General features: G+C 39.5%; 1 protein-coding gene and 1 pseudogene across 2 annotated transcripts in view; both read left to right on the forward strand.

Annotated features, from left to right (window-relative positions):
* The first annotated feature begins 13086 nt into the window (after nucleotides 1–13086).
* On the forward strand, nucleotides 13087–170251 carry TPRG1 (tumor protein p63 regulated 1). The gene is made up of 6 exons (XM_080825066.1): nucleotides 13087–13285; nucleotides 49000–49230; nucleotides 58353–58444; nucleotides 83883–84059; nucleotides 146173–146326; nucleotides 167040–170251. Exons 2-6 carry the CDS (start codon nucleotides 49009–49011, stop codon nucleotides 167232–167234), a joined length of 840 nt encoding a protein of 279 aa, XP_080681192.1. The 5' UTR covers nucleotides 13087–13285; nucleotides 49000–49008; the 3' UTR covers nucleotides 167235–170251.
* Nucleotides 170252–271944: 101693 nt separating this feature from the next.
* Nucleotides 271945–288358, forward strand: part of LOC308343925 (homeobox protein NANOG-like) — a 41722-nt pseudogene continuing 25308 nt past the window's right edge. Inside the window, exons 1-2 of the transcript in view lie at nucleotides 271945–272012; nucleotides 274467–274539. The product of the transcript in view is annotated as a homeobox protein NANOG-like (transcript). The remainder of the gene's footprint in view (nucleotides 272013–274466; nucleotides 274540–288358) is intronic.

Consider the following 288358-nt stretch of genomic DNA (forward strand, 5'->3'; position numbering starts at 1 on the left):
TCTGTGCCATTCTGGGCTCACAGCTTTTCGTTTCAACACGAAATCATGGTAGACTCTTTAAAAAACATTCAAAATGGTAATTTATCTGAGCAATGTACTTTAGAAAAAAAAAAAAAAAAGTAACAAAGTTTCTTTCCAGTCTTTTCAATGAAGAGATAAGGGTAGACCCAAGTCTGAGAACGACCAAAGGTTTCCCAAGGAGTGAGTCTCAGCTGTGGGACGAGGTGGCCGTGGTGTTTCAGGTAGAGGGAATAGGACAGACAAAAGGAGAGAAGCATAAACAAGCTTGGCGAGTCAAGGTGACACAGAGGAAAGGTGAGAAGTGATTCTGGAGGAGTAGGCTGGGAAGAGGGAAGGGCAGAGCTATCCCCCACTGTCCTGGCGATTTCTTAGAACTGAAGGGAGGCCCAGGAGAGATGAGAGATGGGAAACTCTCATAAATTTGAGAGCACTGCAGGAATATAAGGCAAGCGGTGTTTGTTCACGTTGATGTTGCTATTTATGTGTTTGTACTGTTATTACCAACAATCTGAAGTCAGCCGTGGGTCTTGGACAAGAATGATCTGATTCAGTGGCTGGTGTGGTTTAATTATCTTGTATGTTATTCTTGGTCCTAGGAGTGCAGTATGGGATGAGAAATGCGAGATAGGACACCTGTTTTTCTCAGGTACTGCAGATTCATACCCACAGCCCTGGGGTAAACTCTGTTGTGGTAGGTGATGCTTTGATGGAGTGTTTTTCTGTGGGGTTCATGAGCTGCAAACATCCACTGTCATCAGTTTTGGTGAGCATTGGAAGAGAGTGTTTAATGTCTCTCTATTTAATGTCATGATAAATCCTAAAATCCAAGTTCCAAACGAATGCCTCTAGGGTGGATGGGTGGGTGGATGGGTCCAGGGGTCATCTGATTGCTGAGGAGGTGGGCAGAATCGTTAGCCTGAACTGAGGTGGGCGGCAGTGCTCTTTAAGACTCGCAGATGTGAGTATCTTTTGGCAATTGATCTGTGAGCTGAATTTCATGAAAAGAAACCAGAATTAGTGGAAGAACCCAAGGCAGTCAGCAAGTTAACTCTGGGGATTTGACTGGGTGGTTTCTTCTTGGCGGAAGGATGAACCCACTCAAGGTAATCTTTGGCTAGGGGAATATGATAAAACTTGGTTCTCAGTAACCCTCCTCTCTAGTTAGAAGTCTTGTAATCAGTCATCTATTTTGTGCGCTTCTTATTTTCTTTATTTCCATTCGAGTTTTTCTCAGTGTTTGGTAAATTTCATGTTGAATATGTCAGCCTGTCTCAGTTGTGCTAAGGAAAACAAGAAGAAAGATCATGTTTACCTTCAGCTGCGAAGAAAAAAGGGAAAGTACCTCTCTCATCTTCTCCCCCTCCCCAGCCCTGGGAGATGGGGACTTCCCTTGGTGGTGGCAACAGGAATCAAAATAAAACAACTCTTGGGAAAGACAAAAGCACAGAGGAAGTGGTGAGATGCTGGCACTGCCGCACCCTCTTCACCTGCTAGACCTGTTTCCATGTGTATTCCTCTCTGAGGGATAAAGATCTCAACCACCAAATGGAAAATTCTTACTGTATTCTGCATATTCAAGATAGCAACTCCTGCCTTGATGGCCTCTTGTTTTGTTTTTGTTTTTGGTGGAGACTCATTTTAATAGACTACTTATGGCTAGACTCTGTGGAGACAATGAAACGTAACTGAAAGGGAACCTTTTAAAGATCTTGTTGGAGTTTTGGCTTTTCGCCGTGACATGACTTTGGACAAATCACCACACTTCACTTCCTTCCCTGTAAAAAGATTTATAACATTCCCTTCATGGGATGGTTGGTGAATTTGGGACAATGTGTTAAAAGTACCTATTAACTTGTACATGATAGACATTTAAGAGGTATTGGCTTTCATTGTTATTGCTTTTTTTATTACATATAAACTGAAGTAATCTGCTCTAAGAGCCCCTGGGGGCTAGGGTTAGAGAGGCTACGCATGGCCTCTCTCACTTTTCATTTGTTAAGAGAAATAGTTTGCCATGAGACAACAGCACAGGCTGTAGACCAGACCACTCAAAGAAACTTTGGCAAGTTATTGGCTCTTTTTTTTTTTTTAAGATTTATTTATTTATTTGAGACAGAGAGAGCAGGGGGAGGGGCAGAGAGAGAGAAGCAGACCCCCTGCTGAGGCAGGGGTCATGTGGAGCTCCATCCCATGACCCTAAAATCAGGACTTGAGCCAAAATCAAGAGTCAGATCCTTAACTGACTGAAACATCCAGGCGCCCCAAGTTATTCACTCTTGTTTCTCCCCAGTTTCTCCAGCCATAAAATGAAGAGCTAGGGTAAGGACCAAATGATACAAATATTTTAAGTATTTAACAGAGTGCTGTCCCCCCCACCCCAGCTTAGTAAATCCTGCTTTCTTGTTCTTCTTATCCACATCTGCCTGCCTCCCCTCACCAACTACTTTTCTCAGGTGCCAAGACTACGCAAAATATCCCATTGTCCAAGCTCAGGAGCAACCTGATGGTCGGTCTAAATGCAATGATTATGTCTGGGTCTTTATTCTTTTTTTTTTTCCTTTGTTCATTCTATTTTATTTCATTCCATTCCATGAGATACATTTTAACCAAGTCCCTGGTATGATACAGGGATGATGGACTTCCAGCGATTAATAGGATGGTTCTTGCTCTTAAGGAGCTCACAGAGCTGTCGGGGAATGGCATAGTCTAGAAATCATGACATGAGACAGATAGGGTCAAGCTGGGGAAGGGGGTCAAAATCAACCGTGGGTGGCATCTGAAAGGTGGAAGAAACGACACGATCTGGTACAAACTCCATGGAAGAGGTGAGTTTGGAATGGTCGTGGAAGCTGTCAAGATTCACTGTAAGTGGAGGGGATGGCGAGGGCCTCCCGGCAGAGGACACATCCCAAGAAAAGACAAGGGTGTATCAGTGTGTGAGACATATTTGGGGAAATGGTGATTGTTTTGTTTGGATGGTGTGTGTGATCTGTGAAGGGAACAAATGGGGAATAGGGGTAAGGCATTATTGTTAAGAGTTTTTAATGACAGGACAATGATATTGTACTCAGTTTGATTTGCAATGAGAAAACATGGAGAGCTTTTTTGAGCAAGAGGGTAAGTAATATGACAAGGAAGACACAATAAGTTGTATCAGAAGTGGTGTTTGCATCTGGCTTTAACAGCAGCCACATCATGCCATTTATCTTGGTCTTTGATAGCTGATATGGGAGAGAAAAGGTGATGGTGTTCCAGATTCTCAGTCAAAAGGAAAATAAGGACCCGGAGGGTGGACAGCCTCAGAAATAATTTGAAAACAGATGAATCTAGGCTGCTTGTATAAAATACAAGTTGGGAAATTTGGAGAGATGACTTCGAGTATCATGATAGGATCTTGAAGCTCCTATCAGTGATGCTGGTTTCTCTTTTAGAGGAGATCAGAGTACACATAAGGCTATCAAACAAAGAATCCAAATGAGTTTACTGTTTCTTTGAAGTCAGGCTTCTTGGAAGATCTGTGAACTATTAAATCCTTTTTTCTTTATTGTGGTAAAATACCCATAAAGTAAAATTACCATTCTAACTATTAAGTATACCTGTATGTTGTGCAATCATCACCACTATTTAGTTCCAGAACTTTTCACCACCCCAAAAGGAAGCCCTAACTACTAAGCTGTCACTCTCCACTCCCTGCTCCTCCTGGCTCCTGGCAAACACAAATGCCTGAACAGATAAACAAAATGTGGGGTAGCCAGACAAAGGAATATCATTTAGCCATAAGAAGAAATGAAGTATGATATAAGCTCCAAGGTGGGTGAACGTTGAAAGCATCACACTATGTAAGTTACATGTGTTTTTAATTCAATGTTAATAAACAATTACCAGTTGTAATCTCGGTCTTTATGCTATGCAGTGATACTTTGCAGTAGAAAATATTTTCATAGGTCACAGCAATTACACTGTAGCTTAGTGACTTTTGACTAGGGCTCTGCAAACTTTTGGAAGTTTACTGATAAGTTTCAGGGGTTCATGACACAATCAGTGCTAGATTATTTTCATTGAAGTCTCCCAATTACTAGATTTTAGCATCTTGTTGCAAAAATTATGAAAACACTGTGGATAAAATAAACCAACTAGCAGGAGTCCACTGAAGAGCTGTGCTGGAACATACATAATATAGTTAGATGGATCTGGAGCTGAACTCTGGCTTCATCCTTTAAGGGTATGATTTTCAGCATATTCCTTAACTTCTGAGTCTCTTCCCTCATTTACAAAATAAGTCTAATGACCATCTCTCCCTAACAAAATTGTCATGTCCATTAAGCATTAATACAGTTTTGGCAAAGTACAAGACACTAGGATGAGATACTGTTATCAGCTGATTGGTAATAATGAAACTATTGGTGCAGGGGCACATGGGTGGCCCAGTCGGTTGAGCATTGGGCTCTTGGTTTCTGCTCAGGTCATGATTTTGTGGGTTGTGAGACTGAGCCCTATGTCCTTGGAGGTTCTCTGCCTCTGCCCCTTCCCCCACTTGCTTATTCTCTCTCTCAAATAAATAAACCAATCTTCTTTTAAAAAATAAACTAACGGTGCAGATTCTACCTGGTTCTGCTCTTTGGAGGTCTTGAAGTACATTCAGGGGTCTGGTGCAATAATCCTGATGGTGATACTGTACGCTTTATGTTGACTGTGACCTAAGAGAGCACATTTTGTACTTGTCACTCTAAGCAGTGATGTGATACTGGCCAAGTTAGTCATTGGTGCCCAGTCCCCCTGCCTGTGAGATGGCAGTGACATGTAGGACTTTCCCCACATGGCTGTTGTGGGGGACACATGATTAATATTTGTAAGGCCCTTACAGCACTTTCTGGCACATAATTAAGTACTCTATAGGTATTTGTTAAACCACTAGAAATAAATAAATGTAGGATACAAGCTGATCCAACATAATGTTCTTAGTTTTTTTCCTCTGAATGACTAATCTCACTGAGGCATTGATTCAATTTGATGACACCTTGCTTTAGTTGATATTTTAAGTAAAATTTGGGAATGCGCTAGCCCAAGTTATCTGTGTTATGATTCAAGACAGAGCTGTGATCCACACTGACATTATTCAGCTAATCTGGAGACCTTTAAGAATGTCAGACTTGCTCAGGAAGCAAAAAGTTTGCATCTTACCTTCAGTTTATGATGACTTCATAACCCATTGTTCTGGATATTTTAATGAGTTACTAGGATGAGGCTTAAGCCATAGTATTTCTAGGAGCTAAGCAGGTGACTTGAATAAATTCCGAAGACTTCTGTGGGGTAACGAAGGAGAGTGAAAGGGAAAATAAGTGCTCTGACACCACAATGAAAGGTAAGACTTCAGGACAGTCATTCCTCACTGGGTTCTGGTTTCCCAAAATGTCAACGTAAGGAATTAGGTTTCTATGGATATTACTGGAGCCTCTCCCACAACTTCTTAAAAAAGTACAAGTCACAGGGACCTCTAATGGATACCCAGGGAGCAGGGGAGTTGCTCTGGTTGAATTGGGATGGCACCTGCTCACTCTCCCCTGGGGATCCGTCTGTCCCTCCTAGTAGTCCCCAAAGCACCTTAGTGGGACTCCCAGGGCCCCCTGAAACTCATTCTAGAAACACCTGGGTGAGATGAGACTGTTAACTTTTAGCTAATAGTCTGTGATTCTAAAATTACACATTTTTTTTCAAATAAGGTGAACTTATTTTTGCATAATAATACATATGTGCATTTGCTTGTATTTTCCACAGAACATGGGACTTCGCTGTATAAATGGGCCCTGTGCTAAAATGAAAAATTCTTTTGTAATATGAACAATTGCTCTTCGAAGTCTCTGTTTTCAAAATTCTGTGCTCTCTCCTTCTTAGAATGGGATACGTTTGGCCGGAAGAGCCGTCGTGAAAACTTAGGATATCACTAGTTTTCTGTTCAGTTTCTCCTTTTTGAGTCCCTGGCATTTGTCATTCTTTTTACCTCTCTTCAAAAGTGGGATAATCTCAGGGGAAAAAAAAAAAAAAAAGCTTCCGTTTAAAAAAAGGTATCTGAAATTTCACAAAGTATGCTGGCATCACAGCAATCCATGAATATTTAATCATTATCAAGACAGGAGGTTGGAGAAAAAAAATCAGGTTGTGATATTTGGGAACAGCAGGTGTGGGAAGGAGGGTGTTGACACCCTCTGAAAATGGATATGGCATGTTGTTCCCTCTGCAGTTCCCACGTCACCTGGGGTCCCAAATGCGCCTGAAGAAAACTCTAGGGAGTGGGAGCTTGTCCTCACTGGCCTCACACCCTTCATGTGGTAGAGAGTCTTCCTGGAAGCAGGGGTGCCCTTCGGGGAACCTCTTCACTTCACAAAACCCTTCCTGTTCTCTTTTCTGTGGGCCTTGGTGTCATGCAACTCGTCGTGACCCCGTCCCTTGGCATCTGCTTTTCCCTCCTCCCTTGGCATATCGTTGTTAGGTCTTTCATGTCTAGTAAGTCAGTGAGGGCCTAGGGATCCATCCCAGAGTTTGGGACAGCGATAAAAAGCTGGTGGGTCTCTTAGGGACAATCACCGGTCTTCTGACTTGATCACACACCTCACCTGTCCTACCACCCAGTGCTCTGGCCACACAGGTTCTGCCACTTCTTCTGTGAGGTGGAGACTGCCTCGCCCCACGAGCTCCCGTCCTGGGTTTCTGTGCAGCCTGCTCCACATTGGAGCTCTCTGTCGGGAGACTGAGAAAGTGTGTGCTCTAGTTCTCAAACTCTTAGGCGCGCACCAGCCACGCTGCAGGACTTCTTAACGTGGGAATTCCTGGGCCCACCCCAGGGGTGCAAATCCAGTAAATCAAGAATGAAGCCTGAGAATATATACTTTTTACAGGAGATTCTCGGCAGGTAGTCCCAGAACTGCTTGCACTTTGAATGCTGTCTTTGGGGTTGTCTTTTCTGGGCCTCGCACTAAAGGACGCCGTGGCCTGAAGGTCCACGCTGAGACTGGAGTCATGAAGCCCAAGCCGTGGGGCCGGCTTTGGTTCGGGTGGTCACAGAGCATTCTCTGTGTGCAAAATTCTTTATGTTGTGGGAGTGTAGCCAGGACAGGAACTAGAACAGGCCCTTCCCCATGTGATCTGGGCAACATCTGAGGCTGTCTGCTTGCAATCTGGTCACGGCCCACAGGAACTCATCAAATGTCAAGACAGAATCCCTCAACAGAGTCCCCAACACATAATAATGATAAAAATAAAGTATAAGCTTCCTGGCCTAGATTTCCAGACCCTCAGTAGTATGGTCTTGGTCTCCAGCTCACCATCCCCCTCATTTTTACACATCCCATCAGAGCAGGGGGACTGTTCTAGCAACTGTGCATGGGGGCAGGGCTCGGTCTAAATCACATCACTGGGCAGTGAGGCCCCATGGCTCCAGGGCCCCTCCTGGAATACAGGGATACACCACCCTGATGTGTCTCCATCACCTGGGTTGTAACCGTAGCATCAGAAGAATTCTCTAGCAGCTTCCTCTATGGGTCCCCTCCTGTGGTCAGCACTCAACTTTTGAACTGCATTATTTTGTTGCTTTCCTTATTTTATCATGCCAACTTAGGTTCTAGAGTATAATCTTACTCTGGAAATCAGTTCCTAAGTCATGACACTGAAATGAAGATGATAGCATTTTGGTTCTTTTTTTTTTTTAAGATTTTATTTATTTATTTGACAGACAAAGATCACAAGTAGGCAGAGAGGCAGGCAGAGAGAGAGCGGGGGAAGCAGGCTCCCCTCTGAGCAGAGAGCCCGATGCGGGGCTCGATCCCAGGACCCTGGGATCATGACCTGAGCCAAAGGCAGAGGCCTCAACCCACTGAGCCACCCAGGCACCCCAATAGCCTTTTGGTTCTTAGAAGCACCGAAGGCTAGCCCTGGAAGGACCCTCACTCTGAGCATGTCCAACCCTCCTTGTGCTGTTGGTCAGGAAGCCTAAGTCCAGAGAGGGAAACTTTCTGAAGTGTATGCTTGCCCAAGTACAACCAGAACGTTAGTGAGCCAGCCCTCAGCAGTGACTCTCTGTACATACAGGTGTGTCATTCCTTTCATCCTAACTAGTGCCCTTCAGGCTTCCCTTGGAGTCTCGATGTTTCTTCTTCTTCTTCTCCTTCTTCTTCTTCCTCCTCTTCTTCTTCTTCTTCTTTTTTAATATACTTTATTTATTTGAGAGAGAGAGGGAGATAGAGAGAGCATGAGTGGTATAGAAAGGGGCAGAGGGAGAAGTAGGCTCTCCACTGAGCAGGGAACCTGATGTGGGACTTGATCCCAGGACCCTGGGATCATGACCTGAGGCAAAGGCAGAGGCTTAACCGACTGAGCCCCCCAGGTGCCCTTGGGGCTGGAGTCTCTGTGTTTCAAAACCTTGTTTTATTTTCATGTTGTTTATGATAGGCTCTTTATTTACATGTTTAAGTTTGGTCAAGTTTTGCCTGCCTTCTTTGATTTCTTCTTTACTGAGACATATGATCTGACTTGGGCTATTAGAAGAACTTTGGGTAGGAGAGAAGAGCCAGTGGTAATAGTTTCATTGTACTGCAGATTTAAAATACCAGGCTCATCCTCTATTTAATCTGATGTCCATATGTTAAACAGTGGAACCTGCTGGTCACTGTACCCGGGATGGACTTATGTTACTGGTGTGACAGACAAGTAGGGTATGTCCCTGTGGATCCCAAACAGATAGAAAAGAGAAGTCAGTCGAAAGGGAATTAATGCTGAGAGCAGCACAGGAAATGGACTCCCAGTGTGTATGTGGGTCAGTCTGTTCTCAAACCTGGAGCGGATTGTTTCCCTGTAAAGAGTGGCCTGTGATGGCTGCTCTAAAACCCTGTCTAGCCCTGTGATGTCAGGTGGTGACTGGATGGTTTCCACGTTCACTCCAGGGCAACCCACACTTCCTCCTGAGCTCCATGAGCAGGGAGGAGCTCAGTGTGCTGACAGGAATGGCGAGCCACACCTTGGGCATGAGTCAGGCCCCCAATCCACCCAAGATGGGGAAGCTTGATAGGGGTGGGGCCTGTGGCAAGTTTCATGTTCTCCTACCTTGTCTTCTCTTTGGTTAACTGTTTACAGTGAAGGGCGTTCCATGGCCAGGCTCTGCATGTGGGGAGCCCTTTGCGCCTCCATCAGTGGCTGGCAAGGCTGTTCCGTTGTTCTCTTTTTCTGATGTTTTCCTTCCATATTGCTTTGGGGGACCGGGTTTGTAAGACTGGCTGCACTGTTTGCAAGCCTCAGTGCAAAATGAAAACGCAGACCCCTTGTCCAAAAATTATGAATTTCAACATGGTGACAGCTGAACACAACCCAGCATGGAGCCTTCTATCTACAGGGCTCTGGGCTCCTGCATGGGCTATTTGCCCAGGAAGTCACCCTGGGTGGGTTGGATCAGGGAGTGGGATGGGGATCTGGAGGCAAGAGTTAGTGGGGGGGCTTCATTAGTCCAATAGACACCAGACCATTGCCTTGAACCAAAGCTAAAGATGAGAAATCTTCCCCAGTTGCAGTGAATGTGAAAAATGGCACAAGCCTTAGTGCGGCTTGGTGGTCAGAGAGTTTCAGGGTTTTCCACGCAGATGCCGCGGCAGTCAAGAGCAGACTTTATTTTGCGAAGAAGCGGGCGAAGCTAGGAAAGGTGAACCATGGAAGGTCGTGCTGCTCGTTGGTGGTGCCTGGGGACTGGTTCTCCGGCCTTGTAACGTCGGTGCCCTCTCTAGCCCTCGATAGAGCTTGGTATCCGTGGAATTGTTCTCTCTCACTGTGGGTGAAATTGGAATTTGGGAACGAGAGTGAGATGCAGGAAGGGAAAAGCGATCGATGATAACTGAATGGAGAAAACAAAACAGTTTAGAAAGCCAGAGCAGTTTGTCTGAGTCCTATCTGATACACAACATACAGCAAAACAGACAAATGTCTGTGCGGCAAAACAAAACTGGAAGAAGAAGATATTGTCAAATAAAATACGCATATTTCCAACCAGCCTTGAGCTCATCTGATAAGGGACAGATTGTCCAGAGTAAATAGAGAGAGGAAGAAAGATGCTTTGGGCTGAATTTAGTCCCCTGTCAAAATCACAGGGGAGCGTCGTGCTTCTCCTCCTGCTCGTCTTTTCTCCAGTGGCTGGGCCTTGTTGGGCCACACAGGGGAGCAGAGTAGTTCATACACCTGTGTGTTTGTCTGTCCATCTGTCCATCTATCCGTCCGTCCATCTATCGGTTTGTCCATCCATCCTTCCCTCTGTCTGAAATCTCTTGAGCACCCCTATTGCCTTTGTCCTGTACTTGGTCCCAAATACAATGTTTAAGACAAGGCTCCTTCCTTGTAAAGGGAGCAGACAGATAAGGATCAGGGGAGAAGACTAACCACGGTGGAGAGTGACGCTAGTGGAGCCTGCTGTGTGCTGTGGGACTCAAGAGAAAGGGAAATTCATGTTGCCTACATTCCTCAGCGGGTAACCTGCCTGCAGGTTCCTGTTGGCTCTGACAGCAGTGTCTTTCAGTGTCTGCATATCATCCCTGTGCTCTTCTTTACGAAAAGACTCCCAGGAAGGAGGCAGGGCTGGGGAGCAGGGATGCGGGATTGCTACAGACACAACCCATTTACCCGCCGGGGTGTATGCCTGTGTATCAGTCCTTCTCGGCATGAGGGGAAGCCCTGGGTTCTGGTTCAGACCTGGTGAGGATCCATGCTGACCTGTCCTTTCTCCCACCCATCTGCTGCCCCGGGCATGGCTGTAAGGGAGCCGCCCTGCCAAAGTCAGGGAGAGGGCAGCTAGGGGTCATCAGGATCACCCTGTCCCCAGCAGCGAAATGGCAGGAGGGGAGATCTAATAAACCCATGTTTCCTGACCCAAATAAGCAACAGCTTACATTTTCTGCCAGTGACAGCAGAATTAAAGTAAAGAGGGAACTGTAAAGGCCATCACAGAAGAGGGAGAAGGGACCAGGTACCAAAAGAAATGATGGCTAAGTGCTTATCTGGTAAAATGGTTCTGTGATTCTTGGTTCCTTGGTAGTGGAATTTGTCAGCCACCAGGACACCTGCACACAGCCTTTGCCATCCCTGAAGCCAGCAGAGGCGAGGTGAATCCTGCATGTCATCATATGTCCCATCGTGACAGTGCTGCACATTCACAGCAGGACTTAGCATTAACAAGGCTCATCTCACCTCCAGAATCTCATGATCTCCTTCTTCAGCCTGGGCAGGTGCGTGGGGTCTGTGTTAGAATTCCCATTGCACAGAAGAGCCAACTGAGGCCAGGGAAGAACATAGCTACTTGCCAGTTAGTTCCAGGGAGTGGCAAAGGGGGTCCAGAGCCTAGGATTTTTATGGGACAATCTTCAGTGGCTGTGCCCTCGTCCCTGGCTATAGAGTTGCCGCCCCCCCATTACTGCAGGCTGCAGGGTGGCTGGAGCATAGCGCGGGCTGGGAGGAGCATCTCATGGCCACTGGAAGCCTGGTGATCCTCAGTTGCCCCGTGGACATAGATGTCTTTTCAGAATCTCTTGCCCTTTAAAACAATGTGCTTCAAACAGCGATGCATGACTTGGTCCCAGGCTGGGATGCTGCACCTCTCAGCCACTTTCCCCTCCGCCCCTGGCTAAGTACCAGAAAGACACCATGGCTGAGTGGAAACAATATTTGTCTTGCAATCACTTCTCATGGCCCTGTAGTTTTGTGGTGTAGAAGTGGAGTGACCTAGATACTGCTTATGTGAAACCCTCTTTTCATCCTGGGGTCTGTAGTATGGAAGGCTTAAATCAGTTACATGAGGGGACAGTCCATCTCACAGTTGACTGCACCGTCTGTACTTGTCGAATGCCAACTCTTCCTACCAGCCCAAAGCTAAGGCTGTCTCCTCCCTCTTGAAGCCTTCCTGGATTTCTTCCTCCTCAGGGTTTCCCTCAGCAGTGGTTCTGATCCTATCTGTGGTGTTCAGGTGCTCATCACTTTCTACATATTTTATTTTCTGGAATCTTCATGCCAGGCGCGGTGTCTAGTTCATTTTTCTATCCTTGTCTACACTGAGAACTGAGAATGGCCAAGGGGGTTGCTCAGTTAATTACTTGTTGAATAACTCAGTTAACTACTCATTGATTATGTTCTAGACATTATGGGGGCATGTAAAAAGACTGGCGGACACATGATACCTTTTTACTGCTCATACTTCATATACTGACTCTCTATGTAGAAAAGTCTTATTTGGGTTTCAAGATCAATTAATTATAATGGAATTGTATTTTCTAACAGTGGTTACTGTGTCAACTCTTATCCTAGGTTCATTTCCTATGCTTATCCTTTCAAATGCAACATCTTTGAAGGTAGAATGATATCCCCAGTTTACAGATGACCAAAAATATCAGCGCAGGGGCTGGTGGTTCTCTCCCATTGGTTACAAAGCCATTCCATGGCAGATTACGACTCATTAAGCAGGTATTCTTTGATCATCATTCATTCAGTATGTATTTATTTGGCCCTTGCTACATGCTGGACATTGAGGGGAATGTATGAGAGAATAAGGTGTGGTCACCTCCCTCCAGGGACTCACAGTCTAATGAGAGGGACATACACTTGAAGGGAAAACCATGCCATGTGGTAAACACTGTAGAAGAAATATTGACCAGAGATGATGTTGCATGTGTGTCTGTCCTCTCATGGAGACAGACTGCTCTGCATGTCCTCTATATCTCTGATGGAAAGTGGAAATGATGCTCGGAATCCCAGATAGCCAATAAATCAAGTCCTCAGAAGAGAATACTAACAATAGAACAAAAGCTTCAGGCTTAAGCTTCCTTGTAGTTAATTGGGAGCCTGCAGATGATGTGGGGGAAAGGACAGGAGGCTGCCCCTGCTCACCTCATGAGAAGATTTCAGTCAGAGAGGAAGTTGGCAGGAAAATCCAGGTCTTCTTGAAGAAGAGGACGAGAGAGAGGTGTGTCACTAGAATGAGAAAGGCCCCACCCACAAACCTGTCCCTGACAGGTTGAGTTCCACCCTGTAAACATCCTCAATCCTTTTATTGGACCATTTGTTTGAGACTGAGCACGTAACTTATAACTCGCAATCCACTCGGTGAGGCAGGGTTCAGACTGAGGGGGTGACAACCCAAGGGCACCCTTGTGTTGGGCTTCGGCTGAGCCAACCACTCTCTGTGCTCTGTCCCCCCTCAACAAAGAAGAGAAAGAAGATCCTTGAGGGTCAGCCACAGCCTCGTCAGGTAAGACCAGCTGGCTTGTCCCTGGTTCTGCAAAGAGATGGGGTTTCTCTCTCTGTGTCTATTGCTCCTAGCCCCTAGCCTGGCTTTCTGGTCACTTCCACCACGGACAGGCTGTTCGTCTAGGCTTGCAGCTCACCTCGACCACAGGTAAGTCCTCCCTTCGTCCTTGCTGTCCGGGATTGATGAGGTTTGTAGATCAGCGTTCTTTGGCCTACAAAATTACTTGACATACTTATCTATATATTGATTTTGATCTCAACTGTCTTATAAAAGCAGTAGGATAGGTATAATTTTCTCTATTCAATGGCTTAGTGAACAGAGGCTTGGTGATTTGAAGCGATTTGTTCTAGGAAGATGAGCAGGCTAAGGCCAAGATTAGATTTGATTCCTCCTTCTCTCTTCCTCTTTTTTTTTTTTTTAAGATTTTATTTATTTGACAGGCAGAGATCACAAGCAGGCAGAGAGGCAGGCAGAGAGAGAGGGGGGGAAGCAGGCTCCCCACTGAACGGAGAATCCTACACGGGGCTCGATCCCAGGACCCTGGGATCATGACCTGAGCTGAAGGCAGAGGCTTTAACCCACTGAGCCACCCAGGCGTCCCTCTCTTCCTCTTTTGTACGACCCAGCAGGTCATACCTTATCTCAAAAAGCCACGAAAAGTGAAAGGGCTTCCTGCACAGTCCAGTGAGAAACAAAAGGTGTTATTTCCTTATAGGCAGGTCGGGAGGGATATTTTTGAACTCATCCGAGACAGATCTTATAATGCTATATAGGCTCCATCAGATAGGGTTGCTTCTAGAGAATAAATGAGAATATGTATATAAAGAGGCCTTGCAACCCAAAAAGTGATATGCAAATGTGGGAAAATGGCTCCGTGGAGCCCGAAATATGCTCTTACTCTCTGTATGAGAAGGCTTGCATCTGGGGCTGGATGACACTCCTAATGTCAGCAGGAGCCTTATGAGGCACAGCTCACAAAAGCCCTGGGGAAATATTTAGCTTTTCCATCTTCCTGTGGTATGTGGAAAACATCTCAATGAGGGGGGGAGGGAACACCCCCAAATCCTTTTCAAATTGACTCCTGCAATTTCCTCTCTTATGACAGCTATCATTATATCTCATTGTTCTATAGTTTTAAGAAAATCTCATCTTCAGTGATTATGTAGTTTATTTTTTAAGATGCTAATTTTAGCTATCATTTTCCCTTCATGCTCAAAAGGTTGTATCATTCTTAGTTGTGGAAGGAAATATTTTGTGCAAGTGTGTGTGTGTGTATGTGCGTGTGTTTCAGTTTGTTATGACAGTGCTAATATTCATCCCCATGAGCCCACCACAATGCAGTGGGTTGCCATGCTACACCCTCTTTGGAAGACTTCTGTATATTCTTAGTGCCCGGCTGTAAGCATCTTAAAGAAGTCACTTAATCAATTACCGTATTCAAAATGGAGAAACTGAAGCCCAGAAAGATGACATGATGTGCACAAGGCCACAAGGTCAGCAATCATTAGAGCTGTCAGTCAAACACACATTCCTACTCTTTCACTGCCCATGACACATACTGAACAGTGCCAGGATCCCTCAGCAGAAGCAGGAGCTGTGTCATTTGGGGGATTGGACCCAGATGTCCTTGAAGATTCCTTTCAATGAAACATGTTACAGCACTTTGGCCTTTTCTTAGCATTTATGGAAATATTATACCCTATAGAGAGTAGGGGCATTTTCTAGAGAAGACTCTTTCCTTGTTAGCTTGGTTCTTGCACAATATTTGTTTCAGCCAAATTCCGGAACTTCTTCTTACATATAGGGTTAGGAGATGTGCAAGCAGTGGCAGCATCTTCATTTTGTTCAGCCAATCTAGATCTTTGTATCTTTTAGATATGAGAGATGTTATCCGGTTTGACTGGTTGTCATGCTGATTGATCTTGGATTCAGAATTATGGAGTTCAATGGCAGGGTTGAGGTCTAGAGTTCCTTTAATCCAGGGGCTGCAGACCAGTGGCCACAGGTGAGTCCAGCATTCAGATTTGTTTTGTTTGTGGTGCAGTGGTAAACCAAATTGAACCAGTTGCAGGTATCTAACATCCAGGGGAATTTCTTGTTAAAGTTCAGATATATCATTTTTAAGGAAGATCGGAAGATCTGGTTATAGTGGGTCCAAATACCCACATGGAAAACATATCGGCTGGGTCTGGGCAGCATGTGCTTCTTGTAGACAGAGCATGTATTCCTCAATCATTCACATGTCTGTGGGACCTGATTTTGGCTGCCATGTATTTTCATTTGTCAGTGCTGGTCTCTACTAATCTGTCATGGGCTCAAATCATTCTGTGTATCAGGGGAAACCTAGTTCCAGACAATGATAGGCCAGGCCACAGATCAATGTCACCACAGAGGAGGTGAAATTAATTCTTTAGTCCTAACTTCTTATTATTTGCGAGGTAGGAAGAAAAATGATGACTTAGCAGAACATGCCATTGACCCTGATACCAACCCAGGATATTAAACCAAATGTCAAAGCTCAGTGACTAGGAAGCTTAAGTATTTAGCTACTGACACAGTTGCAGCACAATCTCTGGGTGCCCACAAGAGAAAAAATGAAAAGCACAATAGATCTTTACTCAATAGATCAATGTCACAAAAATAAGAAAAGAAATTATGATGTGTGATAGCACATAGAATACAACACAATGCTCCACATTCCCAAAGAATACAGAACAAATTGCTGAAATTCTGGACACTAGCCCAATAATACATTTTCTGTAATCCATTCACTAATAAAGTAATCACTTCTTGATCACTTATAGTGTGCATCATCCTAAGCTGGGGGATTTAGGGATGAAGAGCAAAGACACTTCCCCAAAGGGACTTACTAGTAGTGAAATGTGCACACACATAACCACAATACAGGATAAAAAATAATAAATGCTACAAGAAGAAGAAAGCCAATGTTGTTGGTTTTTCTGATTGAAGAGATATTCATGGAAACTATATAGGTTGTCACCAGGATGGCTGTAAGGAAGAAATGGTATTTGACCTGGGCTTTGGACAGATAGAGGTAGGAAGAGTTTCTAGCAAAAAAAGAATTTAAATAAACTCATTCAGTGCTATCTGAAGTGTACTTGAGAGAGTATTTGTTGTGGGTACATATAGGGCCAGTGGGATGGAGGGGAATTGAAGCTAGGAAAGTGGGTCTGTACCAGATCTTGGGTGCTGAGTGACAAGCTAAGGGCTTCAGAGGAGGCACAACGTGGTGGATTCAAGGAATGTAAAACTATTGACCAGACATTTAATCCAAGTTCATGGCTCCCCAAGTCCATACATTGGCAGTGACAGAACATCCGTGTAGGTACCACTAAGTTTAGCGTTAGGTTTTTCGAAAAAAAATAAGAGGAAAAAAACAGAACTGAACACTTCTAAACATGGTAGACAGTATCAGCTGCTTAGGGACCAAGGCAAAGTGGTAATATACAGAAGAATTACAAAGATTGATGAAAATATTTTTCATATGTTGAAATGTTGAGATGTTGAGATATGTTGAGAACTTGTAAGGAATACTTGGGGGGAAAAAGGTTAAGATTTTTTTATTTTTTATTTTTTTTTAGAGCAAGTTTATTCTTCTGGGTTATCTGAAAGTTGGAAAAGTGATGTGCATAAGTTCTTGTGAGATATAGAGTGTTATTTTTAGCTGATAAGCTTTTTCCTTTGGTTTGGAAAGCAGTCACCCCACCCCCCACAAGGAATATATATAGAAGGTTCTTGGATGTCCTAGTCCTCAGCTCTTTCCTTAAAACCCTGCTGGAGAATTCCACAAATATTTGAAGGCTTCACTGTGGTTGGTAGCATTTCTGATGGGCCGAAGGGAAGGTTCTGATCTTGTGAAGGACTCCACCAGTCACCAGAACAATGTTTCCACACATACCACAAGGTATTTGTGTAATTGACCAAACTGTTCTAATTTTCATGCACATGTTTGTCTGTGAGATTGGATCAGCATTGTACCCCCATCTCAAAGGCCTGTGCTTCAGGGGAAGTATGCAGGTGATGTGGCACAGAGATTCACTTAAAGGTATCCACTGAATATCTGTTCAATACAAACATCACTTCAAGTTTCATTCATTCAAAACTATTTATTGAATATGGATTCTAGGGTTTGGGAAAACCTCTGCAAAGAACAAAAAGAAATAATCTCTGCCCCAAGTAGCTTCCATGTCTCATGAGACAGATGGAAAATAAACAAATCAATCAGTAAAATATACAATATATGAGATATAGAGAAAAAGTAGGGAAAGATATAGGAAGTCTTGGAGAGTTGAGATTTTGGAGAGGGTGCTTGAGGAGAAATAAGTTGTTATTTGAGTAAAGATCCTAATGATACAAGGGAATGTGTCATGTAAATAGCTGGGCAAATTGTGGTCCACACGTCTAGAATAGCAAGGGTGAAGGTCCCCAGACAGAAGCATATCTGCCTGTGCCTTTAAAGTATATCACAGAGAGTAGACTGAGCAGAAAAATCCTTAGAAATAAAGCTAGAAAGATGATGGCAGGGTGGGGAAGGGGACAGCGAAATGCAGGCCCTGTAAGACACAATAGGGACTTTGACTTTCACTCTGAGTAAAATGAGAGCCATTTGCAGATTTTTGGACAGAGGAATGACATGGTCTAACTTACATTTCAAAGGAAGTCCTTGGTCTGTGTGTTGAGAATAGATGAGGGTGGGGTAGGGAGAAGCCAGGCAGAAACAGGGGGATTCATAAAGGAGTTACTGCTAAAATCTGGCTAAGTGATGTGGAAGCTTAGACAAGTTGGTAGTGGCAGAGATGAGGACATGTGTTTGCATCTTATGGTTGAGATGGATTGAATGGTGAATAATGGGACAGGAAGGAGCCAAGGATGGCTCCAAGGCTTTTGATGAGCAACTGGTAGAAAGCAGTGGCCTTCTGTCTGTGATGGAGAAGACCATGGCAGGGACAAGTTTTGAGGGAACACTAGATTACTTTTAGACAGGTTAAGTTGGAGATGTGGATTAGTGAGTTTATATACAAATCTGAGATTCAGTGAGGATATCTGAACTGAAGACAAAATGTCACCAATATATACATGATACTTACAGCAATGGATTTAAATAAGATTATCAAAGGAGTTAGTATACACCAAAAAAAAAAAAAAAGATGAAAGAAAGAAAGAAAGAAACAAAGTAAGTGAGAGATTGAAGGGCTGACCTGGATACTGCAAGATTTTGGGTTAGGGAGGTGAGAAGAACCCAGTCAACAGTGTACCAAAGGGAAAGGGGCATGGTGGGGGCAGTTCTACACCAGTAGAGGGATCTTCACTGAAATTGTTTAGAATCCTCAGCACATGGTAATAATGAAGAGTATTTTTCATTTACATTTTCTATAGACAGTGTGTCCCTTTACCATCTGTACCTGGAGCAGACTACTCCTTCTACTCCCACCACCCACTACTTCTCTCTGGTTCCATGGGAACCAAGACAAAAGATGGAGAAGCAGCAGCCGGAGTGGTGGCCCACACTAGGTGAGTGCCATGCTCTCTGAGATCCAACTGCAGAAGATTTCTGAGAAGAGGGAGGCCAGATGGCACAGATGCTACTGAGAGGTGGAGGGAGATGAGGTCAGAGATCTGAATACACAGAAAGCAGTATGGCTGGGTGGCATCTGGAGAGAATGGAATAAGAGGAATTGGAGCTGATGAATACACATGTTCTTTCCAAGGAGCTCATTTGTAGAAGGACCCAGAGAAAATGGACACAAAGGGGAGGGGGAAAGAGGGAGGCATTTTTCTCCCCTTAAGGTGGGAGGCAATGATCAAAAAATACTTTTATAGAGCTTTTAAACTGACTGATACACATAAAGTATTTTCTTTTTTCTACCTCTGTGAATTAGTCTTGGTAAAGGTAATCATCTTACCTTTTTTCAGAGAAGGAAAATAAGGCTCAGGGGGTTGAAGTCCTCTGTCCCAAACCTCACAGCAATCTAATAAGAGACGGGACTCAAATCTGGGCTCTGAAAGTCAAATTCATTGTTCTCTTCTCTGCCACAGCCTCATACTACGCAGATAATTTTGGAGATCCTGTAGAGCCTTAGAATGTTCTATAAAGCTTTATGAAGCTTTGACTTTGTCATTGTTTAAGCCCCTTTCATACATCCCAAGGAATCTGGACTTCACAGCAGTGCTTCCTGAACTGTAGATGCGGTTTAACCAGATGCAGGATGTCTGGGGCCTTGGGAGGGAACTCAGTATCTGCATCAGTGCAAACTTGTCATATTTGGAAAGAATCTTCCAAGGATGGTCAACACAGGACTTCGTGTTGAGCCATTTCCATGCTGGATCACAAGAATGCAATTTCTTCTCTTTTTCCTTTTTTTTCTTGAGAATGCAATATATAATACATCCTTAATGGTGTCTGCTGCTTTCTTTCCACTTGAAGGCCATACATGATTAAAGTTCTTCCTGTTTACATGGAGCTCCAACCACAAATTTCTGGGTCTTCAACCCTATGTGGGTCCCAACTGGGATATTACTACTCTGTAAGCAGGGATACATTGAAACCTATATTATTTGACCCAGCCCAGAAAAGGACATGTCTGTTTGGTGTTTTGCTTTGTATAAGAACTCTTAGATCCATATAGCTCCAGACAGCTCAGCATGACTCTGCACTGCCCCTAGAATGCTTCTTTGCACTTTGAGCAGATGCCTATCTAGGTCTTTATCCAGCCATCTTATAATTATCTTTTGGCAGATCTGATTCTTTTATAGACAATTTACTCCTTAAGGGCAGAAATTTTATTTGCAGGTTTTCTTCTACTCTCCATTTCTCTGTCTTTCCCAGCACCAGGGTTGGCACAGAAATGGTTCCCCAAAATATGTTTGAATTGATAAATTAAAATGAAGTATTTTGTACCATGTAGAGTTGCACTGTGAAGACTAATCTATATCACACAGGAAAAAAAAGTAGAGTACCCAAGTTCAAGATATTCTTTTTTTTTTTTTTAAATTTTTTATTTATTTTCAGTGTAACAGTATTCATTGTTTTTTCACCACACCCAGTGCTCCATGCAATCTGTGCCCTCCCTAATACCCACCACCTGGTTCCCCCACCCTCCCACCCCGCCCCTTCAAAACCCTCAGGTTGTTTTTCAGAGTCCATAGTCTCTCATGGTTCACCTCCCCTTCCAATTTCCCTCAACTCCCTTCTCCTCTCCATCTACCCTTGTCCTCTATATTATTTGTTATGCTCCACCAATAAGTGAAACCATATGATACTTGACTTTCTCTGTTTGACTTATTTCACTCAGCATAATCACTTCCAGTCCTGTCCATGTTGCTACAAAAGTTGGGTATTCGTCCTTTCTGATGGAGGCATAATACTCCATAGTGTATATGGACCACATCTTCCTTATCCATTCATCCGTTGAAGGGCATCTTGGTTCTTTCCACAGTTTGGCGACCGTGGCCATTGCTGCTATAAACATTGGGGTACAGATGGCCCTTCTTTTCACTACATCTGTATCTTTGGGGTAAATACCCAGCAGTGCAATTGCAGGGTCATAGGGAAGATCTATTTTTAATTTCCTGAGGAATCTCCACACTGTTCTCCAAAGTGGCTGCACCAGTTTGCATTCCCACCAACAGTGTAAGAGGGTTCCCCTTTCTCCACATCCTCTCCAACACACGTTGTTTCCTGTCTTGCTAATTTTGGCCATTCTAACTGGTGTAAGGTGGTATCTCAATGTGGTTTTGATTTGAATCTCCCTGATGGCTAGTGATGATGAACATTTTTTCATGTGTCTGGTAGCCATTTGTATGTCTTCCTTGGAGAAGTGTCTGTTCATATCTTCTGCCCATTTTTTAATATGATTATCTGTTTTGTGTGTGTTGAGTTTGAGGAGTTCTTTATAGATCCTGGATATCAACCTTTTATCTGTACTGTCATTTGCAAATATCTTCTCCCATTCCGTGGGTTGCCTCTTTGTTTTGATGACTGTTTCTTTTGCTGTGCAGAAGCTTTTTATCTTGATGAAGTCCCAGAAGTTCATCTTTGCCTTTGTTTCCTTCGCCTTTGGAGACATATCTTGAAAGAAGTTGCTGTGGCTGATATCAAAGAGGTTACTCCCTATGTTCTCCTCGAGGATTCTGATGGATTCCTGTCTCACGTTGAGGTCTTTTATCCATTTCGAGTTTATCTTTGTGTACGGTGTAAGAGAATGGTCAAGTTTCATTCTTCTACATATAGCTGTCCAGTTTTCCCAGCACCATTTATTGAAGAGACTGTCTTTTTTCCACTGGATATTTTTTCCTGTTTTGTCAAAGATTATTTGACCATAGAGTTGAGGGTCCATATCTGGGCTCTCTACTCTGTTCCACTGGTCCATGTGTCTGTTTTTATGCCAGTACCATGCTGTCTTGGTGATCACAGCTTTGTAGTAAAGCTTGAAATCAGGTAACGTGATGCCACCAGTTTTATTTTTGTTTTTCAACATTTCCTTAGCAATTCGGGGTCTCTTCTCATTCCATACAAATTTTAGTATTATTTGCTCCAGCTCTTTGAAAAATACTGGTGGAATTTTGATTGGAATGGCATTAAAAGTATAGATTGCTCTGGGCAGTATAGACATTTTAACGATGTTTATTCTTCCCATCCAAGAGCATGGAATGGTCTTCCATCTTTTTGTGTCTTCTTCAATTTCTTTTAGGAGTGTTCTGTAGTTCCTCGAGTACAGATCTTTAACCTCTTTGGTTAGGTTTATTCCGAGGTATCTTATGGTTTTTGGTGCTATAGTAAATGGAATCGATTCTCTAATTTGCCTTTCTGTATTTTCATTGTTAGTGTATAAGAAAGCCACTGATTTCTGGACATTGACTTTGTATCCTGCTACATTACTGAATTGCTGTATGAGTTCTAGTAGTTTGGGGGTGGAGTCTTTCGGGTTTTCCATATAAAGAATCATGTCATCTGCGAAGAGAGAGAGTTTGACTTCTTCCTTGCCAATCTGGATACCTTTTATTTCTCTTTGTTGTCTGATTGCTGTTGCTAGGACTTCTAATACTATGTTGAACAAGAGTGGTGAGAGTGGGCATCCTTGTCGTGTTCCTGATCTCAATGGGAAGGCTGCAAGCTTTTTCCCATTGAGGATGATATTTGCTGTGGGTTTTTCATAGATAGATTTGATGAAGTTCAGGAATGTTCCCTCTATCCCTATACTTTGAAGCGTTTTAATCAGGAACGGATGCTGGATTTTGTCAAAAGCTTTTTCTGCATCAATGGAGAGGATCATGTGGTTCTTCTCTCTTCTCTTATTGATTTGTTCTATCACATTGATTGATTTGCGAATGTTGAACCATCCTTGTAACCCAGGGATGAATCCTACCTGGTCATGGTGGATAATCTTTTTAATGTGCTGTTGGATCCTGTTTGCTAGGATCTTGTTGAGAATCTTAGCATCCATATTCATCAGTGATATCGGTCTGAAATTCTCCTTTTTGGTAGGGTCTTTGCCTGGTTTGGGGATCAGGGTGATGCTGGCTTCATAAAAAGAGTCTGGAAATTTTCCTTCTGCTTCAATTTTTTGAAACAGCTTCAGGAGAATAGGTATTATTTCTTCTTTGAAAGTTTGATAGAATTCCCCAGGGAATCCGTCAGGTCCTGGGCTCTTGTTTTTTGGGAGGTTTTTGATCACTGCTTCAATCTCGTTACTAGATATCGGTCTATTCAGGTTGTCAATTTCTTCCTGGTTCAATTTTGGGAGTTTATAGTTTTCCAGGAATGCATCCATTTCATCTAGGTTGCTTAGCTTATTGGCATATAACTGTTGATAATAGCTTCTGATGATTGTTTCTACTTCCTTGGTGTTAGTTGTGATCTCTCCCTTTTCATTCTTAATTTTATTAATTTGGGCTTTCTCTCTTTTCTTTTGGATTAGTGTGGCCAATGGTTTATCGATCTTATTGACTCTTTCAAAAAACCAGCTTCTAGTTTCGTTGATACGTTCTACTGTATCTCTGGTTTCTACCTCGTTGATCTCTGCTCTAATCTTGATTATTTCCCTTCTTACGTGTGGAGTTGGTTTGATTTGTTGTTGATTCTCCAGTTCTTTAAGGTGTAGAGACAGCTGGTGTATTCTGGATTTTTCCATTTTTTTGAGGGAGGCTTGGATGGCTATGAATTTCCCCCTTAGGACCGCCTTTGCTGTATCCCATAGGTTTTGGAGTGAAGTGTCTTCGTTCTCATTGGTTTCCATAAATTGTTTAAGTTCTTCTTTGATCTCCTGTTTGATCCAAGCATTCTTAAGCAAGGTGGTCTTTAGCTTCCAGGTATTTGAGTTCCTTCTGAACTTTTCCTTGTGATTGAGCTCCAGTTTCAAAGCATTGTGATCTGAGAATATGCAGGGAATCATCTCAGTCTTTTGGTATCGGTTGAGCCCTGATTTGTGACCCAGTATGTGGTCTATTCTGGAGAAGGTTCCATGTGCACTTGAGAAGAATGAGTATTCTGTTGTTTTAGGGTGGAATGTTCTGTATATATCTATGAGGTCCATCTGGTCCAATGTATCATTCAATGCTCTTATTTCTTTATTGATTTTCTGCTTCGATGATCTGTCTATTTCTGAGAGAGGCGTGTTAAGATCTCCTACTATTAATGTATTCATATCAATATGACTCTTTATCTTGATTAATAGTTTTCTTATGTAATTGGCTGCTCCCATATTGGGGGCATAGATATTTACAATTGTTAGATCATCTTGGTGGATAGTCCCTTTAAGAATGATGTAGTGTCCTTCTGTATCCCTGACTACCGTCTTTAGTTTAAAATCTAATTTATCTGATATGAGGATCGCTACCCCGGCCTTCTTTTGAGGCCCATTGGCGTGAAAGATGCTTCTCCATCCCTTCACTTTCAGTCTGGGTGTATCTTTAGGTTCAAAATGGGTCTCTTGTAGACAACATATGGATGGGTCCTGTCGCTTTATCCAATCTGCAACCCTGTGTCGTTTTATGGGTGCATTTAGGCCATTCACATTGAGAGTGATTATTGAGAGATACGTTTTTATTGACATTGTGTTATCTTTGAAGTCTTTCTTTCTGTCGATTGTCTCTATATTTCTGTTCAATGCTTTTCTTAGGATTTTTCCTCTTTTATAGAACCCCCCTTAATATTTCCTGCAGTGTCGGCTTGGTGGTTGCATAGTCTTTCAAGCCTTGCCGGTCTTGGAAACTCTTTATCTCTCCATCCATTTTGAATGTCAGTCTTGCTGGATAAAGTATTCTTGGCTGCATGTTCTTCTCATTTAGTGCCCTGAATATATCTTGCCAGCCCTTTCTGGCTTGCCAGGTCTCTGGGGACAGGTCTGACGTTATTCTGATGGGCTTTCCTCTGTATGTAAGGAGCTTCTTTGTCCTAGCGGCTTTCAAGAGATTGTATCTACAATTATGATTCCCTCAATTTTACTATGAGGTGCCTGGATGTTTTTTTTGAATTTATAATCTTGGGGGGGGACCTTTCTACTTCTAGTACATGAACACTTGTTCCATTTGCAAGATTGGGAAAATTTTCATGAAAAACTTGTTCCACTATATCTTCTAGACTTCTTTCTTTCTCCTCCCCTTCAGGGATTCCAATAATTCTGACGTTGGAACGTTTCATGGCATCATTTATTTCCCTGATTCTGTTTTCGTGGCTTCTAAGCTGTTTGTTCCAGGCTTCCTCCTGATCCTTTCTCTCTATTTGTTTGTCCTCCAGATCACTAATTCTATCTTCTGTCTCAGTTACCCTAGCTTTTAGAGAATTTAGATTAGATTGGAACTCATTGAGAGCGTTGTGAACCTCATCCCTGGTGGCCTTCAGCTCTGCCCTAACATTATGAACCTCCTCTCTGGTCGCTTTCAATTCTGCCCTAATCAATTCTGTTTGGTCATCCATGGCTTTCTCCAACCTAGCTATTGCCTGGATAATTGTTAGCCTGAATTCTCTTTCTGACATATTGTCTATGTTGATAGCCGTTAGCTCTGTTGCAGAAGGCCCATCCTCTGTATTTTTCTTCTGTTGGGGATTCCTCCTCCTAGTCATTTTGGTGAGAGATGACTGGACAGATGTAGCTGGATGTGTTGACCTTGGTGCAGTCAAGGTGCACCCTGGAACGCTTCTGAGCACTCAGGATTCCCCACCCAAATGAGAGAAAAAAGAAAAGAAAAAGAAAAAAGAGGGAGAGAGAGAGACAGGAAAAAAAGGGAAGATAAAAGTGAAGGTTCAGCCCAAATGGGCCCCAGGGTAAGGTTTATGACGTATACAAACAAAAACAGACAAACAAAAAGACTGATAAAAGTATATGACGAGAGAAAATATATATATATATATAAGCAAAAAAAAGGAGGAGCCTCGTCAAGAAGAACCCCAAGTATAAGATTTATATACTATCTGGACAAACATAAATACACAGAGACACTGGCAGAAGAAAAAGATGGGAGCATGGTTATAGATTCTCGGTGTGGGCAAGGAAGGTTATTTTGATTCTTCCTGGATGTATCTTGATATCTTTGTTAAAGGACTCAACTTTCCTAAGAAAAAGGGGGATTAAAAATTGGTTCACCTATAGGGGTAGCATTGCTTGGAGAAAGGGGATTACCTTGAAGTTTAACTCTATATGAATATTAGAAAATAAAAATAAAAAAGGAATAAACTGGACTAAACTAAATTAAAAATTTTTTTAAAAATTAAGAAAATAGAAAAGCAAAAGAAAAACACATGTGTATGTATCAAAAAATTCAGGTTAGAAGTTTATCATGGAATTTGATGTACTGGACATCTCACTGTGATGGTAAATAGGTTAAAAAATTATCTATATAAAAAAAGAAAAAAAATGAACCAGAATAGTGGGAAAGAATTAAAAATAAAAGTTGTATCTATGAAGTAGTGGTGGTTGTTCTCTTGTAGTCTTTTTTTTTTCCTGATTTGTTTTCTGGGGGACGGGGCTGCCACGTGGGTTTTCAGTCAATGATGTTCCCTGAGTTAAGTCCTCCCGACCCCCTCAAGGGGGTGGGCTCTGAGAAAAACGTTTTTTTTTCAGGTTTTTGTTCTCTGGAGGTTTTTATGTTTGTTCACTTCTTTTCTCTCGCCTTGACAGCTTTTGATGGTTTTTGGAGGTTTAGAGGAAAGAAAACTGCACCCCAACCTCCCTCTCAGAGAGAAGCCTCAGTCTGCTCCCCTGCAGGTGCTGCAGCCGCTGGGCCGCTGGCAGAGCAGGTTCTGAGTCACGGTCCCTGGGGACGCAGGATCTCCTGCTTGTATGCAAAACCAAGGCAGCTGTGGCTGTCTGGGCAGCTCCAGACCGCCAGAGAGGTTCCAAGCAGCAATCGCACACTGAGATTTTCCCGCTGGTTGGGGCTAAGAGCTCAGGTCTTGCGCGCACCTCTCCCAGGGGATGGTTTGGGGCGCGGCGCCTCCAGCTCTATCGGCTCTATCGCCGCGTGGGTCTATGGCCGCGTGGGTCCCAGAACACCAGGCTGGGCGTGCACCTCTCTCAGGGGAGGTTGAGGCACGCGCGCATCTCCAGTAAGGTGCGCGTTCTGCCGTCTGGTGTGGCTCCCAGCCCCTCCCGGGAGCCGGACTCCACCCGTTCTCGGGCGCACTGGCGGCTCCGGGACAAAGACCAGGTTTCTCCGCCGCACTCTCTGGCTCAGCGCCAGGGGATGCTGCCCTGGGTCTGGGGACTTAAGCCCCTATCCCTATCCGCCCCGATTCCCACAATTTCCCCGCTCGAGTCTTTGCTCTTTTGAGTGCTTTCAACAAGACTCCAAGTTAATGCTGGTCCCCAGATGCCGGGCACTCTCGTATTGGGGTATTATTTTCCAGTCGGTCGCCTCTGGTGGCTCCCTCCCCCTTTTGTTTATCTTCCGATATCAGTCCGACGTTCCCACTCCACTTTACCTGCCCACTGGCGTCTTCTGGCCCCCGTAGAGATCCAGACGTGTATAACTCTGATCTCAGGCTGATTTCATGGGTGATCGGAGTTCTTTGGTAGGTAATCAGCTCACTTTAGGGTGCAGGTTGAAAAGGCGCCTCCTCCTACTTCCCCGCCATCTTGTCTCTCCCAAGATATTCTTATATGCAGTTAGTAAGTTAGGCAAGTCAAACTTACAACTTTAGAAGCCAACTGGTGTGGTTCATTGTGCCCTTTAGTCAGACATACCTAAGCCTGTATAACTGATAAGCCTATACTGAAAATTTTATACCATCATTACACACACCTGTAACTTTTAGTAGTGTTACTATAATCATTAAGAGCTGTTGACGTTATGAACATTTGTTTGTTTATGCATTTAGTATGAATGAAGAATTCTTGTGGATCAATAAGACCAAACAATAAAACTAATAAAAAAGTCTAAACACACACATCCCCTCCAATCTTTCAAACTCATAACTTAAAAAAGCATTGCAAGATAAAGCAAATAATGGACTCATTTAAACCGTTAATTGCAAAACACATATTTTTTAAAATTACAAAATTCTCTCCTGACATGCAGGAAAATTGACTATATATTTTTTAAATTTTTTATTGAAATATAATCGACATGTAGCATTATATTAGTTTCAGGTCACAGTGTAATGAATTGGTACTTGCATATACTGTGAAATGATCACCATAATGTGTCTAGTTAATGTCTATTATGTTACATCAATGATGTAATGTACATCATTACAAGAGTCTTTCTTTCCTTGTAATGAGAACTTTTAAGATCTACCCTCTCAGCACCTTTCAAATATGCAACACAATATTATTAATTGTAGTCACCATGCTGTATATTACATCCCAAGACTTATTTATCTTATAACTGGCAATCTTTACCTTTTGATCCCTTCCACCATTTTGCCCATCTGCCAATCTCTACCTCTGGCAGCTACCAATCTCTATCTATGAGCTTGTTTTTTTGTTTTCGCTTTAGATTGATTGGTTGATTGATTTCTTTCTCTCTCTCTCTTTCTTAGATTTCACATATAAATTGTCTTCAGATTCTACAGAGACTTAAATTCTACAACATTTCTGGGAGGGGTAACGTGGCCATATCTATCAAACACCTGAAATCTACAAACTCTTTGACCCAGCATTTCCATTTCTGCAATTTATACAGAGGAAAAAAGTAAGGATCTTGAAAAGTTTTACCTGCAAGGATCTTCAGTGCATAGTCATTTAAAAAGCAAGGTAAAGAAGCAGCAACATGAATAAGAAACAATAGGGGTTGAGTTAAATAAATAGTGATGATGGCATAACAAAACCTTTATGGCCCCCAATATGCTACTGTAGGAAATTATTTATTAGCTGAATAATTTAGTGCACTGACAGAAAACAGAACCTTGAAGTTTGAGAGAATTTTGATCAACTTAGAGCTCTTATCACTAACTGTGTGACCCTGAGCAAATTCTTCAACTTTTCTGAGATTCAGTGTCCTAATCTATAAAATGAGGGTAACTCCAATACCTGGACCACAGGGCTGTGATGAGTTTGAAATCAGCCAATGCAGTTAAAGCCAAGTGTTTGGCACCCAGTGTAATATTCAACATAGCAAGTATATGTACAATATATGCCTCAATATCTGAAGTGTAAAAGGCAGCTTTTGAAACAATATTTACAGCATAACTTCATTTTGGAAGTAAAAAATGAGATTATCTACAGATAAAATGGAAATCTTAAAAGACACACATGAAAATTTACTTTCATTTTCTCTGCATGGTAGATTTAGGGGAAGATTCCTTTTCCTTTTGCTTTTATGTATGACCTACAACGTAATAAGAAATGTTAAATGGCTCCAAAAGGTCATCAGTATCAATCCCTATAAATGAAAATCTCTCAACACAGGACTTCTTTGCCTGTGTTACCACTGTTCGCCTCACTGTCAAGTCACCAAAATCTCTTCAAATCATTGTCATGGAAGCCATACGGGCTGTGGTTAGTAGTGCTAGGCGGATTACCCATGGGTTCCCCTCGCTACTCTACTCTTGTCCTCTGCCATACCCCATGTGGTGTATCTAGTAAACATTTAGTAAGCATCCTTCTGTTGGGAGCACTGGGGGTTGATACTGGGGGTGGGGGCGGGGATACAAAGCAGCACAAAGGATGGTTTCTGACCTAGAGGAATCTCTAGTGCCTCCAAAGGGAAGCACACTTACCTTATGTGCAGGTAATGCTTCATCTTGTTGAGAAGATCCATCTGTCTCAAGTGAGTTTGAGACAGATAGCTAGAGAAAGCCGTCTTAAGGTGGTAGGGTGGGGCTACTAGAGGGACATTAAAAACAAGTGTATTTCCATAGCCTACAGGTAGAATGATCTCTGACTATGATGGAGCCCTTCTAAGCTCCTTGTGTCACCACTACCTTTGATAAGGTTTCTTGTGTGATTGCCTCTTTCTCCACCTGTTTTCTGAGGTCTTAGATGTTTATTCTTATATTTCACTCAATTCCTTTTGTGCTCACACTCCCATGACTCTGACGTATTCATTTGATACACATCCTTGAAACTTTAGTTTTCACATTTTGGGGAGCCTCGAGCATAACTATAATGTATGTCTAATGCAAAAATAAAATTTAGAAAAGTTAGAAAAATGTAAAGAAGAAAGTAAAAATCATACATAAGCCAGTCATGCGGAGATAATCATTCTTAACATTTTGGTGTATGTGTTTCTAATACATGTGTGGGTGATTTTTAATATAATATTTTAAATCTGCATTTCTGTTTCATGATAATATATCTTTTCATGTCAATTAATATTTGACTACAGGCTTATGCCGTGACATCTTTTACAACCTCCCCCTCCTAGAGAGAAGCTCACTTTAACACTTCTGTATGTTAGTTTCTAGGACTTTTCTGTGCTTATTTATATATACTTTAGGTTTTAAAAATAAAACCTAGGTTATATGTAGCATTGGACCTGCTTTTTTACTTAACATTATTGTGTGAATTTTTATCCATCATGTAACTGTCTTAAAAATATGATTTCTAATGGTTCCCTTATATTCCACTAGGGATGTGTACCCATAGTTGATACAATAAATATCTTTAATTTTAAACCTATCTAATTTAGGATTGATGCTTAAATCATTACCCCTTCCATGAGGCTCTCAACTTCATACAAGAAGATCTAGTTTTGTTTCATTTTTGAATCGTAGTTATATAGCCAGTTGAAAAAGGTGAAATCCTTTATTCTAAGATTAAATCCTCTCAATGGAAGCTTCCATTATGTGAATGGATCCAAGAAGTTATGGCTAGGTCACTTCAGAGGGTGGAAAGGAGGCCATGACCCACAACATTGTGGTTGGTTGGGGTGGGAGAACAACTTGACCTTGAATGGGGCAGGTGGGCAGGATGGAGGGCAGGATGAATGCCTAGGAAGGGCATCCTCTCCAAAGTGCCACCCTCACTAGTTGGAGGGAATAGTTAATGAAACCAGGCAAGAAGTTCCCACCATTTGGTGTTTCTTGCTTGTTGAATTAAAAACCAAAACCAAGGGGCACCTGGGTGGCTCAGTGGGTTAAAGCCTCTGCCTTCGGCTCGGGTCATGATCCCAGGGTCCTGGGATTGAGCCCCGCATCGGGCTCTCTGCTCGGCAGGGAGCCTGCTTCCTCCTCTCTCTCTGCCTACTTGTGATCTTTGTCTGTCAAGTGAATAAATAAAATCTTAAAAAAAAAGATTATTAAAAAAAAGCCAAAACCAAAACAAACTAGTAACTTGTTCTTCTTATTGATTTCGTATCGCTGGTTCTCTTAAAGATGTGACTCTATAAATATATAACCAAGCACTAGTAAGTTTTGATTTGTACTGGGATGAAGGTGATAAAAACAAATGTATTCCACCTTGTTATTTTTGGTATTTCATCTGCTTTGAAAATAGCCTTTTAGCTCTCTACTTCAGTTTAGAATGAGGGCTCCAAATCAGGCCTGTGTGGAGTCCCAGACTAAGAGAAGTGGAAGGAAATGTGGTGGGCAGAACTGGAAGGAAATGTGGGGGCCAAGTAGTTCAAGTCCCCTCCTCTATGTGAAAAAGACAGTGCCCAGAGAGAAGAGATGACTCACATCTGAGTCAACATACCCAATGACTTACAAATCTGAGGCTTGTATGAAAGCCTACAAGACTTCCCCACCATCACTAGTTACTACATGCTCTGATCCCAACCGTTCAAGTGTCTCTAACATAGATTCTGTTGATCATTAGACTTCTAGCTTCCTTTTCCTCGAAATCTTTCCATAAGACTCTATTATAGTTTAGGTACTTTGTTAGGTCTTTAAACCATTAGTTCCTCTCATTCCTATCCTGTCCTGCAAGGTAAATATTGAATCTATACACATTTGAAAAAATGGAAGCTAAGGATTTTTAAATTGCTACCCAACCTCAGGCAGCTGGTAAGTTGTGGGGTCTGGATTGAAGCCCAAACCTGTCTGACTCCGGAGATTTCTCTACTGTGCTAGTCTCTGTCCTGATACAGGAATTGATTGCATGAAATGAATCAATTTATGTCTTTACTATTTCTTGTCTATTGTCTTGTGGGAGAGCTGGTTTAATTAACTCTCCAAACATTTGTGCCTTTGAGTTGTGGGTCAGTGATTTTGACACATCCCCCACAAAGCAGCACTTAAATCAAAAGCAAAGACATCTTCCAGGCTCCAGGAGAGGAAGCGAAGTTGTGTAACTTAGCCACTCCTACTGATTGGCCCAGCTCCCAAACAGGATTGCAGCTTGACAACTGAAAACAAACAAAAATGAAAGTTTTACAAAAGTTGGGGGAGAATAAAAAGCATAAAAGGAAAAGAAAATAAGAACCTGTTCAATACCACGTTAAGTGAAGTCATCTCTGCTAAGAGAAAGGATGTATTTCAGAGAGACGCACAAAGAATCATTGAAGAGTTAGCAGGTGTGAAGGAAATTCAGGGCTGTGTTTTGGGATGTGGATTCCCTTGGCCAGGCATTTTCTCTTGACCTCTTCTCAAGAAAGATGGGTTATAGTATGACTTCTAAGTCTGTTTGGCACAATGCAGCGGGTATGAAGAAAGTATTTTATGCTAGTTTGTTTCAAACTGATGTTTTTGAATCTGACCTATATTAAGGTCAGGTTGGTGTGGAAGGGCTCCCCTCAACAGGCCCCTCCCTGCCACTTCCCCAGGACACTCTTTAAAAGGAGGGGCCTGCTGCCTCTTCTCCAACTCCACATCCCATGCTGTGACCTTTTGCTGGAAACCTGCAACTTCTGCCAAATTACTCTGTCCAGTCCACTTGTAAATAAGGACTTTGTTCTCAGAGGATCTGCTCATTGGAAATGTATTGGACTTATCTCTCTAAGACAAATGTTTCCCCCACCTTTTTCCCTTACAGAATTTACATAACCGGTTGGTAACTTGTGGTCCACATAGTGATTTCATAACTCTTTGTGATAAAACTTGCCTAAGAGACAGTATCTTTGTCCATCTCTCACTTTCTTTTGATTTTATGTCCTGAATACAGCCTTTGCATATCAGTGGGCAGACAAAAGTCATTGCCCAATAGCCCAACTATATGTGTACAGAAAATAGTCTTTATCTGTGTATGATTTTTAGCCTTCTTCTGACTTTAATTTTGGGGGAATTTCTGAGGGCCAAATTTTGATGCATTTTCTGTAAAAAAACAGAATTTATTTTATCTCTGCCACTGAGTGTTGGAGAATAGGAGATCTGTGATGAAAATGTGTGTGCTTAATGAATCTTGGTGCACTGAAAAAATAAAATAAAGTTAAAAAAATGTGTGTGCTTAAAAAACCATTAAGTTTTCAAATGTTTTGGCTAGAACTAATACTTCTTTTTCTCTTTATCCTCTTTAAAATATTTTTATTGTAGAAAATTAGAAAATATAATTAAGGAAAAATATCTAGAATCCCAGTATTAGAGAAAAACAATGTTAACATTTTTGTGGTTATCTTTGTAAACTTTTTTTTTACACATAGCCATATTTTATTTGTATAAAAACTAAGATCATGCTCTGTCCTATTCTGTAGTCTTTTAAAAAAATACCTAGATGTCTTTCTATTATATTTGTACTATGTTTATTATATTAGTTATATAATATTCTATCTAAACTATATTAGATATTATAAATAAATTATAAATTAAACAGTAGTGCTATTTTAAAAAGGAGTTGGCATTGCCACTAGAACATGATGAATTTAAAATAGAGCTAGAGATATCAGTTATTTTTAAATGATATCTTTCTTTGTTTAGATATGTCAGCACAGCATCTAAAAATGTACTGCTTAATCCCACTTTCTTTACCATGCAATCTAAATCTCTAGATACATACCATTATTAGTGAAACAAAGTAACAGTCTTAGAGACATCTATACTGGTTATGATACTGAACTAGCATAAGTAAACTGCCTCCTACATTGAAGAGTCTACATCCAATCACTTCCAGAGAAAGGGTTGATTTCAACTACTCTCTAGCATTTTCGAATAATTTTATCCACTGCCTAGGCTTTGGTGGGAAAATTACTGGTTCGTAACAGAATTTCACAGTCCAACATTAATGGCATTTGGAGCCTGCCTTTCCTTATTTTGGGTGGGATGCAAGAGAAGAAGTGATGAATAATATTAACCAGGGATGGTACTGGGTATTAGAGATTGGCCCTAGCTCAATAAGAAGGGAAGACAACTACTCCGGCAACCAATATTGCATTGTATGTTAACTAAGTAAAATTTACATTAAAATAAAAAGAAGGGAAGATAGGATATCCCTCATGGATATTATATTTAAATATATATTTATTTTGGAAAATGTCAAACAGTTCAGTGATCTCTTTAAACACCATGCAGGGTCATGATTGAAGTTCTTAGATGCAGAGATACTGCCAAACAGTAACACTGTACTCCAACCTACACTAGGTAATACTTACCTCAAAAGAGAAGTTCTCAAAGACTGGCCACACTTATCCATTGACTTGAATTTCTCCATTCACAAATAGGACATATTATATAAGCCCCAGATGTTCTTTTACCAAGTTGATATTCCGAAGGGATACTCTAGAGGCAGGAAGTGTATATATGGGTGACTCTGGCAAGCATCGGCATCAAATTGGGCTTCATTTTCTATCTGGTCTCCTGGCCTAGTTGGAATGGTTGCCTCCTGGGAAGATCTGGCACATCCCTCATCCAAACGCAGTGTCTCCTCACTATCCGCCCCCGCATTTTGCCAGTAACTTTGCCTTCAGCAAGATAGGAGTCGCTTTCCCTAAAGGCTTTGGACATGACCACTTTCCCCTTGGCATCTTTCAGGGAATGGGAAAGCTACTGCTCAGATATTATTTTATTAACTCCTCTTTCTTCTAGGATAATATACTAACAGCTCTTCCAAAGATGCAAGATCAAGGTGCTCTCTACCATTTGCAAAGGACTTCCCGAATCTTTTCATTTGATCTTCACGAACAATCTTGTAGAGTAAGCGGGACAGGCATCCACAGGCAGATTTTCACAAATAAAGAAATTGAGAGGTAGTATTACAACATATACGTGCACTTAACATATGAAGATGGCATTGCTGACAACACTTACAAATGCCTGGATTGATCTTTCCCTGGTCCATGTTCCTACACCCCCTTGATCGCTTTGTGAGTGAAGTCATACATTTGCAGGAGGCTGAGCATAACCAAACAGCATTCTTCCCCAGGAAGCCAGCCTTGATATACACCTTCCTAGAACCAAGGAACTGTGAATATCACCAGCAGCATTTTAATTTTCTCAGTGCATTTACTAACTATTCTGTGTCATGCTGCTTATTGCTTCCACAGTAGATGTAGCAGAGGCCACACATAAAAGTACACTTATCCTCACTTTCTAATATTCTGGACTTATTTATGTGCATATTATTTAGTTATGTACGTACATAATTATATTCTCATAGGTACTAACATATTTTGTTTTCTTACTGAAATACAGAAAACAAAAAAGCCTTTTGTGACAGATGTTATTATTCCTCATCTCTGACTCTTATCTAACTACAGCAAGCTAATATATATATATATATATATATATCTTTTACTTCTTCTTTTTTAAAGATTTTATTTATTTATTTATTTTTTTGACAGAGAGAGATCACAGGTAGGTAGGGAGGCAGGCTGAGAGAGAGAGAGAAAGAGAAGCAGGCTCTCCGCTGAGCAGAGAGCCTGATGCGGGGCTCGATCCCAGAACCCTGAGATCATGACCTGAGCCGAAGGCATCTTATAATGAACATGAAGGTCCTTCTTGAAACAGAACTGTCCTCATTTCTCTATATCTCTATGCTGGCTTTCATTATTTGCATGGGAGACTAATGTTTTGCTTTAGTTCTCTTACCTTTTCCCTCTCTGGGCAGTGTTCTCCAGACCTACTTGGATCCTCTTGGCATCTTGTAGAAAAAGCTGAATCCCAGGTGTTAACATTCTCCCATAGGAGGAGTGGAATTGGGTCAAAATTGCCTTAGGATGATATTACTCTAACACTTTCTTCTAGCTAAAAAATATTGTGCCATTTGATGTCTTGTTTAGTATTCATCATTGGACTTCAATGTATATTTCACTATTAAAACATGGATTGTTGGGCGCCTGCGTGGCTCAGTGGGTTAAGGTCTCTGCCTTTGGCTCAGGTCATGATCCCAGGGTCCTGGGATGGAGCCCTGCATCGGGCTCTCTGCTCAGCAGGAAGCCTGCTTCCCTTCCTCTCTCTGCCTGCCTCTCTGTCTACTTGTAATCTCTGTCTGTCAAATAAATAAAATCTTAAATAAAAAACAAACAAAAAAAACATGGATTGTCTTTCAATTATGGTGACCAACAAGAAGAGAAGTTAACAGTATCTGTTTCTAAGACCAGGTTTTTAAGACCAGACTTCCCTATCTGGTCTTGTTCTACCCCTTTCAAGTGTCTGTTTCCAAATATTGCCCTTTGTTTTCAGGAAAAGGCCTCCTCTACTCCTTCCATTCCTAGACATGCTTTCAGGAAAGGTGGTCATATTTGTCATCTACCCATCAGGGTAGTTTGAGGCAGAAGTTACTTTTTCCTTGCTCTGTCTCTGGTGGTGCAGATGTCTTCTGTGACATCTGTTGTGACTGAGCTCACTGTCCTGAACATAGGGTTAAGTATCCTGTGGGCATCCAAGAGGACAAATGAGGCCATGGTTCATTCCCTCCCAGAGCTCACAAACTACTCAGGGAGACCAATTACAGGCCATGACTAAAGAAATGGTTGATAAAAGATCACGGTCACAGGGGAGAACAGGAAAAATTGCATTTCCAAATTGCTGTTCCTGTGAAACTTATGGGAACTGGCAGTTTGGAGCCTGGTTCAGAATAAAGGGTTTCAGATCTTCTCTTTTCAGGTCGGATTCCATCACATCTGAGAAGAGAGACTCTCTAAGCTGAACCTCCTTTGCTTTTCTGTCATGGGTGCTCCATGGAATAAAGATATCTATGACTGATCCATTTGTTAAGCTAACACATAATGAGTGTTGTCTATGTGCTCTACTTGGTGCTAAGCATATCACAGTAATAAAACCCTGTCCCCATCAACTATTTTATGTACTAATGAGGATAATGTGAATGTTAAGGAGAGTTAAGAGATGGCTGTGATATAGTGCGTCAAGTATTGTCATAATGATAAACACAGTCTACAAGGAGAAACAATGGAGAAGCATGTAAGTTATGAGGCAAGATTGGTCAGGGAAGCCTCTAGCTGCTTTCTAAGTTGAGATAAGAAGGGCAACGGGAGTTATCAGGTAAAGGAACTGAGAAGGAACATGGTGAATTTATGAGTCTAAAGGTAGAGGAGTGTGGCCGAAGCACAGGTTGTGAGTGCTGGGATATAGCAGGGAAGATGGGAGAAGAAGATAGAAAAGAAAATGGAGGGAAGACACTTGGTGAGACATGAGCCTCGATAGGTGAGTAGGAGTTCAGATCATGCCTGCATACTCAGGAGCTCCTACTTTATTTGGAGTACAATGAGGATTCATTGAAAGTTAATTGACCAGTGACACAATCTGATTTGTATTTTAGAAAGGGTAGTCTTCCTGCTATATGCTGCATGAATTTGAGAGGGAAGTATTAGAGAGAGAGCAGTTAGTGGACCTTTAAAATGATCCACAAGAGGTGACCACCAGGCCATGGCAATAGCAGTGGAGCATAATAGAGAATTCAGTAGTTATTGAGGAATTAAGAGCTATAGGACTAGGGGCCTGATGGCTACGTATTGGGGAAGAAGAGAGAATCAGGCGGACTTCTGGCCGGGCCAACTGTATAGCTATGATCTCATTCACTGAGATTGGACTGAAAAGGAGGAACAAGTTTATGGGGGAGATATGAAGATGATGAGTTCCTCTTTGAATAAAATGAGTTTGGGGCACCTGGGTGGCTCAGTGGGTTAAAGCCTCTGCCTTTGGCTCAGGTCATAATCCCAGAGTCCTGGGATCGAGCCCCGCATTGGGCTCTCTGCTCTGTGGGGAGCCTTCTTCTCCCTTTCTCTGTCTCTGCTTGCCTCTCTGCCCACTTGTGATCTCTGTCAAGTAACTAAATAAAAATAAATTTAAAAAAAAACTTTAAAAATGAGTTTGCAGTACCTGTGGGTCAACAAAAGTGACGTATGTATTAAGCAGTTGTTTAGATGGATTGAGCTTGGGAGAGAGATCTGACTGAAGATACAGATACAGATTTGACAGTCATAGACTTACAGATTATGTGATCTCTGTCAAGTAACTAAATAAAAATAAATTAAAAAAAAAACTTTAAAAATGAGTTTGCAGTACCTGTGGGTCAACAAAGGTGACGTATGTATTAAGCAGTTGTTAGATGGATTGAGCTTGGGAGAGAGATCTGACTGAAGATACAGATTTGACAGTCATAGACTTACAGATTATGTGATCTCTGTCAAGTAACTAAATAAAAATAAATTTAAAAAAAAACTTTAAAAATGAGTTTGCAGTACCTGTGGGTCAACAAAGGTGACGTATGTATTAAGCAGTTGTTAGATGGATTGAGCTTGGGAGAGAGATCTGACTGAAGATACAGATTTGACAGTCATAGACTTACAGATTATGTGATCTCTGTCAAGTAACTAAATAAAAATAAATTAAAAAAAAAAACTTTAAAAATGAGTTTGCAGTACCTGTGGGTCAACAAAGGTGACGTATGTATTAAGCAGTTGTTAGATGGATTGAGCTTGGGAGAGAGATCTGACTGAAGATACAGATTTGACAGTCATAGACTTACAGATTATGGCTAAGCAGTAAGAATGACGGAGCTTGCTTAGAGAGAACGTCCAGAGTGTACTCTGACAAGCACCAGCATGTGAGACCTGGGTGTGTGCTGTGTGTTTGTGGTGGGGTCTCCCTGAAAGAAATACATGCAGTGAACAAGCAAGTAGAAAGACCACTGGGAATGTGCAGTTCCAAGGGTCAGAAAGACACAAGAATTTCTAGAAGGATGATGTCAATAATCAACTATGCTAAAGAAGATCAAGAAGGATAAGGAATGGAAAGTATCTATTGGGTTGTCACAAAAGCATCACTGAGAATATTTCAAAGGGACTGAAAAACAGACTTCTATGGGTTCAGGGGTGAATGAGATAAAATTAAATAGAGACAGCATGGGTGGACTTTTTTTTTTTTTTTTTTTGAAGCTTGGTCATGAAAAACAAGAGACTCTTCACTTTCCTTATGCTTTCAAGGTCAAATGGAAGAAATGTGCTCTTTTCCTCCTGGCAATCTGTTAGATATCTGAAGAGAGTGCTTCAGTGTCCTCCATATTTTCTTTCATCTCAACTAAAATTCTCCAGTTCTTTTCACTGCTCCTCATGTTGGGGACCGCAGTTGGTGGTCCCTCACCTTCTTCAGAATAAAGGGGAAGGTTATCTCACAGGCCATGGGTCAAGATGACCACTCTGATCATGGAAATAGAAGAGGGAGAATTTGAGAAGCATCAGTTGACATCGTGAAGTGTCCCTTTATTATTTCATTTAACAAATATTTTACCATGTGTCATATAGACACCAGGAGCCCATCAGAGAAGAAACAATCATTTGTGTGGGCTTTGGAGAAGTATCTCCAGGACAGCTCCTCAGAGATGAGCTTTATAGAGCCAAGAGAGCGTGAACCTCAGACTCTTGGAGAAAGGAGTCATCAAAAGCAGTAGGTTTCTCTTCTTTGTAGGCCAGCTAAGCCTTCCTAGGAGTTGGGGGCAATAAGCACAGGAAAGAGGAGCCTGAAACCCTGCTCTTCCTCTAATTTGCTTTGTGACCTGAACTAAGTCACTCCTCTGAGCATCTGGTTTCTTATTTGTAAAATGAGGGTGTTGTCAGATATCTAAAATGTCTGGCAGAGCTCTTGGATTCCATCATTTGAAACCGACTGAATATTTACTTTGAGAAAAATAAATCCTGTCAATCTGCCATTACTATGGTATTTCTGGACCTATGTGGTAGTTACCTGGGTGTGTTTATTTTATGATCCTTCATTGATCTTTCATTTATGATATTTTGAATGCATGTCATACTTCAGTAAAAAACATTTCTAATAAAAATGTCATTAAAATAATAAAGGATGCAGTTTTTCTTTGGGGGGGGGCGTTGGAGAGAATACTGTTGTCAGTATTTGGATGAATGTCTTTCCCCAAATTTCACAAAATCTTTATGTGAGAAGTCACAGTTGGCCCAGCGGGAAACCCAGGCTTGGGGGTGACTTCCTTCAACAAAGCTCCCAGCCAGGAACATCTGGTTGTGGAATGTGTGCTAGCACTGCTCCCTGGCACTGAGACTAATGCTGGGTAGGTAGTAATCCTGGTGACATAATCCACGCACTCCCCTGGGATATCCCAATAACTGGGAAAGAGACTTGTTCTCATTTCTAAGCCTCGTCACCATCTAGTTTCTGAATCAGTGGCTTCAAAATCAAGGAACCTTTTTACTTTGGAGAGGGAAGAATAGAGGCTGCAGTAGGCTGAATTGTTGCCCTTTGTTGATTCTTTTGAGTTCTCTCCTCCTTCCTTTTTCATTCATATATATATATATATATATATATATATATATATATATTTGATATATATATATATATGGAAATATATATGGAAACCATATTTGAGATCTTATAGTCCCCCCCTTGAAGCACATCATCCGGACCCAGCATCTTTATTCTGGTCAAAGAATAAAGATTCTGGTCTTTTGGAAGGGATTGGAAGGTTGGTGATTTAGCCTTAATTATTCTTCTTCCCAGGAAGAGAATTCTACCACTTTCTGTCCCCTTCCCGTCCTAAGGTCTTCACATTCAGGCCAATTGCAAATTTAGGACACCTCTGCTACTGTGTGAGATAAGTCATTACACGTGATTCCTGGCTTAATGGTTGGCTTATAGGTTGGCTTCCTTCTGCTTTTTTAAGCACATCCCCAGCCACCTCCTCCCCAACGCACAAATCCTTGTACAGGTTTATATTAATAGCTACCTCCAGAATTTATCTTTGTGGGGGAACTCCATTTATTTGGGGTGCTGAAGGGGAGAACCTGAGTGACTTGGATATGTGGATGAAACAGATATGTCCTTCAAATAATAAACACACAAGGAAGAAATTGTTACCCTGGAAAGAAAGAAGACACAGATGAATGGTGCAAAGTTGGACCGTATGCAATGTGACTCACCCCTCCAGGACTTCTCTCAGTCCTTGGTGATGTTGTTAATCTCACAAAGCATCTGGGGTGAGTGGAACCACTACAGTGCCAGCCCTGATGCCATTTGGGTTGCCTGTGAGGGAGCTGTTCCAGTAGGGATGGAGGTGTGGTGACAGCAGAGAGGAGGTGTGAGGAGGACTTCAGACTCTCATCCTGCCAGAGAGTGGCAATTTTAAGCAAGTGTTACCAACTCCTCAAGGGGTGTGGGCTGGAGGTGGGCAGCTGGCATTTCAGTCACACACACCATATTACCTGCCATCTTTTGAACACAATGCTCTTCACACCTCACAGCTGTGCAAGGAATGGCCTTGCCCATCTCCAACATGCTGTTGGCTCTAAGGTGCCTTTCTCTACAACTTTAACTTTCCACACTCTCAGCCCTTCCTCCACTCACCCCTGTTAATCCTGCCTTCTCTTTCCACAGTATTTGTATGCATTCTCCTACTGTGACTTGCTCACCAAAGTCTATGATTATCTGCTAGATTGTGAGCTTCTCTGAGGAAAGACTGTGGAATGTGCTTCCATGTGTGTCTGTGTCTGTTCCTGTCCAGAAGATGTTTCCGTTCATGTTGTACACAGGACTTCATTACTCAGCCCACCAACATTTACTGAGTACTCATATATGAAGTATGAGGTCATGTGCCAGCAACAATAGGTCTGACGGAAGCCTTGCCTTTCAAACCTAGACCTGACAGAAACAAGCAGGGCGTCCATTTGAGAACTTGTACTTGGTACCTGCTCTCTGTCATGCCCATGCCAAGTGTGGACTATAAAGATGAGTGCTCGGAGTTGCTCATGGCCCAGGAGTGAAGACAGGGATGTCGTGGGGATGACACAACAGCAAGATAAGTGCTACAAGTCAGGGACCCAAGCCCTACCATAACCCCACCTTGGAGACTGGTGGAAGTGTTTGTGGACTGTATAAGAAAATTAATCTCAGGGAGTCACAAGGGATTTGTAACCTCGCAAAATTTTCTAGTCAATATCTTTGTCTTTATCAATTCTTTTCCATATACATTTTCGAAGAACCCCCTTTAAAAATTAGTCTCTGGTGTGAGGGGCTCAGCAAATCTCTGCATGTTTTCCTTCTTATATGGAAGAAGACTTATTGGGGCCCTAGTGTGTCTCCAGCCCTGGCTTGAGTGAGGTGCCCAGGGAATGTCCCTAGTAGCTCTGGTCAATGTAGATAGCCATTTGCACTAGAGGGAAGTCAGAGGCCGAACACCCCAGAGCCTTCACAATGGGCACCCAAATTCACGACATGGCAATTCTCTTCCTCTGACCCTACAGACTGTGCATCATAGGGGAAGTACCATGTTTGTGGGAGTCACATAGTGAAGATGATATGGGGAAAACCATACATGAGCAACCTCTCCAAACTTAGATCTAGAATATTGTGGGTACTGGAGAAAAGTCCAAATCTTGTAGCACTATTGAGCTGGAAGGAAACTTGGGTATAATCACTCGAACAGTTTTCAAACTTTCACATAGTGTTCTCTCCACATGAAAGTTTCAGAAAAGGTCCAAAACCAGAGAAGTGGAAACATTTTTATTGAAATGAGTTACTCATTTATGCAAACCATGAAGTCTGGCCTCTCATTTTTGTAGACAAGGAATCTGCGGTACAGAAAAAAGAGGGACTTCCCTAGGGTTACCCAGTGAGTGAATGGGGATGTCTTCTTCATGCTGGACCTGTGTTTCTCCCACCCCCTTGGCCCTGAATGAGCACAAGGCCCTGCCCACCGGGGGGGGGGGGGACCCAGCTGGGATCGAAGAGACCCTGCATCCATTCAACTTTCCCCCCAGGATACAGAGCAGCCCTGCTGGCATGTTATCACTAATGTACAAAATGTGAAATTGTGAAGGCTTGTTTGCCAATTCTCTTATCTCAGCTGGCACAGAGAAGGGCTCGTTGGAGTTCTGCGGTGTTAGAGTATTGTTTCTCCACCTCACATCCCTTGGCTGTTCTCACAGAGACTCAGGAAAGGCTGCGCATATAAATTCACATAAATTACCTTTACAAAATGTCAGAATTAAAAGTGGATTTTTATTTTGGGGATGTGCCTCGAGCTTGTTAACCCCTTCTAGTGGGTACCTGTGTCACCATCAGAAAAGCATCTGACTTCTTCAAAAGCAAGGTAAGCCACAGGAACTTACGCCCACGCTCCCTCCCCAGCCCCACGCTACCTCATTGGCAAGAGGTAGCAGTTCTTGTCAGCAAACCATGGACTTCCCTAAGCTCCTGGCTGGCCCACAGATAATCCTCTGGAAATAGTATTTTTAATCTGGTGGTGGCCATAACTTCATTCTTTATCACTTTTTCTTGATTGACTTGACTGGTCAAGTTCAGAGGAGACACAGAACCCACCTGGGCCTCAGTTTCCTCATTGACAAAATGTGGAGGCTAGCACAGATGAGTGTTTCCTAACTAGGCATTGTCTGCCCAAAGATCCAGAAAGGTGGTAAGGGGGATACTTAAATAGCTATTAAAATTTCAAAAGCTTTACGGAAATCACAAGGCACCTGCAATAGGGTTACATAGGGTTAAAAACAATCCCATGGAGACTTACAGAGTGACATGGGAGAAACCAGGGAAAGTAAAGAAAGAAAGGGAGAAACAGCTGTGCAGACTTGCCAGGGAGGCAGAGAAGGTGAGGAGCCAAGACTTCCTAAAAGCAGATGGAAAAAGGGGAAAGATAGTGCTGGAGAGTGGCATGGATGGGCCTTGAAAAGAGGTCCACCATGGAACAGCCTGAGTTTTGCTGCTATTTATTTTACTGGTATCTCTGTGATACTTTTTGTCATGTCTGTCCTATTCCTTATTAAACTCTTGTGAGAAGGAAAAAGTCCCCAAACTCCCCCTTTCTTTGCCTCTGGTTGGAGTTGTGGCCACTCAGTGTGGCCAGCTACTTCTTTCAAGCTGACCAGAACTTTTCAGCGTAGTTCTTTATACACTTTTCTAGAAAACAAATATTTATTGGGGCAACTCTTCAGGTTGTCTCTTTGATTTTAACAAAGCAAAAAATAATTATCTTAAGATAGCACAGTTTGTCCACAGGACAGAAAGACAGAAATCTTTCAGTATATAATGGAGGAGGATCTTCCAGAATAAGGAGTTTGGAGGCACTGGAAGGGGTGGGGAATGTTTCTAGATCTGATGGTTTAAGATACAGCCCCGGAATGGAATATTAAGGAGCCAGTGTCAGTAGTAGGATGGAGCTTTGATTCGGGGTCACATTATCATTTCCATGAGACTAAAACTCTTGTCTTTATGGGCCTCTCCACCATAACATTGTCAATATTAAAACTTACATTTCTATGTCATTAAATAGTGTCGTTAAGTCAAAACATTTCTTTTGACCATAAAAACTGTCTTTTCTGATATTAAAATAAATTGACATGTTTCCTGAGCCCCTAAAAGGTTTGGGGACCATAGGCACTGTGCCTGTCATACTTAACAGATAAGTCAACCTGATGCGAGGTAGAGGAGAAAGATTTAGCTCCTGGGGTTGGGTGTTGGGTACCTGCTGGGGATGCAGGAGAAGTTGTTTCCTGGGAGTTTTATCTCCCAGCCCAGAGCAAAGCAGAGCTGACTGACTGAGACATTCCACAAAAGCGTTTCCAATTGATCAACATATAAGTTTGGTAACTGCTTCTCCGCTTCTCTTCTAAGTGCTCCAACTTGAAGCAGTGAACAAGAATCCGAAGTCCTGTTTTGATTCTATTTAGCTCCTTGGGTGAGGCCCTCACCTGAGCGTTCCAAAGTTTGCAAAATGAAGGAGTTGCACAAGACATTGATTTTCCAGCTACAATTTATGCCCCATGTCCTTCTGAAATACTATCAGAAAAGATCGTAGAGAGATAGATGAAAGCATGTATACAGTGAGGCAGGTATACTTAGATGAAGACCCAGAAATAAGTTATTTACTGCAATACTGTATTAAATTTAGCTCTGAATATGCTGCCAGCTGAAAAATATAGAAGACTTATCATCTACTTGAAGGAAGAATTGCGCTACTTTAGATATTTACTTAGCATTACATTGAAGGTCATGCAGAAGATATGACCACTAGTTGACCTTCGAGCTAGCTAGCCCCAGGGCAGTTGGAAAATTCTTCCCCATCCCCTGCCCTTGAAATGTACATTCCACCCACTATTCCCACAGTGGGAGCCACAGCTGCGGAGAGACAGGACACAGCTGAGAGAGAGAGAGAGGAAAGAGAGTGGAGGTGTTGCTGAGACCATATAGACCTCATACATGATGGAATCCAAGTATGTCCTGTGTATAAACTTTTAAGATTATGAAAATCTTAAAAAAAAAAAAAAAAAGCAGGATGCCTGGGTGGCTCAGTTGGTTAAGTGTCTGCCTTCAGCTCAGGTCATGATCTCAGGGTCCTGGAATAGAGCCCCACATCGGGTTCTCTGCTCAGTGGGGAGCCTGCTTCTAACCCTTTCCCTCTGCCTGCTGCTCTCCCTGCTTGTGCTCTCTCTTAGACAAATAAATAAATAAGCAAGCAAATAAATAAATCTATCTTTAAAAACTAAATAAACTTTTATGGTTCTAGCGGGCATATGAAGAGAGGTGCCTGTTTTGAAGCACCGAAGACAACTCACATTAAGTTCTCTTGCCTGTTAAACCGGCCACCTACTGCTCTTTGTTTGATCTCTCCTTGCCCTCTGTGTCGGGGGCCAGTTTCATATTATATCAGAAAGTCTCCAGAGTTCGCAAATCAACATATTTACTAAACGTTGTATGTTTTATTACAAAAGCAGCACTAACGCAATCTAATTTTTTTTTAAAAACAAAAAAATCACTTTCAATCGAACTACCTCAATAAATCTAAGTATTTTCCTTATGGTCTTTATCAATGTAAAAATTATTAAAATCATCCTATCTAGAGAAAATCTTTTTTTGCTTTTGCTTTTTTTTTTTTTTTTTTTTCACCTAGGAAGACACGTCCTTCACTTCCTTGCGCTGGCAGCGGTTATGCACGTTATTTTACATGTCTGCACGCTATCAGTTGGACAGACTTTGCAACTCCTTGGCTGTTCGGTGTTTACTTGATTCCTAGTTTTTCATTACCTCCCACAATAAGCAATTAATGTGACTCCCTTTTGCTTCTTTTGAATTTCCTGGAATGAAATCAGGTCAAAAAGCATGGACTTCTTTTCTAAGCCTTGACCTTACCTCCCTTAGAAATTGTGCGACTTGAGTACTAAATGCTAATACTTAAGATTCCATGGAGTGTTAGAGAATAATGATCTTTTTAAATTATAAATGGCCCCGAATGGGTCTGTTGCAAGGCATGCTTTATCCATGTGAAGCAGCAAAAACATTTGAATTTGTCTGGATTTGTTTTCAGTATTAATACGCTTTTAATATTTCAATGTCCACTATTCAGGCAGAGGTAGAAGAGCTTATCTGTTGAGTTGGGGAGATATATTGTCTGGGGGGAGGGTGATGAGGAGTGGAGCTGGCCCCTTCGATGTGGGCGCTCCTCTCATATTGGGGAGGTTGTAGAGGAAGTTATATTTGCTGTCCTCGCAAAGATGTTCCTGTGACCAGAGCAGAGCTGGAATCATCCTGGATTAAGGCGGCCAGACTCCATTTTCCACGAGTCATGGCTGTTAAGAATTGAACTGGAGCTGAGTTTCCTTCTTTCCTGGATCTCAAACAGCTTGGTCTCAGAGTGCTCTGATTCTCTTCCCAGAGTGTTTCCAGAGAAGACAGCCTGAGGGAGAGGAAGTGGTGCAAATTAAGTCCTCCCCCTGTTTTCCAGGCACAGGAGCCTTCTGCAGATGTCTGTTGTGAGGCATGCATTCGCAGAGTGTGGCAAATACAGAAGCAGGCTTTCCTTCCCCCAAAGGCACAAACCTTCCTTAACAGGTTACAGGGAACTCCAGAAACACTCTTCCTTCTAACAGCCCGCTGGGTGGTTGAGGCAGCAGACCTGCCAGGGAAGCTGAAGTACTTCACTGATTGTTCTGTCTCTGTCTCTGTCTCTGTCTCTCTCTCACTCTCTCTCTCTCTCTCTCTCTCTCTCTCTCTCTCACACACACACACACACACACACACACACAAGTGCAAGTGCACACACACGCGATTTCTCCAGCTTCTATGGGTGTGCCTTGTATTTCCTACAGGCCAATCGGTGCCTTTTGTGCATTTAACTTAAAAAAATTACTGAAGACTCAGCAAAGCCATCCTGCTGTAACACAGCGTGCCTCAGGATGGGGGCCCGGTTGGGAGCCCAGGATGGGCATCCGGATGCCCCCACAGCTATCTGAGTGTGCCCTGGGTGGGTCCCTAAATGCTGTGATTCCCAGAGAGATACAGGTAAAACCATCTTGTAGGGTTGCTAGGAGGATCCAACGGGGGACCCGTCATGTGACCTGCAGAGTCCCCTAACCAGCTGTGTTTTCTCCTGCATTCAAACATCGCAGGGTGACTGGGTACGTCCACCTCTGTCTGAGAGAATCCCTGTTTACTCCTCTCATTCTGACATAATTGTTAGTAGTGCGCTTTTCATGCTCCAAAGTGTCCAGCTTTAGGCAATAGGTTATATGCTCATACTATTTTTACCTCTCTTGAATACTCTAATTCCAATGTTAAGAATGTACACTTGCTGGGGTCGGGGCTGTTTCTCATGGTCTAGTGTTTCACAGGAATTGAGGAGATGGGATTTATCTGATTAGGAACACTGAAGCAGCTTTGAGAATAAGATGGTGTTCCCAGTCACAGTGAAGCAGGGCACAAAACCCACCTTCTGTGTAACCTGGACAGTGTACTTACTGCAGGCCAGACTATCTGGCCTCAGCTTGGAAATGGTGACCTGATGTGGGGGCGCTTTTTACTAGAGTAGTGTGTGCTTTCTATTTATTTTGTTCAATTGTGCTGTGTATTTATAAAATAGATTAAAGTTATTGTGTTTTTACTTAAGTCATATATAATCACTGCAAGCATCCAGAGACTTATAAAAACAAAAAATAAAAATCACCTATCATCCAGAAATAACCATGAATATTCTATTTTATTTTTTTTTAGATATTTTCTAACCCTGCCACATAATACATGTATATACATATTCAACTTCCAGCTTCCTTTCTTCTTTCTCTTCTTCTTTTTGAATTATTTTTAACCCATTTGAATCTAATAATTCATAATTATTCATAATCTTTTCTATTAACAATATATTTTGGATAGATTTCCATGATAAAAATAAACACTTACATTTTTAATTACTACATTATATTTCACTTTATGATATAATGTATTTAACCAATTCCCTACTGACTGGTTCTTCATTTTACTATATTCTTTTGGTATTAGAAACAGTATTGCATGAGTGTCTAATGTGACTGTTACACACAATGTTTTGCTATTAGACATAAAGTTGTATATATATTTCTGCTATTAGACAAATGTGATAAACTACCTTCTATATTGATGTCTTTGGGCATTTGTCTACATTATTTCCTTAGGATAAAATTTTGGAATTGTTGTTTTGTGAGTTAAAATATGCTCAGTTCTAAGTGCTTTTGTGCCCTATTACTACCCAAGCAGCATAGGAAAAGGTGCATTATCATTCCTTTTAAGTGTTAAGTAAGTTGTCAGGCTGATGGGTTTTTAAGCAAAAATTCTGTGAAATCTTGAAGATCGAATGCTTGGTAATTATTTCATATTCCCATCTCCATACTCCACTTCCTGTCCTCTGGGATTCAAGGCGGGGGAGTGCGGGGGAAGGATCTACTTACAGCCGCCTTTTGTCTCTCTAGAGGGTCTCTGCTTCCCACTCCTCCTACACCCCCCCCACCAAATGGCCTAACAGGGTGGTGGTGTCTGTGTTATTGAACTGATTCATTAGTGCCTTTGTTTAGTTAATGTGTGGGTGCTTTTGTCAGTTTCAGGAACATCATTTGCACACTGCCAACTTTTTGCTGGAGCAAAGGACAGAGGTGACTTCTTTCCCCCTCTTTTTTTTCTACTGAGAAGATTGTTTTTTCCCTTGTTTTAGGTGGAAGAAATGTCAACAATTAGGAGTTTTGAGGGATTCCACCCTGTGTCTCTGAAGCAAGAGGGAGATGACCAACCCTCTGAGACTGACCAGCTGTCCATGGAGGAGAGGGACCCAGGCAAGGACCCGGAGCCAAGGCAGATTTCAAGGCAGCCAAGTGTGACCGAATCAACACTCTACCCCAATCCTTATCACCGACCTTTTGTCTCACGGAAGTACTTCGCTACACGGGTAAAATTTTTGAGGTTACAGTTTGACGTTCTAAAATACTACACAAGACTAGTCTTTAAAATATTCTAATATCATTATACATGCTGCAAGTTTTACCAAGTATTTTCACATTTGTTACCTAATAGTCATAATGACCATGAAGTAGCTATCCTTGTCACATTTTACAGGTGAAGGAGCTGAACTTCAGAGAAGTTAAGGGTCTATTTTTGATAACCATGCAGTGTTGAGGAGAAGCTGGTTATCTGGTGTCCATGGATCTTTGGCTCCTCAGTCCTGTGTTCATGTTAAACTTGATCTCCACAGATTAATGACCTATGTAGAGAAAATCCAAGCAGCTGAAATATAAATTTGTGCGCGCAGAGTGGGTATTTGTTGCATGTTTGAAAAAGACGGGGTGATGGAGTAGAAAGCCTTGCTGAGAATAGGTTGAACCTCAGGGTCTACACTGGGATGCTGGGATTATAGTGTGGGAGTAGCACTTCGAAATCTCAAACCCTTGCCTGCTGTCTGGACCTGAGCTCTTTCTCCTGAGCATTGGAGCTGAGAGAGCAAATGGAAGAATGAGTAATGGATATGGAATTTGTACGTCTAGATATAAAAAAGAATGGGGCGCCTGGGTGGTTCATTCTGTTGTGCATCTGACTCTTGATTCTGGCTCAGGTCGTGATCTGGGGGGTTTGGGATTGGGCCCCATGTCAGACTCTGCCCTGGGCATCGAGTCTACTGGAGATGCTCTCTCCTTTTCCCTCTGCCCCTCCCTGCTCACTCTCTTAAAAAAAAAAAAAGAAAAGAAAAGAAAAGAAAAGGAATTTTGAACCTCTAGCATTTAGATCAAGTGGAGAGTGCTTCCTGGGTTTGAGTACTTTCTCTCTCTCAAACTCTCCTTTCTACTTATCAGTGTTCATCCCCAATCCTTCAGGGTTCTTGTTAACACAGTAATTGCTGGCTCACAGGCCACAATCAGTCGGTGGATAAACGGGGTTGCACAGTGTGGCAATGGAGACCATCTCCTTTTTGAAGCAATACATGGGACACATTTTGAAAAAAAAATTTTTTTTCAACTCAGTCTTATGAATAAATTGTAGCTAAGATGTGACAATATATAAAGCTTTAATGAATCCTGATTTGGTAGTTTTTAGAACATCTTTGGTTAAGATAAAAGTTTAACTAAGTTGACTCAGTGTGTGTGGTGTGTGTGGTGTGTGTGTGTGTGTGTGTTAACATATGCGGAGCATATGGTTTGTTTTCCAAAGCCTGTGAACTTTATTGAATAAGCAAAATTAAGTTGTAAGATACATCTGGGAAGGAAATCAAAACACCCCCTTAAAGTCGTCTCATCTTTGGTAATGATGATGTATCAGTCACAGCTTGATGAGATAACAACGATGAGTGGTACGGAATGAGAGAGGCATCGTGCTCAGAAGCGGGTGCAGTTATGAGGGCTGGCTTGGGGGGGGCTCTGCAAAGCTGTCGTCTTTTCCTCTGCTGATGGGCCTGAAGTTGCCCCATGCTGTCAAGTGAAGCAGCTGAGAACACGAGCTGCCACAGTGGCTGCTGGCCTGCACTGATCTGCAGGGAAATGACCAAGGTGTCACTTCTGCCTTGCAGGCCTGACACTAATGTCTCTCGTGGCCAACTCTAACTGGGAAACAGACAGGAAAGGAAATTCTAGAAAATGCAGTTCTAGCTTAGCTAAATCGACAGTTTAAAGCCACCACAGAGTTTTCTTTGTTTGAGTGATGCTTCTATTTGTGTGGCTCTATGTAACTTCTTCAGTGAAGTCCCCTGGAGTGACACTGTAAGGTAGGCCGGGGAGGGCTTATCATTCTTGTTTCATTGTGGACACATTACAGCTTCAGGGGAGTGAAGTGACCTGGCCAAGTCGCACGATATTAGTGGAATGCCTATAGCTAGAATCTGTATCTCCTGTCTGTAAGTCCAGTGCTCTTCCCACCATCGGGTACAATTGCACTTATGGCCCTTTCCTAAGGGAGCCAGTGACTGACTCCAGTCCATGTGAAGAATACCTTCTCCCGTGGGTATGCAGAAACAAGCCCTAAATTCTCAAGAGGTTGGGAGGGAAAGCTTCTAATACTGTTAATGAATTTAAAGTAGACTTGAGGACTCTTTAGGGGCTGAGAGGGCTACATGCTCAAGGCACTCAGCATTTGCTCTCCTTCAGACCAAGAGACAGTGTGTGTGTGTGTGTATGTGTGTGTATGTGTGTATTTATATACATAATATTCTGTGAGCATGTGAGTGTAATGAATATGCTTTATATGTATTTTTATATTTTTTATCTATATCTTTATCTATTTATAAATTTCCTCATTTGCAATGAGTAGATAAAATACCAGTTTTATACAGAGGTTTAAATAGGCTGATTTTCTAAATATTCTTAGTACAATGCATGGCACATCTATTAACGTTTCATAAGCAGCATCTCATTGCTATAATGAACGCTTTCTTCCTTTCCTGTTGATTTGACATTCCCATTTCTGTATTTGATCATAGGGAATGACATTAAGATGCCTGTGACCTCACCATGACTTCTAGAGGGAGACACAAATGTAGATGTATAGCATCTATAGTAGTAAAGAGGTTTGAGTAAAGGAACTAATTCACTTCTCAGGGAATAATTCAATAAGACCCTGGCTCTGAATGATTCAGATCTATGAAAGATTCATCATAAAGTATCACTTCTTAGAGCTGAAACAAGATCGACACATGATCTGGTCCTCTGGTTCTCCATCTTCATCATGCAGACAAATGACCTGGAAATCTTGTGCTAATGCTCGTCTGACTCAATAGGCCTAGAGGAAAGCCTTATACATATCTTCTGGACATAAGATGCAATCTGTCCACAGACCACACCTGGAACACCAATGAGCTAGTCAACATTAAGGCTCAGAGAGGGATGTTGCTTGTCCAGTGTCATAACCATTAGTGAGCACCAACTTCCCCAAAAGGGTAGTAACAAGTGCTAAAGCTGGAGTTAGAACCCAAGTTTTCCAATTCCCAATTCATAGTTCTGTGATCCCATGAAGCAATTAGAAAGAAATAAGTTTATTACAGTACAAGAATTTAAAGCATATAGGTTGTAAATTCAGAAGAACAGTAAGTAAATGAGTTGAGGAATTCCTTGATCAAGTATTTTGTTTTATTAAACGTTTTAAGACCATTTCACAGAAGGTGGTTTATTGAAAAAAAAAAGAAAGAAAAATGTCAATAAGCAAAGTAAAAGTCACCATAATCTTCCTGCCCAACTTTAACCAAAGTATATTGAGTGTGTGCTTATACATTTTGGTGTATATTCTCTCTTACTTTCCTCCTCACATGTACAATTGGTTGCAAAAAATATTTCCTATGTCAATAGCTAAACTTCCATAAAATTATTTTTCATCATTCAATAACATTCCACTATAGAGATATGCTTTAATTTATTTAACTTTTGATGGACATGTTAAGTTGTTTCCTACATACACACATATATATAAAAGATTTTATTTTATTTATTTGTTTGACAGAGAGAAAGAGTGACAGCACAAGCTGGGAGAAAGAGGGAGAGGGAGAAGAAGGCTCTTTGCAGAGCAGGGAGCCTAATGCTGGGCTCGATCCCAGGACCCTGGGATCATGACCTGAGTCAAAGGCAGATGCTTAACCACTGAGCCACCCAGATGTCTCTTCCTACTTATATCTTTTAACCCAGAAAGGAAAGTTAGTCTTTGGCTTGCTGTGGCAGAATGGCACTGAGTTTCTTAGGTACCAAGAGCAGATACCCAATGTTATGATAAGAAAGAAGTCAATTATAAAGTCAATTATATGAGTGTTAAACTGCATATGCAAAGATGTGACTGCTCTGGAAGTGTAAAGTAATCCAAGGCAAACAAGAGGCTCTATCTCATGATCCTGAGATTATGACCTGAGCCAAAATCAAGAGTCAGACACATAACCAACTGAACCAGCCATGTAGATGTCCCCAAGAGTCATTTTTTACGCATCATAGCCTCATGCATTAGATCATACCTCTAATGCATTAGATCATACCAGATCATAAAAGAAGTCAATCTGGTTCTTTAAACCTCTCATGTTATTTCATGGAGTATCTGGTATATTGCTTCCTATCCACAGACTTCCAGACTATTATTTATTTCCTGAACTGTGCCCTTCCAACATAGAGACATTCTTGCTCAGAGCCAGAAGAGGCCTTAGAGAAATATCCACTCCAACCCCTGAAACACACAAAGAAGATGTGACTTGTCCAAAGTCAACCAGCAGTTAGGGGCCATGCCAAGACTAAGAGCCAGGACTCCTGACACTTTTTACCACCCCTTCAGAGCCTCTGACCTTGGACAATGAACGAGAGTTCTTAGGAATGAATGTCTGAAGCACTTGCCATCACTCTGCTTGGATAATTTTTCCCTCCTGTTTTTGTTCATTTGCTATTTTATTGCTTAGACATATCTAAAAAAGGCCTAGTGCCTTTTCTGAACAAAAGTACCACTCAAGGCTAATAACTCGAGGTATATTATGATAATCCCTTTAGTTGTGGAGACTGATATTCAAAAGCAACTTCTTATGAAAGGAACAATACTTGATACGCATGGGGAAAGATATTTTTAAACCCCCTGTAGGACTCTATATTTGCAGATACCTTATCAGAAAGTTGAAAGCGATTAGGGATGGGGAATTATCTCTAAATTTATACTTGAGAATGTAAATTACATACAAACTAATGGGACTAAAACTATTTGATCTTTTAATATTTAATTAATGGTTCCCCATGGCCTTTTTATAGCTTGTGTTCTATTGTGAGGAACGAGACTTTAATAAGCAGGTTTGGGACTTCCCATTGTGTAGCAAGATGTCATTGCTTTCATGACACTAATTTGGCTTTCATACTCTCTCCCTTCCCCTCTTCTCTTACTATAGGGTTCCCTGTGACTTGCTCTTGCATTGGGAACAACTAAATATATTAGTTGTATTGTTATTGTCTGTGTGAGCTTCTTCCTGGTCTAGAAATTACACATCTCACTGGGCAAAAGTTTTCTTGATTCCCCTCCTTACAGTAAAATCCCTTGAAGATTGTAATAAAAGTGGTGTTTCTTTCTGAGGGCAGGCACTTACCAATAATAAAATAAGAAGCATTTCCTTTATTTTCAAGGAGAGACAAATTTGCCCTGGACTTTACAAATTGCATCCAATTTAGAGCTGTTTTTCTTCCCGTATGTGTTTACCACGGAGTGATTTCTATCTGGGCATGATGGTATCCGCAAGAGAGATCTTATTGTGTGTGAGTCCCTGGGAGCACTCCTTTCTATGCTGCCCTCTCCTCTTATGTTCTAGCTAAGGATCTAGTACATGGTAAACTATTACCAGCAGATGGGAGTATTATTTGTGTGACAACTGGCCCCTGGCTAGTCTAGCTTCAGGAAAGGTGGAGAAACACACACACACACACACACACACACACACACGTCTTTGAAATTCCCTTAGTAGGTTTGTTTTGACCGAAGATACTCAGTGCTGAACTATTAGAACAAATATTGCCTACTCAGCTGTGTAATAACTTATAAATAAGGATCCCCCTCATAATTTTTCTTCAAATTTAATATTAGAAATATATGCATATTGAATGATGGGTACTTATTACTCCATTGTACTTTCCTATTAGTCTTAGGCAGCATGGCGTCTTTGAGCTAATTGTTCCATTGCCGTGACCATTCGACCTCCAAATCCTGGTACAACTATTTTCCCTGCATTAAATATTAACAATAAGAATGAAAATACAGTGTTTTATTATTCAATGTTCTCATATGTTTTTGGCATTTCCCAACAGCTCTGTTACAGTTAATATTATCTTTCCCACCCAGCAAATGAGTAAACTGATATCTGGAATAATAAGGACATAATATGGGTCTCATGGTGAGCAGAAAGTTTGAGATCTAAACCTTGTCCTGGACACAAGACAGAGTGTTCACACACTATCTCGTTTCCTACACTGAATGGCAGCAGTTAATTTATTCCAGTTAACCGACAATGGCAAACAGAAGAGAGTAAAATATTAAGATACAGTGATTAACTGTTCCATAAAGGCACGACTGATTCTGCTACAGGTGAGGACACCACACTCAGTGAGGACACTCACTGACAGAACCCTAGAGACTTCCCAACCATTTCGTAAAAACCACAGTGATGTCCAATGTTTAGGTTTTGAAAAGGTGTACAGTAGAATGTCACCTCTAGCCACTGTCCCATCAAGTGCCTCCCCCCTTATGGGGACCACAATTAACATTTTCTAGGTATCCTTCTAGAGTTGTCTCAGCATAGATAAGCACGTGCAAATATTTATCCTTATCTGTTCTCCTCTCTTTTATTAAAAAATGTGGCATATTTGCCCTTTCGTCTGAATATTTTTTCATTCACTTAGTAATACATTTTGAAATCTTTCCATATTAGCACAGATTTTCTAATTGTTTTTGCATATTCATCATGTTCCATTGTATGGATGTGTCCCCTATTATATCTAACAACTCCCCTACAGATAGTTATTTGCCTTGTTTCCAAAATTTTGCTATTCACAAATAAGTCTGTGGAGAACGTTGTCTATACATCTGTCATTTTTCACATATGCAAGAACAGCCATAGTATGACTTCACAGAAGTGGAATGTGTAGATCAAAGGATAGATCATTTTGATAGATTTTGCCAATTGCTTTCCATAGGGAAGACAAGTAAGGTTTTGAGAAATTCTACAATTTTATATTCATCTTCACATGTTCTGGCAAAGTGCCTGGTGCAAAAGCATTCAACAAAATGCTTATTTTAGGATTATTTCATTATTCTCCAATTTCACTTACAGTTTTTTTTTTTCTTCTGAAAAGTATTAGTTTCACTACCGAGCTATGTTAGCTAGAGGAAGAAATTATGTGGATATAAGAGGAGAGACAGGAAAAATAGCCTGATGAGTCATCAAAGAAAGGATGATTTTGAGCAGTAGGTCTGGTGCAGTCAGGCTGTATCCCAGGGAGCTCAGGTTGGGAGATGGGAGCATTGTCATGGGATCATAAGGGATTTCTCTCCAGCCTAGTTTGATCCTGCCAGTGGGTTCACTAGAACAGTGATGTTGGCACAACCTTCTGTGTCAGTGGAGGCTCAAGGCCTACTTGATTAATCCTCCAGAACTAACTGATTTTATGACTTATAGTTTCCAGCAGACATAGGCTGTCATGTTAGCTCCCTGACAACCCATGAACCAGTAGCTGAGGATGACAAAGGAGTCAGAAATCATTCAGTCCGCTGGCTGACTATTCCATTCAGCAGGAAATGTGTTAAAATGAGGAACTCAGAATGTCTCAGTATCAGGGCTATGATCATATTTTCTTAAAGACTTCCAGGAGGCTTCCATCATCAGCTTGGCTTGGAAAGCATTGGTTCAGTCTCCTCATTTGTCTTTATAGATAAGGAAATGTAGACTAAGGAAGCTCAAACCGTTAGCTACAGATCACAGAACTGATTTATGACAGATCTGTAACAGGAGCCCAGGTCACTTGACTCTGTTTAATGGACATTTCCTGGATGACTTGGGCTCTGTGCAGTGAATTGGAGGGGGAGGGGCATAGCTAAGTTGGGAAAGTTCTGTGCCATTCCTACCACTTCATCTGAAACAGTGCCATTCTTTTCCTGTTTTTTTTTTTTTTTTTTTGTATATGGATTCTCCTATTCTAAGGTCTTTTTCTTGACCAATGGATTCTGTGACCAAAATGTTTCAAAGCCTTTCGTCATAGACTGAGAAAGTGAACAAACCCAAATCTACCACCTCCCGACCTCCAAGAGGAAAAGGCATTTGAATGGGTCCTAGGCCAGGCTAGTGTCCTGGTTTCCTTTCATGAGAGAAGGGTCTCAGGCTGGGGGGATTAAGAATGTTAATATTTAGAAAAGATTAGGTGGTTAGTATTAAAGTCCTGTTACACAGAGAATATTCAAGAACTGACAACCTACTTGTCAGTAGCTCAGGGATGAGGATAAGGCCAGCACTGCCTTGTAGGCGGGGCAATGAAATGCCTGTTTTCTTGTCTTGTCTCTACCACTTCTTAGCTGAATGAACTTGACAACTTACTTCCCCACTATGGCCCCCATTTCCACACCTATAAAATTAAATTGTTCAGGCTAGATAATCCCTGGGCTGTAGTGGTTCTCAAACTTGTCTACACATTGGAGTCATCTGGGACACTTTAAAAAATCCTGGTGTACTGATATGTGAGTCCCATCCACTGAGAATCTGAATATCATTGCCCTGGTGTGCAGCTTGGGCATTAGGAATTTTAAAAGCTCCCCTGGTGATTTTGATGTGTAGCCAAGGTTGAGGATAACAGTCTAGAGAGCAGTAGTTCTCATAGTATAGCCCACACCAACAGCACCACCTGGGAACTTGTTGGAAATGTAAATTCTTGGGCCCATTCCAGACCTACTAAATCAGAAATGCTGGAAACAGTGCCCAGACATCTGTGTTTCTGATTCTGATGTGCACTGAAAGTTTAAGGATCACTGAGCTAGAGGTCTCTGAATATCTTATTAGGAAAAGGGTTAATCAACTTTTAAACTAGAGGTAGGCCCATGCGTGGGAGCACCTGTTTGGAGAAGGGTAAAGAATGCAAGATAATGAGACAAAAAACCTATTGCCCAGAGCCAGCTACAGTTATAGTCAAAATATTAGAAAAGGATTTCTCTTAGGTGTTTTATTGCCATGTGCTCTTTGAAGAGAGAAACGTTTGATTTTAAAAATGTATATATTGCTAAATGTTTTGAACTTTCTGTTAAACATGTTTATTGAGGAAAACTGGCCCTCTGAAAATGGCTGTCTTCATTTCTGATAGAAAGTATGAGTAGGATCATGGGAGACAGGACTTGGATCACTTTGGTCCCACTCAAGGAGAACAGCTTTGTAAATACCAGAGTTCAAGACTCAGCTCCCCAGCAGGCTGTGCCTAGAACAAACAGACAAATGCAAGAGCTATCTTTCCCATCGACTTTCCGGAGGAGGCTGTGTGTTATACTCACTAATCATAAGCACAAAGAGGGCTCAGTTTTCTCTAAATTAGGTATTTTCTTTTTTCCATCCAGCCAGGGGCTATTGAGACTGCCATGGAAGACTTGAAAGGGCACATAGTCGACACTTCTGGAGAGAAAATTCAAGGCTTCTGGCTCTTGACAGAGTGAGTAGTTATGGCTAAGTGAAGGGCAGTGGAAATCTGGCATTTTCCTTAGGACCACTGTAACAAAATAGGAGACAGGCATGTGGAAGAATTTATTCTGGATGTCAGGTAAGATCATTGATTGACATATCCCCCAGTTAGAGAGTAAAGTTTCATGGTGCCCTATGGCTGATGCATGACTAGGTTGGACTCTTGGCTAGTCGCTTCACTCAGCTATCACTCTGACTCCCTTACAGGCCCTCATCATGGCTCTCAAGAACTATTGCAGGGGCCTCCTCACCCACCTCTTTGGTTCTAATATGTCTCTTATAAATACTCTTCTTCCAGCACATCAGGTTACTAACCCATCACACTCTGGGGACAGTGGAAAAGAAGGTTAAAAAGATAAATGAGGTCAATGTATACAGTTTGAGTTTTATCTTTTGTGTAATAACCTGGGCCATGAAACCAGGGAAATCATGCAGGATAGAGAAGACAGGCCACCAGTCCAGAGTTAGGATAAAAACCAAGTCTAACACTTGAGTCCTTACTCCTTTAATAAGTGCTCTATTCATACTAAGGCTTATCTTAACTCTAAGGGCTTTACTTGCAAATGACACCAAGAATGTGGTTATCTTTGTGTCTTGCCCTGAGATTCTAGAATCTGTGACTTTTACCAGCAGACTATTAGGAATGCATGGTCTTTACAATGATAAAGGAATATATTCACGTATATTCACATAATAATATATTCATATAATAAGAGAAGAAGGAACCTCTTTTCTGCTACAGAATAGCAGTAATATATTCATACAATAGAATTTACATAATAACAGAAAGAAGCACCTCTTTTCTCCTATGGAATCCGTAATATTAAATGGAGACTGTAGTTAGAACTCCATTTTGGATACTTAGTTGGTTCAGTAAAGTTTCCGGCATCAAAGAGTCCAGAAGAAAAGCTCAGTAATTTGTATACTTTGAGTAGAGGATCATTTGGTCTTTCACCCCTGGGCAGGACATCTTTTTTAACCTATTTTTGGGGGGGGGAGAGGTGGGGATAAGTGGGGGGACGGGCAACACTTGAATGTTCAACCTTTCAGGCCAACAAAACTCCCTCAGTCAGTGGAATGTAAAATCAGATCACCTGTGGATCCATCTGACTGACCACCATATTACATTATTGTTTCAAATAGGTTCTAAGAATTGAGTGAAAATGAGTTTGGAAAACCAACCTGACCATTTCTGAGCATTTGTTTCTTCATGCATACACTGGAGATAATAATAGGCATCTGTGGAATTGTTACAAGAGCTAAATGAGACAGCATGGTAAAATTCTTAGCAAAGTCCCCAGCCCATAGTGGATTTTCAACAGATGTCAGTGTCTCTTCTCTGTTCACAAGTTCTAACTATTGGTAAAGGCCTTTTGTTTTTGTTTGTTTGGTTGCCCCTGCCTGCCTTTATTTCTGTCCCTTCCATCTCTATCTCCTTCATCTCTGGGATATCTCTAATGAAAAGAAAAATCTATAATTCAGGTTTTTTACTGATTGACTTTTACCAATGCACATCTCATACCCACCTTCCATCTGCAAAGTAAAATTTGATTTGTGCAAATAAAACGTCTACCTTGATTAGGACCGATGTCTACTTAAAATCTGAAGGTCTAATCAGAAATAGACACCTATTTTTTTCTACAGTGCATTTCATTGATTAGAAAAAAATGTACAAACCCAGTCTTTCAAAATCAGGGGTGGCATTTTGAATTCTCAAATAATAGAATCAGCAATTTCTTTAATGGTACATGTTTGAATTGTCTTATTTGTATAGAAATTTGGCTTTATGTTTGTTTGTTTGTTTGTTTAAATGTCTTTGTTCAGTAATTATAAAGGCCTAGATATATCATTTGTCCAAAGATAAATGAAACTATGTGATCTGCATTGAGACTTAGCACCATAATTCTGTTTGATTTAACATCAACTAGGATGATTAATAAATCCAGGAGTTTTCAGATAAATATGGACAGTCGTGCCCCAAAGACCCAAGTTTTACACTTAGCTCTGAAGTTCAAAGAGTTGATAAGGACTATCTGGCAACTATTTCTCTTTTGCTTTGTGGTATTTCTTTATATCATAGACAGTAATGAGGGATGTATCTTGTTCATGTGGAATTTTAAGCAATCGTTGTTTCCTGTCAGACTTTCTTCCATTTGTGCTTTGGAACCATTTCTCCTCTATATTATTTTTTTTAAGGATTTTATTTATTTATTTTTAGAGAGAGAGTGCAAGAAAGCAGAGGGGAGAGACAGAGGGGGAAGGAGAAGGAGAGGGAGAGAAAATCCAAAGCAGACTGCATGCTGAGCATGGAGCCTGAGATGGGGCTCAATCCCAAGACCCCTAGATCATGACCTGAGCTGAAACCAAGTGTCAGATTCTTAACCAGCTGAGCCAGCCAGGCGCTCCTCATTTCTCCTCTGTAAATGGTAGTTCTTTTGTATTCTCTTTGGTCTTCCTATCTGCCAAAATCCTTTTACACCTCTTCCCACGCTCCATCAAAAGCTACTTTAAAAAAAAAATTGTTTTTATTAACATGAATTATTTGTTTCGGGGTACAGGTCTTTGATTCATCAGTCTTATGCAATTAAGTCATTTCTACCATAGTAAGAATTTGCTGTTTGCTTTTCTTTGCTTGTTAAGCCTTAAAGTTGGTTCAGACTGCCTTCTTGTCATGGAATGAGCTGCCAGTTGTAACTAAGATCATCAGGCATCTGGGCTAAATGAATAGGCTCCGAGTCACTGTGACTGTTCAAGCAGAAGATAGGAGGCATTTGTCAAAGGAAGGGCATGCCTAGAGGTTCTGAATGACCTTTCCCTGCTTGAGTCTTTGTAGTGCACTAATGTAGGGAAAGCAAACACAACAATAAAAACAATCAAACAAAACCCCAAATCCCCAAAATAACAACAGCAAAGCAAAACAGAACAAAACAACACACCTAAACAAACCTATAAATATTCAGGCCCAGAAAGGTGAGAGCCTGGGGCTACTCTTGCCTCCTTTTCTCTTTTTTCTAATAGGATGAGACCCATCCATTCAGTTCTTATGAGTTACAGAGACTGTTCTATAGATCAGCTTTCCCAACTGCACCAACCACACAAGACTCTTGTCAAGTGTAAGGCTTTTGTGTGTGTGGTAGAAATGACTGGGCTTTATGCACATCAGTGGTTAGCTCCTTTTATGGAAATGAGAAGACCCTAGCTACTATCTAGCAGTTTAAAAAATGTTTGCTTTCAAACTAGTTTTTCAGTTTCAGAATGTAAGAGTGAAGACTCCTTTAAACTATAGGGCACATGACAAGCTAACTTGGTGTCAATGAACTTGCTTTATGTGCATGACAGCCTTGCTGGTTTTGTGACTGCCATTTGACAGGTGAGAACTAGAGGTGAAGGAGGAGGAAGTAGGCAGATGAAGATCATATAACAGATAAAGCAAAGAAGGCAGACTGCATTCCTACACTAGCTGGGTTCTGATTCTTGCCCAAAGGATGTGATGTGTAGATGTGGGGTGACTAATGAGCTCAGCTCAACCTTTAGTGGTGAGAGTCCCAGAAGTGGTTTGATACAGGAGGGTGATGCGGGCAGGATCATGAGGGCTAAAAGGCCTTGAGTATCATGTTTAAGAACTTAGATTCTGTCCCGTAGGCTATGGGGAGGCACTGATGGGTAACCAAAGTGTGACTCTATTTCTACTTTATAAGGATCACTAAAGGCCCACAATCCCTTATCTAAAACTTTTGGAACCAGATGTGAATCAGATTGAGAATTTTTCAAATTTTTGAAAGGGAAAATAATGCATATGTGTTTTATCTGAGGTCCCCAGGAGAGGTCTGGGACAGCCCCCCATAATCAAACATATGAACATTTTTTCAGGAAAATATATGACATTAAAAGAAGAGTAAATGACTGCATGAGGGTTCAGATCTGGCTTGCATCACAGTCGCCATTTTCAGGGCTTTATTGAATTTGAAATTATGGCTGACGGAGTAGGGTGTGTACATCTTTGAAATGTGAAGGATCAGTGCATGGGGGTGGGGGGGCCAGGAAGGCTGGCTGATGGATTAGAAACCGCGCAGTATCAGTGGAGTCCGGTCCACTGGCCTGCACCGGTTCACCCTGGCTTATGACCGGTGAATGTTACCATTTCAGCAACGTTGAGAGTTGATTGTTAATTATTAAAACATAAAATTCCACACCGAGTAAATTCAATTTAAAGCAAAGATAATGAACTCAAGCCTCCTTACTTTCTGACATTCTTGATTTCACTTTGCTGTTCCATTTGCTCTTCATGCCTCTGGTATTTGTGTCATGGAAATGCAGGAAGGGGTGTTACCGCACACCTCTTCTCAGCTATACCTTCCATGCCGCCATATTGGTCACTTGGAATCAGCCCTGGTGGCAGCGAGTAAACCATGGAAGTCAGCAAATATGAGAGATTAGAGCTCAATGTATGGCTCTGTGGACTGTCTGAACTCCAGAAAGCAACAGAGAATGTTTTTAAAAAACCGATGAAACTCAAAAGTATGTCATGTCTATGGCTGTGATACTGTAATAATATATAAAAATATTGAAATATTTTTCCAGCATTTAGGAAAAAAAAAAACAACTATTATCCAGTTCCATGAAAGTCACTTTTTTCACAGAAGAGGGGGTGAACCCTGAACAGGCAGCTGAGGAAAGCTTACTGCCAAGCAGGGTCTGCAAGGCTGCTGAGGGTCCATGTTCTGGGCCCGAGGCTAGGGCCCAAGCCATTGCTGCTCTCACACCTGCACTGCTGACCCCCAGTACGAGCTGGAAATTAAAAAAATCCTCTTTTTTCTATTTCATCCCTCTTGTGCTCTCTACTGCAAAAGTGTAATGTTGGGCACACGTTAAAGAAGAAATGCTTCACAGAATTCTGTTCAGCATAGAGCATGTGCTAAAGGGTGTGTTTGGGATTGAGAGGTGAACTAATAACCTATAGAGCTGGACTTTGTGGATCTCTGTGTTTAACCATCTGTGAGGAAAGAGTTCAGGGCAGCTGGTGGTCTTTGGCCTGTGAAACAGATGGGTTCACTCTACTGCTGTCCCTGGTTTAGAAGGAAAGGATAACTCTCCTTTATCGAGAACATGCCATATCCCAAACTTTGCAGAAAGAACTTGGTGCATGTAATCTCATTTAATTATGCCAACAGTCTTGTCATTTGCTTTTTTTAGAACTCGCTGAATACAGTTTTGGGGAAAAATGTGTGTGAGGTGTCCATAGAGCATCTGCATGGAGATGTTGAGTGGATGGATGGCTTTACATAGGGATCCAGGTACTATCTTCTTAAGTAGTGTTTTCAAAAGTGAGAGTGATCCTCACACATTTGTTTCTTACAGTCTTGTCTTCTATAGTCTCTAAGGGCATTAAATAGCGTTAAGTCAGTAAAGGCATTTTCCAAAGGCTATCACCCCAATTCGGGGGAGCTGCTTTGTGATGTTCTAAATGTATACAGGTAGATTATTCAGTAAACCTAGAAAAATTAGTTCGAAGACACTTGTGTGGAGGATATGAGGAGGGTGGACAGAGATGCCAAATGAAGAACTGGAGAGATGCAACCATCAACCATCAACTCCAGCTAATTCCCAGTTAGCTGAAACCATTAGGAATAGAACCCTAAGAAGACTCCAGTTAGGACCCAGGCCTCCATCCCAGCCCATCCTGGAGCTTTATATGCCTCTATAGCTATAGACAGGATGGTATTTATCTTAACTTTATCTCCTCCTCTCACTGTCCTTCTTGGCCCTACTGGGAAATAACTTTTTGAAGAAATTGTGTGTATCGTTTCAGAAGTGATCCATTAAGGCAGCACCAAGGAGAACATCTTGACACTCTGTAAGTCTCAAAAATTATGTTATAATGGCAATGAAGTAGCTCTTCGGTAGAATGTACTCAAGATGTCTTTGTATACGGTACTTAAGGAGGCAGGAGGAGATGGGATCTTTCTCTCTAACACATTAGTCTGAAGTGGTGGGGCGGATGTTCTCATTCCTCTTATTCTTAAATGAGAAGTCTTGCCTCCGGTGGCTGGGGGTCAAGTAACTCCCACTCTTCATTTTTGTGGAAAATAGAGTGTGTTTTATTGTCTGCCTTCCCCTAAACCCACCAAGTTTTCTATCCTAGCACTTTGGCATAATAAATATGTGAAATCCAATTCTCTATCTATGTTGAACATACAGACAATACAAAAGAAGTGAAATCAAGGAGGCCATCTAGTGTCATAGAAAGAGTCTTGGATTTGCAGTCAGAAGACTTGGGTTTGAATCCTTCTGCTACTCACTATCAGTGCAGTGAAGTAAACTTAAGTAGGTTTTGGCATTTGTTTTTTTAATTAGGGTATTTTTTTTTATTATGTTATGTTACTCACCATACGGTACATCATTGGTTTTTGATGTAGTGTTCCATGATTCATTGTTTGCATATAACACCCAATGCTCCATGCAATACATGCCCTCCTTAATACCCATCACTGGGCTAACTCATCCCCCTATCCCCTCCCCTCTAAAACCCTCAGTTTGTTTCTCGGTGTCCATAGTCTTTCATGGTTTGCCTCCCCCTCTGATTTTCCTGCCTTTGTTTTTTCCTTCCTTCTCCTAATGTCCTCCATTCTATTCCTTATGTTCCACAAATAGGTGAAACCATATAATAATTGACTTTCTCTGCTTGACTTAATTCACTTAGCATAATCTCCTCCAGTCCCATCTCTGTTGATGCAAAAGTTGCATATTCATCCTTCCTGATGGCTAAGTAATATTCCATTATATATATGGACCATATCTTCTTTATCCACTCATCTGTTGAAGGACATCTTGGCTCCTTCCAGTTTGGCTGTTGTGGACATTGCTGCTATGAACATTGGGGTGCATGTGGCCCTTCTTTTCACTCATCTGTATCTTTGGGATAAATACCCAGTAGTGCAATTGCTGAGTTGTAGGATACCTCTATTTTTAAGTTTTTGAGGAACCTCCACATTGTTTTCCAAAGTGGCTGCACCTACTTGCATTCCCACCAACAGTGTAAGAGGGTTCCCCTTTCTCCACAACCTCTCCAACATTTGTTGTTTCTTGTCTTATCAACTTTTGCCATTCTAACTAGTGTAAGGTAGTATCTCAATGTGGTTTTGATTTGAATTTCCCTGATGGCTAATGATGATGAACATTTTTTCATGTGTCTGTTAGCCATTTGTATGTTTTCTTTTGAGAACTGAATATTCATGTCTTTTGCCCATTTTTTGACTTGATTATTTGTTTTTTTGGGTGTTGAGTTTGAGTTCTTTATAGATCTTGGATATCAGCCTTTTGTCTGTAGTGTCATTTACAAAAATCTTCTCCCATTCCCTGGGTTGCCTCTTTGTTTTTTTTGACTGTTTCCTTTGCTATGCAGAAACTTTTTATCTTGATAAAGTCCCAAAAGTTCATTTTTGCTATTGTTTCCCTTGCCTATGGAGATGTCTCTTGAAAGAAGTTGCTGTGGGCCATGTTGAAGAGGTTGCTGCCTGTGTTCTCCTCTAGGACATTGATGGATTCCTGCCTCACATTGAGGTTTTTCATCCATTTTGGGTTTATCTTGTTTTAATATAGTCTTTAGTCCATTAGAAATTCAATGTTCTTGACAGAAGCACAACTACTATTAATTTTTGGTGTTTTTTATTCCAGCTTTTCTTCATGCATCTTTGCCAAAGATCAGAAATAATATTAATAAATAACTTACTGAACATTTAAATTGTACCACATGTTCTGATAAGTGATTTCCCTGCACTTGCCATTATACTGTTATAATACACATGACTTAGATGATCTCTAAATGGCACTTCCCTTGGGCTCTTCCTCATATTTTTCCATGTAGCTTTTATAAAGTTACTTGACCATTCATCTATTACTGGGTGATTAATTTCCAAACTATCAGTGGCTATGAAAATTTAAGGATTGATATTATTTTGTTTACGTTGAAGCCCTCAGTAAGAGATATTTACCAGTAGGGCAGAGTGAGACTCCACAGTTGGAAAGAGAAATGAAAATATATAAGGCATTCTCCATTTATGTTTTGATTTTTTTTTTAAAGTCATGTTCTATAGCACATTGTAGTTAAAAAGTGCTCTTCTTCATTTAATCCAATCTTCATAGCAGTTCTCTGAGATAGGAAACATCACCTCCACTTTGGAAATGAGGAAATCAAGGCTCAGAGAGTAACAGAGTTGGGGCTCTAGTGCATTCTGCTGCCCTGACTTTGGCTAAAATGATCTTTTTGCTGTTGTGCCCAGATTCCATTTGAGGCCCTTACTGGGCTGTGGTCTGTCGTTCTTCCAGCAGGAACAGGTTGGATAAAATCAGAATTCTGTTTCTTGGGCTTGGGTGGGGTAAATGGAAGGGTGCTTAACTTAGATTTCCCAGAAGAAAGAGCTATCCTGGAAGCTTAAATAAAAAGAGAGCCATCCTGAGAGAGAAAGGGATGTTGAAGAACAGACTACTGGGAAGCATTTCCCAGGCACAGGGTGCCCCAGGCACTAATGGATCCCCAAAGCAGCACTATAGGTGATCACTTTCTCAGCTGCGCTCCCATTTGATCCTCAAGCAGACCAATGGGAGGAGGCCAGAAGGAACTATTGGCTTTATTTTACGGATGAAGAAACCCAGAGATTAAATGACCTGCCTAAGGGCAACCACTTATTAAGGTCACAGTAGGGCTTAACTTCACAGTGCCCCTCGCCCAGCCTCCTTGTCTTCTCATTATGTGGCTCATGCTGCTTTTTGTGAATTTTCATCTCCTGAGACAGTGATCACCACAGTTTAAATTACCTGAATACTCTTTGCTGTTTCTTTGCTGATTGCTGTCTGAAGGGAGGAGGACAGAGACTCACTGAGCAGGTTCAGAGACATTTTCCTGTTTTCCTCTCCAGGTCTTACTCTGCTCCTGTTGTTCATTTGACCTCACTTAGTGTTTTCCCCAATCAGCTAAAAAGTCCAATACCTATAGGGGTGGGTGGATGCCTCAGATAGGCTAAGGCCCATCATCTTTTATCTTGTTCCAGTCTAATTGTAAGGAGTATTGAACTACTTTTTTAATGAAAAATACTGCTACTGATAACTTTGGAAAAGTAGAAAGACCCCAAAGAACTCTGGAATCATGGATTTCTCCTTTTTTAAGTCCTGAATAATAAACTTACTGTGCAAATTGAGTTGACATTCTGAAATGTATCTCCCACCCATCCCCATCTATTTTTACATGAATTCTCTTTTAGACCTTTGTACTGAAAGAGTGGTCTTGGAATGAGTAGCATCAACACCACCTAGGGATTTATTAATGGGGCTCATGCTCGGAACCCACCCCAGACCTATGGAACATGAACCTGAATCTGTTTTCACAGGTTCCCTAGTTGACTCGTTTGTACATTAAAATTTAAGAAGTTCTTGTTCAGGTCACTCTTGTGCTTTCCTTGTGGCTCCCCATTGCCTACATACTCTTCTGCTGTATCTTTAAAACCTTGTGTGTTATGGAATGAATTTGGCGCTCTAGCCCTATGTACTATGATGTCCCTTTACAAATTCTCAAAGTGAACACATTCTCAAAGTAAACTCAAAGCACACTGGTTTCCTAAAGTTCCTGACACAGTGCTTTGGCATCAGAGTCATGATTGTACTCCCTCACTTTATTTCCTATGCCATTCCCTCCATTCTGTTTGTTCAGAACTTTCTGGCTCTTCAGAGGTGATATGTCTATCAAGCCTGTCCATATAATTCTCTCAGAATGCTCCCTTTCTTCTTTCTGGTCACGTTATACCCCATAGCATAGGTTACATACTGTGAGGAAATCATTCCTTGAGGCAGAGCCCGATTCTGATTCACATTAGTCCAAGCCCATCTCTGCCCACCTCCCAGTGGTGTCTGGCATGTTGGGGCTCAGAACCCATCAGGAACTTGACTTGAATTTAATTCTGATAGAGTCATCTCCTGTTTGAAGCCCTCCACTGACACTAACATGGTCCATCCATTGAGTCGTGCCTCCATTTCCCTGGGCCTCCAAGAGACCCCTTGCATCCTCCCGTGAAAGCACTCAAGCTGGAAAGTGCCTCAAATCCATTAAGATGTTAATGACCTGTGGCAGGACTCTGGCAGCAACAACAGCACCTCTGATGCCAGAAACCATTTATACTGGGTGGGTGTTGTCGACAACCACTTAATTAAACACATTGCCTTTCTCTATAAATTCCCCATGGCAGCAGACGCATCCAGATAGCTAATGGTCCCGGAGTGACCTGAATTATAGGACAGTGAGGGCATTTAGTTACTGCAGTCACAGATGTACTTGGAAATGTTTGTTTTCCCAAGACTGCTACCAATTAGGGAGGAGTCAGAAAGAGCCAAGAGGTGAAAAAGTCTGATGCAGCTAAATGCCCAGTTCCATCACTTACTAGCCATGTAACTTTGATTATACAAATCTTTTATATCCTCCAGGCCTCAGTTTTATAAATAATAAAACTATTATTTCATTATTATATAAATAACATATAAATTATACATAATATATAATAATATATAAAATTATATAAACAATATATTATTTATATTATTGTTTATTATTTATTTATAATATATAGTATATATAGCATATATGCTATATATTATTTATATTTATATTATTATATATTACTTATAAGATGGGGATGGAAAACAGGTTATGAATTTAAAGATTAAATTACTTAATATATGTAGAACACTCACAATGTTTGTAGAACACATACAATGTGTGTATGTACCACCTGAGAGCTGGCTTTTATTATTGTTATTATTTATATTCACTCATTCATACATTCATTTGTGTATTCACCAAGCTCCTCCCATAAGCCAGACTCCACCCTAAGTATTTGATGAAAATACCAAAGTAACAAGACAAGATTTTTATGCTCAGGGAGCTCTCAGTCTGGAGGGGAGGATAGGAAAATGAAGTCAGAATATAATATATGCTGATATACAGTCCTGCAAATGATCTTTCAGGAGCATAGAACTTTGCATTCGTATTGTTGACTTAGGTAAAGGGGATACCCAGGATTAAAGAAGAAAGAGAAATTTCCAAAAATAAATGATGAAGAAGAACATCCAAGGAAGAGGGAAAGAATATGTGTAGAATAACAGACATAGGCTCCGGGAACCACAAACAGTTCAGTGTATCTGGATTATAGTGATCCAGAGTAAGAGAGCTAGAAACAAGCTAGGAAGGTAGAAAGGAAGCAGAAAGTAGGGAATTTTGAATGCCAGGCTAAGGAGTTTGGATTGCATTTTTTTCCTGCAGCCACAAATTGGAGATCCATGGATCATTCAAATGCTTTAAATTGATTATGTATTTCCAGTTTGCCAACATCATATCACTCCCCATTACCTTATACTGGCCCCTCTTTATTCTCTTGTTGCAGTGATGGGTGGTGCTCTCTCCCAGTCATGAGCGCCAACTGTAGGCCTCTCATGATCAGTGACTTTAGCTTGGTATCTTGAAATCAGTGTGGTAGGAAAATTTATACCAAAGAAATAAAATGGAGGCATCATCATTATCATTACTATTATTTTAGAAAGAGTTTACAGTTTACAACACGCCACTGCCATTATGTTTCCTTCGTGACCACCATAGGCATTTCTTTCTTGAGTTACTGAAAGATATCAAACAGGGTTTTGACATTTTTAGAAAGGTAATAGTTTCTGGAAATGATTTACCAATAATCTAAACTTAATCTTGATTATTTTGGGGCCTGCCAATGTGTGTTTCAGTAAAGAAAACAAATAAGACCTCAACCTTAATATTGAGGCTATCAACGCATTTGGGCCTCTACAGCTGTTATACAAACAACTATTAAAGAGTCTTATGAATAAACATGCTGCCTGATTCACAAACAGTAAATTGTGTTTACTCTATGAGGTACCTAGGCTGTCCTCAAATGCCCTGTTTTAGGGAACATAGGGTGAGTCTAAGAAGAGTAATCTGTGTGAAGAAGTGGGAACTTCTTCTTCCATTGGTCTCTTTAGTAGGAAGAACAAAAAAGTTTAAGAAATGAAATGCTGCGCTTTTTGAATTAATAAAAATGTAGACATCTGAGCAAAGAAAATTACCCAGGGCAAAGAAAGACTTGTATAATGATAAAACGGTCAATCCACCAAGAAGACAGAACAACCCCAAATGTGCGTGCACCAAACAAGAGAACTGTAAAATATGTGAAATGAAAACTAATAGCATGGGAAGGAGAAATAGACAAATCCATGATTCTAGTTATAGACTTCGATGCCATTCCCTAATAAACAATATGACAAATACACTGAAAGTCGGCAAGGATTTAGAAGAATTCATCATACCAACAGAACCCAATAGGCATTTATAGAACACTGCACCCAGAAAAAGAAGAATTAATGTTCTTTTTAAGCACCCAATATCCAACATATCCTGAGCCACAAAACATACCTCACCAAATTTAAAATAATTGAAATCATTCAGAATGTGTTCTTTCACCACAATGGAATGAAACAAGAAATTAATAACTGGAAGAGAAGAGGAAAATCTCCGAACCGGTAGAAACAACACAACATATTTCTAAACAATCCAGGAGTCAAAGAGGAAGTTTCAAAGGGAATCAAAAGTACATTGAAGCTGAGTTCAAATAAAAATACAACATATCAAAATGTGTGAGATTCAGATAAAGCAGTCCTGAGAGAGAAATTTGTAGCACTAATGGAAGAATGCTAAAAGCAACTGAGGAAAAGTCTCAAACCAATAACCCAAACTCCTGCATCAAGAAACTAGAAAACAACAACAATAAGAAAACAAACTTAATAGGAACATAAGGAAGGAAATAATAAGGATAAGAGTAGAAGTCAATAATAATTTTAAAAAATAGAGAAAATTAATGAAGCAAACGTTGGTTTTCTGAAAAGTTCAATAAAATTGAGAAAATTTTAACAAGGCTGACAAAGAAAAAAAAGAGAGGATACAGATTATTAATATCAGAAATGAAATGGAATATCCCTACAGACCCTGTAAACAACAAAATAATAAGTGCAAGAAATAATAAGCGATTATAGCTAAAAACTCTACAAACATAAATTTGCCAATTTAGAAGAAATGAATCAATTCCTCAAAATACTCTAATGGCCACAACTCACTCAATATGAAGTAGATAACTTCAATAGCTCTACAACAATTAGGAAATTGAATTTATAATTAAAGATGCTCCCAAAAAAGAAATCCCCCAGCCCAGGTGGTTTCACTGGAGAATTCTATGAAATGTTTAGAGACGAATGAGCACCAATTTACATAATCTTCTTCAGAAAATAGAAGAGGAAGAAACAATTCCCAGCTCATTCTATGAAGCCAGTATTAACCTGATACTGAATTCAGACAAAGACAGTTAAAAATAAAACTATGAACCAATATCTGTCATGAATATAAATGCAAAAATTCTTATTGAAATGTTAGCAAATAGAAATTAAGTAACATACAAAAATAATTATATATCATGACCAAGTAGGGTTTATTCAAGGGATATAAAACTGGTTCAGTATTGGAAAATTAATCAGTGTAATCTACCACATTAACTGGCTAAAGAAGAAAAATTACATGATCAGATCAACTGATGCTGAGAAAGCATTTGGCAAAATTAAACACACGCATTTCTGATAAAAGCTCTCAGAAAAATACAGTGGGAACTTTTTTGATTTGATGAAGAACATTTGTTAACACCTGTAATTAACAGCATGCTAGTGGGAAAAGACTAGTGCTTTCTCCTTAAGACTGGGAAGAAGGCAGAAGAGTCAACTCTCAACTACCAGTATTTAACTTAGTAGTGGAAGCTCTAGCCAGCATAATAAGGCAAGAAAAGGAAATAAAAGTCACACAGATAAGAAAGGAAGAAATAAAAATTGTCCTTAATTGTAGATGGCATGAAAATCTTTGTAGAAAAACCCAAGAAATCTACAGCAAAATTCCCAGAAGTAATAAATTACTTTAGTGAAGTTGCAGGGTACAGGATCATACGAAATCAGCTGTATTTCTATAGGCTAGCATTCAAGAAGTGAAAACAAATTAAACATACAAGAACATTTATAATCATCCAAAGAAAGAAATATAGTGTAAATCTAATAAAATAATCTAATCTAATAAAATAAGTGTAAATCTAATAAAATATGTATAGGATTTGGCATGCTAAAAGCTACCAAATGCTGATGAAAGAAATCAAAGAAGACCTCAATAAGTGAGAGACATACCATATTCATAGATCTGAAGATGAGGTATAGTCAAGATATCAATTCTCCAACGTTTGACCCGTAGGTTTAACATGATTCCTTTTAAAATTTCGGCAAGGTTTTTTGCAGCTGTAAACAATACACTTCTAAAATTTTTATAGAGACATAGGAATCAGAATAGCTAGAACAGTTCTGAAAATGAAGACTAAAGTGCATTTCACTGACCGCTCCTATTTTCTGCTCTGCGACTTCAGCCCCTGGCCATAGCTGATTGGGCAAAGAGGAGCTGATCCATTAACTGGCCCGTGATCCAAAAAGACAGTTCAAAGGAAAACTCAGGACTAAAAGAATTCCAGATCTTGAGCATTTGAACAGGGAGAAGCAGCTATCGTGGCTATGAAAGTGGGTCTGGAAGTTCATGTCCAGTTAGGATAAAGGAAACAAAGGTCATAGACAAGGTGAAATTAAAGAGGAACAAACACTGGTAGTAAGCAAGGGAGCACGGCAATCAAGAGGAAACAGGCAGTGCATGGAGAGACCCAGAAATCATGATAGAGACAGCCCCCGAGGGAATAGCTTTTGATCCTTGTGGCTTTCCAGCTTTCATAAAGCCCAACTGTGCAATGGTTCCTGCTCTTGGATTTCTGTGGGATTCCTCAGAGTATTTATATATCTCCTCTTTCTGGGCTCGCCCAATCTGGGCTGTGTCTTCTGTACCCAAAGAGCTGAACTGACACGGTGCAGTAAATAGACATCTCTCCCATTTAAAAAGAATAATACAATGGAGGTGGCAAGAAGTGAGCATTTGCTGTATCTTGTCCCACTGTTCTTTCTTCTCCGCCGCCTTCTCAAAATTAGGCCTTGTTCTCCTGCCAGCTTTTTTGGCTTCTGATCAAGTGAATACCCCCAAAGTCAATTCAGGGGAGGAAAGAGCTCCTCAGGGGGTCGGCCTCCTGTTAGCCCCTGGTGTGCTGTGGGGGGACTTGAGCTATTCAACAGCTATTCAGTCGTTTTGTGGAGAAGAGAGAAGAATGGGGTGTGCCCAGAGTCTTTTCTTCTGAGTAGCTTTTAAAATATCCTCTTACTGATGGTACTGTGACAGGGAGAGCAAAGTTGCTTGGCTGTGTATGAAAAATAAGTGGGAGAAGCAGCCAGATGGGATGTATATTGCCTGGGTGCTAGGGGGGTCCAAAGAGTTGGATTCTGGTCTTGCCTCTGTTACTCAGTACTAGGTGCATGTCACTTTATTGGGGCTTGGTTTCTCCATCTGTAAAGTGGAGGATAACAACCATTTAATATGAAAAACATTCATAAATCACAAAGAAACTGTAGTTGTTCCAGCATGGGATGTGGCTTCTGTTTACATCTCCCTCCTCTCTCCTCCTTGCTCCCTTTACCTTGGTCATGCCGGCTTCCTTGCTGTTTTATGAAATGTGATGGAGCCTGTCTCTGGGCCCTTGCACTAGCTCTTCACTTCACCTAGATATAATTTCCACAGATACTCTCATCTCCCTTTTACCTAGGTCTCCACATTTATGTGTCCATTTCCTTTTGTCTGTTTGTCTTCCTAGAATGTAAGCATGAGAGGAACAGGGGCTTGTTTGGCTCACCACTATACCAGTAGAGCCTGGAGCATAATTATGGCTCAATAAATATTTGTTGGATCATTAAAGGGGATATGTCTGGACTGGATATCTAGTACTGCTTCTCTAAAGAAATACCTTCCTTGGGGCATCTGGATGTCTTAGTTGGTTAAGTGTCTGACTCTTGATTTTGGCTCAGGTCATGACCTCAGCATCATGAGATCCAGTCCTGCATTGGGTTCCACACTCAGTGTGGTCTGCTTGAGATTCTCTCCTTCTCCCTCTGCCTCTCATCCCTACCTGTGCACTCTCTCTCTCTCTCAAATAAATGGAGAGAATCTTAAGCAGGCTTCACACCCAGGGCAGAACTCTACTTGGGGCCGCATCTCATGACCCTGGGATCATGCCTGGAGATGAAATCAAGAGTCTGATGCTAAACCAACTAAGCTACCCAGGCTTCCCTGCTGCAAAAGTGTTTAAAGGAATTTAAAAGAATTCTTTATCATCATTTTCTCCTCCTCCTTCTTCATCACCACCATCATCATCACCATCACCATCATATTAATAGTCAATGAAAACTAAGTGTTTTCTGTGTGCTTTGCATTCTACTAAATGCTCTGTAACACTATTTTAAAAATTCACAACAACTCTATGAAGTATATCTGTATTATTATTATTTTCATTTTAGAGATGTGGAAAATAGATTTTAGGAAAGATAAGTAACTTCTGTAAGATCTCACAGCTAGTAAGGGTCAGAACTGCGTCTCTAACTCTGGTCTGTGTGACGGGAAGCCCACCATTGCTCAGGAATCTAGCACTTGAAATGTACCATGAAATGAAGACCCATTTGTGGTTAAAATGAGTCTAAGCTAATAGGAGTATCGTCAAAACTACTGATCAAGGGCTGTTTGTCTTCAGGACAGGGACATAAAAAAAAGAAATTAACATTCACAAAGCAATTTCTCTGTACCAGGACTAGGTTGGGACTATGACATAATACAATGATCCCTTCTGGTTAGTTATTTTGGCTGGGAGACTAAGAAGCAGAAGAGGTTCACTCCTGGTGGTTAAAGAACTTTTGATAAAGTGAGGGTGGTCATGATTAATTATTTGCATTGGTAAAGTAATCTTTAGAAATACTCTGTAGCATTCCACTCTGAAAAGTTGGGTAAATCCACAGAACTTCCAGTGCCACCTTTAAATTCTTTGGGTTTAGGCTCAAAATGGCTCCACCTCAGTGCCTGAGAGGTCAGCTCCTGACAATGTCTTGACCTTTCAAAACCTTGGTCCTGCCTCTGGATATCTTTTAAAAGGATAGATGCCCAGGGGCATCTGGGTGGCTCAGTTGGTTAAGCCACTGCCTTCAGCTCAGGTCATGATCCTGGAGTCCTGGGATCAAGCCCCGAATCAGGCTCCAGCTCCACGGGGAGTCTGCTTCTCCCTCTGACCTTCTCCTCTCTCATGCTCTCTCAAATAAATAAATAAAATCTTAAAAAAAAAAAAAAAAAAGGATAGAGGCCCAGGATTCCATCTCAGCAACCCTGAGTCAGAATCCTCCTGGGTTCTACCTTCCCTTTTTATGGTAAATCTGTTTTCATGAATTTCCTTTACATACTGTGCAAATATGTGTCTTCCAACAAGTCATTCTGTACATGTCATCGTCTGTCTTTGCACATGCTGTTCCTTCTATCTAAAATTAATTAATCCACCTTCTGCATCAAGTTATTTCAAAAAAATTCTTCAAGCACACTTTATCCAGAGCCTTTCCTCATTTCCTTGGGAGTTTTAAATACCTTTCAGTAGCAGAGTGGTTAATCAAAAGTATATTTTCTAGAGGCAGACACCCTCAGTGTGAATTGTAGTTCCAGAATTGGGCAAGTTATTTCACCTCTTTATGTTTTCGTTCCTCATCTATAAAATGGGGATAATGACACATCCTCACAGGTTTTCTGTGAGCAGAAATGAAGTAATTTATACAAAGAACTGAGTCCAAAATCTTATTCAAAGTAAACATTAAATCAATAGTAGACAGCTGGGATTTCCATTGCACTGTATACAAATTTCCATGTTATTATTTATCACTCAATACCATAGTACTGATTTATGTTCTCCCACATTAGAGTATAAGTTTTTAAGAACAGGGAAAATTGTAGAGGACTTTACAGTGTGAGCACCTACATAATGTCTTTAATAAAACACAACTGACCCTAGAACAATGAAGGGATTATGGGTACAGAGTCAAAAATCCATCTATAACTTTTGGCTCCCCAAACTTTACTAAGAGCCCACTGTTGGCTAGAAAGCTTATCAATAACACAGTCAATGAACACCTATTTTGAATGTTATATGTGTTCTTACAATAAAGTAGGCTAGAGAAAAGAAAATGCTATTAAGAAAATCAAAATACACTCACACTACTGTACTCTGTTTACCAAATAATCTGCATATAAGTGGACCCACACAGTTCAAACCTACGTTGTTCAAGTATCAAGTGTGTAAACACTCAGCAATATTAATTGATTACATGATGAGATTTCATTACCTTCCTAATAAGTGGTGTTTTTGTAGAGTGGAGAGCATAAGGGTTTAAGGTGGAACATACCTTGGATGAATCCAGGCTATGTTATTTGGAATAATTTAGCTTCCTTTATTAGTCAACGTGGGCTGCTGTGACAAAATGCCCATAGAGTCTGATAAATGACAGACATTTATTTCTCACAGTTCTGGACAGGGATGTCTAAGATCAAGATGCCCACAGATTTGGTTTTCAGTGAGAGCTTTTCTCCTGGCTTGCCTTCTCATTGTATCCTCACATCCTGGAGGGAGAAAATTCTGTCTCTTCCTCTTCTTATAAGGCCCATAATCTCATGGGGGGAGCTCCATCTCCATGACCTCATCTATACCTAATCACCTCTGAGTGGCCTCACTGCTTAGTACCATCATTTTGGAAGTTAAGGCTTCAACATCGGAATTTTGAGGGGAAATAAACATTCAGTCTGTTATGCCTCCCTGAGTCTCCATTTCCTCACCTGTACTCATCCAGACTATTCGATGCAGATTAAAACAGGTAATATTTGTGTAATATCTGGCACACTACCTGATCCAGAGAAGACCCCCTGATAAATGAAGGCTTTTGATTATAACCTAAGAAAAATGCATGGCAGAATTATTCATATGCATGTAGATCTCAGAAGCTTTAGAATTGGCATATATATGTGTGTATACATACATACATATATATGTATTTTTGCATATACACATACACACACATATAAATTATATATGTGTATAATTTCCTAAGTAAAAACTGATTGTTTATAGTTTCATTATATATTTCAGAATTCAAAAACTCCTTTGTTTTCTGAGGGAAAAAATGACCATTGTTTTTTCTTACTCAGGAAAAAAACAGTCTTTGTGGGTACGTGAATAGATGTTTCCATGTCCATCCTGTCTATGTTTTATGGGGACACTTTGTCTATCCTACAGTGGTATACATTAAGGAAGTGTTAAAACACACACACACACACACACACACACACAAAACTTAATACTCCTGAAAACTTTTTGCATGTGTTTATTCCCAAGAATCATTCCTGCTTTGCAACGTATGTTTTTTTCAGCACAAACATCTTACACCTAACAGCAGGGAATGAAGTGTTGATAAAAGAATGTTCTTCAAGGGCATGAAATAGGTAGATTCCTGGGGTTCCTTTTCCTCAGCCCTGTGAACCGGGGCTGGGGATCTGGAGACCTGAGTCTGTGGACTTGTGTTAATATTATAAAATCTCATCACAACTTTGGGTGCCATATTAGTTCTTCCATACATTATTTCATCTCATGTCTTAGAAAATTGTGTATTCCTTAAGAGCAGAATATTCTTCTCACTATTCCCAGTAGCTACCACAGAGCTTGGAACATGCCTAGCTCTGTGGGGTGGTGGGGAGAAAACCGAACCACAGTGAGTCAGGTCAGGGGATCTGAGAACAAAGAAGGTTTGTGGGCAACGGGTTTTTATTAGAATACCATGTTTACTTGGAGGGTCCCCTATTTTAAAAAAAATGGAGAGGGCCCAGGAAAGAAAAACCAATTGATTGAAAGAATTTAATGTGGATTATTTAGCTACAGGTTTTTTAAGACTTCACTTAACCCAGGGGGAGGAAAATTGCTTTGCTTCAATGCCATGCATTTTTCATCTGTTTATGTTTCAAGAGCAAACCCAAATTGGATTCTCTTCAGGGCCTGGAACTCAGTGGGTGCTCAGGGAATATGTGTGGAATGAATGATTCAGTGTTTTCCTCCTGGGTTGCCGATTTCTGGCTAGCCAAGAAACTGTCTTCCTCTTTTAAGGTCTGGGCTATGCTAAGAGGCTGGAGGGACACACGAAGGAAGATGAATTTGTAAACGAGGTATAGTCACTCTATTCAGTATTAGGGAAGATGTTTCTACTGAATGGTGTGTGTGTGTGTGTGTGTGTGTGTGTGTAAGTGTGAAGGAATAATGTTAGAAAAAATATTTTTGGACGCAAATCATTTCTAAACCACGAGTTGATGTGACACAGCCTTAAAAGAGCAACTGAAAGTATTGTTGGGGTGGGGTTGGGGCCACTAGGAAAGCATCTGAATGGCTTGAGTGACCAGGTAGGGGACCTGGAAACTTGCTCTGCGCGGTTGCCTGTCATTGCTAGTTCGCTGTTGCCCTCTGCTGGTAAAACTGTTGTCATCCCAGGAAACCACAAATCTGGAGTTCCTAGATTCCCTTTTATACTGGGGAGTCCAGGCCCTTCATCGAATAGGAAAATGACACTAGTGCTGAGGAACAACAGTGGCAACAGGAGATACGGCAAAGCCTCTGCCAGGAGACACTGAGTCTCACAACTAAGAGGATGAATCGTACGGTTTCGTCTTTCATGCTCTGCTCACTTGCTATGATTTCTCTCTTGGCTTTGTGTTGGCATAATGAGGGGACCCAGACAGGACTAAAACACCTCTCTATACTGGGGGGGGGGGTCTCTCATCAAATGTGGGGAACAAGAGGATATTCTGAAGGTAGACATCACTGTAACATAGAGCAGATTGTGACCTGGGCCACAGCTGAGGCTCTGATAAAAAGCTTGTGTGTCTTTTTTTTTTTTTTTTAAGATTTTATTTATTTATTTGACAGAGAGAGAGAGAGAGAGAGATCACAAGTAGTCAGAGAGGCAGGCAGAGCGGGAGGGGGATGAAGACTCCCTGCTGAGCAGAGAGCCTAATGCGGGGCTCCATCCCAGGACCCTGAGATCAGGACCTGAGCCGAAGACAGAGGCTTTAACCCACTGAGCCACCCAGGTGCCCCAAGCTTGTGTGTCTTTAATGCAAAGAAAGATGACATCTGCTTTGCAAGAGGTAGGCTGGAGACTGGTGAGGGTGAGTCTCCATGAAATAGATAGCATTTAAACTGGGGACTTGAAGGATAGGTGAGATTATTTTTTAAAAAATATCTTTTTATCATGAAAGTAGAATATGTTCATTGTCAAAAGAAATTAAATACTGGCTAACAAAAGCGTGAAAAATCCCAGCACTCAGAAATAATCAGTTACAATTTTGATCTATGGATTTGTTGTTACAAAGTTGGAAGTATACTGAAAGTAACATTTTGTATCCTCTCTTTCTGATTTTTACACTGCATGAACATTTTCCCAATGTTACTGATTAGTTTTTGAAACTGTGCTATTTTATGGGGGAGTATTTCAATGTGTAAACGTGAGGATAGGATTCCCAAACAGCATGAGCCAAGGCATATGGCTTGTACAGCACAAGGATTGTTCATTCTTTACTAATTCATTTCAGAAATATTTTTTGGACACATGCAACCTCAGAGACACGATGTGCAGAACTAACTCTGTCTTTGGCAGACGTTAATTAGGTCATCATAGAAATAACTAAAATTTCATCTGGGGTAAGCACTATGAAGAAGTGTGCGGCATTATGTAAGTGTACATTAGAAAGAGCAGAAGTAGTCACAGAGGTCTGGGAAGGCTTGCCTGAGTAAGGAGTAATTGAGCTCAGCACCATAGCAGTTAAGTAAAGAATCCCAGGAGGAGGCAACAAATGCAAAGTCGCTTTAGTAGGAGTAGGGATGTTGAAGACAAGAAACTGAAAGATGGAGAAGAATGAGTGCAGAGACTTGACCTGGGATGAGGTTGAAGTAAGTAGGGCTTGACCGTGGAGAGCATTTCAGACCTGGTGAAGAACTTTTGTCATTTCGTATGAGAACTCTGGAGAACTATTGAAATGTCTGAAGCCAAAGTGGAGAGGTGTGGGCCAAATTTGTTTTTTCAAAAGGTCTCCCTTAAAAGGTAGAGAGGTTAGGAGGGAACAAAAGTAGATGTAGGCAAAATGGGTCTAGGTGACTAGTAGCCAGACTTAGTAAGAGGGTGACTGTGATAGTCTAAGCAGGAGATGAGGGAAGACTTGATCCAGTCAAGAGGAGGTCAAGGTCAAGATGGAGATAAGTGGGTGGTGTTGAGAAATATTTTGGGCATCAAATGTTTAGGACCTGGCAGATGAGGTAAGGAAAGGGAGAGTCCAGAAGGACTCCCTCCTATGTCTCTGGCTTGCATAACTGGAAGGAGGGTTCTTCGCCAGGATGGGAACACTGGAGGAGGACAAGGTTTGAAAGGGACAGTAATGTGTGTTTTCTCAGGAGAAAGGTTTCCCAGAGAGAACAGTCCCAGGAGTGGTATATATCATCATGTCACCTCCTTCCAGAAGTGGGTTTTACCACATTCTCATACCACCTGAAGGACCCTCTCTTTGGAGGTGGATGGTACTGGGAAGAAAGCCAATACCATGGCTGGGTTTTATGTCTCTACTTTGTCTTTAAAACGAAGGTAATAACATCTAGTCCAAAGAGTTGTTGTGAGGATTAATAGGACCATCAATATCCAAGGACTTTGTAAATCTCCACAATATTTCACTGTTACTCCTATCCCTATATTTGTGGTGGATACTGTTGCCAACCCAACTTCAATTATGTTAATATTGGGGATATGAAATTCAATGTTTTTTCCATGAGTTATTTGGGGAAAAAGGTGCGATTGAAGTCTAAATAAATACATATACCACCCAGGAGCTAGAGATGTGGCCCCAAACTATTTATAAATCTGTGTGTTTACTTGAATTCAGACTTTCCCGACATGTAAATTATGCAAAATCTGTGTCACAGCAGAGCACTCTGTGTTCCTAAAAAGAATTCTCTTTTTTCCCAAATCCTTTACCTTTTAAAATAAATCTCATTATGGAGTGCTGACATTTTCAGTAAAACCATTCAACCAAAAGCTGTGGTTTTTTTAGACTAAAACCAAGTCTGGTTTATTAGGCAGCAGCTTTTAACTTGCTGCTAAGTAGATGCAAGCTATTTAGAGAAATTTATGTAGATATCCGATAAGACATTTCAGAGTCCCCAGTCTCTTTCTGATTAAGACTGAGAGTGTTAAACAGATCATCTAGAATTCCTTCCTTTTCCCAGTGCGTCAGGAGTTGAGTATGGCAGTATCGTTGAAGTGGAGGGACACTGGCGAAACAGGATTTAAACCAGATCTCTCAGACTCTGCATCACTGATTCTATTACCATATTCTAGTTGACTGACTTCAGATGTGACTTTCTTCAAAGGGTTGTGGGGGATGTAGAGCTAATACTCATACCACATTATGGCTACCTTACAACAGGACCTCTATCAATGATCCCAGCCTTCTTGTTTTTCCTTTTTCTGCTTTTCTCTCTTTTCTTTTCCTCTATCTTTTTTTCTCTTTTTTTACATGTCTACTTTTCCTTGCACTAATTTAATTCCTGGCTTGTCTTGCCTGTCTGGGTTTAGGCTATGCTGTACTGAGGAAAGGCATATATCTGGGTTGCCCAAAATTCCTTAGGGACTGAGGTCCCCGCCGCTGATCATAACAGCTGACTTTATAGAGCACTGATTGAGAATCATTTCCCCTAATCCTCTCCCCAAACTTAGGAGATGAGTGCTAGTATTGTCTCCATTTCACAGGTAAGGAGCAGGAGCCAAAGACAGGTTAAATATCCAATCCTACAGAGTCAGTAAGTTATAGAGCTGGAAGTTTTACCTCCGCCCTCATCTAGCCCAACAACCTTCAAAATTTTTGATTAGCACTCATTTATTCACTCAACAGGAATTTATTTATTGTAGGCTATTTGACAGGAGCTGGATAGAGTCTCTACCTTCTTGAAACACACACACACACACACACACACACACACAATACTGAGCTCACACTGACTGCCACTGTCCTCCCTCTGTATTTTGGTGTCCATTCTGATCAGTCAGTGTCCACATGGTACTTACTTCTAAACGTTTTACATATCATTCCTCCTTACAAAAAGCAATGGGTCCAAAAAAGAAGGAGGATCAGGATGCTTTGAGAGAACATAATGGAGTGCCACGTTTATATAGAAACTGAAGAAATCCTCTTGCATGAGGCATTTGACCTATAAATCATAGGACAGTTAGGGCTCTTAACCTGTTATGAGATAATGCTACAGTCCGTGGGATTTGCTTCTAACTTGGATTCGCTCCTAAGATCAAAGAGATGCTATTTAATAAAATAAATAGGGGAGTGATGTCATTCTGTTTGTATTTTAAAAATAGCACTGTGGTTACTGTGTGAGAATGGATGGGAGTAGGGTGTCCTTTCTGTCTCTACATTAGACTGATTTTGTGTAGTGACAATTCAGGTATGAATCAGTCACAGATCACCCTTTTCAAGTCACCTAAGGAAAACAAAACATGTACGAAATAAATCTAATAAAAATTGTGAGTGTTATATCCTAAAGACTATAGTAGATAGACAGAAAAATTGCTGTGAGTGAGAGGATTTCCAGACCATGTGCATTTTCTTCTAACCAGACAGCATTGCTTGGATTTCTTCTGTTTTCTCTGGTGGAGATTCTTTTGGAGTCAGAATTTTCCATTCGTGCCCTGAAAGGCTCTCAAAGCCAAAGCAAATCAATTTAATAAACACTTATCTAGTGTCTACTTTGTCCTTGGCTCACAAGAACACCAGTTCACTTGTTCAAGGATATGATAGGATGAGTAGATGACTTGTGGGGGAGGGGGTCAGTGCACCTGTCTCCATTTTATCTTCACTCAGTGACATAACTTTTGGGGATTAGAAAAAATTAGTGTGCAGTGAGTACAGTTTGTAGTAAGAACTGAGTTGGGGAATAAAACCAATGTTTTGGTGTCCTTGGAGGAAGATGAAGGTTTTCTAGTGAACAGGAAAGATAGGAAGGAACATGAATCAGGTGTCTGTCAACACACTACAAGCTTGTCATTCCCCTCATGGATCCCTTCATGGGTCCTCATCTCTGAAATCATATTCTTTCTGCAATCTTCCATCTTCCCTACTCCCTTGGTCATGGAACTGGACTGAGAGAGAGAGGATGGCATTAGGTATCCCTCAATCCCTCTTCTGAGGTGATCAAATCTCCCTATTTTCCGTGTTAAGTAGAGACATTTCAGGAGTGCCATTATCTTTAACTTGGAAAGACCATGCCATTAACTCATATCCTCTGTGATGATTCCTACAGGATAGACCACTGGAACAATGAGAAGGAGAGGATTTTGCTGGTCACAGACAAGACCCTCTTGATCTGTAAATATGACTTTATCATGCTCAGCTGTGTGCAGTTGCAGCGGATTCCCCTGAGCTCTGTCTACAGAATCTGCCTGGGCAAGTTTGTCTTCCCTGGGATGTCACTGGACAAGTGAGTGTGATGTCTTAGATTTGGAATAGTGGTTCAGTGGGGGCGTGTCACATAGGGAGTCAATTGCAAAGTTGAGTTTAGTATGGTAAACTGGGTGAATCCATAGGAAAAAAGTGAAGCTCTACAGTTGATTTCATCAATTATTGAGTTTCTACTGTGTGTCAAACACCAGGGATACATCTTTAAGTAAATTTGTACTTTAATATGAGAGCATGAGAAACAAATGGTTGAATGTAAAAGTGGATGGAGCTGTGGGAGCGTGGAGGAAAGATTCTCAACCTAATTTGTGAGGCAGAGAATCAGAGAGGCTTTTCTGGAGAAGGATTTTAGCCTACATTTGATGTTGGGTGCAGTTAGCCAAAGAAGGAGAACAAAAATTTAACATTCCAAGCTGAAGGAACAACACAGCCAAAGGAGTAGAGGTGGGAAGAGTGTAATGCCTTTGGAAATTGAAATTATTCAGTAAGTTGAGCAGACAGAATCTATGATGGTTAATAGCTCTTCTTAAAAGAAGTCTCTTTGAGCTCTGCTCTGGCAGCTTAGGGGAGATGACATCAACCATCTCAGTGATGTGTTGGCATTCACGATGATACTTTCTGTTTTTTTTTTTTTTTTTCCCAATGGACCTTTCAATTTTTTTTTTGGTTTATAAGAACTTGCTTTTCATTTTGTTAATTTTCACTCTCATTTGATTTTTATTTTGTTGATTTCTGCTCTTTGATTTATTTTTTTCCCCATTCTCATACTTACTTTTTGGTTTACCTTTCCTTTCCTTTCTTTTTTTTTTTTTTAACTTATTAATTTGAAACCGAAGGGTATCAATTTTAGCTCTTTCTTCTTTTCTGTTATGAGTGGTTAAAGGTCTAGATTTTTTTCTAAGGACTGCCTATACTGGACCTCATAGATTTTGACATATTGTGCTTCTATTATCATTCAGCCAGAGGTAGTCTCTAATTTTTCTTGTGATTTCTTCTTTGAACCATGACTACTTTAGAAATTGTTTTGGCATTTTCCAAATATTTTGAGTTTTCTTAAGATTTTAATATTTAATTTTAGCTTATAGAACATATGGCCTTGATTTTAATCTTCACAAATATATTGAGACTTCTTTTACTGACTGAACAGTAGTACATCTTTGTGAATGATCTTGTTCATTGGAAAAGAATTCTGTACATAGTTTTCTATAAATATCATTTAGTTCATTATATTTGACAGCACTGTTTAGGTTATCTATATTTTTACAGATTTTTGTCTAGCTTTTTATTGGTTATTGAGAAAGGGATGGTAAAATCTATCATCATGGAGTTTTATTGTTGCTTCTTTAATTTTATTATTCTTTGCTTCATGTATTTTGAGAGTCTTTTATTAAGTACATATACATTTATAATTAATATGTCTTCCTGAAAAATTGAGCTTTTTTTATTATGAAATATTTGTTCCTCTTTATCTCTACCAGCATTCTATGTGTTGAAGTTTATTTTTATATTTAATTTTATTTTATCCACTCCATCATTTTAATACTTTTTTGCATAGTAAATCTTTTTTTAATCCATTTACTCTCCACATCTTTATATTCCAGCTACATTTCTCTTTTTTTAAAAGATTTTATTTATTTATTTAACACAGAGAGAGGAGAGAGAGCACAAGCAGGGGGAATAGCAGGCAGAGCAGGCAGAGGGAGAAGCAGGCTCCCCACCGGACAAGGAGCCTGATGAGGGACTTGATCTCAGGACCTCAGGATCTCAGGATCATGACCTGAGCTGAAGGCAGCTGCTTAATTGACTGAGCCACCCAGGTGTCCCCAAACCTCATTTCTTATAGAGATCACATAATTGAATCATGCATTTAATCCATTCTGATAATCTCTGCCTTTTAATTGGAGTGTTAATCCTTTTACATTTTATATAATTTTAATTTGATTGAAGTTGAGTCTACCTATTACTTGTTTTCTGTTTCCCCTTTCTAGTTTTATTTCTTTATCCCCTTTTCAACAGTCTTTTTAATTATTTAAATCTTACTAATTCAATTTTAATATTTCTGTTGGCTTTTTAGCTATAACATTTATGTTATTTTGTGATTACTTTAGGCAGAATTTCTTAACATCAGCACTATTTACATTTTGGACAGGACAATTCTTTGGTGTGGAAAGCTATTCTGTGCATTGTAGGATGTTTAGCAGTAACTCTGGCTTATACCCACTAGATGACAGTAGTACCCTGCTTCTGTTATGACAATCAAAATATGTCCCCAGACATTGCCAATGTACCCTAAGGGCAAAAGCACTCCATATTGAGAACCACTCCTGAAGGAATTATATTGTAAGTATTTAATTTTTCACAGTCTACTTAGAGTTAACCTTTTAATGCTATATTTCAAACATAGAAACCTTGTAAACATTTTGTTCTAGGAATGTAAATGTTGGATATGGTATGATAAAGTTGGTGTGGTCACAGGCGAAAATGAGAAAGCAGCTTAGAAGAAAGAAGTTTATTATACTCACAGATCTAAGATAGGAGGTCACCGTATGTCACATAGGGCCACAGGGGAATTCACCAGTGTCAGTCAGGAGGCTGAAAGGGCAGGAGCAATGAGAGAAATTTGACCATGGCCTTTACTGGAGTTAGGAAGGGCAAGGCATGACAGGGTAATTAATTTGGGGATTGGCTAGTTTTAATAATTTTGGTGGACTTAAAGCCATAGGAGTAATCCATTGTTTCTTAGTTCCTGACCCTGGATTAATAAAGGCAGAAGAATGTTGCCTCTGGGGTGTATGGACCAGATAGAAGAGGTATGACTCTGGGTTGTTTTATATGCATATCAATGGTGTACTCTGGGTTGAACTATCTCTAAAAATTAACTATTTCCAAGAGTTTATTGCCCAAGAGGAGTTGTCTCTCCCCAGACAGAAAGTCTCCCTTAATATATAAAAACATCATAATATACATTAAAATATATACCTACCTTCATACATACACATATACAATATGCATGTAGCACTATTTACACCCTCTCCTCACTGAACTTCATGGTGCTGTTGTCATGCATATTACTTGTATGTGCATTTTAATCCCCCCACAATAATGTTATAAACTTTGCTTTAAGAAATTATATGTGGGGCACATGGGTGGCTCAGTTGGTTAAGCATCTGCCTTTGGTTCAGGTCATGATCTCAGAGTCCTGAGATAGAGCCCCACATCAGGCTTCCTGTTTAGCAGGGGCGGGTCTGCTTCTACCTCACCTGTGCTTGCTCTCTTTCCTCTCAAATAAATAAATTAAATATTTTTTTAAAGAAATTACATGTATTTCAAAGAAATTAGTTTATATAACTGTATCTTGTATTTAAATAGATATTTTCATTTCTGATACTCTTCATTTGTTCCAGAGGACTTAGATTTTTTTTGATGCCATATGCCCTCCATATGAAAAATTATTTTTTTATTCCTTGTACTGCAATCTGGTTATATATATATATATATATATATATATATATATATATATATATTTTAAACATCTTTATTTAGACTTCATTCTTGAATGATATTTTCTCTAGTTAGAGAATTCTGACTTGACATTTTCTTCTCTTTCAGTACTCTCGTGATGTAGTTCCACTGTCTTCTGGCCTCCATAATTTCTGAAGAGAAGTTCATAATTATTTGAACTGCTATTCTGTGTATTCTTTAGCTACTTTCACACGTTACTTTTATTTTTACTTTTCAGAAGTTTGACTGTGATATGCCTAGGAATGTGTGTGTGCATGTATGTATTTGGGATTCCCCGAGCTTCTTGCATTTAAAATTTGTATCTTTCAACAAATTTGGAAAATTTGGGCTTATTACCTTTTAAAACTTTTTTTGTCCCATTCTCTGTGTTTTTTCTCCCTAATATTTCAGTTATATGTATAATAGAAATTTTGGTATTATCCTACAGGTATCTGAGTCTCTATTTTTTCTGAGTCTCTTCTCTGTCTCATCTTCATACTGGTAATTTCTATTAATGTAACTTCACATTTACTGACATTTTTCTTTTTCATTCCATTCTGCTATTAAGTCTATCAAGTATTTTTTTTTCACTTCAATTGTTCTTTTTGTTTTAAAACATCCATTTTGTTCTCTTTTATATTTTCTATTTCTCTTAAAATACTTCATATATTTTCTTTTCTTTATGGGTATATTTTCCTTTATCTTACTTAACATAATTACAATAATTACTTTAAGTTCTTCCTGATAATTCCAACTTAAGGGTCATTTCAAGCTTATGGGTCATCAATGGATTGCTTCCATTGATGGTCCTTTTTAAGGATAGGTCATAATTTGTTGATTATTTGTATACTGATTACTTTCAAATTTATTCCTCCTGGCATTGTGGAGACTTCCTTTATTTACTCTCTAATGCCATAGGTAGAATATTTATGGGGAGGAAGATGGGTCTTTTGGGTTTTATTTTGTTTTGCTTTTGTTTTGTTTTTTGGTATTTTGTGTAGAATTTCTAGTTGTTATCTTCAAAAGAGCTAGTCTGCTGGGCATCTATGCCTAGATATTGAATTTCTACAAATGCTTTTATAGAAAGCATCTTTGAAGATAATATTTTTCTCCTTAGATCTGATTAATAGCATGAGTACTGTCACACATTTCTTAATATTGAAACATTTTTATATATTCAAGGTATAAGTCCACTTGGAATTATTATGTTATAATTTAATATTCTATTGAATATTCATTGCAAGTTTTAAAAGTGTTTTTCATATCAATATTCATAAATTTGATTGATATTTAGTTGTCTTCTATTGGGCTCTCTTTGCAGATTTTGGTAATTATATTAAAAGACAATGTTTCCCCTCCCCTTCTTGATTTTTACTAAATAAAGAAATGGCTTTATCTTTTACTAAGATGATTGGTATATTTCACCTATGAACATGACTGGACCTGGTGCTTTTTAAGGGGAAGTAGCACTACAACTTTCTCAATTCTCTCTATCATATTGTCATGTTTAGATATTCTCTCTATTTATAGCTATTTTCTTTATTTTTTACTAGAAAATCATTCCATTTCATTTAGGTTTCTAAATTTTCATTGAACTTAGAGAAGTAAGAAGACAGATGATTAAAGTAATAATAAAAGATTATTTTATATGTAATGCTTTTTTTCCTTACATAGGTAATTGAGTAGCTAATAGTTAGTTGATTTCAAAATACCACCTCTTGAGTTTACTTGTTCATTTTCCCATTTATTATTTTTTATATTTATTTGTATTTCCTGTTGCTCTATTTGTGTATATTCTGTTGTGTATTTTGGAACTTTTTCACTTAAAGTTTATTTAGAGTTATTTTGTATTAAATGCATAAATCTTACGAATGTTAAATTTTCTTTAATTATGCTTTTCTAGATATAATGTTTTATTATATTTCATATACCCTTTTGTTTTTGTTTGCTTTATTTTTGATTCAAGGATATGACTAAGGTAACTTTTTTTTTAAGTTAGAAGGGTTTTTACTCCTTTGTGATATATTATTAATTTCTAGATGTATACATTGTTTTTAGAGACTGTCTTCTCTATTTCTGTGTTTTTGGATTTACTGAATTTTTTACATTTAAATAGTTAATTTTTAACCACATTTCATAAGTACTTGAATGTGCAGTCTCTGTTTCTGTGTATAGAACCTGATGACTGGTATTTTGATCCACTATCATTATGTTATATATGTCTTCTCTGTCTTTGCCCATTAATTAATTAACCAATTATTATTATTTTTTTGGCTACTTGATCTGTCATAGACTAAGAGTGGAGAATTAAATTTTCCTTAATTACTATGTTTTTTTTTCTTTCATGACTTTACATTATGAATATTGATGCTGTCTTATTTAATGTAGGAACACTTACAGAATTTGATATTTATTTTAGATTATAATCTTTTCCTTATAAATTTTATCTTCTTTAGTGCCTTGCCTGTTTTTGTTCTTGTCTGGTGAATATTGTAAAACTTAAGTTGGTTTTCTTTGCATCTTCTTCATATATATTTACCTAGTTCATACTATAAACCTGAGTCTCTTTGTTTTTCATATGTTCATATATATAACATATGATTGAATTTTGCTTTGTGATCCAACCTGGGTGTCTTTTCTCTAAATTGGTAAGATGAACCTACTTACATATAATGATATGACAATGATAATCTTTATTCTGCCATCTTGATTTTTGTATTGTTATATTATTTTAAATATATTGCCATATTTTCTAGATTTCCTTTGCTTTCCATTGAGTGTATTTTCTCTCTCTTTTTTAAAAAGATTTTATTTATTTATTTTAGAGAAAGAGAAAGAGAACCCTCATGCCTGAGCAGGGGGAGGGAAAGAGGGGGAGGGAGATGGAGAGGGAAAGAATCCCAAGCAGACTCCGTGCTGACAGGGCCTGTCAAAGGCTTAATCTTCTGATCCTGAGATCATAACCTGAACGGAAATGAAGAGTTAGATGCTTAACTGTATGAGCCACCTAGGTGTTCTGAGTGTATTTTTCTTTTAACAAGAAGGTTTATAGTCTATCTTTTTCTATGGGTGGCTAGAGGTATAACTTAGCACAGTATTTTTATCCTAGCCTTTTTGACTAATATCTAGTGACTTCCTAATATAAACCCATTCACATTAGCAAATAAGAACTCATTTCTTTTATCTTCTTTTTGTACTTCTCTGTCATTCACTTTTTAAAAAAATGCCTATACCGATCATTTTTAGTTACTTTAGTGATTATTTAAATAATATGTTTCCACTCGATGTGTTATCTTAAATAGCTTACATTGAACCTCCAAGAAATCTGCATATTCATACTATTCCCACATTCTCTCATCTTTCATCTCCCTTCTTTCATTAGTTTTACCAGACAAATTTCATTTTTTTATGGCATATTTTATTTTATTTCCCACGAGGCACCCAATTATTACCACAGAGAGTTGATGTAATTCCAGCCCTCCTAATTAACTTGTGTGGCTTTCTCCAGATTTGCATTCTGGGGTTAGGGAGAGAAAGCCTGTGCCAGCAGCTGGCATGTTGGTAAATGTAAAGGGCTTTCATGGGCCCCAGGTAGTAGGAACACAGTGTGAGGAAGGCGTGGTGTGGTGTTCTAAGTTCCCCTCAGTTCTCTAGCAAACCTCCATAGCAGATTGCTGGACTAGAAGTGGAGCCTGGGTTTCAGCCCTGATCTTATAGCTGTTAACTTTGTTTCCTCATCTCTCAAAAAAGGTGACATTGATCATCATCCTGCTTCATTAGTAGTCATATTGTAAGGTTCTAATGAGATAGCTTGAAAGCATTTTGTAACATGCCTCCTAGATATCAGCTGTTAACGAGTTCTGATTTTTCTCCCAGATAAGAGCTTTTGTTAACATGGAACTAAGTAGGTTGATTTGATTGTTGTCTTTGTTTCCAAGTCAGTTGGCCCTCCTTGGTTGGACATTAAGTCACCATTATAAGGTCAGAGGTCAGGCAGCAGCTGGCAGAGAAGGAGGAGAGGCAAGGGAAAACCAGCTGCTGAATATTCATAAGCCCATCCCAGAGGAAAACTTGGACAGAGTCAGAGAAAATTCCCTTCTCCTAAGAAAATGCAGTGATTTAATATTAGCCTCCTCTGGCTGTAGGTGGTAATGCTGACCTTGTTTACCAAACAGCTTTACCTCCCCTGTGCCATTTGCCCTTCAAGCCCCAAGAAGAACTAGGCCGAGTGAATACAGTTTAGAGTTGAGGCAAGACAAAAGAGGCTCTTGGATTGGGGCACCCTCTGCTGTTTAGTATCAGAGCTGGGTTTCGAAATCAATTCTTCCAACTCCCTGTCCAGTGTTTATTTTTGGATAAATACTATTTTATTTGCTTCTTTCTCTCTCTCCCTTTCGTCCTTCTTCCCTTCTGGTCCAGTCCTTTCTCTTCCTTCCCCCTCCTCTTCTTATGATCTTGCCTCTGTGTTTTCCATCCTGTCCCTTCTCCTTTCCTCTTCTCCATCCCTCTGGGTGAAGATAATCTCCCCCTGTTAATGTAGCTCTGCTTCTCTTAAGAAGCCACTGAGAGGACTATTGGAACTTAGTGGAATGTGTTCCAGCGAATCCCACATACTGGGGCTTACAAAACAAAGTTGTTTTGTTTTATCCGCTACTTGCCTTTTGGCTTCATGTGAAGGAGAGAGCAATAGCCAGAGAGGACTAGAGGTTGTGGGTTAGGTACTTGTGAGATGAAGGCCAGTTCTCTTTGGATCAGAGCATTAACCAGAGACAAAGTCAGGAAATGGTACGAGACCTGGTTTATGCTCTAGGTCAACTAGTTGCTAGTACATAGCGTTTGTTACTGTTTCTTATCTCAAATGGAGGCCTACACCTTATTTCTATCATTAATGGATTTATTTTCAGATTTTAATTAGAAACCCATTTTCATGATCCTGTTGTGTCTGTAACCTTTCAGAAAAGTAGAGGAGAGGGACACCGCTCAGTGGCTTGGTTGGTTAAGTGTCTATCTGGCTCCATTTTGGCTCAGGTCATGAACTCAGGGTTGTGAGATGGAACCGCATGTCAGGCTCTATGCACAGCTGGGAGTCTGCTTGAAAAGTCTCTGTCTCCCTCTCTCTTTGTTCCTATCCCCTACCTCTCTCTGTCTCTCAAATAAATAAATAAATCTTAAAAAAAAGAAAAAAAGTGGAGGAGAGAGGACTAGGCTTCTGTGAGATTAACCACAGGTTAAAGCTATGACTAATCTTTTTTAAAAAATATTTTGTTTATTTATTTGACAGAGAGAGAGAGATCACAAGTAGGCAGACAGGCAGGCAGAGAGAGAGGGAGGAAGCAGGCTCCCTGCTGAGCAGAGAGCCCGATGCGGGACTCGATCCCAGGACCCTGAGATCATGACCTCAGCTGAAGGCAGAGGCTTTAACCCACTGAGCCACCCAGGTGCCCCAAAGCTATGACTAATCTTAACCATACCGATTTTCTTACTGTTCAACTTTGGACAATGCACTTTAATTCCTGGGCTTTCAATTTCTAATCTATAAAATGTCAATAATAAAAATTCTTCCCAGGCTACCTCATAGATTACTGTCAATTTTAGTGATGAATGTGAGAGTGTTTTGTAAATTGAAAGCTGCTAAAATAAAGTAAGTTGTCACAGAATTCTAGAAATCCATACTTACTTGTTACTCTCTCATTTAAAAAAAATATGCCCACAAGAGCTAATGGTGAGGAAGCTGTGATCTTGAGTGGTCTAGTGACTTGTATGTAAGTAGACAGTGGTGGGGCTGAAAACTTTAGGTCCTCTGACTTCAAATCCTCCGTTTGTCAAGCTCCTGATTCCTACTAGTCCTCAAATGCATTGTCCTTTTTGAGGATAAATGGGCCCCATTTATCCATTTCTTTGCCTCCATTCCTGTCTGAACTTTGTAATGGGGAGGTAGAGAACTCTAGAACTTAGCAGGTTCTGAAGTCAGGCTGCCCAGGGAACCGATCCTAGATCTGCTTACGAGTAATGTATAGGGCAAGTCCCATAGCAGCCTGTGCCTCAGTCTCCTCATTGATAAACTGAAGAGAGTAATAGTATCTATCTCATTGGTATGTGTGGAGAATTAAATGAGATAATACATTTCCAATGCTCAGAAAAATATCTGGTACGAGTGAGCACTCTGGTATGTGATGCAGCAGAAGCAAACCTATTGCTTCTCTAGTAGGTTTGGTGGGAAGATACTAGTTTAGGATTCAGAGACCTGGGTCCTGATGGCTTTCCTGATATGTCTCTGCCCTTTGCTGAGTCTCATTTTCTTCATTGATAAAATCTGTAAGGGTTTTTTGTTTTTTGGTTTTGGGTTTTGGTTTTGTTTTTGGTTTGTGTGTGTTTTTGATATTGAAATTCTGTACCTTTATGGTACTCTATTGGTATAGCGAGTTTTCAAAAGTCATTCATCTTGGAGGGCTAGATGACTTTACCTAATCAATTACTCCTGTGAAAAATGTCTCTACAGAGGTTTTATGCTGGAAAATACTATTTCTGTCACATTGATATGCCAACAAAAGCTGAGCAGGAAGGTCATGCCTCGAAATGTCTTCCTGCAAGAGTAGGCATCGCATATTGATCTCTCCATGCTGTTTAAAATTTGCATTTGGCATAATAGAATGGATAGACTGTGCTGCAGAAGTGAGGCTGGGGAAACTTCCTGTGGAGGTCACCACCACTCATTCTGTCTGTAGAGATGCTGGTGGAAGCAGGAGCTAGAAGCCGCCCCCTGTTGACTTAGTGTCAGCACATACAGGGAGCGGCAGGAGGAGATCCCAGACGTGATTCCATCAGCTCAGCAGTGTTCCCTTGGATCCAAAGGCCAGTGAGCTGCTCTGTACCCCCAGAGTTCTAATTGGGCTTCTTTTTCCCAGACAAGAGCTTCAAAGTGCCTCTGCTCCGCTCTGGGTGAAACCGGCTCGTGGCCCAGGCCAATTCTGCTGTCTCTGCGTCTGTCAGTGTGTTCTAATCACTGTTATAAGTGTGGTTCTGTGGAACACCTTGTAAAATATTTTCCTATTGCTCCAGCAACATCTCCTGTCTAGACAATCTAATTACGAGCACAGAGCAAACAGCTGAAGTCTATTCCGCCCCCAAGGGTTGCCTAACTCCCAGGAGTGGAGGTGGAGGATGGGGGGGCGGTGAAAGGTATTGGTTGCTTTTTGTTGACCTGACCAGAAAATTGAGTGCTCCAGAAGAATTTGGCTAACTTTTAATTAAAAAGAAATGATCTGGTGGAAGCTGGCATTTTGTTGTTTTTCCAAAGTCAGTGGAGGATCAAAGGTACCGATTTATTTCCCTCCAATCGCATCTTTTTCTTGGCTTCAGAGGTGGTTTGTGGTCTTTGCTTTAAAAAAACAAAAAACAAAAAACCAAGAAAACACTGATTTAATAATCTGCTCTCCCAACAGCATGTTGCAAATAGAAGGTGGCCCCCTAAAGGTATGTTCTTTCCAAGTAGTAATTCAATTACATTCAGTGAGTGTTTCCTGAGCCCTGGCCAGGTGGCAGGCATTGAGCATGACAAAATGATGAGACAGGGACTCTGTCCCCAAGATGTTCACAGTCTCACAAGAAGGCAGACCCATACACACTCATGCTTTAAGCAGGCATTATTTAATGCTTCGGTGGAGAGGCAACAGTGTCGTGGGCACAGGAGAGGGGAAAAGAATTTCTACTACGAGGTATGGGGAGGTCTAATGGAGGAGGTGGAATCTGGGCAGAACTTTGTAGGATAAGTCAAATTTGGGCAGAGAGATGGAGAGGAGCAGTGTGGTCCAGGCATAGGTAGGTGAATGCCCAACCGCTGAGATCACACCAAGTCTTCCATGGGGCTTGGTCCTGGCTGTTGGGAAAGTATAGTGGAAGCTTCTGAATGGTTTTGAATAATAATATGAGGAGTTTGGGATTTAGTCATATTAGCATGTAAAGGGATGAATTTTGGGGGGTGGGGAGAAGCCTGAAACCATTGACATTCTGCTCAGGAAGTTAAAGGTGGCAACCCTGTAAGAGATGGTTTGGAAGAGACAGAAACTGGAGAAAGGGGCTGGCTAGGGGACAGATTCTCTAGTGGAGAGAAAGGGGATGGCTAGGGGACAGATTCTCTGATGGAGAGACCTGAACTAGACCAGTGAGTGGCAAAAGGAGGGCGTAGGTGTGAGAAGACTCAGTTGAAGTAGACTCTGATACATGGTGACTGGATTGGATTTTCTTGAGGTGGCAGAGGGAGATGGTGACCATGAGCCTCCAGATGGAAGGTGCTCTTCATGTTTGTTCCTGGGGAGACTGACTGGCTATGGGGCAATGTTTGGATAAAGTGTTCACATAACTGACATTTATTGAGCACTTGTCATGCCGGTTGCTGTGCTGTGTACTGTGATGCCATTGTGATAAAGAGAGTTTCTGCCCCATCAGACAGTAATGAAATCATCATAGCAGTAAGATTAAAATTACAACAGGGATATGCTCTGAAGGACATATATGGGATGTGTGAATTATCTCTTGCCATGTAATGATTTACCTCAGATCTTAGTAGTGTAAAATAAAAAAACATTTATTATCCCTGGGTCAGGGATGTGGGTGAGGCTTAGCTGGATCCTCTCATTCAGGATCTCTCCAATGCTTCAGTCAGGATCACTTGGGCCATGGCATCTCAAGGCTCAATGGGAGAGGATGAGTCTCAAGATTGCTTATGTCAACAGGCTCAGGTCCTAGCTCTATATTGGCTAGAGAAATCAGTTCCTGCCTTGTGAGCCTTTCCCTAAGGCCACTGACAACATGGCTGCTTGCTTCTGTCAGAGAGAGCAAGGGAGAAAGAGAGAGCAAGAGAGGTTGAGCAAGATGGAAGCCACCATCTTTAAGTAACCTAATCTTGGAGGGGACATCTGTTACCATTATGTGATTATCTGTACCACATTCTCCTCGTTGGAGGCAAGTGAATCCAGCTTACTCTCCAGGGGAGGCTGTCACACAAGGGCATGCGTATCAGGAAGCAGGCATTTTTGGAGGCCATCTGAAAGACAGGTAGCCTAAGATCTGAAGGATACCAGAGCATTTATGACAGGATTTGGACCTAACATTGGAGAGGGAAGAGCAGGGAAGGCTTCTCTGAGGAAGGGACTCTGGAGCTGGGGTTGGAAAAGGATGGATAGGCATTGACAAAGTGAAGAGGGTTATGGAGAGAGTGTTCCAGGCAGAGAGAAGAATGAATATGTGCGAAGGAGGAGAGAATTTAGTACCTCTGAAGAACTATGAACAGGCCAGCATGGCCTGCTAGCTAGGAAGGGCCAGAGGGATGCCAACATGGAGATGAGTTCTGTGTTTAGCTGTGGATGAGCTATGTTATTTTGGAGGAGTTAGAGTAATTCTGCTTTTATCTGTCATTTGCGCTGGCATTCACTAGAGAGTGAGGGGGCTCAGAGTTAAAACGAGTTTGAAAGCCCTCGCTCTGAGCTGCAGGACTGTCTCTGGACTGCTGGGAAATGGGTCTGATTCAGTGTACGAAATGAATAAAATTGCCCACTTATCTCTTAGGATAATTACTTATTATGTAATGAGATAATGTTCATAAATCTCCCTGGGCTTTTTGGGGGAAGGTGTTATATAAACATAAGGCTTTATCAGTGATGATGGAAACAGATTTGGGGGATTAAAATCAGATGTGCATGGTGATGCTATGGCATTTTACTCCAAACCAAGAGACCTGTGAAGTTTTCCAGAGTTCTTGGGAAGGGTTTTAGGTCCAGAAATGGAGGCAGCAGAGTAATCAGAGATTGATTGCCATGGGTGTAGCAGGGAGAGGCAGATTGGGGGTGAGGGTGAGCTCCTTTTAACCCATTCACCCTAATAAGACAGAGCATGGCTCTTATTAATCCTAGTTAAAGGAGACTTTAAAAATGCAACATGATGTCTCTGCTTCTGGGAAAAAGAAAAGTCTGAATTCTTCGTCCATATTCTGTCTTCAGTTCGCTGTATATCCTTAAAAGATACCTGTTTCCCCTCTCAGGGCCTTAATTTACCCACTGTAACATGAAAGGGGTTAAACTAGATTGATCCTTAGGGTCTCTGCCATCTCTTGGGCCAGGGATTAACCAAGTTTTTGTAACATTCTTTCCACTTTTGCTTCCATGAAACGAGAGAATAAGAACAACTTTAATGTCAGCAGTCAAAAAATGCTCTGGCCAATGACAGTTTTTTTGCTTTGGGAAAGTTGAATGTTGCCGGCAGAAGCTAAACATCTGTGCATTTACTTTGCTGACCCATGAGAAGGATGGAACAGGTGAAGAGAAAATAGTTCCGAGTTGGTATTCGGTCCACTTATTTCCAGCTTGTGCAGATGCATTCCTCTCTTCTCTCCTCTCTCTCAGTCCCTGTTTTTCCTAGTCCAGAGTCCCTGGACCCACTTATATGGTTCATGTTTTCATTTTGTCATCCCTTGTTTCTCTCTTTATTAAAAAACACCCAGTCAAGCGTGAAACGGGTTAAGTTCTTCTTCATTTAAATATGTGTGAGTACTAGATTATCTATCCAACAGAGCATTTATCTCACAAGGAGGTTATTTTAAAAAACTCACAAAGCAAATTCTCCTCACTAGGTGTGAGTGAGGTAAGAGGTGATTGGACCAGAGTCTAGTCTGTTGTTTTCCTGAGAAGTAACTGCCTGGCTTCTCATCCTCTTCTACCCCAAATACTCCCTAAGTGAATAAGATACTGTGGAACAGTACTTTCCTCCCCAAATTAATCCTCATTTACAGAAGTAGTTCTGCACTCCACAGGACTCAGGATAAGAAGACCGAGGAACAACTGAAATCCCAGAAAAATTATAAATAGCATCAGATTACACAACAGGCAGACAAGCCCTAGGCGTATGGCAGCAACGAGGTACAGTCACCAAATGGTGATAGGCGCTTAATCCTGGTGTATTCACTCACCATTGTAAATCTGCAAAGCTTGAAAGAAACTACTTTAATTTCAGGGTTTATGAACATATTCTACTTTTTGATTCTGTGTTGCTTATATTCTGACTTACACAGGAGTAGAGAAGGCCATAATCTTTACAGTGCTTAGGGTCACTAAAATATTTAGTAATGCTTTCAGTGTGAGTGGAGGCCCTGGAAGCCAAGGGAGTCCTCTCTTCTGAAAAGGGCATCGCACTGAGAGGCCTGACGTGGTTGGTTCATCTGATCTTCCCACTATGGCAAAAAAAAAAAAAAAAAAAAAAAAAAAAAGCAACAATTTTTACCTTCTCTTTAGAGTATCTCTAAGCATGAATAAAAATGACCCAATTTTCTTTTTCTACCTTTTCCCAACTGCATTAGAATCTGGCACATTCTGTCTTTAAAACCTTAAATTAACCTTCAGAGTAGGAGCAATGCCTGCAAAGTACAAATGTCATTATGTCAGTTCTCAGTAAAGTTCTCCTCTCTCCCCATCTGAAAGAATCCCTAAGTTATTGGGGGCAGCCATAGCTCTAACTGAAGCATTACGTTTCTCAGACTCTCTGGAAGCTATGTATGTCCATTTGACCAAGTTCTGGCCAATGAATTGTAACCAGAAGCCATAGGAGGGCCTTTTGGGAAGATTCCTCAAAAGGCAAGGACACACTCTTCTCTGTCCTTTTCCACTTCCCCCTCTTTCTATCTATAACAGGGATGTAACGCTCTGGCCCCAATCCTGGATGGTGGATCCAAGGATCAAACTTAAGGGGTGGGGGCAGCTGAAAGGAGCCTGGCTTCTGAACGACTCTGTGGAACTTCCCTTCCCCTCCTACACTGCCCACCCCTGATCTTCTTTTACCAAGAGAGAACGTGCGTTTCATCATTAGCTGGTATTTTCTCTGTTACATACAACCAAACCTCCTCCTAACAGAGCATAGGGGATTCTGCCAACTCCTGAAGGCTGGTGATGACAGAGATGACAGTTTCATGTGGTAGAATGTTCCGGATTCCACAGACCATGGTTCCAATCCCAGATCTGTCACTTGCTGTCTTGGATACATGACTTTTCTCAGGTTAGTGTTCTTATCTCTGAAATGGGGTTAATAATACCTACCTCATGGAGTTGTGAGGATTAGGGAAGGACACTTGAGAGATGCCGGGCTGGTGACCATTATAGGCGCACTCCAAACATATTAGTTCCCTCTCGCTTTCCACTTAACTCTGCTTCTATTAGGGAGATGACACGCTACATGTATTCTTCAAGATATTGAAGATGCTCGTAGACAGTTACCCCCCAAGAAACTGCTGAGTCACCAAGTGGGGCAGCTGGGATTACAGGTCTGCACTGTAAGTTGAGCAGGAAAGGACTGTTAATTGTTCACTCAACTCTAGGCCTGTCCCTCCGTGTCAAGCTAACGGAGATCTGGGGCCTATTTTCTGGGGGGAATAGCAACTTCAAGAGTTGGTTTGGGAGAGTCCGAGCCGTATTAACAGGAGATAAGGGATCTATTTCTGTGAGTAGGGGAAGCACATGTTAAAATGCTCCTAGGAATGATATGGTAGCTCCCAGTTCAGACCAAGCAGAAGGCGTGCATAGGAAGGAATGACTTTATAGGTATGCACAGAGAAGTGACCCGAAATCCAGGGTGTGCCCACCTAAAACATCTTGTGTTATATTTTGTCCCATCTGCTGAAGGCACGGCAGGTAGAGGAAGCTGGTTCTGGTGCAAAACCCAACTTATAATTAAGAATGCTAGGTAATTAATATTACCTTGATTAATATTAATATTACCTTGGTTTTAAATATTCCTTTTTTTTTTTAGTTAAAAATTATTTCAGCTGTTTCATATAGTTACCGTCATTGTGCATTTTCCTTGTGTGTTTTTTGTTTTCTTTCATGGTAAATTAGATATTGCTGTACCCAGATCCTGGAAGAAAGATTTTGAAAGAAAGTTTTGATAGGATTAACGTGGTAATTCAACCAATGAGAACAATGGTGTTGTAGTTTCTAAGGGGAAAGGAGATAAATTACACATTGGCCTCACTCTCAAAAACCTGAGATCTAATTTGGGACTGGGAGAGTATATACCTAGAAAACTAATCCTCATATAACACACATACACGACAAACCCTGAATGACTGACAGAGGCAGTACACTATGGGAGCACTGATTAGGCAACTGTTTTTTCCTAAGCATGAAAATTATTGCTAAAGATCTAACAGACTAATGCATTTTGGTAGAGAACAGTAAGTGCCTCATGGGCTGGGGGAAGAGTATTATTAAAAGACATGATACCAAGTGTGGAAAGTTGTTTCAGAAGCCATGACTAGCCTCCTAGGCCACTGGAAGACAAGAAGGGTGGAGAGAGGGAGGGAGACAGGGGAGGAAGGAAAACCTGTTCATCAATGGTGTTAAATGGCAGGATAAGAAGGTTTTCTATATTTTGATTGGCCAAAGGGACTCATAAAAGCTATAGGGCAGAAAGGCTTTTATGCATCTTGGTGTTTCCACAGCTGGTAACACAATATTCCATATGTATTCAATGGGTGGTAAATAAATGATTAGGACAGGTGGTAGTGTGTGACATGGGTTAGAGCACTGAGAAAAGTTTGATCAGATCTTCGAGTCAGTCTTGACAAGAGATGTTGGATACTTAACCTAGATGTGGAAAGAAGAGGTTGTATGTGAGAGTCTGAGTATCATCCTCTTGTGGGCAACACTGATTAATGGCTCCAGATTCCCTAGGAGCCAAGTTACTTGAGATTCGCTTGGATGGAAAGAAGGTCTGAAAACATTGCCTTGAGGTTTATGGAGCTACCATCCTCAGTAAGGATCACGTTACGTGGCATTCTATGATGAACTGGGCAGCAGGCAAGGATTTTGTCACACATGCTCGCCACTTTGCCTTCGGTGGGGGGGGGGGGGCGGTCTGTGCCAAGAACGTCCTGGATTGGATCTTGGGTGCGGTGTTGTCCACTCACTTATAATGCTCAGGGAGGCATGTTGACAAGGATGGGTGGATGGTGGGGGGTGGCTGAGCTATTTCTTGGCAAAGCCCTGGGAGGAGGCGTGCCTCGGATGCCACAATCCTGTTATTTTTGAGTAATTGGCTGAACCCAGGTGCCTGATTGGACAGGGCCACTCCCAATTTCTTCTAGATAAATATTTGGTTGCCAGGAGGTTATATTTAAATGAGCAATACCTCCTTGGGAAGTAGTTGCCTAGGAATTCCTGCAGAGGGCAGGATCCCATCCCTGCTGGGATATGCTTGAAAACTACCCCAAAACTTACTCTGCATGTACTTACTCACTGTGTCCTTACTGCTAGGGCATCCAGTTTGAGGTTCTATTAAAGTCTGTTGCTCTAAATAACAAGAAAACCCATCAGTGTTAGCGGCACTGTGTTTCTTCAGAGAAGCGTTTGTGGTCTTCAGTGGCGTAATGGCCAAATTCTGAAGCACATTTGGAATCCAAGTCAGGGATTTGGCGTTAAAGAGACAAATCGTAATATATTATATGTTAATAAAATAGAAAAAAAAATAAGTAAAGAGACAAATAAGTTCTCCGAAAGAGAGCCTGATCGTTGCTGGAATCCAAAGCACAGAGTCTGGGAAGCTGGAGAATGTGGATCTTTCACACACAGGGCACTCTTGACTTTGTTCTTATTACTTGTAATCCATATTTAGATGTTAGCTTTTCAGGCCCCATCAATTTAGCTTTTCTATTCTTTCTGTGGGGAAGATGCTCTTATATTATGTATTTGCCTTCCATTTTCACCAAATGAGACTCTGAAGAATCAGCAATTAAATCTTAGAACTGGTATTTGGATCATCTATCTTTAGAAATACCCCAGTTAACATCCTCAGTTTTTTTTTTTTTTTTTCCAAAGGAAAGAACACAGAACAAAACACGAATAAAAACACACAGCAAAAAGCAGGGCATAAGGCAAAAACACAAATAAAAAGCCTGTTATTCTAGCTTTCTGACTCAAAGTTCAGTGTTTCTGATCCTTCTGTCAAGATCCATTTTTAACATACAATTGCCGTAAGAACGTGTGACCTCAAGGTCACATGCTGTGACTCTCCCCATGATTTTCCGTATCATATCTTGATCACCAACCATACGTTATTTTGTTTTTGTTTTTAACCCCTCGAACTCCTTTTCATTAGGGGTGGCATGAATGTTCACTGACTAATGGATCGCCTCAGAAAAGAGCTCTTCCCCATGTGTACCAGCTTACATACAAATAAGAAAAGGCAGTAATTACCAGGTTGGCCTGTGCCCCAGGGCTATATAGGGTATGTCTCAGGGAGAACCCACCTGGAGGAAGGACATGGAAACCTAGGGACGCTTGGCAGAGAGTCAGAGTTCAGGATTTGTTTCTTTTAATTTATTGCAGGGGAAAAAAACCTTGTTAACTTTGATGTGTTTAAATTCTTTTAAGGTGCCATTATGATAATTCAGTAAATGAGAGTGAGTGACGAGAAACACAGGCTTTTGGAGCTTGAAGGGATTTTAGAGTGTCTGGTTCAGTCTCCCTTGTTGGAGAGATATAAACTGTGGTTTTAGAGGACTGTGCTCGGGACCCCAATGACAAGGCTGAGAGGAGAACCTACAGAAGGGTAATTAACTAAGAAGGTTGTTCATTGACTAAATCTTTAGTGTTGTTCTCTTTACATCATCAGAAAACAGGGAATCTACTCTTTAGAAACATCTAGGGAGTGGAGCATCAGCATCAGATAGTAGATGTGGAATTAGAGTTTTGATTTTCTATAAATGAGCTCCCTGACCCTGGCTCTTGACGATCTTCTCTCTTCTTTTCTCTGGACTTTTTTTCCTTAAACATCTGCAGAGCAATGGAAGCTTAGGCTCTGATCTTCCAGGTGTCCTTCAGAACTAAAAGTCTATAATTCAAAATTCTTATATGGGTACTCTTAAATAATAGTAGTAGTAGTAGTAGTAGTAGTAGTAGTAGTAGTAGTAGTATGCTGAGGAGAGAAGAGGCTCCAAGTGGTTCTATAGAAATTATACCTGTCAGGAGTGTGAAATTTGACCCAATCATAGCATGAAACCTCTCCTGCATTTATAAATTATCATTGCTGGGGAAAGGGTTTTCAAAATAGGTTTCCCCTCATTGCTTCTTAGACTTTTCAAATAACTATGGCTTTCAATTCGGCATGTATGAAATGCATGCAGTTCCCCTGGGCAGTTGCTGGGTGGCAGCAGACATACTAAAGTATTAGCCCACGGAAGAAGACAACTGGCCATGTTCCTTTAGCATTGAGTGGCCCCCACAGCAAGTCAGTGACAGAGCCGGAAGTGCTGTGAGGGTTCAGATTGGCAGGTGAGAGTGGGGACCGGGATTGGGGGGGTGGCAATCTTTCCTTTCCCTTGGTTTATCACTGGCCATTTGAAAAGGGTAGTATATCATTACAGTACCCACCACAATTTATTGAACAGCCACTGTGGACCAGACAGTGTGTTATGCTCTTTCAATATGTCATTGTGAATTCAAATATCACCACTCAACAGGTATTATTACCCCATTTGACAGATTGGGAACCTGCACAAAAGAAAGATTAACAAACATACCTAAGGCAACAAAAAGCCAGCCGGTAGTTTAACTAGTTTAAAACCAAAGACACTAAAACCCGTGCTTTCCCCACCATAGGAGTGCTTAAAAAATAATAATAATAAATAATAATAATAAAGAGAAAGCCTACCACAAAAATTGCATCTCTGTTTTTGAGGTGGGGGGAATCAAGGAGAGTGGAAGAGTCAGGCAAAATTTTACCTGGAGAAAGGAGAATGTCAGCTCTTAGTACTTCAGAGTCTTAGAACCTGCAAGGCCCTGCACTCATTATTTGGACACACACACACACACACACACACACCATTCCATAATAAATGCAGGAGGGTGGTTCATTTTAAATTTTGTGAATGAAGAAACTGAGGGTCCCTGGAAGGTAAGGCATTTATCAAAGTCCTTGGGGTACGTGATACATAGCTAAGTCTAGGACATTTTCACCACAGCACAGTGGCTTGAAGAGATGGGCTGTTTTCTCTACATGATTAGTCCTCTAAGATCTGTAGGCTTAAAGGCGGAGGGACAGTCTTCAGCCTTAATGCACAGAGTTGACTGTCCCCAACTTGAGGGCCCTTTTCTGTCAGCCTGAGCTAATTCCTGCCTACGTTTACGATGATGCCTGTTTAAGCTGCAGCTGCTTCCAGATCTCTGCACACAGTAGATGCCTCACTTAAGCTTGCACATCACGCATATAAAGAAACTGTGAATACGTTGCGTCTTTACTGAAGGTCTTCATTTGGTGCCAACACTCAGACAAATCCAGCTAAATGTGCCATAGCAGAAAATAGAAAAGAAAGCAATCTAGACATTGTGGAAATTGTGCATTGTATGTCTTAGCTTATTTATTTTTGGATAGGACATATACTGGAACTTCATTTCAAATCTTGGATATTTGAGGTTGCGTCGGAGAATGGACCTTCAAGATGACTGAAGACCCAAAGAAGGAAAGTTACTTATGTAAAGTTAAATCCGCGTACAGGGCCACAGACAGCTCGGGTGTCCTGATCCCTTGGGGAGGAGCTTGGGCTTGGGAAATGAACAAATGTGGATTTGAATCCTGACTCTGTCATTTACTGGTAGTATAACCACAGGTTAAACACTCGATGTCTCTGAGCTCCAGTCTCATCTTTAAAAATAGAGATAATTATAACTACTTTGCATGGTAGTTGGCCAGTCTAAATGAGGTAGTATATTCAAAAGCCTCATGTAGTGCTTATATGCTTTGCCTTTCCTGTCCACCCTGATGCCCTAATGACCCTGATTTGGTTTGGATTCTAATGAAATCATGTGTCTTAGAGTTTACAGCACAGATGACCCGCGTGATAGAGGAGTACAACTCAGCCTTTGATGGGAAAAATACAGTGCAATCAATCCCTTTATAATTTATTTACGTCATAGGTTAACCATGTTATAGCATGCTTTTCCCATATGTAGTTTTAGCATCTATTATTACATTTGGGATCTGCTTTGACTTGTATTCCTGAACCTGTATAATTAGTGTTATATTATAGTGGGCTTCACAGCATTGGGTAATGAAAAGAATTCTGGCCTTGTAATCAGCGAGATTTTGTGCCAACCTTACCAGGCACTAGGAATGTGGTTAGAGATGTCTCCCTTTGAGGCCTGAATGTGAGCATTTTAGTTCAGGTGATTTATGAGGTTCTGATCAGTTTTCAGATTTGCTTTGTCTATATTTTCTTCTCCTAGCGTATATTGGGACCCAGGTTTACTATGACTTTCCTGTTTCTAGTGGAGTAGGAGCATGTGTCATTCTAACTCAGATCAACTCAGTAGTGGAAGATTAAGTTGACTTCTGAGCCAGAGACCTCTCCTACTAAAATCAGCATTTTTGTTTGGTTTTGATTTTGCTTTTTAACTGCAGAGGCTCCACATGAAATAGAATCAGCAACCCCACTAGTCCGCTCTAGGGAGGACAGATCTTTATAAAGTACCCCAGGTTACAGGAAGGTGGTGCTAGAGACTCTTCTCTCAGATCAGTCATGAGACCTGGGGGCTGGAATGGAATAGTCCTAGAATCACTAAACTGGAGACCACCCAAAGCAGCTTTCTTCTCTCCAGTAACCCTGCCAGGTGATTATTCAGCTTCTGTTTGCAGGCTTCTGATAAAAAGAGAATTCACTGTTTCCTGCCTCGCCTGTCCCACTCTTGGGAGGCTCTGGCAAGAATGACCTTTCCTATATTGAGTTGAAATAAGCTCTTCTTGAAACTGTCATCTATTGGTCCTAGTGTTTTTCACTATAGCTGCATAGAATCAAGAGTCAGTTCATTAATTCAACAACTATTTAGTTCCTACTGTATGTCAAACACTGTGCTCAGCTCTGGAGAGATAAAATAAGACATCTTTCTTTTCAAGGGCTTCAGTGTGGTTGGAGAGGTAGACAAGTAAAACACCAATCACAGTATGTTGTGACAAGTGCTGCTGTGTGTCAACATGGAGTACCGAGGGGCACAGAGGAGTTCTTAATCAGAAAAGGGGGCAGGAGAGATACCCCAAAGGGTTTGAGAAGCAAAAGTCTTCATGTCTTCCTTTACCTCTATCCTCCTCAGGCTAACTGTACCTCTAGGAGGTGACAGGCAATGAAATTTTGGAAGTCATAGAACTCAAGAGACTTGAGTTCTAATCCCAGTTTTGCCACCATCATCCTTGAGAGACACTGAACAAGTCAATTCATTTCCCGTAGTAGACGATGTAAATGGCATCCTTTCATGTTATTCGTCCTTGACGTTTTAAGACAAATAGCTGATGCCCTTATCTGATGAGTCTGGCCTAGCCTTTGGATGACAGGTTATTTTTCACCTCTTTATTTCTGTTCATCTCTGGTCAGCCTAAAGTAGACGATCAATACTTACTTCTCCCTGCAGCTGGGCCTTATCAAATCCCTCTGAGCTCTCTCTTCCATGTTATGGACTGTATTGGGGTGACCCTTAGCTTGTACTTAAGATGTTTTCAGCAATCATTAAATTGAAAGCACACTTAGAAAAACCCACAGAAATTTTGGACATGCCCAGGCAAATCGGAAGTTGCCCCTGGGATCTTTCCATTGACCAGCACAAAAAAGATGACTAAGGCAGTGTCTGCCCACTCCTATGTGGAAATGATGTTGTGTTTGTCTGGAAGCCAGTGAAAAAAACATATGTTGAAAATGGCCTGATGACAGGTTATTTTGTACCCCAAGTTCCTTGATACCTTAAATCCTTTATCTTTTAAATTTGTGCACTTCATTTTTTTTTTTTTTTTTCTCACTGATCATTGGAGAGATTTTGAGGGAAAGAGCTAATGACTCTGACCCAGAGGCCTAAGGAGTCTGTTAGAACTGACGTAGGCATTACTCCCACCTGCTTCAGCCAAGCTCTGATGATTTTTTTGGAGCTAGAGTGAAGGGAAAATATTGGGTCAAAGGGGCATCTCACAATCACTGGAAGGAAAGACCTTAATGATGGGATATAGAATCCAGTTTCCAAGTGCTGTTACATGAAATATTCTTTTTCTTGGATTAGGAAAAAATGTAATTGCCATTTGTTTAACCTGTCCAGATAAATTTTGAGGTCAATGCCAATCTCTCTTGGGAGTTTTTATATTATACAGAACTTAAATCAGTATGTGGACTCAAGAGGACAGTGGACTCACTGATTTTTGGACTCTGAATGACTCTCATGTGAATGGTGGGGAAACTAGTAATTGAGGCATGGGGCCCACATAGTAGCTCTGAGGATTCTCTAAGATTGTGATGTCAGAGTAAAGATTTTTCTAATTTCAGTAAGCTTTCATCATTGATTCAAATTTTTGCAAAGAAATCCCCAGGATTTGCCACCTCCTCTCTTTTCTCTAGGCTAAAAGAAATGAGGCTTGTCCCTCAACTTGACAATAGAAATTCCTCACCAATTTAAAAAATTCTGGAGACTTGGCGATTTTGATCATATCTGAAAGCATATGAATAGGTCTCAATTCTTACTTTAATTTTGATCTGTGCTTTTTCTAAAACAAATAATATCCACTGAGTTTTCCCAAGAGCATACCTTAGCAATTTTGTGAATTTTGAGGGATGGATAAAAGTGAAGTCATAATTGACAGTAATAATTATAAACTACAAAACCACTCATTTATGAAATATTTATTAAGGTTAGGCACTACTCATATTTGTGCCTTTTGATTGCTTTAGGAAGAAGAGAATAGAAAATGCATTGCCTTTAGGGAGGTCTGAGGCCTTTTCCTCTTTGACCGAGCTCTTCTAAGATCAAGCTTGTACTTGACAGTTTGGCTCAGGCACCAAGGAACATGCATAAAGGCACTATTTCAAGCCAGGTTCAAACAATCAGTTCAAATGCAGGAAGCATGCACTGGGTACAAAAATGTACACATCACTGTGTTACGTGTCGTAGTGATACAGAGCTAAGTGACACAGTCCCTGCTGGAAATAGTGCACATTCTAATAGCAGAGAAAATTTAAGTCAAGCACCTGGAGAGTTTTGCTTTAAGGTGTGGTAAGGTTATGTCATTGGTTGTGCCATTGGTTATGCATAACCATAAGGTTATACGGAGTTGACATGAGAGAGAATATTTATACAACTGTAGCTACATCTGAGGAACATAAAAAAGGTGGTATGTAACATGGTCTTTGAAGGATGGAACTAGGATATTGGTGGGAGTTAGGATGTAAAGAGCTAGTTAGGGGTAAAGGGTGGTCCATGTAGAAGGTATAGCAAAAATAAAGCCATATGGTCAGGAAAAGAGCAGGGAAACAGAGACAATAGTGAGTAGGTGTAGTTTTGCTTGAGTATCATGAAGGCAGAGTGGATGATAAGGCTAGAATGGGACCAAATGAAGAAGGAGGCTTTGAATTTCATTGTAAAATGCTTGTGCCTTCTTGGTCGCTATGAAGCTACTGTTGAATTTTAAATGTGGAAGTGAGTCCATAAACAGATTTTGTTTGTTTGTTTTTGACATACTCTCTCCAGGTTGGACTTGTGAACTGTTCAGAATTCAAAGGAAAAAAATAGATAATCTCATACTATGAAGTCTTCATTTCTGGGTGGGAGGAGAGGCAAATACAATTATTTTAATATATTTAACAAATATTGTGGGGACATCTTGCTCAGATAATTAGGCTATCGTGGAAAGTTGCTTAATTGGACTTCAAGCATGGGGTAAAGTCTGTCAAGTGGGCGAGAATGAGAAATGCTGGCCCAGAAGACCCTGTCACAGTTTGTGTGATTGCTAACATAAGGCACATCGGGAGGGGAGATTCGGCAGGAAGATGGTGTTAGGGGAGACCAGTTACGTGGCTGCTGAAGCAGCATGGGAAAGAGGAAGGGAGCACGAGCTAAAATGGTGGTAAAGATGAAGAGAGAGTGACCTTATCTATAGAAGAGGCAGCATCAGCAGAATCGATTAGATGCTGGAAAGGGGTTTGCAGAAATGGAGAATAGAACAGGAGCTGAATGGGTACTACTGCAGGTCTGGGAGGCAAGGAGAGGGTTGCTCCCATTGGTAGGGATGCAGCGGTCAGGAGAAGTTGGTTTCCAGGGAAATGTGTGGGTGGGAAATGTTGGGTCACTGCTAGAGAGCAAAATAAGCTAATCTCCATAAAACTGGGCAATGAGCAAAATTTCTTATGCTACGATGTCATAATTTCTCTCTTTTCTCTCCCCCCAAAAATCAAAGCCACAGGACTATTACCCAAACATTGCCTCAAGCATACTTTAAAGTATTGAAGTCTAAGACAAAAAGATCATGCGTATGAACTATAAAGTGTAACACCGGACACTGTTAAGAATTCTTAGACTCCCTTGGCTTGGCTATGGACATTCTAAATAATACGTTGAAATTGCATAGGATTACTGCTTTGGCATTCCTCTGGAACTTATACATGCCCCTTCAGCAAGCTGCTTCCTTGGGAAGAGACCAACGGGGGCATGGTTTTGTCAAAACACCTAATTTTCATTTCTTTCTCCTTTCTTTTAATTAGCAGATAAAATTGGTGATTACTGGACCATATATACATGATGATTATGGAAATAAATAAATAAATAAATAAATAATATAAAACTATATACATTATATATATTTACATATAAATATATTATAAATAAATATATAAATATAAATATATAGTATATAAATAAATATAAATATAAATAAATATTATATATAAATAAATATAAAATATATATATATATATTTGTATTTATTGACCCCACATGCTATCAACATGAATCATGGTGGTCTCTTCTCTTTGCCTCCTCATTACTTCACTTCCAGCTCCATTTCTGTCTCCACTGTAATTGCAGCATTGGGTGAGACGCTGCTCGGGGAGGAATTAGCTGAACTGTGGTGGTTTGGCAACAGAAGGGTAGAGAGGAAATAACATGGAACAGGAGGTCTGTGTGAAACATGTAGCCTTGTGGCATTCTGCCCAACCGAGGCAGCTTCCTCTATAATCTCCAGCCCTCCTAGCTCTCTGAAAGCATGGAGTATGAGATGGGGGTAGGTCTCTATGCTGCATTTGCCCCAGATATAATTCTCCAGCTACAGAGGGGGGACTGTAAACACAACATGCACACACACAACACCTCATACCCCAAGATCCCAGGGGAATTTCAAGACCACATACAGGTATCAGAAAACAGTACAGTCGAGGTAAGGATTATTGATTTGAGCAATCTAATAGTTCAGTGGAGAAAAGAATATAGATAGTAGGATGCAGTTAAGAATGGGAATATAGGGGCACCTGGGTGGCTCCATCAGTCAAGCGTTTGCCTTCAGCTCAGGTCATGATCCCAGGGTCCTGGGATCAAGTCCCACTTTGGGCTCCTTGCTCAGGAGGGAGCCTGCTTCTCCCTATGCCTATTGTTCCTCCTGCTTATGTGCTGCGCTCTCTCTCTCTCTTTGCCAAAAAAAAAAAAAAAAAAAAAAAAAAAAAAAAAAAAAAAAAGAATGGGTGGCTCAGTTAAGTTCAGGTCAAAAACTCAGGGTCCTGGGATTGAGTCCTGAGTCAGGCTCCTCACTGAGCTACATCTCCCTTTCCATCTGCCCCTCCTCCCTGCTCATTTCTCTCTCTCTCTCTCAAATAAATGCATAAAATTTAAAAAATGGGACTATAACACAGTTCTATTCTATTTGAAACAGTTCTTTTTAAATGTTTTTTTTTTTTATTTGTGACTCAAGTCTCCCCAAATCAAAATGTGTCACTCAGTAGGACTTTGCAGTCAGCAGTGTTTGATCAGTGTACAGAATAGAACAGACTAAATGAAAATTTATGGCCTTGAAGTCCTGAATGCCAATGATTCAAGTAGGGAGGTCAGTTGTGGAAAATTATGCACAGTAAAGGCCACTTCAAAACACCCCTATGAGCAGCAGGAGTAGCATCAGTCCCTGAACTAGAACTATTTTTCAGTTCTGCTTGTCCAATTCCATGTTCTGTGTTGGAATCACTATTTTATTGTCTGCTGAGGGGGAGAGTGGTGTCTGCTCCAACATGCTCAGACATGGGGAACTCACTACCTCCTCGGGCAAACTGTTCTGCTCTTTATTGAGCTACAACTCTTAGAAGCTTCTTCTGTTTTGCCCAATCTGCCCCCGCTCTGTGCTTTCTTTGCATCAAGAGCCACAGAAAAGTCTAATTCTTCCTGTCTATTCACAGGCTTCAGATCTGGGAACATGTGCTTTCCGGGGCTATGTGTCTCCTGGCTCATGGACCCTCTTCACAGAGGACATCCGTTCATATTTAAGACCTTTATCATATATGCCTACTCACCTTTGGTTGCTTGATTTAGTTTTGGTAACTTTTATTTTCATGACATTCTGTCTTTTTTTTTTTTTAAAGTATTTTATTTATTTATTTGACAGAAAGAGAGGAGGAGCAGGCAGAGTAGTGGAGGAAGAGGGAGAAGAGGGAGAAGCAGGCTCCCCACCAAACAGGGAGCCCAGCACGGAGCTAGATCTCAGGGCCCTGGGATCATGACCTTGGCTAAAGGCAGTTGCTTAACCTACTGAGACACCGAGGCATCCCTCGGATGCCTATGACATTGAGTTTTAATGGATTTAAAATGGTGCTGTGAGGGGTGCCTCGGTGTCTCAGTCAGTTGAACATCTGACTCTGGTTGTGATCTCATGATCATGGGATCAAACCCCAAGTTCAGCCTCAAGTCAGGCTCTGTGCTCAGTGGGGAGCCTGCTTGGTATTCTCTCCCTCTCCCTCTGCCCCTTCCCCTGATCACTCTCTCTCTCTCTCTCAAATAAAAAGAAATAAGTAAAATCTTAAGAAAAAAATGTACTGTGACTTCCAAGGCTCAGGAGCAGCGAAGGACATGGGGAACCTACCGCTTGGTTCATCTGTTTGGCTGTTCCCAAGATGAACATTTAGATAATGGTGAGAATTTCCCTGGGTGGGAGAAGAACAGTAAGGGTCCAGAGGTCAGCGGAAGTCTGGACTTTCATAGCCCTGATATGTAGGTCTTGTAGGCCAGTGTGGGTTGCCGGAAGCTGGTGCGGGTTGCCAGAAGCTGGTGCTGGGAAGCAGACTGGCTTACAGATGGAGCAGGTTGCTCATCCAGATCCATAATATCTCATCTCAATACCATGGTAAATGATGCTATGAGCAATGCCCCTTTTTCCCCACCTCCCTAGTCCATGTGCTCATTAAATAAGGTTGACTATGGATCTCATCATGGAGGGACAAAAGTGCTTAGCATCTATGCTCAGTGTTCTTAGGAAGTTTTTACAGAACATAAAATAATAAAGTGTCAGAAGTCAAGACTTTTTAGGCTGTATTTGAGGTCAGGAATATTCTAGACTAGAGGTCAACAAACTTTTCTGTAAAGGAATAGATGGTAAATACATTAGCTTTATGGACCATCCAGTAAGTGTCACAACTTCTCAGTTCTGCTCTTTTGGAGTAAAAGCAACCATAGAAAATATGTAAATGAGTGGACACAGCTCTGTTCCAATACAGGTTTTTTTTTTGTTGTTGTTGTTGTTTTGTTTTGTTTTGTTTTTTAATAATAGGCAGTGGACCAGATCTGGCCACACACCCTCATTTGCCAATCCCTGCCCCAGAGGGTGGACAGCTAACAAACTGGAGGACAGAGCTTGGCAGCTTATAGAAAGGGCCCTGTTCTGTCCTGTTCAGCATTCCTGTGCATGATTCAGTCAAAGGCAGAGGGCACACCTGGTAAATCTGTGGATTTCAGAAATCTAGAATGTCCTTTAATATATTTTGCAACATGATTAGGATGTAGAAAGAACCGGATATCGCCTAGTGGCTAAGAACACTGCCTTTAGAGTTAAATAGACCTACATTCTAATTGCAATTCTACCATTTTCTGTTTAGAACAATTCTTAGTAACTTGTAGAACTTGTATTCGGCCTCTCTGAGTTTTATTTTCTTCATCTGTAAAATGAGCATAATTTTCCTTGTCTCAGTTTATTGCGAAGATTAAACTAGATAACATACATGAAGTATTTAATCCAATGTCTGACACACAGTAAGCCCTCAATACAAGGTAGTATGAAAAACCTCTCTGGGTCACAACCAAAATGAAGAAAGTCACCTGATTTGGAGAACTCACATAAGCTGATTCCCCTGATGACTGTTCCATATTGTATCTGGAGTATCATTATCAACTTGTGGATTGTGACTTTGGATGGAACAGTACAGAGAGGTGATTCCCTCTCTAGAAAGGTCTTTAAGGAAAGTTACAGAGGGGGATGGATGAATGAAAGGTAAACTGGGTCCAGTCCTTCAGATAGGCAGAGGAATTAGAGGAAGGGGTTTCTCAACATAGAGTGAGAATATTCTGGTAGACCATGGGTATTTATCTGGAAGATCTCTGAGCTAACTCTGTAACCCCTTTCTGTTATCTGGGGTTAGGTAAAATTCCTATTGTGGAGGACAGGAGCAGTAGTAATACTATTATACCTTCTCTCTGCTACTCAGAGATTTTGCTGTTAGCATGAATCCCATATCAGCATCAGTCCTTCATAGGCTGTCACCATGCTATACTAGAAGGTATTTCAGATGACAAACAGGGTCTTTGTCCCTCCAGCCTAACAGAGTGTAGAAGATTTTTTTTTTTGTTTTTAAAGTAGGAGTCTCATGAGTAAGAGGAGACATAGTTCATTTAAATAAATACATGTATTAAGGGTGCCTGGGGTGGCTCAGTCCTTAAGTGCTGCCTTCTTCTCTGGTCATGATCCCAGGGTCCTGGGATCGAGCCCTGCATTGGGCTCCCTGCTCAGCAGGAAGCCTGTCTCTTCCTCTCCACTCCTCTTGCTTGTGTTCCCCCTCTCCTGTCTCTCTCTCGCTCTCTCTCAAATAAATAAATAAATACATAAAATCTTAAAAAAAAATAAATGCATGTATTAGTAATGAGAACTAAAGGACCTGTAGATCTTCTTAACCACTTCCTCTTCCATTTTTTCCTTCTCTAAGCCATAGCACAGAGACAAGCATGATTCCTTCCTGCATATGCCTCCATAAGGCTAAAGGAAAACTTTGCTAATAGAGACTCAGAGAAGCCTTGCATCCTCCATTAAAGTGAAGCTGATTGTCGTTATGGAGAGAACATATGACTAGCAAACATTCTGGTTTCTGGTTTCAAGGACCAACCCTACCATTGCGATTTCCATTACCTTCGGCAAGTTCACACTTCTGAGTCTTAAATTTTTCTCTGTAATATGAGGATGATGCTATCTGCATCTCAGGACTATAATCAGGATTCATGTCTATAATACACGTAGTAACCAATGTTGATTGCCTACCTAACAACCCCTTACCCCCTCCCTCCATTCTAACCAGATCCAGCTGTCCTTGGAGAAGTCATGTGATTCAGGGAAGGTGGATTTCCAGTCCCAGGAGATGAGTGATTGGTTAAGCTCTTTCCCTTGTCAGTTAATGCTTCAGGCATGAGCGTAACCCAGTTCAAGCTCATTAGCTAACATGTAATAGGATTTACTATGAACCAGATGCTGTCATAAAGTCTTTATATACATTAATTCAGTTAACCTCCTTTGAGGTAAATATTATTAACTTCATTTCACTAATGAAACTGAAGATCAGAGAGGTTAAGTAACTGGTCCACGGAAACACAGCTAATCAGTGGTAGAACTGTGTTCAAACCCAGGAGCCTGTCCCCAAAGTCTGATCCTCCTCATTAAGCAAAATACCTTCTCACATAAGTGAAATCCTGTTAAGGATCTTCAGGGAAAAGTTTTCTTCATTGAAAAGTTTCCTTCATTGATTTAAAAAAAAGAGCTCTGCATTGTTAGGTCTACATGTGAGACCTGGAGTAGCTCTAGCCACCTTACTACCATGAAAGAAACTAACGTGAAATATATAGGACTGCAAAGCAAAAAGATTTTTAGAGCCTGTTTTTTTAAAAATGACACTTAGCTCCTGAACCAAACAACCCTGTAGCTGTATCAGAGCAGATTTGCATGTGTATGCATGAGTGTTTATGTGATATTGGGACTATTTTTTGTTATTTACTTACGTGACACACATAACTTTATAAATTCAAAATCAAAATATAATTGGCATTTTTCATCTTCCTTAATTTTTTAAATACAGACTAGATGATCACTGTCATTCCTGGGGTTCACAGGTTTGAGTTCTAGCCGAGTGGGTAAGTTTTGTCCTCAGTGACTTTAGCTTTCTGGTTTGACTCTTTCTGGCTTCAGTACCTCTGAGTTTCATATTTTCTCCTCTTACTCTGGGTCCAAACCAGCACCCAAGAAAGCTCTTGAAAGGCGTCCACGAGAAGATTATAAATGTTTGCAAAAGGCTGAAAGAGTTTCCTAGCTCAAGGCAATGTCAGTGGGCATCATAGCTCTTTCCAAAATAAATGAAGCAGGAAGTGTGGAATCTTCGGCATCAGCCAATGCATAAAGTGCTGTTATTTTGGGCAGTGGGTCATCTAGGTGCACCTGAAGTCATATCTTGTAGGCGTTCTGTCTGTTCTCTTCAGCATGCCAGGCTGGCTCTGGGGGCTGCTTCTACACACTCTTCTAACACCTTTATCTGCCCAGACACGCAGTTTGGAAGGCAGAGAAACTTGGGGAGAGGGCATGAAACACGTGGTTTTGTGTCTCATTCCATTCGGTCTCATTTCTCCTTCCGTCTCCCTCTGCTTTCTTATTTATTCCCCGCAGTCCTCTCTGTTAGTCCCCCGGCCCCCAAGCTCAGTCAGTGTCTGTCTGCTTCTCTCCCTCTCTTCTTCCTCTCTTTCTTTTGTTGCTGATTTAATGAATCGTATTTTCTGGGGTTTTCTATAAAACTGCCTTGGGGCGGTCCAAGGAATACCTTTCCCAACTCCTTGTTTTGATTACTCCGAGCAGGCATACACAGCTGGCCCCTTTTCTGTTCGAGTAAAACCACAATCCACTCGGCAAATCACTGCTTTTCATTTTGCTGGCTGGAGGGAGAAGGGATCAGATAGGCAAGATGAGGATGTGGAGGGGGGATGGGAAGATAATGACAGATTTGATGATAATTAATATTTTCTGTGTCTGAATAGTGAAAGTCTCGTCCAAGCCCCCCAGCCAAGCTCAAGTTAAACTCTTGGTGTGTGGGTTTAAGTGCTCTGTAGCCTGGCATGCTGGGGCTGGTCGAGAGGGAGTGATGCTGTAGATGTGGAATTTTGTGGTTCTCTTTTATTATGATTACTGAGTAAACCATGCATATCTAAAAAGGAAACTTTAAGTCAACTTCTCTCAAGGTGAATTAATGTATTGGGTCTGAGTTACCTCACCCATAATTTAAATTACCAGAAGTTTTATGTATTAATTATTAAAGGCTTTGGAGTTCCTCCATTGTTCATTTTCATTTTTGTATCAAACCTCAGTTATTTGTGTATCATTTTTGTACCTATTTTTTAAAGTAATAAGACACCTAAGATCTGATGGACTGGTAACGATTTTCAGATTCATTAAACTGGTACTCAACTTCTTTCAGAATTCAGGACTGGGAATGTCTGTTTTGTAACTCTCAGGCTTTATTCTGATTTTTTTTTCAGCAAGCCAAATAATCATTTCTTTTAGATCAGTAATCATTTCTTTTAGATCAAATTCAAAAACAAAATACAATTTTCTTGTAGTACAAATTGTTAGAAATTCTCAGAGCTTTGTTTTTTATGAATATGTCTTAATAGAATGTATCTGAATGCTGTTGGATTTGCTTACTACGAGATTGATGTTTTTAACAGTGTCCTTAAAAATAAAATTGGATGGAGTCATAGAAGCCAAGGGAGAGGGTAATTTTATGATGGGGGAATGGTCAGCACAAGGAGCCATCATTCTACAAACACTTGGTAAAACTGAGTGTGGCAAGGGATTGTCCTACTCATTGTTTCATTTAATATTTACGATAATCTTGAGAGGTAAAAATTATTTTCTTCTTTTTAAAAACAGAAAAATTAAGTCATGGGGAAAGCAAGTCACTTATTTAGATCACAGAGCTAGTAACTAGCGGGGCCAGGACCCAAACCCGAATCTCAAGTTAAATAAACTAAAAATGTGGACAGAGGGGTGGACCCTTCAAATTTACTTTGCTGTTTTTGTGTTTGGCAACAGACAAGATGACTGGAGACTTCTCCCTCTTCTCCTGTGATCAGAATTATATTAAAAGTGGGGGCAGATCAAGGACATCTAATAAAAAATGGATGCACAGATGTACTAGAGACAGGCATCCAATGTAGCTCTGCTCATGTTCCCTGACTCTTTGTCAATGTTTCTCCACTAACTTCAGGAAGAAAACTTCCTGCCAGTCCCCTGCCCCATTTTAACTTGAGCTTTCAAATTTCCCACATTTTCTTAGGAATGCCTTTGGTTATTTTCCTACAGTACGGGATGTTGCCTTGTTGGGAGAGGAAAGGTGTCACAAGCAGTTTGCAAAGTGTCAGTGGACTTGACTTGTGAGTCTTTCTTGCCAGGGCCTGCCAGACCTCTGGAAATTGGGCCCACAGTGCTGTAGGGCTCACCGAGAGAAAGTTCTGTGGCCTTTCTGTATCAGAGAGAGCCTGGCCCTTTGAGGACATCAGGTCTAAAGTTCTCCATGGAATCACACACATCAAAAAGTTGTTCAGTGCTCCAAGGAAATGAAGAAGTATCAGAAAGCAGGAGTTAAATACGTCTCCTAAAAAGGCCCTTCTAGAATGCTGGTAGACTAATGTGCATTGTGAATGTCTAAAAGAGTGGTTTTCCCACAAGTTCTTTGATCATAAGAACTCTTTTCTCACAGCACCTTTCTGTACATAAATAACCCAGGCACTGCATAATTTAACTTAGTTCTTTCTCACAACAATCTTTGAAGGCATACATTAAATCTCTTTTACTTGGGAATTAAAGAGGCTGATCTCTTGTCCAAGAACTGGCTGTCCTAATGGTCCTGGTAGGATCTGAACTGGGTCTTTCTGACTCCGAACCCATGATCTTCCCTTATGCAATCCTGCCTTGTACTTTCTCCATACAGACTTCTCTGACTTTCGGCACATAATGATTTCTCTTTTCCAACTATGTACTCTAGCCCACTTATACCAATGTGTAGTAGGCATTTTTGAGAAATATTTCCCAGCCCATCTTAGTCTTGTTTGATCAGGGGCCTACTTTCAAAGGTGGACACCAAGAAGGTGCAGTCTGATCCCTCACTTGACTTATCTGCTACAACTTGCCCCTTAGTTCAGACTGCTAAAGATGTGTTGGCTCCATGGTGTTTCTTAGAAAATTGTCAAGTAAACAAATGCTCTAGTTTCAGGGTCTTCACATCTGCTCTTCTCTCTGCCTAGAATGTCATTCCCCAGATATCATATAAAATGCTCTCTCATTTTCTACAGATCTCTGTTTAAATGTCACCTTCCTAGAACCCTGACCATCCTATGGAAAATAGTAATTTTCCATCATATCAGGCTTTTGCTTTACCCTGCTTTATTTTTATCTGTACCACATATTTCCACCACATATTATATGTCGGCTTGTTTCTTGCCTGTGTCCATGAACCAAAACCAGAACTCTGTAAGAACTGGGGCTTGATTTGGTTCACTGCTGTGTTCCTAGTTTCTAGAACAGTACCAGACCAGAGCAGGAGCTTGAGTGGTTTAGTTGTAAGGATTTTAGACAGCTGTTAAGACAAATAGTGGTTTAACACTTGTTTATGAAAAAGTTCAGCACTGGCATCCAGTGATGGCTCCTGAAGCCATCAGGAATTCAGCCTCCTTTCATCTTCCTATTCTGCTGTCCTTCCCCTGAAGACCACGGTATTCATGCTGTCACTTCATGGTTACAAGATGGCGCCATACCCCCCCCCCCCCACCCGCCAGCATCACTTCTGCACATCAAACAGGAAGAAAGGGAAGGAGACCAAGGTTAAGAGGTTTTCCTGGTGGGGCTTTCTTTGCCTTTTCATTTCAGATAGGTTGTCTTCCTATATCTCACTGTCTAGAACAGTGTCCTGACTTTAAGTAATCAAATATTTTAGCTTTTTTGATATTTCTATATGGGGATGGCAAAGGAAAAGAAGGCTGCAAATGGCTCTTGGTTGGCTAGTTCAACAGAATTTATTGTAAACAGCAGCCAAAAGAACCTGCTACATATCCCAGAGTTTAGCTCCACTCATTCTCAATTGTTTTCTCTTTCTAGTTTGAATGTATAAAAAGGGGGACCATGTCTAATGCTGTGGCCTTCAGAACATGCTGAACATATAGCCTCCATAGTATGTAGATGTTGATTATGGGCTTTAATTTGGTCTCTGAGAATCTTCTTTTTTTTTTTTTAAGATTTCATTTACTTATCTTAGAGAGAGAGAGAGTGAGGGAGAAAGATAGCACAATTGGTGGTGGGCAGGGGCAGAGGGAGAGGGAGAAGCAGCCTTAATGTGGGTCTTGATCCCAGGACACCAGGATCATGACCTGAACCGAAGGCAGGTGCTTACCTGACTGAGCCACCCAGGAACCCCTAAGCATCTTATTTCCTACCAAAGAAGTTTCAGCTCCAACCCATATTAATGGCCAACTTTTTTGACTCCAGTAGCATTTTTTGCACAACTGCATGTCTTAAAGATTCCACATCTCCATCGTAAGCACTTGCTGGTTGGGCTGGGCCTTAACTTTCCCATTAAACTCTTAACACAAGTTGTCTTCATAGTCAGAACTCAGTGAATCCATAATAAGTGAATCCACGTGTCATTGAATACTACATCTCAGAATTCTGTGTCAGAAGGTGTTATTTACTAATTTATTGGTAATATCTCATTTGTCTGCATATTTTCTAGAACTCAAATAGAAGTAATGTGTATAGTTACCCTATAAATACTACTGGACACTTAACAATTGTCTAAAAAAGAATAAGACTATAAACTTTGCTGAGAGCTATTAAAATGCTTGTTTTAAGTTGTAATCTGCAAATGTTGTGATGGATATGAGCCTCTGATATGAGCCCAAAGGAGAGGGGGCGTAGAAGCCAATAGACAACACAGAGGACAGTGGGAGATGGAGAGGAGAAATGAGTTGAGGGAAATTGGAGGGGGAGACAAACCATGAGAGACTGTTGACTCTGAGAAACAAAGTGAGGGTTTTGGAGGGAGAGGGTTGGGTGGTTGGGTGAGCCTGGTATTAAGGAGGGCACGTATTGCATGGAGCACTGGGTGTGGTGCATAAACAATGAATTTTGGAACACTGAAAAAAAAATCAGAAAAGACACAAGAAATACCTGAGAGCCCCAGGCAGTTCAAAGGGCATTGTGATTATTTCTAATAACTATTATATGTGAAAATATTTAATGACTATTAAAAATTTTCAGTGAAAAGTCAACTCTTAAAGCATAACTTAAATGCATTTATCTTTGTATGTTGTCCCCCCATTTTATGGTTTGATAAATTTTTAAAAGAAAAAACTTCTGAGGTAGCAGTGTGGGAAAAGATTTAGAGAACTGAATCTGTAGTGATAGGACTTTTTCACACAATACTATAATCATGGAAATTAGCATTTTGATTTTTAACAGAAAGGTTATATCAAAAACAGCACAAGAAGAGAGAGTGAGAGAATGTGTGTGTATGTGTGTACACAACCAAAATTCAGCCTAAAGTAATAAAATTCATTTTCAAAATTTTTAAAATTCAGACCAATAATGTATCCCCTTCACTTGTTAAAAAAAATGAATAATATATTGTCTACAACCAGCAGATGCTGCTATCTGTGAAAAACTGTGAGAGCAAAGATTACATATTCTGCTTGGTTCTTTCTGGAATCTGTAGTGAGATTGCAGTGCAAAGTAAGAACAAGCTCCAGAGGTCAACATATATTGCAGGAGGAAAGGAAAGGCTGGTATGGCAGACAGAACTACTATGAACAGCTCTCTATTACTCACTGTTACTTTTGGGGTGATATGCTTATTTTTAGAAAGACCAATCCCAACTTGTCCCATGATCCTAAGTCCCTACTAACTGAAACAAAAAATCCACTTCTCTTTTTAAGTATATATATATATATATATATATATATATATATATATATATTAGTAATCTCTATACCCAGTGTGGACTTGAACTCACAATCCTGAGGTCAAGAGTCCCATGTTCTTCTGGCTGAGCCAGTTAAGTGTACCCCACATCAGCATTTTAAAGGACCCAGTGGCTTCTGTGTTCCAAGTCTTCTTTCCTCTGCTAACCGTGGACTCTTCCCCAACGTCCCCTTCTTTCTTTTTTTCTCTTACCTCCTCAGCCTGATTAGGGGCACTCTTAGACCTCACTCCAGACAAAGGAAATCATTTTGAGCTAAACTGCACTTTTGAAACTTCCAAATAGACTTTATTATCATGCAGGAGCAAATTCACCTTCATAAGGGCAGTTTGCTTCAGGGAAGGAAGGAATTACTCCACTGTTACTACATCTATCCTCAAGCCACTGATTTGTGTGCCTAATATTTTGGGTTTGGGATATAAGCAGTGTAAGGTGATTTTGCAAAAGTGTCCAGCTTATTATGAGGTGGCTGAATTTATAGGGGCTTTATAGTTTGTTTGTTTGTGGTTTTTTTTTCTTTTCCAACTCTGAGTATTTATGGAAAATTCTATCCTGTGTCACTCACCAATTTTCAGGGTGAGTCTAAGACTGAAAATATGCTGCAAATAGCTGATTGAAACTTTAGCAAGTCTGGGGGCCCAGTGATGGGAAGCACTCCACACCTGCACTCCTTCCCCTTGGCTGTCTCCACCTGTATGCCCCACAGGCATCTCCAACTCAACACATCATCTTCCTCCTATCTCGTGCTTCCCCAACAAACCTGCTTCTCTTCTGTAGGCCTTTATTTATGAGGATGGCCTCATTATCGTCCCAATTATCCAGGTTTCACAAATCAGTCATCTCTGACTCCGTATTTTCCCCCAAATCTAAACAGGTTGTCAAATTCTGTCAAGTCTATCTTTGCCACATTACTCAAACCTAACCTTTTCCATGGCTACTGTCATGATGTTACTTTGGGTCTTTATTACCTCTCATTTCAATGAATATGGTGGTTCCCAAAGCACTTCAATGTAGTGTTTAAGAGCCTGGACTCTCTAGACTTGTGCTGGTTTAAGTTCAGGTTCAGCCACTTACCAACTTACCAACACTTCAGAATGTTTCTTATATTCCCTTTCCTTTGGTTTCTTTAAATCTGTGAAATGGAGATGACGATAGTTTGCACTTCATAGGATTATTGGGATTAGCTAAGACTATTTATCTTGAGTGTCTGATATAGCACTAAACAAATACTGAGCATTATGAAGTTATTGCATCTTCCTGCCTCCAATGTCCACCAGTCCTCAAATTCATCCAATTTAACACTCTAGGATTACCTTCTTAATATATCACTTTGATTAATTCATCTCTTTCCTCAAAATTCCATTAGTGATGCTCCATTATCTCCTTATGCTTCACAAGCTGTATTACAGAAAATCTCAAGTAACAGAGATATGCTGGGGTCTCTGAGAAGCCACAGGATAAATATGCCTTATCCACCTGAAGTCTAAATTTTGACCAGTGTTACATGGTTTGGATTTTAAAATACTATTTTTTAATTAAAACCAATCCATGTAAATGAAATATAGCAGGAAACCTAATTATATGGTTTTAAGGATAAAACAAGAGATTGCAAATAAATTTAGTGTTTAAAGCAAGTAGTCTTGCCCTTACAGCCTTAGGAATATTCCACAGGCAATTATGAGAAGCAGTAACATACAGCTTCATAGCTTGGCTTACAAAACTTTTGCAATATGATCCCAACCTACTTTTTTAGCCTGTCCATTCTTAGATTCTCTTTATATAACTCAAAACCTCATCAATTCAGACATATCAATGTTTGCCATACATGTACCACCATTCTACTGCCAGTGAATGTTCTCACGTAATTTCTTCCTCTTGGGCTGCTCCAAGCTTTCCAACTCTGACACCTCTCATGCATACTGTATTTACTTTCCTTTGCTCTAAATTCATCTATATCCTAAAGCCCAAGTCTTGGTGATGAATTGATAGAGCTGATGAAGTAAAGAGAAGTGTTAAAGATGACTTGAAAGTCTTGTCCATGGAGTACCCTCACACAGAAAGCTGTCTCTTAAGTCTGTTAGAGATAAATAAAATAGATATTGTTTGTCACCAATGAAATCAGAAATTCAGGATGAGCGTTTATTAGAGAGTTGTTAGATTTCTTTGGAAGGAATAAGATTTTGTGGAGGAAAAATCTCTGAACAGTTCCAGAACAGAGAGGCTTGGCTGTGTTTGAGTGTAGACTGTCGTAGTTCAAGACACGTCTTCAAAGGCAAGGGAAACAAAAGCAAAAATGAACTTCTGGGACTTCAACAAGATAGAAAGCTTCTGCACAGTAAAGGAAACAATCAAAAAAACAAAGAGACAACCCATGGAATGGGAGAAGATATTTGCAAATGACACTACAGATAAAGGGCTGATATCCAAGATCTATAAAAAACTTCTCAAACTCAACACCAAAAACAAATAATCAAGTCAAAAAATGGGCAGAAGACATGAACAGACACTTCTCCAAAGAAGACATACAAATGGCTAACAGACACATGGAAAAATGTGACACATCACTAGCCATCAGGCAAATTCAAATCAAAACGACACTGAGATACCACATTATACCAGTTAGAATGGCAAAACTTGGCAAGATGAGAAACAACAAATGTTGGAGAGGTTGTGGAAGAAGGGGAACCCTCTTACGCTGTTGGTGGGAATGCAAGGTGGTGAGGGCACTTTGGAAAACAGTGTGGAGGTTCCTCAAAACTTAAAAAGAGAGGTACCCTATGACTCAGCAATTGCACTACTGGACATTTACCCCAAAGATACAGATGCAGTGAAAAGAACCCAACGTTCATAGCAGCAATGACCACAATAGCCAAACTGTGGAAGGGGTCAAGATGCCCTTCAACAGATGAATGGATAAAGAAGATGTGGTCCATATATATAATGGAATATTACTCGGTCCTCAGAAAGGATGAATACCCAACTTTGGCATCAACATGGATGGAACTGGAGGAGATTATGCTGAGTGAAATAAGTCAAGCAGAGAAAATCAATTATCATATGGTTTCACTTCTTTGTGAAACATAAGGAATAGCATGGAGGACATTAAGAGAAGGAAGGGAAAAATGAAGGCAGGGAAATCAGAGAGGGAGACAAATCATGAGAGTCTATGGATTCCAGGAATCAAACTGAGGGTTTGGGGGAGCTGGGAATAGGTGAGCTCTGTGATGGGTATTAAGGAGGGCACATATTGCATGGAGCACTGGGTGTTGTACACAAACAATGAATCATGGAACACTATATGGAAAAATAATTATGGTGACTAACATAGCATAACAAAAAAAATTTTAAAAATTAAAATTAAGTGGGAATAAGGAAACAAGAAGAAGAAGAAGGAGAAGGAGAAGGAGAAGAAGAAGAAGAAGAAGAAGAAGAAGAAGAAGAAGAAGAAGGAGAAGAAGAAGAAGGAGAAGGAGAAGGAGAAGGAGAAGGAGAAGGAGAAGAAGAAAAAGAAGAAGAAGAAGAAAATGATGAAGAGGAGGAGATTTGGCATGAGGTCCATGCTGGAGAACCTCTGCAGGTATCTTTTGAGTTACATAGGCTAGAATGAAACCAGGTAAACTCCCTCTCAAAACAGAGATCATATGTATGGACCTTGGGTTATTTGAGGAGTTAACTGGGTGGTGAATCTTTCTGTGATTATTTGAATACAGAGCCAACAGCAGTTTAGTTGAAAAAAACCCAAGGTAGACCAACTTCTAGACCAAATCTACCCTGTGCAAATTTTGTGAACTTGGCAAATTGACTTTCTGATTCATAATTCTATCATGCAACAAAATAGAAAAACTATTGGGGATATAAGAATCAAATGAGGCAATTGGTTTATATGTAAAAACACTTTGTAAATTTCAATGGAGCCTCCTTATCTGTGAAATGGAGTTGATAGGGCTCCACACTGGGCCAGTGTGAGGATTAAGATGAGAAAGTCATGCAAATCCCTTCCAAAATGTTGAAAATAAGGAGCCAAAGGAAATAAATATTAGCTATCATCATCATCATCATCAATTATTACTCTTCATATACTACATCTATGAAAATAGATTTTTATTACGGTAGCATTTTGATTATGGTTTGGCAACTAATTTATGGTTTAGGGTTATAAAGGGATAGCATCATGATTCCCTTTACCCTGTGGCAAAATCTTTATTTCTGAAGTTGGGTCCTTAATTATTAGAGATTTGAGCAGTTATCTTTCATTTGCTTACTGCTTTATTTCCGAGTGCTTTCATAAATATTTATCTCATTAACAATCCTGAAAACAATCCTGATCACTAGGCAGGGTAAGAGTGATAAACACCACTTGGGAATTGGACAGACTGAATCTGGGGACCTTGGTTTTTGTCCATGGTCACAAAACAAGCTTATGGAAAATACCGTGGACCCCTCTGACTGCGACTTCAGAGACCTCCCAGAGCTCTGCCCATGCCTCTGTTTATCCATGACTGCCATTTTAGGGGAGCTTGTGGAGGACGGGTATCAACAGAATAGGAATACCTTCTAATTCTCTAGACTTGATGACTACTTCTCACATTCACTTTTTTAAAACATGAAAATATCTTTCCTGTTTTTTCTTGATGATTCTGAATATGACAAGAAGATGTAATTTGTTCAAAAGCTTTCTGTAGCTTCAGTGTAGGAGCTCCAAAAAGGGAGTTAAAACTTTTGCAATTGCAGGATTTACAGCAGAATATTAAGAGTGATTATCTCTGGGTGGTGGGATTAGATGCAATTTTTCTTTTCTTTTCTTTTCTTTTTTTTTTTTTGCTTATCCTTACTTGCTAACTGTTTTTTCTCCCCATTAAATGTTATGTAAAAATAGCAATTATATTAGCTTGGCTACAGTGCCACACTTTGGAGCTGGTGTATCTTCCCAACTTGCTACCTTTACCACCCGGAAAACCTCTTTCACTCCCTGTTTCTCAATTTCCTTTGTATAAAATAATCATAATCATAATCATAATCATATACAACTCACAGGGTTGTGGGAGGATTAAAAACTAATATACTGTAAGGATCCTGGCATGCAACTGATCAGCTAATATGTCTACCACCACCTGTACCTCTTCTTCCCTCCTTTCAAACTTATATTAGTTTCAGGCTAGAAAAAAATGTAAGTGATAACTCTAAATTCTTTATGAATTAAACATACTCATTTTCAAAAAACAAGCAGGTGAAAACTTTAGGGTGACAAGTTATCCCCCATCTTAACGCTTTCCCACATGTCTTTTGGTGATGGGCTCTTACAGAATATTGTAATTAAATGCCACATGGCAATGAGCAAGGAAGCCAGGACAGATGATCACGGAAGGGAGATTGGGAAGCACTGTTTGTAAAGACATCCTTAAATGTGAAGAGATGGATGAGAGCAGCTTCTACAGCCTGGAGTATTGGGCTGTCTTCCAGGACAGGCCAGAATTCAGGCATCCCAGTGTCCCACATCTGCTTGCGTTGGCCCTTGTTCAGATCACAGCACCTATTAAGAGCCTGCAGCCTCTGTTGCAGGGTTTGGGCTTGGTTTAGGCAGCTCTCTAATTGGTTTATGTCATTCATTAGGAATTTCTTTTCTTTAAAGTTGGTGACTTGAAGCCAGATTGTGAGGAGAGAGTTTATACCACCCATATCTGTTTTGTTATTCCCCAGGTTATAGATGAGGTGATGTGGGGGCTCCTCTGGCAGTGTCCTTAGCTCCCAGTTTCTAGAGTTGGAGGCCTGGTCTGTTTGGATGGGAAGACCTCACCTTGCACCTCCCTCTTCACAAACTGGGCAAGGCCCTTGTGGCAACCTGCCTGCGGAGGGTGGGGGGTACGGGGGGTGGGGTAGGCACTCTCTTCTTTCCTGCTGCACTTAACACTGAAGGCCTCCTGATCTGAGGTGTAGATAATTAAAGAGCTCTTCACTCCTGGAGAGGGTTTGGCACAGGGAAGGTGGGGAAAGATGTGTCAGGAAAGAGAGCAGGGAAATGTCAAGAATGACTTTGCTACACCACAGACCCCTCAAAACCAGCAGGCCCAGGAATAGACCTCTCTCCCATCCCATACCCACAGGGACTGCTCTAGTCAAAGGCACCACTGTCTTCTCACTTACTAGGGATGAAAACCTCAGGACCATAGGATCATTGTAAGAAACATACACTGAATGATTTTTCAAAGATATTTCCAGGTGGATACAGGTTGAAAAGGCGCCTCCTCCTACTTCCCTCCCATCTTGTCTCCCCCCCCACCATTTCCAGGTGGAGATCGAGATTCTATTATCTTTAACCCTGAAGTCTCCCTCAGTCTCCTTTTTATTCTCCTTGGTAACACTCTGCTCTAGGTCTCACGATTTATCCACACTGAGACTCCTAACTGGTCTCCCTCACTCTGTACCCTCCAAATTCATCCTACCCCTCAGGTTCTGACCATTTAATCTTTAAAGTCAAAGTTATGGTCAAGTTCATATCTCTTCCCTTATTAAAAGCTTTTCTCAGCCCCCAGTTGTTTACAGCATAAAGATAGACTCTGTGGTTGAGTTTTCCTTATCTTTTGTTACCCGACTCCAATCTATTTGTCCAGCCCCTCTGTTGATTTCTTCTTTTACGTATGCTAGGTTTAAGTTACGCTGGCAAATTCAACAGCTTTTATATGTGCTTTACAATTCCTTTTGGGAATACTATATGAAGCTTTAAGAATTAATTGGGAACATAAAACAATGTGATTGTCTCCTTATCAGTTTACCTTTCCCACCAGATGGTTTTGTCTATGGGGGACTGACTGGTGATTTTGAAGACTGAAATTTAAGTTTAAAGAGAAGGATAAAAGTGAAGATTTGGGATCCAGTATTCAGAAACTATGTTACCTCTACAGTGATATATAAGAACCCATAGATGGGAAGAAAGAGAAAAAGTAAACAAACAAAAACAAAGCAAAGCAGTAACAAAAACAAGCTATTTCTTGGAATCTATTCTAAATTATGTAATAACCAGGTTGATAGCATAATACCACCCCATAATGTAATAAAATCTGCGTTCCTGCCCACTTTGCTTTTTAGGTATAAGAGAATGAGCAAAGACGGAAATGAAATTATAAACTAACATTATTAAAACACTCTGTATCTTTGAAGAGTTTTGTGAGGACTTTGGCTGAGAAAAACATACTACTAGCCCACCTGAATCCTCTTTGGAGAGATGGAGAGTGGACTTGTTTATCATAGGAGGAAACACATAGGCCCCAAGGTCAAACAAAACTGAAGAAAATACTTCAATACTTCTACGTAGGGTTTTTGAATAGTCTGAGTTTCAATTTCTTCAAAAATATAGAAAATAATATTTGCCACAAAATTGCTATGAGATGTGGTTGAGGAATGTAAAGTGTCTGATTTTTTAAAATAAAGATTTTATTTATTTATTTACTTGAGAGAGAGAGACAATATGAGCGCGTGGGATGGGGTGGATGCACAGAGGGAGAGGGAGAAGCAGACTAACCAATCAGCAGACTCCCCAGTGAGCAGGGAGCCAGACTCGGGGCTCCATCCCAGGACCCTGGGATCATGACCATAGCTGAAGATAGGCTTAACAGACTGAGCCACCCAGGCACCCCTAAAGCATCTGATTAATACATAGGAGCTAGGTTTCTTATTATACCAGGCTGTGACTTACCAGAGAGGGTCTACTACCTGCAAACTATGTGCTTCCATGTGGAACATGAATGCTCCCCTTTTCTGTGTCATCCTCAATTTCTCAATGTGCACACACACACGGAGGGGATGGGGGTGAGGGGAGAGAATTTCTCCCTCGTTCTAGAACAGGAAGGAACTGGTTAAAGACATTAAGCTCAAGGATAATACTCAGAATCTACCTGGCCCAGGGTGAGAAGTAGAAAAACTCCAATACTTCCCCACATTCATGACTTTATGTTATGTTCTTCCGTTTGGAGTATCTTCCTCATTGTTGAATGCCCACTGCATTTTATACCTCCATGTTCTGATTGTCACAACTTTCAGGATTCGCTGATCCTCAAATCAGGTGTGGAATCTTTCTGTATGTAACGATAGCTTCTCTTCACAGTTCTCTCCTCCTATCTTTCTTTTTCAGGACAGTTAACGTCTTTCCTACTGACTGTAAGCAACCTGCATGAAGACGAATTTCATTGTTTATGTCAGATAAATACTGCCGGGGCAGTGTTTTGAAGAGTTCTACTGAGCACACATCTCTTGAATGAGTATTGCTTCTAAGATAAATTTCAATACTTTACATCTTTATTTTATTTATTTTTTATTATGTTATGTTAGTCATATAGTACATCATTAGTTTTTGATGTTCCATGATTCATTGTTTGTGTATAACACCCAGTGCTCCATGCAATACATGCCCTCCTTAACACCCATCACTGGGCTCACCTATTCTCCCCTCCAAAACCCTCAGTTTGATTCTCTGAGTCCACAGACTCTCATTATTCCTCTCCCTCTGATGTACTCCCCCCTTTCATTTTTCCCTTCCTTCTCTTAATGTCCTCCATGCTATTCCTTATGTTTCACAAAGAAGTGAAACCATATGATAATTGGTTTTCTCTGCTTGACTTATTTCACTCAGCATAATCTCCTCCAGTTCCATCCATGTTGATGCCAAAGTTGGGTATTCATCCTTTCTGAGGACTGAGTAATATTCCATTATATATATGGACCACATCTTCTTTATCCATTCATCTGTTGAAGGGCATCTTGACTCCTTCCACAGTTTGGCTATTGTGGTCATTGCTGCTATGAACGTTGGGTTCTTTTCACTGCATCTGTATCTTTGGGGTAAATGTCCAGTAGTGCAATTGCTGAGTCATAGGGTACCTCTCTTTAAGTTTTGAGGAAACTCCACACTGTTTTCCAAAGTGCCCTCACCACCTTGCATTCCCACCAACAGTGTAAGAGGGTTCCCCTTCTTCCACAACCTCTCCAACATTTGTTGTTTCTCATCTTGCCAAGTTTTGCCATTCTAACTGGTATAATGTGGTATCTCAGTGTCGTTTTGATTTGAATTTGCCTGATGGCTAGTGATGTGTCACATTTTTCCATGTGTCTGTTAGCCATTTGTATGTCTTCTTTGGAGAAGTGTCTGTTCATGTCTTCTGCCCATTTTTTTGACTTATTTGTTTTTTGGTGTTGAGTTTGAGATCCTGGGTATCAATCCCTTATCTTTGCAAAAGATATTTGCAAATATCTTCTCCCATTCCCTGGGTTGTCTCTTTGTTTTGCTGACTGTGTCTTTTACTGTGCAGAAGCTTTTTATCTTGTTGAAGTCCCAGAAGTTCATTTTTGCTTTTGTTTCCCTTGCCTTTGGAGATGTGTTTTGAAAGAATTTGCTGTGGCCAATGTCGAGAACATTATGCCTACGTTCTCCTCTAGAATTTTGATGGATTTGTGTCTCACATTGAGGTCTTTCATCAATTTGGAGTTTATCTTTGTGTATGGTGTATATTCTTCTGTATATAGCTGTCCAATTTTATTGAAGAGACTGTCTTTTTTTCCATTTTAAGCATCATCCTGATCAAAATACTAATGGCACTTTTCAAAGTGCTAAAACAAACAATCCTAAAATTAGTATGAAATCAGAAAAGACCCCAAATCACCAAGGAAATATTGGAAAAGAAAAACAAAGCTGGGGACATCACATTGCCTGATTTCAAGCTATATTATGAAACTATGATCACCAGGACAGCATGGTACTGGCACAAAAACACACATAGATCAATGGAACAGAATAGCCCAGATATGGACCCTCAGCTCTATGGTCAATTAATCTTCGACAAAGCAGGAAAAAAAAATATCCAGTGGAAAAAGGACTATATCCTTAAATGATATTGTTTCTGTGGTTTTAAATGATAATTCATTTTTGTTTGTCTTCAGGAGTTAGGTAACATACTCTATTGGGCATAACTCAAATTGCAAAAAAAGATCTTAATCTCCTTGATCTTTAAATTATTATAAAGATGCTATTTTGATATTCTGAGACTCTTATCAGCTCTCTGTAGAAATATGAGTGGATATGGTAGAAGAAGACTGTAGTTGTACTCCAAGTATCTTTGGGGGATTGTTTGTATGTGCGAATTTTAATTTCAGTGATCAGAAGTTCCCAAGAGTGCATGCTGCTGTAGAAGGTCTGATGCAGGATTAATTTGAGACTGTGCTCAGCTTTTGTCTTTGTGGCTTCTACAGCCTTTTGGATAATGCTTATAATGCAAAAAGCAGTTATTGGTTACTGAAACGTCCTACCACCTCTTAATTATATTGTGGAAAAATTATTTATTTGATTTCATTTTTAAATGATTTTTTTCCTTATTTTTTTGAACACTTAAACCATTTTTAAGCTTTGGCCAAGAGAGGAAGTTGATCTATCTATCTATCTACCTACTTACCTACCTATCTATCCATCCATCCAACAATCCATCCATCCATCCATCCATCCATCCATCCATCCATCCATCCATCCATTATTTGTTTTAGCTCTACCTCCCTTAATTCAAGAACTAATCTAAAATGGAGATAACATTTTATGATGAGCTGGTAATTTAATGCCTGCCCTACCAGCATATACACATTAAATTCCTTTTGTTTTTGCCTTGAGCATTTAGCCTAAATAAGTCATCAGGAGAGTTTGTTTGTTCTGCCTTATAGTTTCTGATCAAAAGCTTCCTTATGAAAGATCAGGTGCCAAAGGTGGGATTTAAGTATGAGCTGTATTTTCCAGGTCTACTTTCTCCAAAGTCAATTTGAAAAATCAACTCTTCACAATGTATTTTAGCAGCAGCAGGCGTGAAAAAGACTTAGAAATTAGAAACTGTATTTTATGGTGAACTCTAGGTGAGTCAGCAGTGTGGTAAGTCACCTGCACAGCCAATGTTATTGTTGGCTAAATTCACTGATGTACAGCCTCTAGAAGGAAAGACAGAGTTGTCATGGTATTGCACACTGACTGGATCACTATTGGATTATTGTTTTCCTTTCTTTGCCATATACTTTAATTAGGACACTGGAAAGTTGGAACATTATATCTATACCTATATATTTATATTCATATCTATATACTATCTATCTATCTATCTATTTGGGAAGAGATTCTATGATTAAAAAAAATCTTGTATCACTGAACATTTGAGTAATCTTTAAACAAATTTAACACTAGTCTCTTGATGAAAAATAATTTTTTTTCAGGACTTCTGTTAGATAATTCCATTGTATGATAGGAAAGCTATCTTGATTGCAGGCTTTTGATTTTGCCTTTAACCATAGATTATCGATAGAACCCTCTTCTTTTTGATTCTTGCCTTGCAATCAGGTACAAACCACTGGGCCTTCCCTTGGTCAACCATGATTCCTGCCCTAGTCCCACATGGTAGATAGCCTTCCTTTGATCCTTATCCAGCTGTGACCATTCCCACAGACTAAGGAGGCCATGGGGATATGCCTAACCCACAGCCTGCGCCCTTACCCCACTGAGCTACTTGTTACTGGGACTGGTGACATCAAGATCACCTGGGAGCTTGTTAGAAGACCAGAGTTTTCTAGATTCTCAGGATACACTCCACCAAGTGAATCAGAATCTGTATTTTAACAGGGTCCCCATGTGATTCAAACACATATTAAAGCTTGTTAGAAATTATTCTAGACCATGCTCTGGGTACCACAGACCCTAGAATTTGCTGCCCAAAATGTCCTACATTGGCCTTCAGGGCCTGTCCTTCCCAGAGCATACTGTGCTGCCCAGGAACATAGCCTTAAGCCTGAGGGGTAACCAAAGGGTGACCATTTGGGGGTGGAACTTGGAGATATGGGCTGATTGTTCTCACTTATGTAAACAATGCCCCCCACTGAGGGACTGGATACCAGGCCTAAAAAATAAGAGAGAAGATCCCAGGTTTCTATCTGCATTGTTGCTCTGGGCCTGGATAGTAAAATAAAGCTCTGTGGTAGAAGTAAATCTTAAGTGAAAACAAAATCATAAAACCCCAACCTCATATGTATGCAAAGCAATACAATTGCAACATGAAGATTAAAAAAAAAATGCACACACACAAAAAAACCGCACACATATTTGCTCACATACCGCAAAGCAAATATGCACTGTGGAATGTAGGTAAATCAGTTCTGTTTCATGAAATGTCTGGATTTCTTAACTTTGTACATAGCCTTTATTTCACCCCTTGTTCCTTCTTTGTCCTCCTCTACCACCTGCCCCCCATATTTATGATTTGGCAGTTTTTGGTGGATTGGAAAAAAAACTAGCAAGAGTGCAAGAGAATTCAGAAATGCCTTACCTTCTGATTGACTTTTCAGAGGTCTGCTAAAGGAGGGCTTGAAACCTCTGATGAGAGGTGACAGGCATACTATACCCAGCCAGCAACGGTTCTGCTAAGTAGGCAACTGTCTCTTCATTTTGCAAAAGAGGAAACAGACTATGAGGATTAAAGTGCTTTTTCCAAGGCTACATAATAAATGAAGGCATAGATTCGAACCCAGGTCTGCATCCTCTCTCTAAAATCTAGGACTTCTTTATTATATCAAAGTATCTCATAAATAATATGGATGTTTATGTTGTCTGAATTTTACCTGTGATAGAGTATATCCACTTTGGGCAGGGATGGGGGTGGGCACTGAGCACACCTTTCTTGCTGAACAGTTTGAATGGCTCATGTCAACCGTGACCAGGGAAGAACGTGATGCTGATGGTGGACCACGTCTGTGCGCAGAAGTTAGAGATGGACGGGTTTTTATTGTTTATTGGCCAACATAACATACTGTAGGGAATACCATAAATAAACTTCCCCACAAAATGTTTTTTTAAGCATCAAGGGGAAAATAAATAGGTATATCACGTATAGTCTCTTGAGATTTGTTCCATTCCAAATTCCTCCAAAGTGGAAAAAGCAAAACGCTTGCAGACTCAGGAGCAGGATCAAGGGGAAGCATTGGTGGGCAGAGCTGAGTTTCTTCTCTCATTCAGAGCTCTCATATGCCCATTGCCTTCCTGGGAGGCCCCGTCTGCTTCCGAAAGGACACAGGAGAGCTGGGCCACAAGTTACTGGTAACTGGTCTCTCTCATTGTCTGTGTGTGTATTCCAGACAATCTAATCTCCATCTCCCTTAAGAGGAAATGGAAACAGAGGAGATTAAAAAAAAAAAAAAAGTGTTTTTCTCAGATGCTTTTCTTTCCTTTAACTTAGCTACTCCGTGCCTGTTGAAACTTGGCTGTTTGGGGTGCTTAAAAGCAACTTCCTGTTGAGAGAGGAGACCAAAACTTACACAAACCCAAGGCTAATGTGATTTGCCAAATATCCCCATTCATAATAGAGGGAGATGCCTCAGAATCATTTCCTTTATTGTGTTGTGTTTTCCTGCATTGTAAAAGTTGCCCTCTCCTCTGTACACACAGAAACCTCAGCGCGGGCCTGGCATGCCAGCCCCTGCAGCCGGTGCTCTTAGAGCAGGGTCCTAGACAACCTGCAGGCAAAGGTACAGCCCCTTCCATCCTGGGCCTTTCTCTAAGCATGTCCTTTTAGGTACACCCCAGCCCCCCCACTTAAACAAACAGAAAACAATGGAAGAGCTCAGTTTTAAAGAGTGCAATTCAGAAATGTAGACTAATGCAGGACAAAAGCAGCAGCCTGGTCTATCTGGTTTGAGGGAGAGTATTTTTGTTCTGTTTTGATGTGTATTTTTTACAGTAAAGACCATGGGCCTACTTATTTTTAAAAAATCACTTACTATAAGATAGTATATCTTATATAAGATATTATATATCTTATACATAAGTATATCTTATATTATTATATATAATAATAAAATATAAAAATATATTATTATATTATATTATATTATATAAGTATATCTTGTATAAGATCTTGTCGGGGGGACGTATATGATTTATGTATGGACCCTTGTCTTGGACAGCTCACGGTTCATTTGATGATATACACAGAATAATCTCATATCGGTGAAAGGATCACAAATGCTGTAAGCGGGGCTCAGCAAGTCTCATTGTTTGGTTGGATCATTGAGGAGTTGTGGCTTTGAGTTTTGGAAATGAAAGAATGCTGGAACCATAGTGCAAAAAGTCTTGACTGTGAGGCTGGGAGAGTGTTTCTGAATTTTAAAGGCAACTGGAAGCCCCTTTAGGTGTCGGAATCAGCATTCTGGAGAAAGGTGGAAGAAGGTGGATTAGTTGAGGTGAACAGAAACTACACATAAAAATGTGAGCTCTGCATTGACCGGCTTTATTTAGGTTTGTGAGGGGAACACGCGGCTGGTTGGCACCAATGTTCATTTTTGTCTCTGTCTTGTATATCCAAAGGGTTCCATGCAGTTGTGGGGGTGTGTGGGACCAGGGAGATCTAAATCTGAATCCCAGTTCTACCACTTACCACTTGATGGCTTTGGACCTCTCTGTGAAATAGAGATTATAAACCAAACTTGTTTGTGGTAAGGACTAGAGGTAATAGATGCAGAGGTCTTAGCCCACAGCTGGTACTAATTAGTCATGGCTCTGGTTGTGATGGATGACATCATCTTAAATATGCAATTGTTCATTTCCATGTAAAAATAATACATGCTCATTACAGGAAGTAGGGAATTTTTTAAAAAAATTTTATTTATTTATTTGACACAGAGAGAGAGAGATCACAAGTAGGCAGAGAGGCAGGCAGAGGGGGAGGAGGAAGCAAGCTCCCTGCTGTGCAGAGAGCCCAATGCAGGGCTGGATCCCAGGACCCTGAGATCATAACCTTAGCCAAAGGCTAAGCCAAAGGCTTAACTCAGTGAGCCACCCAGGCTCCCCAAAAGTAGGGAATTTTAAAAGGAGCAAAGTAATCCTATTGCATCAATAATGTCAATACTCCAGAATGTTTCTTTCAATCCTTTAACCAGAAGGGAAACAAGTTTACTATTGTCCTTCTTGAGACTTGACTGCTTCCTGATTTGCTTTGCTGTTTACAAGAACAGGACCTGGACCAAATAGGCTCTAACTGCCTTTCTCTTTCATCACTGTAGACACAGTTCTGATCTAGACCTTTACTCCGAGCACTGCTAGGAGTAGGCAGACTTCCAGCAATGCCACGGAATATCTTCTTTGTCAATCCACCCTCAGATCTCCTAAACATGTATGGAATGAATGAGGCCCTATTTGATACCTTCAAATATAAGGGACTCTTCCTGCAGCTAAGTCCCCATTACATTTTATTTAGAGCTTTTTCTCTGGACTATATTGAAGAATACTAGCAGAGATATGCTGATAATGTTCCTACTCAGATTGATCATTAAGTATTATGGGAGCTATATTCAACAGTTTGAAGGATGGGTCAGAATATAAGACTCCTTGTACAGAATATGAGAGTGCCACTCCTTGTACAGAATATGACAGTGCCAGTCTACCAGAGTATGACCTTAAGGATGACAAAATTTCATATTAACCCCACTGGTGGAAAGATGGTTGTCATTATTAATTCTGAGATCAGATTTCATTCTCATAGGCATAGAACTCCAAAAGGACTTTCTAAAACTTGAGCAACACAGATCCCCATCTAAAAGTTATTCACCATCAACACTATTGGGTTAGCTCTCCGTTTAAATATCATCTGTGAAACCAAAGCTTTTGCTATAAATTTCCCTTACAGGAAAGGGCATAGAAAAGAGTGTCATTTTGTTTAATTATTTGCCCATGACCCCAAAGGTAATGCATTCCTAGATTCCCCGTCAGTAGAAAGTTCAGAAAAAGCAAATTAGAAGGAGTCAGGAATGTTGATACCAGCAAGAAATAACAGAGATGAAGGAAGAGAGAGCTGATATAAGAACTAAAAAACTAGGCAGTCAAGAATCTTTTAGAGTTTGGGTAAATAGCCTTACTCTTCATGTACAGCAGTTTGCTTTCATAAAGAGAAGCATTGAAGTGTAGGAAAATATTAGGAGGAGATTGAGTATGAATCCAGGTAATCTTGTAGATTTCAGTCTTTGTTTTAGTAAAATTAAAGGATCAAGAACATAGGACACAAATGGTTAATAATAAATCCCTTTTAGGTCTTAAAATTTGGTTTGTGATGCTTTTTATTAAGCCATAAAAATACTCATTATATTTAATATAATTTGCTTGAGAAAATAAGTATGTATGTTTTAGAATGATTTCTATCTAAATAATCCATTCGTGTCAGTTCTGGAAAATAAAATATCTCTGTATGTTATTTAAGTGAAACCCAAAGGTAGGTAATGATTAAGTCTGGTGAGTCAAGAGTGTTCCACTGGCACATACTTGGAGTGTCCTCTAGAGAATATCTGATCCAAAGCCTCCATCATTGTCATGAGCACACAGAGAAGGCACACACAGGAGTTGTGTCTTTCCGCAATGTCAGCTTTGTTCAGTCAGAAAGCAAACTTAAATCACCATTCTAAAGCAGGTTCAGAATTCCAAACTCAATGACAATTCATCATGTGATGAAACTTGGCTTCTTACGCAGCCCACAGAGCAGGAGAGAAGACAAACCACACAACAAAGACAACAGAAGGGTGTAGGAAGAAAACAAACGGAATTCGAACTCGGTCTGGGGGTGTACAGTGGAGATAAGGCCTCGGGCTGGTCTGGGTCAGCTCTGGGCACTTAACTGCTTCTGATGTTCATGCAGGGAAGGAACTCCGTTCTGTTAGGTGACTGATTGGGCAGACTGTGGCAGTTGCCTTTTTAAGTGGTCAGACATAGAAGGGTCATGTCTGAAGAGTCTCACAGTTTGCTGACAAAATCCTTCCCCTTTTTAAAGGGATTCAGTCAGTTTTGGGTCTCTGCCGACCTCCTCGGGTTCTGCTCGTTATCAGTCCTGGGGGGAGGTCAGCTGACTTTGGTCCTGGTGAGATCTCCTGGCTGCAATACCTTAACTGCTTGCATCACTGCTTGACACAGGCTCCTGCTTGACACGAGAGACTCCATTTTGCTCTCTACAATTATTTTATAAGAGGGATGTCTTGGTCTTCTGGGGCTGTTATAATAAAATACTAGAGACTGTGTAGCTTATAAACAGTAGAAATTCCTTCATCATACTTCTGGAGGCTGGGAAGTCCATGATCAACTTGTTAGCAGATTCAGTCTCTAGGAAGTGTCTGCTTTCTGGTTCACATGTGGCACCTTCTCCCTGTGTCCTCATATAAAGGAAGTGGTGAGGGAGCTCTCTGGGGGCTCCTTTATAAAGGCATTCATCCCATTCATGAGGACTCTGCCTTCTGACCTAATCATGTCCCAAAGTCATCACCTTTTGATTTCATCATCTTGGTCATTAGGATCTCAAGGTATACATGTTGATAGGACACAAATAATCAGACCATAGCAAATGGAAATGGAGGCTCAGAGATGCTGTGCCGAGCTCTAAGCCACAAAGAAAGTTAGCATCAGTAATAGGTTTAGACCCACATTTTACTGACTACCAATTCGGGGTTCTTACTACCACAACATATAAGATTCTAAGAATGGAATGATACAGCATTCACACTCACAGGCATCCTAACTGGCCTGTGAATTCTGTGAATTTATTCATTCATTCAATTTTATTAAACATGGATTTATGGAGTGATTACTATGTACCTTGCACACTGTAACTTTAGCCTAAACCTTAGCTGTGTGTGTATGTGTGTAGGCATGCACGCGTGTGCACGTGCACACACAGACATATACACTAACCCTGTGAGTCACAAGGTTTTAGGTTGGACCTCAGTCTTCTTCACCTCAGCCCTGAACATGGCACCCTCGAGGACAAGCACATTTAAGTTTCCCAAGCAAATAAACATTTCTTTTAAGGACTTTCATCCTGAGAGATTCCATAGCCTTTTTCTGTAGCTCTTTTTCTAATTCATCACACTTTCTCTGGGTTCTGCTTTTGGTTTAATCCTACATCTTTTATTCTGTAGCTTAAGATCCATTCTTCCTCAAGAAGAAGAAAAAGTCTCAGCAGCCCTCTAGGAATTTCTCAGTCACTAATTTATCCTTTGGCTTTTTGTCTAACTGGTAGGATATAAATTATTTTTTTCATAATAGATATTAATTTATCAGGGCATAAAAGGAGATTAGAGGTGATCTAGTTCAACTATTAGTTTGATAGATGGTCCCCTGGAACCCAGAGAGAAGAAATGGTTCAAATTACCCAGCAAGTCAGTAGCAGGTTTAGTCTTTGAACCCAGGTCCTACCTGTCATCCAAGGTTTTTGCTATGACACCACATTGTCCCAGAGTTCTTTCTTTAGGGACACTGCTGGTCTGTTTTACTTTATCACTTACTTCTCCCTCATGTAAAATAACCCACGGAATTTCTTGGTTTCCCGTGCCAGGAAATGGTTAATCTCACTGAGCCCAAGGACCTGGAAACTTCTGGGAGGGAGCCAGGTGAGCAAAGAGAGCAGATAAAGGCACCACCTGCCGATGGGTTAGAACAGCCTGGGGACACAGAGAGAATGTAAACACATTCTGCAAATCTTATTGTCTGACACCGTGCCAGTGTCTTTGGGGTTCTTGTCATGGAAAATATTTCATCTGAGGTCATTCAATGAGCAAAAAGAAGCATTGAATACCCTCCAGGGTGCCAACTCTGCCCCCCCCCCTTTTGTCCAGATTAAATAAGCAAGGGACTAACATTTCATGGTTCTAGAAGGTCTGCTTTTCAACAGTACAGGCTGTAAGGTAGGGAAAAAGGAGACATTAAGAAAATACATTGTGTTGTTCTGAACAGCTCTCTCCCCTGGGCAGCCCGCCCTCCTCCCCTGCGGCCTCCCTCTGTTTGCTCACATACTTACAAGCACACGCCCTACGTTTAGAGCAGGACTTAATGTCTGTGCTTCCTCATAAATCTCGGCTTGGTGCCTGGAGCTATGTTTTTAATTCTGTGGTGGAGCTTTGAGATCTGAGATGAGTAGAAAGGAGGGGCAGCTGATGGAGGTAGTAATGGAAGCTGCCATCTCTCCTTCTGGGGACTTGCCTCCTAATTCACGTCTTCTCTCAGGTGGTTGAAGACCTTAGCTCAGCCTCTGTGAAGGGCAGGATGGAAGGAGAGTGGGAAGTCAAGAGAAAGAATAGCTATGTTGTACGACCGCTATGTTGTACTATGCTGAAGGATGCATGGCTTCTCTCTGAAGGTAGTAGAATGTGTGGAATGAGCAAATTAACTCAGACTGGTGACTGGCTGGCATAGATTTCTGGTTCAGCTAAAAATGACTTCAAGGAGAGGAGTCTTTCCTGTCAAAAATAATGTATGGTCTTACGAAAATTGTTATCAAAGAAAGTTTTCCCTCCATTCAACTTGAAGCTCCTTTTTTTGTGGTGTTCATTTATTTTTTATGATTGGTCCTTTGGAACTTGGATGATAGTTTCTTCTGTATAAACCTCATCTCTTCAACATGCCTTTGTTTTTTGTGGTGTAGAAGGCAAATCTCTTCAGCTGCTATGATGGTTTAAAGTAGTAATTGCTTAGGTTTCTACCCTGACAACAACTGTGTTTGAGTAGAATTCTAGTCTGAGTCACTGAGTGGAACATGTAATTAACAAGACTAAAGGAAGAACTCTGATCTTTGAAAATTCTGGTCCTCAGTTTATACATCTATAAAATGAAAGAATTGGAAACGTGTCTCTTAAAAGGCCTCTAACTCAGTCCAGGATCCTAAAAATCTCCAACTGTTATAAGCCCTCTTCTTCCACCAAGTTCTTATGAATCCTTATGGAGACGTTCCTCTACTTCTATATCTTTCTAGAAGGTTTTGAAATTTATCAGAAGTAAAGGGTACATTGACTTGCTTCTACTACTGTGGGAATGGAGGCTAGATCCAGTTGGTTTCCCTGATGATAGAAAATGGGAATGAAGTAAATTGTAATGGGTGAACTTCTGCTTCTATAAAGAGATCTGTGGCTTTCTATTTGTACCTGTTTGAGGTATGGGAAAGAGATGATAGTAAAACAGATGATGGGCTTCTGGAGTTCAGAGACTGAGTCTTATTCATTTCTCTATCTGCAACAATACACTGTACTGTACAGAGAATATGCTAATTACATTGTGGGAGTGAAGTTAAACTTCTTGGGACTGTTTCAGGGAATCACCTCTGAGGCGATTTAAAAGATTATTTTTAAATTATTAGAAAAGTTTTACGGAACCATGCTGATTCAGTCTGAAGAAAAAAGAACTTTAGGGATGTTTTGAGCTAAATGGACGTCTCTGATGGATTTAATGTATGTAGGAAATTATACACATCAAAACACTGATAAAGCAGAAACTAAACTCATAAGTATTCAGAGACTCAGAGTCAGGTGGAGGAAGAGATCAATAGGTGAAGAAAAATGTAGAATATTCCAGAACCTTCTGTTTTTCTCTGTTCTAGAGATTTGTTTTTCTGCTTTTGTCTATGTAGGGAATCCTGGTATTTCTCCTCCCGCTTCTTAGTCTGTTCCTTTAGTGGTTCTTCACTTGCTGATGTGATTAAGCCTGGTCATATTCTTTATAATATTTCTTGTTAAATTCATTTATTTATATCAAAGATGTTTGGAAAAATTCTGTAACATTTAAATAAAATTTTAAAATATAAAGTTTCTAACAGTACACAGTAAGCGTTATGGTACACACTAAGAACTCAAGATTTGCTAGTGGGACAATGCCTTACAGCATACAAAACACTTTCTCACCTGTTATCCTCTTGTTCCTCATGAAGTTGTTGTTACCTAAAGATTGGAAAGATGGTATATAATGCTCAAAGCCAGGGTTTACACTCAGAGTATGATTTGGAGCAGAAAGCTGGCAAATTTTTCTTTACTTAATAATTTGGTGTAGCATTCTTTATCCAGAACTGTACCCCCACTTTGATAAACTTGACCATAGCAGCTCGGTGAGAAAATCAGTCTTCTTACCCTGAAGACATAACTTGTTTGTAATTTCTTAATTTCTCCCTTTACTCCCAGGGCTACCTTATTTTCCTGCAATCTCATAAATAGTATATATATACACACACACACACACACACACACACACACACATACACACACACATATGTATACATATGTGTGTATATATATGCCTCTGAGGCAATTTATATATATATATATAATTTATATATTAATGTATTATTATATGTTTAATATATAATAAATATTTATTTATATATAATATTATTTTATATATGTGTGTGTGTGTATGTATATATATATACACACACATACACACACACAGAGTTCCTTTTGCAATTGCGATTTCCTTTTTCACCTTTAGCTATGATCTCGGGCAGGCCTTTTGCCTACAGATGATGACGGTCTCCTCAGGGCAAGTCTTTTAACTATATGTCAATTGGAAATAAGGCTGTGTTGTGCAATAGCAGGACCTTAACTTGGAATGCATTTTGTGATGATAGCCCAAAATGGTGAAAAGACCCCTAAATGAAGTCTTGGGAGACCAGGGCTCTCAACAGCTCAGCCATGTGTGTAATGATGCTTCAAGGAAGCTCTAATCCTTTTGTATCAGTTTTCTCATATCCAGAAAGAAGGTACTGGGTTTTACCTTCCACGAGCCCTTCTAGCTATGAAGTTCTCTAGTTTATAAACATTAAAATGCTATTCCATCACATGGTGGCAGATTTGTGCTTTTACATGTTTGTGAGGTATCATGGTAGGTGCTGAAGTTCCCTAGGAATCATGGGACAAGGCTTGGTTAGTCTTTGCACCAGAAGATGTGTTCAGGGGGCTAATTTGATGCCTCTAAACTGAAGCCATAACCCGGAGGTTTCTTTCAGATCTTGTACGTCCTTGACTGGATGAACGTCAGTAGCATCATGACCGTAGCTGTCTACACCATTTACATAGTTACTGAGGTCATGAGGTGTCACATGGAAACATGCCAAAGAGCATAGGGTAAAACTGAGATTTAGAAAATGAAACTAGCTCATTCATAGTCACACAGCATTAAGCATCAGAACAAAGACTCTAACAAAATTATACATGACATCCTATTCTTTGCATTTTTCACTTTATTCTGTTACATCATATGCTATCTTTCATGGTGAGCCTAAGTAACTAATAGAACGCTCCTGGTCATAAAAGCATCTATATTCTCCATAATTATTCTAATGACATTTGACAGAACAGAAGATGACAGATTTTCATAGGTCTCTCGTACTAAAGTCTTTACTGAGAAGCACTGCCTTAGTTTTACCTTTGGAGAGACTTCTTAGTTGCAGATTTATCTTCTTAGATATCACCAGTGGAGCTTAAGAGAGAAGGTTGGCTGAATTTGTATACTTATTTATTTATTTATTTTCTTTTTAAATTTAAATTCAATTAGCCAACATATAGTATATCACTAGTTTCAGATGTAGTGTTCAATAATTCATCAGTTGTTTATAACACCTAGTGTTCATCACATCACATGCCCTCCTTAATGCCCATCACCCAATTACCCCATCCCCTCACCCACCACCTCTCTAGCAACTCTCAGTTTGTTTCCTATAGTCGCGTCTCATGGTTTTTCTCACTCTCTGAAGACTTCCTATTGAGTTTTCCCTCTCTTCCCCTATGATTCTCTTTTCTATTTCTTATATTCCATGTATGAGTGAAACCATATGATAATTGTCTTTCTCTGATTGACTTATTTCACTCAGCATAATACCCTCCAGTTCCATCCAGGTCGATGTAAATGGTGAGTATTCATCCTTTCTGATGGCTGAGTATGAATTTGTATATTTAGAAGTATGCTACATTTCTGAGAAATGTCATTGTCATGCTCAAATTGATTGGTTATTTAGAAATAGGGTCCCTCTTGAATTTCATGCTTAAACTTCATTTGAGGTTTCCCTAAGGTAAAAGAATATAAAGTGTACTTATTAGAGAAGCTATCTTGGCAGATTTTCATTGCCTTTGGATAAAAGCAAAATTGCACCGAGCACATAAATTGACATATGAAGCAGTAAATAATTCCATTGTACAAGTTGTTTGAATGGACTAAAGCCAAAATGCTCCATTAGCCAGCATGCATAGAATATTCACTGAGCTTAGAGTTTATTACCAGGCCAGGGCGGGGGGGGAAGAGAGAGAGAGAGAGAGAGAGGGAGAAAAGAAACAGAATGAAGGAACGTATGGGGGTGAGGGATGATAAATGTCAGCATAGCAGCTGGGAAGGTGAGAGATTAGAAAGAGAACTTTAGAGGTATGTACAATATGTTTCTTTTCCTCTCTTCTTCTTCTTTTTTTTTTTTTTTCCTTTGTGGGGGAAGTATTAAGTTAAAAAAAATGGTTCAGTGTCAGCTTTCAAACATAATGATCAAAAATCTGAGAACTAGGCAGTAGAATGAACCAAACTCTTTTCTTATTTCCTTTTGAAAATAGAATCTCAGAGATCAGCCAATAGGAAAGAGGGGTGGCATTTGTCTATGTGTGAGATTGTGTTTATACACATCTCTACTTGGATAAACACCCAGAAGCCACAATAGCATTCCCAAAGGTATTCTTCCTTAATACAGGAAGTGACAGCTTTGTGAAGGTACCACAATTAAGCTCTGGGTTTTTATTCTAGATCCCAGGATTTAATTTCTAGAAGAAATGAGAGCTCTATGATGTTCCATGGGGCTGTTTAGAATTACAGGCAACTTAGTTTTAAAGCTTGTTGAATGCAAAGCACCTGAGCTTAGCTTAACCTCCAGGGATCTCTTTGCATTTAGAAATGTCTAAAACCACAAACCATAAATTCTGATGGGCACATATAAAAGAAGAGACCACAGGAATTACAGTTTTGTTATTCAATGTGGCCACACTCTCCTGCCACAACTTCCCTCCCATCACTCCCAAGCTTCCTCTTGTTTTTGCACTTGGGTTTACCAGATGACCAGGCCTGAGTTATACCAGGTAGTGTGTGAAAAGGCAGGCACAATTCCTTTACAAGCTTTGATATGTTTGTTTCTGCAACTTTGCTGCATGGAATGTGTGCAGAGAACAGAGAACCAAAGCTGAAGTCACACATATTTTGAATTGGTCATCATCCCTCTTAAGGATCATATATACGCTATTGTTCTTGATGTCCCATGTCTCTTCTCAGTCATTTCCTGCTTGCATTTTTTTTTCTTTTTTGTGGAAACTGGAACTGCTCTCATTCCCCTCCTTCCTGAAACTTCCTGCCACCTCAGCACCTCAGTTCCTGTCCCACCATCTTGAATCTTCCTGTCCCTTTCCCATTTAACCATTACCATTGGAATATTGGCATGAGATTAATATCCCCATTTCCATCCCTGGCTTTGGTCCTCAGCACCAGAGTCACATTTTCAGCGAGGCATTTCTATATAGGATTCTCAACAACACCCAGAACTCATCATGTTTGGAACTGAATTTATCCTTTTATTCTTACCTCCTAAATTTCTGGGATAATCAATTAGTTAGTAGGCAAGACATTTAGCATCATTATAAAGGTTAACTGAGACACTACCTTACTTTCCCATCCTTTTCTTTTTGTGTTAGTCTAATGGCAATGGCTAATCTAAAGGAAATTCCTTTCTTGTAGGAGACAAGGAGAAGGCCTTAGGATCTACTGGGGGAGTCTGGAACAGCAGTCCCTCTTTTCCCGCTGGAACCCATGGTCCACTGAGGTGCCTTATGCGACCTTCACTGAGCACCCTATGAAGTATTCCAATGAGAAGTTCCTCAAAATTTGTGAGGTAGGCAGTTTGGGCATCACTCTTAGATCACCTTTGATGGTGAAGCGGTGTGCTTCTAAAGCATGTACTGTTCCAAAAAACAAACAAACAAAAAAGGTAAGATACAACCTGGGTTTATACAGATACAAACTTTACAACGTTTGCAGTATTTTTTAGTAATACTAAATTATTAATTTGGAGCTCTTTTATTTATTAAAAATATAAAATGTTGGGGTGTCTAGATGGCTCAGTGGGTTAAGCCTCTGCCTTTGACTCAGGTCATGATCTCAGGGTCCTGGGATCGAGCCCCTCATTGGGCTCTCTGTTTGGCAGGAAGCCTACTTCCCCCTCTCTCTCTGCTTGCTTATCTGCCTACTTGTGATCTCTCTCTCTGTCAAATAAGTAAATAAAATCTTTTAGAAAATAAAAAATATATAATGTTTATATTAACCATATTGACTCCTCCTTGCTAATTTCTTACCAAAAATTATAGTGTAATATTATTTAAAAATCACAATACTTGTGTCTGACTGTGTTTATTGCCAAAAGGATACATATAATTTTATGTATGTCATTAAATTCTAATTATTTTGTTCAGAGAAGGAGTATGGGATAGTATGAAGCATAAAGTCAGATATGGCTCTTTGGTCATGTTTGTCATTTTTCTTTCTGGACCTTGGTAGTCTCATTTCTAAAATGGACATAGTGATGATCACTGCCCTTCCTCCTAACTTCATTGGAGCACTGTAAGGTTAAATGGGATAATGTGTATACAAATGCTCCATAAATGGTAAAACAATCAGGAGTTAATTAAGAGTATTTTTATGTCTTTCAATCTCATCTCCCCAAATAGATTTTATCAGGGAGGGATAGTGGCAGGGAGAGTCCTTCTACTCTTCTTTCATCCCCTCTAGGGAAATTCAGGCAGTGCTAGCACACTAGTAGGCAGGAAGTAAAACAATTGGAGCTATAAATGCAGAGAAAGATCAGACTTTTATATTTTCAGTAAAATCCATATACACATAAGAGTGTGCTTATAGGCCAGAAGTAAACCTGGAGACCATAAGCCCCTAACTTCATTGGAGCACTGTAAGGTTAAATGGGATAGACGAAGAAATTCTTGCCTTCTCTGGCCTTTCTACATTTACTTTTATATGCTGTCATTCACTTCCAAACATCACAACTCTCTATATGGTATAAATTAAAAAATTAGCAACATACATCTAAAGTCCTTCTGTGGAGGGATGGCATGCATTGCATTGCCTGCGTTGTTTCCAACACACCTATTCATGCAAGTATGCATATGTATAAAAATATTTTCGATTGATAAGCCTCCTATTTTAAAAAGGATTTGAGACAAAAACATATGTGATTATAAGATAGATAGAGTCTTCATTCTCCCTAATATATAGATGGAGTTGGCTTAAATCCCTTCTGCTCTCAGAAAGGTCAATGGTCTTTACAAGATTGATGCAAACATCCTCAGGGGCTTATGATCTCCAGATTTACCTCCAGCTAATTGCAGGCACTCAGTTAGTTCATTGTATGGATCACGTAATAGTCCAGTTTCATGATGCTGCAAGCCCAAGCTTCAACATCAGCCCCTAACCTGACTCCACCACCCAAAAGCAACAAAACAGAACAAAATGAAAACCAATGAGATCAACAAAAACAGTTACACAAAGGCATTGATGTAAGAGTAGACTTGCTGAGGGTTTCAGGGAAATGGAGTGGGAATTTATATCATAATGAGTCCAAACTTCACGGGGAATATCAGGTCTCCCTGTTTTTAAAATCCTTATTAGTTATAATACTCTGATACATTGCTTCACAATCCTTTCTCCTCTCCTCTGGATCCTGTCTTCCTCCTCCCCAAACACTTGCCTTTCCTCTTCCTCTTTCCCTTCTTCTCCTTTCTTTTTCTTTTTCCTTCTCCTTCTTTTTCTTTTTTTCCCCCTTCTTCTTCTTCTCCTCCTCCTTCTTCTTTTCTTCTTAACAGTTCAGATTATTTTGTCTGTTTCTTTTTTTCTAACACCTGCTAATCCAACCCAAAATGCTTAATAATGTATTTTTCCAAAGTAATTTTCCACCTTTAAAGAAAGTCTAGTTCTGGTCATTAAAATAATATGTATTTTGCATTAATAGTATTTGTATTTTATTGTAAGTTAAAATAAATACCAACAGCCTTGGTTTCTACATCCATCACTTTCTGAGCCAAGCCTCTTATTCCTCATACCTGATGCATTATGTACTTACTCCCTGAGTGTCCTTTGCTGGAAGACGTTCAGGGTAAGGGATTAAAGAATAAGTTCTATTCACTGCAGAGAAATGGCACTGCATTACTCTAATTTCTGATGGTACATTGTTTTATTCTGATATATATATATATATATATATATATATATATATATATCAACGCAATAAAATAATTTTAAAAAGAAGATAAGAAGCAAAATGTCAAATGGAGGGATAGAATAATTTACTCCCAAATACCATGAATGTGGTTAGTAGAATGGTGTATTAATTTACAAGCCTTCTTATTAGTCAAGGCTAAAAGGAAAACTCAATATTTCTAAAGCTCTTGTTAGATGGGAGTAAGATAGCAGGTGTGTGTGTGTGCACTCGAGCTCCCATGTGTGGATGTGAGTATAATGAATGGTCATTTAGTTGGTTGGTTTTCAGTCAATCAAACTATTTTGTGGATCTGTCAAGTGTATTTCCTTTAAGGTTTTTCTCTTAATCTACTCTTCCAAAGCTTTTTTTTTTTTTTTTTTTTTTTTACTTCCTGGCAACAGTCTGGCATTTTTCATTTGCCAAACTATTTCTTACTCAAAGGCCACCCCAAGTCCTGATTCTCTATGAAAACAAATGATCTCCATCTGTGATGTCAGAGGATGAATACTCTGATCCAGTTCTTTGAGCCTTAATTTCTCTTTTGTTGTTGGTTTTATGTCACAATATTATTTGTGTTTAGGATATTTTCCAAGATTGGCCTTGATTAACACTCAGTTATATTAATGTAAATGAGTAAATAAGAAGAAAGATGATTCTGTGGACATATAATTCCTTTTATGTGAGTATTTTGGCATAACATAAGATTTTAAAAGGATGATATAAACTAGTTTTTCCATTCCCCTTATAAATGAAATGGGGAAAAGTGGAAAAATATGGGGAAATTGCATAACTAAATTGAATACCTGAAGTAATTTAACTCAATTTAACAAGTCTATTATGGCAGAGGAAAAGGAATCCTATAGATCTGGGTTACATATAGTCAAAATTTTCAAATTATGTACAATCCAATGGAATAACTTATTTAAGAAATACATTAAAAATCCAAATTTATTCTTACTCAGAGTCTTTTCTTGTATGGCACCTGAAATCTCTTTATTCAACAAGTATTTTCTGACATCTACAAAGTATAGGTATTATTGTTCAGGATACAAACATAAATGAGACAAGATTCATATCTTTGTGGAAGACATTGCTTAACAGAGGAGGTAGATAAAAATGCACAGATTTTTAAATGAGTACTAAGTTGATTAAACTAGAAGTTTAGATCAAATGAAGAGGAGTGGAGGCACATGAAGGTACAAGTAACATTCGTAGAAACAGGGTAATTTATTTTATCTGGAGTTTATGGAATTTTATCTTATATATTCCTATCATGATTATAATGGCTCAAATAATAAGTATAAGGGCTTAAGTTAAGGTCAGTAAGAGTGGAGAGAAAATAAAGAAATTTTGAGATATTCAAGATACAGAATTAATGGAAGCAGGTAACGTACATGACATAGTAGGTGGAGGAGAGAAAGAGGTTGAAAATGATGTAGTTTCTGGTTTGGGTAGATGGTGATTCCATCAATTTCAATGGGGAAAACTGAAAGGAGAGTAGGTTTGGAGGTTCAGTGTAGGATTTGTTGAGTTTGAAACGTCATGGAACATGGAGTTTAGTTGGTTTCAGGCAGCTAGAAATTTAGTTCTGAAACTCAAGAGAGAAAGAAAAACTGGTAATAGAGGTCTCAAATCATATAACTTTGGGTCAAAGCTGAGTCATGGGCTTTGCTGGTCAGGCAGTTACCACAGGAAAGATCATCAATGGACACATTAATTATGCTTAAATCCAAATTCATACTATCTCTAAGTCTCTTAGCACTTGTCTAAAAATTACTATCAAATTTAAGCAATACAGCTTCAAAATACATCATTTTTTTCTTGTATTCATCTCACTAACTCTATAGCATTCTGCATCTGGCAGATATGATGGTCAAATGGCCTCTTTCCAGACATTCTTGCTTATCTCTGAGCCTCACCAACCTGTTTCAATCTGTATATGCATATACTTTGAATTACTCATATAAAACAGATGTAAAAATAAGAAATAATCATTTTTTGGCATTGACTTTCTTGTTACAAGATATAAAAATAATCTCATGTAATATTGTGTAATCAGACGATATTTATTGATTACAGTTTTCATGTAATTCAACTAACAAAAATCCTGTGAGGTCAAGATAGCTATCTCTATTTTTAAAATGAGTATACTTAGAGTGATTAAATCAATTGACTAAGGTATTACAATAAAATGCTCTATTGCCAACCTAAACAATTTACTAATAAGCAAGGAAATGGGTACAAACCTGAAGAAATTCTTTGTGCATATGTGTATGTGTGTATTTATTGATGTAATGAAATGTGATGCATTATACTTATGACAAGACTCAATTATCCTTGATTGTTTCATCCACTTTATATCTGTAATTTGTAGTCTCATTTCCCCTGTTTTAACTGTTGCCTTGCTGGGTTCTTAGGATGTGTGGACAGACTTGCTGGGGTGAACTAATGACCTAGTCCAGAGATGGTGAACAATAGTGAATGGGTCATGAATGATCTATAATCAAACTAAAGGGATCTATAGACCAATCATTTTTACTCTTTTCTGGCATATTTACCCTTCTTTTCAAGGGAAGTATGGAAGTGAACTCATGTTTTGGCAATCAAATGTAACTTGACATCCTTAGTTCCTTAGTTTCCCTTCACATCAATTTGACAAATATTCATTGAATTGCCCACCTAGCATTGAATACTACATGCTAAACAATGTGCTAGTAAGCTGGGATGCTGAGAAGAATAAAACAGATTCTGCCCTCCAGACACTTAGAGAGTAGAGGGAGAAAGCAAAAAAAAAAGTAATTAACAAATTATAATTTAATATGCTAAGACTGTTAATAGAGGGACTCACAAGTTTCTACGGGAGCCCAGAAGAGGGAAAAAGTAAATACGAAAGTTAACAGGTATGATAACATTTGAAGCGAAACTCAAAGTATGAGTGATGTAAGCATCAAAGGATGTGAGAAAAGACATTTTAAAGTAAAAGAAAGGTGGCAGGAACCTGCAAATTACCAAGGTATATGAAATGTTCTTGAATAAAGAATAAAGAATAATTCTTGAATAAAGAATCGCTCGTTTTAGCTAGAATTTAAAACAAGTGTGTGTTGATAGGGAAGAGTTGGGGGAATGGAATAGAAAGAGGATGAAAATTAGGATGTAGAGGAACCTCTCTTGGAGGAAAGAAACGTCTGTCTCAGCCTCCTTTTTCTCTCTACACACCTGAGCATACCCACAGTGACGGCGTCTCCATAAAAACAATTCCAGGTAAAATGTGCCAGGATGATAGAAACATTCTATCCAGCTGTGTGGCTTTTCAATTGGTTTCCAGGATTGGGTGTTGGATGGACTTGCTCTTTATCCCAGCATGCTTCACTTCCTACAGAGGGAAACTTATAGCCTGAAGGTTTGGAAAACCTGCTCAGCTGAGGAATGTGGGCCTGCAGGCATGAAATCTGGTCTCTTTACCCAGTGTAAACAGGAAGCAAGTTATGGTTGTAATAAGGAAAACTGAGACTCTAGGCAGTGAACTGCTGGCAGACGGCACCTGAAGCAGCCAAGGAGCCTAGTCACTCAGCTGGTAAATAATTGCTGTAGAGTCAAGAAGAACGTTCCGGGCTCCCACCACCCTCCCTCCCCCCACCTCCAACACACCCACCCACCCACACACTGCTAGACTTTACCCCAACCAGCACTCAGCTCCTATGTAATTTGAGTTGTTAAAACTTGACCCTCTGTCTTTAAGACTGGAATAAAAGAAGGAGCCAAGGGTGGGTGTATAAAAGCTTTTAGAGAAAAGAATGTGGCTGGTGGCATTCATATCAGATGACATGGCGTTCCTGTCACACAGATTGAGTTCAGGTGCTTGAGATGCTCAAAAGCCAGCTTGGGGACTTGGCCTTTTGTCTGCCTTTCCTTCAATGTGTTACTTGTCACTTTGTCTTCATGGTCCCTCCTCCTTTTAGAGGGCTCACCAAAATGACTAGAAATGAAGTGCATCTGACGCTAATGAAATGCCAGGTTCATGGAGTATGAAATAGTGTCAACTTTTTCTTCCCAGCACTTAGATGCTGAGGCCACAGAGGCTTCTCTGAATGAAGCTGATGATGAGGACTGGAGAAGCATCTGGTCATCTAATCTAAAGACATTTATTGAGCTAGGAAAAGATATCCTGACAGTCCAGAGGGTGTTTGCGATGGAAATGTCGAGGTGAATTGCATTTTGGTCTTCAAGAAGTCATAGTTTGATGATATTTTCAGTGATTTTTTGACAGTATTTGTTGATTCCTGGTAATAGGCTTCCTTAATGGCCTTTGCAATATGTCTCTACGTTCCAGCCTCATCTCTTTCCATTTCCCCAGCCCTTCCTGAAATACATGAATATGTGTATCTGTACATGGAGAGCTTATACACAAACCCTTCAGTTACTAAAGTTGGTTTAATCTTCACAGCCACACTCTGCCTTTGATGCTATTAATATTCTTTTTTTATGGAAAAGGAATGATAAAATTCAGAGAGGTTGAATAACTTGCTCACAGTCATACAGCTTATGTGTGCCTTATTTGCAGCCTAAGACTGGATCTGTTTGATCTCAATGCTCATGTTACATCATACATGCCTCCTTTAGTTCAGTGCTTTCCAACAGGGGATGATTTTTTACCTCCTGGGGAACATTTAGCAATGTCTTAAGACATTTTTGGTTCTCACACCTGGGGTGGGGATACTATTGGTATCTGGTGGGGAGAGGCTATTGAGGATGCTTAACATCCTAAAATATAGAGGACATTGTCCCTCACAGCAAGGAATTATTTGGCACAAAGTAACAATAGTCCCAAGGTAAACTTATGTAGACAAATAGCCACACTTATGATTCAAATTCTTAGAAAACTGGATGAAATATTTAAGTGGAGATCTAAATGAAATGTGATAGAATAAAATATTAATTTTTACCTTCAGTAGACGGGAAGGCAAGTGGGAGAGATAGGATTTGCATTTAGTTTTGAAAAATGAATAGGTGCATAGGCAATATAGATCTTTGTGGACTTGAAAACACTGTCAGAGCTAGAGGTTGCTAGGCAAGCATAGTATAGTGTTTTTTCAAAATTTTTTAGAAGCAAAAGACTTTTTAAAAATAAAATCTTACTTGAAACCCAAATATATAAACCTTTTAAAAATAGAGCAGCTCTAATTGATGTAATTGTAGCAACAGGCGTATGTTACTTCCTTGCCTTCCCATATCTTCTCCCCAAACCATCAGGAATATCTGTTGTTCCAACATTGTTAATAAGAACACTTCCTTTCTTTTCAAAAGAATCTTGGTTTGGATGATAAATCATATGGTCATCCAACCTATGAGGAAATCTGGTGTTCTAAGGAACATGGTGTGAAAATTCTGAGTATAAGTTTTTTTTCTATCCTTTCTGAAAAATAAGGAACATAAATCCTTTGCTAAATATTAGAGTTTTACTGCTCATAATAACAGTATGTTATAACTGTTATAACTAACTAACACTTAAGTCAGGAGACTTCAGTCCAAGGCTTTGCTCAGTTGCTTACAAGTTATTTATCACTGGAAAAATCTCTGAAACACTTGGACCCTCAGTTTACCTATTAGATCCCCTATATGTTACCCCCCAATGCCTAGCATCTTGTCCAACAAAGCTTTCTGAATTTGTGGATTTCTTTTTTTTTTTTTTTTAAGATTTTATTTATTTTTTTGACAGAGAGAGAGAGATCACAAGCAGGCAGAGAGGCAGGCAGGGGGGAGGGGAGAGCAGGCTCCCCGCTGAACAGAGAGCCCGATGTGGGGCTTGATCCCAGGACCCTGAGACCATGACCTGAACCAAAGGGAGAGGCTCAACCCACTGAGCCATCCAGGTGCCCCTGAATTTGTGGATTCCTAATCTCTGCCCTATATCCTATCTTGTGTAGGCTATTAACTTCACTTTATGAATATTGTTCTTGACCTCAGGATCTATAATTATTATTTTGGAATCATTGACTATAGACACAGACCTATCATCTCTATATTTCTTCATGCCCCAGACTCATGTATCCAACTGACCATTAGAAATTACTAAGAGGCTTACTGGGTAGACACCTCGAACCACACATCTAAAACAGAATCCTTGATCCCTGTACCTCACCATGTGCAAGCTCTTCTCTCACCGAGTTTTCCCAACCCAGTAATGAAATCACTTTCTATCTAGTTTCTCACACCAAAAATCTAGGTGTCTTCTTTGATTTCTCTGGTCTCTTCATCCTCTATATTTCCTTATACCAGTAATTTCTATGACTCTGCCTCAAGTAGTATCCCTAAGTCAACCAGTTCTCATGTTCTCCACTGCTCTTTTTGTCCAAGCCACCATCATCTCTTGCCTGGGCTAATGAAGTGATCTACAAACTCCTCTTAATCTTCCTGTTTCCATTCTTGACTCTAAGAGTAAATTCTCCATAGAATAGCCAGGATTATTTAAAACAAAACAAAACAAAACAAAACACAAACAAAACCCCACCAAAATCCAAAAAACATACATCACTGAACTTATCTATAAAATCACTTCGGGACACCTGGGTGGCTCAGTGGGTTAAGCGCTGCCTTTGACTCAGCTCATGATCTCAGGGTCCTGGAATCGAGCCCCGCATTAGGCCCTCTCCTCAGCAGGGAGCCTGCTTCCTCCTCTCTCTCTGCCTGTCTCTCTGCCTACTTGTGATCTCTCTCTCTCTCTCAAATAAATAAATTAAAAAAAATATTTAAAATCACTTCAATGTCTTTATATGGCTCACAAGATGCTCTCTGCCTAAGATTTCACTTCAATCTCTTTTGTTTCATCACTATATTCTAGCTGTATAGGATTTTTTCCCTGTTCCTTGAATAAACTAAGCTCATCCCTACCCCACAGCCTGTACAAGTGCTTTTATTTTCTCCCTGGACTACCACATGGTTACCTCTTTTTCATCCTTTGGGCCTCGGATCAAGTTTTACTTTCTCAGAAAGATGTGCCCTGAATTCAATATCTAAAATAACCCTCAATCCTGTTATTTTGCCCTTTTCCACATTTTATTTTCTCCTAGAATTTATCACCATCAAAATCACCTATATTTACTTTTTCTCATACTACAAGATTGTAATATCCATGGGAACAGGATGACCATCTTGTCTCTTTAGTCACAGCACTTAGAAAATGCCTGGTGAATAGTGTAGGTGTTTCATTAATATTTTTTGGATGATTTTAGAGCTTTTTAATCTATTAGTGACATAGAGAGTTAGTTTACAGTATTAATACTGATATAAATAATTCATATATCCATAGAAAATTAAAGCTGTTAAAACTAAAATGACAGCTGGTAACCTCACATAGTTAATAAATAAAGTGAGGAATTGCATGTTATTTTTGACATTAAGAAGCAAAATTTGGCCAAGGAAAATTAGTGTTAGTAGAGTTAAACACAAAATTAAATTGACAACTAAAAACACACTCAGGAAAATAATAATATTAAAAGTAATCTTCTCAGAAGAAAACTTAAAAATGACAAAACTTGAAATGGATAAAAATCAACTTTTTGATTTAATTTAATTTTATATACATGAATTCATTCAATGGAAATTTTTCAGAAAAAAAATGGAACAATTTATAAATTATTCCTTTCAGATGTAAAATTCTTCAATGAACCCAATTGTCTTAGTGTAATTCATGTCAGAAAACACAATCTTAATGAAAATTCAGTAATGCCGGCATAACTTTGGTGTAGGTTTATATTAAAAAATATAGAGATAAGAGAAACAAAGTAAAAGTGTCATCTTGCACCTGGTTTTCTTTGGAAATTTTCTCCTTGAAAAAGTGAAAACTTCAATAATCTTGAGGAACCAGTATTTAGGATTTTCTCTCAATTAAGAGTTTAAAGGCTTGGTCAAGATGGCGGAGAAGTAGCAGGCTGAGACGACATCGGGTAGCAGGAGATCAGCTAGATAGCTTATCTAACCATTGTGAACACCTACAAATCCAACGGGAAATCGAAGAGAAGAAGAGCAACAATCCCAGAAACAGAAAATCGATCACTTTCTGAAAGGTAGGACCTGCGGAGAAGTGAATCCAAAGCGACGGGAAGATAGACCCCGGGGGGAGGGGCCGGCACCCGGCAAGCGGCGGAGCGACGGAGCACAAAATCGGGACTTTTAAAAGTCGGCTCCACTGGGAGACATCGCTCCAGAGGCTAAACTGGGGAGAAACCCAGGCGGGGTCAGCATAACCCCAGGACCCGCGGGGTCACAGAAGGACTGGGGGTGTCTAAGTGCCGCAGAGCTCGCAGGTATTAGAGCGGGGAAGCCGGCTATAGCGACAAAGCCGAGGAGTGAGCTCTAAGCCCGGGGTTACCTTGTGCCGGTCGCAGGCTGGGAGGGCTCGGAGCGTGGCCAGAGGCCACGGAGACAAAAGCGACCCGGCGCTTTTCTCCAGCTCCAACAATTGACTGCTTTCCTCAAGGCGCGACCGCAAGCCAGGGAGGCGGGGCTGTTGGGCGCTTTGCTCTGAGAGCGCACTGAGGAGCGGAACCCCAAGCTCTCGGCTCCTCCGGGCCGAGAGATTGGGAGGCCGCCATCTTCATTCCCGTCCTCCGGAACTCTACGGAAAGCGCTCAGGGAACAAAAGGTCCCGAAAGCAAACCCGAGCGGATTCCTTAGCCCGGCCCCTGTCAAGGGCGGTGCAATTCCGCCTGCGGCAAGGACAATTGAGAATCACTACAACAGGCCCCTCCCCCAGAAGATCAACAAGAAACCGATCCAAAACCAACTTCAGTCACCAAGAACAGCGGAATTCCACAGCAGGAGAAAGCAAATCCTACCTGGACAAAATGACAAGGCGGAAAAACTCACCTCAAAAAAAAGAACAAGAGGCCGTACCGAAGGCTGGAGACCTAATCAATACAGACATAGGTAGCATGACAGATCTAGAGTTCAGAATGACAATTCTCAAGGTTCTAGCTGGACTCGAAAAAGGCATGGAAGATATTAGAGAAACCCTCTCCGGAGAGATAAAAGCCCTTTCTGGAGAAATAAAAGAACTAAAATCTAACCAAGTTGAAATCAAAAAAGCTATTCATGAGGTGCAATCAAAAATGGAAGCTCTCACTGCCAGGATAAATGAGGCAGAAGAAAGAATTAGTGACATAGAAGACCAAATGACAGAGAATAAAGAAGCTGAGCAAAAGAGAGACAAACAACTACTGGAACACGAGGAGAGGATTCGAGAGATAAGTGACACCATAAGACGACACAACATTAGAATAATTGGGATTCCAGAAGAAGAAGAAAGAGAGAGGGGAGCAGAAGGTATATTGGAGACAATTATTGGAGAGAATTTCCCTAATATGGCAAAGGGAACAAACATCAAAATCCAGGAGATGCTAAGAACGCCCCTCAAAATCAATAAAAATAGGTCCACACCTCGTCACCTGATAGTAAAATTAACAAGTCTTAGCGACAAAGAGAAAATCCTGAAAGCAGCCCGGGAAAAGAAGTCTGTAACATACAAGGGTAAAAACATTAGATTGGCAGCGGACCTATCCACAGAGACCTGGCAGGCCAGAAAGAACTGGCATGATATATTCAGAGCACTAAACGAGAAAAACATGCAGCCAAGAATACTATATCCGGCTAGGCTATCATTGAAAATAGGAGAGATAAAGAGCTTCCAGGACAAACAAAAGCTGAAAGAATTTGCAAACACCAAACCAGCTCTACAGGAAATATTGAAAGGGGTCCTCTAAGCAAAGAGAGACCCTAAAAGTAGTAGATCAGAAAGAAGCAGAAACAATATACAGTAACAATCACCTTACAGGCAATACAATGGCACTAAATTCATATCTCTCAATAGTTACCCTGAATGTTAATGGGCTAAATGCCCCAATCAAAAGACACAGGGTATCAGAATGGATAAAAAAACAAAACCCATCAATATGCTGCCTACAAGAAACTCATTTTAGACCCGAAGACACCTCCAGATTTAAAGTGAGGGGGTGGAAAACAATGTACCATGCTAATGGACATCAGAAGAAAGCTGGGGTGGCAATCCTTATATCAGATCAATTAGATTTTAAGCCAAAGACTATAATAAGAGATGAGGAAGGACACTATATCATACTCAAAGGGTCTGTCCAACAAGAAGATCTAACAATCTTAAATATCTATGCCCCTAACATGGGAGCAGCCAACTATATAAACCAATTAATAACAAAATCAAAGAAATACATCGACAGTAATACAATAATAGCAGGGGACTTTAACACTCCCCTCACTGAAATGGACAGATCATCTAAGCAAAAGATCAACAAGGAAATAAAGGCCTTAAATGACACACTGGACCAGATGGACATCACAGATATATTCAGAACATTCCATCCCAAAGCAACAGAATATACATTCTTCTCTAGTGCACATGGAACATTCTCCAGAATAGACCACATCCTGGGTCATAAATCAGGTCTCAATCGCTACCAAAAGATCGAGATCATTCCCTGCATATTTTCAGACCACAATGCTCTGAAGCTCGAACTCAATCACAAGAGGAAATTTGAAAAGAATGCAAATACATGGAGACTAAACAGCATCCTTCTAAAAAATGAATGGGTCAACCAGGAAATTAAAGAAGAATTGAAAAAATTCATGGAAACAAATGATAATGAAAACACAACAGTTCAAAATCTGTGGGACACAACAAAGGCAGTCCTGAGAGGAAAATATATAGCAGTGCAAGCCTTTCTCAAGAAACAAGAAAGGTCTCAAATACACAACCTAACCCTACACCTAAAGGAGCTGGAGAGAGAACAACAAAGAAAGCCTAAACCCAGCAGGAGAAGAGAAATCATAAAGATCAGAGCAGAAATCAATGAAATAGAAACTAAAAAAACAATAGAACAAATCAACAAAACTAGGAGCTGGTTCTTTGAAAGAATTAATAAGATTGATAAGCCCCTGGCCAGACTTATCAAAAAGAAAAGAGAAAGGACACAAGTAAATAAAATCATGAATGAAAGAGGAGAGATCACAACCAACACCAAAGAAATACAAACAATTATAAGAACATACTATGAGCAACTCTACGGCAACAAATTTGACAACCTGGAAGAAATGGATACATTTCTAGAGATGTATAAACTACCACAACTGAACCAGGAAGAAATAGATAACCTGAACAGACCCATAACCAGTAAGGAGATTGAAACAGTCATCAAAAATCTCCAAACAAACAAAAGTCCAGGACCAGACGGCTTCCCAGGGGAATTCTACCAAACATTTAAAGAAGAATTAATTCCTATTCTCCTGAAACTGTTCCAAAAAATAGAAATGGAAGGAAAACTTCCAAACTCATTCTATGAGGCCAGCATCACCTTGATCCCAAAACCAGACAAGGTTCCCACCAAAAAAGAGAATTACAGACCAATATCCTTGATGAACACAGATGCGAAAATTCTCACCAAAATACTGGCCAATAGGATCCAACAGTACATTAAAAGGATTATTCACCACGACCAAGTGGGATTTATTCCAGGGCTGCAAGGTTGGTTCAACATCCGCAAATCCATCAATGTGATACAATACATTAATAAAAGAAAGAGTAAGAACCATATGATACTCTCAATAGATGCTGAAAAAGCGTTTGACAAAGTGCAGCATCCCTTCCTGATTAAAACTCTTCAAAGTGTAGGGATAGAAGGCACATACCTCAATATTATCAAAGCCATCTATGAAAAACCCACCGCAAATATCATTCTCAATGGAGAAAAACTGAAAGCTTTTCCGCTAAGGTCAGGAACACGGCAGGGATGTCCGTTATCACCACTGCTGTTCAATATAGTACTAGAAGTCCTAGCCTCAGCAATCAGACAACAAAAAGAAATTAAAGGCATCCAAATCGGCAAAGAAGAAGTCAAACTATCACTCTTTGCAGATGATATGATACTATATGTGGAAAACCCAAAAGGCTCCACTCCAAAACTGCTAGAACTTATACAGGAATTCAGTAAAGTGTCAGGATATAAAGTCAATGCACAGAAATCAGTCGCATTTCTTTACACTAACAACAAGACAGAAGAAAGAGAAATTGAGGAGTCAGTCCCATTTACAATCGTACCCAAAACCATAAGATACCTAGGAATAAATCTAACCAAAGAGGCAAAGAATCTATACTCAGAAAACTATAAAGTACTCATGAAAGAAATTGAGGAAGACAAAAAGAAATGGAAAAATATTCCATGCTCATGGATTGGAAGAACAAATATTGTGAAAATGTCTATTCTACCTAAAGCAATCTACACATTTAATGCAATCCCTATCAAAATCCCATCCATTTTTTTTAAAGAAATAGAACAAATAATCCTAAAATTTATATGGAACCAGAAAAGACCTCGAATAGCCAAAGGAATATTGAAAAAGAAAGCCAAAGTCGGTGGCATCACAATTCCAGACTTCAAGCTCTATTACAAAGCTGTCATCATCAAGACAGTATGGTACTGGCACAAAAACAGACATATAGACCAATGGAACAGAATAGAGAGCCCAGAAATAGACCCTCAACTCTATGGTCAACTAATCTTCGACAAAGCAGGAAAGAATATCCAATGGAAAAAAGACAGCCTCTTCAACAAATGGTGCTGGGAAAATTGGACAGCCACATGCAGAAAAATGAAATTGGACTTTTTCCTTACACCACACACGAAAATAGACTCAAAGTGGATGAAGGACCTCAATGTGCGAAAGGAATCTATCAAAATCCTTGAGGACAATGCAGGCAGCAACCTCTTTGACCTCAACCGCAGCAACTTCTTCCTAGGAACATCGCCAAAGGCAACAGAAGCAAGGGCAAAAATGAACTATTGGGATTTCATCAAGATCAAAAGCTTTTGCACAGCAAAGGAAACAGTTAACAAAACCAAAAGACAACTGACAGAATGGGAGAAGATATTTGCAAACGACATATCAGATAAAGGGCTCGTATCCAAAATCTATAAAGAGCTTATCAAACTCAATACCCAAAGAACAAATAATCCAGTCAAGAAATGGGCAGAGGACATGAACAGACATTTCTGCAAGGAAGACATCCAGATGGCCAACAGACACATGAAAAAATGCTCCACATCACTCGGCATCAGGGAAATACAAATCAAAACCACAATGAGATACCACCTCACACCAGTCAGAATGGCTAAAATTAACAAGTCAAGAAATGACAGATGCTGGCGAGGATGCGGAGAGAGGGGAACCCTCCTACACTGTTGGTGGGAATGCAAGCTGGTGCAACCACTCTGGAAAACAGTGTGGAGGTTCCTCAAAAAACTGAAAATAGAGCTACCCTACGACCCAGCAATTGCACTCCTGGGTATATATCCTAAAGATACAAACGTGGTGCTCCGAAGGGGCACGTGCACCCGAATGTTTATAGCAGCAATGTCCACAATAGCCAAACTGTGGAAAGCGCCTAGATGTCCATCAACAGATGAATGGATAAAGAAGATGTGGTATATATACACAATGGAATACTATGCAGCCATCAAAAGACATGAAATCTTGCCATTTGCGACGACGTGGATGGAACTAGAGGGTATCATGCTTAGCGAAATAAGTCAATCGGAGAAATATAACTATCATATGATCTCTTTGATATGAGGAAGTGGAGATGCAAGGTGGGGGGGTTTGGGGAGAGGTAGGAAAAGAAAAAATGAAAAGATGGGATTGGGAGGGAGACAAACCATAAAAGACTCAATCTCAAGAAACAGACTGAGGGTTGCGGGGCGGAAGGGGGACGGGAGAGGGTGGTGGGGAAATGGACATTGGGGAGGGTATGGGCTATGATGAGTGCTGTGAAATGTGTAAACCAGACGATTCACAGACCTGTACCCCTGGGGATAAAAATACATTATATGTTTATTAAAATAAAAAAATTAAAAAAAAAAAACAAACAAACAAAAAAAAAGAGTTTAAAGCCTTTTTATTTTGAAATAATTTTAGACTTACAGGAAATTGCAAAGATGGTAAAGTTTCCATGAACCTGTCATTCAAATTCTTCTAACAACTTACATTATAATATAATATAATATAATATAATATAATATAAATCAAAACCTGGGAATTCAATAGTGGTACAATAATATTAAGTAAACTAGAGGCCTTATTCAAATTTTACTTTTTTTTGGTTGTTGTTTGTTTGTTTGTTTGTTTTATGTTTCCTAACATCCTCTGTTTGTCCCAAGCTTCAGATCAGGATAACATATTATATTGAGCTGTTCTGTCCCTTTATTCTCCTCCAAACTCTGACAGTCTCTCATTCTTCCTTTTTTTTTAAAATTTAAATTGCATTAGCCAACATACATCATTAGTTTTGATATAATGTTCGATGATTTATTAGTAGCTTATAGAACCCAGTGCTCGTCACATCCTTCACTCTTCCTTTGTTTACATGATCTTAGCACTTCGGATGAATACTGGTCAATTGTTTTGTAGAATGTTTCTTAATTTGGGTTTGCCTGATGTTTTCTCATAATTGAATTGTGGCCTGCTTTTTTGGTGCAGGTACTAGAGAGATGATGTTTGTCTTTACTGTAGGCTCACAATGTGTATATGCCTTATTACTAGTGATGTTAACCTTGATCACTTGTTTAAAATGGTGTATGCTGGATTTCCCCTCTGCAAAGTCTGTATTTCTCCCTTTATAACTGATAAATATCTTGGGGGAGATACTTTGATGCTCAAGCCATGTTTTTCAAAATCCTGTTTTCTGAGTAGAATTTAATATATCCTTTGACATCCAGAGAACTCTGTTGCTTTTAAAAAGCTCATATCAGAGTTAAAAAATTGTATTTTGGAGTCTATGATTCAAATTAAGGAAATTAGCATTCCAAGTATGGAACTGAAAGGAATGGGACTGTGGAAGTCAAAATCTTTTCTTCCTATAAATAATGAAAATATTTGTACCTATAAATACTATGCTTTATAAAATATTTTTGGATAATTAACTTAAATTCATAAACAATCTGACGAGGTTGGCATTTAGTAGTATTATCCTCATCATTATTATTTTCCCATTTTCAGATGTATAAAGTAAGGCTCAGTGAGCTTATATGGTTTTATCCAAGGTCTAACCATCAGTAACTGATAGAACAAGAAAACATAACTGGCCTTGTGTATCTAATGCTAAGCATTTTCCCACTATACAGTGATGAAATAGACATGGTTAGATAGCAGTGAGTTCCATATCATTGGATATGTCCATGGAGAGGGATGTGGCTTCTTGGTAAGGATGTGGCAAGACATAACAATAGATGAATGGTGAATTGATAAGCTTAAGATCAATTCTGACCTTGAGAATATATGATTATTAAATATAGTGATTAGATGTCCATGTTATTAACTTATTCTTTTCTACTTTCCTCTTTGAAAGTTGAAGAAAGGTTACTTCTTTCTGCTTTTCTTATTCAATCAACTAAAACACTGGTGGAATTTGCTGAAAGGAAGGATGTCCTTCCTTTTAGATGTGTGATTGTAGCTTGTATCTTTCAGAAGCAGCAATGTTTAGATCCTTTTTAAGATCTCAAAGAGGATGTTGGAACTGCAAGTAGTAATAAGAAGTACCTTCTATCTGTCATTGCTGTTAGCATGGAGAACAAGCAAAACCCTACTTCTTTGTTAGTTACATTCTTTAGACTCAGTGAAGTGAGTCCATTTTTTTAAATTAATGTTTTGGTATTACTCAATTACTTTAACTCTTACTTTAAAGAAAAATAGAGAGACGGGGCACCTGAGTGGCTCAAATGGTTAAGTGTCCAACTCTTTTTTTTTAAATTTTAAGAATATTTATTTATTTAATTGAAAGAGAGAGGGTGAGAGAAAGCATGAGAGAGGAGAAGGTTAGAGGGAGAAGCAAACTCTCAATGGAGCTGGGAGCCTGATGTGGGACTCGATCTCAGGACTCCAGGATCATTACCTGAGCTGAAGGCAGTCACTTAACCAACTGAGCCATCCAGGTGCCCTAAGTGTCCAACTCTTAATTTTGGCTCAGGTCACAATCTCTGGGTTGTGGGATTGAGCCCCTCCTCAGCCTCCATGCTCAACAGGGAGTCTACTTGAGATTCTCTCTCTCTCCCTCTGCTCCTCTTCCACTTGCACATGTACTCGGTCTCTCAAATAAATAAATCTTAAAAAAAATTAAAAAAGAAAAGTAGAGAGACAAATATATCTGTCTATTTGGAAAACCTAGAGATATTGAGGTAGTCCAGAAAACTATGTTGCTTTATCATCATAATCATTTTTTTAACTTCTGATATTATGATATTATCTAAAATCTGTAGATCTCAATGCTTTTCAAAAGAATGAACTAAGGCTTAAAAGGGCAAATGAATTTACAATGTTACACAGTTAGAAAATTATAGAAGTTTTATTTGCATGACCTTTTTTTTTTTTTTTTTTTTTTTTGCTTATGGGTTGGGTTAACTAGCAATAGTAGATACATTCTAAATTTTAAATGTTTTTTTCTTACTTATAAGGAAACTAAGACTAGAATGAAGAAGTGGTTTGCCCAAGAGCAATATAAAATTAAGAATCCAGGATAAGATCTATATGAAAAATTATATTATGGGGAAAGACTACAGACTTCTCTATCTTCATTGAATCATCAATCTTGTGTTAGTCTCTTAAAGCAAAGATTTGTCTCCTCATGGGCAAATGGGAAGAACAATGATCACTTTTCATAGTATGCTTAATAATTTGAATTGATATAGGAATATACTCTAACAAGAGTCTTAATTTAGATTAGTGGCCAGCTGCCTAGGAAACAGATTTGGATCTCACTGTGAATAAGATTTTATTCCCCATGTTCTTTTTCACTGTGATGCAGAAAGTGGAGTTACTGTGGATAAGTCATTTACCTTCCATGAACCTTGGTTTTCTAACATGGAAGTCGTGATAGCTTCTTTGACTTACCTAATACATTTATATAAGAAAGAAATAATGGAAATACAAAGAGCGTATTGGAAATACAAAGATATGAGCTTTCCTACTTCATTTCCTTACTTGTTTCTCTGTTTAGAATGCTCCCTGAATTACCTCCTCTTAATCCAATTCATCTTGGCTTGAACAAAAAAAGGAATTTTTCTTTTACTCACTTAACTTAAAACTTCAAGGTTGACTGATCTAATAACTTGAATGACTTTGTCAATAATTCATCTTTCTCTACATCTTAGTTCTTTCACTTTTGTGGGCTTACTTCTCAGTCGGGTTCTTACTATGTGTGGCAAAATGACCATGAATACCTCCAGGCTTGTATTCTATCATTTTTATAACAATATTGTTCATGTGCTCATTCTGAACCAATCTCTGTGACCAGAAAAATGGAGTCCTCTGATTGACTAGGCCTGAACCATATGCTAAAGTCAGAGCCACTTAAACTCTGTGGGCTAAATGGGATAGGGTGGTTCTCCAAAAAACAAAGGAGGTACTCTTGTTGGAAGAAGTATCTCCAATGATGGAAAGGATGCTGGGTTGGAAAAAAACAACAGCTGTTGACAAGGCTTTTCCTAACCCCATTTTACCTAATGTAACCCTGTGAACCCTTTAAGGATTGTCTCAAGAGTTTCCTTTTGAGGTCATTTCTGATCCTCTCGTTACATATGATTTCTCCTTCTTTTGTGTTACCTTAGCATCTTGTGCTTATTTTGCTTTTTATTTTCACAAACCTTGTGTAATCATTACAAGTTCATTTCTTAGGGGCACCTCGGTATCTCTGTCTGTTGAGCATCTGACTCTTGGTTTTGGCTCAGGTCACGCTCTTGGGGTCATGGGATTGAGCCCCACCTGGGGTTGCATGCTTAGCACCAAGGTCTGATTATCCCTTTCCCTCTACTCCTACCCTGCTCTCTCTGCCTCTCTCAAATAAATAAATAAAATCTTAAAAAAAAAAAAAAAGAACTTCATTTCTTAGATTATTATAGTATCACTTCTTTGGAGACAGAGACTCTATCTTACTTGTCATTAAATCTTCAGCAGCACCCAATAGGTGTCTGATTCATAATAGACTATCAGCAAATATTTATTAAACTGACTTCTTAATGTCGTACAAATTATGAAGGATGAAAAATAAACAGGATGAGGCAGATAATTTCATTATGTACATAATCTATTGACAGATGAATTTATAGAAGACTAACGGAAGCAATGTTGATTATTCTGAGAAACGATTTCTATATAAGTAAGGATAGTTGCAGCCTCAGGAGAGTTGTCCACTTCAGTGAGGACTGGCTGGGGAGGAAGTGTCTCTGGACCTACTTTACATTTACTAACTGTGCCTTCTTTTCCTCTTCAGTTGTCTGGGTTCACGTCTACGCTTGTTCCAGCTATCCAGAATGCCCACAAGAATTCCACTGGATCTGAAAGAGGAAAGGGACTGATGGTGCTAACTGAACCCATTTTGATTGAAACCTACATGGGACTGATGTCATTCATTGGAAACCGCAACAAACTTGGTTATTCCCTTGCCCGCGGGAGTATTGGTTTTTGAGATGTTTTTTGGTGTATAAGTATGTCATCCACTGATACATATTTATCGAAGATTCTGTTTCAGGCCACCATAGTTTTGGATTGAAACAATTCATTATTTCTAAATACTATAACATGATTTTGAATACTTAGTGTCTTAGGAAATCTAAAAGCTTGACTAGATCGATATGTGTACACTTCAGACCTCGTGTAAGTATAACCAAATTTCCTAAAACCAGAAAATATATTCTCTTAAGCTCATCAAATAATGTTATCAATGAATGCCTGATCATAAACTGAGGGTAGACTCTGGGTTCTTATTCTTCTGTCCTCTAAATGTAGGCATTTTCTGGATCTTGATCTTGAGTCCTTTGATTCTGATCTTCTCTTTCATTGGGGTCTGACTATATCATTTTAGCTACTCTTTTTGTGAGGATGAATTACAAGTCCATATTTTTATCCCTGATATTGCTTCAAGATTCAGTTTTGTATTTCTTTCTGCTGATCATGTATATCAGTGTTCCAACAGCCACTCACATTCAACATCTTCAAAATCCTAGAGTTCTCTGTGGCATTTTTATGGTTCCAGTCATCATCCCTGAAAGCCATCAGTTTTGATATATCTAAATTCCTTGCTAAATAATTTCATATAGTATCTTTCTGTGTCTGCTTGGACAGCTATTACAAAATTCCACAGACTGGGTGGCTTATAAGCAACAGAAATGTATTTTTTGGAGGCTGGAATTCAGAACAGGCTGCCATCATAGGCAGGTGAGGGTCCTCTTCCCAAGTGACAGACTTCTTGTCATATCCTCACATAGTAAAGGGCAAGAGGGTTCTCTTGTGCTTCTTTTATTAATTTTATTCATGAGGGCTCTGCTTTCATGACCGAATCACCTCCCAGAGGCCACTTCTTAATACCATCACATTGGGTTTTAGGATTTCAGCATATGAATTTTGGGGTGACACAAACGCTCAGATCATAGCAATACCAAATTTATGTATGGCTTAGCATTGTACCCCAATGCCCAGATGTCAAACTTAAAGTTCATTCTTATTTCAACCTTGTTCATGAACTCTTTTGTCTTTCCGTTTTCACAGGTGTGTATTATTAGATCAAGTCTAATTCTGTTCCCCTGGATAATTTTGCCACTGCCTTTTACTTGGGATCTTTGATCTGAGGCTGCCTCTGTTCTAATCCAGCCTGCATTTGGTTGCCAGATTTCTAAAGCACGATTTGACCCTCTCACTCCCTGCTTAAGAACTTTTAATCGTTCTGCAGTTTTTTGTTCAAACATTTATTTCATTTTATTTTACAATAGCAGACACTTTGCGTCTATTGAAATATGTTTTAGACTCTTAATGTGTAGAACAGATAGAAGTAAGGCCACTAAGATTGAAGTGGACATGGGAATGCCTCGGATTCCTCTTTTTATGGGTCTCGGAGGTGCCCCCTGTGGAATGTTGATGGATCCCAGAAGGTTTTGAAGAGCATGTTTTCAAAAATACTGTCTTATCTTATTCTGTTCCCTTTGCTCTTTTCTCTCATATTTTCTCTCTTCCTTTCCCTGATGAACAACTCAGGAGATTATCTCATCTGTTCTCATCTCTTTGAGTTTTTCTTTTTTCAATTTTACAATTTTATTTTTCTAGTATATTTTGAAAAGTTTCTTTGAATGATGAACACTATAAATATTATTACAATCAGCTTTTCAAGTCTGTCTCAAGACTGAAAGTTAAGACGCATTGGTTTATATTCAAGTTAAAAATTCCAGCTATTTTTGGGGGGGGGGTGTGGCTTGTGAAGAGTTTATTTTTAAAGTCTTTTCTTCTAAAATTTTATTTCTTCAATGTCAAAGATTTGTCCTCTGATTCATTAACAAACATCAATTTGATGCAGACAGTCAAAACCCACACCTTAAATAACCTTCATTTTATTTAGTCTTTGTCATTGTTTACTTCCATTAACATTTCTCTTTTTCTCTCTCTTTCCCCTTCACAGCACCCACTTCCTATTCAACAGCCCCTGCACACCCCCCCAACCTTGATGGCAAATATTGTTATAGTCCCCAAGGCAGGGAACTTCTATTCAGACTGTAAAAGGAAATGTTGAAATCCTTAGCTGTCCTGTCAACAGTAGTGGAATGAAAAGTCGTTGGATTGTTTTGGCAGTGGTTCTGAAGCAGGCATAATTGGCAAATTATTATAACACTGTTGCCCAAAAATCCCTGTTTGCCTCAAGATAGTGGCATTTGTTGGCAGAAGCATCTGAAATGTCCAGCACATTCTTTTGAGTTACCATTTAAGGATCAGCCTGACAATAGACTTCTTTCTGCACATTTGTCCCTCTGGTAACCTAGGACAGACTGTTCCCAAGTGACTTTCTAAAGAGTACAGTGCAGGCCCATCAATGCAAAAGGTGAGAAGAGGGAGATGTCTCTTAGCTCTGAGGTCTAGCCTCTAACAGATAGGATAAACATTTAACAACACTGGAACTGTTTGCTGTGGAGAAGAATGAACTCAGGGATGATGACATGAGAATGCTTTGCACATTTCACAAAGACTGTCTAGTGTGATATCCCATAAACTGATATGTGGGACCTAAAAAGCAGGCTATGACTAGAGGATGAAAGGATTCAGGAATCTAGAAGGTGCGTTAAGGTAAAAAAAAACTTCTTACAGATAGGGATGTCGAAGATGGAATGGTTGCCCCTTGGAAGAGGAAGCCTGCCATCACTTGATGTAGGGCCTAGATGAAGTGGATATTGTGAACAGGATTGACAAATGGGTGATTGATATTATACTTTAAAGCTAAAGACCTTACTATGATCCTCCAAATAATTGTTACTAATGATTAGACAATTAAATCATTTTTTCTTTGAAAAGAATTGAATCAGTCAAATGAGACCCTAGAAAATTACCTCAACTTTCCCAAGATTTAATTTCCTCATCTGTAAAATGGAGACAGTGATAACTTTTCTGCCCACTTCATAAAGATCTTGTAAGGACTGAATGAAATGAGGTTAAATTATTGTATTTAAAACAAAAAAAAAAACAAAAAAAACCAAAAAAACATCGAGTACCTGCCGTAGAGTGATAAGACTTAGAAGCAGAAAGTAGGACAATATCCTAGGGAACTATATTTAGTTCCCCCTGGGAATTTTTCCTTGGTCACTGTGGACCTTCTGACCATCATTCTCCCATTTGATCCTTGGTGTTCTAACTTGGGATCCTTGGTGTTCTAACTTGGGATCCTTGTCCATAAGCTCAACAGGAAATACAAACCACAGATCAGGGGACCTACTATATGCCTGGACTGTTCATTCAGACTGTCATCTGAACTATACTCATAAAGTTTCTGAAAGGGACATCATTAATTTGGGAATATGATTATTTATAAGAGCCATTAAGTATCAGGCACATCATCATAAAAATGCCGTGGTTGGCCATCTTCTTTATCTGATCTTTATCCCATTCAGGAAGACCTTGATAAATCTCCTTTCAAAAACTGCTTGAACGTCTTTATTGACAGATAGTTCAAGGTTTCTTGATAGATCTTGGGTCGTTCTGATGGTTAGAATATTCTTCTTCTTTTGATTAAGACTCTGTAACATCCACCTGCCCAGACTTCAGGGATTTCAAAAAAAAAAAAAAAAATTCTTTTGTTGGAGTGAGTTTAGCTTCAGTTTTCACACTGGGATACCGGGATGTGGGATACTTGGGTACAGAGGTGAGGTTGGTAGATTCTCTAATGTGTACAAGAAGGGGAGTTGTCAAGAATTGTTGAGCCTGACCTTCAAGTGGGCAATAGGGCCTCCTCGGAAGCCTGACCTTTGGCCATTCTCTAAGGCAGAAAAGAGAAGCCAGTTGATATGCTTCGGATCTTTTGCCTCGAGGCCTCTTTTCCTTGTCCGCTTGCTCAAGCAGTACTAAGAAAGCCATGCACAGAGCCCTGGGGCTAAGGAGGCAGGAAATCATCTAGCCCCATGCGTTCATTTCACAATGAAGCGAAGGGATAGAAACTGGAAAAAAAAATTGCTCAAAAAGCAGATGGTACTGGGATTCAACTCTAATGCTTCCGATTTCCTATGCCTGGCCCACTGCTCTTTGCTTATATCTCTATTCCCAGGGAAAGGCATAGCATCTAAATCAGGGCCTCATAGTTGTTGGGCTAATTCTGAGGTAAGAAAACAATAGGTCATCGTTGTTTGAGGGGAATTTCCAGAAATTACCTGTCTTTTCTTCAAGGCTAAGGTCACTCATAGAACTCTCTGATTTCCTGTCTGATGGAAAAGCCCACACAAAGCTGCGGAAGCCGGCCAAGCCGGCAGATACTTTGTGAGGCAGCTTTACCTCTGCCTGGCGTTTGGTGGGGCCAGAGAGGGGAGGGCATAGGTATTAAATTTAGGCTTAAAAGCTCCTCAGAAATTCTTTACACACAAGAGACCAAGTTGGAGAAAAGAAGATGACTCGTGCCAAGGGGAAGAAAGAGAGACTAATGCCTGTGGTTTTCAAAGGTTAACAGCAAAAAAAAAAAAAAAAAAAAAAGCCCAAGTATTTGCACAGGGATGAATGCTCATTGGCTCCTGGCCAACAGTTATACAAGGGCTTATGCCCACATCCTGTAGCTGTGGTTTACGGACGCTGCTCATGAGTGACTTCTTATGCTTAGTGGCAGGAAACTTTAGTCGCCGATGTGTAAACTCACCTTTGGTCTGCACCTCCCACAACGTGCTCCTTAAGCAGTTAGGGGGCCAGGCCTCCCAACTGCAGGGCAGATGCCCGTGACTGAGGTTTGATCCATGCTTTCCTTATTCCCCTTGACTGCAGTAGCCACAAAGAGGCATCACAGAATCTTCTGCTCACTTCTTGCTTCAGCCTTAAAACCTGAGACAAAAAATACGTGAGCTGGATTTCATTTCAGAGCTGCAACCAATGTGGAATAATGAGAGGCAAAGTCATGAGGTTGCACCTGAGTCTAGATCTTGTATCTGATGGGCTGTTTGTGCTCAGTCTTAAAAGGATCTTAGCAAACGTCTCCCAAGTCTCCTCCTGGTGAAGCCACGTGGAATTTGCAAGGAATTGCTCAAAAAACAGATGGTGATTTTTTGGCAATACCAGGATTAGATCCTACAGCTTCCAATCTCCTGTTTCTGGCCCACTGTTTCTTCCACGTATCTTCCATTCCCAGGGAAAGAGATGACATCTAAATCACTGTATCACCATTGATGGGTTAAACTGGGGTGAGAAAAATGTAGGTCCGATGTAATGAACTCATGTTTTTAGGTAGATAGGAAGGATCAGGATGCTACATTATGAATGGGAAATATGTCACGATCAAGTTCTCTGAAATAGCCCCCTTGTGTCTCATATCCTGTCAACAGTGCCCACACCATGCATCTCAGAAATTCCTCTTCTTTGCTTTTACATTCTGCTTACTCTTTAGAAGCTGAGACTGGAAGGGACCTTAAACATCATCTACTTTAGCCTCCTACCTATTGCAGGAATTCCCTTAACCAAAACACGCAGAAGCAGCTGCAGACTGAGCTTCTGCAAAAACATTTGCAAGGCAGGGAATCCCTGGCTTTCTTTTTTCTTTTTTCTTTTCTTTTTTTTTTTTTTAAGATTTTATTTATTTATTTGACAGACAGAGATCACAAGCAGGCAGAGAGAGAGGAAGGGAAGCAGGCTCCCTGCTGAGCAGAGAGCCCAATGCAGGGCTTAGAACCCAAGACTCTGGGATCATGACCTGAGCTGAAGGCAGAGGCTTTAACGCACTGAGGCACCCAGGCGCCCTGAATCCCTGGCTTTCTACAGCAGCTAATACTATGCTCAGCAGCTGCAGCGAGGAGAAAGTTTTTCTGAACATTGCCCCCAAATCTTCCTCTCTAGAGATTTGTCTCTTTGATCCTACATCTTCCTCTGAAGTTACCACAAATAAATCAATTTTGTATCCCACGTGGTCACACTTCAAATAAAGGCAGCTAATTGGGATTCTCCCAACAAAGTAGTTGTGTTGGGGTTTTCCTATTTGTTTTTGACACGAAAGCCCCAGTTCCTACAACTGTTCTTCATGTGATGGGTTATAGAGAGCCCTTACCGAACTTGTCTCTTACTTGTGGTATTCGCTTTGGTTAACCTTTCTTTGAAAATATCATATTCAACACAGGCCTGGCAGTTCATATACAGATTAGAGTGTAGTTTTTCTTCACTTGCCACCAAATTACTATTGAGGAAATCCGGGTTTTCTTTATCATACTATTTGTTTACAGGAAACTTAGGGTTAGTTTCGTACTGTATATAACTTTTTTTTCTGATTTAGTAATCTCACTTAAGAAACAAATGAAGGGCGCCTAGGTGGCTCAGTCAGTTAAACGTCTGACTCTTGATTTTGACTCAGGTCATGATTACTGGGTCATGAGATCGAGCCCCAAGTCAGACTTTGCACTGGGCAAGGAGCCTGCTTAAGATTCTCTCCTTCCCTCTGCAATCCCCACCCTGACCCCAGCTCATGCATGCATGTGCAATCTCCTCTCTCTCAGAAGCAAACAAACAAACAAATGAGACCAATTTTTTTATGGATTACTCATAGTAAACCTGTACTAGTTCCTAGTAATTACTGATTTTCTTTCTGACTTTTAAATTTATTTTTTAATTTTGTTTTTAAAGAATCTGTTTAATGTTTAACCCTAAATCGGTAAGACATTTCCTCTTCTATGGTTTCTGGCACCCAAAATTATTTTGAAGTGGGATTTTTTTCCCCCCTGTCTCCAATCTAGAGGACTTGGTGGGCATGGCTACCATGATGGGAGCTGAACCAAAATAGTAGTCAGCATGGTTGGATCCTTAGAGATATTTGACATTGGTTAATTGTTTTGTCCCTAGAGCACAAATAAATGGGCAGCCCACTCAAGTCTTATTTGATCTGTATGAGCAGAAATGAATGGAAGTGTGTCTTGAGTCAGGACACACCACCCCAGGATACCCTTCTCCTCACTGAATCCAGAATGCCCAATTCAATGGCAGCAGTTCCCACTGCCATTTCTGTTGGCAGAGAATAACCACAGAGGAGCTACATCTTAAGCATGTTGAGATTTCCCTCGTAAATGTATCTCTCATAGCTTTGGTGAAAGAAGCATCTCTGGACCTTCACAGAAGGGAAGTGGGGTCCTACATAATAATCCACTTTGGCCTTTGGATGTCTGCCTTGGGCATTTCAACTTTACTCAGCATATACTTCTTTTGGCCCCATGTTTTAGGCAATTTATGAAGCAAACTATTTGAGTTGTTTTTAGTGTCTTATATGCATCGAAACTAGAATTGTAACTTGGTGCAGTGTAATTAGTAAATTTTGTCTGCTCCAATACTATATTTCTTCCACTCTGCTCTAATATTCTTAGGATCGGTTCCCATTCATGTTCTCCGGTTTTTTGTTAATATAAATATGCAAAACCTCACAATTATTTTGGGTATATTATACCTTCTCATGAGTCACACTTTTTTACTGACTTGTTAGAAACTGAATTTGGTTATGAGTCTACAAACAGTGAGAATGGATTATTCTGCATTTAATCAAGTGCTGACTCCAGCTCTACCAGGAATGCAGATGTGTGAAAAATTCTTTTTTGCTGGAGCAAAAAGTACACTCCCTGACAACTGGTATGCTGGGTTTTTTTTGGGGGTTTTGTTATTGTTTTGTTTTGTTTTTCATTTTACCTGTTATTAAAGATCATCAGGGGCAGTTTGCTTTCAGCTATTGGGACTACTAGTACACTCAGGGTTATGTCAACCTTCCAAACCTATGTCAGAATCTAGTCAAAGGGAAACTGATTACCTTGCTATCCTATAAGACATCACCCTGGTCTGTTTCACTGATGAGATCATACTGATTTAACCAGGTGAACACGGAGTAAGAACTATTGTAACACTTGTGTGACACATGTGTGGAAATATACCACCCCCAAATTCTGAGGCCTTTGTCATCAAAAGTCACACAGCTGACTTTTCTAAGGGATCAGTGGTCTGGGACATGTCAAGATACATGTCCAAAGGCAAATGGCAAATTTTCCACCCTCTTATTATAAAGAGAGAGCCACAGTGCCTAATGGAGTTCTTTAGATTTTGGAGGTAATGTATACCTCACTTGGGTCTGCTACTTGAACCAATTGTGCATTTAGTCCAAGAAGTTGCTAGTTTCAAATGGTGCACAGAATAGGAGAAATATCTAGAACAGGTCCAGGCTGCAGTGCAGGCTGTTTTATCACTTGGGTTATATACACAGCAGATCCAATGTTGCTTGTAGTATCTGTGGCAGATTGAGATCCTGCATGAGACCTTTGGCCAGCCCCTGTAGGCGAATCACTGGCTAGATGTTAGGATTCTGAACAAAGATATTCCATTCTCTTAGATAACAATTTTCTCTTTGGATCACAACTGGGCAATTTTATAGACTGAGCACTTGGCCATAGGCCACCAAGTTGTGGTACAGCCTACATTGCCCATAATGAACTCAATGTTGTGTGACCCATCAAGTCAAATATTGGGGCATGCACAGCAGAACTCCATCAATTGGGGGTGATATATACATGCTAAGTCTCAAGTAGGTCCTGAAGTCACATGTAAGTTGCATGAGTAAGTGTCCCAGAGAACCCTGATATGTATTCCTACTACATTTCCTTCTTTCTCTCGGTCCACACTTACAGCTTTGTGGAGAGTTCCTACAACCAGTGGGTTGGGGGAAAATTTTTTAACCTATTTACAAGTGTTTTTAGATGATATAGAAGGTTTTCTATGATTTAGAAGTATCCAGTTGTGGTACCTACTCCACTGGGGGTCCTGAGACCGAGTAGTAAGGAAAAATCCTCGTAGTGAGCAGAATGAATCAAATGCCCTTTACAAGTACTGCTTTACTGCTACCCTCCATTTTATAAATGAAGAAACGGAGACTTGGACTAGTGATATGATGCAGTTACTGCCACACGGACCTCACACAGCCACCACAGCTTGCTAATGGCAGAGAGATGATGGCACTTCTTTCATCCTGCCTCTATCCCGTTTGGATTCAGTTTTGCATGATAGAATCCACTTCACTACTTAAAAGCAAAGTGTTTTAATAGATGGGTTTAAGTACTTACAGCATTCTTAGGAAGTCTGGAGGGCCAGGCTCTAGGCTGGAGCTCCGGAAGTGATTCCCAGAACAACAGGGCAAAATTGGTCCGCCTAAGGATTAGTTGTCAATGCCTTATAGGAAGTTAAGCAATCAGGAAGTTGCTCTTCCAACAGCAGGCACCAGGATCACACCCCTGAGTCACCATCCAATGATCAGGGGCTTCCATTAGACCCACCGGGTCCAGAGCTATGTTGTATCTGCTAGGTCTGCACCAGCAAAGTAAATGTGACACTTTCTGTCTCCTTCCTCTTAACTTATCCTGAAGCAGGACATGGGAATGATGTTCCACTTCTTCTCTTAATAATGATTGCAAGAATTTATTGAGTGTTTCTAGGTACCAGGCAGGAGGCTAAGGTTTTTGTACTCACTGTACCAGTGAATCTTGTAACTCTGTCAAGAATATATTGTTACAACCTCCATCTTGAAATGAAGAAAGTAGACTACAAAGAAGCAAAGAAACTTGTCCAAGATTATGTATTTGTAGATAGAAGACCTGAATTAAGTTGGAACTTGATGATACCCAAATCTAGCTACAGAGGAATCTGAGGTTATAATATTTAAGTTTCTACCTTCTGTAGTACAAAAGGTCTACTAGAGCAAGGTTGGTTGTTGAACTGGCCATCCTACTGGATCCTCCCTTTTATTAAAGAGAGCTGCTAAAGTGTTTTCTCCCCTGATTGACTGTGAAGTCCTTGAAGGTACCCCAATTTCTCCTTTAACACAGAGCCTTACATAATATGCAATCAGTAGATGTGTTTTTATGACACTGATGCCATAGGCATTTGGGGTTCGACCCATTCCAGGAGTCCATGTTTAAGCTGCCATGGAACCACTGCCTTTCTGCAATCTGGTTTTACAGAGCAGTGGCCCAGCTTAGGCTTTCTCCTTGATGTTAGAAAAAAATAGTATTTTGATTTTAGCAAAACCCTTTTTATGCTCCAGATATTGTTGTGGTTACATCAAAAACACATAGCAATTCTCAGAATGTATCATAATTATGGAAAGTGCGGAATGACATTTCACTGGGGTTTAAAAAAAAAAAAAAATCATAAGACTAGCTGAGTGATGCCCAGAGGGCCAGTCAGGGGCTTGTTGGCTTCAGAACAGAGCTCAGTTAGTAGAAGTATAGGCCACATCTAGAATAAACAGAAGGTGATGACCTGGTAGATACTACAGCCAGAAGAGGTGTATCTAAAGGAAGTGATAAGCTAAGGTCTCCCAGACTGCCATTGATTTCAGGGAGAGTGAACTGACCTGCAAGCTGTGGAGACCAGGCATCTGATTCTAGTGACTTCTCACTAAAAGTGAGTGACTTCAACACTACAGGTAGGGAGCATAGAGAGTAAAAGTGCTTTTCACAGAATGCAGTGTATCGAGATTTGGATAACTTGCATTTGAGGGCTATGGGACATCAAGTGAAAATATTCCTATCTAACCAGCAGGTGCATATGAAGGTGTGTTGTTCAGGAGAGAGGATCTTTGGCTAGAGATAAAGATCAGGGAGTCATCCAAGAATGAGTGGCAGTTAAAATTGTACGTGTAGATGAGATTGTAGGACTTCCTGTAATAATGGAAACCATAATTCTGTGCTGTCAGACACAGTAGCCACAAGCTATGAAATGTGACAGATGAGACTTAGAAACCAAATTTTTATTTTATTCCAATTAATTAAATTCCATATAGCCCCATGTGTCTTGTTCTATTGAACAGCACATATAGAATGAAGAAAAGAGATGGCTGAAAAAAAATCCTTAAAAACAAAATGTTGAATATCTGAGGTTATTTTGATAACCAGAACACAGACAAACCAGAACACAGGCCTTTCTGAGTTATTTATTTTTTTCTTTTGTATTTTGTCAAATGTTAAAGAAAATCAAATGATACAGAAGAGCTCCTGTTGGAAACCAACAGCTTCCCCCACTCATCACCAACTTCCAACTTAGTGGCAACTTATTTTCAAAGCTTTTCTGGTTATGCTGTTTGTTACTTTGAATACTCTGACAAATACGTTTCCATTTCTGTGTATTGATTTATCAACATCAGGGATGATCTATTGACTTCCTCTATGAAAGAACCAGACTTAGTTCACATATACTATACTTCACATTTCCCTTGCCATCTTAAATGTTCATTATTTTCTTTTCTTTTGATTATATTTCTTACTTAGATGATACGCTTTCACTTTGATTTCTCTACTAACTTTAGTTTTTATCTCATCTCCCCTCAGGGTCAATAAAGACGTTAGTGAGATAACTTTAGCTTTTCTCGGCAGCTCTTATTTTTTCCCTTTGTCAAATAGATCTTAACTTCTACATAATTCGTTAACATTCTTTTCTGAAGTCATATTAAGTGTGTCACCCTTATCCGTGTACTTAGTAATTCTGAGGTAAGTGGTGATGGGAATCACTTCCTTGTGGAAGGAAGGATGTGAAACAAATTATCTGCTCCTTAACTTCAGTCCTCCATCTTTGTTGGTGCAAACATGACAACTCATTATCTATATGTCTTCAAACTTACCACGTACTTTATTTTAATGATTATCTCACAGTCCCATAATTATTAATATCTTTGTTTTGCAAAGGAAGAAACCAAATAGAAATAAGTAGAATGACTTGACCAAGGTCACATAACTGGGAGGTAAGTCCATTGAGAGTCGACTAGGTTTCCCAGTGAGAGACACCACACAAATCTGTTCTTAGTAAGGTTTTCTAAACAGTCAAGTTTGCAAAAAAGTTTATGGGTTGGGTTTCTTGATTCAGGTTTACAACCCATGGTTCATGTTGAAGCAGAGAAATTTGAAGCTTGTGTACTGTGACCACATTTTCTTTCAAGGAACTGTAGAAATGCCTCCAGGCATCTGGGTGCTTCATGAACTCAACTTGGCAAATGCTTACCTATGGGTAAAGAATCACCTAACATTAAACTAACATTTACCAAGCACTCATGTCCTAGCATCGGGGCTTGGATAGTTCATATATGTTATCTTATTTAACCCTCACAGCAAGTCCCTCAGTAGGGACTATTTCAGAGATAGAATTGAGTAGTTGGAATTTTAATAATGCATCCCTATGATTGAGTCTTCTCTTTCTGTAAAATGGGCTGGAATAACCTCTCTCCTGGACATGTTTCATGGATGTGCATATTTGGAAGATGAATTGGATTTGGTAAAATCAAAAGAGATTAAGTGGTTTGGTTGCTTGGGAGATAGGCACTATACAAAGATAATGCCAATGAGTAATAGCAAAGTGTTATAAGGCTTGGTTCCTGTTACCAGCAAGGGAGGTGATCCAGACTGGCATTGGGAGATGGTTCCTGTGCACAAAGTAAAATACTCTGAACACTCTTCTAAACTGCCCAATTCCCATGAGGATAGTGCTAGAGTGATTGTACAGTAAGGATGAGCTTCTGACCCACAAACCCCATGCTGGACAGGTCCTGTCATTTTTAGTGATCCTGTGGTGAATGCAACATTATTAAAGAAGTATCACAGACTGGGGACAGATACAAATTTCACTCAGCTTATATGACATAGGGGCTCTCTTTAAGAAAAAATAATATACTATTATAAATACAAAATTAGGCGTAGAAATGAGTATTTTTGAATGACAAAATACATCGCAATTACAAAAATTGTAGCTATTACAAACCTGACAAATATAACAAAATATAAAAAATCCAGAAAATAACATACTACCTTTATTAATTATCTCACCTATCCATATGTTGTACACTTGAAACTAATATAACATTTTATGTCAATTATACTTCAATTAAAAAACCCCACACCTTTAATACTTTATTCAAACCTGGTATTGACTGCATATTGGTTGATTGCCTCTTCTTATGACTACACATTTTAAAATTATCTTCTGTAAAAAGAGGAAATAATTCTATTTTTCCTCAGTTTATTGAAATGTATTCTTACAAAGTTGTTATTTCTAAGCAGACAAGTTTCATTTAGCTTCATGAATTATCACCGATAATGAAAAATGACTATCAAATTTCTTTCACATGTAAGACATGAGATTTGGAAAAAAATTTTTTTGAAGATTTTATTTATTTGACAGAGAGAGCAAGAGAGTGCAGGCAGGGAGAGCAGGGAGCCCAATGCAGGACTTGATCCCAGGACCTTGGGATCATGACCTGAGCCAAACTGATTGAGCTACCCAGGAGCCCCCTGAATCCATGTGTTTTATTGATTGATTGATTGATTGATTTAAAGATTTTATTTATTTATATATTTATTTGACAGAGAGAGAGAGACAGACAGGCACAGAGAAAGCACAAGCAGGGGGAGCAGCAGAGGGAGAGGGAGCAAAAGGCTCTCGGCTGAGCAGAGAGCCCAAAGAGGGGGCTCAATCCCAGGGCCCTGGGATCATGATCTGAGACAAAGGCAGATGGTTAACCACCTGAGCCACCAGGCACCCCTGAAACCATGTGTTTTTGTTTTGTTTTGTTTTGTTTTGTTTTTTAAAGATTTTATTTATTTATTTGACAGAGAGAGCTCACAGTAGACAGATAGGCAGGCAGAGAGAGAGAGAGAGAGGGAAGCAGGCTCCCTGCTGAGCAGAGAGCCCGATGCGGGACTCGATCCCAGGACCCCGAGATCATGACCTGAGCCGAAGGCAGCAGCTTAACCCACTGAGCCACCCAGGCACCCGAAACCATGTGTTTTAAACTTTGTTCTTCTTCATTATCCTCATGTTTCCTGTGTTAGATGCCTTAGGGCCTATTAATATCATCAGGGAACTGAACGTTGGCCATGCCCTCCTTTTGAATACTGGTGCTAGTTGTAGAAGTATTCTCAGAGGCCCATCCTATATCAAGCAAGATAAGCAATAACTTCACTCTTCATGAAAGTGACTGGGAACCACATACTAATATCTTACTAGCCCCCCAACTAAATGTTAACCTACCTCAACTTTCTCTTAGCCAGATTTCACAAATTTCCAGGTCTGTTCTAGTTTCCATCTGGAGGGGAAAGTGACAATGGAAGGAAGAATAGAAAGCAACAGCATTCTTAACCCATTTTAGTTAAAATATCTTACTTTTGAAAGAAGGGAAGGAAGGAAGGAAGGGAGGGAGGGAGGAAGGGAGGAAGGAAGAAAAGGGAAGAGAAAAAGAAAAAGAGAAAGAGAAAAAAAGAAAGAGAAAGAAAAACAAAGAGAGGCCAAGGGAATACATCGCTAAGATCCCTCTCACAGCCTTGGAAGGGATACCTTAAAGGAAGTATTTTGAATTTAATCTTTACTAGCTTCCCAGTAAAATCTACTCTGACTACAGGATGGTGGAAGGAGTAATAGATTTGCAGTGCATGACCTTAATTGCAGTCCTGGCTCTCCTACTGATCCACCGTATGGTCCTTGGAAAAGTTATTCAATCCTTGATCCTCAGTTATTCCTTTAAAATAGTTAGTTTTGGCTAGATAAACCCTGAAGTTTTCTTCTCCCTTTGATGTGATATTGTATCAAGTAGAACTGGCTGTAGTAACAAAATCCACACAGATGGGGGCATTCCGGTCTTCACAGGCTCAGGACACATAGCATCTAGGCCTAAATTCAAGAGACAGGAGCAACCCTAGCCATTCCACCTTGTTCTGGAAGTGGCTGCCTTGTTTTTCAAGAATGCGGTCTGACAGCCCTTTTTAAGGAGAAAGGTGTTGTCTTTCAGGGACTCTAGTCCCCTTTGCATCCCCATGATTTCCTGGTGAGTCACTAAATGATTGATGAGGGGCTTGTTTCCATGGTGACTGCTTCAGCCCTTCCCAGCAGCTGGAGAGCTTAATCCAGGCCTGACACAGCTTCCTCAGTTGGGCTGGGCATCCACTTAAGCCAAACATTCAGGGCAGGACTTGACAGCTCTGCACTGTGGACCTTGGAAGGGATTCCAGAAGGGAGAAGGGCGAGAGCATGGTGAAACCACTCATCTGTGGTCTCATTTTTTCCATGGGTTAAGGTCTCATGGGGTATGTCCTAGCTAGAAAGGAACGTTAATGGCAGAGAAGCCTTGAGAGGCCCTTGATGGCTGAATGAAACATTTCTTCATGGGTGGGGTTGTCCAGTGAGTCTTCCTATTCCATTTGCTTCTGACCTTCATAGATAATCTTCTCTCTTCCCTGGTCCATTGGGCTAAATTTGCTGCATCGCGATCTGAGTAAAGCCCGCCTCTTTGCCATCAATTGACTTGCTGATGGTTTTTGGATTTGACCTCCTCTAGTTGCCTTTTCCCCAAGGTCTGTCAAAATAAACCTAAAAGCCATCTGCTTGAATGGAAAACCATGCCTAAAAGTTAACAGACGGTCACAGCTGTGTTAGAGGATTCAGGCGTGAGTGCATTCTAAAATAGAACTCGGCCACACGGCCATGGAGACATGCTGTGCTCAACACTGCCAGAGAATGTGGCCCTAAAGCTTGGGTTTTTCACGCCTCAAACTCATTAAACCCCCAGTCTGCATTTCACACATCAGGTCCCTCCAGAATCTCTGGCTTCCTTCCTTTAAACAGAACACCCTTTTCTTCCTCAGGTAGCTTCCACTGGCCCTCTCCCAATTTGTTATTGATATCACTATTCATCCTAAATTTTCTGAATGCCAAGGTTATAAAAAAAGGGAACAGAATATCCCTCTGGAGGGAAGAATTGCTCTAATTATTAGAATCAATGGATAGTAGGCACGTAGGGCTGGAGGGGATCTTAGAAATCATGTAATTCTACCAGCATTCTCCTATCACTTGGGTAAAAGGAGAACCAAAATTCACACTGTGAGTTTGTGTTATTACCAAAAAAGTGGAAACTGATTCCTTGCCCTGTATTCATTTCCATGAAACCAGTTCAAAATCACTATTCTTAACACCGAGTAATTTGTAAAGGTACTTAAAGTTTATAGAAGTAGGTACATAATACAATCAACTAGCTGATTGTCTTAACCTTTTTCTTTAGTTTTAGAGTAAAGCCTGGTCTAGAAGTGTCAAAGAAATTACCCCATGACATACACAAAAATCCAGGACATTTGTTTTCATTATCCAGATGCCCACGTATATCCATGAAGGTTCATAACTAGATGCATTGCTGAATTCACATATTCATTCAACAAGCCATCTGACCGTGAACTACTGACTACTGACTATTGCTTATGCAGGTGTTCTTTCTGGTATACTGTGGGGGTGCTGGAAAAGGAAATATGGGAAAGCCTAGGTGGGGTTCCCAGGAAAAAGAGAGCATAAGTTTCTTTTATTTATGTACTCTGGGACTCTAGAACTAGGTGGGTCAGGATACTTATTTTTAAAAAAGTAAAAGATTCTTAGGGAAAGAGACAGAATGATTAAACCAGGTTATACACAGAAGACTTTTAGGGAAGGTATTTTTTGAACTGGTCTTAAAAGTTGGGTAGGAATTGTACCTGTACACATCAGTAGAAGAGCAAGAATCTAAGATGGGGAAACAGTGTGGAGATAGCACAGGGGGTGGTGTGGACATTGAGGGTTTAGACACCAGTTTGTGGCCAGCTGATGCTATATCTCACAGCTGAGTAGGAAGGAGGAGGAAGCACACAATGCTACTCAAAGAGTTATACCTAAGTTTCTAGGTGTGAATTCTCATATCCAGGGGAAAAAAAAAAGGCAGGATTTTCATATTTTGAGACATTCTCATTGTAGGCATGTCTCTGTAAAGAAATGTCAATGTGATGGGGCTTCCCTAGGTTCAAATCCTGGCACTACCACTTGCTAACTCTGAGACTTTATGCAACTGATCCAATCCTCTCTTACCCTTCCTTCCTTCCCTCCCCTTCCCCCTCCCCCTTCCTTCCCTCCTTCCTTCCTTCCTATTACAGTAGGGAGTAGACTATCCCTCTAGAGGGAAGAATAATTCTAACTGTTAGAATTAATGGATTATAGGCATGCAGAGCTGGAGGGGATCCTTATATAAATTGCATGTGAGAATTCAAATGACACAAATCATGGAAACTTCTCAGTATGGTACTGGCATGTGTTAATATTTATGCTCTTCCCTCTGACCTCAGCCTACCAAGGGCATGAAGACAAGTATGGCAACCTGACTGACTGGATCACTTCTTAAGGCTTGAGTTTAATTGTTGACATATAAAAGAGTGCAGTTATGTGTAATGTGATCAACTGTCCTGGTTTCTCCATGGCCAAGGGCTTTCCTGGGATAATCCCAAGCAAATCAGGATGGTTGGTCACCCCACTCTTCTATGCAAGAGTGGAGGCTCCAGGCCAGACCCTCTGGGGTAAAATCTTAGTGTTGCCATTGTCGATGCATAATCTTGATCAAGTCACCCAACACTCTGTGCCTCAGTTTCTTCTTCTGTAAAACAAAGATTAAGATAACAATGCTGACCTCATAAAGTTGTTATGAGGATTTAATAAATTAATCTACATAACGTTAGCTATTATTTGTAGTATAAGATGTCAAAGTCTCTTTGTCTCCACTCACCCAACTCTAATGTCCTTAGACAATGATTTACAAAATAGCTTTTTGAAAGGAATTAAACCAATTTCTACTTGTGTCCTTACACACTATCTTCACAAGGAATTTGAGGTAGAATGAGACCCTCCTCTAGATGTCCCTGGCACCCTGGGCTTGGTTTGTTTTCACACTTGCTGTACTGTTTCTCTTCGTCTTTTGCACCGTTAACTGCAAATAGAAATCTGTGAGAGCCTTTAGGGTGGGAGGAGAATGAACCTCATTTCTCAGGTTCTTTCCACTCCTCAACCCCACCCTACAGAGGGCAGTGTGGTGAGGTAGATGGAGCACAAGGTTGGGAGTCAGGACGCTGGGTTCTGTCACAGGTTTAACCTTGGCCTGGTGTTCCCCTCTCCGGAGCTCAGTTTCCTAATCCTTTAAATGAGGGTGTTGGGCGGCATGATCCTCCTGGGCCCTTGGAATCTGACTGCAAACACTGCATGGATGCATTCTCTTGTGTTCCTTTCTTTAGCTCAGGAAATGGAGAAGGGAGAAGCAGACAACAGTTTCCTTGCATTTCCCCAAATGTCTCTGGATCCTAAAGAGAGCAGAATTCTGAAGCCTTACACAAAGGCTAGTAGGCTCTGTCCCCTCTAATTAGGGCCCATTAAAGCCCCAGATCCCTCCTGTCTGCAGAATGTGCTCTTTAACATTTTCCCTGGTGGTGCCTTGGCCCAGGACGCAAGCCATTGCACTCACTCCTGTTGATGTTTATGTTGAGAAAGTAGATAATCCTCGCTGCAGTGACAAGTTGATTGAAGCAAGTAAAAGCCGAACAGGGTTTAGAATTCTAATTGCTGACAGATTCATAATGGTTTGTGAGCCTGGCTGCCTTGCTGTTGAGAACAAAGTGTGAAGTTAAAGAGTATATTGTTTCTGGATGAGATTTCTCAACCCCAGAATTGTTTCTTTTTGAATGGAGGTGTGAGAGAGAAGTGTGGCTTTCTAAAAAATGATGAAGAAAAACATTCACAGCACTTAGAAGAGGGGGAACAAGACAACCAGGTGGGATTTTCTAGTGAAAAGGGAACTTAAGACATGGGTGTAGGGGGAGGGCGTCTGGGTTCTAACTGAAAGATGACACTGTATCACTTGCAGCAAGTCCGGTAACCTCTTTGACGTGTCTGTTAATGGGTGTGTCAGATACAGTTTTGTTATGTTACAGTAGTTTTCTACTAACTATTTCTAGGAAAAATAATATAGAAGTAGACAGAAGCAGAATAATTGTGACTGAAGGATTCTGAAACCCCTGGAACTAGTAGAGAATATATATGATCCCTTGATATCTACATGGGCAGATGGACTTTTATACACAGTAGATTAAAAGGATTTAAAACATTTTTCTAATACTGGCTGTCCCTGGGTTGACAAGGAGGGCAGGGAGATTTAGGGTTGGGGAAAAAGAATTTCAACAATATCTGCATAGTTTCATTTCTTATAATAAAAATGTTTGAAATAAATATGGCAAAATATGAAGTTGTCAAAGAGGTGGGTGGGGTAGCACAGGTGTTGTAATAGTTGAATACTTTTTGTACATCTATTTCTCTAAATTAAACTTCAGATTGACTCAATATCTATTACCCCTTCAAATTCTAATGTTTTGTCATTTTGTTTCTCTCTTTGAACCTCAACTTCTCATTCATAAGATAAGAAAGTAAGTCCGGGCTATGTCTAAGATCTTTTGAATCCCTAAATTCTATTTCTGGTAAGAAAATATCAGGATGGCTAATTGACAGGGCAGGAAGAACACATGATTTTTAGCCAATAGGCTGGAGGATTGTATTGAGACCCTCTTGAAAAGGAACAGGATAATTTTTTCTTCCTCTCACTTTCCGGTGAGTCTATATAGATACATAGTTTCCAATTGCTCATTTTAACATCTGACATTTGCAATTCCCTGCAATATTTCTATGCTTTTGCAGAAATCATCACTTTGATTAAGAGGAAAGTGGTGATTATTTGAGAGGAGGAATGAGCCCTTGTAAGAAAGTGTTGTTTGGGCATTAGAAGATCCAGGATTTTGGTCCTGTCTGTGGTGCTTTCTATTTTGGACTTTGAAAGATTCACTTCAAGCTCTTGGGGACGTGGCTTCCTCATTTATAAAGTGAATGACTTGAACCAGGTAATCTTTAAGGTCTCTTCTGTAAGGGAAAAAAAGAGTGAACATTTTTCTTAAGAATGAAACAGCACTGGGAAGAGATCTGAAACAAATAGCAACAAATTAGGAATCCCCTAAGTAGAGCTCAATGATTCTAGTGATTAGACCATCTGTGGCCAGTCTGTAGGTTTTCCAGGAGCCAAGGACATTGCTATTCTTTAGTCCTTTTTCCCTGGACTCGTTTATGTCATCCTCTCTTTAGCATTTGTCCCATTACTGCTTTGGTCTTGTACTATTTTGACTCCTGTATCTTAAATATTATTTTTCTTGATGCTCTTTTGTTCTCATACATATATATATATTTATGTTACATAAATATATATTTATATATGTATATACATATAATTTGTATATGATATAATATATACACGTGTGTGTGTGTGTGTGTGTGTATAATAATAATTTGTTTGGTATATCCTAAGTGCTTCTGTTTTCAGGAGCATCTCTCAAATATGCATCTTTCAAAGTTTTGGTGCTGAAAATCCTTCAAGTGTTGGCTGGAGCTAAAAAGAGGTTTTATTCCACTTAAAGTACAGAATGCTTCTTTTCCTAAATAAAGTTTAATTTTCTACTACAATTGTTATTTTTTTTGTCTTTTTTATCCTCTCATATCAATCTGATTTTTAGAATCAATTTTTGAATTTAAACTAGTCTTTCTCCAGGAGGATGGTGAGAAGCTTCAGGCACATTACAAGCTAATAAATTGACAGTTTGTAGATTAAAGCAAATGCAGAGACAATGATTAAAGAGCTTCTACACTAGTAAAGTGAATAATAAGCACTCAGAGATTGTCCTTGGATAAAGGCTCCCTGTGGGCATATTTCAAAGTCCATTCAGTGGCCAGGGGTTGGAGAGCTCTTCTAGAAGAACATACCATAAATCACTTGCTCTTCAGATTTTTTTCTAAGGAAACAGAGACTGAAGCCATGACTCAAGCTTGCCAAGACTTTAAACCTGTGGTTCCAGGAAGTCTAAGAATTTTGAAGCTGAGACCACTGAGTTATGTTTCCAGCATCAAAAGCCAACTGAAGGGTGATACTGCCTTGACAACCCTAGGAAACTAACACGAGATGGTTCTCTACCCTTTTCTAGATGTTTCTTTCTTCATACCCTTTCTTTCTCCTTTCTCTTCCCCCTCCCCCTCCTTCCCCTTCTCCCTCTTTTCCAATTGTGACTTCTATTCTCTATTATGGATCATGGTATAAACTCAGAAAAAGGCACCCGCTGGCCACTCCAAATTTACCAAACATATTAGCCATTCTTAACATAGAATCCTTTGAATCCTTTTGCAAGCTTTTTTAAAAAAGATTTTATTTATTTATTTGACAGACAGAGATCACAAGTAGGCAGAGAGGCAGGCAGAGAGAGAGGGGAAGAAGGCTCCCCGCTGAGCAGAGAGCTCGATGCGGGGCTCCATCCCAGGACCCCAGGATCATGACCTGAGCCAAAGGCAGAGGCTTTAACCCAATGAGCCACCCAGGCGGCTCCCTTTTGTTAGCTTTTAACACCTGCCTTTTCAGAGCTGTTCATTTTTCCTTAATGAAATCTCACTCTGATCAGCTTAAAGTGTAATTGACAGAGAAAACAGAGCCTGGATTATTGTCACTGTTGATGGACCATAAAGAAGACAAAACCTGATGACAGTGACATGGGGGGGAGAAGTTCCAGAGATATTATATTTTCTGATCCACTGACAGTCAACATGTGTTTATGGAAATCAGTCTGTCACTGGATTTCCCACCCAACCCTTGGGAAAAAAGACTGAGAAGGTGAGGGAGAGGAGGAGAGATTAGGAATTATCCCTGAGAGAGATCATATGTATGCTGTAACATTGATTTCTTATAAATTTGGTTCTTGCCTTAGGAAGAGCAAGAATTAAACTTGCTGTTCCTGAACAGCTGAACTCCTCTTTTTCTGCAGACATCTATGAGAAATAAAATACCTTTTTTTAAAAAAGATTTTATTCATTTATTGGAAAGAGAGAGAGAGAAGGAGAACGTGAGCAGGGAGAAGGGGCAGAGGGAGAGGGAGAAGCAACTCAGTGGGGAGCCTGACTCTGGGCTGGATCCCAGAACCCTGGGATCATGACGTGAGCTGAAGGCAGATGCTCAACCCACTGAGCCACCCAGGCACCATGATAAATGAAATATCTTGATATTAGACTTGAAGTAGGGGATTATTAACCCATCCTTCTCATTTAAATGAAAGGAAGGCTTCAGCAGCAAAAGCCCATGATTGCAGAGTCTCTGAGAGGCAGAGTTGGAAGCTCTGTTTTTTGTTTTTGTTTTTTTAATTCTTGGGCTCATGCTCAGCTTCAGTTTTGGAGGAAGACTGCATTGATTTAAATTCCAGCTTCTTGCCTTAAGAATTGTACATTTTGGGGGCGCCTGGGTGGCTCAGTGGGTTAAAGCCTCTGCCTTCAGCTCAGGTCATGGTCCCAGGATCCTGGGATCGAGCCCCACATCCGGCTCTCTGCTCAGTGGGGAGCCTGCTTCCTCCTCTCTCCCTGCCTGCCTCTCTGCCTACTTGTGATCTCTGTCTGTGACAAATGAATAAATAAAATCTTAAAAAAAAAAAAAAAGAATTGTACATTTTGGGAGGTGCCTGGTTGGCTCAGTCAGTTAAGCATCTGCCTTCAGTTCAGGTCATGTTCTCAGTGTCCCGAGATGGAGCCCCATCTAGGCTTCCCTGCTCAGTGGGGAGACTGCTTCTCCCTCTGCCTCTGTCCCCTGCTCCCTGCTCATGCTCATTCTTTCTCTCTTTCTCAAATGAATAAACAAAATCTTAAAACAAACAAACAAACCTGTGCATTTTGGGGCATGTTATTTAACACCTGTGCCTCAATTTCCTTATCTGTCAGAAATACTGTTTATTTCACAGGATTATTGTAAGGATTAAATGATATACATTCAGGTAAAGTGCTTAACACAGTGGCAGGCACATGTTAATACAATATGTACTAGCTATTATTGTTATTATTTTTATACCATGAAACTGAGGGCACAGTGGGTCAAAATATATAGTTCCCAATGAGGGGAGCGAGGGGTATTTTATGGTCATGAAAAAGAGGCAAATGTCATTCAATCACCCCCTTGTCTATCTGTCTGGCTGGAGTAGACATAGCCCTTAAGGTCAGGGACTATAGTTTTTCAGTTTTTTTCAGGTTTATCCCCAGCTTCTAGAATAAAATCTGCCGTGGGATAGAGGCTCAATAAATATTTGTCAAATTAAGCAAATGACCCACAGGATTCCTTCCCCTACACAAAGAACTTTGCAGCCTGAACATAATGAGAGGTTTTCTTGTACTCCTAGTGGCTGGTAAGTGGGAGCTTACAGGTCAGTGTCAAAATCACTGAGGCAGCACTTTCCCAAGAGGGAGCCATCCAAACCTCTGACTTCACATGAACAGGCTTTAGGAGACAGCATGGCCTTTCCCTGAGACAGACCTGGAGTATCAACAATCAGGCCATGGGAAAGAGAGGAGAATAGTGATTAGGTCTCTCTGCTAAGCAAGCGACTTGAAGAAGTATGATTTCCATTGTCTCTCCCGGTAATCCTCCCTTACATTTTCTCATGATTGCCTGCAATAAGATTTCTTAATCGTTCAAGGGGTTTAGAGTGTGATCCCTTGAATGTATAATTATCTCCATTATTCAAAACAAAGAAGACGCGTGCCAGTCGGAAAAAAAAAATAATAAAAATAAAAATGTAGCCTCCAGCAGAAAACCAAGTTTGACTCCCCCCAGCTCCCAGATTCTCCTTTTTTTTTTTTTTTTTTGTCCTTTCCCAGTGCTCTCCGTCACATGAAGCGCTTCACACCTCGGCGTTGGTGGCTCTTAGATCGCAGCCACGAGGTGGGGATGGGTACAAGCGGCAGATGGGTGCTCTGACTGTAGGACGGACAGCCTCCGCTTCAGCCCAGAAGGTTCCATACATGGCCATGTCACCCAACAGGGCACGTCAGAGGATACGATAAATTCGCCACAACACCTTCATAACTAGTTTCAGCGTTTTGGTTTTGTTGTCCGTTTTTTTCCTCCTGTCCCTAGGAAACATTCATTGATGCTAAGGCCCCCCCCCCCCCCAAAGTGGGTCTTGTCACCATGACTCGCTCAGTCACTGGCTTGCACCCTATGGTCCTTGGGACTCCAGGCCATGGAGTATGATGAGAAAAGCCCTTACATGATGAGATTCAGGTGATCCCAGCATCGTCACTGCCACATGCCAGCGCTGGGAGCCTGAGGTACTGCTTGCCTCTGGGTTTGTGTTTCCTTATCCTTAAAAGAGGACATTGGTTTATGCCAGGGACAGATAATTTTTTTCTGTCAGGTGTCACTGGTGTGTATTTCGGACCTTGCAGGCTATATGATCTAACGTTGTACTTATGCTGCCCCGTTGCCGTGTGCAAAAGCAAGACACAGACCATTCAGTTGAGCACGGCTGGGCTCCAAATGAAATTTTGCTCATGGATGTTGAAACTAGAATTTCATATCATTTTTGGGGGCAGAAGTATGTCATGAAGTATTATTCTTCTTTGGATTTTCTCAATCTTTAAAAAATATAACAACGGTTCTCAGCTCATGGGCCATTTAAAAGCAGGTGGCAAGCCGTATTTTGCCGACGCCTGATCTACACTTTAGTTCTCAAAGGAGGGTCTGTAATAGGTCAAGGGGAACGTCTGGTATAAATACACAACAGCACACTTTGTTCTGTTGATCTGAATTGCCTTTTTGTCACAATTTTTTATTTACTTTGAATTTCAAATGCAATTAAGTGTGGGTGTGGGAATTTTTATTTCTCAAAGGGAGTTTGTAAAGAGTGTGGAAGTCTTCCGATTTTGATTTTAAGTTTGATGATCTCCAAGGCCTTCACATTCACACTCTGTGAGTCCTTGGAATCAGTTGCAGCTGATCTTCAGCTTCTAGGGTGATTGTGGGCCACTGTGGACCCAACAACATTTGTTCAATTTCATTTATGCATGGCCATGACAGGGAACTGGAGCATGAATAATACAGACGAGTGGATAAAAACATCATTTATACTTCTTGCGACTTTAAATACATCATGGATATGTTTTTCCTCTGAAGATTTACTTTCCTAATCCCTTTTGCTGATGTGAAAATGAGTTTGCATTACCTGAGCTCAGAGTGGGTTATTGTAGAACCAGGGTGCAGAGGAGAAATGTGCTAGAAATGCAGTAAAAGCAACACCCCTGGCTAAGGCTTTCTCCCTTTTGTCTCTCCCAGGCACTGAGATTTTTCTTTTTCACCAGTTCCTTTGTTGCACTCACTTACTGGAGCCCTGAAACTGTCTTTCCCATTCTGACTATTCATCGCTGGCTTGCCCCCAGTGCTGGGACTCGCTGATGTTTCCTGAGTGGCCACACACTGTCTCACTCATCTGATTTTGAGGCCAGGACCTAACAAATACCACATAATTTGAATATTAGTCAATAAGGAGATGACTAATAATGATGGGTCAATTTCAATATTTTCATATTTTGAAGGTCCTCTTACAGTGGAAATCTGCCTTGCTCATACAGTAGTAGAGGTGGACTAGCCTTCTGCTCTGGCCTGTGTTTTTCATAGCATCCTCATTTTAAATCCAGGAGAATGCCAACACTTTCCAGTTACTCAAACCGCTGTAACAAGTGAGTGCCTTTTACACAGACCCAGCCTCCCTCTCCTCACCACCCTGAGCCTGCCAGGATACGGTCTGAGTGTGGATCCCTAGGACATGCTCTATCCATATGGTGACACAATTCCGTGCAGGGCCAGTAATTACTATCTGAGATATTAGGGGCCAAATGAGTTCTTATAACTTACATATGAGTATCTCAACTCATTCAGACAGGAGGTAAGTCAGAAGGGAGTAATGAATCCTGTGATGTCACCTGGATGGGAGATGAATGGTACAGGAATAAGGTACCCTGCCAGGTCTTCTGAGAATGTGTCTTGGGATTCTGTAACAGGAGAACCTGGATGATTTAAAGGTTGGGGTTATGGGAATTCTAGATTATAAATGCTTGCTAACCCCTCCTTCCTGGCAAGGATTTCAAACCTTCCTATTTTCTGGGACACTGAATAAGATCTTAAATATTAATTGATGAGTTCATCCCCTTCTGATTTCTTGGATCCTGGGGCTATTTGCTTTAGTCTCATGCCCTCAGGATGAATTGTCACTGCAGAAGCTCAGACACAAGGAACGAGAAGAGCCTCATTTTTTTGTTTCAAAATAAGTTTTTTGAAGTTGATGACAGAGATTAAAAAAAGAAGAAAGAAAGAAAGAAAGAAAGAAAGAAAGAGAAAAAGAAAACATGTCAGAGAAAATCCTGGGGGACTTGGAAGAGCCTCGGTCTTTTAGAAATCAATAATGAAGGTTCTGGCATGGATTGATGTTGGCAGAGTGTTAAGCATAGAATGGTCTCCATATCGACCATGAGGAGTTAAAAATCTGAGGATGAGGAAGAGAGGTAGCCAAACTAGTAAGAGGCTCGGAAAGGTTTCTGAGGAAGTGACTCCCCCACTCATCAGTGAACTTGAAAAAGTTGAAAGGTGAGTGGGTAAATACTCCACTTCCCTCAGACGAGGTGATCTGAGATTACAGCTGACCAGGAGCCTACTTCCTGAATGGATTCTGGCAGGTTTCAGAGTACTGCTCACACTGATAAGGAGTGTGCTGTGTCATGTCTGGACAAAGGAGACCAAAGACAGCTCCGGTGTGGTGTGGGAAGTATCCAGAAATCATCCATGCATCTTTTTAGAGGGTCCTGGTGAGCGAAAGGCAATGTCAAAGCAGTATGTGACGTGAAACACATACCAAGAGACTTGCGGGATTTCAACTGGTGAATATTTATTGAGTGCTGACTAAGAGCCAGATACTGTTCTAGCCACTTGGAGTATACGAACGAAAAAAGAAGAAAAGAAAAGAAAACATTAAAATCTCTGACTTCATGAAGGATTTTGATGATGCGAACAGAGGGAAAGGAAGGGAAAATACACACAATAAAAGAATATATTTTTAAAGATTTTATTTATTTATTTGACAGAGGAGGAGAGAGAGAGAGAGAGCACAAGCAGTGGGAGCAGCAGAAGGAAAGGGAGAAGCAAGCTTTCTGCTGAGCAGAGAACCCGATGTGTGACTTGATCCCAGCACCCTGGGATCATGACCTGAGCTGAAGGCAGATGCTTAGTCGGCTGAGCCCACCCCACATACTCAGTAAAGGAAAACTTAAGAAATTGAAAAATGCAATGGACAAAAAACAACAACAACAACAACAACAACAACAACAAAGTAAAGTGAGATGGAGTGTTCTGGAGGGAGATATTTGATTTTAATTATGGTAATCAGGGGAGGTCTCATTAGGGCAATGACCTGAAGGGACAAGAAACAGAACAAGGGGGATACCTGGCAGCACTCAATGCAAAGGCCCTGAGGCAGACATAGGTTTAAAGTTTTTGAGGAACAAAGAGATCAGTATATCTGAGTGAGGAGTGAGTAGGGAAAGTCAAGGTCAGACAAACCACATGTATCCAGATCACGTAGGGCCTTGTGGATTATTGTAAGCTTTGGCTCTTACTCTCAGTGAAGTGAGAAGCCTTTTACTGTTTTACACAAAGAGTGACATGGTCTTACTTAATTTTTAACAGGATCACGTTAGATACTCTAAGTAAAATAGTTCATAGTGCTCAAGGGGAGGCAGAGGCAGCAGTAAGGAGGCTATTGCTATAATCCTGGTGAGACAGGATTGTGGCTTAGACCAGAGTGTTGCAATGTAGACCAGTATAAGTGGTTGGACTCTGGATGCATTTGGAAGATAAAAACAACAGGTTTTATGATAGAATAAATATTGAGTATAAGAAAAAGAGAAAAAGTCAAAGAGAAGTCCGCCATTTTTGGTCTGAGCTACTAGAAGGATAGGGTTGCCATTTCTGGAGTTTGGAAGGACTGAAGAAGGAGATTTGAGGTTGAATATCAGGAATTGATGTGAGATATGTTAAGGGTGGGATGTCTATTTTACTTTCTGGTGGAGGTGAGATCTTGTGTACAGGTGGAGAGGTAGAGAGAAGGAAAGGCAAAGAAGCACATGGGCATTGATGCTGGCAGGTAGTGATAGACACCTCTTGGTTAATACCAGCTTCCACAACTGATACAGTATAGGCCACAAATGTTTCTTCATGGTGTGATATCAATCTTCTCAGAGCTTCAATGCACTCTTGCAAAGAAGACAGGAGGCAGATTTAAAGTGATGAAAGTTACCCAGAATGGCAAATATGAAGTTGTTTATTTGCCTCCCGGCAAGGCAGAAGCTCCAGTAAAGATCATGTATGACCGTCTTTCAGATTTCATTCCATGTTTGTTTTCTGTATTGGAAACACCTTATGTGCTACACATTTTAATAGCACGGATAAGAAAAGGCAATAGGATGAGGGTATGAACTTAAAGAATGAGCTGAAAGGTCAAACTGAAAGCTGAATAGAAAATAGAAGATGAAGGAAAGAGATGTGGGGCTCACGTTAACGGATAAGGGACGTTCAAAACGGTCCTGCTCTTTTGCTTTGTCAGAAAAGATGTGGATGGCCGTTCTCGGATCTAGGGACCAGACTTTTGAGTGACCCTGACAGTCGGAGGAATCCTCAGACGAACAGGACTCAAACGACTTCCCGGGAGGGAGTCACTTGCAGAAGACGCAATGGAATTATTGTTATCATCCTCAGGTTTCTGAAGGGCCGGCCGGGAGGACAGATTGTTCTTATGTTCTGCAGCCCTGAGGGATAAGTTAGAACTAACATTATAGAAGCTCCAGAAAAAATGATTTCATAAGGTGAAATAGCCAGTGTTGTTCAAAGGTGGGTGAGCTGCTCCCAGGAATGACTGAGTGCGTTAGCGAGTTAGTTCTTCATTAGAAATTCCACAGCCATTTGGCAGAAAACTATATAGAGAAGATCCAGCATCAAGTTCCTGCCCAAATCTGAGATTCTATTAGCCAATAATGGCACTGTGAAAACACTGCCTGAGACAAACGCTATCTGTAAAGACTCAGCAAGATAGGCAGAAGACCAAAAGTCAGGACAAAACTCATGACATAATTTTCTGTTTATATGTATTTGACAAAGAAGAATAATGAGTGGCTACATAGTCTAGCATAGAATTCATTGGCTGGTTCGATATAGGAAGATTTTAGGTTTATTTTAAATCCAGAGACTTGAATATTGCCTAAATAAATAGTGGATAATTTGGCAGGTACTGGTAGTTTCAGAAGAGAGTTCTTATTCGCGCCTTTTTATAAACATACATAAGAAAAGGGGGAAAAATGTTTCTAAAGGAGGTTTTAAAGGATCAGAAGCTGGGATTGAAGAAGAGGCCACAAAGCTCCATTTGACTGTGGGGTGTCATTTTTCAAATGGCTCCTAATCACATTCTCCAGCCTGTCTGGAAAGGCCAAAATATTAGTGTTCTTAGCAGCAAGGCAGTTAAGTGATTACCGTCTCATGCAAATGCACCTCGGTTTCAGCTAAGATCGACACAGCAAAATTACAGTCTCTGCATGCTTCAGTTGGCCTCAGACATTTTTTTTGGCAAACAAAGACTGCAGCGAAGCCACTAGGATGTGCATAAAACTTCACGTAGAACTCAGAAGCATGATCTGCTTTGCGTGCCATCCTTCTCAGAGTTTGCAACCCAGAGTTTCGAAGGTGGGCAGTTATTATTATTATTATTTACTTGGAAATTCCACAAATGATATGTTAGTACTTCCTGTGTATTGGCTTCTATTGTCGCTGTGGGGTTAGCAGTGAACACGAACAATGTCCTGGCCTCAGGGAGCTCTTGATGGAAGGGGAAGTCGAGGACAGCAGAGATGCGTGTTATGCCACATGCTGTGATAGAAACGGCAGAAGACGCGGCAGTAGTGGTGGCCTTCAAGGGTAACTTTGAGAGGTAATTGGTTTTAGGCAAGAAGACGTGATGGAAGAGTGTGTCCAGCAGAAAGCAGAACATGTTGGAAGGTCCGGGACCATGGAAGAGAAATATTCAAACCTATTTCCAAAGCCATTAGTACAAGGATATTTGTCACAGCATTTTTTTTTTTTTTAAGTTCTCTACATTTGTTCCTCTAAAAATTTCCATCCATTCTGTATAGGGTTTATATTTTGCGTCCTTACCTTTTACTCTCTCCCGGTATTGAACTTTTTAAGCTAGCCTGCATGGAAATTTATAAAGGAGTGAGTGTTTTTATGCAACCCATTCCTTACCCAAAAGGACCAGTTATCTATATATTCTCTGTCTTCAAATGCATGTGATAAACATCTGGAAGGTTTGATTAACATGTTAGCTGCTAACAGTGGCCTTTCTTTTTCGTCTCTGATTCTGAATCTGTACAGAATGCAAAAAAGTCATCTAGGAGTTTGTTCAAGTGGCTTATTTAGAATGCTACTGTGTCTTGCAATTCTCTGTGGACCCTTCATTATCCTGCTGGGTTTTAGCCAAATGCCTTTTCAAAGGTTTTTTGTTTTTGTTTTTTGGGGTCCTTTAATAAGTCCACCCTATTGAGCAGTCACTGTAATTATTCTTATTTTACCATTAGGATTTTGTCACAGATCAAACACACAACCTCCAGAAAGGCCAGACTGTGTGCAGCGCACTAGGTCTTGGGATGTTATACCCATGTCTTGGCGCGCTCCGGATGTCTTCCTGAGCACACCGCACCACGACCAGGATGTCTGCTAGCATTTTTAAAAGATCAAAGCTTGAAGGCAGTTATATAGCTCAATGATGTGAATCCAAGTCGAATCCCAGTAATGGGAAAACCTACATGTGAACTTTTCACTTATGATTAATTAATGAACTCATTCCTTCATTTAAGTGTTTATAGAAATCCTGTTTTTGTGCAAAAGCACAATTCTAAATTCTGGGCCTATAGGGTAGAATGAAAAGAGATGGTTCTTTGTTTTTTAGGGTGCTTATCTAATAAGGGAACTGAAAGAGACAAATAACCAAAACAGGACCATTGGATCTTTATTATGTGCCCGGCGCTACGCCAAGTATTTTACTTTCCTTCATTATTTCATCTCACAGCGGGTAGTATTAGTATTCCCATTTTCTGGAAGAGGAGCCTGGGGTTTAGAGGCATCAGCCAACTTCTTCAAAGTCTTACAACCAGTAAGGGGCAGGGCTGGCTCTTAAACCCAGGCAACTGGACCAAGGGACTGTGTTTTTAACCTCCTCACAATGCTGCTCTCATAAAGAAGGTGCTCTACGGGACAGTTTGAAAGTGGGCGTCCTTCCGGAGGCATTGGAAAGGTGTGGTCAACAATCCGTGTGACCTCAAGTCTAGTTTGTCACTGTTTTCCTCAAGTTTCACACGTATTTTCCCGCTTCTTTACACTCTTGCTGCTTCTCTGACTTCAAGTTGAAATGAGATCACCCCTCTATTATCCCTGTCAAAACCTGCCTGTCCCTTATGTTCAGGCCTCTGGAACACTGAGTGCATGAATGCCTTTTTTGAAATCTACAATTGGAATTAATTGTTTGTGTTTTTTCTGCTTCCCATCTCCATCACCTGTTGTACCTGTGTTTTACTTTGCCTGATATGAGAGATGACTTCTTTTACCAATTTGTTTTCTCTGTGCCTTTCCTGAGTGCAAGATGTATGACTCATCTTGGGCCTAAGACAGGGCAATGGTACTTGCTTGCTGAATAAATGAATGACTTCAGTTTGTCCAGAAGTAGGTATATGACGGCCACCTAGAGGGCTTCAGTGTCCCGAAGAAGGAGCTGGGCTTGGAGTGGTTATGTTTTCCTGAAATAATTAGGATCAAGTCACTTGACTTTAGGTCAAGTACTTCTCCATCGTAGCATGTCTGGAAAAAGAACATTTCCCTTGGACCTAGCCTTCCTTCTTCTCTCTCCTCAGGGAAGAGGAGCTGCATTGAAGCAGGTTGTGTAAACCCAGATGAGACCTGGTCATAAATACCACAGATCCATTTGTCCCTCCTTCAAGTCTGAAAGCTCAGGAGCCTGCTCAGGGCCTGGTGGGTAAAGGTTCCTTTCTCAATCAGTCTGCTTCTATCACATTAAAGAACAAAGCCACCGAGATTCTTCCTAGTTCTGTGCTCTCTGCCTGGGAGATGCAGAGATCCCGGGAGCTGGAATGTGCAGGACTCAAGCAATCTTCCCACTCCACAGGCCTTGTCCTCTCTCCTCCAGACATTCACACAGGCTTAGAGAGGCTAACTGATTTCTCCAAGATCACAGAGCTACTTATTAGGACTTTTTAAAACTAACTTTCCCAAATCACATGGAGCTAAAATGATATTACCAGACATTGACAGTTATTTTATAATTTGAATCATAATCAGTTTCTTCTTTCTCTCATTCAAGAGACCTGACAGATTATATCTCAACTTCTAAAAACACAGACCCTGGGCGGGGGAGGTGGGGGTAATTTTTATGAACCAAGGGCTTAAGACAATACAAGAAGGCACAGTTTCTGGTTTCCCCATCACCTCAAGCGCTGTTGGATCAGGCTGTCTCCCATCCCAGCTAGAGTATCAGGTTCAGTGCAAGCTGCTAGGAAAGCTGTATCTATTTCAAGGTCACAGCCCTGGCTGTGCCTTTTTTTTTTTTTTTTTCAATCTGAACTCTTGAGCCAGAAAGGGGGGTCTAGGAGGGTAGAGAGACAGAGGCAGAAGAGAAGTGGGGGTTATTTCAGGCCTCGCTTCTCTAAGCCTTCAACGTCTGAGCTCCAGGACAGACCTTCCTGTTGTGAAACACTGGGCCAGTTGTTGCGGTCTGAAGATAAACAACATTCCAGTAGTTCTCCTGGAGGCTACCCGAGGCCTTGTGCTTTTCAACATTTCCCTGGCCCTGTGATGATCCAGAAGCCGGGAATCAGTGCCTTACCTGCTGCGGTATACACGGTGGTAGTTTTGTGGTCTCTGTGCTCTTAAACTGGGTAATGGTAATGAGGTCTGCTTGGTTGTTAAATGGTGAAACACTGGTCCCTTTTGTGTCACTTTGGAGGCCCAAGCTATGCTGATTGAAGGTTGGTGAGAACAGGGGCTCTTTGCCCCGATGTGCAAGCTTGCTGTCATTGTTAAAGTTTGAGGCTGATTTAGGACTCGCTGGGGTTATGTAAGGGCAGGTCTGGAAACCAGTTACAGGCCTTTAACAAAATCAACGTGGGCTTATCATGAAAGGGTTGCACCTAAGGTCGGTATTCCCAATAAAACAAGCATTTCAAATGAATTTCTCATAAGTTCTTCATTCTTATATAGGTAGGCGTGGCTTGAAAGGGCATAAAGCCACAACAAATGAAGGAATAGCCCAGTCTTGTCTTGCACACTGGGACTGAGGGTTTGAGGGATGATTCACGGACTGTGAATGCTCACCCTGGTCCCTGGCTTAGGTCTACCTACAAACGCCACCAGCGCCCAAGAATTCACGACAATACACTCTTTCCCTTCTGGATCACTTTCTACAGTTTATGAATCACACTCCTACCCATTGATACGATTGTTGCCCATACTCACCCATAAGGTATAATAAGAGGTATTATTAACCTCATCTTAGTGGTAAGAAACTGAGGCTCAGAGAGAAGAAATGTCTTTCTTTCCCAATATCTTATGGCTGTCACCCTTGTCTAAGTAAAACAATGAAAATTTTTGTTGGCCTTAGATATTGTTTTCCTTTTCGTGCGTGTCTATGTGTAATTGCTAATTGAGTACATTTAAGATGGCTGTTGCAGGCAGACATATCAAGTGGTCCCAGTGATTCCTGCCTCCTTTATTCTTTGCAAAAAGAAAAAATATATATATATAATTGATGTGGCAACACATTTACTATCAGGGTCTGGTCTGGGTGTTATAGCAGAGGCTACTTGAATAAATATTCAGATGAAAATATTGAATGTGATATTTTCAATAAAAAACATAAAAACCATGAGTTAATAGAAAGGTGAATGAAAAGAAAAATAACTCTTTTTAATCATTAATAAATAAATACAATATTATCATCTGCACCTTCTTAATAAAGTTTGGCACCTAGCCTCTAATTTTTGAAACAATGACACAGTAAGGTAACTAAGAGAATAAGCGATAATAATAAAAAGACTTATGCAGTATAACTGAATAGTTGCATATTCGTAAGACATAAAGCAGGGTTATAGAGAAGAATATCCACAATAGGATGGCAGACTCGCATTATGTGGAACAAAGATTGGGGAGGAGGTTAAAAAGAGAAATAAATGTAGTAAAAATGCCTCACATGTACACGAGCCATATAGTTTTCAAAGTTGTTTAATATAAGCGATTCACTCTAATCTTTACAACAATTCTGTGAGATCTTAGAGAAGGCAGGGTGAAAATGGTTATTGCCATTTGAGAGGCATGACAAATAAGAGCCCGTCGTGTTAAAATGTTGCCTGAGCTCTTAGCAACAGAAAAGAGAAGAGGTTCATAATCAGCCTTTGCATTTGGAGCTTTATATTAGTGTTTATGCGTTTACAGCTTAGCATTTTATGACAGTGTGCATATCAAAATGTGTGTGTATGCTTACAAGTATGTATCATATGGAGTTTTGATGGCCAGTAAGTACAGGCATAAGCAAAAAAAAAAAAAAAAAAAAAAGGAAAAGATGAACTCTAGATATTTTAACGCAGCAGTGGAGTGATTGCAAAATAATTTTACTTTCCATTAAAAATCAATGAAGACTTTCCAAATAATCAGCATTTGAATAATTCAAGAACTGTGTTCATATAAACCTTTTCCCCCCTTCATTTAAAATGTTTGGTGTTTGTTTTGTTTTTAGGAATAAGAAGTCTAACAGCTGTAACATTTGCTTATAAAAAGGGGACATTTAAAAAAAATCAATGTTGGATAAGGATTAAATTTCCTATAATGATTTATATTCTGTCTTGGAAATGTACTTCAATGTGTGATGTGGACTCATCAGACCACCAGGCATATTTTTCCAGAAAGCCTGATGAGAACGCATTCAGCAGAGATGGTGAGAAGGTGTGGCACTTGGTGGAGGGGAACCAACAGGGATGGCGGTCGTCATCTTGTAATGGAGGAGCTTATGATAAGTGAGAAGCAGAGAAGCCCTGACTTCCCCCTTTAAACACCCCCCAAGGCCAGTGCAACCAGCAGATGTCAGAGCTTAAAGATTCCTTCGATCATTTATAGATAGAAAAGTGAGAAGCCAATGCAGGTTATCAGGAAGACCAGCCATCTTCTGTGATTTCCATTCTCCTTCCCCCTCTTATACTTAGAGGAATAACTAGGGTCTCTCTGCCTGTGCCAGTCCACATGGAACTCAGTGGGGAGAGGAGAATGTATTTAGTATCACACTACGATGACCTCAGAGAACTACCACATCTCTTTCCTATCTGCCTCAAGGACAGGCAGTTGGGGGTGGTGTTCAGGTAACTCCCTCCGCAGTGACTCTGACTGAGGCTTGACCGTGACTTATCTCCATGATCCCTCCTTGGTTAGCCTAGCCTGTCACTGTGGTGTAAGGGAAAATGTAGTGTCCCAGGGCTCAGAATTTCTCTTTCTGCACTTTCTACCTAAAATCCAAGACCAGATCCTTAGCCTCACATGGCTTCAGTGTTTTTATCTCCTGCACAGGATTTAACGATTCCTACCATGACATCTTCCCACATTTTTACAGGAATTAAATAGGATGGGGGTATTAGGATTTATAAACCCTGAAAGACAGCATAAGTATTAACTATCATCATTGGTTCCCAAGGGGAGTACAAAATAGTGGTGAGAAGCTCAGGGTCTACAATTAAAGTTTGTTCAAATGCTGCTTTGGCCACTTATAAGCTGTTTGAATTTGGGTGCGTTGTATAACTGCTAAATCCCAGGTTCCCCAATCTGAAATGGCCGTGATAATAGTCCCTTGAATGGGTTACTTTGAGGGTTAAGTTAAGCAGTGTCACAGTGCTTGACACATAGTAAGCAACGGACACATTTTTCTGTCACTGTTATTCTGGGTTTCCAAACTGTGGCTGCTGTGATCCCCAAGTCTGGTAGAGCAAAGCCTTTCTTGAGATCCACTGACATGATGGCCTGGGTGCTCTTTTGAGCTAATCCTTAACTATTTTCAGAGATTTTATTATTCCCCAGTTTTAAAATGCAGTTATTTTTATAGAGGGCAGTAGCAGTGGGAAATCAAAAAGGGGTTTTTTTTTTTTTTTCCTTTTAAATTTTTCTCACTTCTGCATCACCTCTAATTTTTCTGGAAGGGTAACAGGACTTTGGAAGTGAGTGAGTTGAGGGGCGGGGTATATTAAGAAAGGGAACAAAACAGATTGGACTGGGGAATCTAGTCCTGAGTCTGCTTCTACATCATCATGTGACCTGTCACCCTGGTTTTCTTTTCTGAGAATTCTGGTTTCCCATCAGTGAACTAGGAAGCGTAAGCCTAGATATTTTTCAGTGAAGTAAAATAGTCTTGGTAAAGCATGTAACATAGTTTCTGGCACAGGGTTAGGACCAAGTAGTCATTCTTTCCCACTCTCTTTTTAAAGGAATTTCTAGTTCTAACATTCTGTGACTTTAGAATCACATTTTTTGGCAACTTAGTCTTGTTGAGGTATTTGACATAAGGACAGAACCTCCTGGAAACGGTCAGGAGATCGCTTCCTGGGCGTATAAACTCTTTTCTAGTCTGCCTCTAAGATAGCTTCTTTGATAATACTTCTGCGGTTTTCTTCCAGTTGAGTCCATAACATTCTTGGGTACAAAGCAATATGTACAGAAAATGAGTCATTTACCCCCAAGTGGTGACTGATATCTTGTTGCAATGCCATACACTCAATCACCAGAGTCCTTTAGAAAGCAATGTTTATTAAAGGAGGATGCGCCATGCTGAGCCAAACCCTGAAGACCACACAGAGAACTGAACTTAGAACCTTCACCTAATTAATTGCTCTAATTGGCTCTACTACAGCCGGCTCTACTACAAAGATACTATCTGGTAGAGCTGAAAGAAGACCTTAAGTGTCCTTTCTAATCAAGCTTCTCAATTTCTAGGAGGGGAAAATCAGGAGAAGAGAGTCACAGTTATTGTTTAGGGGTCACAGATAGTAGAAGAGGTAGCCTGAAAAGCTAGATCTCTTGATTCCTAGCCACTATATCAATAACACCTACAAAGAATGTCAAGGGGGTGGAGAGTACGTTTTTCTTTATGTTTAACCGAACTTTCTTCTGCTAAATTTTCTAAATCTCTAAACACTGATGTGTTCAAGTTCAGTTAATTAATGGAAAATATTTTGTGTTCTGTAAATGAAAGGTGCTGCTGAAGGCTATTTAAAATGGCCTTGAGACTGAGGCTGCTGTGTTTGCCCTGGGCCAGTCTCTGGCGGGAGTGTGTGTGTTGAATGCCATTTACTAGATGGAATCTCAACGCATGGATTTCAGGTTTTTATCCTTCCGGTTCAGTTGGTCTGTTGCTCTAGCAGCTGGAGGTGCAAGGTGTACAGTCTCACTCCTCTATTGCTTCTATGGGGAAACTTGTGCTTGATGATGTCAGAGCATGGATCCTGCAGAATCCAGACTGACCAAGGTGTGGGGTCTAGTGGACACCTGTTGACTAGGGGTGGTGGGTTTATGGAGAAGCCTGAGAAAGCTGAGCAAAATCATGGGAAGAGAACAAGGGTTCTCAATTTTGAGTATGCATCAAAATCACCTGGAAGCTTTGTTAAAACACAAATTTGAGGCCCTACCCCCGTATTTCTGACTCAGTAGTCTGACTCACCTACTGAATCAGACAGGAAATCTACAATTTGCTGAGTGGTCCCAGGAAATTGGTTTTTCTATCAATTTCTTTAGTGATGCTGATGATGCTGGCCTCCAGACCACACTTTGAGATCCTCTGACCTACAGCATAATGTGTTGATGCACACAGCTGATAGCCAGGATTTGAATGGAATATAAAGAATTCAGGAGGCTTTCTCTGTAATGGGCTCCCTGGGCAAGGACTTCAGCTTTTTCCCTTGGGTCAACTTGGGTCTTTAATGATCTGGCTAGCATTCAGGAAGGCATTTGATATTCTGGTTTTAATGTAAACACTTCCCACCTGTCCCAAGTATGTGCATCCCTTTCCAAGTGCTGCAACATTTCTGACATTGGCAGAACCCTAATCTTCTCTCTCCTCCCTTCTCTCTCTCTCCCTCTCTCCTGGCCAGCATCTGTTCTTTTCACAGCTGTGCGCTTTCATTCTGTCTGCCCCTTTCTCTTCTTGTCCCCAGGCTCTCACCACCCCTCCCCCTCCCATTAGGATCAAAATACTTTGTTTTTATTTATTTACTCCACAGCTGTCAGTGTTGTGTCTGGGTCACTGCAGTGCAACTTGCAGGGAAATGCGATCCATAGAGAGTTCTTAAAACTGCAGATACTTGTAGTAACCAATGTACACACACTCCATAACATAGGCCCCTTCCTCATCCCTGCGTTGGTCTGAAATGGCTGGCTTAAGGTTGTATGTCAGGGTGACCCCAGGAGGAATGAACCTTGGAATTTACACCAGGCCATTTAAAGGTATTGAACAATTCTGAGTATTTCAGACTTTAGCACTAGAAAAAGAGACAGAATTGTTTCGGTGGAAAGAGCTCTAAATTAGGAGCCGAGAAACTGAAGTTCTAATTTCAGCTCTTCCACTAATAAGCTGAGTGACCTTGAACAGTGCCCTTTCTCCCTCTTTCTCTTTGTCTCCTTTTTCTCTCTCATCCTTACATTGAAAACAGTGGGCTTAATCATTTCCGAAGTCCTGTCCTCAGTGGCTCTAAGTTATACTCTGACTCTGTTGAGCATTTGAATCCAGTGTGATGGGTCCACATACTGGACACAGCAATTCCAGTCCGGGTTCTAGGGAGCTTCTAATAGTTCACCCCAAAGTAACTGCAAAACTAGAAAGGGTAGGATTTTGAGGCAGACATGAGGACAGTGAAAGCAATATAAGTTAATAAATCAACCAACGAGGATTTATTTGGCAAGTGATATGTCTCAAGGAGATGTCAAAGAGGCAATTTAAACTAATTCCACTAGTGGTAGAAGAGGCACTAAACTGGAACAGATACGGGAGAGGTCAATGTCAGAGAAGGATCAGTGTGATACAGAAGGAAGTTACCAGACTCTGTGAGTCTTTGCTATCTTCTATCCTTCACATCATGTTCTGAGCTAAACCAGCCTGAAGGATAAATTGCACAGTCATGCAGAAAACACACTTAATAATTCACTGTAGAAAGCCAATTACAATTACGGTACACAATCACACCGCCTCTTTCATTTAATTAACACAATAATCCTATGAGGTAGCTGAGTAATCATTGTTACTCTCATTCTTCACGTTCAAGATCTGGGATCAGAGAGGGTGGTGGACTTTGCTAACTTCACACAGATAGTAAGTGTGATAATGTCACCAAAATACATAACTTAATTTTCATTCATTAATTGAAAAACATGTAATATGTCTCGGAAACAGGACTTCCTGGGGTATATGAAGATGGATGAGATATTTTCTGTCCTAAAGGCAATCAAAGGCAAGTGTAGTGGACAAAGTCAAGTGTGTAAATGCGGGGGTACCCTCATGAGTTATAGGGGCTGTGATAAAAGACTTAAAGTACCCGCACAAGATTAGAGTCTTCAGGACAGGAAGTCAAACTTTTTTCTGTTAATCCCTAAGTTATGAAAGTTTCCTGTCTTATATATTTCAACCACATTTTATTCTAACTCTATTTCTTATCATCAAACAATTCAATATGTAAAGTACATATTAATATGAATTTATGGTAGAAAAAATACCATCTAGAAATATTGACTGTGATGCTCATTTCTGTAAAACAAATATGACTTATCATGTCTCATAATTTATAAATCAAACATATTTCCATGGTGATAAATATCTCAAAATATGATTTTGAAAAGAATTTGCTGAGGCATGGTGTCTGGGTGGCTCAGTTGGTTAATCATCAGCCTTTGACTCTGGTCATGATCTCAGGGTCCTGGGATCGAGCCCCATGTCGGGCTCTCTGCTCACTGGGGAGTCTGTTTGTCCCTCTCTCTCTGCCCTTCTGCCTGCTTGTCATCACTCTCTCTCTCTTAAATAAATAAATAAAATATTTTTAAAAATTTGCTGAAGAACGAGTCAGGAAGGGGATTGTTCAAGATATTCTGTGCAATATTAACATACTTGTCTACAACAGGCAGGTCCCCTTTCCTTCATAGGACTTTGACTACATTGCAGAAACTTTTCAATTTAAGGATTTCCCCAACATTTTAGTTTTCTGCCTACTTTTATTTCTTACCTTTCCTTTTATGTTTTCCGTGTTGGTAAGTCCCCAGCCTAAAAATTTTACTATGAATACAAGCCATTTCAATAAGGGGGTTACTTCTTTTTTATATTGTCTTTCAAGTCTTTGATTTTTTTCAGCACTAAATGCATATATTTATTATTCCAAAACATTAGGGCATAACCTCACAAAGGTTATCTAGAGTTTAGTTGTTTGTGAAATAAATCAATATGCCTGATTAACATTTCCTTATTAATTTCTTCTAATGAAAGTCATGCTCTGAACTTTATATGATGAAAGAATCTTTCACTGACATATGCGCAAAATTCCTCTAATAAGTACTTATTGAGCAAGAACAGCTATGCTGGGAAAAGCAGTGGGGTTCTCAGAGGGGTCTTAGGAATGACTTCATTAAAGACTTTCATTTTAGAGACGTTCAGTAATTACCATACCTCACCCAACAATGCAGAGGCAGATATGGTACTAAAACATTGTACTGTTGATTTCCATCCTCAGATGCCATTTTCCTGTAAGGTCAAAGTATTTTTAAGTAGGTCCTTTTCCCTATTCCAACCATTTCACCACAAACTTAATTTAATTATAGGTTCTTCAGAGACTTCTCGTTCACCAGACGTTGCACCAAATCTCATTGAAGCTATCTGGTAACAATGATGCTTGGAAACTTTAATCAGATATTTGTAGAGCTTCTAAGCAATTAAGTGGCAGTGGTATTCTACAGTGCAGAGTCCCCTGGTATGTTAGTCACTAAAGAATCCTATTAATAATTTTCTGGGAGCCCTTAAGCCAGTCCTTTAATTTCTGTAGATCCTCATTTTATCTTTAAGATGAGGCTGGTTTAAAGATCTAATTTTCCCCCCTGACATTCTGGCTCAATAATTCAACTTTGGCTCTCATATGGATATTTGGGGTTATAATGACCAGATCCGAATATCTTATCAAAATCCTGTATTGTGTCACACATATTTTGACTGGAGTCTCATTGTTTGCTAATATTCAAGTACTTTATAATGAATTTTTGTTTAATGTAATTTTTTAAAAGATTTTATTTATTTATTTGACAGACAGAGATCACAAGTAAGCAGAGAGGCAGGCAGAGAGAAAGGGGGAAGCAGGCTCCCTGCTGAGCAGAGAGCCCAGTGCAGAGCTCCATCCCAGGACCCTGGGACCACGACCTGAGCCGAAGGCAGAGGCTTTAACCCACTGAGCCACCCAGGCGCCCCTATTTAATTTAATTTTTAACATGTATATATTTTCATCGATACCTGGTGGTTTGGGGTTTTGTTCACCGAAATGTGACTGTCCTATGAAAGAAAATAGCTATAGAGATGTGATCTCTTTCATGGAAAGCCAATCTATTTAAATATAATTGTGAATAGTCTGTTCATACCTCTCTGGTTTTGTTTACGAAATTAACAGAATTTTAGTCTTGGGTGAAATCAGTTCCACGCACAGAGAGAAGGGAATGTGGTGGCCTAATCACCATCGGAGAGCGGACTAAAAATTCTTCTGAAGTGGCCTGAAGTTGGAATGGATCGCTTCGTGAATTCTTTCCATATCCAATTCTCATGATTCTGCAATAACTCTACTTCCTGAACATAAAAATAGGCCGTTAGCAGAGCAGTGGAATGGTGACTCCCTTTACCCGAGGAAGAAAGGTTCTCTGTGAGGAGATTAACCCTCAAAGTTGGACAGGTCCAATTCCCAGCCAGATTCACCTTCTTTCAACTCAAGTGAAACACCACATCTAACTTTTTTGTTTTTTTAAAACCACCTAAGTTTTGAGGGGCAGATGTGACCGAGAATACTGAGAGAGAGTGGACACATTCTTGGAATTGAAAGGTACTCTAAAAATACAGATATCATGGACCTGGCATCAAAAGGTCCTTACTCCAACTCTTCCCTCCCCTCCCCCACCCCCTGCAGCCAACTTCAGTAAAAGTACCATCCAAATATAAAGTAGATGGGTCGTGTCCCATTCCATGGGGTCTTGAAATGTCTGTACTTAAAACAGGATAAAGCTAAAGCTGTGTTTGAAGTGTCCTAAACTAGGGCACCATGAGCAGCTGCTCTTATTTCCAGCTGGATCCTCGGGCTGGCAGTGGCAAAGGGCAAAGCAGGAGTTACCTTGATGAATTCTCATTTCCAGGCACTTGGAGATTCAGCTGCGTGGACTGCTGGGGCAAATAGTTGACAAATTCAAAGCAAAACAAAACAAAAGAAAGAACAAGAACCAGAACAACAGTAAACATCATTCTAATGCAATTCCTTTTTCAAAGGAAATAATCCATTTAAAAATGTGAATGATATGCATGGTACAACCTATAGTATTCAAAATAACAAAATTTGATATCATTTTGAGGCTCATTTAACTGTGTTGCTTCTGATTTTTGTGGTTGTTCTTACTTAGGATGAGGAGACAGGTACTCAGAACTTTACAGGTGGATTTTGATGACCACATTCAGAAATTAGATTATCTATATTAGAGACTTGATCTTTAGTACTAGCCTTAAAGTTAAGGGGAATGACTTAACAGTCTGAGAAAACTCATTGTTTGTTTTACTATTACTACCTACCATTTATGGATATTCTACCTTATATCAGGCATTATATTAAAACCTTTGCTTATTTTATTTCACTTTTACTTCAGTCTTACGAAATAAAACATAATTAGTGTTAAGATGTAAGAAGCAAAGCTCAGAGAAATTAAAATAGCCAAGTTCACACAACTAGAAAATGGTAGATCAAAGATCTACCAAACTCAATCCAGCTACACTGCAAGCTTGCCTTAAAAAATACAACATTGCATGGAGGGAAAATTTTTTGAAATTATAACTGATATTATTTTTCCTCAACCCCAGTACTTCCTTTGACACCATGATGCTACCTGGTCAAACTAGGTGAATGTAAAAAGCAAAGTATATTAACTGGCAAAGAGATAACAGAGCAGAAGAAGAGAAGGGGATAAAAAGTGATTATTTTAGATTTCGCCCTTCTAAAGAATAACCCTTGGAGAAAAGAGAGACTACCTGATTTTAGACTAACCCTATTTCTTTTTCCTCCTGGCACACAACAAAATTTTAAATTCCAGGCTTCTCTCCATTCAGAGTGGCTATAAGTTGTGAGTGGAGATGAGGGACAGCATATCCAGGTTGGGTGCATTAAAAATTAAACCACTCCCACAGGGGATAAACCGTGCTCCTTTTCCCTCTCCCACTGGTTGGCTGGCTGGAATGAGAAGTCCGGTCGACAAACTCAAAAGGCAAATGGCACAAGGAGGGACACAAGATCCTAGGTCCTTGTATCACTACACTGTTCACACGATCAGCAATGCCTGTTTTAAGCTTTATTTGAAGAAATGAGTTTGTCTTGTGTTAAAACATGCCAGTCTGGGCTTAGGTGTTATACATAAATACAGGTGGCAATGGCAAGGAGTTTGAAGAGGAGATTAAGGAGGATGTCTGATGAATGTGGGAGGTGGGGGTGGGGGAGTGCCCCACCTAGAGCACAGATGAGGATTTCTTGAAGGTATACAGGGTAGGGAGCCAAACTTTAAGAGACCCTGAACTCCAGGAAACAGATTGAGGGTTGATGGAGGGGAGGTGGGTATAGGGGTGGGGTGACTGGGTAGTGGACATTATGGAGGGCACATGATGTAATGAGCACTGGGTGTTGTATGCAACTGATGAACCACTGAATTCTACCTCTGAAACTAATCAAAAAAAAAAAAAAAGAGAGAGAGAGAGAGAGGAAAATACATAGGATAAAGGATCTGGTTTCTTCAAGGAAAGAATTTTTTATTTATTGTTCTTTTTTTGTTATTTTTGTTGGAAGAGGCACAGAGATTTAAGGAGCAATTACCTGCAGATAAAAATACATTTATAAGACATATTAATCAATAGCAAGGCAATGTTCTTGTTTTGATCCTAATTCAAACCAGCTGTTTAAAAACAAAATAGTTCTCAGATTCTGAAGTGTAAAATATGTGAATACTAAACAGATATTTGTTAGTAAAAATCATTACTGGTGTTCTGTAATAATAGTATTGTGTTTTTCTTTTTGAGATAATCCTATCATTGAAAAATCACCTAAATGTTTACAAACGGATCGATATGATATCTGGGATTTTCTTCAAAATACCACTGGTGGGAACTGGTGGGAGTATAAATGAAACAAGTTTGGCTTGAGTAGTTGACTGTGGAACCTGGGTGACAGGTACATGTGGTTCATTATATTTTCTCTATTTTTGCCTATGTTTGAAATTTTCTATAACTAAAAAGTTGAAAAAAGAAAATATTTCTTTTCTTTTCCTTTTGAGTCACAAAGCAGTGAATATGTAGATAGGAGACCTGAAAGGGTCACTCTGCCGCTCTCTCTGCCCCAGACTGAAGCCCTGAGTAGGACAGTCGAATCCTCACACAGATTCTTGGGACTGGAGAGTAGAGAGGTCTATGCTTTGCTTTCCAGGAAATCCTGGGCAAGAAGCAAATCCTAATGCAGAAAGAACGGCATGGTGTTTTGTCATTAGCATTCTATGAAGGCTCACACGCGAGCTATGTCTTTCCACATGTCAGCTTTATTCAGTCATAAAGCAAGGTGAGCATAATGATAAAGCCGGTTCAGGATTCCAAACTCAATGACATTTCATCCTGTGTCTAACTTGGCTTCTTACATGTCACACATAGCAAATCAAAAGACAAGTCATACAACAAACTAGAACAGGGGGTAGGAAGATGACAAACCAAACACAAAGTCAGGCTGTGGGCGCACCGTTGCGATGAGGCCTCAGTTGGGTCTGGGTCGGCTCCCTGAGCTTACTGCCTATTAAGTTCAAGCAGTAGAGGATCTTTGGTCTCTTCCAAGATCAGTCGGGCAGAGCTTTTCATGACAGCTGCCTTTTTGACGTGATCAGAAGTAGAGGGGTCAGTGTCCAAAGAGTCTGACAGTTTGCTGCAAAAACCCTCCCTTTTTAGAGGGATTTAATCAGTCTTGGGCCTTTAAGACTTCCTCTGTTTCTGATGGTTATCAGTTCTGAGTGTATCATCAGATGGTGCTGGTTTCAGTAATATCTGGTCTTAGCTGCAGTCTTCTTAGCTGCCATTGCTTGACAAGAGTGTCTCCACCTTGCTCTCTCCATGTATGTAATTAGGACCTTGGCCTCATCAAGTCTTCTTGGCTCTATGTGGCCCAGGAGGAGCTGGGGAGTGGGGGAGGAATCTGATATACAGAAAGAATCTACCTCTTGTCTATGAGAATGAGGGATGACAGGTATGACCTGTGTGGACCCAGGAACAAGAGTCCAACTCCTGGTGGATGTCTCAGTGGATGGTTGGATGGCAGATAGGACCAGATGCCTACTGGTGTCACAGCATAAACAGGGTCTTTTGGGGCTTACATGAAAGCCTTAGAAGAGGAGAGAAAAGGTGAAAAGTGACCAAGATTACGTTTCCACCACCTGGCGGAATGGGAATTCTACATATACAATAGGTTGAACTATATAAAAATAAAGAAAATTAAAAGTCTTGCCCACCTGCATGTTTGAACTACAATTCATATATACTGCAATTATAGTGCCTTTCAAAAACCCAGGAATTACTTCCACCACATTTGAGTACCCCAGATGAAGCTCTAAACACATCCTGTTTCTTTGTTTTTCCTCTTCATTAACTTCATCTCAACCCTTTAAGTCAGTTAAATATTTTAATTCTTAGTTCCAATGGAAAAAAACTTCCTGGTTGATGACAGCTCAGGGCTAGAGCCTGCTTGTGTTCTGATAGAAACTATTTGTGTGATGGGAGAAAATAATTTACCTCTTTGGACCTGAGTTTCTTCTTCAGTGAAAGGAGGCTTCCATTCTAAATCTGCATTCAAAGTCTCTTTAAAAGTGGGAGTCTGTTGTTTTTGGTGTTGCTGTGTGTCTTCAGATTGCCAGAAATGCCAGGGAATGTCAGACTGTGCTGTGTAGATCTACTAGCTGACCCTGTATGACGAGGCTTCGTGGATCATAGTCTGAGAGTTTCTCAAGCTGGATTGGGAGTTGGGATTGGAAGTAATCAGGATTGTATGTGCATCGTATTAGTGGAGAAATGATAAAATAACAAATTGTAAATATTATAAGGGATCTCAGAAAAGGTCTAAAGCACTCTCCTGTGACTCACAGGAGACACTCACAGACTCACTGTGACTCAGTGACAAAATAATAGTGGCACAGCCAGGCTTTGAACCCAAGTGTCATTGTTATTGTTTGTGGTGGTGGTGGTGGTGGTGGTGGTGCTGTGTGTGTGTGTGTGCGTGTGTGCTGTTTTGGTTATATTCTCACTATTCCGGCCAGCCTCAAATATAAAGCTGTACATTTTAGCACATCTGTTTTGTTTTCCAATTCCAGATACCGCTACTGAGCATCTGCTCTATACTGAGCACTGTGAAAGCTTTGGTACAAATTCTGTGAGTCACTGTTAGGGAACTCACATTTGGGAAAGTAAGGGGCACCTCTATTAAGTACTAATAAAGGTAATGCAGTTCTGAGTGGGCTTAAATGAACGCTTTCTTAGAGGTCTTGAAGGGGCATTTTGGATGTAAAGCTGAGAAAGAGCATAGTTCCAGGAGAAGAACGGTGTTTGAGCTGGACCTTGCAATTTGGGTAGAATTTTGGAAAATTTGGGGTGGGAAGAATGGGCAAAGAAATTTCAGAGGGATCAAATAAATAAATAAATAAATAAATAAAAAGCCATGATAAAGTCTGAAAGAAAGAGAATGTACAGTACCTGGGGAGAATCTCCAGTACACCGATAGACCCAGGGTCATGGAAAAGCTGGAAATGAGACTCTGGGTTTGGACTTTCCCGTGGAAGAGGGAGTCCTTGAGTTATATGCAAAGTGGCCAAATGAAACAGGCAATGATGTGAGCTCTGGGACACAGAGAGTCTTAAAATCAACTTTGGAATTTAAAGAGTCTTCAGGTTGACAAGGTTAACTAGGTCCCTATTTGGAAAGATATGTTTGCATTTTTCAGTACAGCACACACAAGCATGGGAAGTTGCAGGGAGGAGCTCTTCCTAAGTCCCTAAGGATGTAAATGAAACTGGAATGAGCTTCACTGGGAACATAACATTGAAAATTTGAATTCAACTAGGGACCAAATTAGGACCGGGAAGAGGCTGGCCGCAGGCCAGAACTCGGGAATACACTGGTAAATTAAGTTAAAGTGGTTTAAATAGTTTTAAATAAAACCATTTGCCCAGAAGAGCTTTGGGGCTGTGTAAGGGCTGAAATAATTCACAAGTGTGCATTTACACAGTGACAGGAGCAGCTGACGTTGCCTACTCTGGGCTTTCTCTCGAGGGCTTATTTTAACATTCTCTTTCACAGCACGTAAGGGTTAGCTTTTCATAATGAAAACCAATGATCTACTCTAAAAAAAATGACAATAATTTTGCCAGGTTTTAGGGTTCTTGTCAGTTCCCATCTGGGTTGCCTCTGCCTTTGTATCTGGATGGTTCTTACAAATCATTACTGTCCCAGGGGAGTCATTTGTGCCAAAGAAATGGAAAAATAATGAAATCTGTATGCTTTCCTATGGTAGCAGCTGATCTTGTAAAAATTCCCTCCATATGCAGTTACTTGAAATACTGTGGAGGTTTTTAAGAGCTCTGGCTTGAAGCCCAATACCTAGATTTTAATTCCACTTCTACGACTTTCTAGCTCTGGGACCGTGGCAAATGTTCAGCTACTCTGTACTTCAGTTCCTTCATCTGTAATACGGAGATAGCAGTACCTGTCTCATAGAGTTGTTTTGAGGCTTAAGCAAATTATCACATGTAAAGAATTTAGAAGAGTCTCTGGCAGACAGTAAGCATCATAAAAAGTGTTAGATAAAATACTATTAATTATCCTTAATTAACGTATTTATTTCCACCAATCGCGGTTCTTGCTCTGCCCCTCGTGCTCCAACAAAACTGAACAGAGGTGCGTTCCCCTTTCTTCACTTCGACTCAAATAGTTCATGCTAATGAAAGAAACTTCCCTCACTCAACCTCTCTCTGAAATTTTCTTCTCCCCCCCTCTTTTTTTTTTAAGATTTTATTTATTTATTTGACAGAGATCACAAGTAGGCAGAGAGAGAGGAGGAAGCAGGCTCCCTGCTGACCAGAGAGCCGGACATGGGGCTCAATCCCAGGACCCTGGGATCATGACCCGAGCCAAAGGCAGAGGCTTTAACCCACTGAGCCACCCAGATGCCCCTGAAATTTTTTTCTTCTTTAATGTTTGAATCCTGTGACATTTCATTTGTGAGGTCTTTTCCTACCAAGTCCTTTTTTCCAGCAACATCTGGTGGGATGAACTTCAAACGCTTCTGTGCTTCTGTACCATTTTCCACATGGTATTATCCTTACTTATTTGTCTTTACTACTAAAATGTGAGCTTCTTAAGTCCACAAAATAGTGCCCTTTACTCTCCTCTTTGGAGAACCCTAGAGAAGGTCCTGTTTCAAATAAATACTATATGTATAGTCATTGAACTAATTAATTAGATATCACTGTGCATATAGATATCAGAAAAAGTAAATTCATGAGAAATCATGAGAACTCCAACAAAGATATCACTGAAGTTTGTAGAATTTTCTAGAAGTAAGAATTTAAGTAAATTAATACCTCATGTGGGATTGTAATGAAAAGGTGTAACTTGGATAAGAAAGGGGCTTTTCAAGAATTTTATCATAATTAATGTCAATTAATTGTTATGGACTATGAAAACAATTTTTCCATGATTTACCTCCACAACTATCACAACAATATTTTTTTTCAAAAATTGTGATGATTTATAGCATGATATCTTCACCATACTTCAAAAGCTTTCAGGTCTACCCAGACGCCTGGGTGGCTCAGTAAGTTGCGCATCTATCTTCGGCTCAGGTCATGATCCCAGTGTCCTGGGATACAGTCCCACATCAGGCTCACTGCTCAGTGGGGAACTAGCTTCTCCCTCTGCCTGCCACTCCCCCTGCTTGTGCTCTCTCTCTCTCTCCCTGAGAGATAAATAAATAAAATCTTAAAAAAAAAAAAAGGTTTTATGTCTACCAAGTGTTATTTATCTAGTCCTGAATTCTGTAAGTTATATCATATTTATGCACACTTGCACATGTGTATACACACCAGTAACACCACTGCCACCATCCCATTAATCCGATGCACTCTCTCACGGATTCGCCCAGTTAATTGTTTTCATGATTGGTACTGCTGACCAATATAAAATCCCTTCTTAACACTTTTGGGAAATACATAAAATAAGAGTAATTTTAATACAGATGCATCTGCAACTAGAGTATGTCTGATAATTCAGCAGATGTTTCCTAAAAGACAAAATGCATTATCGTATTTCAAAAGAAAGGCCCAACAACAACATAATAACAATGATAATGATAGTGATAAATGCAACAATTGATCAAGAACAGAGCGCAATCCTCAACTTGTAGTTACTAAGCAATGTTGCCTCAAAATAGTTTGTTCACAGGGGAGCTGGACAAATTTATAACCACTGTGGATGATTTTTATCACACATCTATCAGCAACAAATCTAGCAATCAAAGTTTAGCACTAAACATAGCAGATTTGGAGACAAAATTAACTAGTTTATATAGACTAGTTCTTCATTCCTAGCCAAGCAGTTGGTCACCAGGGAAGCTGTACCAGATTTCTGCACCAGCTTTCACAGAATCAATATCATGTTTCTTGAACCAAAGTAGATTTAAATTAGAAATCATTTAGGTTAGAAAAAGCCCATGCCCACACACAACAGTAAATGAAGAAACACAGTCTGAGATAGGTTATGAGTAATGAGCAATCACATCCAATTCAAGAAGTGACAAAAGAGAAGCCATGTAAAACTTAAAAAAAAAAAAGGAAGAAAAAAACAAATGGCAAAAGTAAAACAAAAAAAAAATTTTTTTTTTTTTTTTGAGAGAGAGAGAGAGAGAGCATGTGCACATGAGCAAACATGCACCTGGGGTAGGGAGGGGCAGAGGGAGAAGGGAGAGAGAGAGAATCTTAAGCAGGCTCCAACCCCAGCATGGAGCCCAAAACGGGGTTTGATCTCAAGATGCTGAGATCATGGGGCGCCTGGGTGGCTCAGTGGGTTAAAGCCTCTGCCTTCGGCTCAGGTCATGATCCCAGGGTCCTGGGATCGAGCCCCACATCGGGCTCTCTGCTCAGCGGGGAGCCTGCCTCCTCCTCTCTCTGCCTGCCTTTCTGCCTACTTGTGATCTCTGTCTGTCAAATAAATAAATAAAATATTTAAAAAAAAAAAAAAAAAAGATGCTGAGATCATGACCTGAGCTGAAATTGAGTGCTGTGCTCAACCAACTGAGTCACCCAGGTGTCCCAAAGTCAAAAATAGTTTAAATATGAAAGTAAACAATAGAATTAAAAGTCAATTCTTTTAAAAAAATGAATAATAATGAATGAATAATAGATGATAATAAATGAATCATACTAAATATTCAATAATAAACACTAAGTAATTAGTATTAAGTTGTCAAATATTAAGGTTACAAATAAATGACTATTTTCTAGAAAAATGTTAATTGTAAATTTGAGAAAGAATAAACATGAAACAAGAAAAAAGAATAAACATGAATTGAATTAATAGCAATGATAATAATTGAATTGACAATCAAATACTTCCTTATCCCCTTCAGAATATACAAAGTGTGTGTTTTTATGCTGATTTTTTCCAAAACTTGGAGGAATATGTCATACATTTATTAACCAGAATATATAGTAAATGTACCTCCCATGTGCCATGAGGTAGATATTACTTCAATCTCAATAACAGTAAAGCCAATGTGACACTTTGCTGCAGGGCACATACTATTTTAAGAGTAAGTGGTAATGGAATTTTTTTTTACACTACTGGTGGAAAAATAAGATTATACAACTACTTTAGAGATATCTAATAAGGCTGAAGATGAACAATTTTTTTTTTTCACTTGTCAGCATCTTCCCAAGAGATGCTCTTGTATTTGTGCCCTAAGAGACAGGTACTAGAATGTTCACTGTAGCATGATATCAATGAAGAGTTAGAAAACAACACAATATCTATCAAAAGAATGAACAAAAACAGACCATAGACCAATGGAACAGAGTAGAGGGCCCACATATGGACTCTCAACTCTTTGGTCAAATAATCTTCGACAAAGGAGGAAAATATATCCAGTGGAAAAAAGACAGTCTCTTCAATAAATGGTCCTGGGAAAATTGGACAGCTATCTATAGAAGAGTGAAACTCGACCATTCCCTTACACCATACACAAAGATAAACTCAAAATGGATGAAAGACTTCAACATGAGACAGGAATCTATCAAAATCCTAGTGGAGAACATAGGCAGTAACCTCTTTGACATCGGCCATAGCAACTTCTTTCAAGACATGTCTCCAAAGGCAAAGGAAACAAAAGTGAAAATGAACTTTTGGGACTTCATCAAGATCTAAAGCTTCAGCACAGCAAAGGAAACAGTCAATGAAACAAAGAGGCAACCCACAGAATGGAAGAAGATATTCACAAATGACACTATAGACAAAGGGTTGGTATCCAAGATCTATAATGAATTCCTCAGACTCAACACCCAAAAAACAGATAACCATGTCAAAAAATGGGCAGAAGACATGAACAGACACTTCTCCATAGAAGACATACAAATGGCTAACAGACACACGAAAAAATGTTCATCATCATTAGCCATCAGGGAAATTTAAATCAAAACCACATTGAGATACCACCTTATACCAGTTAGATTGGCCAAAAATTAATAGGACAGGAAACAACAAGTGTTGGAGAGGATGTGGAGAAAGGGGAGCCCTCTTACACTGTTGGTGGGAATGCAAGTTGGTGCAGCCCCTTTGGAAAACAGTGTGGAGATTCCTTAAGAAATTAAAAATAGAGCTACCTTATGACCCTGCAATTGCACTACTGGGTATTTACCCCAAAGATACAGAAGCAGTGAAAGAAGGGCCATCTGTACCCCAGTGTTCATAGCAGCAATGGCCACAATCTCCAAACTGTAGAAAAAGCCAAGATGCCCTTCAACAGATGAATGGATAAAGAAGATATGGTTCATATGTATAATGGAATATTACACAGCCATCAGAAAAGATGAATACCTAACTTTTGTATCAGCATGGATGGGACTGGAGGAGATTATGCTGAGTGAAATAAGTCAAGCAGAGAGAGTCAATTATCATATGGTTTCACTTACTTGTAGAGCATAAGGAATAACATGGAGGATGTTAGGAGAAGGAAAGGAAACATATTGCATGGAGCACTGGGTGTGGTGCATAAACAATGAACCTTGGAACACTGAAAACATAAAATAAAATTTAAGTTCAGTTAATACTTACAAACAAAAGCCACATACAGTCTTATGGATACATCTCAAAATTTGGGATTTGGACAGTAAGTGTAGAGCAGCCTACAGAGAGGTGATAAACACAAAGTCAAAGTAAGGTTTCTGTAGAGGTAGGGGGTGGACATAGAATCATAAAGGAAATTATAAGCAGATTCTATCTGTAATATTTTATCTGTAATTGTATCTGTAATATTTTTATCTTTCTGAAAAAGAACAAAGACAGAAAACAATCAAGGATAATAATAATGGGATTGTTTCAGCATCCAGTTAGAGAAAGCAAATCTACAAGGGATAAAAATCTAGGCCAAAATAAGATATTGTTCCAATGACATTCAATTCTGGACATTCAATTTTAGTGTCTTCAGGTTTCTAAGAGAAGAAACGGTGACTAAAGAATATTCAGTTAGCTGGGGGCACCTAGGTAGCAGAGTCAGTTAAGCATTACTCTTGTTGAGTCAGCTACTCTTGGTTGTGGCTCTGGTCACTGGAGATCAACCCCTGCTTCGGGCTCCCTGCTCAGCATAGAGTCTGCTTGATATTCTTTCTCTCCCTCTCCCTCTGTCTTTCCCACTGTTGCTCTCTCTCCCTCTATTTCTCTCTGTAAAATAAATAAATAAATACTAAAAATAAAAGAATACTCTATTAGCCAAGATACCATTCATGTATAAAGACACTTACAGGCTGACATTCTCCCACATGAAATATGAACCCTTTTGGAAAACATTTCTTGACAATATCTAGCCAATTAAAGGAGGAATCAAAGAGCTCAGAAATGAAACAGGCATGATTAAAACAAAACAAAACAAAACATGACTGCTGGTAAGCAGTGACTCCCCTTAAAAACAGAATGAGTGCCAAACAATTTTGCTAATTATGATAGCAGAACAGAACGTATATTTTATAAACATTAGCAGTGTAAAACTAATAGAAACCACAAGCTGGGAAGAAGAATGATGCACTAATTGTCAGAGTTCTCATATGCTCATCTTTTTAAGCTAAGGGACTCATAATCCTGTCTACATTCAAAGTATGTAGTTAAAACATAATGACTTCGTTTCTTTGTTTATAATTAAGTTTTTAAACCTAGAATAATCTTTAACAAAATAATTCTTATGGCAAAGAAACATTTCTAAGAAACATCAGCAACTTCTGATTCGTTTCACTTTTGCTTCCTTCTGCTAAGTTTAAGTAAGAGCACTCTGCTACTCTTATCACTTTTTATTATTATAAATACAAATTATATATTCATGATGTATTAATTAATTATTTAAAGACCATATTTTCTTTTCTAAAAAATATATTTCTCTGTGCTGTGTTCATCTTTTTCTTTCTTTTGGTCAATATCTGTGAATAAAAGAGATGTCTGAAATGGTTGTCATCCAATGTTATCTATAGTCATGGGATCTCAGGTAATTATGTTATTATTCTAGTTTTCTGAATAATTAAGTAAAATAGAACTGCACCAATTTTACAGAAACGACATTATTCTTAAGGATTTTATTCATCCATCCATCCATCCATTCATTCATTCATTCATTATTTATTTATTTAGAGAGCACATCAGTGGGGATGGGCAGAGGGAATGAGAGAAGCTCAGACAGACTCTACATTCAGTGTGGAGTCTGACACAAAAGTTGGAGGCTTAACTGACTGAGTCACCCAGGTGCCCCAAAATAATGTCTCTTTATTAAGAAGTAGACCCAATCAGCATCTCTACCTTTCCCTTGGGCTACTTGAGAACCCTTGTTTTCCTCCATTTTTTCCTTTTTCCTGGCCCCAACTTTCACATCTGTTATTGAACATTTCAGGTTTTACTTTCAAATACAGATTAATTTTTGTTATAATAAATGGCTGTTTAGATTGATTTCTGTGTTCTTCTGCATTCCTTGTACCTAGCATTTTCCTTTTGGTTTTATTTTTCTTCGTTGACTACGTTGACTAATTCTTTTTAGAGAGGTTTCCTGATGTTAAACTCCCAAGTTCTCGCATGCTGGAAGTGAATTTATTTTGTCCTTACACTTAGATAATAGTTTGGTCAGTTATTGAATTAGAAGATCAAAGTGCTTTTCCTCAAGTTGTGAAGACATTACTCAACTGTATTCTTATATTCAGGATTGATGATCTGACTCTTATTTTTAGGATGGCTGTTTTTCCTCTCTGGAAGCTTTTAAGGTTTTTGCTCACTCTTGCTTTTCATGTGTCTAGATTGGAGACATCCTTCTTCATCCTGCTACATAATTGGTAGACTTTTCATTATGAAGAATCATGTCTTCAGTTCTGGGAATTTTGTCAGTAGTAGTAATAGTGTTGTTATCAAGCTATTATCTCCCTTGTATTTTCTTCCTTTTCTCTTGCTAAATTTCTTTTTTTTAAAGCTCGTTTATTATTATTAACTTTTTAGTAATCTCTGTACCCAAGGTGGAGCTGGAACTCACAACCCTGAGATCAAGAGTTGCATGCCCTTCTGACTGATGCCCCTCTATTTCTAAATTTGAGATGATTATTAAAATTTTGTATTGATTCTCTTTATCTTGTAACTTTCCTTATATACCTTGTCATTGACATTTCCTCTGTGTTTTGGAAGAATTTATCAGATTTATTTTCATCTGTAGCTATTCTACTATTCAATCCATTTATTGGGATTCTGATTTGGGCAATCACATTTTATTTTCAAGATATTTAAGTGGTAGTTTCTCACAACAGAGTTATTGACTCATCAATTACTCTGAAGATACTAATTACTCTGAGGATACTAATTATAATTTTCAGAGTATGTTTTTGCACTAAGAACTCTATTTCCTTGAGTGTTGGTTCTCATGTTTACTGAACTTGGTGACTCTCATGTTATTGGTTTCTCTCAAATACTGATTTTAGCTTGTCTCTTCATTTTTTCAATGTAAGAATGTTAACCTTTTTGAGAATCTGAATTCTGTGTTTCCTAGCCTATCTCCAGAATTGTAAAAGAGGGAAAAATGTGCTATTTGTCAGATTATGCCAATATCTGGCATTGAAAATTTGAAGATTTCCTCTTCTTTTTTTTTATTAAATTTTTTATTTATTTTCAGCGTAACAGTATTCATTGTTTTTTCACCACACCCAGTGCTCCATGCACCTTCTTTTAAAATGTAACCAACATCCAAGGCCCTACACCCTGTGCTTCATGATTAAGTGTTCATAGCTACTACCTTTGCTGAGAGTAGAAGCCTATTTTATTGCATTATCTATTGCCCGGGCAGTGAGAGATGTGGAGAGATCTCTCTACATATTATCCTAGATTTTGCCTCCACATACTTCCATTCTTAAGAATCTCTTACCTTCAAATTTGGCAAATACATATTCAGAGCCATTTCTATTATGGTAGTACTCCCTTTTATGTTTACTGAGCTGTGATTTTCTCAACAATCAAATCCTGTGAGGGTGTGTATAATATATATATTTCTGTGTTCAACAGAGTGGATCTTCCCCATTTCTTTGGCACTGTAACTCATATTTATTGATTCAAAGTCCATATATGTAATAGATGTAAGTACTTTGTGTGTAATTCTGTATTTAAATTTTGCATACACACAAACACACATACACATACAGCAATCTCTAAAGGTGTAAAATGTGAGAAGGAAGTGCATACATGCACTAAGTTCCCCATTTGATTCACTCTTATTCTATAATCAGTTAATTTGAGAACATAATGACTTTTCTGGTTTAAAAAAAATAAAGGTTACACTTAACAGAAAAAAAAGAAAGACTTTGTGTATTTGCCATTTGGGGAATTCAAAATAGTACAGACCAAGCTTGTGTGTGTATATAGGTTAAATATTTAAAATTATCTTTATAGAATAAATATCAGTAATTAGTACTCTTTTTATTAAGGAAGTAAAGTTTTGAAATGTACTCCTTATAACTTTTTATCAATATTATGATAGTTGAAATCAGACTTATTTAATTTGTTAGAAGTCCAATTTTTAATTTTAGAAATCCATGAGTTTTGGCATTTCATGAATATTTTATGACATGCACATTAATAAAGATATAAGTAAACTAATATCTTATCATAGATTCATTTTAAATATTAAAATATTAAAATATTTAAAATATTAAATTATCTATTTACTTATATTAAATTATCTATTTACTTATTTTTTAAAGATTTTATTTATTTATCTATCAGAGAGAGAGGGAGCACAAGCAGGGGGAGCAGCAGGCAGACAGAGAAGCAGATTCCCCTCTAAGCAAGGAGCCAAATGCAGGACTTGATCCCAGGACCTCGGGATCATGACCTGAGCTGAAGGCAGGTGCTTAACCAACTGAGCCACCCAGGCATCCCTTAAACTACCTATTTAAACCACATTACTGACTATTTTCCATTGACTTTATATCTGGCTTTTTTAAAAGGCACTGTTGTCTATGGGAGGAGATTATGTGGGTTTACCCCATAGAAGCACTAGATTTCCCTGAACTCTTGACCTCAGGACTTCTTATGGGTGATAGAAAACCCCTTATTGTTTGAATTGCAGATGGTCCCCCACTTACAGTAGTTCAACTTAGGATTTTTCAACTTTACAATGGTGACAAAGTGATACACTATTGAGGAGAGACCATACTTCAAATTTTGTATTTTGATCTTTTCCCATGCTAGTGTTACGTGGTACAATACTCTTTATGATCCTGGTTGGTGGCAGGGAACCACATCTCCCAGTCAGCCAGGCAGTCATGAGGGTAAACAACCAAGTACACTGACAACCATTCTGTACCCATACGGCCATTCTGGTTTTCACTGTCAGCACAGTATTCAATAAGCTACATTCAATATTTAACACTTTAGTATAGAATATGCTTTGTGTCAGGTGATTCTGCCCACTAGCAGGCTAATATAAGTGCTCTGAGCACGTTTCAGGTAGACTAGGTTAAGTTATGATATTCTGTAGGTAAACTATATAAGTGCAATTTTGATTTAAGGTATTTTCAACTTTCAATAGGTTTATCAAGACCTAACCCCATTGTGGGTCGAGGATGATCTGTACTTTTGATGGATTATCTGTTATTTGCAAAGAAAAACATCCTAACAAGAAAAAAAAAAAAAAGAACCAATTTTTTTAAAGTTACTGAAAAAGATACAGTTTTCCTTTTTCATTTAAAGAAAGACGTTTTTAAACCTGTATGTTGATTTTGTTTTATGAAAGTTAAAGGAAGTTCCATGATTCTGAGAGCAGTTCCAGAATGGAGTTAAATGTTGACCCACATAAAACAACCTACCCTGGCTCTCAGTCACACCAGCTGAAATGAACTCCAGTGTTCAGCGTTGGTAACATATTTTTGGGGGGCTACGTAACAATGAGTTGCTATCAGATTCATCACGTGACCCAGGGAGGTAAAACGGCTGAGCTGTGAGCTTTCATCCACAGATGACATATAGGACTTCTCCAGAGATATATCTGCTCCAGCAAGAGAATAAATTTACATGCTTGGAACCACAGGGAGAAAAGATCATTTTCTGAACTAAATCAAGTTAAGCATGGACTTTTTAATATCAAATTTAAAAAAATACACTGACTAAGGGGAAGGGAATAATGATAATAAAAGAAGTTTAAAAAGGGACAATAAACGAATCAGGGAGTTTTAAATAAAATATTTTTTTTCTATCATCTCTCTGTTTTTATCTTTATTGTCCAGAGGCATATATGCCAGTGGATACATTTTAATTTTTTTCATTATAATTCATGTGTTTAACTGAGGAACAGATTGAAATTAAAAAAGATATCTGGAAACTTGTATTTGGTAGGAGGAGGAATTTTCTGCAGTGATCATTTATTTTTAAGTTCTCAACCTAACCCATGGGTTAAATGTTTTCTGGGAAATCCTACAAGTCCATATTTATAAGAATTTTAAGCAATCTGGGATCTGTTTATTTAATTATGTGGCTTTAGGCAAATCACCTTAACCAATCTGATGTGGGGCAAACTCAGAATTTTGTGACTAACAAATCATGAAGACAATGAGTAAGAAAGGGTTCAGATGACTGCAAAGTTCAGTGGAGATAGTTCAGCTAGTTTAAAGTTCAGCTAGTATAAAGCGACACTGGATTTTATGTGAGGACAAGCAGGCTGGGGGTTCTAATGCTGAATACAACTCTTAGTTACCTTCGTGAACCTGAGCAAACTGGCTTATCTTCATGTGTCTTGGTTTCCTCATTTGCAAGATAAATAAGTTGCACTGGCTCATCTCTGAGATTTCTCCCAGTATTTATATTGAATTAATCCATAATTCACACCTGAAGAACTGTATCTTAATTTTTTTTAATTACTCAAACATTTTTGGCAAATGTTAAAGCACAGGATAAATATTTGTTTTTGTTATTGTCAGAATAGGAAGATAAAACTGGTGAAAGGACAACAATATCATGTCTTTAGTGTTTTTTTCCCCCTTTCTCCTTTCTCTTGTTCCTAAGCATCCAGGACTAGGGTGACAGGATTCCTCAGGAATACACATACAAAGAAGCACCTACGTGCAGACTCTGTCTCACTCTGTTGCTTGTTTTTAGTAAGTTCAAAGGACATATGAGACAAAACCTACCAAACACTTTTGTACTGGGCATTAAACTTAGACGAGCCCAAGATCCTTAGCCAAAAAATAACTCCTGGCCTCTCTACAAATAAAAGTGGATCTGATCACACACTTTCTTTAGCTTTCTCCAAAGGATCTGCTTGGAAAAACAAAATGTAAGGGCTATGGGAGGTCGATGGAAAAACTTCAAGTTTTGAGGTGCTTGTTTCTGGAGGGAAAGGAACTATGGAACATCAAAGAGGAGGAAATCATGGCCATCCTTCAGGTGGCATCATGGAAGGGTTTCCTGAAGAAAGAAAGGGACAGGATGATTATAGAGACTGCAGGGCTGAGAGGTATGCTTGGGGAATTTTTTCTGGAAAAGTCGCTCTATCCTACACTTTTGGGGGACCTCAGTGTCCTGTGGTTGTATTCTTCCTTTGCGTTCTCACCCCTCTCCTCCTGGCCCCTGAAAGTATGATTTGAGACCTCTATGTCCTACTTCAGGAGGGGGAGGGGGGTTTCCTGAGCATTCCAAATTGAAGCACATTTTCCCACACACACTTGGTTGCATTTGACAGTCAGTTACTGCTACTATTTTAGTACAGTGGTGTAGGTACATTAGGGATGAATTAGCTTTTTGTGGCATAAACTTGGATCGCTATCCAACATATATGCCGTGCTTTCCAAAACAAAACAAGATTCCAGTTCTAAAATACTTGTCCATGTCTAAGTTGAGGGAGACTTGAAGATAACCCTCTTCAAGTATGCCCTTTAGAGTCTTCAGAGCCTAGGGTGAGAGGCACAGGACAGATGGATGTCCGGTCCAATCATGGTTTGGTGCTTAGTATCTCCTGAGTCTTGGGAGAGTGGCTTAATCTCCACAAGCTTCCATTTGCTCAACAACGAAGGGAGACGGAACATTTCTACAACGAGTAATAGTGACAGGCCAAGTGTCTTCTAACAATCCTTATCTTTGATTCTGTGCTCTACACTTACTGAATTACTAACTCCCCACAGCAGCCATCCTGTCTCATACCTCTGATGTTATATTCCTCTGTATCTTTAAGGACTCATCTCAAAACATTATTTCCAGGAAAGTCTTCCCAAATACTGCACACATGCCCAACACAAACACATGCAACATCGTCCCCCCTGGGGCTTCTGCACACCTAGTGCTTACCACTGTTCCAACACATACCTCGCTGTGTAAAATTTGGCTCTCTACTTGCCATCTCTCATTTTTTGAGAAAAGGGATTATGCTATGTGCCTTTGTACACCTGAACATTTGTACACCTCCTGACATGCGGCCGGTAATCAATAATATCTCTTGCATAATGAATGAATGCATGAATAATTACAAGGATTTTTCCCTGTGACAGCAAAGCTCTCCTCTACTTCTTTCATACAGGGTGATGCTCCCCTAGTTTACTGCTCAGCTTATCTGGGCCAAATATATCCTCATTTGGGTGAGTAATCAAAGCCGCTCCATGTACCAGAACTCATTAGCAAGAGCCCTGCAGGGTGAGACTGTGCTTCTTCCCCCTTGCTCTCCCGGCCACTCTGACAAAATTCAGAGCTATGGGGAAGTGCCCAGAGCCCACACCCTCCTTTCAGACTATACCTTGGCCCCTTAGGCGCAAAGTGTTCCGAAGTCTGAGTCAGCCACCCCTACCCATCCGCATGCCTGGCTGCAGTCCAAGACTCAGATAAGAAACCACCCAGGTGCTCAGCCTCCGAAAGCCAACAACAAGGTGGTCTGGGCCAACAGAGACCAAATTAACTGAGTGCAGGATGGAAAGGAAGCAAGTGCTAGCTGAGAGTCAGGAGACCGACCCAGTTTCTCTAATGATAAGCGGTACAACTTTAGCAAGTCACTGCTCTCCAGACCTAATCTCACCATCTGGGCAGTAAATGGATAAAGCTGAACGATATCCAGGGGCATGTCCCATTCTCAGGTTCTAGGATCTGAACTCCAGGGCAGGCCAAACAGTTCCTGCACCTGAAAAGGTGGTGAAACCTGCCTCTAGCAACCCCAACCCCAGGGGAGGGGTCAAAAGGGAGAGCTCCAGCTTTCCAAGTGACCCAATTCTAAAAAAACCTAATCCTCACTGTTTCACCAAATCCTGTTATTAGCAGTGGGTAGTGCTGCACTAGCACCAAGCAAGAGTCATGGCCTGGGCTGCACCTACCCCTTAACAAGCAACCCACTACTACAACCACTCATGATGCGGGGTTGTACTAGCTTCCTGCACCATCTGACTTTGCAACCTGTAGAGAGGCTAGGATCAAATACTGATTGCCTTGGACTGGATTAGGAGGAGTAATGCTAATAATAGCCATATTTCTACCAAGAGTAGCATCTTTCATACAGTGTTCAGCGCTGTCAATATGCTCCACATGTTTACTCATTTTGTCCTGTAACCTTTCTGCTAAGGCAGTATTTTTATCCTCCAAATGCAGGAGATGACACCGAAGTGTGTTCTTGATGTGATTCAGACAAGATGTATATGCTGGCCGAGAAAGGTTAGATGACAGTTATAATCCCTCACATTTGTATCACATTTTAAGTGTACAAAGACGATTTTATAACATCATTCTATTTGGTTTTCACTATGCGTGTAGTACTGTCATTAGGGGCTGAGACATGACTGTTCCCACTTTAAGGAACAGAAACTTGAAGTGAGGCAAGGTTAGGTGATGGTGGTTTGGGTCTCTTGATCCTCAGTCCTGGGAATTCCCAATAAACCACTTATCTGTGTTAGTATTCCTCAGAGGTGGACAGACGCCCAGGGACAGGGAGTTCCCTAAGGAGCAGCAGCCCAACATAGGGTATGAAGCTGGATTTCCAGAATTTAGTTGAGATTGTGAATGGGGTCAGGGGATGTAGGGACGGGAGGAAGACACGTGAGGAAAGATCATTTTGTGCATCATATCCTGGACTAGGTGCAAATAATGCCAAGAGTGTGCAGTCATAGGTGTGCTTAGTTCATTTTTGGTAGCACACAGTAAGAACCCCAGGGAGCAGTAAGGGGAGAGAGTCTTCTGGGTGGAGATGTTTCTGTTTCCGCAGGGGATTTTGAGCTCATTCAACCTGAAACTTCTAAAATAACTTATTAAGGGTGGAATGGCAGGTGTTTGCATTCAACACACTGGTTTGGCCTCACCTTCATCTGGTCTGTGGCAATTTCTCATCTTTTGCTTTCCTTCTTTGTTTCTTTGTTTCTTTTTTTTTCTTTTTTTTTTTTTTTTTTTTTTTTTTTTGCCGCTGTCAGGTCATTAGTCAGACGAAGTGAATCATGAGCAATGTTTAGAAAGGAATTACGTGTCTGAGTCTTGATGACAAAGAAAACTGACATCTCAGGGTTTGGGTAAAACTAAGAATGCCAAATACATTCAGTGGTGGCCATTCTGCCATTTGGTAAAAGTCAAAGCTGGGGAAAATCCAGGGTTGTTCTATTTTAGCAAAGCTTAATTCACAAAAGAAGTGTGGGTGAAAGCCCCATTAAGAAACTAGGGGTTCGACTTCTCTTGGGCTCTGGCCTCTCTTAATTTAGTCGTGGAAGTCTATAATTCTAGGAAAGATCAAATCAGTCATCCTTTATCAAGGCTTATGATCACCCAACTACAGTGCCCCTGTCCCTGAGTCAGCTCTGTCTCTCCCCTCTGCAGTTGCTGCACGTTCCTGCTCATTTTTGCTCACCCTGCCTCCTAAGTATCCTCCAATTCACGTTGCAATCTCATTTCTGGGTCTTTGGATTTGGTCCACATCGTATTTTCCATGAACTGCTGCGATAGGTTTTTAAATCATCACCCAGACCCCAACCTGGGCCTGACTGTGATCTGCTGCTAATAGATTACCGCAATGGTTCCTTACCTTCAGGACAAAACTCTAGATCCTGCACTTTCTGCCTCCTGAACCTCATCACCTGTCCAGCTACCACATATGTTTCTTTAGCCATATTGAATTACTTGCAATTCCCCGAACATGCTGTATCCTTGTAAGCCAGCATGTCTCTGATGATAGCAATCCCTGATCCAGATACATTTATTCTCCCTGCCCTGCTGTTGATTTATCATATTTCCTTCCTAACCGCCTTCTGCTTGCATCCATCTCTTGACTGCGCTCTTCCCCAGCCCTCCACAGTCCATTTATCCCTTTTGGCAATTTACAGCCTCCTCTTAGTCCTTATTCACTGTAATTTCAGTTTTGGGCATATACATTTTTTCACTCTCTAAACTGTGAATTCCTTAAATGCAATAGCTGTGCTTTCATGGTCTTCTTTCCCTATGGGAAGACTCAACAAATGTTATTAGAATGAATATTTAATAACATATTTAATTTGTTTCCCAGTGCAAACAAGGAAATTAATCTTTTTCTTTTTAGTTTTTTTTTCTTACTAATACAGGAAAGCCTATGGACTTTTTTATTTTCTGAGAATGATCTTTATACAGTAATAAAAGTTGATTCTCTCAAAATTCTTTAATGTGTGGACCCACCTTGCTGGAATGAATGGATGTCTGAGAATGTCCATGTCTATCCTCTTTACTGCATTCATTGCTGGGCATAATCACTTGGCATTCAGTCTAGCCCTAGCAGAATATTTTATTTCTGCGTTCAAATTGTTGTTCAATCTTCCCATTAAGGTATTGTTCATGCAACCATTTTGAAAGATTTTGGAAATATTTTTAGTCTAAATTCTGAAGAGCAAGGTGTCACTTTATAAAGAAATATCAGCTCTTATTTAGAGATCCTGATAATACATTGGAAAGGTGAACATGTTTTGGCCTGTTGGTAAGGATATGGAATGTAAATGCCATTTTTATCTGTTCCTTTTCAATTATGGATATTATATGAAAACTCTTACTTTGTACTCTGGCTCTGTGGTCTAATGGATGTATGAGTTCACACAAGTTACTTAACACAGTGTCTTTACCTGTAAAGTAGAGGTCCTAATTACACCTGCCTCATAGGGTGATGGTGAGGACTAAGGGATATAATGCACTCCAAGACCCTAAATAATGCCTGGATCAGAGGAAACAGCTACTAATCTTAATTTTCGATTTTCTCTTTTTGGTCTTCCTTAATCAGGGTCATTTTGTTATTGTGATAACTGTCCCTTTCTGATTCAGGAATTTTACAAATGCAACAAGGTGCAAATATAAAATTGTTCTGGTGATCCAGATCCTTGACATTCCTCTCCAAAGTTTAGAATTCTCATGTCAGTTTCCTCAAAGAGCCTGCTGAGATTTTACCTGGACTTGCAGTGAATTTAGAGATCAGTTTGGGGAGGGAGGGTATGAACAATATTGTCTTCTATACCACATATGTTGTATATCTCTCCAGTATTTTTAGGTTTTATTTATTTTAGTGATATTTCAAGTTGTCAGCAATGATATCTTCCTCATCTTTTGTTAGCTTTATTCTAAGATACTTGTTATGCTTGATGATATATCAAATAGTATTTTTTCAAGTATTCATTGTTTGTATATAGAATGACAGTTGATTTTGACTCTAATGTTGTGTCCTGTGAACTTGGTAAATACATTTATTCTAGGAGTATTTTTTGTGAATTTTATTGGGTCTTAAAGTTAATACTTATGCCATCTATGCATAGTAATAGTTTTACTTACCATTTTTACTATCTATAGTGGTATCCCCTCTTTTATCACTGATATTGCTAATTACTTCTCTCTCTTTCCCTCTCTCTCCCCCTCTCTCTCTCTGAGCTCTCTTGCTAAATCATTTACCAAAGAACAAACTTTTGCGTTTGTTGATTTTTTTCCTGTTTATCCAATTTCTATCTTATTAATTTCCACATATTTTTAAAGTATTTCCATTCTTCTAATTTGTTACTCTTTTTTAAAAATTTTCTTTATGATGGAATGTTAATTCTTTGATTTTATGCTTATCTTTTTCTGATATAGGCATTTAAAATAATAAATAACTTTTTCTGGTATTCCTCTTTCCCTTCCTTTGCTTCTTGAACAATTCAGTCCAAAGAAAGTTTGATGTCCATGTCAGGAACAAGGAAAAACTATGGTGACCCCAAGGGAGATTTCATAGCCTAACTGGTGTGAGAGAGGTGTCCCAGTGCACAGAGTCTGGAGCCCAATGTAGGTTGTTGGAACCCAATAAGAACAAGGAGAGTTTCTGTATATCTGGAGAGACATAGCTCAATGTGAAATATTGGAGCGTTGGCAGAGGGAGGTGAGTGTGGACAGCAGGAATGGAAGGAAGATTTTTAACATAAAAGAGGATTAATTAAAAAAAACTAGTAAGTATAATGGGAGTCAAGTGTCTCACTATTAGAGAGGAACTTATAAATACGGAAAGGGAAAAAGCAAATTGAAAACTCATATGAATGTGAACTCATGATTTTCAATATAGATAGATATATAGGTAGTTTGACTAATAAATAGACATAAAATTAAAGATATAAATGTGATTGCGTATGTGTGTGTACGCTCCCTAGCTCTGTACTAAGAGGGAAGAAGTGATATGCCATATCAATGAGTGTAATTATCACTTAGATTTTAGTTTTGAAATAGAATTCTCTAGTAAAAGGAACCAGAGACTTGAAGTGATGGCTATTTCCAGAGGTTGGGCAGGGAAAACTCAAGATAAGCTTGGAACATTTTGTTCCGGGAAACAAGTGAAGTTTATTTACTTCTGGAAAGTAAGGAAGTACTCTTAGAATGATGGGGACATGCCAAAAGGACAGAGAAACCATCTTGAAGGGGTTCCTACTGGCCAAATCTGGGATAAATTAAGCTCCCAAATTAATAATGATAAGAATAGAATAAAACAGAAATCCATGAATGCATGTAGATACTTAAAAAATGATTAAATGGAGCATTTAATGAGTGACATAAAGTATAAATTTTGAAAGTAGGCAAAACATGTTGAAGGAATATGATGAAAGTGTAAATAAAACACTATGGAAGGTGAATTTGCATCTGGAGCTAGGTAGCCCTGTTAAAACAATGTAGGGAAAGCCAGAAAGTGTAATAGGAACCAATGACAATTATTCCAGAAGGTGATGATCTCAACCTGACATAACTTGGATTTTCTTAGTGACCATTCCCTCTGCTCTTTTTTCCCATGTATCTTGGCTATCTTCTGTGTCTGTTCCTTAACTCAATCTCTTCAATGTACGTTTTGGGACTTTTCCTATCTATTACACAGCATCCAACAGTGATTTTTTTCCAGTAATTGATCTTAACCCCTATCCCCATTGTCAACTTTTCAGTCTTGGAACACAAGAGAGACAGATAGGTAGGTAGGTGAGTCGGTAGAGAGATAATCAAAATAGTTATGTGGCTGAGCAGAATGATAGAAGACATTTTAATGATATTACATTACAATTTTTTTTTATAAAAATATAATACTACTTGAGCACAATGGAAGTTAAATCTAAGATATTTAAAGTGTAAGTGAAGTGAAGTTCAAAATTTACATGTTTCTCTACTGCAATCTTTATTAGTATCATTTTTAAAAAGATAACATTTGTAAAAATAATCATGTTTTTCTGTAGACATCTGTGTGCTTTCCCAGGCTTTAATATATTTAAGCTTCCTGTCTTAAACAGAGTATCTGTGCTGAAATTATCTGTGCTTCTCCAAGTCCATGTGCTACTATTCTTTACCCTGCACTGTGACCTACAGGGCCGACCTTGAAAATCACTCTCTAGACCCCCATACCTTGCATTTCCCAAATAGGTTTGCCCGATGGGAGACCTTTGTCCTGCGGGCAACCTTTCTGTTGGACCATGTCAGGGGCAATATCTCCTATCTATGACTGTATCTCCTTATAGTTATAGCTCCTGCCAGTCCCTCCTCCACAGCTATAGGTCATACCAGGTACAGCTAATTACTTCTTTCTCCTGTCTCTTGGTAGAATCTGGGTGCTTTATCATCCTTCATTGTTTTACCTAAACATGGTCCACAGATTTGTAAACTGTTTTTCATGAAACTCTTTTCAAAAACAGTATGCCATCTGTTTTCTCCTCGTCTTCAACTCACATAGTATCTAATGATTCCCTCCTATAAAGATTATATACTTCCTCTCAACATTGACTCAGGGGAACAGATCTTCATTTTTTATTGCCCTGCTAGATACCTTTGTAACTCTAAAAAATATTTTACAACTTCTATTTCTTTATACATTTTAGCTATCTATTAACTTCCCAATAAGAAAGATGAATAATTTAACACTCCTACAGTTCCTAAGGGAGGGAATCTGTCAACCAGAAAGGAGTCGTGAATTCTTATAATTATTAATAGAAAAATGACATGTTAAAACTGCTTTTGACCTTGGTTCTTTGATCACTGTATCCTCCATTTTATCTTCTGATTATTTATAGAAGTCTATGACATTTAAAAAATAGTATTCTGGGAGTGCCTGTGTGGCTTAATCAGTTAAGCATCTGCCTTCGACTCAGGTCATGATCCTGAAGTCCCAGGATCAAGTCCCACATCGGGCTCTCTGCTGAGAAAGGAGTCTGCTTCTCCCTCTGCCCTTCACCCTGCCTGTGCTTACTCTCTCTCTCTCTCTCTCTCTCTCAAAACTCTTTAGTAATATATTTAAAAATTTAAAAGAAGATATTTTCCATCAAGAAAAATATATTAAACAATAAAATAATCAGGAAATGCAAGTACCCTATGAAGTAGAGTCTATCATTTAGGTAACTATGACCCACCTTTCTGCTGGTAATCTTATTGTGAGATAAAGAACTTTCTTAGAAATAGACTTGCTTCATAATGAAATTTCTCAAGAGGCCATACATATAAATATAGGGTGCCAAAGAATCCAACAAAGCATAGTGTACACGTACCAGGCCTGGGCTAAATAATGGATTGAATAAAATTCTGACTCCTTCAAATTCCAGTGCATGTGCTCAGTGAGCTGGGCACTCTCTGTTGGAAGAGAATTGATCTCAGACCTACTTCCTCCATAGGCTTCTCCAATTCAATTATGGCAACACCATCCTTCCAGACCTTGACGTTATTCCTAATACCTCTCTTTCTCTTACCATTGTGTCCTATTCTGTAAGAAATACTATTTCTTTTTCTCCAAAATTTACACCAAATGACAGGTGAGGTAGACATTATTATTTCAATTTTATTCTGGGACTGAGGGATACAAGGGCCAAATTCATGGAGCAGAAATGTATTCTGAAAAGTTAGAATAAGGAAACTGGAAAATAATTGGTCACATAGGTTCCTCGCTGCCCTGTGAATTTTCTTCTGTAGTGTCATGTCAAAAACATTTGTTATAATAATTTTTGACTGTGCTTCATGCTGTTGGAAGAATGTTCTTATTTATATAGAAGAAAAATCCCCTGTTCCTAACCATGGGGATACAACTCTTGTTTTCTCAGGAGCCAAGCTCATGGTGTTTGACCCTGTTCCTGAGTTTCACTGTTGTTATTTTCACTCACACTTTTACTGTACGTTTACCAAGAACTGATGCTGAGAATGTTGTGTTTTGTCTCTACATCATGGATTATAAATGGGTGAGGTCTAATTAGAGAAAAATCTTTACAAAAGTACTCTAGCATCAGCATCTTATTATTCAGTTGAATATGACTGGGCTGAGAACATATTTCAGGTGTGTCTATGATAAAGCCAGTTCTCACTGTCCTTCCTTTGTCCCATCTATTTAACTAAGCATTTTTGTGTCTTTGTAATTGGGACTGTTTAGGGAAAATTCCTTTGTTATTCTTGAATCACTCTGCATTTGTTTGTTTTTATCTTTTTAACCTACTTAAGTAAAGGAAGTGATGAGAAAATGAGTCTTTTTCCTTTATTTAGGAATAGGTTGAAACTCTGGCAAAGCAACCAGGTTTTTTTTCCCTCCTCTTGAGTGAAGATCTGAACAAATAAAAATGAACAAATGACAAGGAATTGTAAAAATTAAAAAAAAAAAGAATAGCTTTAAAAATATTTAAAAATAACATGTAAATAACTAGATAGTTTTAGAACGCACTGGAAATAAGAAAAAATACCTGATGGAAACAAGGAATCTACTGACAAGAAGTTTGGGACAGTCAGCTCTGTCTCTTGTAATTTATGCTTCGTTGATGTGGAGTGAGTCTGAGTTGTTATATATGGCAATTTACAGTACATTTGACAGTTGATATCAGGTGTAATATGAAGGCAGATGAAGAGTCTGGATTACTTCTAAGTTGGAGGTTTATGTCTCCTAGCTCTTAAATTACAAATGGGACAGAGACCCATTAAAGTGACCTTTGATTTTGAGATTCTAAGCCTTGCGCTACAAGCCTCCATCTGCCACCTTAGGAAAGTCATTTCCCCTCTGTAAGGCGCAGTTTTCTTGTGTATGGGGGGGGGGAGGTACTAGAAATTTATCTATCTTTCCTATTCTACTACTTTTCCCTGGCAAATATTCTGATTGGTTGAATTATCCTAATGAATACGTCAAAAAACTCTATTTGTAAATATTTCAGTGCTGCTAACTTAAGGCATACATTTTGGAAGTAAATAATAGGAGTTCGAGAGTACTTTGAGTTAGACTTGGCTCTTAAGGGATATTCTGTCCTTCAAAATATCATATTATCAAATGTTCATTTATTTAAACATGTAGCTAGCATCTTTCACTGAACATCCATATGATAAGATGCAACTAGAAATATGATATTTACAGTATAACATCATACTACAAGCCAAAGCTATGAATTATTGAGCATCTAGTATGTGCCAAATAGTTAGGTATTTTCACATACAGTTTAAGTTTATACAGTGTAACATTATACTGACTTATAGGTAACCCTTTGAGATATTTAACGAAGATTGCACATGCTGGTAAATGACACAATTTACTAATTTCATTTCTAACTAATAAAAATCGCTTTCCAATATGAGTGAAAACATGAACTGGACTAACATGAAAGTGTGTATTCTTTTCTGTAAACTAAATTGATAAGAATATGGATTTTTCCCAATAACTTACACAGTCAGATTGAACAAGGCACTTCTTTCCTCTGGATCTTGGTTATCCCCACTATAAATGTTCATCTCTATAGTCTTAAAATAACAAACTACTAGAGCACAGCTCTGAGCTTATATACCTTTTTTTTTCCTCTTCATGCATATACAAGTCATAGTAAGATAATACTTTTGAAGTTGTGTGGTGTGAATATTAGTCTTATTATTTTCTCCTCCTCTTTCTCCACCTCCTTCTTGTCCTCCTCCTCCGTTCAGCTAGGGATGCATTATTTGTATGGTGTCAAAGAAAAGATGACATAGCAGAAATTGAAAGAAAAATAGAATTAACCCTTAGTTTTTAAGTTTTGAAAGCCTTAATTTCAGGGGTCTGGGTAGGATTCATATGCTTCAAATCAGATTTGAGAGGATGTAGTGTGGGAAGGGGATAAGAAATGCTTCTGTTTGGGAGACCTGAATAGAAGCCTTGGGTTGTGGGGGAAAAGAGCTGGTGCTAATGGTGAGTGGGAGCTCAGGGGGATGTGGGAAGAAAGCAGTCTACTTTGAGTGCTGCAGAGTAACAGCATTAGCAGCTGAAGACCTTCAACTCTGGTGCACACACTTAACATAGAGACTTTGCTGGCTAGGGCTTAAGAACTACGTGGGAGTAGAATCAGAGTCACAGCCTCTCACTCAGTTTTCACTGGAATGAGGAATGTACATTGCCTGGGCTGAGGGATTTTTTCCCCTTGTCTTCCCTGTTGGCATCTAACTGACAAGATTGTAACCAGCAGGTTGCCTCTTTGGCTTTCCAGCAAAAGTGTTATTCATCACAACCTAACACTTTGCCCAATCCCCATCTGACTTGTTCCATATGGGGACACTCATTTTAATGTGTCAAATAGTTATACACACTCTAGATGGCAAGTTATGTCGAGACAACTAGAAGGGCAGAACAGTGTGGAAAACAAAGTTCCTTCCCTTCCCAACCAAACACCCATATTTGTATATGGATGGGACTGAATGCAACCAATTCTTGGTCTCTTCCACAAAACCAGTTCAGTGATAAAACACATCTCGTAAAAAATAAGTCCTGTGTGCTAAACTAGAATAAATTAAATAAGTAGGGAAAATTCTCATTATGGAATGAGATAAAATATTTCAAGCATACTTCCCCATAAATAAAAATAATTTGAGATGGTGAGAAAACTCCCAAGGTACTGTTGACTACCCTGGTAGTTACCTCCAAGACTGAATTTATTATTTATACCTTTCTCTTCTTTCTTTCTTTCTTTCTTTCTTTCTTTCTTTCTTTCTTTCTTTCTTTCATCATTTTCTTTCTTTCTAGAAAGAGAGAGAGCTCTAGAGACCGTGTGCAAGCAGGGAGGGCAGAGGGAGAGAGATAATCTTAAGCAAGCTCCACACACAGCATGGAGCCCTGACTTGGGGCTGATCTCAAAACCCTGACATTATGACCTGAGAGGAAAATAAGAGTTGACACTTAAGTAACTGAGCCACCCAGGTGCCCCTATTGTTTATACCTTTAATTACACTACATGGGATCTCAAAATCCAGAAATGTATTAGTCCAGGACTGATTCATTTCCACCCTTTCCTAGAACAACGTATGGCAAAAGTTAAGGTTCATTAACTCTTCTCCCCAGTAGAATATGGGATCAGATGGAAATATGAGTCTGAGTCTCATTATTTAATCATGGACTTCAAGAGGGACACCACAGGTAGCTAGGTTTCACTGGTTTTGCCCAAGCACATTTATCTAACAGCCTTTGATTGTGTGTATGTGTTTTCAGAAAATATCCCATGGTACATTATTCGCATTTTCTAATAGCTTGATACTCCAGGTAAGCAAAAATACATGCAATTCCAAACAGTAATCAAAATCAGCACCAATAAGTATTCAGAGAACTTACTGTAGGCATAAATTCTCCTTATTTAGTATGAAAAACTTGCTGGTGATGAGTGTATATGGCACTTTGGAATGAACAAGATGAGACCTTTGCAAAAGAGGAAATGCTGGGACAAGAGAAAAATCTCTTTAACAAAACTTTGGAATCAGGATGTTGGCAGCTAAAGAAATTGGATGTCTGCACCTGGTACAATCTTGTCCATTCAATGCCTTCCCATTTCAGGCCAGGGTTCACAGTGGCTAGTTGAGGGCTATAGCTTTGATAGGAGCCCAAGGTGATTTTTATTTTCCAATCAAGAAATATCATTACCTTCTTATTTCAGCAACCTGTAAAAAGTAGTCCTGACTTTATCCAAATTCCTATGTACTACTCCAATATTTATCAGACATTTATTGAATATCTATGATAGCTGTCCTCCTGTGCAAGAATTGGGAGTTAGGACTGTGATATTTTGAGTTGAATAAGATGTAGTCTTGGTACTCAAATTACTCTGCTCCTTTGGGGGCCAGACAACTCCAGATAGGGAACCTGAATCATATGCTGCAGATTACCAAGCTCCAGTATTGATTTTGTGAACTTGATCATTTTCCTTTTAATATTGACAAATTTTATTTAAAAAATGTTTGTGATGACCTACTATGTACCAAACAGTATCTAAGTTCTAGAGATAGAGGCAAAATTAAGCACAGACTAGGCCTTTAATGAGTTAACAGTTCAGTGGCTAAGGAAATCACTAATAATGTGCCATAGACCAGGCATCATGCCCAAAGAGAAATGCTAAATATGTTTTGAATCCTAGTAGCATTATTGACATATCTATAAACTTCTAAGACTATTGTGACTGGACAAAAATAAATCTACCTATTTTGGGGTATGTGATCTGTGGTCTGTTTTAGAAAAATAAAAGACAAAAACAGTATAACATGGCACAGAAGACCGTGGGATCTTGAGATCTGCCTTCTAGTCCTACCCTTCTGTGTGATCAAGGGAATTCTTCTCCCGCTGTGGACCTAACTTAGCTCTAACTTAGTTTTCCTTGTTATAAAATTAAGAAGTTTGGCAGATTGGTCTGTAAAGTCTAGGCTGATCCAATGACAATTCTATAGAAGTCACAAATTTGACTTCTTCAATTGCCCATCTGCAAGGTCAACTTAAAAAAAAAAAAAAAGGCTAGCTTTGTCAGTCTAAAATGACAGGGCCAGCTGTGTTAAGAGCTTGGTAAAATGAACTGAGAAATGGAACTTAGAAATCAGAGGGACTTCCCAGTGAGCTGGTGAAAATCCCTTCTTCTCCAGAGTCCATTTCCTAGCTTCCATTTCAGAGAGAAGAGTTTTAATGAAAAGAAGTTTCCTGAAATGAACCTGTTTGTAATGGCAAATATTTTCTTTAGGATCCAGGACATTCTAATCCCTTGACCTGAAGTTGTACTGAATGGAGGGATTAGGGTATTTGATGTGAAAGGTGAGATGTCCTGAGGTTCAAGTTGTAAAGTGATAGGACTGGTTTGGCTTCTTACTCATGAGACCTCTAGCAACTTCTAAGCCAATGCAGGGGAGATTTTCTGCTTATTTTGTCTGTGATAAGAACTGGTCAATCACAACAGTACATGCTATACACAGAAGAAGGAGAAAACAAAGTAGCTATTTGTTTGCCAAATATTTTTCCCTGAACCACAATGGGCTATCGCTGAAGGGATGGTGTAGATGCATATGGTACCATTCCTACCAGCTTTCCTGGAGGTAATCATAATCCTAAGAGATGAAGTGCCTTCTCTTGGCTAACTATTGATTTTGAGTTAATTATGCTAATTTCTCTTACAAATGTGCATTATTGGGTTGAAAATTGTATTCCTGATATTTTTATTTCCTTAGAGTAAAAAAATATTCCATGGCTGTTTCAACTAGAACCAATTTTGAGGATAATTATACATAGAATAAATAGAAGAGGGGTTATTTTCATGTATATTTGCACTGGAGATTATCCAATCATATATTTATACGAGACTTTGGTTGATGGTCAGTCTGGTGCATTATATTGATGGGTGAGACATCTGACTATTAAGTCCTCAGACACACCAAGAAAATGCCTCCTGAGCATTAGTTCCCCCAGTAGAATTGGAATACATGATGAACTTTGCTCCTCTTACAGAGTAACAGTGAGAGACTACTCCTTGAATTATCAAAGGACTTGTATATTATCTTTTTTACATTTTTTCTAGCCAATTTTTTTTTCATGTGCCACACAAGACTTTGCACTATGCCAAGGTTTTAGTCGCTAGAGGGAGATGTAATCACAAACTCCCTTTATCAAGTTGGAGTCCAGAGGACAGATGCAAAGGCAAACTAGCCAGGAAATGACATAGTCTTGTGTTCTGCCAGAAATCTCAGTGGTAAGAGAGCTCCAATGGGTATCTTATGTTAAGCTCACTCTCTGGTATTCTGATGGCTACTTACCAGAAAACAGCTCATCCATCCAAACCTGCAAGGACATCTCTACTGAAAAATTGGCAGTCTTAAGGGACCACGATTTCCATCTGTGTTTAAGTAAGCACCTGTTAGTGTTAGATGTCATAGGTTGTTGAAAGACTGTGCTACTTAATAGGATCATGAAATATAAATATTTTAAAGAATATTAATGGGTCTCCTAAATGTCTCTCTTTTTCCACAATTGGAGAGCCAGAATGTCAGAGGAAGTAGCAAACTTATAGGTCATCTAGTCCCCTCCTACCAATTTGTACACAAGGAGGCTGAGTCTTAGAAGAAATTTGTCCAACAACAACATTACTTTGGTAGCTACTTACTGAACTAGAACCTACATCTCCTCACTCTTAATTTAGTATTTACTTCACCACCTTCCTTTCCATATTTCTTGAGCACCTACTACTTTCTGGAGCAATTAGTGATGTGAAGATTGAGATCTTTCCCTGCTTAAAGAAGTCAATGGTTTTATGGAAGAGGCAGAAATATGAAAGACAATTACTAGGAAGAGTAAATAAGTTTCTACAGTGGGGGCCAGGCAGAAGCTACATAAAAACAAGGGAGCTAATTGGTGTACTTGGTTTGGGGTGCATGTATCCCAAATACCATAAAGGAAATAAAAAAGTATAAAGCAGTATAAATATATAAATAATATATCATCTCATGTAACAAAAGGGTACATATTTGTATAAAATAAAACTGGAAGTAAATAGGATAAATGTTAATAACACTTGGTTTCTGAGGTCTAAAATCTTGAGTAATCTTCACATTTCTGCTCTATTTTTAAAAATAATGGCACTAAGTTTTAATTATCAATGTAATAAAAATATTTTTACTATACAAATTCAGATATGAAACTTGGAACTATAAAACTTTAGAAGAAAATGTAGAATATGTTAGTGATATTGGAATTAGGAAGAATGTCATAAACAAGTCTCCAGGGGCACAAACCATAAAAGAAAAATATTAATTTTGACTTCATTAAAATTTAAAACTTCTTTATTATAGACCACTGTGAATTTAAGAGCAAGTTAAAGACTGGAAGAAGATTCTTGTAACTCAAACGATGATGAATGATGAATATTGTGTTCAGAATTCATAAAGAACTCCTAAAACCAATGAGAAAATGTCAAATAACCCAGTAGAACTAGGGACAGATATTAAATAAAGGAATTTCAAAGAAAGGGAAATCTGAGAGGCCCCTAAATATAAGAATCAATCAGAGAAATGTTCATCAAAATCACAATGAATTACCATTCATATTCATCAGACTAGCAAATTAAAAACTTGAAAAATACCAAGATTGATGAGACTCTGATAGAAAGAATCTCTTATACTATTAGCAATAGGGTAACTTGGGAAAATCACGAAGGAGCACAACTGCGGACAATTCAGGTAAGACTGAAAATGAGATATCCTATGACTGGGAAATCAATTTCTTTTCTTTTTTTTTTCTTCTTTAAAGATTTTTTATTTATTTATTTGACAGACAGAGATCACAGGTAGGCAGGGAAGCAGGCTCCCTGGCGAGAAGAAAGCCCAATGTTGGGCTCGATCCCAGGACCCTGGAATCATGACCTGAGCCGAAGGCAGAGGCTTTAACCCACTGAGCCATCCAGGCACCCCATTTCTAAGTATATTTATTAGGAGAACTCTCACATATCTACATGAAGATATCTGTTCAAGAATAATCATTATGATAGAAAATGTAAAACTAAAATTGGGATAATTTAAATGTCCATCAGTAGGAGAGTGAATATATAAACATCAAAATTTGAGGCAGTAATTAAAATAAATTTAATCTTCATGTATTAGTAAGGATAAATTTCAGAAACATAATGTTGAGGTTAAAAAAAGTTATAATTGGGTACACACAACATAGTACCATTTAAAACTAAAAAAAAAATATATATATATATATAAAGTATACTAAGCTCATAAAACAGATGGGAAAGATATATATTAATGTCAGGACAGATATGATCTTTGGGGAAGAAATAGGGGAATTGAATTTAAGGGAGATGTAGGGCAAATTTGTAACATGAACTTTCTGTTTCTTATATTTTTATGTTTCTAAAATATGTTGTATTTCTTAAAAAACGATTATACCTTTTCTCCCCAAAATAATGTTTTTGTTTCTTTTGAATTCTGAGGTCAATATGGCAAAACGTTTATAAACAATGTATAAATCTGGCTGATATTTAGATGCATATATGCTAATTATTATCTGTATTTTGTATATTTTAAATATTTCATGACACAAATTAAAACATTAGAAAATGAAGATATATTGTACAATGACTTAAACTAACAAAGTGTAGAAAAAGTACTTCTCATGAATTTATCGGGATATTGAATACTGAGTGGATATTTGGTGACATCACATAATTATTTTTTAAATCTAGATAGCTGTATATACTAAAATATTCACATATATGATGATGTCAGGGATTTTCTTCAAAATTATCTATGGAGGGTAGAAATGTGTAGGGGTATAGATACAATAAGATTGGCTTTAAAATGATAATTTTTGAAGCTGGGAGATACATACATAGGGGTTTATTATGCTTGTCTCTCTACTCTCCCAAAATAAAAAGTGGAAAAAATATATTGATTTTAAAAAAAAGTTGAAGAAAGAAAACAAACCAACAAACATCATTCCATTTACCACTGTTGTCCCCATTCCCTGAAGTCCTGTATGCATTTGCACTGTGGAAATAAAAATGTATGTTTTTACACATGTTATCACATTGAACATATTCTACAGCTTTCCTCCCCTCACCAATATTTGTTAGAAATCCACCAATGTCAGAATAATTCTCCCAACATCATTATTTAAAGGCTGCATTAAACTCAATACAAGATATACAACATTCTCTTATTGACTGATGTATGTTTTCAATCCAATTTAAAACTTAATTAAAAAAAAAGAGAAAATGAACATACTGTAGCTAACATCCTTGTGTAAATGTTAGGGATGTATTTCTAGGGACTTTCATTATTTAAAATTTTTTTCCATTAATATTATTGATATTTTTTTAGAGTTAAATGCACACCAAGGAAAGTAAAATACCAGAAAGTCTTCCAATGAAAATCACAAGTCCTCTGGCTTATCCTTTCACACTCTCCAGGATATTTACCCATTTATGGCTTTAGTTGATCTGCTGGTTGCCTCGAAAACCCAAAATGATGTGTTCATATCTCTATTATTTTTATTTGTAAGTGTTATATGACACCTTATAACTCTTTTATAAGATGAGGATTTAACATTACTATACTGTTTCCCATTTCTTCCCAATATTTAAACAGTTCCATTATTATTTTCAGTTCTTCTATTGATAATATTTGTCACTTTAAATGTTAGGTATACTACTTAAGATCATATAATACTTGTGCCTCTGTTTCTTATTTTACCAACTTGAGACAGCACTGCATGACCCCTCACCATGTAAAGTGAGGCTGTTGGTACCCCCATACTGAATTTCACACCACTTTTCCCTTTCAACTCCAGTTTCTGTCAGCCATACCTCTTCACATGCTTGTTCAAGGTTCACATTTGTATTATCTTCTGAAACCTATGATACTGAGTTTTGTACTTGGTATATAAGCTTTGACAGTACAAGTTGAATAGCACTAAGCAGATAGCATTAATATGATTCTATAAATCTTATTCATTGCAGGACTAAATATGCTAGTGTTTTAGGGTTAATTTCCTTTTCTAAAAAAAAACTAATAAAATTGTTTTGTGTTACTTGGCAGATAATGTTCCTAAAATCTGTGTGAACTGGATTCACTTTTCTTATATCCCATCAATCACTCAATATTATGCTCCATTTTAGTTCACTTATATTTATACCATGACACTGTATAATTTCTTTTTTTTATTAACATCCTTTTAATCTTGAAAATCAAGTAGCATGGCTTTACCGTCTCCCCACGGTTTGGGGCTCTTGATCACACAGTCAGTTATTGGAAATTCCCTTTTTCTTCTTTTTTTTCCCCCCTTGAAATTCTCTCTCCCAGGCTTTCTGACACTTCACTACAGTCAGAAAGAACTCTTGTCTCTATGTCTTCCTGAAAGGGCATCATTGTGGGGTTTCCCTATAATCCTGGATTGGAACCTTCCTTGGATTCCATGTTTTCTTCTTCATTATTTTGTGGGTTTCTAGAATACGTTATCAGTTGACTTGCTCAGCTAAGGTATATGGGAGACAAATTTGGGGGTTGACATATCTGAAAATGTCTTTATTTTGTGGCAATACTGGACTAAGGAAGCATAGTATTGAGTGTTTAAAAATGTCTTATGTACAGTAGGTCTTTAAAGATATTGAATGAAAAAAATGAATTCATTTATTCAGTAAGCATGTAATGCATGCCTACTATGTGCCAAGCATAGCTTAATTCGAATAAAGTACATGAGAGTCAGAGAGGGGAGGTGATTTATCCAAGTAAATGGATGACAAATGGGTCAAAATTGCCAGAAGTCCAAACTCAGTAAACGTATGTTTTGAAACTGTCTCTGTCACTTACTGTCTACACCTCAGACCTGTCTTCTACTGAGTGGGGATTATAATATTCACTTCACAGATAAAACAATATGTCCTAAAGCATTGTAGAAATAAGAAAATGCAAATCAAGGATGACATTTTAATATACGTATTGAATACAAAGTAAATCCAATCTCCCCTGTTTATTCTCTTTGAACAATTTTTTCATAAAAAAATTGGTAAACACCTTTAGAACATATTTTAAAGTATTTTAAACAAACTGGAAGTCAATTTTCGAGTTTTTTAACACTGTCTAGAATAGCGAGTCTAAAAAATTCCAATTTTATATTTTAAGAAAAGTGTTGACAAATAATGACTTCGTTTCATGGTAAAAGCAGGTTCTGTTATTTTAGTTGTTATCAGATCTGTCATGCATGTGCTTTCTAGCTCCTTCTCTTCACATCTTTGAGCAAACTTTACATTGCTCCATGACCCCAAAATGTGCTGGCCTCTCACAGAGAGTTGGGAAGCCAAGTGATCAATAGCTCAGAATGTGCAATTTTGAGAAATTTTCATTCGCTTCTTCTAGAGAACTCTGTACTGCTAGATGGGTCATTCCTGACCCAGCTCGTTACCTTCCTTCACTTAAGACATTCACCCTTTATAAGGTATGTCTCTCTCTTGCACGTTGATTAGGGGCCTGGAACACGATACAGTAACACTGTAGCAAAATTATTTGTATGTCAAGGGCCTGGATAAACATCTTTGTTATGCTTCATAGTGCAGTTTAGCAAACAGTATCTCAATGAGCTCTCAGAAAAATTCTGAATTTGCGATTCTGATAAGTGGACGTTGCTAACATTTCATAGTAGAAGCTAATGCCAACGTCTCGTAGGCTTTAAGGCATAAAACCAGGATTTTAACTCGAGTCTTGAGGGCAATCCCAGTATCTGTGTACCTGGTACAAGTGATTTCCAAGAGAGTTGCTGTGGGTGAAGCAGAGATAATGTCACACAGATCCTACACTCAAGGTGTTTGCAGACTGTAGGTGATAAGATCTTTTTTTTTTTTTTTAAGATTCATTTATTTGCTTACTTACTTGAGAGAGAGGGAGGGAGGGAGAGAGAGAGAGAGAGCACAAGTGGTGGGGAAGGGCAGACGGACAAGTAGATTCCCCACTGAACAGGGAGCTTGACACTGGACTCGATCCCAGGACCCCTGGATCAGACCTGAGCCCAGGGAAGACCTTAACCGATTGAGCCATTCAGGTGCCCAGGTGATAAGATCTTTACCTAAATCAAGCTTGCATAAAGTAGAAATTAAAAGCTCTAGGAAGAAAGTATAATAAAAAAATATGAAAAGCAATCAAAAGAGGGGGGGAAATATCAGGGAGGTCAGGAAAGACTCCATGTAGCAGAAAATGTTTGATTTGGACATTAAAGGCAAGATTGATTACTTTTCTTTTCTTTACTTTTCTTTATTTTCCTTTTCTTTTCTTTTCTGTGTGTGTGTGTGTGTGTGTGTGTGTGTGTATTTTGTCCCATTTTTTCACATTTTATTTCATTTTTAATTGAAATGTTATACATACAAAGGCTCTATATTGTATTTATATAGCTTAAAAGTAATAATACAATTATGACTCATATATCAATTACATTTTTAACACCTTTGAAATTCTCTCAGTGCTCTTCATCTCTTAATTAATCTTGTTCCCCCACTCTCAGAAGTAACCACTCTCCCGAATGTTGTCCTTTGTTCTCTTGCTCCTTGTAGTTTCCACAGACATATGTGGTTCTAATTATATATTGTTTCACTTTGACTCTTTTGATCTTTTTCTAATGAAACCATATTATATATGGTTTTCGGGGCTTCTTTTCTATTCCACATTGTGTGTTTGATATTCACCAATAGTGAACCACGCAGCTATCGTTCACGCACATGTATGTTTGGGCTGTTTCTGGTTTGTTCATTTCTATTCCTTACAATGCTGCTACGCACATGATTATGTGGGACTGCTAGTTACACACATGCCATACTTGCATATATTCAAGGACTTCGTCAAGGTGTGGAAATGCTGGGTCCTGAAATAAGAAATCACATCTTTGATTGTAACAACTGCTCAAACTGCTTTTCCCAAATGCATGTGCCAGTTTATTCTCCTACCAGCAGTGTGACAATTTCCATTATTTCACATCTCTGAAAGCGGAAGTGATTTTATTCATTTATGTGTCCTGATCCCACAGCACAATACTTGCCATGTGGAGAGCACTTGTAGGTCAGATGGATGAATAAGGAGATTGGATGCTGATTCAAAGCTAGAGAAAAAGGAGGCAGTTTCTTTCAGGGACTTACAGAACATACATATTTTTTTTCTTCCCATGGGAGGGGATGAATGACCTTATTGATAAAGAATGCATTTGTAGGCAAAATTACATTTTTTTGCACCTAACATAGTAAGTACTGAGTCAATTTACAGCTGACTCTTTCTTTCCTCCTGGCTTGGACAACTCTCTCTTTTATCATTTTCAGTACATAAGGAATGCATGTTTATGAGAGATGAATAAGAAATTATAGTCAAGGATAATTTTTAAAAATTATCATCTGAAGTTGCACCATTATGAAATAACCATTATTTCCATTGTATGGATGCCCCATAATCTATTTAATGGTTACTGAGGTCATTTTGATGTTAGTGACTTAAAGCCTGGAGGAAGTAGCTTTTTTAGGGTGCATTTATTCATGCAAAACGCATTCGGGATAGTTACAACTTCTGCGTTTTAAAAGAAATCAGACATTCAAGGCAGCAGCATGGACTTTCCCAATACCAAAGCCAGGAGAGAATTTATGCTTACATAATTCCATCATTTCCCATGAGAGGAAACAACAGAACCAGGAATATTAATCCTGACTCTGAAGATTGTAAACTCCCTTGCTCTGAAACTTTGGTTCGCTCCTACGGAGTTGCAAGGCTGAAGTCCTGGTTGGGAGTGCAAGGACTTCTTAGTCCATTGCTCTTCCCAGTATACCAGATTCAGAGTCAATAAATAATGTTTACCACCCACTACGTGCCACGCTCTGTCAGAGACTTTTTTATGTCAGCCTAATGACAGCACTGGCGTAGCTCCTTTTTGCTAACACCCAATACCCCCTGCTTTTGCAAAATAAGGGAACTGAGGCTGACCATTCAGTGATTTTTGGCCCAGGTCTCAGAACAAATGCCTTTTCTGAGCCAAATGCCCTAGACCCCTGGGACACCACCCTGAGATAATTCTATTCTAGGGAGTATCAATCACATAACATTCTACTTTCATTGAACCAAGGGCAAATGACACCCAGATTTTCCACCTGGCATTATTCTTACCCATTAGGCCTGTCTCCCTTTCAGTTACTTATGGATGGCTTTGATTTCTTCCCTTCAGCTTGTCTATTGCCTGACATGCGCCTGTGACACATGAGACGAAGACGGATGGGGCAGAGGTGGGCAGGCAATGTGGGGAGGGGGGAGCGAATGAAAAATAGATGACGGGGCGCTGTTTTTGCTCTGATATTATTGTCTAGTTAAGATCCAAGATGCTGTCCCTCTCTTGTTGCTGTGTACTCTTTGCTTTGTAACTCAGAAGTGTTTATCATGACAAGCTGTGAGCAGATGGACTGGAGAGAGGAGAGAAATTTGACCCAAGAAGATGTCACTTACACAGCTGAGGCTAGTATTTCACCAGATGCCCGGGCATTTAACCCATTAAGAGCTTTATGAAGATCTGTAATGACGCCTTCCCTTGCTGAAATATTAATTGCCTTTCTTCTACTATTTATTTAAGGATAGTAAGTTATTTGCCTGTGATAAAGCACATTTTTTATTTCAAGGCATTTGTATTGTAAACCAGGGAGATACTCCTGCTTTACAGATGAGGCGACTGAGACCCACCATTTTCAAAGTCACATGGAAAGACAGAGGAAGGGCTCAGACCACCAGAGGAGTTGGGACGTGGGGAGAAACTTCAGCAATGACCTTGTCCAAAACCCACACTCAACAGATGGGAGACTGAGTCTGAAGGGTGAGGGATTTGCTGAGGTTTCCCCAGTGGGTCGTGAGTTCCTATGGAACTGGAACCCAGGTCCCCTTCTTGAAGCCCCAGTGTTTTCTCTATCCATCTTTCAGTTCCTGCTCATGCACTGTCCCAACATGCCTGCCTCACTAGCTGGCAAAGGAGCCATCCAGTGCGCTGGCTAAAGATGAAGGGGAAAGGGACTGCCATGTTCTACCCAGTCATCCTGTACAATTGCGTCAAGCTTCAAAAGCCCTTCTGGCTCTTAATAAGTAAATGGGTTACCTGAAAAGATTGGAATCAAACATTCCTAGTAATTTTAAGAATTGCTTAACTTTCTGGGTTAAAGAAAAATTCATCTCTTTGATATAATCACTCTCCTAACATTGAAGAGAATTGGAAGAAAGAAAAAAAAATCTTATTTTCAATTCTCCCTAAGGGAAAATAGAGAATTGAGAAAACCAGTGTGGAGTGAAGAGAAGAATAATGGATCAGTAGTCAAATAACCAGGATCTGAATTTCAGATATGTGTTCCTCTGAACATGACTTTGATTTTCTGAACCTGAATTTTTCTTATGGAAAATGAGAATCAGTAACAATCTTATCTGCTTCCTGGGACTATGGCGAGAATCTGTGGCTAATCACTGTGACTGCTTTATGTAAATTTAAAATTACGCTGTACTAATATAAAGTAGTATTAAAAATAGCATTAATGGGTATCTCCTTTGGTATGGCGAGAGAGGTGAGAGAGCTTAGCAGCTCAGAGAACAGACTGGGGAGTCGTACTGTCTGGGCTTGAATTGTGGTTTTATCACTTACTATCTGTGTGACCTTGGGCAAGCTACTTAAGCTCATCAGTAAAATATGGGTAATAAATGAATATTCCTTGCTGGTTTGTTATGAGGATTAAATGAATTAATGGCTGTGTTTCTTAAATCAATGTCTTTTGCATACTAAGTGCTATAAGTGGTTGTTAAATAAATAAAGTCTTAAAAGATATTGGTTATTTCCAGGTCAATATATGCTCAGGGCAATAGAGGTGTTTTCTTGAGGCTCTAGTTTAGCTGTGTTCCTATCACAGTTTCTAGCCACAGACTTTTACTTATATAAATAAAATGTCACCTTCAGGGATATTAAGTGGATTCATACCCAAACTCCCTGTAAAGCTTCAAGCAGATAACCCTTCTTTTCATTCTCTGGAGAGGTCAGGGTGATTGTGTCCCCAGATGTGTGGTGATGAGACGGCCTTGACAGGGTCTGCTAGGTCGCAGTATAGTTCATGCCACTGTGAACACTGCCTAATGATCTCAACAGTGCTGTCCAGAATTTTCAAGAAAAAGGAGGGCATGCCCTGGGCCTCCTGCGTCTCCTTCAGTTTGGGATCCATGACCCACCCTAGGGACCAAGGCAGACAACATCTCTTCTGGGGTGAAATTTTATGTTGACATTCTTGATGGTTCTAGCCATGCTTATGCCTTCCTGAACTACTGGTATCCTGACATTGGCCTAAGAATTTATTATGTATTAAATCATTTTTAACTCTTATAAAATTTTTAACACAGATGAGGAAACTGAGGCACAAAGTGTTAGATAACTTGTTTAAGGCTATGTATCAATAATAGAAATCTAAGCTTTGAACCTAGAGAATCTGACCAGTATGGGGGGAGGGAGAGTTGGCTTAGATTAATTTCCCCGCCAATCCATTCACTGGAACTTAGCCATATGGCTCTATCTAACTGCAAAAGGGGCTGGGCAGTCACTTCCCAGTAATAACCGCACCCAATGGAAAAGGAATATGAAAATTGGGTGCAAGGTTAAGTTTCTCTTTAAAAATACACATTTATTAGAAAATTATTTAGGATAATTTTCCCAAAATGTTAAGAACTATGAATGAATATTTTATACATAATTGCAATTTACTTCCCAAGGAGTTTAAGCAATAATTGATAAGAGTGTCCATTGCCCTGCACACTGGATGGCATTATGTATTATCATCCAAATGGTTTTAAATTTGGTAGCTGAAAATTGTATCTCATGATTTTAATTTGCCTTTTTTGAGTACCTGTGAGGTGAATACATTTCCGTCTTTGTGAGCTAACTTTGCTTCCTCTTTAAAGTTTATTTTCTTCTGTATTTATTTTAGAACTTCATTATTTTTCACATTAATTTTCATAATTCCTTATCAGCAAGTATATGTTTTCATCCAATTTTCAGAATCTGATTTTGCCAGATTATCTTTTTTTGCTGCTGTCAGTTTTTCATTTTAACAATGTGAAAATGGTCAATCAAAAAAAGATCTGTAATGGTCTATCATCTACCATCTATCGCTATGTATATTCATGAAAGTACATCTTTTATCACTGATAATTTTGGAACAGGCTTCCCTGTCCATATACTTGACCATGATTACTTTTTTTACAATTTTTTTAATGGTTTGAGTCTAGTAGTAAAGAATGTACAGGATGAGATAAGGTTCTAAGTTGTTTTTAATCCAAATTATAACCATTAATCCCTACTCTATATATTGATTGGTACCGTCACTACTTTTAATTTTTAGTGCCTCTCTCTCTGTCTGTAATGGGTTCTATAGCTGGGTAACATATTATTTTTACTGAACTACGTATTCTTTTTTTTTTTTTAAGATTTTATTTATATATTTGAGAGAGAGAGAGAGCTTGAGAGGGGAGAAGGTCAGAGGGAGAAGCAGACTCCCCATGGAGCTGGGAACCCGATGTGGGACTTGATCCTGGGACTCCAGGATCATGAACTGAGCCGAAGGCAGTCACTTAACCAACTGAGCCACCCAGGCACCCTGAACTACGCATTCTTATGCTGATACCATATTGTGGCATTATAATGTATTCTAATAATTGGTAGGGATTTTTCCTCTCTCACTGGTTTAATTATTCATAGTTTAAAAAACTATTTCTGATTTTTTCTTCTTCTAAACAAGCTTAAGGAAAAAGTTTGCCCAAATAAGATATGGGGTTTGGTTTACCAAAAGTAATAAACAAATTTGTGCAATATAAATATGTGTGCTATAGCATAAGTTATTTCTAAAGTAGAAGTAAGCTCTAGTTAGAGAGACCGAAAGAGTAAAGTATCATTTGCAACTTTAAGAATTACCAGGAGTTTCCCAGGCAGAATAAGACACAGTTTTAATGAAAGACTTTAATGTAGCATGTAAGTCTCCAGAACAGTAAGGTATCAAAAATAATGATACAATGCAATTAATTAGGCAGCATTCTTAGATATGTACCCAACTTTGATGCAAGAATTAAAATGTTTTATGATGTCTCCAATAATAATTTACAACAATAATAAAAATAATAATTTTAAAGGAGAAATTTTATTATGTTAAACAAATCTAAAATAATAGCACATAGAGAGATGCCTGGGTGGCTTAATCAGTTAAGCATCTGCCTTCGGCTCAGGTCATGATCTTGAGATCCTAGGATTGAGCCCCATTGTTGGGGTCCCAGCTCAGGGGGAGTCTGCTTCTATCCCCATTCCCCCCACTCAGGCCACGGGTAGGCTCTCTCAAATAAATATATGAAATCTTTTTAAAAAATAGCATAAAACTCTCATGTAATTCAATATTAGGTAAAGGAGAAAGAAGCGATTTATAAAAAATGAAATCCTACATAACAATATTTGTGATGTAACCCAAGGTACTCAGTCACACCACCTGCTCTGTGTGTGTGGGTCTGGGAGCATGGGTGTGGGTGTATATGCGTGAAAGTCTTTCCTTCCAAGTCCTTAGAACAAGATTCCTTTTTCCCTTTTGTGACAGAATACTTTCATAACTACTAGGTGAATTTATTTTTCTATTTGCCAGTTCTTAAGACAAAGAGAAACTTCTGTGGTTAAGAGAAACCAGGTGGTTAATATGTGGGAAAAAAAATTAGTATGATTTGACTTTAGGAGTTACAAACATCAGTAAGTGGTCGGTTGATTTATGGAGTCAATATATATGAGTAAGAATGAAGAAAATATATGAATGGACGAGGAGAATAAAAATATCAAACAACTTTGGGGAGGATTTCTCAGAAACATTTTTCTGTATTTTATTTTATTTATTTATTTATTTTTTAAGATTTTATTTATTTATTTGTCAGAGAGAGTGAGTACAGGCAGACAGAGAGGCAGGCAGAGGCAGAGGGAGAAGCAGGCTCTGTGCTGAGCAAGGAGCCCGATGCGGGACTCGATCCCAGGACTCTGGGATCATGACCCGAGCCGAAGGCAGCCGCTTAACCAACTGAGCCACCCAGGCGTCCCAGAAACATTTTTCTATATTTTAAAGTGTATATATACACATTGAGTTGATATGTTGATATAGTACCAAGGCCTTTTCCAGTTTCAATACCTTCAAAGTGGAGCAAAGACATTATAAAACCCATGTGAAGTACCCTGAATGGATGAGTTCAAAAGTTATAACATTCTGCTTCCCCACCTCCCACCCCAACACTCAGTGTTCTCACCTGAGAGGCCACTAACTGGACGATTTTTTAAAAATATTTTATTTATTTATTTGACAGACAGAGATTATAAGTAGGCAGAGAGACAGGCGGGCTGGGGGGGGGGGGAAGCAGGCTCCCTGCTGAGCAGAGAGCCTTATGTGGGGCTCGATCCCAGCACCCTGGGATCATGACCTGAGCCAAAGGCAGAGGCTTAACCCACTGAGCCACCCAGGTATTCCTGGATGATTTTTTTTTTTTTAAGCAAAATTCCTATGGGATATTTCCAAAATATTCCATTTAATTTTCAGAGAGAAACAGAATAAACTCTTTTGTTTACATTTGTATTTCATTAGTTACCTGTTATTTAAATTACGTTGAAAAGAAGAGAATCATTAACAGATGGAGGAGCAAACATATCTAATTGCTAACCCTGCTGGAGGGAGCTGCTCCATGCTGGTGCCCTAGGAAAGGGTCTCTAAGTGCGGCCTCCAGCCAGCAGCAGCCTCCCCTGGGAACTAGTTAGAGATGCAGATCTACCAAGTCAGGAATTCTGAGGAGACACTCAGGAGTCTATGCTTAGTTTGCATTTGTATATTTCTACAAGCTTATATTTTTTTTATTTTAACATTATCTGTTTGTCGCCTGCCTTTTAAAACTGATTAAGCTCATCCTTGCGCCTTTGTATATGGTTAATTATGAATCCCTATGTGTATCAGATGCATGCTAACGTTTGAGAACCAGCTGGCCTAGAGTAGCCCAGCAGCTGAGAAATCTCAGTGTGTAGCAGACAGGACAGTCTCTGGTCCCCAGGGGAGGTCCTGCTTAACCTTCCAGACCTCTCAATCACCCTGAGAGCTGGCAGATCCCCACCCCCCTTTACAGACTGACACCAGAGGCCTCAATGTTGTGCATGTGCTTAGTAGAATTCTCCATGTTTGGCAAACGATCACAGAATATTAGTTCCTATGCTTAACATGAGATGTTTCTCCAGGCCTCCAGGCAAGAGAAAAAGCTTCCTGTCAGGGGTTACTGTCTGCAGAAGGTCTGGGGATGTTTGCAAGGGAGCGGTTCTCAGCTTTTGGTCTGCTCTGCACATGGTCCTACCACCACAGAAGAAGCAAAGGCATCAGGCTCCTTCCCTACTCTTCTACTCATTTTTTTCTTTTCAGGTGAATCAAGGTTTGCTAGTCTGAAATCGAGATTGCCCCTCCTCCCTGCGGCTAGGGTAGACATAGGACACCGACGTGCAGAGGAAAGGGAGCCTTTAGTCTGTTCACTGGGTCAACGTGAAGAGCAGTGCACTGAGGCCAGATGCCCCCCTTACTTTGTACTTGTTTCCTTGCTGGGATGGCTCGGTTCAAGGTGGCAGGTAAGATGACTACGCACTAGAATCTGTTGAGGAGTTTTTAAAAAATACTAACGCCCTGGTCCACTAGATCAGCATCTCCAAGCTGAGACCCCATCAAGGGTCTTTCTGAAAGCTTCCCCAAGTGCTTGCGATGGGTGGCCTGGGCTGATGACCTTATTAAAGGAACACAGCAATCAGACTTCATGAGAGGTCTTGCATCTCCAATTCATGGATTAGCAAACTGAGACCTGGGGAGGTTCCATTGGCTCAGGCCACTAGCTAGTGGCAAGTTTGCAATTCAAAGCCCCTCTGACTAAAATGCCCTGTTTCTTGCAATTCACAAAAAGGCTTACTGATTTGTGCATTCACAGTCCTGTGAGTTAAGACAGGTACAGGGATTGGCTGTCAGAAAGTGCTGCATGAGCACTGAGAAAGGAGCAGTTAGTGATAAATACCAAGTCCAAAGGGAAACTGGCACGCGCAGAGGAGAATATATTCAACACAACCGTTTCTTTTTTTTTTTTAATTAAATTTTTTATTTATTTTCAGCGTAACAGTATTCATTGTTTTTTCACCACACCCAGTGCTCCATGCAATCTGTGCCCTCCCTAATACCCACCACCTGGTTCCCCCCACCTCCCACCCCCCGCCCCTTCAAAACCCTCAGGTTGTTTTTCAGAGTCCATAGTCTCTCATGGTTCACCTCCCCTTCCAATTTCCCTCAACTCCCTTCTCCTCTCCATCTACCCTTGTCCTCTATATTATTTGTTATGCTCCACAAATAAGTGAAACCATATGATACTTGACTCTCTCTGTTTGACTTATTTCACTCAGCATAATCTCTTCCAGTCCCGTCCATGTTGCTACAAAAGTTGGTATTCGTCCTTTCTGATGGAGGCATAATACTCCATAGTGTACAATGGCCACTGTCGTCAAACTGTGGAAAGAACCAAGATGCCCTTCAACGGATGAATGGAACACAACCGTTTCTAATGCATCCTGGGCTTTAACTCCAAAGTCTCAAAGGAAATGGGAAAGTATTGCCCATGGGCTAATGTTCCTTAATGGCCGGGAAAATGGAGTCGCTTTTAACCGAGGGCCAACTAGCAAGTGCCTGTTTGTGATCTGAGTTCGTTATTTCCGGAGAGGACTCTCTTAGCAAAGTATTGCCCTGGATTTCATGAATTTGTGATTTTTTGCAGAACTAAAACCCAGTGTTCCACCTCAGGAGGATTTTCTTGTAGCTTTCCTTGTCCTCTTTTCTTAATGGAAATTCTGGTTCCTGAGACAACTTCTTATTGAAATAATTATACCTTCTGCCTTTGTAATCAGGGCCTGGTTTTCCAAAAATCTCCCCTCCCCAGAAAAAAAAAAAAAAAAAAAAAAAAAGTAAAAAACATTTTCACACTCTCAAAAGTAAAGATTCTCTCTGTCTCTCAAAAAAAGTTGGTTCTGAACTTGGAGTATTACACTGGAATTTCTCCAGAAGTCTATAAATCTTTTGAAGGTATGGGTTTTTTGTCAAAAGGCGGGTGTTTCTTTCCTGAATGAGCTGAGGACAAGGTATGTGAGAACAGCATTCTCAGTTCAATTTGCTCAGTGGACAAGGAATCACCTCATTCTCCTGATTAGCACCCTTTGATGACTTCCTATTGCCCCCAGGCATCCTTAGGATTAAAGGTTTCTGCTTTGTCCTCTGTCTGCCTCTGCAGCCTAACCTTTTGGCACATTCCTTTCCCTCTCAAACTCCATTTCACTTACTGAAATCTGTACATCTCCTTGTCTTCATGTAAGTTTCTCTACCTTTTGCCTGAATGACTTTCACCTTCACATCTGCATGATTAATTGCTCTCTTTCCTACGAAATCCAATTCAGTCATTATCTCTTCCTGGAATTCTTTCCTGCCTTTTCTAATTCTCTTTTAATCCCCACCTTCCTCCATGCCCAACAAACAAATAAACAAAACACATCTATTTGACTTAGGAGCCCCTTCTCTGTGCCTTCATAAGACCCTTACTACTATTATTATTTTTTAAAAAGATTTTATTTATTTATTTGACAGAGAGAGGCACAGCGAGAGAGGGAACACAAGCAGAAGGAGTTGGGGAGGGACAACAGACTTCCCACCGAGCAGGGAACCCTATGTGGGGCTCCATCCCAGAACCCTGGGATCACTACCTGCGGCAAAGACAGACACTTAACGACTGAGCCTCCCAGGTGTCCCGACCCTTACTACTATTATTATTACTATTTAACTTTTCTTTGTCTCTCAATCATTGTAAAGAGTGAGAGATGGCACTTTCTTTGTTTACCATTTCTTCCAGGTAGCATCTTGTCTGACACTAGCTCTGGACTTACAAAGACTAACATTGTGGAAGTATTAAGCCCATATTCCCAAAGTGTTTCACTGGCAATGATCAAAGAGCTAGATGGAACCTTGTTCATCACGGGCAGCTCTGGCTGTATAATCACATGATGTTGTATGCTCAGGCATCCCATCTTTGCCAAGCTCTAGAAGTATTACAAGAGTAAGGAATGGAAAGATAAGTTGTGGAGTTATAAAAAGACAATAAAAATGCACTAATACAGTAGCATGTACGTCAAGGGCATGGTGAAAGAAAAAATGTTAAGGTCCTAGACTATTCAGGAAGAAGGTAAGATAAGAGTATTAATTAAATGTAGACTTTGATATGTTAATTGTGTTATACATATTTCAAAAGAACAGAAAAATAATACATTACCCCTAGACAAGTAAATGGCGAAGATAATTTAACAAAATTCCAAACGAAAATAAAGAATGAGAGGCAAAGAATTTAGAGGAGTAAACAGAAGTTTACAAATAGAAAGGATGAAGGAAGATATTAAAGTGGATTAGTAAAAATATTAAAATGTAAATGGGTGAAATTATGAAATTGCAAACAAAGGTTGCATACTAGACAACTAATATTATTTGAAAACTATGCATATAACATAATAACATAGATGGGTTAAAACTAAAAGAATGGAAAAAAGATATACTGTAAAATTACCAAGTGAAAGACAATGATATTAATATCAGACAATGTATAAGGCAAAAATGATTATTAGAGCAAATGGAGTCACTTTATAATGATAAGCCTTTTATTCACTAGGAAGTTATAATTTGTTATTCATATGCAGCTAATAACAGTTTCAAAATATGTAAAGCAAAAATTCAACAGAATTGCAAGATAAATTAAAAAATTACACAATCACAATAGGAGATTTTAACGTGTTTCTTTATGTAATTGGTAGATCAAGCAGATCAAAACTCAGTAAGGATAGAGTATAACTAGCCAATATTATTACAAACTAGACCTAAGGTACATATAGAACATTGTATTCCAATAACTGTTCAATACTCACTCTTTCTGACTACATATAGATATAGCTCTTTATGAAAATTGACCTGAATTTTGGTAACAGGTTTTAACAATTGTTGAAGGATTAAATACATGATATATGAACACAATATAATTAATCTAGGAATAATTACCTTAAAGATAACTAGAAAATATCTACTCAATACTATAAAATAATATGATAAACCTAAGAATAAAGGTAGCAAAAGACATATAAAATCTCTATGGAGAAAATTTTAAAAATTGTTGAGAGACATGAAGGAAGACCTCCACAAAAGGAATAATACACCATACCCTTGGATTAAAACACTCAATATTATGGAGAGTCAATTCTCTAAAACTGATCTGGAGCTTTAAAGGAATATAGACAAAATTACAAGTTTACATATATAGAGCTTAAAAAGCAATTTCTAAAATTTGTATGGAAGTAGAATAGACAAGAATACCTAAGACACTCTTGAAAAACAAAGAATAAAGTGGGAGAACTTGTTGTACCAGATATTAAAGTCTTAATACCAGAAAAATTAAATCAGAAAGCTATAGTAATTAACACAGTGTGATAGTGGTACCTGGTTAGATGAGTAGACCAATGGAACCGACGTGTTGGGAATTCCCACAAAAGAACTAGGAAAAGATTGATTGTTCTACAGCCCTGGTAACAAATTGTCATCTGAGCCAGTTTTAAGCTTGCTCAAATAATCAACAGTAACTGGCCGCAGCAAACACAATTTTGCAAACCAATCAATAGGTATCTTCCCTCTTTTCTGAAAGGCAGCCAATCCATGCTAGACTCATTTCAATAAACACAATTCTAATTCTGAGTGCCAATCAATGAATAACTGTTTTATTTGAATTAACCACATTTCCAGGTAATATCATTCAAATTTCTCAAAATGTGTGCTTTCTAAAACCTTAAAGAAGATCACCTATTCTTCTCAGAGACAGGTCTTGATGAGCAGACTTCTCCCTTATTCTAGTACACAATAAATAACAGCATTGTCTATTTATTTTATGGTAAGTGATGACCTCATCACCCTTTAATAAACAGTGTGAGGAATTAAGAAACAAATCTCCACATAAATGGATGCTTGATTTGTAACAGAAATGGTATCAGAGGTAAGTGAGGAGTGAATTGTGCTGAGATAGTTGGCTGATCTCTATCACATAACATGTTACAAAATGAATTTCATGTGTATTAAAACCTTAAATGTAGAAGTCAAAATTTTGAAGCTTTTCTAACATAATGTAGAGTATCTTCATGATCTCAGCTGAAGGAGACATTTCTTAAACCAGTACACACAGAAGAAGCTGGTTATCCAGTTTGGATGGAACCTGGCTGGGAGATTAAATAATTGCAGACACTGCTAGGCCTAGGCATATCCAGAGTCATTGCATTCCCTGCTCAGGACAAATATTCTGTGACTGGTTTTCTCTGGATGTGTTAGGAATTCCAGATGCGTACCATAAAGGAATTCTTAGCAGTGTATCCAGAAAGTCAGCCCATCTGAGCAGGAGTCCTACTCATCTGTGTAACCCTGGGCTTGTTGACAGAAATAGAAGTAATGAAGGCTTACTGGAACTGAGGAGGTTAAAAAGATGACAGTTAAGTCATCCAGGTCCCCATGGGCATAAAGAAACTGGGGACTGATTCCTAGCTTCTTTACTGTGGTCAGCTTTCTGATTTCCACTGGAATATACTAGGACTTTTTAATTCTCCTCATGGAATCTATCTACCCTCAAGCCCTGCCCCAAACCACCACACCTCCCCTTTGTTAGAGATGTAATATAGCTGGCACTGTAACTCAGAGGACCCCTGGGAGTCAGGAACCAGACAGGGAACTGTAAGACCAGGATCTCATTCCATCCCCATCCTAACCACGACCTTGGCAAGTCAGAGGACCACTCTGCTTTGATTGTGAAGTGGAAGAAGGGACTGCCAAACAGGTTTCTTGTGGGCGACTCTAAGGCTGATACCCAGAGATCCAGCAATTGTTTGTAAACTGAAGCAACTTACACCAAACTGAAGACTATGTTGAACAATAGAACAAATGTTTGCATTCCTCATGTAACATGAAAGTTATCTCTATTTAAAAGAAATTGCCTCCAAAGTAGTGGTAACCACACGGGAAAGGATTTGAGTGTATTTGACTATATTAAGTTGGAACCAAATACCATAGCAAAAATAAAAGGAAGACACATATATGTAAGAGGATATTTGCACCACAGATTCAGGAGCCACTACTCAGAAGAGATAAGGAGTTCCTACAAATAAATTTTTAAAAATGGACAACTCAATAAAGCAATGGGAAAAATATTTGAACAGGCAAATCACAACAAGACAGCCACATTGTTCATAAACATATGATAAGATCTTCAACTTAATTAGTAAACAGAAAAATGCTAATTAAGACCACAATAAGGTTACCTTCTCAATTGTTCAGCAACAATTAAAAAGTCTGACAATATCTAGTGCTGCAGAGAATGTACTACAATGGGTAATCTCATTTACGTTTAGTGGGAGTATAAATTGATGTGCTATTTTGGGGGGAAAAAACTTGGCATTTGTAGTAAAATTGAAAATATGCATCGGCTGTGATTCAGAAACTCCGTTTCTAGGTATAGTACCTAAAAAACACTTGAGAAATAGTATTCAGATACCTTTATGAGAATGTGGATGTGAGGATTTTATTCTTTGTCCCAAATAAAAAACAACCCAAATACCTACCAAAGTAGTATGGATAAATAAATGGTGGAATATTAAAGCAATGGAAGAGCAGGCAGCAATGCAAATGAAACAATGAAAGCTTTGCACGAAACCATGATGGATGTCACACAGAAATTGGCAAAAAAGTCTGATAAAAATACATAAAATATGATTCCATCTACAGAAAGTTCAGAAGTAGGCAAAGCTAACCTATATTGATTAGGGAGACATACTTAGTGGGTAAAGCTATTAAAAAGGCAGGAAAGTGTTTATGACAAAATTCTGAAGGGTGGTTATCTCTAGAAGGACATGGATGGATTGTGATTTCGGAGGAGCCTCTGTGTGGGATGCTGTGAATATTTCATTTACTTAATATGGGTAGTGATTTTGGTTTACTTTATTTTTAATTTTAAAATTTTACTTACATGTTTTATGCTCTTTTCTGTGTGTATATCATAACAAGAATTAAAATAAAATAAGATAATTAGTGTCACCGTAGTTGTGAAGTCTGATTGTAGCGGGTCAAAGAAGGAATGTGCGGTGAGTCAGTAGGAGACATGGCTCAGAGGCCACTGTATCAGCAGAGTGAATTTGGATCAAAGTAAACAGAAGAACCTGAGGCAAATTGCCACAAACAATAAGGACATACATTCTCCAATACAGTAGTGGTTGAGTGGCTGCAGCTCCTGGAATCAGGGCTGGTTCCTTTCCTCTGTAGTTTTGTTCCCATGTTTTTACAGGTGTGGTTATTGTCACCCTCCAGGCTTTGAAGCAAGGTGGCTAAGAGTTACAAGCATGCCATGTGGCATTCTCTTTCTGGTTGATTTATAAAGATCTAGGAAGCCTTCTCCCATACTTCCTCTCACATTGCTTTGGCGAGTTCAGCATCACCATATGCATATTGTAAACCAGTCTTTATCAAAAAAGATTGATATTGAACTGATTCTGTTTGATGGGAGGCATGTTGGTGAATGAGTCACCACTACCACTACTGAGAACCGCAGAGGGTCTGAGATTTATTTTCAAGTGAGCAAATTAGTCTGCCACAGTTTATAGAGGTTGATATAAGACATGAGATTATTCATTAGAGAGGAAGGACAATTTCTTACTCAGAGTGAGAGAATAGCCTGTGTCAGCAATTTTGCACCAGTTCTCTGAGGCGCAGCCCCTTAATGTGCAGCAGAAAGAGGGCCGGTGACACCTGCCCACACAATGAGTACATTACAGGAGAAGGTCTCAGAGTTTAGGGAATCTGAATATTTTATCTTGGCCTATAGAGCATGCCCTCTCTTCGTTAAAACAGAAACACTATCACTATCTTCCAAGGCTATTAACTCCATGAAGTTCCTTGAAAGTATATTCTAAAATAAAGGCTAGTTAGTTTCCCTGCTCAGAGGAAGAACAGAAATGTGGGAGACTCCTGGATAGCAAAGTTGTCTATGAATGGATAAAGCAAATGAAAGCAGTTTGGAAATGCCTGATTTGGCTTAAAGGCAGTCAGTTTCCCTAAACAGTGCCAAGATATTAATCTTGCAAGGGTAAAAGCTTAATGGAGGCTGGAGGAAATCTACAATCATTGGAATTCAGAAGCCTGGATATTTCCAAAATATGTATTTACAGGTTTTGATTTTTAAAATAATACTTAAAATATATATTTACAGACTTAGATTTTAAAAAAAATAATGTTATATCTCATTTGCCTTGAGAGATAGTTTGCCCTGAAAGACAGTACTTTTAGGGCATAAAACTAAATCTGGAAAGGAATTAACTAGTAAATTAGTAGTGTGTACAAATACTCACTGTAGAAATAACAAAACATAAAATAAAACAGAAATTATTAAACAAGTCACTGTCCTAAACATTTTTGAACTTATGAAATATTTGTATGACTAATTGTTACTTCTAATTCTTAGTACTTGGCTAGACTATGTGGCCCTACTTCTACCAGTATGCAAGTATGACAAAGCAAAATTCTTAATCAGACCTTCTTCTAGTGAGCTTTGTTCTTCATCTGTAGAGTGAGGATATGGGACTAAGTTATCTCAGAGACCCTCGTAGCTCTAAACTGCTGTGGCTATGTTATTTACTGAAACTTCCCATTCCTAACATTCACTACTCTTTCCCAATTTACCTCTCCAGATATACACCCCAATCTAACATGTGTGAACCTCTTTAAAGGCTGCAAGCATTTTGAATTTCTCAATCTTCCTAGGTGGTAAACAAAAGTGGTCACCATTTTTCAACTGCAAAACAAAAACAAAAAACCTTGTTGCTCAGAGGGATCAAGTGACTTGCGTAGGGTCAGTTTTTTTTTAGATCAGACATATATTTAGTAAGTAGCAGAGTCAGTACTCTGCTTAGAGGCTCAGTCTGAATCCTGGACTTGCTAGTCTCTGAGGTGATTGTTTTTAGAGAATCTTCAAAATTTCTTCCTGTATACGAGGAACACAGTCATTAAGGAAAGTCATTCCCTGGTTGTTGGGATGACAGAAGACATCCCAGAGCTGACCTCTGCCTGAGAGTTCAGTTGGCTTCAGAAAGGACCCAGGAATTATGAAACTAAGTGGAAACATTTTTTTCACTAAGGTTTGCTTAAGTTCATCAAGCCTTTTACAAACCTCTCATAATATGGACAAAGTTACTGTAAATGAAATCCAATGAGTAAAGATCATTCTTATATCTTCTGTGATAGTCCTTTAATTAACAGTCCTGTGGAGTCTGTCTCTGCTTGAACTTTTCTGCAATTCATTTGATCATGTATGAGGCTGTATGTATCTGTGTGTGTGTGTGTGTGTGTGTGCTCACACAGACACCATTATGAGAAAAAGGGGGACATATTTATTTGGCTCATAACTAGAAGAGCCATTAGACATATGATATTGAATTATTATTATTGGTATGTCTCTCTCACCAACCAGATGATGTAACCCTTGAAGCAGGGATCATAGTCTCACCTGTCTCGAAGCATAGGACTTGGCATTTGGTAAATTCCAACAAATGGTGGTTAAGAAACAAAGTGCATGAATTAACCCATCCAATCTGCTGACTTTATAGATGAGAGAAAATGAAGTCCAGAAAGATGAGAAGCCTGAGTGCATACAACTAGTTAGTAGCAAAGCCATGTAGCAAACCTAGGTTTTGACTCTTATAATACACTAATAACCTAAACACCTTACCATTTTCAAACTATATAAGAAGTGTTTCTTTTAAACACCGTCTCACATGACAGTGATGTTAACTGTATGTAGTTAAATTAAGGTGTGGTACACACTAGGTGCCCTTTGTCTGGAAAAATAGAACTACCTCATCTAAGATTAGCCTTTGTGAGTGGGATGGGATAGGTTTGTGAGACACACCATAAACTGATTTTGTATTGCTGTTTATCTTCACATTGGACTTGAGACTGAACTGTAGTCCCAATGCTGCTTTGAAAGGTTGGTAACTACATCAAAGAAAAATAAAACTCCTAATCAATTATGAGAGAGATGCATTAGACAGACTGATAAAACCTTGTATTTCTCTATGCTTTTAGCAAAATATACTCACTTGCACCCCATTAACTCCTTTGATCTCACACAGCCTGTGGAATGGGCAGGGCAGCTCTTAACAGCCCTCATTTAAAGATGAGGAACTTGAAGATGGGAAAAATTAAGTAATCGTCTTACCTTAAGTTCTTATAAATAGTAAGTGGATCTCTAACATTAAGATCAGATATTGCATCTGGTTCTACTACTAACTAGTTGTATAACTTTGGGCAAATTCCTTCTCAACTAGACTCAGTTTCTATTCCTTGTCTGTGTTATCTGTGTGCTGATACCCAACTATGAAGATTAAAAGAGAATTGCCTGAAATGCATAGGGTATGCTCAATAAAATGTCCTCTAGTTTATGTCCTAAGTATTGAGTGAGGTTATATTGTTCTTAATAATGCTTGCAAGAATCTTTTATGTTCACTAGAAGAAAGATGACATTTTATCAATTGATGGTATTATTTGAGATGAAATTCTCACAAGTACCTTCTGTTAGGACAATTGTTTTTGAAACAAGTACATTGTGGGGGTGGAAATGGTAAGAGTGAGAGCAGAGGATTGCTGGTGGCCCAGATGATGAGACTACACATTTGCATAGGAACACTTGAAATCAGTTGCAAAGTTAAAGTAAATCCATAAGGAAGAAAAATGAAGTTTGTAGCACTAGCAATGGCCTTCAAACAGTGTTTTCCATAACGTAGCTCCCAAACTGATCTCTAGGGACAAACAGGCAGAGGACAGCAGGATTTGCTAACATTTATTCATAGGTAGGTGGGTCATGGTGACCAACTCAAGCAACATGAGAAAATAATGCCATGGAAGATTCCTTTACTTCACCGTCCTGGGGTGAAAGTAATTCATTTGGACACATCCTGGTTCTCCAACTTGCCAGATACATGATCTTGGCTGAGCTTATAACTATCTCTGAGAGCATTTCTTTGGTTGTAAAATAGGGACTAGTACTTCAAACTTAGAGTCTTTTTTTGAGAATTAAATGCAACAAGGTGTGCAAAAGTACCTGCAATCCCTGGTAGACAATGGCTTCTCTAAAACATTTCCCAAAACTGCCATTGTCTGTCCTTAAATTTTATACCAGTTGCCAAATCTTTGGATATCAGAGATCTTCCTTTTTCACTCATTAGTATAAATATGAAAAGTATATTTATAGTCATTTAATTTCTACCAGATATTAATAAAAATGTATTTTTAAAAATTACTCATTACTTATTATAACAAATATCAACATATATATTATTGATACTTATTAATATTGGTATATAGTATATAATAACAATATAGTCTTTAAATAGTGAACTATATTCCATAAATTTATATTTTATAATATTTTAATCATATAAATTTTATTTTACATATTTTAATAACAGATACTTTATTTTGATACATACATTATTTTAATGTTTTTTAATAATATAAATGTAATAGAAGATTAAAACTTTTTTAAAGTTATAAAATCATGAACGAATAAATTAAAATGAATGTTCCAGTACAAAATTTAATGAAATACATGGAAAATTATGCAGAGCTGACTAATGAGCTAAGCCAACTCCTTGGCTCTTAGTAAATGTCATAGAAAGCAGAAAATTTATTCCCAGATTCTGTGATCTCTGTTACTTAATTGTTGGAATAATGAATTTCAAAAATAAGGAAAAGACAAATATCTAAGAAATAAAATATGAAAATGATCAGTGTAATTACTAAGCTGAATAACTAATCATGCGTGATCAAAGATCTAAAGCTTATCTCACTTGTATGAAATATTCTCTAGCAAATAACGGTAGTATAGGATAAATAAAATAGTTTAGGGGCACCTGGGTGGCTCAGTGGGTTAAGCCTCTGCCTTCGGCTCAGGTCATGATCTCAGGATCCTGGGATCCAGCCCTGCATTGGGCTCTCTGCTCAGCGGGGAGCCTGCTTCCCCCTCTCTCTCTGCCTGCCTCTCTGCCTACTTGTGATCTCTCTCTCTGTGTCAAATAAATAAATAAAATCTTTTAAAAAAATAGTTTGGAGCCCTGTGTAATCTAGAGCAAGTAAAAAAGAATCTGACTCAGTTTTGGTTTTAATTTGGTGTGGTTTGGTTTGTTTTTATGGGAAAGCTAGAGAAAGTAATATCAAACCTGCCAACTTTTTATTGAGCTTAAAGTACTGTGTGTGAATAAGCTGGTAAACTCTAAGTAGAATACAGTAATTATTGTCTTCTCCCGCAGTAGCTTGCACTTCTGTGTCTTATGAAACTCATATCACTAGAATTTACAAATTTTCTCACTCATTGTTGATACTTACCAAACATCTGTGAAATAAGACCAAGTAGAGTCCAAGTTCATTGTTTTAAGTGGTGTTACCTCAAGATTATTATTGCCACTTTAATTCTATATCGCTTACCAACTTGACTTGACCTACAAAGAAAGAAAAAGACTTCAAAGACTAGTATCCTCCCATTTTCCTTCCTGAAACCCTGAAACATTATCTATTTTAAAATATGTTGACCCTTGCTACTTACGTAATTCCTTGAGCAACTGCTTATTCACCATTTCATGTATCAGTCTACCCTTAATCTAACGAAATTGTAAATTCCTGGAGTTTTGCTTAAATGTTAAATGTCTTTGCACCCTCCATAGGACTTTGGTTGCCCATGTTTTTTAAATAAATTGTTGTTCATGACGACAAAAATCTGGGTCTTGTCCTTTTCCTAGTTTGAATCAACAGAGGCAAGTTACCAGTAACCAATAATCCTTGCCTTTCTGTAATGGAAGACCAATCTTCTTGTCAGATAGTTTACTATTTCCCAGCTCCTCAACTAGTTCTACTTCTCAATAATGGAGATTTTTGCCTTCAATTCATATTCCCTCTAGGAACTAGCACAGTCTCTGGCTTGTCCAGCTTCAGTAAATATTTGAGGAATGGTTAGGTGATGGGACAAACATTGCCAACACTCAGCTCTTCATCCTGACCTGCCAAATAGAATCCTGTACTCCCCTTCCTACTTTTCTTTCTTCCAGTGAGGAATGATTCTTCCTGCTAGGAAGGAGATTAAGTTGATCTACATACTGAAGAGCCTACTCCTATTGGAGTAACTGCAAGATTAAGGAACGTGCCTAAAATTTTGTGAACTGTTGCTGTGTATTGGTTATTCAGGCCTCTTTTAAGTCCATATGGATAAGAATTACCAATGAAATGCCTGTAATTACTTTCACCTGTTGAACGATGCTGGTGAACTTGGCATGGCTCATGTTCTGATCCACACAGGTCTCTGTGCTTTAGGACAGTAATTAATGGGAGGAATGAAACTATGGATCAGTTAAAGTCTGAGAAAATCTTGGGGTCGGTTGTTTAATAAGCAGAGATTTTGACATTGTTTAATAAGCACAGATTTTAATGTCAAAATCCGTGGATTCTAATGAGCCCCGAGGATAGGTGGTTGTCATAGTAGTTCTTTATTTCTTTATTTTTCCCCAAGCTGCCCAAACTTCCCACAGTCCAATCTTAGTCTATTGGCTAAATTTGAGAATCCAAACTAGGTGTCATATCTCACAAAGTGGAAAGGGAACTCGGTCTAAGAAAATCAATATGAATATACACAACAGAAAAAGATATTGTACAAGGTATTTATTGGTGTGTTGTATATAGCAAACAGGAAATAGATCCTAATGTGTAATAACGTAGAACTAAATACATGTTTTGGTCTATGATGTGTCCTTATGTGACCAAGTAATCATGCCGTGAAAGAAAATTTACTAACATGAACAAATGTCTATACTATAATGTCTAGGTAAGAAGTTATAAATTGTTTATATCAAAAGATCCATTGAATATAAGCATGTTTATATAATGTATACATATACATATATATGTAATATAATTTCCAAAATTTCTACACTGAGCATATTACTTTTATGTACACACACACACACACACACACACACAGAGTTTTTTTAGAGGGAGGGGGAACGGGCACCTCAGTAGCTCAGTTGGTTGAGCTTCCAACTCTTGATTTCAGCTCAGGTCATGAGCTCAGGGTCCTAAGATAGAGCCCCCAGTCAGGCTCTGCACTCAGTGGAACGTCTGTTTGGTATTCTGTCTCCCTCTCTCCCCTCCCCACTGTGCTCTCTCTCTGTATCTCTCTGTCTCTCACTGTCTCTCTCTCAAATAAATAAATCTTTTAAAAAAAAATCAAGGGCGGGGGAATGCACTGCATCTTTATTTCTAAAGATCCAGTGGTGAGAACTTAGTATTGAAGAAAGCCCATGTTATTGGCATTAAATCCACTGACTCTGTTAACAATCATTTTACCCTCCAGAAAAGAAAACATCCGTGCCTGGGGCCAGGAGAAAGAGAGGTGAAAAGAGGAAAGGAGGCCGCTGCTCGTATGTCCTGTTACATGGAATCTGCCTGAGCATGCTGTGTGGAAGCTGCCAAACATCTTTTCTCAGAGAAATATTGATGCCGGCTGCTGGCTGATGAAATCTGCCTGACCCTCTCTTTTTGTCTGCCTTCCTCCTCCGCCTCCAGTGCATTGTGCAAGGGAAAGCTTAAACCATCTTCCTGTCAGGTGGGACCAGAGGGTAAGGACCAGGTGGCCTGCTCCTTTGGCTCAGGTGCAGCTGCTGAGGTAGCGGGCCAGGCCCTGGCCCAGGGCACACACTGTCCCTCAGTAAGGGCTGTTAGGCACAGTGTGCTCACTTCATGTCCCCAAGCCAAGAGTTTCAGGGTGGAGGACCCAGATTCTTCTGCTAGGGAGTTGAATGACTATTGGAAGCGCATGGAGCAGATTAATTCATTTATAAGGGGAATCTTACCTCACAAGTTCTGATCAGAGACCCTTTAGCAGCTATTATAAAAGCTGGGGCATAGAAAAGAACTGTGGAACAGCAGGAGATTATAGCAATTCAATTGATAACTGACTGGATATTTAATAAGGCAAAGCACTTTCTAGGTGCTATGAGATGAACAGGGCAGTCAGAGTGGCTCCGTCCACCAGAACCTTCCAGTTCCTGCCCGCATGGACACACGTATAATTAAGAGTCGTATGACTTGTCTATGGTAGGAGACCCTGGGGTGAGCTTTGGAAATCCAACCAGTTATACATTGTCCCAAGATCAATATTACTTAAATATAGACACTCTGGCCTTCTGCATTCTGGTGCAGTTAAGTTGGTAAAAGCTAGCTAGAAGATAACAGTAGATAGAGTACAGCCTAGATACCAGGATAAATGGTTCCAGTCCTAGTTCAGCTGCTTACCAAAATTTGTGGTTTGGAGTAAGCAAACTTGCACCAAACTCCATCTGTCCCTAAGTTCCACCAGTTCTAGCGTTTTGTGATCCTTATAAAAATATCATTTCTGTGGAAGTCAGCGAAGGGTACCCGTGTTATAACTGTATCCTTCTAGCTGAAATCATGGTTTCAATCGCAGATAAAAGACCACGATGACTCTTGAAGACTTTTTCATCTCTTTCTTGTTCCTTATCTTTTTGATTCCTTGCTGTAACCCCATTCAATCAAAACTGTATTGTGCTCTTTGCTGTGTCAAATTCCACAGCAATGCACACTGACATGACACCTGGAGTAACCACAACAGCAACAAAATTTGGAAGTGAGCTCCCACACAGATGGCCAGATAACGAGGCAAAATAAGAATAGTGCCTTGTCTTCCAAAGAAAAAGACAAAAAGACAGGTTCAGAAGACGGAGAGGATACAGTCTGGCCTGAGAAAGGTGTAGTAGGAGAGGGGCCATTCCAGCTGCACCTCGAAGAAGGCGGACACATGGAATCATGTGTTAATGAGAGTGGTGGGGAGAAGGAGGGCAGGGCATTCTGATCAACTTTACAACATTACAGAAGTATGGGCACGGGAGGGCGTGCATGGAGAAGAGTGCACAATTCGCCGAGTCGCAGGACCTACGTCTGCAATCGCTCATTGCAGCAGGTGGCAGAAGGCCTTGAACACTAGTGTTGAAAAAAAATCCACTGGGTGGTGGGCATTTGAGGCCCTCTAAGTGTTTCCGATTAAAGGTGTGGCATGATTAGAAACAAGTGTGTGCAGGCTTCATGGCCCAGGCAGAATGGTTTCAAAAGTTAGGACTTTGTCAAAAATTAAAGAAATAAAATAAGATAAAAGTTAAGAATTTGTCTAAGGAAGCAATGAAGAGGCCTAAGTAAGATGGCTGTATTGGGGGGTGGGGTGGTGGCAGCAAAGGGTAGATACAGCCAGGGAAAAATTTGCCGGACTCTGACACTGAGTAGCAATAGAAGGACATGAAAGACATCAGAGCTGAACCAGAAATTTTGAGCCAAGTTCAGCAGGCAGATGCGGCAGGAGCCACGGAGGTCAGGAACAGGGGCTGACATGACGGAAGTCCATGAAGACAGAGTGGATCACAGCGAGCTTCAAGGACACAACACTGACGTTGATTAGTGAGAAAAGTGGGTCAGGAGCTGAGACCCCAGTTCAGGTTAGCCTTCCAGGGTTGGTGATCATCACTGGTAAGTGATGACTGAAGCCTTAAGTGTACATGAGAAGTAGGCAGAGAAGACTGTAAGAGAAAAAGAAGAGAGGAGGGTCTTCTGCCCCATGCCTTCCTGGAGCTCTGGTTGGTGGGTCTGGCCAGCACACGAAGAAGTACAACTTTGTGGGTTTCTTGGATGCATTCACAGCACTGCCTAGTCCACTCCAAAGCTCCACCAATTGGTTTGGATCAGAGTGTGACCACAGAAATCTGATCTAGGCCAGACTAAGCTCAGAGGTCAAGTCTGCTTCAGGGAGGGCATGGACCACGGGACTAGGCAGCTTAACTTGCTCCCTCTTCAACAGATATTAGAGAATGATGAATCTACAAACACTTCATAAGTCTAATATTATCAGCCCACGATTATTGCTGCTTCAAATGTGTAGATAATAGTCATAATTAAAATGATAGATCACTTAGAATAAGTGAAGTCTTGGCAATCAGCCCACTCAGCCATGTTGTCTCTCAGCTGAGAAGGTTGAGGCTCAGGGAGGGGAACCACATGCCCGCAGGCAGACGGAGTCAGGGCAGAGCTCAGACCTCTGGGCTCACACTCAAGTTCTCTTTTCCTTTTTTATCCAAGTTAATTCCTCCCCTCACCCTTGCTTTTTTGCAATCTATTTTACACAATGCAATATTCATAGAGAAAGGTCTCATGTATTCCCTTTCACTTTTAACTCTGCGTTTGAAGGCATTTTGGAAAAGTTGCCAGCAAGTTGGGAAATGGGAAGGAGTTAAAGAGATAGCAGAAGGGTCAGTTCAAGTCAGCTGAACTTGAGTGGTTATTTAATGCAATAAAGATTTCCCTGGATGCTGTGGGAGCTGAGGTGAGTCAGAAGGCTCTGTCCTCCAGAACCTTACGGTCCCTGTCGGTGAGACAGACCTGCAGACAGCTAAGGCAAGGCTGAATGAGATAAGAACTACCCTGGAAAAGTAAATGAATTTCATATTTTTGGTTTTGTTCACTTTCTGAACAGCTAGGAAATGGGGAGGCTCTGATGTTTGCCACCTCCCCACACGCTTGGAAGAGAGAAGAGACGTCACCTTGAAATAGCTGTTTTTCCACTGGGCCAGGCATTCTAAGATCCTATTTTAAAAAGTAGAACAAACCTCTCTCTCTACCTGTCTTTATTACACTCTCCAATCCAGGGGCCTTCACAGTAGACCCAGGAGAGGCAGGGGAACATCCTATGACCCAGCACACCCAGGACAAGAAGCTACAGGGTTTTGGGACCATTGCCAAGCCGTGAGATGAACCTGATAGGGTGCCTAAATAACAGCATGGCCTCAGCCTCAGGCCTGACTTCATGCTATTCCAGTCGTGTGACCTGTCTCCTCCACTGATCTAAGATAACACTTATCACATTCTGCCTTGGAATCAGGTTACTCGTGTGTGTGCCTGCTTCCGCCACCAGACGAGAGAGCGGTGACCATGCCTTACTCAACCCTCTCCCCCAGAGCACTTGGCCCAGACACTGGTACTTTGTGCACACCCACTAAGTGTGCAGGGTTGGCTGGAATTTTGGCAGGCCTTGTCATTTTTCATTGGTAAAACCTATGGCTCTTCTTGCCCGGTTTGAGGAGGATAAAACACACATTGTGTCAAAAGCCTGGATCTGATTTCAGAGACCAGGGCTCTGAGAGAACTACTGACTGCAGTTGACTCCCTGTGGAACTCTGGGCCAGCCTTTTCCTTCCACACCTAGATTTCTGTCAGCAGTGAGAGGGATTCACAGGCATTGTTCTTATAGTACTTGCTTTTGATGATTCTATGATTTTGTAAGGTAAATTCAAATGGAAAAATCCCTTTTGGTTCCGTCTCTCTTTATCTCTGCTGATCCTTGACCTAACAAGATGTAGTGCGGTCAGTCATTGCTATGATTTGAAAAAGATTTATTTTATTGTTTTAAAAGATTTTATCTATTTATTCAACAGACAGAGAGACAGCGAGAGAAGGAACACAAGCAGGGGGGAGTGGGAGAGGGAGAAGCAGGCTTCCTGCTGAGCAGGGAGCCCCATGCGGGGCTTGATCCCAGGACCCCAAGATCATGACCTGAGCCGAAGGCAGATACTTAAAGATTGAGCCACCCAGGCGCCCCGAAAAAGATTTATTTCAAAGGAAGAACCTAGGCAATGAGGCTGTAAGAGAGCAAGCAACTGCACCATTCCTCAGTGAGAACCTCAGTGGTAGAGTCAGAATTCCAAATGAGACTAACTTTCTTTATCTACCACTGTGCTCTTTTCCATCCACATCGAGCACATCACTTAAGATATTTGGGTCTCAGTTTGGCTATCACATGGAATTAATAATACCCCATAGCATTCACGGAAAAGTAAAATCCTTTATCTAAAATGGAAACAGCTTTGGAGACCTGCAGGACCTAAGCAAATCTAAGAGACTATTGAATGGCCGAGTAGTCAGACTAGTAGCCCAGGTAATCAAGCTGGCTTCTTAGTGACACTGCGATCCGCAAGCTGTTGACCTCAGGAACTAAAATCTCTTCGTCCCGGTTTTGCTCAGTGCCTTGTCATTTTATATCCCCAGATCAAGGTATTAAATCGTGTCTTTCATGAGTTCAAGTTTATGTGCCTACAGAATTAGAGGTTAGAATTAGAGGTTAGAAAACTAAGGACATCTAGGGGCGCCTGGGTGGCAAAGTCGTTAAGCATCTGCCTTTGCCTGCAGTCTCGTCTGGTCATGATCCCAGGGTCCTGGGATCGAGGCCCACATGGGTCTCTCTGCTTGGTGGGAAGCCTGCTTCTCCCTCTCTCACTCCCTCTGCTTGTGTTCTCCCTCTCACTGTGTCTCTCTCTGTCAAATAAATAAATATTTTAAAAAAAGAAAAGAAAAGAAAACTAAGGAAATCTAAGGATTATTCTTTGATTTTAAGTTATCAAAAATTTTCAAAATGATATCGCTTACAAGGATACAGTGAAACCAATGCTCTCATTTATAGGGAATTATTTTATAATTCAGCTTGTCAATATTATTTGATGACGTTCATACATACATACTTTCGACCCACTAATTACTTCTCCAGTAACATATTGCAAGAGGGAGTGATAATTTGGGAGATACATGGATATGCTTGTCTCTTTTGCATTTTTATAGGCCTGACTTCCATCCAAGTCAGCGCAAGCATTCATTTACTGTTTGGGGGGATGCAGAGTGGGCAAGCAGAAAAAGTAATTTGGATAGGTACAACAGCAATGCAGAGAGAGTAGAAGTTGATATTCGGTTTCTGGCAACAGAAATAGGAATTTTATGTCCACAGGGAAAGAGTGAGATGTAAAGCAGGCTCGCAAAGAGAGAGAAAGGTTTCAGCATTCCCTTTCCCCTACTCTAGCATTAAGGCCTGGAAGACTCGGAAACAGATTTTTATTTAAGGAAGATAGTGGTCATTTAAAAAGAGAAAGAGGGGAAACCCAACCCTGCCAGCCCCAACGGCTGCAAGAGGAAGAGGGGAACCAAGAGCAGATACCAGTCTTCTCTTACCCATCGTGGAGCCAACAGTATTGTCCTGTGCAAAGAGTTGTGGGGGGTTACTTTAGAAAGGCCCAACTAAGCAGGGAAAGACCCAGAGACAGCTGGAATCCTGGCCCGCTCTCATGTGCAAAGCATCCAGGAGACTAAAGCACTAGAGACCTCCAGCCTTCGGTTTGGTGCCTCTCCCACCACTGTGCCCACAGAGAGGTTGAGATGGCCCAGGGAGGTGAAAAAACTGCCAGAGGAACACAGGCATGAACTTTACACTACTGCTTACATGGTGGAGAAACGTCCACAAAGCTTACATGTCTTATGATGAAGAAATGTTTAATTGAAGTGCCCCCTCTAGACAGAGAATTTTGTGAGGAAGCTGACACAGAATCTAAAAAAAAAAATGCGGTGGCATGAAAATCTGAGCTTTTCTCTTTGCACTGCTTGTTACCCCTTGATTTTTGGAATGTTTACATTTTTAAGAACGTTTTTAAGAACTGTAGTTTAAGAAACTATTAAGTTTATTTTGCAAATAAACTTAAGTGTCCTGCAATGGCATTGAATTTTTTATAAATGAGGCCTATACATTTTTTTTTTTTTTTTGCACTTCATTCAAAATCAGTTTGGAAATTCCTCATCTAAGTATGCAGGGAGGGAAGTTTTAAAAAAACTTCAGCTCTGAAACTTTTGGAATAATGTAATTACGGAAAATAAAGTTTACAAAGGGGAAGATGTTGAAATTTATCCTTATAAGAGCAAAACAAACCAAGAAAGTACAAACTTTAAAAAAAAATTGACTCTGGGATTAGGTAATTGTGTTTTAGAATATGTAAACTTGTAGACAGAGATTTTTGTTTTTCAGGAGGCTCTTAATTACATTGAATACACTTACATTCTGTTTTAGAATAAAATGAACTCAAGAAGAAACTTTATTTTGTTGTATCTAAGTTTGGTGAAACTTTCAACCAATAAAGAAAGAGGCGACTTTTTAATAAGTTTTGGCTTGTAAAAATATTTATTGATGAAAGGTATTTAAATGGAAAAGACAGTATTTTTGAAGGTATATGGCTGAAATGTTAACATATTTTTATATGAAATAGAATAGAATCTGTCTCCTGTTTTGTGAGTTTTGCACTGAGCTCATGAAATATTTGAAGTGCTATGAAGAGTGTTTTGTCCATAAAAACTTATCTGTCGAGAAGATCAACTAAAAAGCCAATAATTTCAAGTGTATTAATAGTTAATTGCAACTTTGAAGAAATATTTTAGCTGATTGTCTGAAAAAGTTAAAATAATGTCATATTGAAAATAATATGTTCTTTAAGAAACACCAGTATCATGGTATTAGAAGCAGAAATAACTAAAACATTAATAGTATGTGAACTTGCAGAAACAATAATCTATTATTTATTATTTAATTAATAACCAATAATTAAATGATAAATGAAAATTAATAATTAGTAATAATTATGGCCTTTGGCTCAGGTCATGATCCCAGGGTTCTGGGATTGAGCCCCACATCAGGATCCCTGCTTAGCTGGGAGCCCGCTTCTCCCTCTCCCACTCTCCCTGCTAGTGTTCCTGTTCTCACTGTCTCTGTCAACTAAATAAATAAAATCTTAAAAAAAAAATATTTGGTAAGGTTGTTGAATTCAGATAATATGAAGAAATTAAAAAAATTTCAATGTAACTTTAAATGCTTCAATGTACATAGATACATGTTACCTAAGTTTTTAAGAGTGAATTTTATTTTTGAAAATAGGTTTTGAATAGTACTATTTAAGGTACGTCTATATCTTAGAACTAATTTCTCTGTCAATAAATACAAATTTCAAAAATTTGTATAATGAATTTTAGCTCCCTTTTACTCTCAAAATTATCCTGAATCAAACATATTCTATGATCCCTCTAGATATGACATAGACATTTTTCCTTATTGCTATTTCATGTTCAGAACAAAAGCTAGAGATAAAATAAATTTCAATTTTTAAAAATATAGGGAAAAGACTGTAAGGGATTTTTTTTTTTCCTTAAGTGCTAATAGAACTGTGCTCCGTGGGAAAGATGATGAATTTCTTTCTCTTCTTCCATTTACATTTTAACAATTGAGATCTTGTTATTTTAACAGGGAACAAACTACACTAGAGGAAAAAAACAGCAGAAAGTGTTGGGCACTTCCTGGGGCAAGAGGTACCTGCCAGCAGCCCTGTGAGGGCAGTAAAGGTGAAGACGCAGGCAGACCGGGCGTGCCATTTTCTCCACATCTCCAGCACACATGGCTCTCCCGCATCTGTTGGAGCATCAGCTGGTCAAGATGTTATTTCCTTGCACTCCAGACCCAGCCAAGGTAGAACTGACAAATGAGGTCAGATTTGGGGGCCGAGATGAGTGAAGCATTTTATATTTATATCCATAGACACACACTCTTGTGTATGTTCCAGTGACTTCAGGGGACTTCCCACAGCTGTGGGTGTCCTGTGTCTAGTGTGAGCTTACTGGCTGGCCCACTGAGTTCTCTGGACACCAATCCCAGGGTGAGGGGGCGTTCCAGGGCTTATGGATTGAGGCGATAAGTGTATCTTTCTCAATGTCATTTGGCTCTCTTCTGTACTATCTGTTCACTCTCATGGTAACATACATGCAGGATTTTTTTGGCAGGGTGTTTGTTTTTCCTCTCTCTGATAGTAAGCTCCAAGTTTAAGGACGCACAGAACACAGTGACTTCACAACATCCAGGCTGGGGCTTTCCTGGGTGCTACTCTGATTAATTTAATGCGGGGGTGGGGGGGATAAACATACAGTATAAATAAAATGCTTAGGAGGGTGCTTGGTACAAAATCAGTGCTAGAGCAGTATTGGTTATTACTCTGACACTTTACAGAGGAATCAAGCTTTCTATCTAAAAGGGAGAATTTCAGGGGTGCCCGGGTGGCTCAGTTGTTTAGTGTCTTCCTTCGGCTTGGGTCATGATCCTGGGGTTCTGGGATCAAGCCCCATATTGGTCTCCCTGCCTGGCAAGAACACTGCTTCTCCCTCTCCCACTCCCCCGCTTGTGTTCCCTCTCTCCATGTCTCTCTCTGTCAAACAAATAAATAAAATCTTAAAAAAAAAAATGAAAGGGAGAATTTCAGTGGAGACAAAAAGGAAGTGATGAGAAATGGTAAGAAATAACAAGATTTAATAGTGTAGAAGACATGTTGAACACATATTACACACAATACACTGGCTGAGGCTCCAGGAATAAAATGATGGAGAGTTTAAACTCACTGCTCTCACAGAATTCACAATCAGTGGATGAAATTTAACTGAGCTAAGAGAGTGTGAATGTCTCCCATTCTTATGCAGAATTCTAGCCTAGCCCTGCTAGTATGTATACAAACTGTTGTGTGTTCAAAGGGGCTAAAGAAAGTTGAACAAAATTCAAGGAGTTCCAGGGAATGGTGCATATCCTCTCCTCATTAACATTTGCATCATGGATTTTTTTTCCTACCTTACTGGGTCACTTAGCAGAAAAGATGAGTTTATGTAAAGTAAAAAAGTACATTGGGTCACTGTGGAGGACACTGTGAGGTGTTCCCCTAAAGGCTATTTCTATTTCTTTATCTGTAGGAGAATTTGTTTTGTTTTGGTTTGAGGTAACAGTGTGCTCAGGAAAAGTGGCTTTCAACATGCAACAGAAAATGGACCTCAATGAGTTCCGAGCTAAGATTTTTGCTAGTGTCTCTCCCTTTTGCCAGTGATTGGTTTGGAGTGGCATACAACCCTGTTCTGGCTAATGAAAGGTGAGGGAAAATGTGTTGGGACATTTCACATGAAGGCGTTTGAGAATCAAGGTCAATACAAAAAATGTATTTGATCTCTCCAAGGAGAAAATAACTTGTTCTGTGGCCTTGGGCATTTATCACTTTACCCCCAGGGCTCAGTTTCCCCACCATACATATCATGTAATAACATCTGTCCTAGCTAATTAACAGGGTTATTGTTAATGATATAGAAAACCATAGATTTTTAACACAATTTCCAAATTTTAAATACCTGTAAGATGTAAATAATTACCATTAATTGTAAATTACTTTGAAATCTTCAGATGAAAACTGGTAATACAAATACATCAGTAATGCCTGAAAGTGTATGCTAATACGCCAACTCTGGGAAAATAGTGCTTCTTCACTTCAAGAAAATTTAAATATAGAGTGTGTAAAAGACCTGCAATGCATTAATTTATGCATACATATTTCATTATCATTGTCTTTATTTCTCTCAAAATCTATGTGTAATTAGAATTATTTAATAACTCTCAGTGAACTTATGTTTATAAAGAAAAACCTTGATACTTTCACCTCTCTCCTTGGAGAGCATAATGGCCAGTGCAGTAAGTAGAGTCAGGTATTTTGTGCTGAGATCCCCAAAAAACATTCAGTTCTCTTCATAAAATGTTCAAATATACGGAAAATAACATAATAATCACCAAGAACCCACTATGCATTTTTAATGAAGGTCGATTCTTTGCCATATTTTCCTCACTTAAGGATGAAGAAAATAATACAGATACACTTAAGGTCCTCATCTAACCCTTTCCCAATTACAGTTTGTGGTGGGTGTATATTTCCGGATCACATTTCTACTTTGCCTATGTATCTGTTTATTACGTAAGATATTAACTAAGCTGCTCTAACCAAGAGTCCCCAAACACAGTGGCTCAAAGGAGATTGGAGCTTATTTCTCTCTCAAAGCAGTTTATAGGATGGTGGAAGGGACACGGTAGACAGTCTGCTTTGAACTGTGAGATTTGGTTGTTTCACCAGCCTTTAAGGGAATAGTTTTAAAAGTGCAATCTCAGGGCTCCTTGGGTCACTAGGATTCTTTCAAGGTGTCTGTAATCTCCTCCTGTTTCCAGCTGTATATCTGTGTGAGGCCAAATTTTCTTCATGTGCAGCAGTAAGAACAATATTAGTATGGACTATTGAAGCAGACGAGACTCCTACTTGTCTTGAATAAAGTCATACATTAAGAAGATTTTCAAAAATGTTTTTTCACCAAATTTATTTTTAAAGTTATTTATCATCAAATAATATATTTATATAAATGTATATTATCCTTTTATAATGAAATTATATTTTTAATGCCTCAATTTTAAATTTGAATTTGTTAAATATCAATGGATATTCCAACATAAATAAAAGCTCTTTGGAGTCCTAAACAGGGAAAGTAGAAAAATGTAGTGTCTAGTTGGAAGCTATATTCAACTAAAATTCTTTTCACTATGAGGGATGGAGAATGAATTTGGAGGAACAACTAGCAATTCAGTGCAATCTGTGTGTTCATAAGCAATATATAATGATTGCGTAATTTAAGAATTTACATGAATGATATCTTTCTGCATGAATCCTTCTGCATGTTACTTTTTTGTAACTCAAAATTATGTTTCCAAGATTTATATATTCTAATACATACAGATCTAGTTCATTCATTTTAACTGTTGAATACTATCATACTGCAGGATTATAGCATAATTTATTTAAATATTTCTTTGGTGAATATATAGAAACTTTCCAATTATTTACAATAAACATCTTTCTGCATCTCTCCTCACATCAATATGAGAGTGTTTCTCTAGAGAATTAAAGATTAATTTGTGTGTTGTAGGATATATATGACTCCGAACTTCTTTATTAAATTGGTGTTAAACTGTTCTCCAAATGGTTGTGCCAATGTGTAAACCACCTGCACAGCATGAAAATCCCTTTGCCTTTTCTGCCTCACTCTTTGGAATGATCAAACTTGTGAATGTTGTCAATATGGTGCCAGGGGAATTGAAAGTTACTGTTGTTTAATTTGCACCTCTCTTTTTAGATATTAGGATGGTTAGAAATAGGTATGATGGCAATCAAAAGAATTCTTGATAACAGTGATTACATAATTGAGGTGTTTTTTTTTTTCTACATAAGAAATGTGGAGTTAAACAGTTGCTAGCATTGGTTTTGCAGATCATTAATGTAATCAGGAAAATTAAGCTCAGACATCTTTCTGTTGCATTATCCTAAATATGTTGGCTTTTCTTCCTCATGCTTATCATCTTATGGTTACAAGATGATTGCCACTATATCACTTAAATGTTCAAGAGAAAAGGGGCAAGGGGAGGGATGACTTATAGTACTCTCCTCTTGAATCTGGTCCCTTTTATCAGCAAAGAAAAAGTGTCTAATCTCCACTCTAGTGACTTCTTCTACCATATTTTTTGCTCAGAATTGGCTTAATTAACCAATACTAACACATTGTTCTTGCAGCTTTAAATAAGCTAGAAAAAAAGATAAGGTACGTCTCTCACACTTCTTATTTCAAACTGCCGTGGATTTTCAAGGACCTTTATACATATATATATATATATATATATATATATACACACACACACACACACATATATATGTGTATATATATATATATATGCACACACATACACTTACATTTGGGATAAAATTAAACTTTATAATGTTGTAAACTGAAAACAAGGTATCTTGCATTTTAAATTCAATTTGGCAATCTCTGCTTTTTTAATTAAAGTGTTTATTCCTTTAAATCTAATATAATTATTAATATAGATGTGCTTAAGTCTATTATCTTTGTCATCTGTTCTTGATTTTCTCAATATTTTCATGCCTTCTTGGGGAGAATAAAAGTATGTGTTATAAAACCTACAATACATTATCATTATTTTGGCTGCATAAGAAAGGATAGAAGAATAAGTTCTTCAGGAAAAGACTCGTGTGTTAGAGGGAAGCTCAGACCTTCAGGAGGGAATGAAAAACATCAGAAAGTTAAATATCTAGGAAAATATTTCATAAGATCTTTATTATTTTTATTATATAAACATTTATCTTTAAATTTATTAGAGGACTATTAACTGTTTAGACAAAAATTACATATATTGTAGTTTATATAGCATATATATATGTGTGTATATGTGTGTGTGTGTGTATGTGTGTGTACACACATCTCCTCTTGGTTCTGGTTCTCTAGAAAACTTGACTAATATACTTTTTCCTTATGCTGTTTTATAAAGTGGGAAATTATGTGCTATTCTATATACTTTCATTACCCAAATTCTTTTGTTCCAAGCAAAATCTTACATAGAATGTCTCTCTTGGTGATTCTTTTAGTTCCTAGACACAATTCCAACATGTGTTGGGCAGATGGTCTTCCCACAACACACTGAACATTTCTTGGACACCAGAAGGGTATCCAAGAAGTCAACTCAATTCTGATACCTATCTACCAGAGATCCCACAGGGTAAGGGTTGCAGGACTACCCTCCTCCCACCCCATCACTCCCTCTTTGTACTTCAGATCCCATTCTCAAGTCCAGGTTATTTCCTGAACTTCTGACCACCTGGCTAGAAATTAGAGGTTTCCACGACCCTCTCCTTGGCTTTGATTAATTTGCTAGAGCAGCTAACAGAACTCAGAGAAACATTTTACTTACTAGATTGGTGGTTATTATAACAGGATATAAACCAGAGACAGCCGATGGAAGAGATGCTTAGGGCAAGGTATGTGGGAAGGAGAATGGAGCTTCCATTCTGACTCCAAGCTTGCTGACTCCAAGCTTGCCACTCTACCCCCATCTCCCTGTGCTAACCAACCCAGAAGTTCCCTGAACCATCCTTCTGGGTTTCTATGGAGGTTTCATTACTCAAGTATGATGATTAAATCATTGGCCTTCGGTGATTGAATCCGATCCTGGGCCCCTCCCATTGCCACCCACCCCTCCTTGGAGGTCAGAGTATGAGACTGGGAGTTCTCTCTAGTCACCATTTGCTTGCCTAGCAACCAGCTAGGCAATCCCATCCTTTGGTGTGTTCTAAAATCACTCGTTAACATAACAAAAGACATCTTTGTTGCTCTAAACACTTTATAAAATACCAAGGGCTTTAGAAACTCTGTGCCAGAAACTGGTTGAAGACCAAATGTATATCTCTTACTATAAGTCATAATATTACAGCCACCGTTCACCTTCTGAATGCCATGCCATGATACATTGCAGCTTGTTACCAAAGACAAGAGACAGTACCCTAGATTTGGTGACTGTTATTTCACTGGCCATTGCCAATATTTAGCAAATAGAATTGGCTTTGCCATAGTTACCAGGAAATCAGTACCTATGGATATTCATTTTAGGTTGGTACTTGCTATTTACAGCATTTCTTGAATAGCCACCTCATGTAAGATCATTTTTAATTATTTTCTAACTGATTTTTAAGAGAAAGCCAGAGAAATGAAGGCTTTCTGGCAGCATACTATTTTTATTTTTCCAATAAAAATTTAAGCAGAGTGAACCCGTGAGTAAGTTACCTCAAGGTAGTTTCAATAGGCCAAAATACCGGGGTGGGGGTGGGGGAGTGGGTGGGTTCTGTGCACCAGCTCTTTGCCATTACCTGTGAAGCTGGACTTTCCTCAGACCCTCATTTCCTCTTATACTGTTAGTTGCTAATCTTCCTCAAATGTTTAAGGTGTGCATAAAAACCATATTAATCAGTCTTTTCAATAACCCTCTAGTGTAGGTGATATTTCCCCCATTTTACCAGTGATAAAACTAAAGATAAGAGAGATTAAGTTATTTTCCCTTAATTATATTGTTAATAGGTTTCAGAGCTCAGACTTCCCTTTATAGCATTTGATAAGCTTATGGTTATAGGATATTTTGACTCCGACACTGGCATTTGAATTTAGCTAAATTAGCTATTGTAGGCAAACTATTGTCATAACAATCCCAAATATCAAAGGATTAAAAGAACAGGAGCTTATTTCTCCTTACATAAAAATTCAAGTCTAGTAATCTTCTATCTAGTCATTCAGGAATGTAAACTTCTTCCATTTTCCGCTTCTACTAGTCTCTATGTCCACAAAGTACTTCCTTTCAGCCAAATAAGGAAAAGAGGGAGCATGGAATTATCTGATAAACTTTTATAGGCCAGCCTGGAAGTGGCACACACCACTTTTCATTGACTAGAACTCAGTCATATGGACACACTAACTGCAAAGGAGGCTGAGAATATGATTTAGCTATGTGACTAGGCAAGAGGTGTTTTAAATATCTACATTGGTTATGACTACTTTGAATTATATACTTCAGTGTGGAAATATTGGGCTTAAAAATATTGAACATTTTAAAAATTGGCAAGAATATTTTGTAGTAGATACCCCTAGCCTATACATGATTCTCAGTCATCTCTGAGTCTTATCATAAATCAGCTAGAATGAGATTCAACTATAAATAACAACAACCACAAAGTAATACTGGCTTAAAAAAAGTAGAAATTTATTTCATTCTCTCTCTCTCTTTTTTTATGTGAAAAATATTCAGAATTCAGCTTGGAATTAAGTTCAGAACTGGTGTCTCCACCATCATTAGGAATCCAGACTCTACTGGCATGCCTTCTGCACAGGACCTACTCTCATCAAGGCAGTCTCACAGCCAGTGGAGCTGTGAGTGTTTCCACCTTCAACCATATTGTAGGCTGGGGGGAAAAATGGAGAAATATGGGATTTTCACAGATTTGTCTTGCTCCCTTTATGGAAACCTCCAAGAAATCTCAATAACTTTTTCTCTCAATAACTTTGACTCATACCTCATTGACTAAAACTTATTCACACAGCCACTCCAGCTGTTATGCAAATTGGAAAATTTTGTCTTTAGGCTGGGCGTATCGTCAGTCCAAATGACATAGGAGTTCTATTAGTAGGGAAGAAAAAAGGATATAAGTTAGATATGCAACTAGCTGTCTCCATCACTTCTGCCCCCATATTTCAGACTTACTCCCTTTCTGATTATTTTATTTAGAGCATACCAGAGACAGATGAGGTTCGGGGCAAAAGTAAGGACCTAGAGTAGAGTAAAGTAAGAAATTGTTCATATTATTTAGTAATTAGAACTACGATTTTAGATTTTGGTGAACTCTGCCGCTTAGGATTGGTCAAAAAGAGCTATATTGACATGTCCTACTAAACAACTTATACTGCTACATATAGCTCCTACTTTTTCTTCTTTTTTCTATTGTTTCCCTTCTTTCTTAACTTCCTTTAATATATATTTATTGAAAACTGTTATATACCACACATTGCACCTAGGACTTAGTGATGAACAAAACATTCATTGTTTCTGTCATTGTGGAGCTTATAGTTGTATCTTCATATATCCAGTGGCTGTTTAACACCTTTTCAGGACTAATTATCCTAAAGAGTAAGTTGCATGGTTCTCTCTCACTAAAAAAAAGGTAATATTTAGAAATATAATGGTTGAGAACAGACAGGCTTAGATTTGGCTTCCAACTCTGTCCTTCACTAATTGAATAACCTTGAAAAAAAAAAATCTTCCTTCCTTTGTATTTCAAATTCCTCAGTCTTAAAATAAAGATGTTTAATTGGTGGAGGTATCATGATCAGAGTTATAAATAGAACAAAATATGTAGACTTTATCCCAGTGAATCATACTGCAGAACAGCTAGACAACACATACATATCTTCACTGGCACAGAAGTAACTGAACTTGGCATTAAATTAATTAAATTGTCAAGAAAGCTATGTTTAAATACAAAGCTATAGTATGTCTTACATGATTTATAATGCCTGTGCATGAGACATATCATAAATATCTTCAATTCCAATTATATAATCTTAGACAATAATTTAAGCATTCTTTCTAGATAACTCAGTGTTTGCTGGAAGGACTGAGGAATATGCTTAGTTCCTCAGATTTCTAGTCTGCCACTCCCACCCTGACTTCTCCCCAAAATGATATGGATGTATGGTGGGGAAAAAAGTAGTGTAAGTAGCCTCATGGCTGTAAGGATGATGCAACTTGATGTGGCATCTTCTATATATTCCACTGATATGGTCTGTGAAGTCAGGTGACTTCGGCTTCTCCTTGAACAGGTGATAATTGAAGTATAACTTGTTCTGTCTTTTTCTCTCTCAATTGGGAAACAAGCTAGTATCTGAGGATCAGGACTCTCTCCATTTAGTTTTCTTTTGATACTTTTGGGTCCTATTGCCAAGGTAGGCAGATTATTCCCACAGAGACTAAAGAAACAAGATCATTGCTCAGGACCTTTTTTTCTTCATATTACCAGACTCCAGTTCCATGCCATTGCTCCTATGCCTATATTGCAATTCTGAAAGTGGTGCTTAACTAAAGGCTAGGATTCTTCTAGAGATCTTTAGCCCTCCTTGTTCTTTAAAGGCATATCCCAGGAGTTCCTATGTTCTTAGGCTCCTCCACCCAAATGAAATGTTTCTAAAACCTCTAATAATTACCACTAAGTTGCAGGTTCTGATAGAAAGTAAAACCAAAACCAAAACCAAAACCAAAACAAAAAAAACAAAAACAACCCCCCCCAAAAACAAGAATATTGTCCCCTGAACTCATTCATATTCTGCTCGTTCTCCTCTTCTCAAAATTCTTCTGATTGAAAGATTTCTCCTTGATCTTTCTTCTAAGTAGGACATTATATCTCAGGAAATAGATGAAAAATTACTTTCCCAGTACTATAGAAAAAAATTATCTAGGCCTAGTCTTGATGTTTGTTGGAACTATCAAATGAATCTTTAAAATTTTAATATTTTCTTTAAATATATATAAATTTATCACTATTATCTTGCCTGAAAATTCTATTTTGGAGACTTCTTTTTCCAGCTCTAAAGAGGTAATTAGTGCATTTGTCGTTCTTTCATAAACAACTATAAAACCAGATAAAACACATGGAGCAACTCTTCTTAGTCATTAGATCTTAAGCAACGCAAGAGCCTAACATAAAGATAGACTTTATTAAATTAAAAATGTATATTGAAACTGCCAGGACAACTATTAAAGCAAAGAAGTAGAAATAGAGGTATACCTACCAAACTAATAATACAGATAAAAAGGAATACAATTAATCCAAAGGGAGGACACAAATAACAAGGTAGATATAAAATTATCATATTAATAATGTCATCAAAGCAAATGATGTAATACTCTAATTAAAAGGCAGTAATTGCCTAATTAACCAGATACAAATATAAGAACCAAGTATATGCTGTCTATAAGAAATACATATTCAATGTAAAGACACATGTAAGTTAAAAATAAAAATATTATAAATTAATAATTACAAATGTATGTGTATACTTGGGGCAAAAGATACATATATTTCCTAGCTCTACCTACTGAGATGACCTTCAGCCAATGACACCCCAGTAGCAATGAGCACGCCTAACATTCAGATCTTGGTTTCTAAATAGCTTTCTCAACTTTCTGTTTCATTTTTGATATGTAAAGAGCTTGAAAGTTCTCATTATATCATTACCACAAGAAAAATATATGCAAACTAGACATCAGTAAATATTCTTGGATGTATCAGAGAAGTGGATAACAAGACAATCTACCACTCTGATATTTGGAGAGCCATGTGCATATAGAGACATACAGCTAAAATCCATTTACTTAAAGGGAGGCTCCTGGAGCCATAAACCTATAGGAATACTTAACTGGTAACTCTGATGAACTGCTAGAGATTGACTGTGAAGTAGCATGAGACTAAGAAACTGCTGAGCTGTGTAGTCTTAAGGAATTCCCCCCAAATTTGTGAGCTTTACATCCAGAAACAACCAGATCACCATGGTGAAGTTTCAAGAAAGGTTCTTTCATGAGTATATCAGGGGAGGGAAAGAGTAATTGTTAGTTTTCTAGGGATGCCATAACAAAGTACCACAGATGGGTATGGCTTAAAATAACAAGAATT

This window comes from Martes martes, assembly GCF_963455335.1.
Source record: "Martes martes genome assembly, chromosome: 1".
NCBI classification, from domain to species: Eukaryota; Metazoa; Chordata; class Mammalia; order Carnivora; family Mustelidae; genus Martes; species Martes martes.

What these genes read in the sequence shown, in the direction of transcription:
- TPRG1 (XM_080825066.1), top strand. Translation starts at nt 49,009, where the DNA reads ATGTCAACAATTAGGAGTTTTGAGGGATTCCACCCTGTGTCTCTGAAG. An exon ending in GGAAGTACTTCGCTACACGG is followed by an intron (nt 49,231 to 58,352) that starts GTAAAATTTTTG and finishes TTTTCCATCCAG; the next exon opens with CCAGGGGCTATTGAGACTGC. An exon ending in GGCTTCTGGCTCTTGACAGA is followed by an intron (nt 58,445 to 83,882) that starts GTGAGTAGTTAT and finishes TGATTCCTACAG; the next exon opens with GATAGACCACTGGAACAATG.